Source organism: Peromyscus leucopus, chromosome 23 (assembly GCF_004664715.2).
Source record: "Peromyscus leucopus breed LL Stock chromosome 23, UCI_PerLeu_2.1, whole genome shotgun sequence".
NCBI classification, from domain to species: Eukaryota; Metazoa; Chordata; class Mammalia; order Rodentia; family Cricetidae; genus Peromyscus; species Peromyscus leucopus.
In genome coordinates, this window is record NC_051082.1 from 15,550,744 (window position 1) to 15,833,987 (window position 283,244).

Sequence of the window (283,244 nt, forward strand, 5' to 3'; positions counted from 1 at the left end):
CGGGCTCTCTGCCTACGGCCGGCCGTCGAGTCCAAGACTCCGGGCGAGCGGGCGGGCGGGAAAAAGGAAAAAGGCCCGCGGGCCAGCAGCAGAGGGAGTCGTGTCCTGTGCTGCTCACGTCCGTGCGGCTCGGGGCCAGAAATAGCTTCGTCTTGACGCCTCTCCCGGAGGACGGACGCTCCGGCCGCCACATGAGTGAGAGTCCAAGGAAAGGTTAAGGGTGCTTGTGGGTTGCACAAGGACAGCCGTGTGTGTCAAAAAGTTTACGTCGTGGAACTAAAAAGAGCACACCTAACACACACCTAGGGATGGCTGACCATATGGGCAAGAGAGAGAAGCCGGTGTCCCGGATCCGAGGAGCAGAGGGACCACACTTAGGTGTTCATCCCCTGGGGCTGAGTAGAGACCGGGAGGGCTAAGGCAGGCAGTTTACAGGACGTGTGATGACAAGTGAAGGTGTTCACCAAATAAATACTTCAACTCTGGAGTCATCCAAAGGTGCCCCGAGGTGGTTTTTAGACACACATCTCCGGAGTGAGGCTCTTTGCTATTGGTTGCTTGGAATTGACTTTATTAATTTTAGTATTTCCGTGACTGTTAACCAAACAGGCAACTCCTGGAACTTGAAGGCCATCATTAAAAGCTGGCTCTGACTGCCATTATGAATAAACAAACACCACGAGACAGCTCATAGCCACAAATATTTATTGAGTGCCTAGATGCAAGATGGAAGGTGACATGGTCCCTGCTCTCATGGAGCTTACAACTTCACCACTCCAGTGTCTGACCATATTTATAAAACAACTATGACAAGCACTTGCCCGGCCATCAGCAACTGTTTTTCACATTATGGGTCACTGTTACAGCGAAAGTATCCAATGTAAGTAAAATACAATATTACCTCTGAAGTCTCATAGTGAAGGCATGGTAGGTAATGTTCAGCAAATGCAAAGTTATGGCTTGATTCCTCATGTATCTGAGGTCTCCAGTGAAATAAAGGGCAAATCAGACAGGAAAGGGCTTTTAGTGAGGTCCTAAGAGCACTGGACTAGTTTGGCAAGGTATTCAACGTCCACATTGCTCTTGGCAGGGCAGGAAATCATTTCTGGCAAAATCTGTGCAATACCAAGGTTTAGCCAGACTAGCAACATCCAAAAGTGTGCATGACCCATGGATGAATGATCTCTGTTTATGACGTCTACGGGTCTCTACTTGCCACTTACTCTTTTTAAGGTTCTTAAAGACTCACGGCACAAAGTGGCACATTTAAAATTAGTGGAAACTGTTCTCGAGTCTCATAAGACCTAAGACAATGAAGATGTCTGATTTTACTACATATTTGGGTGCAGGTTTCAAAGGACAAGCAGCATTTGGCAAAGCACCTGGCTTTTCTAGGTTAAAAGGGTTCCCTAGTCTCTCGATGCTTGTAAATCCATATAAATCTAAGGCTCAGTAGCAGGCACCTCTTCCAGATAGATGGTCCAACCTCGCTAGAGGTCTGATCACGAAACATTTTAGGGGGAAACTATTTTTGTTAAACTAGCAATAAACTATAATGGAAAAAAGGCCAATATTTATGCTCAATAATTCCCTTCCATCCATTAAGATAAAAATGCTTTCTGAATTTACATTTGATGGGTTAACTTTTTACAGTTTTTAGTCAACCAATAAATAACATACTGGGAAAATTCATTTAAAATCCAAGAAAGCTCTTGATTTTTACCAAAGAGCAAAGACAACACAGACCACCTAACACAAATGTAGTGGCTGGGACAAAACCATCAACTTTAGAAAGAAATCACTGGGTTGGGAAGACAGCTCAGTGGTGGAGTTGTCTAGCATGTGCATGGCCCCCGCATGCCTTTAAAAAAAAAAAAAAAAAAACCACTATCTCCAAGTCCCAGTAACTGGGGAATCTGAAATGTGCTGTCTGGTGCACACTAGCACCGGCAGGCTATCAGCCTCCTATCATTTGGTCTTTAAACTGAGGAAAGCCTGCCTGAGCCAGGGTGTGACCCGGTCTGTCTGGCTCCAAGTCTCCCTTCCCCAGCAGAGGCGCATTATCTAAAGCTAATGCCTCATCTGGAGCCATCCCTAGCTCTAGACTGGCGTGAGAAGGAAGGGGCAGATCTCCACAGCAGGAGAGTTTACTTTCCATATACATTTTAAAAGGCACTTCCCAGAAGCTGCAGACTCACTGAGGTTTTTTATTTTCCTAGCTGCAGCACAACCCAGCACAGAAACAGTAGGCCTCCTTGGAAAGCAGATGCTCTTTAAGACCACCCCCCCACCTTCCCCACTTTTAGGCTAACTTGATTTTTATTCAAGTGTCTATAAGATATGGAATGGGCGGTTACAAGAATTTTCCTTGATGTCTTTCTTCATAGCTATGAAGAATAAAATTTCTTTTTCAAATAAGTAATTGATAGTTTAAATCTATTACACACTTCAAAACCAAAGCATATGCTTTCTGAGAAGCACAGAAGATGTTTTGATGGAACTTAATGCCTTTTTTGGAATAAGCCAATTATAGGCACCTAAGAAGATAACTCCTTGGCAAGATAAAGCTACCACCTCTTCTGAAGTGGCAATTTCCTGCTTCTTGAGAATGTAGTAGACTGTACAATAAAAGGAGAGAACAATGAGCTATACAAAAACACCGTTAGCTTGTTCAAGTTGTCTTGTTTGTTGGTGCTGGGGGAGAACCTGTGCCCTCCTATGCAGGGCACACACTCTACCACTGGGCATATTACACTCCAGCCCATTAGTCCTGCGTGTCACACACAGGGGCACCTAAAAGAATAGTCTATCCCCTTATAAGCTCTAGATACAAGCTGTACAGGAGCTTGATTAAAATTAAAATTAACCTTCTTACTGTAACATAATTTTTTAAAGGCTAAAAGAAAAATCAAGAATAAAGGCACTTGCTTCTGATGATAAGAAATCCTGACTAAGTCTTCAACTGGTTACTGAATGTGAATTCAAAGGTTCAGTCCTACCTGAGAGTCCCCACACATAGAACATTGCCAGGTAAAGCTTTGGTGAGAAAATGTTCAAAGACCACCTGAAACCCTGCGGAGGCACACACACCTTAATGGAACTGCTGGGATGTCTTGGTTCGTGGTAAATATATATGAAGAGCTGTGTACGCAGAAAGGCCTCAGAGGCAAACCAAAATAAAAAACCTGAGCACTGGCCTGGAAATCAACTATGAGAGCTCAGATGAGTCTATCTGCAGACTCTGAGCACAAATATATGGGTGTTGGGTTCGGACTGGTCACCAGAAAGTGAGTGGGTGAGCAGTACAGACACTACCAGCAGTCCCAACACAAACAGGATACTTGCTGCTCCTAGATGGGAACAGCTTCTCCTACCCACACAGTGCTCTTAGAGCGAGCTAGGGACTGCCACCCATGTGGTGGGCTACAGTCCGCAGCAGGACCCTGGGAAAGACACCAGGCTCTATCTGGACACATCCCGTCCTTTATCAGGCACAGTGGTCGGAGTCCAGCCCAGCAGTTACTACAGCAGCTACCGTGCAAGGATTTTTCTTTTCAGCAAGGGCGGAGTGGTAGGTCTGGTGAGGTTAAGGGGGTGGAAATATCTGGACGATGACTTTGGGAGCTAAGCTTTATGGTTACTGGAAACTGGAGCTACCCTGGAAACTGTCCACGTTGTGACACAACTTGAATCCTGGATGACGGGAGGAAAACGCCAGCTCTCCAGCTGCTGCTTCCCATCTCTAATGGTTTTCTCTCCTCACACATGAAAATAGTTTTAGGAAAATCAAACAGGTTACATTTATGTAGTCTTTAAACTAATTTTTTTATGTTTAACTACTTGTTAGGGTGTGAATGTGCCAAAGTGTGTATGTAGACAACTTGCGGGAGTCCTTTCTCTCTCTCACACATGGGTCCTGGAACTCAAAATGGTGCTCAGGCTCAGTGGCAAGGGCTTTTACCTGCTGAGTCGTCCTGCGGCCTGAGTGTCCTACTATTCACTGCAAGGCATGTGTTTCACATAGGAATTGTGTTATCATTTCTAAAAGACTTCTACAGAATCTAAATGCAAATTATACTACAATTTTTTAATATTCAGCATGTTAGTCTATCCTTATGGAAGCTGTTAAGCATTTATTTTAAAAATGAATTATATTTACAATGTAGAACAAGTTTATAAAATTGGTGTGCAAAGTTCACTGTAAAAGGATAACACTATTTCCTTAGCAACAAGCCGCCTCCTGTTTCCATTTCCTTATTGTTGATAGAAATTGAAGACATACGCTATTTAAAAATAATGCTTTTTAAATAGTAAAATATACAAGAGGTTCCTGAGCATAACAAAAATATCTTGAAAATATGTGGCCATTTGAAGTATAAAATACCAAGTGTAAGAATAACATGATTGTAAAACTACTGTTTGAAGTCTTATAAACAGTACAAAAGAGCTTGCCTTTTTCTGAGTGCATAACTGTACATCAGTGCAAACAAAAATGTCTCAAATTTAATGACTACCAATCTCAAAGGTTTGCAGAGCTGCGCAAGACATGAAACTTCTTGAGTGTCATTCGAACTGAACCCAGTTCACGATTGATCCTTTCCAAACGATCTTCCAAGGCTTCCTAGGTAAAGTAACGGGAAAGATGTCATGAGAAGCCACACCAAGTCCTCTGGTCAAAGGCAATTGCTGGTTATAGACCCTTGAGTAGCAGGAGAGCAAGGACAGACATCAAAACAGCAGGCTTTGCTTTCTACAGAAATCATCTTACTGACATTATTTTTCTTTTTGTTCGTTTGTTTTGAGGCAAGGTTTGTCTGTGTAGTCCTGGCTGTCCTGGATCTCTCTCTCTGTAGACCAGGCTGGCCTCGAACTCACAGAGATCTGCCTGGCTCTGCCTCCTGAGTGCTAGGATTTACCACCACTGCCTGGCCAAGATTATTTTTCTTAAACTGAACAATGAATCGGCTTCATGGTCCTTCTAATTAAGCGTGGCACTTTAAGAATCCTTGGTCTGTTTGGCACTTTTGGCATGGAAGAATTCTGCACAGCAGTGCAGCCACAAGCAGGGGTGGTGGTGGTGACCTAAGATCAGTTTTCTGGAGCCTAAATATGCTCTCCACAAGTCACCAGAGAAGGGTGCATACTGGATGCAGCAGTGGCCACGTACACATACTCCAAATAACCTGATAAACATTTCTCCCTTAAAAACACTATCGAAGATGGGCATGGTGGCACACGCCTTTAATCCCAGTACTTGGGAGGCAGAGGCAGGTGGATTGTGAGTTCAAGGCCAGCCTGGTCTACAGAGCGAGATCCAGGACAGCCAGGACTACAATGACAAACTCTGCCTCGAAACAAACAAAAAAAGAAAAGAAAAATATTAGTGAAGACTTGAGGAAAAAGATTTCACAATTACAATGAAGAAGTAGAGTTAATGATACCTGGGATATATATTTATCATTCTAGATCACTTATTCTGTATTGACTCAAAGGGTATCCTGACACAGAACTTGATTCTCCCCCCTTCTCCCAGGACAGGGTTTCTCTGTGTAGCCCTGGCTGTCCTAGAACTGTAGAGCAGGCTAGTCTCTAATTCAAGAGATCCGCCTGCCTGCCTCTGCCTCAGGAGTGCTGGGGTTAAAGGCATGCACCACTACCACTCAGTTTAGAACTTGAAATTTTTATATTTAACAATCTAGTAAAAGGATTGAATGTCCACTGTAGAACACTGAGAAGACAGAGGAGCAAAGGGAAGGACCACCACCTTCTTCCTGTTTCTCTTGCATATATGCATATCCTTTTTAGAAAGGAAAAACCCAGAATGGAACGTTTCAAACACTGTTTCCTTTGAACTTTCTTGGCATATTATAAAGTATCTTCCAACAATATCCTCCTAAATTAATGTACAATATTCCTTCACAAGTAACACGTTTAACCAGGAATCTTGCAGTAGAAATTTAGGTTGCTTCTAATTTGGGACACTATAAATAAGGCCGCAGTACATTTCTTAAACATATCTCTTTGCAGTATCTATAAATACTGCCTTTGCAATCACTGGCAGACAGAAAAAGAAGAAGTGCTTCGGTTCAAAGAAATGCAAAATAAATTCTGCATTCCAGAAAGTCTGGGATGATTTCTCCTTGCATCTTCATGTCTACATTCTATGAATTCTTTTTAAAACAAAGCAAACACCTGATAATTGGACATGGTGGTGCATGCTTCTAGTCCCAGAACTCGTGAAGCTGAGGCAGGAAGCTGACGAATTCAAAGCCAGTCTGGGACTTGTCTCAAAGAATCCCAAAAGAAAAAAAAAAACTTAAAAAACTATTAGCAGTTTATTTTATTTTTCTCTCTTTTTATTAACACTAGTCTCTGTAGGGGATGGAGTAATGGCTCAGCAGTTAAGAGCATTTCCTGCTCTTGCAGAGGACCTGGGTTTAATTCCCAGCACCCACATGTTGGCTCACAATGGGCTGTAACTCTGGTTCCAAGGGATATGATGCCCTCTTCTGGCCTCCTTAAGCACCAGGCACATATGTAGTGCACAGACATATAAGCAGTGAACACACATACATGCAGGCAAAACACTCAGACATATGAAATAATTTCTTAAAGGTTCAAAAATAGATAAAGACAAGTCTTAAATAGTTTGTATCAATGTTGAATTCAATATATGGCTGGTGATGACCTTGAAATTCTGAGCCTGCCTCCATCTCTCAAATACTGGGACCACATATATGTGCATCACCATATCCAACTTTTCGGTTTATTATTACTGTGTGTGTGTGTGTGTGTGTGTGTGTGTGTGTGTGTGTTGTGTGTGTTTACTGGGGACTGAACACTGGGCCCTGCATATACCAGGAAATGTTCTGCCACCACTGAACCACACCTTCAGCCCTTTACACCCGGTTTTGTGTGGTGCTGGGGATGGAACGAGGCCTTCATATAATAGGCAAGTACTCTCCCAACCTAGTTATACCCCCGACCCATTTCATTTTCTGAGACAGAATCTAACAGCCTACCTGGCCTCCAAATCGGGATCCTACTGCCTCAGCCTGCCAAGTGCAGGGACGCCATATGATGTAAGCCTCCATCTCGGCTTCAGTGTGTGAGTCTTAAAGAACAGGATGGGTATTATTTTTATTTGTTTCTTTCTGTACAGCCCTGGCTGTCCTGGAACTCACTTTGTAGACCAGGCTGGTCTCGAACTCACAGAGATCCGCCTGGCTCTGCCTCCCGAGTGCTGGGACAAAAGGCGTGCGCCACCGCCGATCAGCAAAGATGGGCGTTCTTTGTCACTGGCGCTGGAGATAAAAGCCAGCACCTTGTGCATGCTACACAAGAAACGCCCGCAGTGCTACTCCAGAGTGGGGTTGGCCATTTTACAACTCCGGGACCAGTTTAATTTTTTCACTATGTACATCCTCAATCCCTTTTTTGCTGCCACTTACCTTCTTAGTGAAGCAACATACACATGAAGAGAAACTAACGCCCTTTCAGAAGTCTCGTAAGAACAGAGCAGTGATGCTCAGTATATAAAACACACTAAGGATTCCATACTGATTTAGAATTTGGAAGTATTGCCACATTTTCCCTGCAGGTTTTCTATGTTGAGTCCTTTAAATTATCCAATAAAAAGTTCAGAACCAGGGATGGTGAGAGGGCTGAGTAGTAAGATTACTTGCCACCAACGCTCACAACCTGAGTTTGACCCCTGAGATCCAAGAAAAGATGGAAAGAAAAACCAACTCCTTGGACCTCCACATATGGTGCATGGCATGTGCACACCCCACCAACAACATAGACACATTTATACACAATAAGTAAAGTCAGTTTGAAAATTTCATGGATGTGAGGATGATCTAAGCATGTGTCTCCTTCCTCCCTCAATGGCTCTATGTGCAGCCCTTCCAAAACTGCACATTTACTCAGGGGACAACCCTCTCCAAATAGAGAAGGACCAGTGTCCCATTGAGACTGTGAGCAGCTGAGGTTCCCCTGCCATAACCTCCCAGTAAGCTCTCAAAAGCAATTTGGTTAGAACTCTGGAGAGATGGCGCAGAGGTTAAGAGCGCTGCCATGTGGGTGCTGGGAACTGAATTGACCTCCACAGACACCCGGCACTTATGTGGTGCACATATATATAAAACAGAAAAATGCACACAGGCCACATCACCTGGCCATCTGCTGCTGAATATGGAATGGCATCTCTCTAGCTGGCTTTCCAACCTCTGCGGTCCTTCCATTTGCAAAGCACACCTGTTCCCAGGTGCTTACTAGATGGAAAGGGGTTCAGAAGTCATTAACAGATGGTGGTGGAGGGGGACAGACAATCAGACAAGGAGGCAGCACTTACTGGGCAACGTAAAATCTGTTGCAGGCATTCTGCTGTGTGGAGGGTAGAGCCCCATGTGGAACACCTAGCATGCCCACGGCCCTGAGCTTTGTCACCAGCATCTTACCAAACAAACAAAAGGTATGCTGTTTGCTACCATGAACATCCTTTTCTTGGGTTCTCTCTCCTCCTCTCCTCTCTCTCCTCTCTCTCTCTCTCTCTCTCTTTTTTTTTTTTTTTTTTTTTCTCTCTCTCTCTCTCTCTCTCTCTCTCTCTCTCTCTCTCTCTCTGAGACAGGGTTTCTCTTTGTAGCTCTGTCTGTCCTTGAACTCACTCTGTAGCCCAGGCTGACCTCAAACTCAGAGATCCGCCTGCCTCTGCCTCCTGAGTGCTGGGATTAAAGGCGTGTGCTACCTCTGCCCAGCTAGAACACCATTTTCTTCAAGTCTTAAGGCAAAAGTTAATTTTATTCCTGACAGCAAACACGCAGTTATGAATTAACTATACTCATCAAAATCTGACTGCTGCTTCAGTAGTTGTGGTGGTCTGAATGAGAACGGCCCCATAAGCTCATACATTTGAGCACTTGGTCCCCAGTCGGTGGAACTGTTTGGAAAGGATCAGGAGGCGTGGCCTTGTTGGAGGAGGTGTGTCATGGACAACAGGAGCCATGAAGCTGCAAAAGCTTCTTGCCATCCCCACTGCACTCTCTACTTCCGGTTTAGTGCTTGAGAGCGCTCTCAGCTGCTGCTCCAGCCGCTGCTCCAGCCGCTGCTCCAGCCGCTGCTCCAGCCGCCTACCTTTCACTTTGCCATCACAGACTCTAACACACTGAACTGTAAGCCCAAATGGCTGCTTCCTTCTCTAAGGTGCCTTGGTTGTGGTTTTTATCACAACACTAGAAAAATAACTAACACAGTGGGCCACGCCCTCAGGTGCTTCTTAGAGCACTCATCTGTCCAGCCTCCAAGGCAGCTCCAGCTAAGCCGTCTCACCTGATTTAGTCTTGTTTGTAAAGTGATTCTTCCTCCAGGAGAAGGCATCCGGCTTAATGCTGCCTCAATCTGTTAAAGAGAGAAAGTATTCAAATAAAACAAAAAAATTTCTAATTACTGGCAGTGAGCTTTCTGACACAGAAGAGAAAGAAAAGATTTCAGCTTAGCATTTTCTTGTCCATCTTGGCTTAACGTAAGTTCCCTCCGTTCTCAGTTAACAACAACAGTGTGGCTGAAGGACATTTCCAGCGTAGTTCTGGTGCCCCATGTACCATACCCAAGGCTAATTCCCTATGACGAGTCCGACACGACGATGTCCTTTGTGGCACTTTAATTAAGAATGGCTCGCACAGGCTTATATTTGGATGCTTAGTCATTAGCAATGGCAGCACTTGGGAAGGACTAGGAGGTGTGGCCTTGGTGGAGGGAGTTGTGTCACCAGGGATGGGCTTTGTGGTTTCAAAAGCCCAAGCCAAGCCCAGGGCTGCTCTTCCTACTGCCACGGATGCAGATGTAGAACTCTCAGCTACTTCTCCAGCACCTTGCCTGCCTGCACGCTGCCCCTGCCATGACGATAATGGGCCAAACCTCTGGAATCATAAAAAAAGCCCCAGTTGTTTTCTTTATAAGAGTTGCCTTGGTCATGGCGTCTCTTCACAGCAACTGTACAGTGACTAAGACACACTTCCTTTTTTTACTTTTTTTCTCTCAGTGGTTTGTTTTGGAGACAGGGTCACACCATTATAGCCCAAGCTGGCTTGCAACTTACGATTCTCCTGCCTCAGCCTCAGACACATGCTACCACATCTAGCTCAGTAATTCCCTTCTGACTACTCCCTAGATATAAGCATTAGGTTCAGAAAAAGATTTATTTTTTAAATTTTGTTTGTTTTACCTGGTCTTTTTCTTTTGTGAGTTCATCAAAGAACCGCTCCGTTTCTGCTAGGGTCCTAATTTTTGCTGTATACTCAAAATCGTTACTCTGTGGTGCTGCTGACCCCGGCTTGCACTGCTCCAGGCTAGCCGATTTACTCTTCTCCCAGGCTTGTCTCACGGGCACTTTCCTCACTCCATTTGGCAAGGATTCAGGACAAGAGCTATGAGTAACAGGGCTGTCACTGGCTTTCTCTGAATACTTTTTTTCTGTCAGAAAAGAAAGAAATTTCTTATATCTTACTAATTTTTCTAATAGATTGAATACATATTAAAATCTTGCTCAATCTCACTTCTTAAAAGGAACAGCTATATGGCCTAAAACATAATAAAAGAAGAAGCATCCTTTCTTTCTTCCCCCAGGCCAGTTTCTCAAGACAGTCTCACACTAATCCAGGCTGAGTCCAAAATGGCCTCGAAGTCACAGAAGCCATAGCAATCCCCTGCTGAAGCCAACTGCATGCTGGGATAAAAGATGTGAGTCACCACCCCCAGTTGAATATTTACAGTTAACATTATTAGGACCTACCCAAGTGACTTCATATACCTTATAAATTTATCCTAGGCTTAAAGTTTTTCAGTGAAAATTGCCCACCCTGAGCAGCTTTATCAGCTACACTGTAAGAGGGAGCCGTAGAGCATCGTCCTGGTGATGTTAATCAGCATCCTACGCCTCCGTTTCCCAACCTGCCCAAGAACACTCATATAGCAAGCTCAGGCAGAGGTGTTCTTCAGAGCCTTGCAAAGACACCAGAATCTTGGAAAACAAATGCCTCTAACTAGTAAGTAATTTTTAGGAAAAGATACCTTCCGAGTCATCTAGAGAAAGAAACTGGAGCTGTTTCCTTGGATTGGTTCGTTGTACCGTGGACACAGGAACAGTATCTAAATCATCCAAAAGGATATCAAATCTAGTGAATGAAGCAAGTTACTTGTGAGAAAAATATGAAGTGAGTTTTCCTATCTCACTAGAGAGCTGAACTGGCACCCCAGGAACTTACACAGTAGCATTTTCTTTTTTTCTTTTTCTTTTGTTTTTCGAGACAGAATTTCTGTGTATCTATGGCTGATCTCGAACTCACACAGAGATCCACCTGCCTCTGTCTCCAGTGCTGGGATTAAAGGTGTGGGCCGCCACCACCTGGCTGTCACATATTTTCTTAAAAGAAAGCTAGTTCAATTTCAGAACTGAAATTGAAAGTGTCTTTCCTGACACAAAGTTCTATTTCCACATTAGAAACTTAGAGCACTGGCTGTCATACCTCATCTGATCTCCCTAAGAAGCTTCTGGAACAGGCAGGGGAGGCGCTCAGAAGGGGAAAGTAAGGCTCACTGTGCTGAGGCCACTGAGTCTAGAACCAGGAGGCGAAGTCCTTCCTAGTCCATCACTCACTGCTAGCCTACTTCAGGAGTAGGTCCACTGCATCTAGCCAGCCGTCACTTGTCACACCCCCCCCACTGTCTGACACCAAATGTCTCTGTATCACACCTAGTCAGAAGCACAAAGAACCTCTTCTACATCGGAAAGCTGATAAACGCTGAGTCAGCATTGAAGATCTAGGAGTAGCCAGTTTCCATAGTTAAAAACTATTTTCGCCTGGCAGTGGTGGCGCACACCTTTAATCCCAGCACTCAAGAGGCAGAAGCAGGCGGATCTCTTGAGAGTTCAAGGCCAGTCCTGGTCTACAGAGAGAATTCTAGGACAGCCAGAACTACACAGAGAAACCATGTCTCAAACATACCTATTTTCATATATTATAATACTTTATGTTTCATATGATGTTTACATCAATTACCTAATGCCACAGAGTCCCAGTGACAACTGAAAAATCAGTAATAGCTAAAGCCATATTGATGGCTCAAAATCAATAACGGGACCAGTAGGATGGCTCAGGAGGTAAAGGGACCTTCCTCCAAACCTGATGCCCTGAGTTCAATACCTGAGCCCATATGTCGGAAGGAGAAAAATCAATTCCCACAAGTTGTCCTCTGACGTGCACACATGCACCAAGGCACACATGCTCACACATGCACACACACACATGTAAACAATAAATAAAATGCTTTGAAAACCAATCACTTTTTTTTTTTAATTCTACAACTTTACAGAACTTACCGAATTGGACTGCTTTCATTTTTACTAAGTAGATGACTAAATCCTGGGGACAAATTTTCTTTAGGGGACCGTTTAGGACTATAAGCCACAGTCACTGGTGTTAACATAATCTCTCTTTTTGCTAAAGAAGAAAACAAAGAAGAAATATGATTTTTGTCTTTATGTGTGCTGGCAGAACTTATTCCTAATTTTAAAGATAATGAAATTTGCTGAGTGGTGGTGGCGCACGCTTTAATCCCAGCACTCGGGAGGCACAGGCAGATGGATCTCTGTAAATTTGAGGCCAGCCTGATCTATAGACCAAGACAGCCAGGGCTAATCAGAGAAACTCTGTCTCGAAAAACCAAGAAAAAGAAAAAAAACGAGAAAAGCAAGACATTCCATAGAAGACTTGACGGTACTGAAGAGGACAAAGTGAAAACAAACAAACCGTCACTCTAACGTCTACAGGCAATCCCTGCTGACGCTTTAGTACCAGACTACAGTATCAGCACTGGAGCTCAAAACTGGTTTTGCAAGATTTTAGAAGTCAAGTGGAAATAAGAAATGCCAGTGCAGTGGTGACTGCTGCTCCTCAGTGGGTGGGAAAGTGGACACGGAAAGTCAACGCTGAAGCTTTAGAACAGCCTGGAACTGTGGGGAGGAAAAGCTGGCGAAGACAGATACAGATCAGATATGGAAGAGGCTTCTTCTCCCACCTCTGCAAACTGTCTCAATTTGTGCTCAACAGAGATCAAAGTGCTCTAACTTTCAAAAGCAACTTCTTATGGTACTAAGGACCCCATCCATGCTAGGCCAGGGCTCCACCACTAAGCTGCATCCCAAACCCTTTTCACTTTTGATTGTAAGGCAGAGTCTTTCTTGCCAAGCTGCGGGCTAGCCTTGAACTCACACAGTAGCTCAGGCAGGCCTTGAACCTTGATCTTTAGCCTCCCAGGTAGCTGGGATGACAGACCTCCACCACAGGCTTGGCATAAAATGAGGTTTCTTAGCTTATGTTTGTCCTATCTGTGCACTCAAACAATTCCATTCTCTGGTTGTTCTAAGGGAGCCCGGGCTCAGCATCCTCTGTTGGGGACGAGAGCGCACTGAAACCAGAAAAGCACGTGGAAAAAGTCCCTCTCCCCAGCCCAAGGCACACTCATCTCTTACTTGGAGTACTGGCTTTACGACTGGAGGGTGGGAGAGACGATGATCTTTGTGAAGCTGAACTCTGTCTCTTTGGTCTCTGCTGGGCACCTTTCTCTGGGGAACGGCTCGTATTGACTGAAGGTTCAGTTTGCCGAGGATTCACTAATTCTGCATCAGAGAAACACACACACAAAATAAGGCAGACCTGGTCTCCACCATCTGCTTTATCACAGCTATCACTGCCCAAGGCCTTCCCCACTGAGAGCATGCTCTGCTCAAAACACTTCTTCTATCTAGGCTGTACTAACGATCCGCAAATGTGCCGCATTATGATGATAAAAAATGCTTGGGAGGGAGTTTATAATGAATGCACCCTGGTTTCCTGTTGCAACTGGCATTCAAGGTGAGTGCTCACAGAGGGTTTATTTTTAGGAAGCAGGTTACTAATTTATTTACTAGGAGACGCTGCTGTGGGATGCAGCGCCACAGATCTGAGGGTGTGCCTGGCAGGTCTGAGAAGTAAGCATGGCAGGAAGTAGAAGGAGCAATGGAGCAATGGAGGCATGGTGGTGAACACCTGTCAGCCCAGCACTGGGGAGTGGAGGCAGGAGACCAGACATCAAGGTCACCCTCGCAACATAGTGAGTTGCAGGCTAGCCTGGGCTATGTGAGATCTTGTCTCAAAAAGAGAGGGATGGAGGGCAAAGAGAAAGAGATGTTGGGTGGAGAGATAGGAATGGAGGGCGGAGACAGAGACAAGTACCTAGACTTGGGGGAAAGCACACCTTGAAAGATATTCATCTTCCTCGCTATAGATGCTCAGTAACCAGGAAAAAGAAGGAAGATAGGGACAATTTTTGTTTTTCTATATTTTTGGACACTCTGGATTCTGTTGCTTCAGCCTCCGAGTGCTGGGACAACAGACATGTACCCCCTGCCCATCTCACTCCTCATTTTACGAATACCAATGACTGCCACAATTTTCCAACACGTGCCAGTAAGACAGAGATGTAGACAAATCCACTCCACAGCCCAGGCAGCCTGTGATTTCAATCCCCCACCTTAGCACATAGAAGTGGGATCATATGGATTATACGCCTGCACGGCCCAGCTCATATTCGGACCTTTGTTCTTTATTATTTTTAATTATATGTACGTGTGTATGTCTGCATGTGGGTATGTGCACATGACTGCAGTGCCTACAGAGGCTAGAGGCATGAGATCCCCTGGGACTGGAGTTAACAGACAGTTGTACGCTACCATGTAGATGCTGGGAACTGAAGCCATACCCTCTGTAAGAACAAGTGCAGTTAGCCAATGAGCCATCTCAGTACAGGCCTTCTAAATAATCAGAACACAATATGCAGTTGGCTTCGTATGAAAGATGCATGCTATGCCAGGACCAAGATAAGTCAGCATTAAGGGTCAGTTATCTATGAAATGGGCTGGAGCAGTATCAGAAATCAAGACTTCATTTCATTATCTGAGAATTTTACCTTATTTTATTTTTTCAGGGGGGTTCTTACTACGGGAGCTCTGACAGGCATAGAACACACTATGCAGACCAGGCTAGCCTCAAGCTCCTGCCTCTGTCTTGAAAGTGCTGGGATTAAAGACATGCACTTCCATGCCTGGCTGAAAATTTAATTTTAATGGCTATAACATAAATTAAGGAAAAGGGGCTGGGTGGTGGTGGCACACACCTTTAACCCAGCACTCGGGAGGCAGAGGCAGGTGGATCTCTGTGAGTTCGAGGCCAGCTTGGTTTGCAGAGTGAGTTCCAGGACAGCCAGGGCTACACAGAGAAACCCTGTCTCGTAAAACAAAACAAATAAATGAACAACAACAACAAAAATTAAGGAGAAGGGCAGACACCTCTTTCTTTCAACATCAAATGAGGAATAAAATACTACTTATATAAGGGGGTTAGAAGGCTGGCTCATCAGTTAAGAGTACGATTGCTCTTGCACAGGGCCTGGGTTCAGCTCTCCGCACCCACACAGCAGCTCACAACCATTCATAACCCCAGCTCCTTCATGAGCACCAGGTTCCCATGTGGTGCATATTCCTACCCGCAGGCAAAACACTCATAGATGCAAAAGCAAATCAGTAAATCTTAAATTAAAAAGAGTACTTACTACTTGAGGTGTCCTCTTTCTCTGTCTGTGTCCCCCAATTCTTAAATACCCTCTCTTCATCGAGTTCCTTTAACGCTTTCATGATTGGTGTGTCTGGAGTGGCCCTCTGCTTTGTAATCAATAAGCTTGCTGGTGGCCGTCCAAGCGAAGAGTCCTTTTCTGGCGGAGAGCGGTATCTAAAACAGTGGCTGCAATTGTAACTGCTGCGGGCTGAGTGTTTGCATGGCCCCTGTCCCATGAGGTACAGACAACAGCCCACCCTTAGCTGGAGTACTTAAGAGTTGGGGGCCTTTAAAGAGAAGTGAAGATTAGACAGGTCATGAGAGAGGAGCCCCCAATGGGCTTGAAGGGCCTTATTTACGAGAGGAAGACAGGCCTGAGGTACACACAAGCCTGCAACCCCAGCATTCAGGAGGCTGAAGCAAGAGGATGGCCAAGATTTCCAGGTCAGCCTGGGACACACAGCGAAAGGTGCTTCCAAAAAAGAAAAGAAAAGAATATATATAAAACAAGAGAGAAAGAAGAAAATGGAAGAGCACTCTGTCTGGTGCACATCAAAAGCAGGCCAGGCTGGGCACTGGTGGCGCACGCCTTTAATCCCAGCACTCGGGAGGCAGAGCCAGGCAGATCTCTGTGAGTTCGAGGCCAGCCTGGGTCTACAAAGAGAGATCCAGGACAGGCACCAAAACTACACAGAGGAACCCTGTCTCAAAAACAAAACAAAACAAAACAAGAGCAGGCCATGTGAAGCACAGCCAGGAAGAGGGTTCTCTCCAAGCCCTCTGCCATGCTGGCACTTGGACTAGAGAAATCCATAAATGTATGGAAGTCTTGAGTCTATGTTAATTCATTATTAGCAAACCATGCTAAGTTTACTAGGACAGTCAGGGGAATAACCGGAGAGTTGACAACTAGTCTCCATTATGTATGCTATAATGCAAATACTCAACTCAGCCTGCACATAGGAAGCCAGTGCTTCTTAATCTTTAAACATCCTAGCACATGCAGAAGTTTCTATCTGTATGGTACCCAGAGTACATGACTGAGCTTGCTCGGGCTATGCCAAAAGTGCGAGGATCATCCTACCATCCTAACAAGCTTGCACTGTGGCCCTGAGCATAGGCAGAGAAGCACTGCAGAGCCCATGAAGGTAAAACATCCTAAAAGCATTAGCCTCGCAGGCCTGGGGAGATGGATCCCCTGCTGGACCTACTTTGCTTTCTATACAAGCAAAAAAGGAAGAGAGGAAAGGAAGAGGAAGAGGAGGAGGAGGAAGGGGAAAGGGGGAAGGGAAAGGGAAGGGAAAGGAAGGGAGGGAGGAAGGAAGGAAGGAAGGAAGGAAGGAAGGAAGGAAGGAAGGAAGGAAGGAAGGAAGGAAGGAAGGAAACGCGCATAAACCAGGCTCGAAGTTAAGACAGTAAAAAATTAATGAGCTGGATGCAACGGTGCCTGCCTAGAATCCCAGCACAAGGGGTGAAAATCGGAGGATCAGGAGTTTGACCACGGTGTCCTGTTCACACTCACGGCTGAGCTTTGTGGGAAGACAGTCACCTAGCTGCATCTCCTCATCAACACTATCTTGAGTGTATACCCCCTTTCCACAATGAGCAAACCCCACTTCTGAAAGACAGTTGATTCACACCCTGTCCACTCTCCTCCAGTCCCCCCATGCCGACTTTCACTATCCAAGAAAAAGCTCAGGTCCGACTTCAAAGAGAAGGCAGAAACCCCCAAACAAACACTGTTTCTGGTCCTTCCCACCCCCTTCTCAGCCCAACTTGTGAGGAGTTCCTCTAGAGGAGACAGCTGCAGTTCTAAGAAAGCACTCCTCAACCGGCCTCAGCAGTTATCTCACCCAGGAACACGGGTTTCCTCCAGCTGGTTATCTATCTTCCTGTCCCCGGTGTCCAGAGGCTGCCCAGTAAAAATGGAGTACTCTGCTCCTGGAATCAGCCACTTCCTCCTACTCACATCTGAGGTCGCTAGTGTGCTGTAGAGATAAGAAGCATTCCATGGCATCACAGTTTGTACTTCAATTTAAAGAAAATGTATGTCTGTAAAACATGGGGGGGGTGCTTTGTCCATGTACGTGTGGTACCCAACAAAGCCAGCAGAGGGCATCGGATGCCCTAGGAGTGGAGTCACAGATAACTACGCGCCACCATACAGGTGCTGGGACTTGAACTCGGGTCTTCTGGAGGAGCAAGCAGTGCTCTTAACCACAGAGCCATCTTTCTAGCCTCTTGCACTTCAACTTGGAAGGTTTATGTCAGAACAACCCATTTCCAAGTTTGACTTAAATATTTGCACAGTGACTTAGAAACCACATATGGACAACCTATATTTAAAAAATGAATTTTATTTTAAAGGTTTCTTGCTGTCCTGGAACTCACTTTGTAGACCAGACTGGCCTTGAACTCACAAAGATTTGCCTGCCTCTGCCTCCCAAGTACTGGGATTAAAGCGTGCACCACCACGCCTCGCAGTATCTTAAAGGTTTTGTTTTGCTTCGTTGGTTTTTCAAGACAGGGTTTCTCTGTGCAGCATTGGCTGTCCTGGAACTCAATCTGTAGACCAGGCTGGCCTGAAACTCAGAAATCCACCTTCCTCTGCCCCCGGAGTGCTGGGATTGAAGGCGTGCGCCACCACCCACCTATTTTAAGGTTTTAAGAGTCAACTGAATTTTGAACATTACTCTAACATAGAGAAGAGTCAGGTACTCACGGCTCTACACAGCCCACTTACCTGCATTCTAGCACACCCATTCCCCTTCTGTCTACACTGGCTCAGAGTAAGGAGATAGAGCACAGCTGCTTTTCTATTCCCTACAAACACTACTGCATTCTCCAGGCAGCAGTCACAAGTCTCCTGCTCCTATCCAGCTCCTCGGGGTGGCTACTAACAGTGGTAGTGTTTAGACTATCACTTCCTCCATATCTGTACATGGAGTTCCAGCCCCAGGGACCCACACACAAGGGTGAACAGACCCTTGCAAGTTGTTTTCTGACCTCCATACACATGCACACAAACGGATGTGATGATAAATAAATAAAGTGCAAATGATCATTTTTGCTTGTTTTTCGAGACAGGGTTTCTCTGTGTAGTTTTGGTGCCTGTCCTGGATCTCACTCTGTAGACCAGGCTGGCCTCGAACTCACAGAGATCCGCCTGCCTCTGTCTCCCAAGTGCTGGAATTTTATAAAGGCGTACACCACCACCACCTGGGCTGATATTTTTTTAAAACCTAACTTCTCCAAGGTTCACATCATCTACTCAAACAATAAATAAATAAATGTGAATGATAATAATTAAAAATCCAGCTTGCCAAGGTTAACATCCAGTGGAAGTCTGTCCTATAGTAGACTTTGAACCAGTGCAGGGTGTGGTGGCCTATGCCTTCAACTCCAGCATTCAGGAGGCAGAGGAGCCAGGTCTCCGAGTTCCAGGCCAGTCTGGTCTACTTAGCCAGGGTAAGAACTCTAGCAGTGACCTGGAGGCTGGAAACGAAGGCGAGATCACGGAGGAATGATGCTTCCTGGCTTGCTCGCCAGGCTCAAGTTCAGCCAGCTTTCTGAAACAGCAGGTCCACCCGCCCAGAGAGGGCACTGCCCACAGTAGGCTGGGCCCTCCCACAGGAACGTCAATCAGAAAACGCCCTACAGGCTTGCGTAGAGGCCAATCTAATAGAGGTAGTTTTTTCAGCTGAGGTTCCCGATTGCCAGAGGACAAAATTAACCAGCACGAACCTAGCTCATCTCCAGCCCTGCTGTCGCCACACTAGGCAACTTCAAGAGCGATCCTTGACCTCTAGACCCAAAGACTCGGTCTCCTCAGTCATCTACCTCAAAGGATATGGCCAGACTCCGTCATAATCAGAGGTCACAGCTCTACGGAAACTCACACCCCAATACCTGTCCCACCTCTCTGTTCCTGTTGTTGCCAAACATCATCCCAGCACCCAGCCAGCGGCACGACCCCATTCACCAATCAATCCTAGCTTCACTAGTTCCTCTGTCCACTCTGGCATGTGCGGCCACCACCTTAACTGCTCATAGCCCTGACTCCAACTCTCACAGCTGACCAGCACCGAAACCCGCAGCTTGACTAACAACAGCGGCCTGACTTTCTGTCCACACTCCCATGGCTGAGCTTGGCTGGCAAACAGCCACCTCACTGTGCTACCTCGCACCCCATGCTCAGTGGACATGCCCTCCCCTTGACCAGCAAGCTCTGCTTCTGGAAGAGCCCTTCATGGTGGCTTCCGTCGGTGGATAACCTCAGGTCCACCTTCAGAGAGAAAGCAAGCCCTAAGAGAACGCACTGCCTTCCTCTCTGCTCTTCCCATACCCACCCTCTAGGAGTTCTCCCTCTCTCGAGAGCCGGGCCTGCCCCAGGGCCTCGGGCACAGCTAAACAGACTCTCTCTACTACAGCAACACCCCAGCCCCTTTCCCTCAATTCCTGAATTAAGAAACATTTCGAACATTCTTAGAAAATTACAGAGAATACAACAAGCACCCACCTACCTACTCTCCGTTTTAACAGATGCTTAGATCTTGGCCATATTTGTTTTTAATTGTGAGACATAACATTGTATACACATGTATAGCTGCGTTTGTTAAACAAGGGCATGCTATCCACACCCTTCAATACGTCTTCTCCGCAGCAGTGTGCTGATATTTATTCATGTCTGCGTGCAGAGCTGTCAGTCATTTCTCCAGTCTGATTCTGTCTCCTGGTGGTAGATGCTGTTTCAACAGTGCTACAGTTAACCCGGGGAAGAAGTGACCTACATTTCTAAAAACACAAGCATGACATGTGGGGTGCACCCATCACCTTCGGTCGTCCTGGGGTCTGAGTTCTTTTCTTCACCTTTGCCAAACTCTGGAACAAACTAAGTCTGGCCTGTCCGATGACGGGAACGGCACATGCTACTCTCTGAATTGGCAGTTTCCTGATTTCTTAGGACAATGAGCATCTTTTCATTGCTCTGGGCTGTTTTCTTCCTTTTTCTGTGCGGCTTCTCATCCCTTTACCATTTTTCTGTGGAGGAAATCCTCTCTTCCTTACTGAGTTGTGATAGAACTTTGTATTCTAAATACTCATCCTCTATTTTTCCTGTTCATTAAAATAAAAATCACAGACAGACAGACAGACACACACACACATCCAGTGAGAAGGCTCTGTAGGTGAGAGAGCTTGCCACCACTCCGAGACCTGAGTCTCCCCCAGCACCACATGGTGGAACCCTGCCTCACACAGAAGCAGCGGCAAGTGCATATTCACACACACAATTTAAAAATGCACAAATTTGGGGGCTGGAGAGATGGCTCAGAGGTTAAGAGCACTGACTGCTCTTCCAGAGGTCCTGAGTTCAATTCCCAGCAACGACATGGTGGCTCACAACCATCTGTAATGAAATCTGGTGCCCTCTTCTGTATACATGATAAATAAATAAATCTTAAAAAAAATGCACAAATTTCTTTTAAAGATGTCAAGCACGGATAGACACACAGGTAATGCTCAGTGTACTGATACTGGGCATGGTCTTCACTCTGTTCTACACCCTTAGACTTTCACTGCAAACACAATCAAAGCCCTGCTGAGCCTCGGCAGCCCTAAGGTTCCTGCTCACAGACGCCATTATTCTCAACTCATACTTAACAATTCCGCACACGATTTTAAGACTTTGATTGCATTCATAAGATCCCAAGAGATACTCAGAACTATTGTAGATGCTGAAGCTGGTATTAGTTATTTCCTATTGGGGGTCAGAAAGATGTAACTCATTAGTAACACTGTTTACCAAGCATGTTCCAGGCCCTGGATCATGTTGTAATATTTTCAGGTTACTAATAACAGAAGAAACAGTTACAGCTTACCTGGAAAGCACCTCAGCTTAACTTGGCATAGACTTAAAAGAACACGTGGTTATCTTATGATGTGGAATGATCATTTGACCCACAAAGACCCTAGTAAACTATTTTTCCCAAATGAATGCTTGGGGCTTTCGTTTTCAGAAATTGACTTTATTTACGCTGTACTGGGAGGGGTATGAACATGCCATGGAGCACTTGGGAACTCAGAGCACAACTTGCAGAAGTCGGTTTTCTACTTCCACCACGTGGGTCCGGGGTTCGAACTCATTTCAGGCTTGGCGGCAAGGGCCTTTACCCACTGTGCCATCTCGCCAGCCCCAGTCACCAGCACTTTGAAAAGAAAAAGAAGTGTTCTATTTCTCTCTCAACCAGTTTTGTATTGTTCTAGATTATACTCTTAAAATTAATACAAATTGATAGTCCAGATGAGACAGTTGTAATACCTTTTTCTACAAAAGGCAAAAAGAATAAAAAAAAAATATTATTTTAGGTTTTCCAGGACAAACAATATTCATCATCAACTACTTGATTTCGTTGTGATGCAAAAGCAGGACTATGATATGTAAATGAATCAATTTGCTTTGCTTTTTTTTTTTCTTCTTTAAATCAACATCAAAATATAGCCCTTTAGCCCTGGCTGGCTTGGACTCACGACACAGAACAGGCTGGCCTTGAATTCAGAGATCTGCCAGTCTCTGCCTTCTGAATACTGGAATTAAAGGCGTGCACCACCACATGCAGCCCCAAATATTTCTTATGCATGTGTGTGTGTTCACATGGATGCCAAAGGACAACCTCAGATGTCATCCTCTAAAAGGATGTCCACCTCCTTGGAGACAGGGCCTGTCATTGCGTGGAATTCACCCATTAGGCTAGACCAGACATCAGATGTCAGTGATGACCAGATGTCAGTGAGGACCAGACATCTTCCTCTCGCCAACTTCCCAGAATTAAAAGAGACACCATCCCACCTGACAGTTTTAAAATGTATTATTAGTTTCTATGCATGAGTGTTCTGCCCGCGTGCATACCTGGTGCCCTTGGAGACGACAAAAGAGTGTCGGCTCCCCTAGAACAGTCGAGCCATCATGTGGGTGCTGAAATTAAGTCCAGGTTCTCTGCGAGAGCAGCCATCTCTCTAGCCCCACACCTAGCATTTTTATGTGAGCTCTGGGGCTTGAACTCAGGCCCTTGAACTTGTAAAGCAAGTGCTCTACCAACTGAGCCACACAGGCCCCAGCCCTATCCCAACATTTAAAATTCCTCAGACATACACATCACAAAAAATGATGGCGTAGCCTGGCTTTGGCCTAAAGGCTACCAAGTCTTTCCTTTGCCACATGGCCACCCTGAGTAAGCAGATCACAACATAGGCATTTCCAGCTGCTGGATGTGTGGGTGTCTTCAGTACACCTCGGACACTTCTCTCACCACCACACTCGAGTCAAAGCAGCCTCCAGCCTGCAGACCCAACCGGCCTTTTCAGTCCCCGCCCTGCCCGACGTCTCAGCAGCACTGAGTGGCTCCTTCCCTCCTGACTCCCAGCAGCTGCTTCCTTCACAGGCTCCTTTGCCAAGCTCCTCTACCCAACCAGAAGCAGGGTTCCCGAGGCTCTGTCCTGTGCCCACACCCACTGACACTCAATTCCTATCAACTCTGTAGCTGTACGCCCCGCTGGCAAATAACTGGCCCCAACATTGTAATTCCAACCCAGAAGTTTTGATCTGCAAGCCTAAGTTTACAATTGCCCACTTGATTTCTGCTTCAAATCCATGTGAGTCCCAAGCAAAAATTCCCATGCCGGGCACTCTGATCTCTTCCTCAGTTCAGCACATGGCAGCTTTTGGTGTTCTCGATCTCTTGCCTCACCAGCCAAGACACAACACCATTCCGTGGATTCCACCTCCATAACCGTTCAAATTCTTTTTTCTTAAAATTAAAAAATTCTTATTACATTGACTTCTTCTGTGTGTGCACAGACGTGCCACAGTGTGTGTGCAGAAGTGAGAGGACAACTTTTGGAAGCTGCTCTCTTCTCCCACCATGAGGATGTGAGACCTCGTGGCAAGCACCTTTGTACACTGAGCTACCTCCTTGGCCTCCTTCTTACAGATACCACATACCCAGAAACCCACTCTCCTCACACTAAAATGGCCTAACTCATGTCACTGTTTCCATGCTTTCCTGTTTCATCTCTTTAATGAAACGGAAAGAAATTTACAAAGCGAAAGTCAGATGGCATTGTTTTTATACAAAAATCTTCAGGGGCCAGGGAGACAGCTTGATGCATAAGGTATTTACCTCAAAAGACTAATGGCCTAGGTTTGAGCCCTGGAATCCATAAAGGTAGAAGCACAGAACTGACTCCAGGAAGTTATCCTCTAGCCTCCATGTATAGTATACCATGGCAAGTGGACAACACACACATACATACACACACACACACACACACACACACACACACACACAAATAGATCTTTAAAATCTTTGCCAGACACAATGGCACATGACTTTAATTCTAACACTCAGGATAAAGAAGCAGGAGGACCAGGTTGAGGCCTGTCTGGTCTACATAGCAAGTTCTAGGATAGCCAGGGCTACACAGACAGTGTCCCAAAAAATCTAAAATAAAAGAAAATCTTTGAGAGGATTCTCAAGGGTAAAATACAAATGTCTGACTATGGCTTAGAAAGTCATGCACGATCAATCCACAACCTACAATTTCACAGTTTCACCTGCGTAACTTCCTGGTGACTGTCCGGGCCATGTATCATGGTGTAACTGTCAACATCCCTTACAGACTCATGTGCTTCGACAGCCGCTCCTGAGACACTGATACTGTTTGGAAGATTATGGAAGCCTGGGGGTAAGGGGCCTCTCTGGGGGGAAGGGGTCACTGGAGTAGGCATCTGAACGTCACACACACTCCGCCTGTAACAATATGAACGAGCATCGCTCTCACAATCCTGGCACCTTGCATCCCGACCCACAGAAGGATGCCCACCCCTCAACCTGATGCCTCTCCTTTTGCTTCTTCTCAGACTCTCAGTTTTATCTTGGGTTCCTACTGTTTGCTTTGGTTTGTGTTTTTGTTGGTCTCAGACAAGGTCTCACACGGCCCAGACGTGGTATGCTATCAGACCGTGTAGCCAAGGATGACCCTGGACGGCCACCTTTCCTTGTCCATCTCCCAGGAGCTGGGGCTGCAAGGACACACACCACCACATCCGGCTAGATTTCCTCTTTTCAGACTTCTTCTATGTTTTTATTGTGGGGGTGGGTACACATGTATGTCAGGCTTCACACGTGGAGGTCAGAAGGCCAGAAAACAACCTTTAGGAGTTGGGTCTTTCCTTCCACTATGTGGGTTCAAGCTCAGGATATCACACTGTGGCAACTGTCTTTCCCTGCTGAGACATATCACAGGCCCTAATATTTCTCTACTTTTTAAGAAAGATTTTAAAAACCATTTTGTTTTTATTTTTTAATTGTAGGTATCTGTGTGACTGTGTAGGCTTGTGTATACAGCTCCCACAGAGTTCACAGTGGGTGTTCTATGCCACAAAGCCGGAGGTACAAGCAATTGTTTCCCGCCAACATGGATGTTGAGAAGAACTAGGGTTCTCTAGAGTCATGAGTGCCCTTAATTACTACATCATCTCTCCAGGACCTAACTCTTTTAAATACAAGAATCCATTATCTTCTATTATAATTACTCAACAAAGATCTAGAAAGTGTTTTGACAATTACAGCTTAGAAAGGTTAGAATCACAATTTAATTTCTTTTGACAGACATCATTATAAAATAATGATCTACTTATTAATATACTTTATACAAAAATCATAATTAAAAACCGAATTGTGACCACTGCAAGCATGAGGCCAGCCTGAGCTACAAAGTGAGTGCAGGGCCAACCAGGGCTACATATAGTAAGGCTGTCCCAAAACTGAAAAGATTACAGTAAAGCTAATTCTAAAAGAACTAAAACAGAAAACCACAGCTTAATACAGATCCATCCTCAAAGGTCTTTCCATCAACAGAAGAAAAACGTGTGGGGTTTTGTGCTACGGCTTTAAAACGCTCTCGAGTCCAGTGTCCTTGTTCTCACAGGTAATGAGCTGTGCTCCCTCTGCAGCCGTCACTGGAGCGGCAGTCCCAAAATCAAGTTCCACCCCTTTGCAGTTCTGACTGAAGCAGGACTCAAACAAATCAAGGCTGCTTCCCACACTCGATGTTTTTCTTTTTCTGAGACACGGTCTCTCTATGCAGCCCTGCTGGCATGAAATTTACTAGGTAGACCAGGACAGCCTCAGACTCATATAGATCCAGCTGCTTCTGTCTCTAAATGCTGAGATTACAGGCGTGTGCCACCATGCCTGGCTGTCACCCACACTGAAGAAAGGGTTAAGGGCACAGTTGTCCATATGGGCATTTACCTCAGCAAAGGAACAAAGGACAAGAAGATTCTGGAGTGCAAAGCCAGATCTTACCAAGCAGGAGAATGATGGCAAATATGAGGAAGAAACTCTTGAAAAGACATAGAAATAGAGCAATCTCAATTAAAAATTGCTTAGGGCTGGAGAGATGGCTCAGAGGTTAAGAGTGCTCACTGCTCTTGCTGAGAACCCCAGTCAGGTGGCTCACAGCTTCCAGGAACTCCAGCTCCAGGGATCTGTCACCTGCCTCTGAAGGCAAGTGCACATACCCGCACAGACACATAATTACAAACAATAGGAATGTATCTTCTTGAGCAGATGCTTACATGGAAAAAGAAGGTCTTCAAAAAGTCAGGATGTGCTTACAGTCACACGGAGAGTGCTGGGGACGCATCAACATCACAAGGCCCACCTGACTCCGTGCTTTTCTTAGCCTCAAAATTGCTTCCCAGTAGGGATGTGAATGACATCCAGCCACTGTGACTTTAATGCACATCTAAGACCATAAGGCTATTTAGTCCTGGCTTCTAATAGCAGAGGGCCTCACTGGAACCACACCCTGGGAGTGACTTACGTGGCCTGCGATGGCCTTGTGGGAGCTTTGGCGCTGTGACGAAGACTCAGCATATTCTCGTGCTCCACCTGCTTCACCTGAGCTTCCAGTTTGGAGATCATCCTGGTCAAAAGCGGTGAGACACATGAAACACACTGCCACAGGCGGAACACAGCTCAACTGACAGATGCTACTTAATCGTCCCTCTAGGAAGGCAATGATAGCCTGCTGTCTAGAAACTTCCTTCTAGGCAGTGGTGGCGCACGCCTTTAATCCCAGCACTCGGGAGGCAGAGGCAGGAGGATCTCTGTGAGTTCGAGGCCAGCCTGGTCTACAGAGCGAGATCCAGGACAGGCTCCAAAGCTACACAGAAAAACCCTGTCTCAAAAAAACAAACAAACAAAACAAAACAGAAACTTCCTTCATAGTAAAATGGCACCACTAAACTTTGAAAAGCTAAAAGGAAAGGAAAAGGGGGAAAGAGACAGGGAAATCAGCAGGACAGCAAGTACACTGGCCTTTGCAAAGCAGCATTTCCTAGACTATAACTAAAGAAAAAAGAATAAGCAGGTGTCCATGAAGCATGCAGGGCAGAAATTAAATTTAGAAAATATTAATCTGATTCATTCATTTCAGAGTGTGTGTGTGTGTGTGTGTGTGTGTGTGCGCGCGCGCGCGCTCCAGTGTGTGAGTGTACACCAGCCACTGTGGGTATGTGGAAGTCAGAGACCAACTCTCAGGACTCAGTTCTCTCCTGCCACCTTGTGGGGTCTGGGGATCGAACTCAAGTCATCAGGCTTGTGCACAAGTGCCCATCTGCCCCTTTCCTTTCTTTGAAACGTGTGTGTGGCGGCCAGCGAGACGGCTCCGAGGGAAAAGGGACTGCCACCAAGCTTGAGAAAGAACGGCTCTAACATGACAGGTGATCCCTCCAACGTGGAAGGAGTGAATGAGTCAGGCAGGCGGCAAATCTAGACACTCTGCTGTTCTTCTCTGTAAATCCTTCAGATTGCAGTCAATTTCTAAACAGGTATTATTTGATCCAAACACAACTATTAAAGATATGCATGGAAACCAATTTAGATATCTTTTCTAAAGATTTAGTTTTGATAAGATGTATGTGTACGTGTCTGTGTGTAAGCATGTGCTCATGGGTGCGGGCACAGAGAGGCGAAGGGAGGAAGCACCTGACATGGGTGCTGGGAACGAAACTCAGTGCCCTGGGAGAGTGGAGTGTGCTCCTCATCACTGAGCCGTCCCTCCAGCCCTAATATTTAGATATTTATAATCATTTGCAATATGGATCATTTATGATTGCTGCTACCTAGGTAAGCAAGGCAGATCACTAACAGTCTCCAAGCCAAGTCTTTTGTTGTTGTTTTTGATCTTTCAAGACAGAGTTTCTCTGTGTAGCCCTGGCTGTCCTGAAACTCACTCTGTAGACCAGACTGGCCTCAAACTCACAGCCATCCGCCTGCCTCTGCCTCACAAGTGCTGGGATTAAAGGCGTGTGCCACTACACTTGATCTAAGCCAGGTCTCTAAGGAAGCACATTACCACAAACATAGCAAGAATTTCATTTTCTTTTGGAGCACAAGAATAACTCAGTGCTTCTAGTAACTACCATTCAGACTTCTCATTATGACCAAAAAAAAAAAGCATAATGTCTGGAGAAATGCATGCACCTGAGGCTCAACCACCAATATTTCTAATCACTTAAGAATCTCCTTGGGCTGGAGAGATGGCTCAGAGGTTGACAGCACTGGCTGTTCTTCCAGAGGACCTGAGTTCAATTCCCAGCAACCACATGGTGGCTCACAGTCATCTGTAATGAGATCTGGTGCCCTTTGCATACATAATAAATAAATTAAAAAAAAAAAAAAAAAAAAAAATCTCCTGAGATAAAATGTATTTCTGTGTTTGCTGTGGGATGTCTTTCTGTATGCTGTGAATGTGTGCTGCTCTCATTGGTTGATAACAGAGCAGTTTTGGCCAACAGTGAGATAAGATGAGGTTAGGCAGTACAATCCAACTGAGGATGGGGATGAAGGGCCGTGCCGGGGCAGACACCAGCCAGCTGCTGAGGAAGCAGGACTTACAGAAAATGAGGTAACAAGCCACAAACCACATGGCAAAGCATAGATAAGAAATATGGGTTAATTTAAATGTAAGAGTTAGCTAGTAATAAGCCTGGGCCACAGGCAAGCATTTATAATTAATATAAGCCTCTGAGTGGTAATTTGGGAAGCGACTGTCAGGTATAATCGGGTGTATGGGATAAAAAGCTCTGGCTCTGGTTACATATGTCCAAGGATTGGGATAAAACTAGTTCCCTATTTTAAACAGCCTCAGGAGAGAGTTTATTTTCCTCGCTGTCAATACAACGCAAAGGACAATTAGCAGCATGTTCTATTAGTAGGACACTTACCTTTTCAAATCAGAAATCTGTGTGTGTGCATCAAGCAATTTGTTCTCAGTTGTGTTTAACGTATCCTAGGGGAAAGAGAATTTACATCACTGAAGATAAGCATGCAGCTGGAACTTTTACTTTGAAATGTGTAACATAAAGCTCATGTGAGGCTAAACAGCCAGCTGCTAATTACCATGAATTCGGCAAGGATGGCATCAGCATGGAACCAATCCAGGCAACTCAAGGGACAAGTGACGGCATCAACACTGGCCTATACTGGGGACTCTAACAGATGCAGCCCACGGCCTGCTTAACCAGAAGCAACCCCACATTAAGATGGATCTATTTTAGCTACAAACGTGACTGAAGGCTTAGCAGGAGGGTACAACAAAAACTTCAGTGATAGTTCAGACACTGTGTGGTGTATTTCTGAACCCAGGCTTAGCTGTAGCTACACAGGCCTTTCCACTCACCTTACAAACCCCAAATCCTCTACTGCATGCAACAGACTGGCTGGAACCACTTAGGGCTTACTTACTGTGGGGCTTCACTGAGTTCAGATGTATAACTGCAAACAGGGCTTCAGTTATGATTTCAGACATGATGGACAAACTCTTACTACTCCATTAAAAAGTAATGCTTTGAAAATGTTAACTTTACGTATGTGTACAGGGATTAGCTGGTCATCCAAACCTATGTATCACTTAAATTCTTCTGCCTAGTTTCATGTCAACTCACATCAAATGCAACAGACATTCAATAGTATCAGGTAAATTAGCAGAGCTCACAAAGGTGTCGGTCAAGTAGGGCAGACATTTGAAAATAAAGACATTGACTCAGGAAGAGTAAATGCAATGGACCGGATCAAACAGCTCCAGATGGAGGGATGGGGAGAGGATCAGGCCTTTTGTCTTTACAGAAAACCCAGGTCAGAACCGCCCCTACACACACACTTTACCTTTACACGCCCATGCTCTTTTCCGAGGGACTCGTATTCTCCCAAGAGCTGCAAAGAAAACAGAGAGTTGTAACAAACTGTAAACGTCAGGAAAGAAAGGCCAATACAGAACCAGTGGTTCTGGAAAAAGGAATGGGACAGTTCCCGATAAAATGCTGGAAGGCTTTTTAAGTATGAAACAATTTAAAAAGCAAAACAGAATGATAGCAATACAAGCCCTCAATAGAATAGTAAAATGTATTTGGACTGTTTTTAAAATTTTTATTACATAAAATTCCTACTTACTTTCCTACATTTATTCTATAGCATAAAAGACAATGCCAAAAACCCTCGTATTATCTAAAAATATGTATGGTGGTACACCCTGTAATCTCAGTAATCAGGGGCTGCAGCAGAAGGATGGCAAATTTGAGGCCAGTCAGACCTACACAGTGAGAGTCCCAGAAAGGCCCAAGATGAGCACAGAACACACTGCTATGGCCGAAAGTGTGGAAATGGTTCTTAAAATAACAAAATCATGCCAGGGGTGGTGGCGCACACCTTTGATCCTAGCACTCGGGAGGCAGAGGCAGAAGGATCTCTATGAGTTCGAGTCTCAGTCTTCAGAGTACACTAGCTACAGACATTACTTTTGGCCAGCTGTAGTTGGGATGTGAAATGGCCCCCACAGACTTCTGTTTGAACAGTTGGTCCCCAAGCTGTTGGCACTGTTTGGGAAGGTGGTGGAGACTTCCCAGAGGAAGTGAGTCACAAGGGCTGGGCCTTGAGGTTTGTTTTGTTTTGATTTGTTTTATTTTTATTTTATGTGCACTGGTGTTTGGCTTACATGGATATCTGTGTGAGGGTCCCTGGAACTGGAGTTAGAGGCAGTTGTGAGCTGCCATGTGTGGCTGGGAATTGAACTCAGGACCTCTGGAAGAGCAGCCAGTGCTCTTAACCTCTGAGCCATCTCTCCAGCCCCAATCTCCACTTCTTGATCGTGGAGGCCACGTGACCACGCAGCCTCCCACTCCTGCCGCCAGGTTCCCTGCTGCAGCCGTGGCGTCCCCATCATCCCCATCATGACGGTCCAGCCCCCTGGAGCTGGAAGCCAAAATCTGCCCTTCCTCCCTCAAGCTGCTTCTGACAGGGAACGCAGAAGGCGCCACAGTGCGAGGCTCCTGGGGTGGCACTCACATCCTGAAACATTTTCTTTTCTTGTTTCAGCCTAGCTTCCTTGTCGTCTGAGAGTTTGTAAGCATTCTCAAATGCTTCTTCCAGGTCCTGCAGCCGACACTTGAGCCGGATGATGGTGTTATCTTTTTCTTTATTGCTCGTCCTCATTTCCTCGATTCGTTCCTGCAGAATTTTGGAGGCACTGCTGGCCGCACTGAAGCGTTCTCTCAAGTCACTCTGCACAGTGAAGACAGGGATCATTGCAGGTGAAACCAGTGCCGCAGTATTAGCTAATGAATTATGGACATCAGAATAAAAACAAAGCACACAAATGGAAATATGCTACTTTGACATTTTGTTGTGACTAATGGAACTACTCCATGAGATTATCCAAAGGTGTAGACAGAAAACAAGTATATAGAGGTGCAATGATTCTAGGACTTGCATAGACAATACTGTCGGTGGGTCAACCTAATTAAGAAAAAATAACTACAACCATCAGAGGAATTCTGAAACTGTGACTAGAATATACTGCTCAACATTAATATGTTGTTTGGGGACTGGGACTGCCATTTACTCCATGAAAACACAAAATTAAAAATGTATCTCACATGTTAACATTCATTCAATAGTGATTTCTAGAATACCATATAGGTGCCTGGCCACAGGATGCCAAAATTAAAGGTTAAAGCCGGAAACAATGCTTCTGCCTGCAGTCTAACTGGTTTGGAAGGCTGAACTGTAAAGACTGCTTATGGTCACAAGTCCAAGACCACGGCGAGCTAGAACACAGCGATGCCCCATCTCTAAACAAAGCATCAGAAAGTAAGGTTAACAAGATACTCATCCCTAAGTTTGTGGTGGAGTTTATCATTTAGACAAGCCAACAAAGGACTGGGTGACTCCGCTACCAGACACTGGCCCAGCGTGGTGAGGACCTGAATTCCACCCAGAAGGGGGCTCCACACTAAAGCAGAGTCAATGCACAGAACAAAACAGGTATTTTCCACCAAAATTTTGCTTATAAAGTAATATATAAAGAATAAAACTTATTGCCGGGTGATGGTGGTGCACGCCTTTAATCCCAGCACTCAGGAGGCAGAGGCAGGTGGATCTCTGTGAGTTAGAGGCCAGCCTGGACTACAGAGCAAGTTCCAGGACAGCCAGGGCTACACACAGAGAAATCCTGTCTAAGAAAAATAAAAATAACAAAATAAAAAGAATAAAACTTATAATACATGAAGAGAAAACAATAATATAAAAGTATAAAAGTTTAAGCCAAGGAGTAGTGGCGCATGCCTTTGATCCTAACACTTGGGAGGCAGAGGCTGGTGGACCTCTATGTTGTGAGTTCGAGGCCAGCCTGGTCTACATAGTGAGTTCTAGGACAGCTAGAGCTACAAGCTTTTTTAAAAAAGCTTCCGCACTCCTACGTATACATCTAGTAATAAAATTAAAAACTGTGGAGATGCATACCTTTTACACATTATGACACTAGAACCAGCCCAAGAAAACAGGCACTTACCACTTCTATTTCTAGCAAATTATTCTTATTCTCAAGTGTTCGCACACGACTAGTAGCTTCATTCAATGCACTATCCAACTGGCCACATCTAAGAAAAGCAGATTTAGAATCAGTGAGAAAACAAAATAATTTCTCTTAGGAGCATTAAACAAACCTAAGAGTTTTGCCGACATGGAATATAAGCGAATTCTCCAATGTTAGCTAAGGCCCAGGATGCTGCTTTTGTACAAGTGTGTCCCAGATAGTCTAGTATCTAAAGATAACCGAGTAAAACAATGATCTAGAAAGAGCCCTAAGAAATATCAAGAGGAAGGAGTTTGTAACAGCATAGGACCTTGACTTCAATTATCAGTGCCAAAGAAAAAAATGGAAACATTAGATTTGAACAGAAACTGATACATTCCTACTAGTAATATGAAAAGGTGGGCGGAACGGTGTCCCTCAGGAGAAACTCAAACGTGGCATTTGTGTATGATGAAGATTACTAGACCCTAAAGAAGAGGGATTTTTTTTTTCTTTTGGTTTTGTTCTGGTACTCACTCTGTAGACCAGGCTGGCCTCAAACTCACAGAGATCTGCCTGCCTCTGACTCCGAGGTGCTAAGATTAAAGGTGTGTGCCACAACCACTGGAAAAGAAGAGGGAATTCTAATACCATGGACCAGTCTTGAGGAAGTGCTAAGTGAAATAAGTCTGCCACTACGTGTCAGGAGCAAAGCACATCCCTAGCCTCTGCAGGAGCCTGGGTTCCATTCCCAGCACCAAAAGAAGAAGAAAAAGAAAAAGATAAACACTGTGATTCCACTAGAAGAAGGTTCACATTCAGAGACAAACAGGACAGAGGTAACCAGTGACGGGGAAAGAGGTGGGGTGGGGATAATGGTCTAATGAGAACAGGGCTTCAGTTCTCAACTGCTTTTTGTTTTTCATTGTTCTTTTTCCAACATTTTTCTATTGACATTGAGTGGGGGAGTGCCTACTGGGACTGAACCCAGCATTACACACAAGCTAGGCAAGCACTCTACAAACTGAGCTACAATCCCGGACCAGAATTTCAGGGGTTGTTTGTTTTTTTTTTTTTTTCTCATTTATTTATTTGTCTGTTTGTTTGTTTAGAGAGCATGTATGTGTGTGTGAAGATAACTCGCAGAAATCTCCTCTTCTCTCCTGCCACCATGTGGGTTCCAGGGATTGAACTCAGGTTGCCAGGCTTGGCAGCAAGCATCTCTATCAGAGTTTGCTTTGCAAGAGGGAAATGGTTCTGGAGATGGAGGATGCTTGATGGCTACATATAATGTTAATATATTTCAGCCACTGAACTGCACACTTAAAACAGTGAATTTGTTATACATAATTTGATATTTAAATTTTATATTTTTAAAACAGAGAAAACTGTACAAAATAGCTTGATGTTAATGTGGAAAAATCTGTCTGAACACACACATGTCCAGGATATAAAGAGCTGGGCTATTTGGAGTCAGGGCACAGCATCCTTCTGAGCTGTTTCAAACTCCACTTTTTTGTTTTTTGTTTTTTTTTTTTTTTTTTAAGATTTATTTATTTATTATGTATACAGAAGAGGGCGCCGGCTCTCATTACAGATGGTTGTGAGCCACCATGTGGTGCTGGGAATTGAACTCAGGACCTCTGGAAGAGCAGTTGGTGCTCCTAACCTCTGAGCCATCACCTCAGCCCCAAACTCCACTTTTTATTAAATGTATACAGTGTAGAAGCTGGAGGGATCGGCGTCATCTTCAGGTCTCTCTTTGGCTTGGAGCTCACCAATTAGGCTAGATGGGCCGGCCAGTGAGCCCCGGGATCCTTGTCTCCACCTCCAGGGCACTGGAATTACAAGAGCACCACCACGCCCGGCTCTTTTAACGTGGGTCCCGGGATCAGTCCCGTGTCCTCCAGATTACAATGCAAGCACTCGGCCAACCGAATCATCTCCCCGGCCCTGAAGAATGAATGGTTGGTTTCTGTTTGTTTGTTTGTTTTGTTTTTGTTTTTGTTTTTTGGTTTTTCAAGATAGGGTTTGTGTAACAGCCCTGGCTGTCCTGAAACTCACTTTGTAGCCCAGGCTGGCCTCAAACTCACAGAGATCCGCCTGCCTCTGCCTCTCCGAGTGCTGGGATTAAAGGCATGCGCCGCCATGGCCAGCGTTTATTTTTTTAACTAATCTCTTCTGAGGTTTTACTTTTGTGTGGGGTGTTTGGCCTACGTGAACATCTGTTTAGCACAGAGGTACTGAGTACCTGGGAGACATGGGATCACCTGAGACTAGAACTACAGACAGCTATTAGCTGCCAGGAGAGTGCTGGGAGTTTCCTGAAAGTGCTCTGAACTGCTCAGCCTTCTCCAGCCCATGATTTATTTTTAATCATGTGTATATGCCGTGTGTGTGTGTGTGTGTGTGTGTGTGTGTGTGTGTGTGTGTGTGTGTGTGTGTCTTCCGTCAGAGACCAGCAGTAGTATAGCCCCAGAAGCTGGAGTTACAGGCAATTGTGTGTTGCCTGATGTGAGTGCTGGGAAGTGAACTTGGATCCTTCTGGAAGAGAAATATATGCTCTTAACTGCTGAGCCAACTCTCCAGCCCCTAAATTACCGATTCTTATCAAGAATTCCTCTGCAAGTTATCATAGACCTCAATGAGGCCCACAAAATTCAGCTACCATCTGACTCAGTGTTTAATGATAAATTTGCAAAGTATGAAGAACAAGTTAACCCTGATTACATGCCAAGTCTATGTTAAGCCCCTTACATTCAGCCTCACAGCCAGGCGGTGGTGGCGCGCGCCTTTAATCCCAGCACTCGGGAGGCAGAGCCAGGAGGATCTCTGTGAGTTCGAGGCCAGCCTGGTCTCCAAAGCGAGTTCCAGGAAAGGCACAAAGCTACACAGAGAAACCCTGTCTTGAAAAACAAACAAACAAACAAAAAAAAAAACATTCAGCCTCACAATTTTTCTTTCTTTTGAAATGTGTGTGTGTGTGTGTGTAAGAGAGAGAGAGACAGACAGACATGTGTATACAGGCATCCAGAGTCCAGAAGAGGGCACCAGAGTGTGATGGGGGAAGACAGTGCAGAGGTTCCTCCACCTTGTACTCCTCCAGAGGCTGCCGTTTCCAGGTTTAACTAGAATCCCATGGAAAACTGCCCAACTCTGTTCTAGAAACCAAAGGTCAGGATGTCCTAGCAAACTCATCTTAGCCTTTGTTAAAACTGCTTGACTGTATGGAACCTACTTCAGCTGTTTCCTTAGCTTCTGTTCAAACTGCTTGCTTTAAACTGCTTACTCTGCAGCTGCCAAGAGATTCCTAGATGAGATCTCTGCCCTTAAAAACCATGTTCTGAACACTTGGGGCTATACCTAGTCCCAGCCAGCTGGAATAAAGACCTTCACTGGCTACACTGTGTCTGAGTGGTCATCTCTGGTGGGCTCCCCATAACATTATCCCCTGGAGCTGGAGTTAAAGGCAACTGTGAGCCGCCTGACATCAGTGTAGTGACCTCAGGTCCTCTGAAGAGCAGTATGCATTCTTAACCACTCAGCCATCTCCTCAGCGCAATCTTGTTTGCTTGTCTTAGTGATTAAATGTGCTCTTTGACTGTACCATACCTGTGTATGGTACAGTCTCTTTACCCGCCCCTTGTCTCCCTCCTCTCCACCTCCTCACCCTGCCATCCCTCCCACAGGTCCCCCTCCCACATTCCTGCCTTTTGTTTTACTTTGTGACCCATTAATCAGCCTCACAATCATGTGAGTTAAACCAAACCAGAGTAGCCGGGCGGTGGTGGCGCACGCCTTTAATCCCAGCACTTGGGAGGCAGAGCCAGGTGGATCTTTGTGAGTTCGAGGCCAGCTTGGGCTACCAAGTGAGTTCCAGGAAAGGCGCAAAGCTACACAGAGAAACCCTGTCTTGAAAAAAAAAAAAAAAAAAAAAAAAAAAAAACCAAACCAGAGTTAAGGACCACCGGACGAGGTAAGTCTTGTTTTGCTTCCGGTGCTGAGGATGGAGCTCCTGCACATACACACACACACACACACACACACACACACACACACACACACAGCATCCACACTGCTACTGAACTACATCCCAGCCTTCACTGGGATCCTAAGCTAAGAAGTCCATCCACCACACTGCTACTGAACTATATCCCAGCCTTCACTGGGATCCTAAGCTAAGAAGTCCATCTCCAGAGTCCCCAGGACTTCAAAACACTACAACTCAGACCTCAGGGACTGAGCCAGGTCAGCAGGTACCCTTAACCACTGAGCCCACTCTCCAGTGCCTGTTTGGCAACATGACTGTTACTATTCAGAATGAAGCCTAGTTTTTCTGAAGTTCTGAAAGCTAAACTACTCACTAGACAAGGTCTGTGGTCCCCTGTATCCCTTTTCAAGGGTTGTCTTTTTTTGTTTGTTTGGTTGGTTGGTTGGTTTTTGCTTTGTTTTTCGAGACAGGGTTTCTCTGTAGCTTTGTAGCCAGCTCACTTTGTAGACCAGGTTGGCCTAGAACTCTCAGAGATCCCCCTGCCTCTGCCTCCAGAGTGCTGGGATTAAAGGTATGCGCCACCACCGCCCGGCTCAGCTCTTGTCTTTTATTTTTCTTTTGTTGCCTTAGGCACTCATTGCTCACCTCAACCTCCAGCTGTTACATGGCACTCAGTTCTAAGAAGCTGGAAATACTTGGTCTCTACCACTAGACAGTGCTATAAGGAGTATGGCAGTGAGTGTGAGCACACACAAGGAGTGCAGCAGTGAGTGTGAGCACACACAAGGAGTGCAGCAGTGAGTGTGAGCACACACAAGGAGTACAGCAGTGAGTGTGAGCACACACAAGGAGTACAGCAGTGAGTGTGAACACACATAAGGAGTACGGCAGTGAGTGTGAGCACACACAAGGAGTGCGGCAGTGAGTGTGAGCACACACAAGGAGTACGGCAGTGAGTGTGAGCACACACAAGAATGAGCAGAGCAGTCCCTGAGGCAAGTGCAAGTCCATCTCCCCCGCATTCCCGCACCTTTTTGAGAGGCAAAGTTGCCTCTGTAGGCTTAAGAGGACAGTAGTACTTGAAAGTTATTCACGACAAGGACATAAAAAAATAAACTTAGAACTGACACACACAAAAGTTGTCACATTCTCTTTTTCTTTTGTTATAAAGCTAGGGTTAAAACACAGGCCCAATATTCCTACCCAAGAGCTACACTCCCAGCCACCAAAGTCCCAGAATTCTTCATCTTCCCCCACATCCTCCAGACAGGGTTTCTCTTTGTAGCTCTGGCTACCCTAGAACTCACTCTGTAGACCAGGCTGGCCTCAAACTCACAGGGATCCACCTGCCTCTGCCTTCTGAGTTCTGGGATTAAAAGCGTGAGCCACCACCGCCCGGCTAGAATTCTTAATGTGTGTGTATGTGTGTGTGTGTGTGTGTGTGTGTGTGTGTGTGTGTGTGTGTGTGTGTGTGTAGAGGTCAGAGGACAACTTTTGAGGTCAGTTCTCCCCTCACCACGTGAGTGGGTCCCAGGGATCAAGCTTGCTCTCCCGGCTTGGTGGGAAGAATGTTCCCTGTTTAGCTATCTAGCTAGCTCCCCGGCCCACATCCGGGATTCTTCCTTTTCCTAGAACTCCACAGTATTAAAGATCCCACAAATGATACTACTTTTCATTTGCTAACTCCACTTCCTTCAGAACTGTATCCACATAAAAGGGATGGCTTGTGTCAGTTAACAGAGAATTAACAAGGTTAGTTCAAATCTTTAAAACAGAGCCCTTGTGTCTCTAGACGTGTCCTACTTCTTCGTGCCTTTGTGGTAAATTTGCAGATGCAAAGCACACATTTTTCACAGCATTTTATACCACACCATGATATACTTTGTGGAAGCGATCTACCCAAGTTGGAGAAACAGGAGCGCCAGGGTGGTCTCACCTGTCCACAAGAATTTCGTTTTTCTTCTTCCACTCTTCAACGGTAGAAATGTCTTTTGCCTCCAGTTTCTGTTTCAAACTATTTATCTCTGCTTCATAATAAGCTCGAAGATCCGCCACGTGCCGTGCGTGCTTCTCCTTGAGGTTCTGCCGGATTCTGTCGGGAGGAGGGAAAGAGGCCCTTAGGACGTGCACCCTCTACCCGGACAGACATCCATCCACATGCTCCAGGGCTAACTGCAAGGGGTGGACCTGGGGCAGCTCATCCTCACTGTCAACCTGACAGACGTCACCTAGGAGACACAGAGTGTGTCTGTTAGGGTGTTTCCAGAGGTTGAACTGACCCACCCTGAATCCATGGGCTGGGGTCCCAGACTACGTAAGAAGGACAAAGAGGATAAAGCAAGCTGGACACCAGTGCCATCTCTCTGTACCTCCTGAGTGCAGACACGGTGCGACCCTCACGCCTGCCACCCCGCCACCATGCCTTCTCACTGGGATGGACTATGTCCCCTCAAACTGTGAGCCAGAATAACCCTTCTTTCCTTTAGATGCTACGGCCGGGTGGTTTGGTCCCAGTGATGAGAACAGTAGCTACCACACACACACGCCACAGTCATTCTCATAGCCAGAGTACAACCTGCTCCTCCACCCACCCCGGAAACCACAACAGACGCCCCATATGCTCTAGACAAAGACCCATTCTGATGAGCTCCAGTTGACAGGATGCCTTTGTCAACACCTTTATTTTTGATTTTGAGACAGGGTCTCACTGCGTAGCCCTGGCTGGCCTGGAACTCACTCTGTAGACCAAGCTGGCCTTGAACTCCCAGAGATCCCCCTGCCTCTCCTTCAAAAGTACTGAGAATGCAGGCATATGCCGCCACACCCAGCCTTTGTCCACATCTTATCTCTCACTTCAACACAGCTGTTAATAGTGGAAAACCAACACTGGTTATACTTCATTTTCTATTTCACTGGGGTCCAATAGAAATCACTCTCATCCTTCAATCAGACATGACAAGTCTATTAACAGTATAAGCCAGTCGCTGAAATACATACTTAGACAACATCACAGGATCTTCCAGGGAAGCCAATGAAATGCATTCTGGGACACTGTTGGCTGTACCTGGAAGCTGGGACTGACTGACTGAGGTGGAAGCCACTGTGACAGTGTTGTCTTCATCTACAGTTTTGACTGAGATGTCGTTGCTAGTGATGGTGTAGAGTGAAGGGATCGTGGAACTGGTCCTGCTTTCACTTTGGAATGCATGGCTTTTCCAAGTGTCCACAGGTGACGCTTTCGTAGTTGAAGGATATTTGGGGAACCCAGATACCTGAGAAACGTTATGACTTGCTTGTGAAAACGAGTCAATGTCAGAGTGACTAGACAGGCTTGGCTCCAGAACGGAGTCTGGGGAAAAGGATATTCTGTCTTCAAGAGCATTCAGGAAGCCATGGGGCCGAACCCCCGCCGCCTGCTCCTTTGGCTTCATGTGGATGGCTGGCTCGAGACTCAGGACCTGGAAGTAAGATTGACAAGCATCAAGTTAGGCCGTGGCGCTCAGGCTGACTCGCTGGCTGTCAGGAAAGTGGGCTTTAGCTCTCGGGGACAGATGAGGCTAAAGAGACACTCATGGATGGCTGGGGTTGGAAGCAGGGGTGAGGTCCCCCTCAAGAAACTGCCGGGTGTCACTTTGTTTTCCAGGATAGGACAGTGACAGTCACTTCACCTCATTACTACACTTAAAGATAAGAAACAAAATCATTGAAATGGTATTATCAACAATGAAAAACATCTGACATCAACACCTTAAAAAAATCTCTCTCTTTCTCTCTCTCTCTCTCTCTCTCTCTCTCACACACACACACACACACACACACACACACACACACACACACTCACTCACACACACACAGGTATTTAAAAGAACTTTACAATCTGTATTATATTTATGCATTATCTTATGTGTACATGTGTGTCCATTCACAGACATGTGCCAGGGCATCTTGAAGAGACAGTTCTCACCTTCCACCACAGGGGACCCAGAGATTGAATTCAGGCTATCAGGCTTGGGGACAGGTACCCCCCTGAGCCATCTTCCCAACCACCATATAGTTTAAACTTAGACCCTACTAAGCCCCCACGAAGGCAACATTGGTTTTTTAGTTGGGAGTGTGAACAAGATCTCTCTGTTGCTTAGGCTGGTCTCGAACTCTTGGACGCATGTGATCTTCCCACTGTAGCCTCCCAAGCAGCTAGTTAGTACTATAGGCATGCACTAATACACATAATTTACCAGAAATCAATAAACTAATAATAGTGCGTGTGTTCATGTGTTTTGTGTGGTTTTTTTTTTTTTTTTTTTTTTGTGTGTGTGTGTGTGTGTGTATGTGTGTGTAAATCACAGGCAAACTCTGGTGTCATTCCTTAAGCATCTTCCACCTTTTGCTTGAGACAGGGTCTCTCACTGGGCTACAATTCTGCCAAGCAGGCTCAACTAGCTGCTCACTGAGCTTCCAGGGATCCATTCGTCTCTACCTTATTCACACATGGCTTTTTTCTTTTTTTATTTATTTAAGCGTGTGTGTGTGTGTGTGTGTGTGTGTGTGTGTGTGTGTGTGTGTGTGTGTTTACTTCTTTCTTGTGTTTCCTTGTTTTTTTGGTTTTTTTTTTTGGGGGGGGTCTTTGTTTTGTGGTGCTGGGGATCAATCCAAGCACGGGCTTTACACATGCAAGAGCCCACATCTGAGCTGCATCCCCAAATGCCATCGATTACAGGCCTTTCCACCCCCAGTGTGTTCTCCTCATCACTTGATCAGAGCATATGCGTGCATGGTCACGGAGGACAGCACACACTGAGGATCTCAGACCTGAGAGCAAGGCAAAAAGATCAAAGAGTTCAGGGTCACGTTCAGCTACAGTTGAATGTCAGGTGGGACTACCTGAAACCTTGTCTAAAAAAAAGTAAAAGATACAAAATATTTATATTTCTTAAAGAAAATAGTGTAATTAAAATGCTTCATAATTATGTTACAAATGCATCCAGTGGGAATTTTGAAAGGACACAAATAACCATCAGGTCTAGGAGAAAGGGAAAGGGAAGAAATTAATACACACACACATACACACACACACACACACACACACACACACACACACACACACACACGACAAAGAAAAGAAATAGTAGGCAAGAAGCATTTAATTCCAAAAACATTAGCTCAGCATTTTTACTTGTTGGTTTTGAATATCTGTGTGTCTGTGTGTCTGTGTTCACACTAAAGTGCCTATCCATGTGAAGGCCAGGACAACCTGTGCTCCACCCACTTTTATTTGTGAGACCGCCTCTCACTGGCCTGGAACTTGCCCACTAGGTACAGCCTGACTGGCCGTGCGGCCCCAGAGACTGCCTGGCTCCAGCTCTCACTGACTGAGTTCTTTCCCCAGCCTGAATCTTTGTTTTGTTTTCTTGAGACAGGGTCTCACTGTGTAGCCCAAGCTGCCTCCAACTCACAATGATCCACCTGCCTCAGTTTACTTAGTGCTAAGATTAAGGAAATGTACTACCACACCTATCTTAAGTGTATTTTGAAGTAACCCATTTTAAGATTATATAGGAAATGAGATGAGATATAACTGGACAGAGAGTCTGACTCTCAAGCCTATGCTTTCCCCGGCATTTCAGAAGGTGAATGCAAAAATGAAAAAATCTACGATGGTGAAGTTACCTTCAATCATAAAACACAACACACGCGCACACATGGGGGGCTCTGCATTACCTCGCTCAGCGGCCTCTCTGGGGAGGACGGCACAAACATCTTCTCCAAAGTTTCAGGCAAAGAGTGATACAAGTCCTTCTCCTCCAGCTTCCAGTACGTCAGCCCTAATGTGCAACACCGAGAACAGAAAGGAGTGAGGACGGGCTTTAAACAGACATTCAACCCCAGGCCAGAGAGGGCTCAGCAGTTTCCAGAGGCTTGCTTCCAAGGAACTCACATGATGGAAGGAGAGAACTCCACACACACCATGGTATGTCCTTGTCCCCTGCCCCCAAATAAATAAATAATATAGTAAAAATGTGTTTCAAAAATATAAACAACCAAAATTAGTAATAGCTAAAAATGTATTTTAGGGGGCTGGAGATGGCTCAGTGGTTAAGAGCACTGACTGTTCTTCCAGAGGTCCTGAGTTCAATTCCCAGCAACCACATGGTGGCTCACAACCATCTATGATGAGATCTGGTGCCCTCTTCTGGCCTGCAGGCAGAACACTGTATACATAATAAATAAATCTTTAAAAAAAATGTATTTTAAAGGGAATTTTATTTGCAAATACAGACTGCCATATAATCAATGTACAGAGTTAAAATTCTCCATTTATTCTGGGTACAGTGGCATAAATCTGTAATCCTAACACTTAGAAGGCAGAGGCAGGAGGGTCACCATAACTCTGAAGACAGCCTGGTCTACATAGTGAATTCTAGGCCAGCCAGGGCTACATAGTGAGACTCTGACTCAAAAAAAATGTAGATAGCTCCTAATAAACAATACCCTAGGCTAACCTCTGGCCTCAACAAGGATGCATGTAAATGTGCATGTGTAACCCCACATGCATGAATCCGAACACACACACACACACACACACACACACACACACACACACACACACGAGTAGGGCTGGGAGAGTGCTTGCCTAGCATGCATGAAACCTTGAGTGCCCACACAGAGCAGCATAAATCAGGCATGCTGGCACACTGCTGTAATCCCAGCACTTGGAGATGTAGAGAAAGGAGAGGAACAGGAGTTCAAGTCATCACTTGAACTAGCAGCTGGGCCAGCCTGGGCTACATGAGACCTTTTCAAAAAGAAAAGAGGGTCATGTACAAGGTGGGGTTCTGGGAACAGAAACTATTTTCAAAGGATGGTAAGGGCTGGTTCACTGAGAGAGTAACTCCCAGGAGAGTTTCTCCCATCAGCAGGGAACATTTGAGTAGGGGAAGCAGCCGGACAAAGTCTTCAAGTGAAGACTCTGAGCAGAGTTTCAGCACAAGGAGGAGAGGCAATCAGCTCCATCCTGCGGAGCCTTGTGGGGCTCTGTATGGATGCTGGCTGCTACTGTGAGGAATGGGAGCCCTGGCCGAGTTTTTTGGGTGGAGGAGTCCGTATACAGAGGAGCACTCGGGCAAAGATGTTGCCAACAGACTGAAGGCCGAGGGTAGAACCACAGCAGGGAGGCAGGTCAGAAGGTGGCAGCCAGGGAGACAGAAAGAGGCGGCTGGATTCCGGTTTCTGCTCAAGCAAAGCTAATTCACACTGCTAAGTGGACCGACATGGGGGAAGAGTGCTAAAAAGGGGAGTCAGCACATGAAGCCAGGAAGACAGAGCAGCGGGGTCATGGCTTGCGGAGGAGCCGAACTTGCTGGAACCTTGCAGAGCAACAGAAAACGGCTGCGGTGATGTCTGCAGCTAGCTAGAGCCATACGGACATGCTGCTGCACCCCACTCTTGTGGAATTTGTAACACAAGCTAAGGCAAACGGGAAAGCTGTGGAAACGGAGGATAGGCACCCACGAGGCTTTTGGAGGAGTCACACACTGCACACGCTTCTCATACCACAGTAGGAAATAAATGAGAGCAAGCCGGGAGAAAATAAACTCTAAGTTCAGGGGCTGGAGAGAGAGCTCGGGAGATAAGAGCACTTGCTGCTCTTCCAGAGGACCCAGGTTCAATTCCCAGCACCCACAAGGTGGCTCTCATCTGTAATTCCAGCTTTAGGGAACCCAACACCCTCTTCTGGCCTCCCAGGGCACCAGGCATGGACATGGTGCATAGTCACATGTGTGAGTAAAACACTCATATACACAAATTAAAATAAAAGTTGTAATTCTTTCTTTTAAATTTAAGTTCCAGGCCATGTGCTTTAATCCCAGCACAAGGATGCAGAGGCAGGAGGATCTCTGAGTTTGAGGCTAGACTGGGGTACATACTGAGTTCCAGGACAACAGGACTATATGGTGAGACTTGTCTCAAAACAATTTTAAGACTAATTTCAGTTCCATACCTGTTCCGGAATCAGACATGCAAGAAGCTGGGCTCTCCGTTGGTTTACTGAGGTAAAAGGCACGAGGATGTGTGGCGGCGGCGGCAGCAAGGTTGGGCTGCAAGAGAGGAAAGAGGACAATTGGTGGGCAGCTAACTGCATCTGCACACACGGCTGACCCAGGAGTACGCCAGGACGCGACCCAGACGCACGGCCTCAGCAGCGCACCAACAGCAGTGTCAGCCCTCCCCGGCAACAAGAACACAGTGGGAGATGAACAGGGCGGGCTTCTCCCTCTTGTACCGCCTGCCACTGGGGAGCTAGAGGGTTGTTAGAAGGAACCAGAGAGCCCAGGGCAGACGTAATCTAGGAGTTCAGACTAAACTGTACTGACAGTCTGCTATTCATGTCTGACAGTAATTTGAGAAATCTAGGATTAGTCACTGAGTGAAAAGTTAGCCGGACAGGGTGATGCATTCCTTTAATCCCTGCACTTGGAAGGCAGAGGCAGGCAGATCTGAGTTCGAGGCCAGCCTGGTCTACAGAGCGAGTTCCAGGACATCCAGGGCTACAAAAAATAAAACCCTGCCTCAGGGGAAAAAAAAGAAAAAAAGAAATAAACCTACCAGTCTGTTTATATCATCACAACTCCAATAAATCAAATGACTCAAAACCACAAATCAATATGAAATTCAAATAATAAATTACTTTTGAGTTGTTTGTAAACAACATTAAACCCAGGGCCCTGGGTACACTAGGCAAAATGCTCTATTACTAAGCTACAATTAAGCCCGCCCTTCTGTTTCTTTGAGACAGGGTCTTGCTATGTAGCCCAGGCTGGTCTAGAGTTCACTATGCAGTCCAGGCTGGCTTTGGATTCAAGGTCATCCTGCCCTCTAGTCCCTAAGTGCTAGGATTTTAGTGTATACTACCAGGCTCTCAGCCTGTTACTTCTCGCTCACAAAGGAGTGGCTGCCGGTCACACCAAAGGCTGGAAGTGGCTTCTTACCCATCCTGATGAAAAACAAAACATGGCGTTCAAGAGGTGACCCAGCAGGTCAGGGTTAAGAGCAAGTTCTTCTCTTGCAAAGGACCCTGACTCAATTCACAGCCCTGGCTCACATCAGATGGCTCACAACCACCTTTAACACCTCCAGTTTCAGGGGGTCCAATGCCGTCTTCTGGCCTCCATAAGTATGTACACACGCACGCAGCATGCATGCACGCACACTCGTGTGCAAATAAGAAGGAAATCTTTTTAAAGAAACAAAAACTGAGTCACCCCTCTTTCCTCATAGTACCCCTAACACTGTCACACACAAAACTATGTTCTGGGAATGGCACAGCACAGTGAAATGTGTGCCACACAGGAAGAGCCTCTGCTAGGCTTCATGCTCACCACTACAAAGAAAAGAAAAGCTGTCTCAGACAGAGATGCTTAACAGGGACATTGTCTTCTTTTTTCTTTCCTTTTTTTATTTATTTATTTTTGGTTTTTCCAGTGTATCAAGATTTCTCTGTGTATCCCTGGCAGTCCTAGAACTAGCAACTCAGAGATCCACCTGCCTCGGCCTCCTGAGTGCTGTGACTGAATTCGAGTGTTGCCACGCCCAGCAACACTTTCACCGATATCTAACTAGGTGCTCCTCCTCTTCCATCCTCCACAAGTCAGAGGACCTGAGCAGCGCCTTATTAGAAGAAACAAACACAAGTCTGCTGCACGGGGTATCACGACACTATTTGATTCTTAGAACTCGACTGTTCCAGTCTGGGAAAGTGACTACCGAGGACCAATCAAATACTCCCAAGTAAAGTATTTAGACCTCACAGGCTTCTGAGGTTCAGTCCTCAGGCCTGGGGCTGCATACCATGCACCAGAATATTGCTACACACAACTGCTGGACGCAAGCTTCTGGGCAAATGAATCCCCCATCCCTACCCCACCTACACCACCCCTAAAAGGCTATCCACTGGAGAAGGGGGCCACTTGAAATAAAGTAACAAAGGCCTTCTAAACACAAACCCTCTTAGCCAAAGATGTTGGCCTGAGCTCTGCTCAAGGACCTCCTGGAGCGCAGTCTAAGGGCCCATCTGAGAAACCCAAGTCCTTCAGCTCATGAAATGGAAACAAAGAAAAAAGAGCAACTTAGCCCTGGAAAATGCTTGTGCCACACAATACACAGTCAAGATGGAGTTCAAAGTAGCTATTTCCCGGAATAAACCGGCACTGTGCACGGGACAAGCCCATCGAAGGAGAATTCTGATAAGCATCCCATTGTGGAAAGAAACTGAAAACGGGGCACAGGGAAGGGCTCAAGTAAAGAGTCTCCAACTTTCGGGAATCCAGAATTCTTCTCCAAAACGAAATGCATCGGGCCCGCCATCCCCACGTCACCAGCCAATACCACCTCAAAACTACTGCAGCAACATCAAAGAAACCTGGTTCCCCAAATGAATCAATGCCCAACATATCCTCCATAAGGAACGATTAACCTTGCCTAGAGGATAGCAGGAACCAGCCCTCCTCTGGCTCACCCCTCCTGACTGCCCTGCTGGGTACTGTCAGCAAGGCTGGGGTGGCTGCTGGTCTGATTCTCTGACCTGATGAGGACGAGCCAGCACACCTGCTGGTCCAGACAAAGCACACAACCAAACCAGCTGGGGAACTTTTCGAGGCCCTCACACACCACATCGATGCCCACGAATAGAAAACTCCTCAACAGGCAGACCCACCCCTGAAGCACTCAGAACACCTAGCACAAGCAGCCAGAAGGAGTATACTTTTAAAGCTCAGGGGACTCCAACATACAGCGAAGTCTGGGAACCACGAGGCGACATTAAATACAGATCGAGTCACAACCACAGATCTCTACAAGAACCCACTGACTCCACAGGAATAAACCACAAACTGGAAGTAGGAAAGTCTTGGGGCTGGAGGTGTGGCAGCACACAGGCACTCAGCATGTACACACACAGAGAAGGAGGTTAGCATGGGGCAGGGCGATGCACCCCTGGAACCCTGTAAGTCAGAAGGCAGAGGCAGGGGGATCACAAGCTGGAGGCCAGCCTGATCTATGTAGAGAGACCCTATCTCTGAGGGTAGAGAGTGAGGTGGTATTTCAGTGTTAAGTTTTATAAAACAGAAGAAACTATTATGTAGGAGAATGTTCTCACTTTATGCCAAACAACTACAAAGAAATAGCAATTTTCTACCCAATCTCCAAATAGTTTGACTTCCAAAGTTACACAGAGAACACTATCTGGGGGGGGGGAGAGGTATTTCGAAGTGCTCAGCACATACAGTACTACTGTTACAACATACTAGTAATATATACCATTTGAAAGTGGACAAGTATTCTACCACTGAGCTACAACCCCAGTCAAAATTTGTTTTTCTAGTGAACCGGGGTTTTTAGATTTTTGTTTTTGTTTTGTATAGCTTTGGCTGTCTTGGAACTCACTATGTAGCCCAGGCTGGCCTTGAACTCAGAGATCCACCTGCCTCTGCCTCCCAAGTGCTGGGATTAAAGGGGTGCGCTACCACTACCCAGCAAACTGGACTGGGTTTTTTAATGGATCACTGTCTTGGTAAATACAAACACTTCCTACAAAGAGAATGGGAGCTCTAAACCCCCCCCCCTTTAAATGTTGTATGTATTGATGCTCTGCCTGCGTGTTATGTCATGTGGGTGCAGCGCTCGTGGAGGCCAGAAGCGGCATCAGGTCCTCTGGAGCTGGAGTACACACTGTCATAAGTTGCCGTTAGATGCTGGGAATCAAACTCAGGTCCTCTGGAAGGCAGCCACCACTTGTAACTCTCTGTCTTCATTTGTGTAGAATTTTGGCCTTCATTAGCTCTAATTTCCAGCCTACTAAAGAAGCTGGATTTTCTGTGTAGTAAATCACAGTCAATCCTGAGACAAAAAAAAAGGTTTGTGAAATTCAAGGCCGAACAGATACTCAGTGGTTAGGAGTACTGGCTGCTCTTGCAGAGGACTGGGGTTTGGCTCCCAGCACCCACGTGGTGACTCATAACCACCAGTAATGGCAAGGGATCCCATGCCCTCTTCTGGCCTCTAGAGGAATTGCATGCACGTGGTGCATACACTTGCATGCAAGCAAACACTCTTACACATGAAATTGGATAAGTCTTGCCGGGAGATGGTGGCGCACGCCTTTAATCCCAGCACTTGGGAGGCAGAGGCAGGCGGATCTCTGAGTTCGAGACCAGCCTGGGCTACAGAGTGAGTTCCAGGACAGGCTCCAAAGATACACTGAGAAACCCTGTCTGGAAAAAAAAAAAAAAAAAAAAAAAAAATTGGATAAGTCTTAAACAACAACAAAAAAAGCCAGGTGGTAATGGTGAACACCTTTAATCCTAGCACTTGGGAGGCAGAGGCAGGTGGATTTCTGAGTTCCAGGCCAGCCTGGTCTGCAGAGTGAGTTCCAGAACAGTCAAGGCTCCACAGAGAAATAATGTTTCCAAAAAAAAAGATTTGTAAATGAACAAAGGAGTAAAAACACAGAGACCCCAGTGTGGCCATCAGGAGCCACAGCATGCCAGAAGAACCACTTATCACCTACTGTTTCGACTGGAGGCTTCCGGTTGGACTCGCTCCCCAGCTTGGGTCTTGAGTAGCCATCTTCTGTGTGTGCTTGCTTTGGCTGGTTCTGCTTCAGCTTTTGTGCCCATGACGTTATAGATTTACTACTTAAAGAGAGAAAAACGGGATCACTTTCTTTAGAAGCCATTTGTCAGCACAGTTCGGAGTGCTTCAGTGGGTAGTGTGTTGCTTTTCTACTGGTAAAAAGGGGCAGGTGCAAGGGGGCACACCTTGATTCCAGCACTCGGGAGGCAAAGGCAGCAGACCCTGGAAGTTTGAGACCAGACTAGTCTATACAGCATGTTCTTGGACAGTCAGGGCTATATAGAGAGACCCTGTCTCAAAAGAACAAGAAACAACAACAACAACAAAAAGTGATGTTTTACTGATTCTCCTAAATCTCTTGTTTTAGATTTATTTTCACTGGGGCTGGAGAGCTCATAGTTTAAGAGGACCCACATGGCAGCTCACAATGTCTATAATGCCAGCTCCAGGGGATCTGACACCTTCACAGAGACATACCTGCAGGCAAAACACCAATGCACATAAAGTTAAAAAAGAAAAAGATCTATTGTCATGTGCATGAATATTCTGCCTACACATACGTATGTGTACTACTGTGTGTCTACTGTCTGCAGAGGCTAGAAGAGGACAGCATAGACTATACATGGAGTACCCTACACCTGGAGTTCCAGGTCACTGTGAGCCACTGTGGGGGTGCTGGGAACTGGACTCAGATCCTCTAGAACAGCAGCAAGCACTCTTACACACTGAACCACCTCTCCAACTGCAAATGTCTTTCTTAAATTTTCATTCATTCATTCATGTATTTATTTATTTATTCTGTGTATATACATGATGTGTGTGTGCCACAGTGTACCGTAAAGGCCAGACGACAACTTTGTGGAATCAATTATCTCTTACCATCATGGGTTCTGGAGATAGAACCAAGGTCACCAAACTTGTACGGTGAGCACCTTTTTTTTTTTTCTTTTTGAGACAGGGTTTCCCTGTGTAGCTTTGCGCCTTTCCTGGAACTCACTCTGTAGCCCAGGCTGGCCTCGAACTCACAGAGATCCACCTGGCTCTGCCTCCCGAGTGCTGGGATTAAAGGCGTGCACCACCACCGCCCGGCTGTACAGTGAGCACCTTTATCTAGAGCCATCTCACTGGCCCTGATTCCCTAACTTTTTCTTTCTTTCTCTTTCTTTCTTTCTTTCTTTCCTTTTTTGAGATGGAGTCTATTATATAGCCTGGATGCTGGAACTTTCTATATAAACCAGGCTGGTCTTGAACTCACAGAGAACCACCTGCTTCTAAAACACATTTTAGATGTGTAAAACTGAAAACCTAGGGTAAACCACAAAATTTCATAAGATCTATTTTTTTTTTTTTTTTACTTTGGAGTATTTTGGGGTTTGTTTTTTCTTTTCAAGACGGTCCTGGATGTCCTCGAACTCACTCTGTAGACCAGGCTGGCCTCTAATTCAGAGATCCTCCTGCCTCTGCCTCCCAAGTACTGGGATTAAAGGCATGTGCCACCATACCCAGCCTAAGTTTAAGAGTCTTCATGAAAGGTTGATTTTGTGTCTGGGTGTTTTGCCTGCATGCATATGTGTGCACGTGTATCCAATGCCTGAGGGGCCAGGAGAGGGTGCTGGATCAACTGGCCTGCAATTACAATTGTTAGCCGCCGTTTGTGTGCTGGGAACAGAACTCAGGTTCTGTTCTGTACAAGAGCAGCCAGAGCTCTAGACTGCTGAGCCCTCTCTCCAGCCCCACATTTAACAATCTCAAAGCACTGCACACGGGAAGAGTTGGGAGTCATTATACACTGGGCTTTTTCATTTCAGTTCTCCACATGCGACTCCAATGTAAGAGCCAGATTTTAACAGTAAAACTGGTTTCTGTCCAAATATATCTCATTCTACTGGGGACCAAATAAAAAGAACATTATTTACTATATTCTAAATGTCATTAATAAACAAGTAAAAGCCCCTTCAAATTACAGAGGAACTCTACATACCTATTTGCTTTTCCACTGTATACTTCCGAAATCTTGTTTTCGCCAAGAAAATTATGTTCAAATTCACCAGGAAAAGTGGAGACATCTTCTTTTAGAGATGCACAAAGCTCTTCAGGGGTCTGTGCAAAAAAGTCTATGGCTGCTGTGCCACCTTCAGGGGCATGCGCCTGCGCCGCGGGAGCTGTGTGCTGCCCCTGGGAAGCCGCCTTGGGCTCCGTGGGTTCCGCGGGCTCCTTAGCCTTGTGGGCGTTCATCTCCAGGACGCAGAAGGTGCCGTAGCCACTACTCACGGAGCTGCTGTCCACATTGCAGTCTGGGTGGGATGAGGAAGATTCTGGCTGTGTCTCCGGTTCCTTAGACTCCGGGTAACTGAGAACAGACACATTTCTTTCGCTGTTTTCGGAAAAGCAGCCCATTTGGCTTTCTGAGGACAGCCGGTTGCTCACAGAACTGCTGCTACAGGACGGCCAGGAAGCATTGCTGATCTGCAGTTTCACTAACTTCCTGATCTCCTCCTGGATGCGCTGAGAACGAAAAGGGTAAAGAAGTACATTAAACATTTTTTAATGTTGAGGGAAGTCCATGCTATCACTCTAAATGTGATGTCTCACCTCCATAAACAAAATTAAGGCATGAACTGTTCTGTCTGCAAATCTCACAAATTAAAAGCATCGCTGTTCAAGGCACCTCACCTGGATCTGCCTATGGAACTGCTCCTGCTGAGCCACAATCTGCTCCTGGCACTGTCGCTCTACCACGCGGAACAGCTGCAGCCACCTGGCCTAAGAAACGATAAAGAATCTTCATTGAACACAATTTTTTTTTAAAGATTTATTTATTTATTATGTATACAGTGTTCTGTCTGCATGTGTCCTTGCAGACCAGAAGAGGGCACCAGATCTCATTACGGGTAGTTGTGAGCCACCATGTGGTTGCTGGGAATTGAACTCAGGTCCTCCGGAAGAGCAGTCAGTGCTCTTAACCTCTGAGCCATCTCTCCAGCCCCACTGAACACAATTTTAACCTAAGACCTCACAAGAAAAATGCTCTAGTGAGAAAGGACCCCCTTCCTTTGTCTGATTTTTTTCCAGACAGGGTTTCACTCTGTAGCCCATACTAGCCTGAAACCCACTACACAGCCCAGTCTGAGCTCAAAACTCACAGCAATCCTCCTGCCTTAGCTTCCTAAATTCTGGGATTACAGGCACCAAGCCTGGGGAAAAAAAAAAACTTGTTTTTTAAATTATTATTTTAATGTAAAATTTATAGGCCAGTTTAAATAGTTCACAATATATACTTAGTGCAACACGACAAAGTCAGAGATTAAGTACCTTTTTTAATGTAACTTGCAGTCTGGGTAAACCTGCAAGTCTTATTTTTAATAATCTGTGCCTTGCTTATTAAAAATAAATCTGTGCCTTATTTTTCAAATGGGATCTTTTCTTAATATTTATTTTCACTTTATGTGCATTGGTGCTTTGCCTACATGTATGTCTGTGTGAGGGTGCTGAATTCCCTGGAATTGGAGTTATAGACAGTTGTGAGCTGTCATGTGGGTGCTGGGAATTGAACTCTGGAAGAGCAGTCAATGTTCTTAGCTGCTGAGCCATCTCTCCAGACCCTCAAATAGAATCTTACATTGTCTTCTGCTGTTGCCTGGTAAGGAGGAGGCCAGAAGAGGGCATCAGATCCCCTGGAACTGGAGTTACAGGTAATGAGCAGCCATGTGGGTGCACTGAATGGAACCCAAGTCCTCTGGAAAGCAGCCTGTGCTCTTAACCACTGAGCCACCTCTCCAGCTCTGCCGCTATATTCTCTTAAGAATTTCTCACGGAAGGCAGTTCCTTCCTTCTCCCATGTGGTACCCAGGGGTGACCCCAGGTCATCAGGCCTGGAGGCAAGCATCCTTACCTACTGAGCCATCTCATGGGCCCCATTATTTCTGATTAGTAGACAGCCCCAGGTACAGTAGTATATACCTGTAGTGCTAGCACTCAGCAAGCTGAGGCAGGAGGAGCCTGACCTAGACTAGACATGGAGACAAAAGACTTCCTAATAGCTGCACTCTGACTGTGCGTGTGCATATGTGTGTATGCACTCAAGCGGTCGTGTACATGTGTGGAAACCAGATAGAGACGAGCCTCAGCTGTCACCCTCAGGAGCTGCCCACCTTGTTTTTTGAGGCAGGGTCTCTCACTGGGATCTGAGACCCGCCAACTATGCAAAGCTGGCCCAGGAGTCCCAGCTCTACCTCTAGAGCATTAGGAAGGACTACAAGAGCCACTGCCCTACCCAGCTTTTTCTGTGGGAGCTGGGGATCCGGGTCAGGTCCGCACTCTTCTGCGGCAAGCCAGCTCCCAGCCCTAGATTTGTCTTCAGTTCCTCATTCTTCCCTCATAAAAGCTACCCATTTCCTGAAGTGCTGAAATGTACCCAGAAGAATCTCACATCCTAAAACAGAGATCAAACAGAATACCTGTACTTTCACTAAAGTGTTCCAAACACTGCAGATCAAAGTGCAAGGAACGAAAGCCGATTCCCTGGAGTCCGTGGAATTGGCCTCGACTTCCCTTCGGAGCCCACATTAAGGTCATGGTCCCTCCTGACTACCAAGAGCAGCAAGCACTTCCCTAAAGAGACACACACAAAGCAAGGCAGGGGCACACCTTCTCTAGAGGGATAAGTCCCACCTTAAGGCGGGGCCCTACCTGCTCAGCAGTAGACGGTATGCGAGTGACCCGGTGTCAGTGAGAGCCGGCCTTGCTGTCATACACGGGTGTCCAGCCTTCCACGGCATCACTGCTGACTCCGGGGACGTCTGCTGCCACACCCCTCCCAATTTCACACCAGCCTCTCCCTGATCTTCGGGCGTATACAAATGCCTTCCACCTCCCCAGCTCTTCACAGGCACTGCTGTCCTTCCGACCTACATCCCCAGACCATCTCCTCCTCCCACCATCCCACGCATTTCTCTATTTCTTGCCGTGTGTCTGTTCTATATTAGAAAATAATAACATTTTCGTGCAGTTTTGTGCATATTGCCCCAAACAAACAAGTCTGTTTCAGAAATGAGCCTGGTACTGGCTCAGAAGAGAAGGTCACTCTAATCTCAGGCATTCCCTCTTTAGCTGCTACCCTCACAGTGAGTCGATAAACTGCAGAGACACCAGAGAACTTTACAGACAAGCTCTGAACACGGATGTGGCACTTACATATGGTAATAACATTCTTTGCTATAAACAACTTCCATTTCCTTTATATCAGAGTTAGGTAGGGGGAGTGTGTGTGTACGTGTGTGTATGTGTGTGTGTGTGTGTATACGCGTGCAAGCGAGCACGCATGCATGGCTGCAGATTGACCTCAGGTGAAAAATAAGCAAGCACTCTGCTACCTATACTATTTTGTTTTTAAACAGGGTTCTGTGTAAACCAGGCTGGCTGTGAACTCAGAGATCCACCTGCCTCTACCTCCCGAGTGCTGGGACTAAAGGCATGCAGCACCACCTATACTAACTTTTAAAAGCTAGTATAAATAGGTTATTTTACCTGTAAATTTCACTTCAGAATAATATGAACTGCTTTTACTTTAAAAAAAAAAAAAAAAAAAAAAAAAAAAAAAAAAAAAAAAAAAAAAAAAAAAGAAAAAAAAAACCAAAAAAAAAAAAAACTTATAAAAAGAGGCATCCAGATCTAATAAGAGTGAGTGCTACAAAGTGTCTGGTATACCACCTGGCAAAGAGACACTAAATTGTAAACACTTAGTTGCATCCTGTAACTGTTATTATTGTATACATAATCCAAGGGGCTAAAATGCTAAAGCAAACTAAGGGTACTGTCACTCTGCCCACTCAGAATAAGGAAGGTTTTGTGGTTAGCAAAGGAGATCAGTCCCTTTTGAGTGCCAGGAATCAAACCACCTCATTCCAGAAGGGAGGTGAAAACCAGAAACTCAGGGGGAAGCCATCAGACTGAGGCTGGCATTCCACCTGACCTTTCTGTTCCTGAAACACTCCTCTAAAATACTGGCGGTTTCTCTTCTTTCCACACACTATGAAAGCATGTTAAATAAAACCCAGAAGTCATACGGAAGTGACCAGAAAGTTCGTTGCCCTTTCTGAAAAAGCAGTAAGTGGCTCTTCACTGTGTAGCCAACCTCATAGTCAGGTGGGCATTCACAAAACACAGTAAAAGAAAACGTTACATCAGTGGAGACACATAAGCAGAAAGAGGCTTATAAAACTCTAGCCCCAGGGCTGGAGAGATGGCTCAGTGGTTAAGAGCACTGGCTGCTCTTCCAGAGGACCTGGGTTCAATTCCCAGCAACCACATGGCAGCTCACAGCTGTCTGTAACTCTAGTTCCAGGGGATCTGATTCCTTAATGCACATAAAATAAAGTTAAATAAACTATTTAAAAAAAAAAAAAAGCCTCTAGCCCAGTCTCCTCTCTCCTCAGACTTCTGCTGACTCTGCACCAAGGGAGACTCAGGCTGCAACCACGAGTCCCAGGCCAGGCAAGGAGCCTGGAATCAGCACAGCCTACAGAGATCATCCACAAGGAAATCCAGGCCCAACCATTTTCTTAATCAATACACTGAACTCACACAGAGTCTGTCTCTGGCTTCAGGTGGTGATTCAATTTCTAATCAAACACAAGTCGTCAGAAATAAACTGTGCTGTGGTAGCTGCTCTTGGTCCTATTTACATGTTACTGGCCACAGGCTAATGAACAGACACACAGGAGAAACACTTCATCAAACCTGTTTTCCCAGATGCTGGATCAGACAGAACCCAGGGTCTCATGCATGCTAAACATGCACCATGCCACTGAGATACATCCCCAGACCAGGCCTTCCTGTATCTCAGAGGCATCATACCACAGCATATCTTATGGGTCTCCCCCATTAGCTCACAGTGATTGTTAGGTGAAAAAACATAAAAAAATATGAGAAAACTGGAAAATGGCCAACTATGGTGGCTCCAGCCCCACATGCCAGTACCTGGGAGTCCAAGCTGGGTAGGAGAATGAGTTCCAGCATCCCAGTCTACAGTGAGACCCTGCTTCAAACTACCACCACCTCCCAAAAATCTGAAAAGCTCAATCTTTAGTATGTTATAACAGTTCATTTTAAATGCAAATTCCTTAAAGTGATTACATTTGGGGTAGCTGCTAGTGAATTCTTAAACCAGGAAGTCTTTCTTCCCACTTTATATTGTAAAAACACAAGTTGTGGTTCTAAAAGTACAATTAATGTTAAACAAAATCCATTGCTCAGAATTCGTTAATTACGTCTGCATTTCTATAAAGCATCACAACCTCTTATGTAGTCTAAAAAGTAAAGACGCCTGGCATGGCAGTGCACACCTTTAGTCCCAGCACTCAGGAGGCAGGGTCAGGCAAATCTCTGAGAGCCCTGTGAGACTGAGGCCAGCCTGATACACACAGTGAGCTCCAGGCCAGCCAGAGCTACATAAAACAAACCAACGATTGAGAAAAGGTCATCTTGAATAATGAACCAGGCCTCTCCTGTGTCAGTCTTTAAGTTTGTTCCTGTGATTTCCCCCTGCTTGTTTTCAGTGCTAGGAGAGCACATCACCACCGACTTCCACACCAAGCTTCAACTGTGGGATGTCCCGAAGAATTAAAATTCCATCACAGCATAACCAAAGAAATCACTGCTGTGAAAAGCAGGCGGCTCAACGCATCAGAAGAATGTGTAGGCACTAGACAGGGGCCTTAATTTACAATCCGAGCATTCAAAAAACTCCAAGCAAAGGAGGTTTAGGTTTTTCAAAATGAGGACAACTCCAGGAGTCACTTAGAAGATTGGAACTAGTCACAATTGTAACAGTCTGAGGGTGCTCTGAACAAAGACTTCAGTTCACAGGGAACATCCAAATCTGCGTCTACTGTGGCCATGGAGTCCCGTGTCTCCTCCTCTTGTTCCTTTGGTATCAGTTCCCGGTTAACATGCTTGTCACTTGACTTCAGCCCTAAGGTTACATAGTTTCTGGACATAAATTTCTAACAATCCAGTTGAGCCCCATTTATTTAATATTGAAATGGAATTCCTCTCAAGACACCCTCTCCCCAAATAAAACAAAACGAGATACCTCACAGTTCTTCCAAAGTTCTGAGTCAGCCCGGCCACCGTTCTGCAGCTCTTGTGTTAAAGCGGTGAGGACTTCGACTGTGCCTTGACTGACAGGTGGCCCGGTCTTCCCTGAGAAAGAGGATACCCCATTTGTACTAAGGTGGGGACTACTTCTGTTGAAACATAAATAATTCAGATGGTTTTCTTCATTCAGCCGAAGTGTTGAATAATTCAGCAGTTCAAGATCTAGCAGAGCAGTCACCACCACTGACATCTAATCCTCCTCTGGCACCTCCTTTGAAAATCTGGCCACAAAGAGAAGAGAGCACGGGCCCACAGGACACACTCACTTCTTTATGAGCGCCACACAGAGACCTTCTCCAGCGCTGAGGGAACGCCCCAAAGCCCCAGCACAAACTACAGGAGATGCCCCAGCTTCTCTGAATTCTTCTGGAGGGTCATCTGGTCCCCTTTCACAACAGCCCTCCATTGTGCGCTAAGGAGCTCTCTCCGCTGCCCAGAAGAGTCCATTCTAGTAACCAGACCCTCAGATTTCATGGGATAAGCTGGTGCTCATCACTGGACTGTCTTTGAATGAAAGTTCTGCCGAGCCAATCAGCAGTCAATAGACAGGATTTATTGAGCCTGTGTGGTATGTAATGGGACACTAGCACTTTCCAGAAGACTTCCAAATGTGGGATGACTTCTGATTTCTTTATAACACCCCAAGCACAATTCAGGACATTAGATCTGTCTAGTAGCTGAAGGGGCATTTTTATTTTTTTTTTTTTTTTTTTTAAACAAAGTTTCCTTTTTTTAATGATTTAATTATTTTTATCTAATGTGCATTGTTGTTTTGTCTGCATGTATGCCTGTATGAGGGTGTTGGATGCCCTGGAACTAGAGCTACAAACAGTTACGAGCTACCACGTGGGTGCTGGGAATTGGACGCAGGTCCTTTGGAAGAGCAGCCAGTGCTCTTAACCTCAGAGCTCTCTCCCCAATTTGCTATTGTTATGGTTTCAGCCACGTGTATGCTAGGCTGGCCTCAAATCACTGTGGAGGAGAGGGTGACCTTGAACTGCTGTTCTTCCTTACTTTCCTCCCAAGTGCAGGAATTACAGGCTTGAGCCGTGTGATTCCTGATTTGTGTGGTGCTAGGAACGGAACCCAGGGCTTCCTGCATGCCAGACAAGCGTTCAATTTTATTTACTTATTGAGTAGACCTGCTTTGTTTCACATACACACACACACACACACACACACAAACACACTAACCAAAATGAAAACACTAAAATAATAAAGTTAGGACCAGAAAAAAAAATTAATAAAAATTCAAGAGCAAGAATATAATAAACTCTTTTTAAAAAAATACATTGTCCATAAGAACTTTACAGAGTTGCAGTAATCCAGTTTCAACATGGTGGATTCAAGTGTCAGCCACAAACAAAGAGGATACAGGTTCAATGACATAAATTTCAGGAGAAAAGCACATGCAGGTTTGACAGCCATTCAAGCACTAATGGGAATTTCTTCCACAAGTGGATTTCAGAGGGGCCACCCAATGAGACAGCAAATAAAATGTGGGCCAGTGTTCCGCTGACAAGGTAGAGCACAGCAGCAGACATTCCTTCTGGGTCACTTCTCAGGCTTTTACATCTGTCTCTCATACTAACTTATCCTCTGTGATGTTATACAATCTCAAAACTGCTTCATATTCCTCACAAGGAGGGCAGAGATTTAACAATTTTTAAAGTAGTTTATTTACAATACACAAATTGTCAAAAATCTTTATATATAAAGCTATTTGACCTTCTGCCAAGTGTGCCTTTAATCCCAGCACTCAGGAGGCAGAGCCAGGTGGATCTCTGTGAGTTAGAGGCCAGCCTGGTCTACAGAGCGAGATCCAGGACAGGTAAGGCTATGTAGAGAAGCCCTGTATAAAAAATTTTTTAATAAATAAATAAAAGAAGGAAGGAAAGAAGGAAGGGGAAGGAAAGGAAGAAAATGCACTGAAATACTATGTGTATGTGTATGAGGGGGTGGTCACAAAGCAATAATCCCCAGTTTGGGAGGTAGAGTCAGGAGACTGCTACAGGTTACAGGCCTGTATTTATGTCTGGTCTACATAAATGATCTTCAGAGCAGCCAGGGACATAGAGACCCTAAATCAATGAATCAGTAACTAAATACATAAAGCATTTTATTGGCTATTTTGTCAACCTATAGTCTGTGTTTTTGTGTAGTTATTAATACTTCCCCCTGGCCCCCAGACAGGGTTTCTTTGGTAGCCTTGGCTATCCTAGAACTCGCTCCATGGACCAGGCTGTTCTGGAACTCACAGAGATCACCCTGCCTCTGCCTCCCAAGGACAAGGATTAAAGGCATGCGCCACCACCGCCCAGCCTCTGATAGTCATTTTAAATTGTTACTTCACAGATTGGTGAGATGCTTCTGCAATACAAAATATTATCTATACTATTCATTTAGAATGTAGAAATCAGCCAGGTATGGGAGCTCACATTTGTAATTCCAGTACTAGGAAGGCCAAGGCAGGAGGACGGTCTTGAGTTTGAGGCCAGCCTGAGCTACACAATGAGACTGTCTCTTTAAAAAAGCAAAACAAGGAGAAAGAATTAGGCAATTATCAGTAGGCAGAGAATCAAAAGTTCCAAGATTATCTCTGGCTTCATTATGAGTCAAGCTAGCCTGGGTTATAAGAGGCCTTATCTCAAAAAATAAAATAAATACATGTATGTATTTAAGCTACCATATTTTAAAGATATGTTTATATGTTACGAAATAAAAAAGTTTAATTACAGATTTCTGAGTTCAAGGTCAACCTGGTCTATAGAGCGAGTTCCAAGACAGCCAGGACTGTTAACACAGAGAAACCCTATCCCAAAAGAAAATAAAGAAAGAAAATAGTATCTAACAATTCTTACCTATTAGCATGCAAGCTCAATCCAAGAGAATGGGGAATACTTTTGATATTAGAGTCTAGAGAAGGTGAAGTTTTTTGTAAAGTTTCCACTAAATCAAAATCCTCCATATCGTACAAAAATTGTTAAGCTCTGTCATCTGGAAACACTCTTGCTTCTCCTGAAGGAGGAGACCGCTTCTGAGTCCTCTTCAGCTGCCTCATCGTCTACTGGCATCCTCAGCAGCTGACATTCAGAACTGTGAAGTCTGCTACACTTCCAAAGAGTCTGAAAATGAATGGGGAGAAACTACTGAAAAGGCCACTAAATTTACCCACTATCTTTTCATGGTTTTGGAAACCTCTCCAATTCATTTATATTAAGAACAGCAACCAGTCGTGGCAGCCCATGCCTTTAATCCCAGCACTCAGGAGGCAGAGGCAGGTGGATACAGCTCTGTGAGTTCGAGGCCAGCCTGGTCTACAGAGCGAGATCCAGGACTGGCATCAAAACTACACAGAGAAACCCTGTCTCGAGAAACCAAACAAACAAACAAACAAACAAACAAACAAACAAAAAGAATAGCAATATTAGGGCTCAGTGGCCAAGAGTGCTTGCCAGGCAAGCCCAAACACACATGCTCAAGCTCTAGAACCCATGGGGAAGGTGAGAACTGACTCCTCTGTCCTCTATGCAACACACAGGAGTGCACATGAACATGAACACATACATACATATACATACACACACACACACACACATTAAATCAAAAATGTAAAAAGAATAGCAATAGTATTCACAATGGCCAAAGTGTAGAAACACCCCAATGTCCCTCTGCAGATGAAGGGACAAAGCAGTATGGCACATCCACGTGGTGGGATACTACTGGTCCACAAGGAGAAACAACGGCACTGAGTCATGCACAGAAAACACTAGACAGGCTTCTATCCCAGCACTCCGGAGTCAGAGGCAGTCCAATCGCTCCAAGTTCGAGGCCAGCCTGGCCTACAGAGTGAGTTCCAGGACAGCCAGGGCTGCACAGACAAACCTGTGTCAGGGGCAGGGGGAAGACCAGTGATCGATAACTTCATTTATGTCTGCAGGACAGAGAAGGGGAGAAGGGGGGCCACTGCAGTGTAGTCTATTTTCAACTTGGGGTGATGGAAAGTTCTGGAATTAGCTTTTTTTTTTTTTCCTAAAACTCCTAAATCACATACTTTCAACAGGATGGAGTTTATGTATAGGAACCATATGTCTTTTTAAGGCAATTTGTAAGAATCACGTCATCTCCTACAGGCAGTATTTCAGAATTTTACATTTAATAATCAAGGTTCTAGTGCACTCTATTATGTAATAATGGACTACTTCCAGGCCTGGTTCACTTATTTAGGAATTCCTACATTGTAAAAGTGTTTCACTTACGTAGCCACTAACAGGACTTAACTATTTAGTCTTTAAGTTGGTGTTTAAGAGCTACTTAGATGTTAAAAATGGCTGGATGTACAATTCTCAATACAGAGCCTTTTGTACTCTGCACAAGTTAACTAACATTTACTAAATCTGGATATACAGAGATAAACTTGCTGTTATAAGCCCAACCATATGACTCATCCTTCCAGAATCCATTGATTTTAAAAAAGACAGGGGAATCGAAAAAGATGAGAGGGAACAAAACCAAAAAAAAACCCTGCTGCTTATAAAATGAGAAGTTCAGAGACTGCATCGGAAGAACTCTCTCACGTTCCTGATCCACCCAACTCTCACTTTCCAGGGCTTAAAGAACACAATCAGTTCATTGACGCTCAAGAAGCATTTCCTCCAGGACAGGCACAGAGGCAAAAGGTGACCAGACCTAAATGGACTCCACTTCCCCTACCTTCCCACCCCAGAGTCTGGCCCATCACCAATGACAAATGGGGTATTGAAAAAGCCAGGACTGCCTCTTCCAACTGGCACCGAAAACACCTGGATTCAAATGACCACAAGTTCTCCAGAGAGATGGATCTACAGTTCCATCTCTTCTCATCACCCTGCCCTACCCCCCACATCCACCTCCGCTGAGGTAATCCGGATGCCAAAGATTCAGATAGAAACACTAGAGAAACTCAATGACACCTCTCCCGGCACGGAACGGGCGAGGAGAGGGGGAAACCCGCTGTGGATCCGAAATAATACAGGAACAGACATTTTAAATATAATTTCCAGCACCCAAAAAAAAAAAAAAAAAAAAAAAGATCCCTCACCCTACAACCCTTTGGGGTCGGAGGCAGGAGTGATGGAGTAGCATTAACAATTTGAACGTTCACCGGGCTTCCTCTTTACGGGAAGGCTGAACGGAACCAGTACGAAGTGATTTTCAGGTGTTGAAGTCAGCCCCTAGTCGCAGGTAGCGGCTATCGGTTCAAGACCGGAGGCGAGAGGATACACGGCAGCAGGGATGATGGAGAGCCGCTCACTGTCACTGTGATTTCCAAAGGCAGCCCGGGTACCACTATCCAGGGACGGGAGGGGGGAGCACTCACGCCCCTCGCGGAGGACGCTCTCCGATTGGGCCTCGCGGATGTCACTCAAGGGCACGAGTCTAGAAAAGGCGCACGCCACAGCAGAACCCCGCACGCCAGCGGGCTCCGGCAAGCCCGGTCGTGGCTGTCGCCCCTCACCCCAGCCTGTCAGCGCACCCAAGGTCGGGGGGTTGGGTGTCCGCTCTGATGGGGTCGTCCAGGACTCAGTCCTCAGCCCCGCGGCTCGCAGCTCCCCCACCGGGCGCCACCGCTTACCTGGCCTCCTCGCCTCTTGCCTGGTCGGGGTCGAGAAATTGGCCTCACGCGGCCGTTAAACTCCACGGAGCGTGCGCGCGCCCGGCGCCTCGGTCGCGATTGGCTGCTCGGAAGAGGGCGGAGCCGGCGCAGGCACACGCCTTCCCACGCGCAGGCCACGCCGGAGGCGTGAGGGTGGGGCTTGAAGTCAAGGCCTCTGCCGATTGGTTCCCTAGAAACTGCGGGAAAGACGCCTCCGTTTCTCGCATGCGTAGTTAGTGAGAATGAGCCTCTGCCAGGCTAGGGCAGCCGCTGGAGGAGTAGGACGCATGCGCAGACCTGGGAAAAAAAAAACGCAAACGGTGATCCCCCGATCCCCGGTGCTTTAGAATCTTGCTGAATGTTTCCGGCTGGAGGCCGGTGCAAAAACAGGTAAGCGTCTGCAAGGCCAGGCTCCGACGAGGGTTGGTTACTACTGTCACAGGCTCTGGGATGAGCGCTTGAAGCTGGAATTCCTGAGCTACTTCCGACTTGCGTCACCTTACTTTGCGGATTTTCCTGGCCTGACTCCTGAGCTAAGTTGTCTGGATTCACTTTACCCAACATTTAGGGAGACTGGCTGTGTCTCTCCAAGCCCTGGGTGCGAGGAGTGGTGGAGAGTTCGCTACCCTGGAAAAGATAATAATTCACGGAGGCCCAAGGAGAAACGTGTCGATACTTCATCTACTTAGTGGAGCTTGTCTCTACTAAGTGGAGCTTGTCTTGCAGCAAGTGCAGTACTAGGAATAGCACATAGTATTGCCCTAGGCAAGTGCTTGGGCACGGTCATTGAAGTGTGCAGGGTTGCTACTGCGAAGTCAGGATGCAAGAGATGTTTTTGCCCTTGAAATGGCAAACCTACAAAGAAGCATCGCCTCTCATCCTCTCCTCCTTAAAATCCTCACCACTTGTTTTTATTATTATTCATTTAGACGGTATCACTATATAGCCCTAGCTGCCCTGGAACTCACAATGTAGACCAGGCAGGCCTGCCTGAAATCCGCTCGCTTCTGCCCTCCAGGTGCTGGAATTAAAGGCCTGTGCTTTCAAGCCTGGCCAGACATATATTTTTCAACAGTGAAACGTCAGTAGCGATCCTAAACTTACAGGTGTATGCCAGACCTAAAGCTTAAATAAATCAAAACCTCCATTGACTCATCCACCCATCAATATAATGACCATACACCAAGCCAAAATCAGATTTTTAAGCGCACAGATGTTTTCAATGACCTCATACTTCAAAATGTTTTATCACTTATATCAGTTAGTCCAGATTTTATCTATTAGACTAATAATTAGAGACACTAGAATCTTGCATCAAGTAAGTGAGAATTATGAATTCCTCGAACAGCTCCAGTCAGAGAGAGCGGTGTTCCTCCTACAGATGAAATTAAATCCAAAGGCAGATACTACTAGCTACGAACCATACAGAAATCAGGGTCACAAAACCAGAAATGCTCTGTAAATTTGGGAGTAGTTTTTGTTGTATTGTTTTGTTTTCATAGTTTGATTTTGTCTGTTTTTGTTTTTGTTTTTTGAGACAGGGTTTCTCTGTGTAGCTTTGCGCCTTTCCTGGAACTCACTTGGTAGCCCAGGCTGGCCTCGAACTCACAGAGATCCGCCTGCCTCTGCCTCCCGAGTGCTGCATAGTTTGATTTTGAGTAGTATGATTTTTGTTAAGTTTTGGTTTGGTTTTTGAGAGAGGGTCTCTCTTTTATCCCCGACTGACCAGAAACTCAGTATGTAACCAAGGCTAGCCTTGATTGCTCGATCTTCCTGCCTTTACCTCACAAATGCTGGGATGACCAATCAGTGTGCAGAGAATTCCTTTTTAATTTGTTGAAGTGTTAAGTCAAATGTCCAGGAACTAGCATTACGATTAAACTGGTACTTTGTTCAGTGACCCGGGTAAGGTTGAACATGTCATGTTTCTTACCTTAGGGAAAGCCTTTGGTAAGATCTCATTCATTTGTTCCTACTTGTGCTGGCCTAGAACTCCAGCCACTCTGGTGCTGCGATTAGCTCTCCCTCCTGTTTCATGGTGTGACTTCAGGGTGTTACTTTGTGTCATTGATGCTTTATAGCAAATAGTTTGTCTAGGGAGGGGGCAGCCTTCACAGCAAAAAAAAAAAAAAAAAAGCAATAAAACCAAATCTAGCTTACCTTAGTAAACATGGAAAATGATCAGGTTTATGTTTGTGTTTGGTTTCATTTTGTGGTGCTGAAAATCCACAGCTAAGTAGTTACTCTGCCATGAGGCTACATTGCCAACCCTATGTTTACACTTTTGGGGACTTTTATGATTTCTTTTTTCTACTGTAGTCCATACTTCCTAGGTTATGTTTCAGCCAGGACTTTAGTACAATCCAAGCCGCTTGGTCTGTCAGTGTGAACCTGCTGAGAAGTCAGGCTGTAATTTTGCCATCATAATGATCTCCTTGGCACCTGATTTCATAGACCAGAATTATGATCTGAGCAAATAGCACTACTTTGGTATTTTCATAGTTTCCAGATACTTCCCCCTCCAGCCCCAGACAGGGTTTCTCTGTGTAGCCCTGGCTGTCCTGGAACTCACTCTGTAGACCAGGCTGGCCTTGAACTCAGAGATCCACCTGCTTCTGCCTGTGCCACCATCACTCAGCTCCAGGGACTTCTTAAATTGGACCAAATGAAACAAAATAATTTGCGGGTCACTCTTCTAGATGCTTTTTCACTTTCAGCCTTAAAATGCCCATGAAACAGTTGCTTTAGGCTGGCTTCATGCCGTCAGACCACAACTTAAGTGGCGGTGAGTCAAAGATTCCTCAGTTGTGCAGTTTAGGGGATGACATGTTACCACCGAACATGCACTAAAAACTCCATGTCTGTGGAAACATCATGGCTTTGCCCTCACCCTACATGGTAAGATCTTCCTCTTACACAGGAGGAAACATGGCTGCGGCTGTAGAGTAAGTAAATCACAGCTCTAGGCACTCAGGAGACAGAGGCAGGCAGATCTCGGCAAACTGAAGCCATCCTGGTCTGCATATCCAGTTCCAGGCCAGCCAGGGCTTCATAATGAGACCCTGACTCAAAAAAAGTTGAAAACAGATGGCCTGTACTCCCACTCAGTAGGAATATCAGAAGTTCGAGATCATCTTAGGCTCGGTAGTAAGTCCTTGGCTGTCCTAAGCACAGTGATGCCCTGTTTCTTTGGAAAACCTAATGAATGTCCACAGTAAGCATCCTTAAGAGAACCTACACAGTATGCCTTCTTATTTTCTTTGTACTATCATTTTGGGTTTGTTTTTTTTTTTTTTTTTTTTTTTTCTTTAAGGAGTTGGGTCTGTGTAGCCCAGGCTAGCCTCAAATTTGCAGTCCTCCTCCTCTACCTCCAAGATGCCGAAATCACAGATTTGCACTACCAGAGCCAGCTCATTACTGCACTATGAAGGGCTTTGTGAAGACATCTGAGTACTAAACAAATACTAAACACCGTTAATGGTACAGAGGCTTTAAAACTTTTCAGATAAAAGGTTATGGTATTTGTTCTGCTTCCTTTACGTTCTCATACGGTGGCTGATGAAGTAGAAGGTTCCTGTGATGTGCCACAAACAGGGCAGGCGTAATTCTCGGTGCATTGACAGTTTCTACTGTAAACAGATGAAGAGGATGTCGGGATTGTGAAAACTGGATCCCGGTCCCTTTGTATATTTCTTTAGCTGTCTCTTGACGTAGGTAGCAACAAGCCTGTTAAGTTCAGACCAGACCCAGAGCGGTCTATTGCCACTCTCCTCCCAGATCAAAGCAGGGCTGTGTATCCCAGGCTGACGTCTAGCTTGCTGTCAAACTGAGGATTACCCTGAATTTATCATCCTCCTGCCTCCACCTCTCTAGTGCAGGGATTATAAACATGCTCCACCGAGCCTGGTTAATGCTGCGCTGGGGATAGACTCAGACCCTCATGAAGTAGCAGTGAAGTGATTTTAAGGTTGAGGGTTACCACACTGAGAACTTTATGAAGGGGCAGCATTAGGAAGGCTGAGAACCACTAATCTAGAGGACCTCCTTGCCCTCCCATCACACTCCTTTATCTCCATCACTGCCATCATGATTCCAAGCAGTCTTGCTATCCTGAGTGTCAGGATGTAAGCAAAACTGCACAGAGCCCTTTGGAATACCTGAACCAAGAGTAATGATATAACCTGGGAAATAATTAGAATAAACAAAGTCTGCCAGGTGTCGGGGAATACATCTTTAAATCCCGGGGGCTCAGGGGGCAGAAGCAGGTCTCAGAGTTGAGTTCCCGGCCAGTTGGGACTTACATAGAGAAGCCCTACCTCAAAAACAATAAGAAAAAGCAGAGATTCAGAAAAACAGGTCTGATTCCCTGCCTGCTCCAAGGTACAAGCATCAGACTTAAGACTCCCAGGGGTGCCATGCGCACACTAAGGAATGGCCAGACCTGCTGAGAGCGTCTCTCCTCAAGTACCCTGTGGAGTTCTCTCCATATGGATTCTCTCTGCTTAATTTTAATGAAGTTTCTGCAAGGCTGATACACCATGCAAGTTGTGGCTAGGGAAAATTGTACTTAATACCTTACCTTTCTAAGGAAACACTTAAGCAATACATTTTTAAAGAAACAGCAGTTCTAGATTGAAACCCACGGGCTTTCCTAACATGAGAATAACGACAAATTCCTTTGCCTGATCTGGGTGTAATGACAATAATCCCCCGCACTCGAGTCTAACACAGGAGGCGCAGGGTAAAGCTCTCGCTGTCTGAGTCCCAATTCAAAGTGTAGAGAGCATACGTCTGCTGGAATTAACCATTAAACAAAGCAGTCAGTCACTGAACACTGGGGACCTTTGAACTCAGACGAACAAAAATAGCCTTTGGATGGGTTGATTTAATGGTGTGTGTGTGTGTGTGTGTGTGTATACACGTGTGTGTACATGTACACGTGTGTGCACGCACGTGCGAGCACAGTGCAGGGAGAGACATGACTTGTGAGAGTCAGTTCTTTCATCGCGTGGTTCCAGGAATTGAACACAGGTCTTCAGACTTGGTAGCAGGCGCCTTTACATCTTCACATGCTGAGCCAGATCACTAGTCCTGTTGTTGGTTTTAATCATCTGCAACTTGACTTCCTTATCACAATGCTGGGAAATAAAACCCACGGCCGGGCTAAGCAAGCAAAACTCTCTGCCACTCAACAGTCCTCCCAGCCCGGCTCTTCATGTTTCTCGAGAGACAGAAAAAGGACCCTCTGCCCCCATCCACAGCATTGACTGTTGAAACACACATGGCCTCCTACATCTCCCGTGACCTGGGATGGCCCTGGCTCAGGCCTTGCTGCAGTTAGAGCAGGCCATCCCTGCAGCTGTGTCCTCCCAGGTTCAGGGTGGTTTGTAGAAATGTTTGGGAACCAGAAATGGTGACAAGAAGCATAAGTTGATCGCCAGTTCCAAACCCTGACGAGAGCGCAGTGGGTGATCTGGGGTCCACCTCTGGCACAGCCTAGGCTAGAGCCTCTGTTGTATTTCCACATACATGTCTTCACGTCTCTGTGATGGGCAAACTGCTCATGCTCCTTGCCGCTATGCCTGATGCCTAGTAGATATTTGACCGGATTTTCCATCGGACAAATTCATATTCCCTTTTGGAAGGTCTGGCAGACCTATTCTCTCTACACTTGACCGAGTTGGGACTCGGACAATGAGAGGCTTTCATCCAAACTTCCTTGGCTCATGAATAGCTGACGCGATCAGCAAAGAAAAGGGAGGACCAGGAAGTCAGGTACGGAGCCAGCCCTAAATTAAAGAAGCCCACACTCCAGACGGGAACTGGGGCAGAGCTGCCGGTTGCTGGCTTCCCCTTACTGGCACTTCTTTTTGTCATTTTCTCGTGTGTGTTTTTTTTTTTTTAATGTCACAATGAGCCAGAATTCGAGCTGTTTTTTTTGTTTCCAAAGACTTCGGGTTGCACTGTGGTATCACAAAGCCTGAAATCCAGTCTGTACTCTCCGGGCTTTGGGGAAGCAGAGCCATGGGTGTGCTTGTCATTTTTTTAGCAGTCACTGGAGTAGGGCCAGAGCCCCAGGAGATGCTGGAAGTGTCTAGCATTGTCTGATTGGCTGCTGGAACTAACCGTTCAACAAAGGAGTCAGTCACTGAACACCGGCGACCCGCTTGAACTCAGTTGGGTGGGAGATCTTCCAGGGTGTCTGTCGGCTCTGGACTGAGACAGAAGGGCAGAGACGGAGCTGGTGGCCCTGACAGCTGCTGATGAAAGCACTCTCCCTGCTGGCCTTTGTCTGCGCGTCTGGCCTGTTCCAGACGGGCTTCCTGTCTTTGTCACAGTGCTGTATTATCACTACTGTCCTGTCCAGTCAGCTCACTGACTGGCGGAAGAGACACTCAGGAGAGACCCTGGGCTCAGATTCCATGGTCAGTCCACTCCAGGGACTTGAAGCCTTCTGCTACACAATGGAATTTTGTTCTGTACATTGAAAGCAGAAATCAGAAAAGGGCCGTTCTGGACATTAACTTAGCCCCGTCCGTGATTATAGTGTCTAGGTTCATCACACTTTCTTTTTTGTTTATTTGGGGTTGTTTTGTGTTGAATTACATTTTATTTTGGCAGGGAAGAGGTGCGTGCCACAACACGTATCTGGAGGTCAGAGGAGAAGTTTTGGGAGCTAGTTCTCCTGATCCTCAGCTGTAACTCCGGCCATTGGGTCTGGTGGCAAGCGTCGCTACCCACTGCACCATCTCACCTGCCCTTGATTATTGTTCTTTTGAGACAGAATCTTATGACTTTTGGCCTAGCCTTGAACTCCAGATCCTTCTGCCTCTGCCTCTGCCTCCCAAGTTCTGGGATTACAGTTTCAGGGCCACCACATCTCGTTCATCACTAACTGTTTTCCTTTTTTTCACTTAAAAAAAAAAAAAAAAAGGTTTCTCTGTAGACCAGGCTGGCCTTGAACTCACAGAGTTCTGTATCTGCCTCCCAAGTGCTGGAATTAAAGGTGTGTGCCACCACTGCCTGGCCCTCTTATGTTTTCTTAAGGATACTTCTAAAGTATTTCATATTCATTGAACAAAACCAGTATTTTTATTAGTGCTTAAAAAAATGTTTTTACATGTGTGTGTGTGTTCCATGGTACTCATATGGAGGTCAGAGGGTAACTTTCAGGAGTCAGTTCCTACCAAGAGTGGAACCGGAGTTATAAGGAGTGACCCAGTGTGGGTGCTGGGAACGTAACTCATGTCCTCTGTAAGAACAACATGCACTCTTAACACTGAGCTATCTCTCCAGCCTCCTCCCCTGCAAAAAATAGTTTGAAAGCATCATTTTCATTGCTCTGGATCTTGATAAACGCCCCTCCAGAGAAGCACCTTCCAACTATTGTCTTAAATGTCACCCATTGGTATGGCAGGTCACTTTGAATGTCACAGAAAAAGACGTGGGCTTAGACCCTGCTGTCATAGACTTGAAAGCAAGCAGTAGCAAGGCTTGAGAAGACCACGTGTTCTAGTTCATCGTATTCATTGCCCATAGAGAAAGAGGTTCAAAGACGGCCAGCATCAGCGTGGTTCCCAACTCTCCTGGCAACTCAGAAGCTTGCACACAAACCGACAGGAAGGTGGACATGGGGACTCATGCCTTTAGTCTTAGGTCTCTAGAGTGCCAGGGCAGCCAGGGCTGCACAATGAAGACCTACCTCAGAATAAGGAAGGAAGGACAGACGGAAAGCAGAGAAGGAAAGGAGGAAGGGGGAGGGAGGGAGGAAAAAAGGAGGGGAGAGAAAGAAGAAACAGGAGCTGCGTGTGCATGGTGGTGAACACCTGGGCTCCCTGAGCCCAGGAGATGGAGGCAGGAGGGTGAGAAGGTCAAGCCCAGCCTTAGATCCTGTCTCAAAACAAAACAATTAAGCAGGGGCTAGAGACCTGGCTCAGTTGTTAAGAACATTTTCTGTTCTTACAGAAGATCTGGGGTCAGTTCCCAGCATTTATACATACATGGTGGCTCACAACTGTCTATCACTCTGTATCAGGATCCAGCACCCTCTTGTGGCCTCTGTGGCACCAGGTAGGCACACGGCAAAACACCAAATACAGACAGTTTTAAAGGGGCATGCTGCCACACGCCTTTAAGCCAAACCATCAGGAATCAGAGACAGGCAGATCTCTGAGAGTTTGAGGCCAGCCTGGTCTATAGAGCAAGTTCCAGGACAGCCAGAGCTACATAATAGAGATCCTGTCTCAATAATAGTGATGATGATGAAATAAGTTTTAAAAACATAAATAAAATTAAAAAAATAAACAAGCCAGGCAGTGATGGTGCCCACCTATAATCTCAGCCTTGGGGAGGCAGAGGCAGGAGGATCTCTGAGTTCTGGCCAGCCTGGGCTACCCAGCAAGTTCCAGGACAGCCAGGGTTACAGAGAAATCCTGTCTCAAAAGAAAAAAAAAAGAAAGGAAGGAAGAAGAAGGAAGGAAGGAAGGAAAAGAAATACAGCACCCATGTACAGTGTGCCTTCATCAAGAGTCCCCCCCAGAATTCAGCTGGGTAGACACAACGGTGTCAGCAGTCACGCTGACAGTGGTTAGGGACAATGAACAAGCTGTAAACCTGGGCAGTTCTGTCCTGGAGGTCCAGTCGCCTTAGAAGCCAGCTCCTCCTGTGTCACAGAGCAGCTGCCAGGACTCTGTCACCAGGTTCCTGCTGCTGCTGGTGAAAGCAGCATCCCCATGCTTGGCGCGGGCACACCCCGCAGCCGAGGCACAGTCCACAATAAGCGGTGGTTGAGATTACCTGGCTGCCAAGCAGCTCACTAAGATGTAGTCCAGAGCCCCGGAAGTCATCAGCAGAGCCAGCCCCAGAATACTTTTTTCTCTGGTCTTTTCTAGCAAATGTGAGCTGGGTGGAGAGAGCAAATTCACCAGTTTTCCAGTTGATGAATTGGGCCTTTCACAAGGAGTCCTATCAGATCATTTTTACCTTTGACTCCTTGAAGACCTCAGAAGCCTGTGGGTTGACCGTGCCCTTGGAGCTGGGATTCCCTCCCGGTCCAGTTCACTTCTCAGCTACATGATTTCAGCGTTATGCTGTATCTTGAGTCATTAAAGCTTTTTAGATTTTTAGACCAGGTCTTATAACCTGGGGTGGTCTCCAATTCTTGGCGGTCCTCCTGCCTCAGCCTCCTGAGTGCTAGCCTGGGTGACCACACCCAGCTTTATGGAAATCTCTCACTGTTTAAAAGCAAAGACTTTCCTGAACCTGGGGATGTAACTCGGACGTGCATACTCAATCCCCATGCCGTCTGGAGTGTCTTCTCTGGCTAGCTCTTGGGTCTAGCTCTTTCCTTTAAACATCACTCACACATCCTTTGTGGTGTCTAAGCCTAACGGGCGCCTTAGGAGAAACTGCTTGATTTGGTAACAAGACCAGTTGGATCACATTATTGGCAGTGCATCCCAGGGAACAGATGTTCCCATTCAAATCCGTGAAACTGCCAGCACTATAAACCAACAGTCAGGGCACTGATTGATAGTCAAGTTTACTGTGTCAGACTTGAAGCTCAGCTATAAAATAGACTGATTCTGTCATCCTTGCCCAAATATAGATTTCACATTTAAATACTGTCCCTTGACTCAGGGCCTAATTCTTCCTCACTGCGCCCTTTAATATGTCTTTACCAAACCACAGCCCTGCTGCTTTAAATGTCACACACAATGCCTCTCCCCTAAGAGGACAGCACCTCCAGGTGCTCTGAGGGTATTTTTGGTGTTATAAGAAAGCGTGTCATCTGTGGCCATACCACTCTGAACGCATTGATCTCGGAAGCTAAGCAGGGTCAGGCCTCGTCAGTACTTGGATGGGAATACCCCATGCTGCAGGCTTGAAAAAAGAAAGGAAATATGTGTTCGCTGACAGGATGTAGACAGAATTCTGGGCAACTCCAGTCCAGAGGTGTGCCTTGCTGGGTCACCTGCCTTTGTTTGTCCCCTGCGTGCCATGGGCACGAAGGACTGTCACCGAGATTGTATAAAAAGCCATGTTTGAAGCCTGGCTGTCATCTTGAGAGCAAAGTGAAAAGATGGCCTCGTTCTTTCCCCATCCCAGGTCCTGCCACGCGGAGCCGCGTCCTCGATGAGCACCCGGGCTTTGCTGCGTTTCCCCGCGCCACTGATCAGGATGTGCTGGGGGAACTGGGGACTCGGACTCCAGGAGAAGCCGGTGCTGCGCTTCCCAGGAATGGCCGCCACTGCCGTGCAGGTGGCAGGCAAGAAGGACTGCCCTGCTCTGCTTCCCCTGAACGAGAGTGAGCTGGAAGAACAGTTTGTGAAAGGCCATGGTCCGGGGGGCCAGGCCACCAACAAAACCAGCAACTGTGTAGTACTCAAACACGTGCCCTCCGGCATTGTGGTCAAGGTAGACAGTGGAGGGGCGGGTGGATGAGAGGAGTCCAGGTCTGCAGCCAGACCAGGTTTCAGCTGAGGGGCATGCCCGTTCTGGCACTGGCCTGCTCTGCCAACCCAGTATAATCAGGGCACTGCAGATGTAGCCAAGCCCTGAGCTGTTCCTCTGGAGATGAACCTCCTGCCCAGTCTCAGGAGCCTGGTCTTCGCCAGGGTCTTGTGGAGCCAGGGCTCGGCTGTTGTCCTTGAACTTAGCTGTGTGTCGCCAGCAAGGGCCGCGGTCAGGCGGGTCTCCTGAAGCCTGCTGCTCCCAAAGGCACTCCTGGTCGGCAGCATGGAACTGACGGACGGCGCCGCTGGCTGGCTGGCTCGGTCCTCAGTGGTGGGGCATCTCCTCCACGTCCCTCTGTCCTGCTCTGGCAAACGTCTCTAACACGTGCCCTTCCTAACAAAGAACGAGGTGGAGACGGAAGCTGGGGCACAGCCCCGCACGGCTGCCCGTGTGAACCCGCTTACAGAAGGGGGGTCTCCCGTCGAGGGCAGCACCAGCTCCTAACAGACCGCATGCACGTGTAGCAAGTGGCCAAGTGATTTTCAGCCCAGAGCGCTAGCCGACCCATGGCCTCAGAAATAAGAGCCAGGCCAGCAGAGCCGCCAGCCAGCCAGCCACTGCCACCTGTCACCACTAGAGGGCCCCAGAGCAGCACACACAGCCTTGCAGGAGCCTGAAGGCAAAGCCGACTTCCCAGGTAGAGCCAACCCAACAGCAGATCCTCCACCACTAGGGGCACTCTGTATCCTAACTCTTGAGTCCTGTAACCCTGTGCTCATTGCCCGAGGCAGACAAGGAACTTGTCCATCCTTCCAAAGGCGAGGCCAGAGTCCCAGTAGCTGCTTCAGGGCCAGTTTCTCAAGCCAAGAAGACGAAGTTAAAACCCGCAGTTGCTTTCTTTTCCTCCTTGAGAGAGTCATTCATAACAAACTCCCAAAGCATTTCTCGCTGACCCTGCTCTATCGTCCCCTTCCTTTTGGAAATCTCTCCCGGGTGCCACAGCATTTCCTTTGCCCATCAGCTCTGCGGGGCCCTGGCCACCGTCAGTTTCACATCCTCAGTGTCGTGATAAGCTGTTAGTAAAGATGCGTCCTCATCCTCCAGATACACACTTGTGCATGGCATGTGAATTCTGCACGGGTTGCTCCCGGGCCACAAGCTAGGCTCCAGTCAGTGCTTCCGTAATTAAATGAGTTGAAAGGTATTGTTGCAGCTGGAGAGATGGCTCAGTGGTTAAGAGCACCGGCTGCTCTTCCAGAGGATCTGGGTTCAATTCCCAGCACCCACATGGCTGACTCCGAGGGGCTCCTGCCCTTGCCCTCCTGACCACTCCCTATGAAGGGTGGGTGGATGAGGGACTAGGGCTCTGAGGCCATCCATCTCCTCACAGCCACGGTTCTCACATTCCCGCCATGATCTTTTGTAGTGCCACCAAACACGATCTGTGGATCAGAACCGAAAGATCGCTCGGAAGATCCTCCAGGAGAAAGTGGATGTTTTCTACAACGGTGACAACAGCCCTGTTCACAAAGAGAGCTTGAGGCCGAGAGGAGAAAGCGAGAGAGGAAGAAAAGAGCAAAGGAGACTCTAGAAAAGAAGAGGCTGTTGAAGGAATTATGGGAAGCCAGTCAGAACATCACCGAGAAAAGGACCGATGCTGCTGGTGGGCCGGGGGGCTCCCGGGAATAATGGTGGTAACACGCGGCACGTGTTGGACCATCTTTTTTTTTTTTTTTTTTTTGGTTTTTCGAGACAGGGTTTCTCTGTGTAGCTTTGCGCCTTTCCTGGAACTCACTTGGTAGCCCAGGCTGGCCTCGAACTCACAGAGATCCGCCTGGCTCTGCCTCCCGAGTGCTGGGATTAAAGGCGTGCGCCACCACCGCCCGGCCACGTGTTGGACCATCTGAGAAAGCATCCTGGACGTGGACGCGGTGGTGAATACTTGCAGTCTCAGCACTTGGGAGAGCTAAGGCTAAGGCCGGGGCAGACGCCCTTGTCCCACAAGCTGAACAGCCTGAAAGAGTGTGATCCTCAAGATCCACGTAAGAGTAGAGGGTCAGGACTGACTCCACAAAGTTGTCCTCTGACCTCCTCACATACACTGACATGTACGCCCACAGTCATCACACACAAAAATAACCAATAAACCGTTAAGATCAAAACAGTTTGAAAAAGCACTGATAGTAGTTAAACCCACTTTTATGGCAAGTTGAATCAAATAGAATTTGGTGGTATCTGGTCAACTCCAGGGCCACTGCTGAGCTGTCTTAGGTATCATTTATCCTTAGCTTTTGGTAAAAAGGAAATGACAGTGAACTGTTACTAAGTTACCTGCTGTGCTTACTAGTTTTAACAGTCAACTTCACAGACAACCTAGAATCACCAGGGAAAAGTCTTAGTGAGAAATTATAAGGATGTCTGTGGGGATTATTAACTAAAGTCGGAAAACGTAGCCCATTGTGGGCAACATCATCCCCTAAACAGGAATCCAGAACAATATAAGAAAGCTAGCAGGCTGGAAAGATGGCTCAGTGGTTAAGAACACTGACTGCTCTTCCAGAGGTCCTGAGTTCAATTCCCAGCAACCACATGGTGGCTCACAAGCATCTGTAATGAGATCTGGCGCCCTCTTCTGGCCTGCAAGGACACATGCAGGCAGAACACTGTATACATAATAAATAAATAAATCTTGAAAAAGAAAAAGAAAGCTAGCTAAAAAAGAGCAACCAATGCTTTTATTCTCTTCTCGACTGTGAATGACGTGACACTGCTTGAGTTCCTGCCTTGACTTCACCCAAAATGACGGACTGTAACTTGAAATAGATAAATTAATAAATTCCTTTCTTTCATAAGTTGCTTTCTGCCAGGGTATTTTATCACAGCAACAGAAATGGAAGTGGAACTTGCCAATTATGTCGAAAGCTATCATTCCTTGTATAGGATCAAGTAGATTTTTCAGAGATGAGGTCCCAGAACCCAGTGAGGTTTCCATCACCCAGTAGACTTTACTGTCTTTTGTTTTTGGAGTTGAGGTCTCATTTAGCCCAGGCTGGCCTTGAACTCATGATCCTCCTGTCTCTGCCTCCCCAATTTCAAGGATTACTGGTGTGCACCACCACACAAAACTACAGGTGGTTTTTCATTTGTTTCATTTGTTTTCCCTGTTAGAATTCCAGAGGTGGTACCGTCTTTAATCCCAGCTGTTAAGAGGCAGAGGCAGGCCTCATCTCTGTGAGTTCCGGAACAGTGAGACCCTGTCTCGGGGGGAAAATCTCTACAGATAGGAAAAATACTGTGAGGTGAGGCTCACTGTTACCTGCCTCACCTGTGTGTGGGGGTTTGTTGGGGTGGGAGACAGTTCATCAAACTGTTCTAGGCTGGACACACTGCACTGCATACATCTGGAAGCTGTTGCCTGGGGCTCTCCAAGCAGGGATCCCTTTGTTGTAACACACAGGTCCTTCCTATATCAGGCTCCCTTGAGCAGGGAGTTACGGAAAGTGCCAGAAGAAACTCACAGGAAGGCAAATTTGGAACTGTAGCCAGGAAAAGCAGCTTCCCTGTCTCCGTTTGCACTCTGGAGATGGAGATGCTCTGCCATGGAGATGCAGCAAAGCATTTGAACTTTGTGATTGGCTGGGCTCTTTGCTTCTCACCCACAGCACTGACTGTACATCCTACACTTGTCTTCATCCAGCTCAGAGCAAAGCCTGGTGCCGGGTCAGTTTTCACACGCGACGACTCCCAAGCCCTGGTACATACTGGGGGGGGGGGGCACAGTAACTCAATCCATCCAAGCACGACTCGCTTTCCTCAGCACCAGAGTGTATCACATCACGAAAAAATACTCTTCTTTTTAAGCAGTGCCTCAATATGTAGGCTTGACTGGCACAAAGTATGTGATCCTCCTGCCTCTGTCTCCCGAGTTCTGGGACAACAGGAGTGAGCCACATTGGCCAGCAAAAGGAGACCTTTGGAGCACCTACCTGCTGGATGGCGGAGGAGCAACAGGTCTCCAAGACAGGCACACTGCTGCCGTGCGCACTTGAACTCCACACTGTGAGTCTCCGTCATCCTCGAGATGGAAGCCGGCTCTGCTAGTGGTATCCTCACAGGAGATGCCTCCAGGCCAGACAGGAAATGTCCTTAGCAGACATCTCCAAGCCCTCCCTCAGGAGCTTCAACAGTGACCCCAACACTGGGGAACCAAGGCAAGGATTGTGAGTTCAAGGCCAGCATCACTTATAATTAATTAGCAAGGCTCTGCCCTCCCCCAAAGAAAAACAAGTACTTAAGACCCCAAGGGCCCCACATCTTAATACAAACTGTTAATGAAAATAAGCTTTATTACATCAAGTAATAAATACAAAGATGCAAGTTTCAGTCGTTTTCTTCCGGATGTTGTGATCGTCTCACAGTAAACACGGAACTGAGATCTACAGTCTCAGGATGGACATTTGCAGGGCGCTTGGTAGGCTGGGTAGATTGCTCTTTCTTCTGTATTTATAACTTGCGCACTTTTGAGACTGACTTCAAAGCACTCAGTCATGCAAACGCGTAAGCAGAGAAGCTCGTGAAGCAGGGTCTACACTGCACACAGGCCGGCCAGCTACTAAGCAAACACGCGGTGGTTTGCACTGGAGTCCCCAGAGGCAGGTGAGCGCATGGACAGGAAGTCAACTGGGGTGACGCAAATGGCAAATGTATCCAAAGGGAGATTAAAGGGGACACTGGGATTTGGGGGCAAACAATAGCTTGCTGTGAAGTAGCTTCACAAACATCTTTCAAATCAATGCTTGGAAAAAAAAAGAGCTGGATCGTTCCTAACTACTTAAAATGCACATCATCAGTAACTGCAAATGTCTTCCAATCTTCTGAATGTGGGTTCAGAGCTTAAGGACCAAGGCAGGAAAGCTACTGCCATCTTGAACAAAGCCTCTCATCTCCATGGGGTGGCGAGATGGGCCTTCACATTGGCCAGGGGCTAGGACCTGGCATTCCGTTCCGTTTCAGCCAAGCACTCCCGAACCAGGCTTCGGGCATGAATGATGCCTGTAAGAGAAACAGAGACGGCATCAGCCCATTCACAGAGCAGGAAGAAGACCTGCTGGTTAAACCCAGTCATAAAGTCCTCCTTCTGGAGGAGAATAGAGAGGGTCTATATCCAAACACCCGCAAAGGCCAGGCTGCAGTGATGGAAGATCATTTGAACCGAGGAGTTCAAGGCCAGCAACATACAGTTCTTCCCTCTTTAAAAAACACACAATGCTGTGCCCAGGCACGGTGACTCACACTACAATCTTAGTACTCTCATGGCAGAATCAAGACTGTTAGGAGCCTCAATGTTTCCACACTGGTGTGATGAGCTTGTATGGGTTTGGCAGTTGGCTAGGGTGACCTGAAGTCTTCCTCACTCTTGTAGGGCCAGCAGCTCCCACAGGATGTGTCCTGCAATGGCCACTTGGCACATCCACATAGGATTAATCCTCTGGCCAATCTGCGTAAGACTCCACAGGTTACCATCTTCCCAGGAATCCCTATCTGGAACCAGCTCTCCAGTTCCCAGAATTATCTCCCTTCCTTTGCTGTGGAAGCAGCATCCTGTCACCAGGGATCCCATCTCTCATTCTGCCAGTTCCCATCTCCAGTCCTGTCCCCTGTATGTACCCAGTCTACTCCAGTCAAGTCTCCTTCTTCACAGAGATCCCGTGAACTCAGGCCAAGTCTGGCTCAGCTACAGCCTGTTCCTCAGCTGGCCTGGCTATGACAGCTGGGAAGTCTGACTTCGGTGCGGCCTTCTGCCACAGATCAGGGATCCACAGGTCCAGGCCATCTCCATTCTGTCCCGGGTTCATTCTGTAAGGTTTTTTTTTTTTATCAACCAAGTCCCTCTTGATCATGAATGAACCACAGCCCTAGCTCCTCTGTCCTCTAAAATAGAACCCTCCCCGCTCAGCAGCTCTGTCACGAGATAGCACACTGCTCAGCATCCCTGCCACCTCTCACACCTGAGTCCCTTGCTTTCTGTGACATCACTCTTCCTTTTCAGTCACTGAAGAATCTCACGGGTGGTGGGGGCAGTGACTTAATGAGCACACTTTCAGTTTTCTAAGATAAAAGAAAAGGTTCTGGATACAAATAGTGTGATGGCTCTACAATAATATGAGTGAACTTCAATTATTAAAATGTTAAATTGTGTGTTACATGTATTTTACCACAATTAAAAACAAAAAAAAAAATCCAGTCAGGTGATGGTGCACACCTTTAATCCCAGCACTCAGGAGGCAGAGGCAGATGGATCTCACGTGAGTCAAGGCCAGCCTGGTCTACAGAGCGAGTTCCAGGACAGCTAGGACTTACAGAGAAACCATGCCTTGAAAAACCAGGAGGAAAAGAAAAAAAAAAAGGACCGCTCCAGCTGCTCGCCTACGCAGACCAGAGGGCAGCCTCTGCAGCCCCGGACTTACAGTGTGACCCACAGGCGCACAGGCGGGGGAAGCTGCAGGGATAAAGACTCCCATTAGGCCAGCAGAGCCTCTCTGGCGAGGCACAGGAGTAAGGAGCGCCCACCGCCAGGCTGCCCTGCTCAGAACCCCAGAGCCCCCACCCCATCCCCAACTGCCACGCCTACAGCTGCCCCTGCTTCAGCTCCAACAGTACACACATCTGCAGCGCCAGCCATGGGTCAAAGGCCCTTCCCTGACCACCTCCAGTGCTTCCTCTAGGAAACCTCTTAGCTCAAGTCATCCTCCTGCCTCAGCCTCCCAAGCAGCTCGGACTACAGGTACCTCAGCAGCATGTCTGGCTTCAGAAAGTCCTTCAACAGTGACGGCAACCTTGAGACTCCTAACCACGTCCCTGGCTTACCTCGTTTTAGTCTCTCCATGGCGCTCTTGCTCCCCGCATACGTGGGTCTGATCTCTTTCCCCAGCTCCTCAATGATGGCCAGCAGCTCTGCATATTTACTCTGAGGCACCTGGCTATTTCCAGTTCCCTAGGACCAGAAAACAAGGGTTTAGATGGACTGTCCCGCCCCAATGGTCGGTCACACGTGGGTGGAGGGAAGGTGGCCTAGCCTTGGGCTCCCAGGGCCGCTCCAGCTGGAGCACAGTCCATAGGTACAACTCTAATTAGGGCCAGAGGCCCTCACCTTCTGTCCCCAACTCAGAAAACATGCAAGTCTCCAGCCAGAAAACCATTTTCCCATCCACACGGGACAAAAGATCTGGCTGTCCAAGTGACGAGTAACGGGAGAACCTGGATCCATGAGGCAGACAGAGGTTCCTCCTGGGAGTCAGGCGTCCACAATGAGTGGGAGACAGAGGTCACCACCAAGGGACCTCAACAATCCCCAAGGATCCAGGGTGGGGAGAAAACTTATCAAACACCGCATCCTCCCCACAGACAGCCTTTATCTCCAGGCTATGGCCCAAACAAGCACCCAGATCAGTGAAGGCCTTGGCTCAGGCCTCTCCTCCTCCTGCCGTAGCTGGACCATGGTGGCCAGCTCTCTGTCCAGGGCTTTGGCCCGCTCCGCTCGCCTCTGCTGCCTCCACTCCCAAGCCTCGCCACCCAGCCTGCAGGCCAGGCCCTGGAGCTCGGCCTCCTGGCACATGCGCCTCCTGGCCTCCCGCTTCTCCCAGCGTCGGCGCCGCATGGCCAGGGCATTGCGCTGCCGCTCCAGGCTGCGCCTCAGCCCATCCTCCCGCCTCCTCCGCTTCTTCAGCCTGTCCCGCTCCCGGGCCCGGGCCTCCTTCTCCTCCTGGGACAGGATGGGCTGTCGGGGCATGGCTGGAGGCTGTGCACAGCCTCCTGAGCCAAGGAGAGACTTCCACGGCAACCCCGGAACACTGGCGAAAGGTCTGGCCCACGGAAAGAATTTTCCTGTTGGCAACCAGGGCTGCAAAAACACCTTCATGCACAGCATGTCCCTCCTGCGGATTCCACCTGAAGATACAGCAGCAGCCAGCTGCCTCCTGAGCATGACCCTGGGGTCACTGCAATGGAGTGATCAGAGATTTGGGTCTCCAAGAGGGTCATGGTCTCATAAAGGATAGAACCAGTTATAACCCAAGGAGACGACTAGGGACCACACTCATCACCAGCTCCAAATATGCTGTCCCCAACTCCTCTGTCACAGCATAGAGGTCCAACACCAATTGAACCTTACTTGCCCAGGAAATACGCAAAAGAACCCACAGAGACATGTACCTGGCGGCCTGAGCAGCCCAGTGATCACTGGCCCTTCCCTGCGCCCCTCATGTCCCCTGAAACGGTCCCAAGTGCCCTGCGTTCTAATCCAGCAAGTGAAGGATGGGAGTCAAGCCCCGGCCATGGCTAGGGAAACACAGGAGAGCATGGGGACGCTCTGACCCGCCTCTGTCCCCTCAATCTCTCCTCCCAGCACCCACACTCCCATACCTGGGTGTAGCCTAGTGATGGCGGCCCGTAGTCACTCAGCAGCTGGCGGTACTGGGAGGATGTCGCCATGCTCGTAGAAGGCGAGTGGACGCTTCCTGCAGCAAAGAGAGGGAGACGTTGGCGACCCCCAGCCTTAGACAGCTGTACCCAGGGCACTGGCTACTGCAACAGCCCCCATCCAGGCCCCCACCTGTGAACTCCATTTACAAGACAGAGACCTCAGCTCAACCTCTAAGGTCACAGCCCAGACACCCCACCCCACCCCACCCCACCCCCCCACCCCGTCGAGATGCATGAAATAGGTGCATAAGGGGGGAGGCACTCCCCACACACCTAGGACCTCAAAAGACACAGCCCTCCCCAACCCATGCACAGGACTCCAAAAGAGAGAGAGACCCCTGCCAAAACTGAAGCTGACAGCTGTGTCCAGCCTAATCCTTGCTAACCCCATCCCAGTTCCCACTCACTACCAAGGTTGGTCTAACCTGGGCTAGAATTTCTTATATACAGCCACCTCTGTGTTCCTACGCACCCACCTCTGCTGGACAAATACAGCAAGGAAGACCCGCAAAGACCTCGAGGCACAGAACCCCAGAGGGTGACAGGTGCCCTGCACGCACACAAAGCAGGTCTGGAGAGCAGCCTTTGTGCCTCAGACAAGCCCTGCAAGCCCTCTGGGCTCTCATGCCCTCTCCAAAGAACTCCCCACTGTCTACACAACACACACACACACACACACACACACACACACACACACACACCGTGCATTCTGTACTCCAAAGAGAGGGGCACGAGACCCCATGATGCATGGAATCCAGCACTTGAGAACACTATCCAGGTGCAGCAGTCAGAACAAAGCAGGGCCCGGAGCCCAGCACAGAATGTCATCCCCTGGATATGGAATGAGGAGCCCTGGCTGGAGCATGCAAACCCATAATGGCAACCAAGTGGCCATTAGGCGGGGGAAGGATGTCCTTCGAATTACAAACAGCAGTAACCATGGAGAATTTACCTAGTCCTCCTCGGCAGCTGCCTGGCCACCGCCCCCAGAGCCAAACTGTCTCTCACGCACACAGCGGGCTCTGCAGACTTGGCCCCGGGGATGGACAGCTGGTGCCAGGCTGGCCAAGTCACCAGCTGCTCACTTGGTGTGGGCGAGGGGAGGGGCAGGAGGAAGGAAGTTCAGGAGCTGGGTTTGCGGGAGCTGGGAGAGCAGTGAATCCCAGGGCCTGGCTGCAGGGTGAGCCACACTGCACAGGAAGTGGTTAAGCTGACACCCCAACACCTGTCTCTCCACGAGCAGGGGCAGCACTGGGAGTGTTTCCCTAGGTATAGAACGCACACCCAGCTTTAGGCACCAAGTATGGAAGTGGTTCCCGAGCAAAGCATACTAGGGATGTGCCACCCAACTTGAACAACCCTAGCCTCCTCAGCACCATGGCCAAATTCCACTTCCCCAGCCTTCAGAGACGGCTCCTTTACAGGCCTGGAGGTGAGTTCCAATCCTGCCCATTCCAGGTTGTCAAGCCTTTTTTGGACTCAGAAGGGCTGGGGGGTAAACGCTGAAGGGGTGGTGTGCCATCCTAGAGCCTTTGGAGGACTCCAGCACCACATACAAGGTAGCCTGGCCACCCTTGAAGGGCCAGGAGCACCTCCTCTGCTTCCCCACGCTTTTCGCCATTTCTCACCTCCCTGGCACATCGTCTCTCCCGGACTTGGGGGTCTGCCCCACCAGTGCCACTCCTGGCTGTGGGACTCTGTCAAAGCCCTGCGGGCCTCAGTTTCTCCATCTGTTTGAGGCCAGACTCCCCAATAGAAGATGTGGATGGGATTAGGGGGCTGAGGGGGGGATAGAGGAGGAGGAGGAAGAAATACCGGTGGAGGACCTCAAGCAATACCTCAGTGCTTGGCTTTCCATCACCCTGGAGGAGTGGAGAGGAACCTGATTGACCCCATGTTCAGTGTTGGGGAAGGTATCAGCCCCCCCCACCCCCCGGGAGTCGTGACGGCAGGGTCCTCCGCTCAGGCCCTCTCCTTCCCGAAGACACTGGCACCTGGGCTGAGGGAGGCCAGGGAGGCGGCTCCACGTCAGCACAGCCGGTGTGGAGCATCTCAGACAATGAGCACAGTGTGCAGAGAGCCGGGAGGGCTTGGCAGAGGCCAGGAAGCTCCTGGGGCCAGGCGCAGCTCCCCGCCCCCACGCCAGACAAAGAGCGGCCTGGGCCTGGGGAGCTGGCGGCCTTCCCGCCACTTGGGGCGCCTGGGTGGGGGTGGGGGGGTTCTGGGGCGGGGGAGGCGGGGGCTTTGTCTAACTCCGCCAGCCACTGCCACCGCCGGCCAGGCCGCAGCTTGGCAACTCAGTGAGCAGGAGGCAGGGCTGGAGGGCGTGAGGGATGATGACAGGGAAGGCGGAGGAGCCACTGTGAGAGTCCATCTTGGATGCAGATGGCAGGGCTTTCTGCAAAGTAATACCGGCCGGCGGGCGGGCGGGCCCCCGCCAAAATGCCAGGCACCTGGAGAGCCCGGTACGCCTCCTGCCGTGCCCCATTAGAAAAAGAACTTGAGCTGAACGCAGGTGCCAGCAAGCCCACACCAGGGCTTCCGAGTCCCGGGGGCTGCCTGCCACTGTGACCCACAACCCCAAAAGGTCCCAGTTGAAGACCCTTGGGGCACCTCTTCCCAGATCGAGTCTGTCCCACGGCCAGACAACGCAACCCCGCCGCCCTTCCATCCTAGACACTGACCAAGGAGGCTGGGAGACAAAAAAAAAAAAAGATCCTACCTGCCAACAAAGCCTGTCACCCAAAGGGGGTGACACCGTTTGAGGTGATACAGTGGCTACATGCTGTTTGGGGGGGGCTCTGTGCCCACGTGTGAGCGTTCCAACTCTCCCGAGCTGGCACCGTAAATCTCAACCTTTCCCAAATCCCAAAGAGCAGCCGGTGTCCAAGAAGTTTAAAACACATGTCCAGGGCTTTTCATGGTCCCGGGGGGGGGGGGGGTGTTAATTTTTGGAGTTCTGGAAATCAACATTTCAACACAAGACACCACACACACCAAGTTGCAAGTGCCAACATGGGTGGTATGCTAGACACACAGCGACCACATAACCAACTCGGACCCCAACTCGCCCAGGAGGCCTTGGCTCTCCTGCCCTTCCCACCTCGCATCTGTTTTAGGGGTGGGGGGCGGGATCTGTTCACAGCCAAACGTCTAGGGGGTGTCCTGGAGAGGGCACAAAGCCGGTCACCCAGGAATGCCACCGTTTCACACCCCTCTCCCGGATCCCCCGGGGTCCGGGGCTGGCTAGCCCCGGGGCACCGCCGAAAGCTGCCTGGGAACTTTGCAGGAGTTTCCCGGCGGAGAAGGGAGACCCGGTTCCCCCGCGGGCTTCTGCGACGCGTACCCACGTGGGGACTCGGAGGTGGGAGGCCCCGGCACTTCAACTTCTCCCCGGGGGTCTCCCGAGGGCCTGGGGGTGGCGGGGAGCTCGAGGGGGCGGAGGACGACACCAGGAGCCGCTCCCGCCCGCCCCCAACCCAGACCGCGGCCCTGCCCACCCCGCCGCCCGCGACCCCGGCCGGGAATCCCTCCCCGGCCCGCCCCGCACGCGGCCCGGGCCCCGGCCGGTCCCGCTCCATCCACCGACCCTCGGCGCCCCGCGCAGCCCCGGCCGCTCCCGCCTCCCGCCGGCAGGGGCCCTCGCCGAGCCGCCCCAAAAAATCCTAAGGAAAGCAGCAAAAAAAATAAAAGGGGGGGAGCTGAGAGGAGAAAAAAAAAAAGCCTTCTTCGCCCGGCCGCCCGCGCCCTCGCTTCCCCGCCACCCGCCGCCGCTCCGCCGCCGCTCGCACCCCGGGCCCGGGCCGCAGCCCCGCCGAGCGCCAGGCGCGCACCGCCAACTTTGGCGGCGCGGGAGACGGGATCATGGCGGCGGGGCGACGGAGACGGAGACGGCGGCGGCGTCCGCGCTGGCCCGGCCCGGGACATCCACACACCCCACACACCCTCAGCAGGCTCGCCGGCTCGGGCACCGCGGGACTCGGTGTGGGGAGGACGGGGGACGGGGGACGGGGGGACGGGAGGGGGAGCCCCGGGCCGCGGCCGGCGGCGCGAGCCCCCCAACTTGGCGGCGCACACTTGGCGGCGGGCGCGCGCGCTCGCTCGCTGGCTCGGGCCCGCGCTCACTCACCGGCGTTGAGGGCGGCGGCGGCGGCGGCGGCGGCGGGCATGTGCGCGGTCAAGTTCGGCTTGTACGACATCCCCGCGGGCGGCGGGCGCGCCGGGCCGGGCCGGGCCGGGCCGAGCCGAGCCGCTCGGGCCAGGCCGCGAGCGCGGCGCCTTGCTTACCGCGGCGGCGAAGAAGCGAGGCCGGAGCCGAGGAGGCCCGGGCCGGGCGGCCCCACGTCCCCGCGGCCGTCCGAGCGCCCACCGGGCGCCCGCGCACTTTTTGTTGCCGCCGGCTCGGGCCGCGCCGGCAAATATGGCCGTCGCTCACCCTGCCGCCGCCGCAGTCGATCACCCATCCATCGGGCGCGCGGCGCAGGGGCGGCCGCAAACTTTGAGCCGAGCCGCGGTGCTGGGCCCGGCCCGGCCCGGAGGGAGGGAGGGAGGAGGAGGGGAGGAGGGAGGGACGGACCGAGGGAGGGGAGGGGAGGGAGCGAGGGGGGCCGGCGGGCATCGAGGGGCGGCTCCTCCCGCGGCCGCGCCCCGCGCCGCCGCCGCCGCCGCCGCCGCCACTGCTGCGCCGCCGCCGCGCCGCCCGCAACTTGCCAAAGTTTGGGGGGCTGCGGTCCCCGCGGCGCCCCCGCCGCGCCCCGGCCTCCCGCGCGCCGCTCATTGGCCCGCTCCTTCCTCTCTCTGAAACAGGCAGGCAGGCAGGATGGAAGAAGAAGTACTTTTGTGGGTTTTTTTTGTTTGTTTTTTTTTCTCCCCACCCCTGTGTCTCTTGGCTGTGGGGGCAGGGGTGGAAAATTACCTGGAGAAAATGATGGTGGCGATTGGGGTTTTTGTTGGTGTGTGTTTGGTTTGGTTTTGGGGTGGTTTGGTGTGTGTGTGTGTGTGTGCGCGCTTTATTTATATATTTATTTATTTTTTCGATGCACGTAGATCATTCCAGATGCCCCACGTCTGGCTCTGTCCCAGAATTAGAATAACCCATTCTTGACATTTATTTCGGAAAGGAAACAAAAAAAAAAAAAAAAAAAAAAAAAAAAAAAAATGTCACGTCTCTGCCTGGATTAAGTGGGCTTTTTTTTTTTTTTTTTTTTTTTTTTTAACCCTTTGGGATCCCAAGATTCCTTTGAGACTGACAAAAGCTGGATGGAGAGACGCCTCCTCCTCCTCCTCCTCCTCCAGCAAATTCGCCCTCGCATCCGCCACGGCAATTTGGCGCACGAACTCTTGGGGATATTTTAAGGGGGCACCTACTGTGTGCCAGACTCGGTTCTAGATGCTAAGGATGCAAGAATGAACTTGGCAAAGTTTCGACTCCCCGGAGTTTACACTCCATTTTTTGAGGGGGGGTCCCCCTTCTCCCCCACCTTACCCCTACCCCACCCATCCTAGGAACTGACTGAAACGTCGTCACCCAACGTATTTGGGATCTGATGAATAACCTTCCGAAGGTACTATATTTTGGAGTTCTGCCTGAATAGTAATGCTCATCAAATTACATAAAACACCCACCCTTTTTTGTTGTTTTTAATCGCCATGGTTTGCAGGTTGGTTGGGGTTGGGATTTTTTTTTTCTTCATTAGTCATATTTAGACATGATCTGTGAATCTGGTGACAACGGCGTCAGCTTCTCCGCTAGAGAATAAAAAGGGACCACCACCTTACCCTCCCTTCCCTTTGGGACTAAAGGAGCAGGGGAGGGGACCGCCTCTTCCCCCTCACCCCCGCTTCATCGGCACCCAGCCATCAGCCTTAGACTTGCTCTGGCAGACGCTTCTTGGTGACATTTTATCTTAAAGAAACGAATGCTACCCATTCTACCTACAATGGCTGATAGAAACATAAGTCAAGCCACATACATAATTTGAAATGTCTTCGACGTCAATTTTTGGAAGCAGAACACAGCATGAAATTAATTCTAATAATGTGTTTAAACGGAACCGGGTCCAGAATAGGACAATTTCAATTCATAATGAATGAACTCACAGAAATTCATCAGTGAGATCCTTGACTCTTTTTTTTTTTTTTTTTTTAAGGATCTCACAGTGTATCCCCTGACTAGCTTGCAATGTAAAGTCTGCTGGCCTGGAACTCACAAATAGCCTCCTGCCTCTACCTCCAGAGTGCTGGGATTAAAGGCGTGCGCCACAGTGCCTAGCCTGGTTTGCTGTGTTTTGTTGTTTTGTTTATTATATTGCCCTGCCAAGCCTTAAATTTCAAACTCCCAAGCAGTTGAAACAGCCAGCATGTACCAACGTACCAAATATCATTTGCCTGGCTTTTTATTGTTGTTATTTTCCCTCATATTTGCCTGAAAGTTGAAGCAATCCCCCTGCCTCAGCCACTCTGCTCAGATTCATAGTCTCGTGTTCTTTAATTCAAGTACACAAAAAAGTTTTTAAAACATTTTTTCCTTTGGTGGTGTTGGGGATTGAACCTAGAGCTTCAGACATGCTTAGCATGTGCTTCTGTACTGAACTACACCCCTCCCCTAACCTCAAGTTTTGCTGTTTTGTTTTTATTTATTTTTAAATTTTATTTATTCTTTGTACAGTGGTGTCTTGCCTACATGTTGGATCCCCTGGAACTGGAGTTACAGTTGTAAGCTGCCATGTGGGTGCTGAGAATTGAACCCGGGTCCTCTGGAAGAGCAGCCGGTGCTCTTAACCTTTAAGCTGCCTGTCCAACCCCTGTTTGTTTATTTTTGATTTTGAGACACAGTTTATTGTATCCCAGGATGTCCTCAAGCTCAGTCATACAGCTGAAAATGAACCTGAACGTTAGGACCCTAGTATAGACATCTCCTGAGTGTCGGGATTACAAATGTGTACCACCACATGGTCCTGGGGATGGAACCCAGAGCATCATCCATGTTAGACAAGCACTTTTCTGAGCCACATCCTTAGACCCTGAAATTTTTCCTAAGTGTGTGTGTGTGTGTGTGTGTGTGTGTGTACAGGTATGCAAGAATGCGCATGCCTGTGCATGTACATAAGAGACCAGCAGAGGGTGGCAGGAGTCTTGCTCTGGCCCCTGCTGCCTCACTCCTTCAGCTGGCTCTCTCATTGAGCTCACTTTGACAGCAGGCTGGCTAGGCGTCCAGCCCCTGGGACCCACCTGTTCCTGTTCCCAGTGCTGGAGATCCAAGCACATATGGACACACGAAGCTTTTACCTGGTGGTGGAGATCCAAACTTAGGTCCTTATGTTTGCACTACTGAACCCTCTCCTAAACCAATTAAGTTTGGGTTTTTTGTTTGTCTTTTGTTTTTTGAGACAGGGTTTCTCTGTGTAGTTTTGGTGCCTGTCCTGAAACTCACTCTGTAGACCAGGCTGGCCTCAAACTCACAGAGATCCACCTGGCTCTGCCTCCCGAGTGCTGGGACTAAAGGTGTGCACCACCACCGCCCAGCTTAAAAACTTTTTTTTTTTTAAACAAAACTTATTTATTGTATTTCATGTGTCTTGGTGTTTTGTCTGCATGTATGTCTATGTGTGTGTGTGTGTTTTGGTGCCAGGGAGATAAAAAGAGAGTTTCAGATCCCCAGGAACTGAAGTTACAGAAGGTTCTGAGCCACCGAGTGCTGTTGAAAATCTTGCAGGTCCTCTGCAAGAGCAGCCAGTGCTCTTATCCACTGAGCCATCGCTCCAGCCCTTACCAGGTTTTAAGTTTTTTTATGAAGTTCAATTATTTTTCCTTTAATGACTTGTACTTCTGGAATGCCTAGTCAAGATCTCAAAGAATTCCACCCTGTGTTTCTTCTAAAGTCCTCAAATGTTGCAATCTTACGTTTACGTAACTCATCATTGTATCTGTGTTTGCCGATTTTTTAGGTGTGGCGTAAGGCGACTTTGAGTTTATTTGCCCCCTCAGATTACTGCCCCAGTAGCAATTGTCACAAAGAATATCCTTTTCCCCACACGAGGCTTTGGACTCTAAATCCGACCTGGTTCATCGTTCGATGCGTTTATCTGTCCTCCGCCAGCATCACACTCTTCCAATCTCTGTCACTGTACTGGAATCCACAAGTGTGAGTATGGGCTGGAGAAGTGGCTTATGGGCTGAGGGCACTCTGCTCTTCCAGAGGGCCTGAGTTTAGCTCGCAGCACCTCCATCACCTAAGTCACAGCTCTTGTGTGAGATCCAGTCGTTCTAACACCCTCTTCTAGCCTCCAAAGGCACTTGCAAGCACTCGGTGCGGCACACGTAGATACTCAGGCATATACTCCTCACAGAAATACACATTTAGGGGTTTGGTTTTTAATTTTATGTGCATTGGTGTTTTGCCTGTATGTATGTCTGTGTGAGGGTGTTGGATGCCCTGGAACTGGAGTTACAGACAGCTGTGAGCTGCCTTGTGGGTGCTGAGAATTGAACTCAGGACCTCTGGAAAAACAGGCAGTGCTCTTAACCACTGAGCCATCTCTCCTGCCCCATTTGTTTCTTGTTGTGAGACAGGGTCTCGCTATGTAGCCCTGACTGTCCTGAAACTCTCTTTTGTAGACCGGGCTGGTCTCGAATTCACAGACATCCACCTGCCTCTGCCTCCCTAGTGCTAGGATTAAAGGCGTGGGCCACCACTGCCCAGCTTCTTTTTTTTTTCCCCTTGAGGCAGGGTCTTATTACATGGCTCTGGCTGGCCTTAAACTTATGCCAGTCCTCCTGAGATTGCAGCACTTAGCTCAGCTATTTCATTTTATTTTGAGGCATAATTTTCATTTTACTACAAGCCAACTCGGAACTCTCTATATATCCAAGGATGGTTTCAACCTCACAATCCTCCCGCCTCAGCCTCCCAAGTGCTGGACTACAGATATGAGTCACATCTGGCAAAGATGTCTTTCCACTTATTCCAAGCTTCACTCCTTTCATCTCAATGAGTTTTGTTTTTATTTCTACAGGTTTAAGTGTTTTTAAATATTTATCTCTAGTTGCAGATGTTTGTGTGTTGTGTGTCTATATGGACGTGTGTACATAAGAGCAGGTGTCATGGAAGCCAGATGGGTTGAATGCCCTTGGAATCGGAGTAATAGGAAGTTGTGAGCTACCGAACATGGACCAAACTCCAGTCCTCTGCGAGAGCAGATGTTGCTTTTAACCACTGAGCCAGCTCTCCAGTCACTATTGTTCTGGTTTTGGGGGGGTCTTGTTTTGTTGTTTTTGAGACAGTGTCTCGCTGTGGTTTTCAGAGCAACTGCAAATCCCTGACCTCAACCAAGCCTCTTGTGACCAGTGGGCTGGACACCCAGAACCACACCCATTTAGTATTTCCTTTCTGATATTGTAAGTGGGATCATCTTTTCTTTTTAAGATTGATTTTGGGGCCGGGCGGTGGTGGCGCACGCCTTTAATCCCAGCACTCGGGAGGCAGAGGCAGGCGGATCTCTGTGAGTTCGAGGCCAGCCTGGTCTCCAAAGCGAGTTCCAGGAAAGGCGCAAAGCTACACAGAGAAACCCTGTCTCGAAAAAGAAAAAAAAAAAAAAAAAAAAAGATTGATTTTGGGGCTGGAGTTTCTTTTTAAGATTGATTTTGGGGCTGGAGATGGCTTAGTGGTTAAGAGCATTGGCTGCTTTTCTAAAGAACGAGGTGTGATTCCCAGAACCCACATGGTGACTCACAACCATCTGTAACTCCAGTTTCAGGGAATCTGACGCCCTCTTCTGGCCTCTACTGATGCTGCACATAGGTGGTAAATTTATATACACGCAAACACCTGTATATAAAAACTAAATTTTAAAAAGGGATTTATGGGGCTGGAGAGATGGCTCAGCGGTTAAGAGCACCGACTGCTCTTCCAGAGGTCCTGAGTTCAATTCCCAGCACCCACATGGTGGCTCACAACCATCTGTAATGAGATCTGGTACCCTCTTCTGTATACACAATAAATAAATAAATCTTTAAAAAAAAAAAAAGGGGGGGGATTTATGTGTGTGCACATGTGTGCAGGTACTCATGGGGGCCAGAAGGGGGCATTGAATCCCTTAGTGCTGGAGTTAAAGGCATTTGTGAGCTGCTGCTGTGGGTGCTGGGAAACTCCCGTTTTCAGCTACAACACTAAGTGCACTTGGCTTCTGAGCCACCTCTTCACCCTTTTTCTTTCTTTCTTTCTTTCTTTCTTTCTTTTTTTTTTTTTTTTTTTTTTTTTTTTTTTTTTTTTTTTTTTTTTTTTTTTTCTTTCTTTCTTTCTTTCTTTCTCCCCCCACCCCAAGGCTAGATTTCTCTGTGTAGTCCTTGCTGTCCTAGAACTCGCTCATAGACCAAGCTGGCCTCAAACTCACAGAGATCCTGCCTCTGCCTCCCCAGTGCTGGGATTAAAACACGTGTACACCACCGCCACCTGGCAATCTTTTTTTTTTTTTTTTTTTTTTTTTTTTTTATGGGATGAAAGACCTCACTTTGTTTTTTATGTTTTTGGACTTTTTTTTACAGATGGTAGTGAGCCACCATGTGGTTGCTGGGAATTGAACTCAGGACCTCTGGAAGAGCAGTCAGTGCTCTTAACCTCTGAGCCATCTCTCTACCCCACCCCCCTTTTTTTTTAAAGAAAGAGAAAAATTTTTTTTGGTTGTTCAAGAGAGGGTTTCTCTGTGTAGTTTTGGTGCCTGTCCTGGATCTCACTCTGTAGACCAGGCTGGCCTTGAACTCACAGAGATCCTCCTGCCTCTGCCTCACAAGTGCTGGGATTGAAGGCATGCGTCACCACCGCCCAGCAAAAGAAAATTTTTTAATTTTGTAGTTATGAGCATGTCTGTGAGTGGGTACTGGCACATGAGTGCCAGGGCCTGAGGAAGCAGGAGAGTGTCAGCTCCCCTGGAGCTGCACTTACAGGTCGTTGTGAGCCACCTAACATGGGTGCTGGCATCTGAACCCTGGTCCTCTGCAAGAGCAGTCAGTGGTCTTAACCACTGAGCTGGTCCTCTGTCCCCTGCAATTGCCTTATTTTAGGTTTGAATTTCTAAAGAAGTTATTATCGTGTATACTAGCAACCAGCAAAACACGGCACAGGTGTGGAGAGCAGAGGACGGCTTCATAGAGTCGGTTCTCTCTCCCTTTACGTGGGTTCCAGGTACTGAACCCAAGAGATATATGATGGTAATCAGGTGAACTTTAGTTGCAATACACTGGCCGAGTCTTCGTGTAGAACCTGCCCCTGCTCCTTGCTTGTCAGCCTTCTCGCCTCTCCTGCACTGGTGGGTAGAGATACAACCAGTTTTCATGTGTGGATCTTACGTGCTTCAACTTTCCCAAACTTGCTCATTAGCTCTAATTGCATGTGGTTAGAATCCTTGGAGTATTCTATGTATAAGATCACACCCTATGCCAGGCGGTGGTGGCGCACACCTTTAATCCCGGCACTCAGGAGGCAGAGGCAGGTGGATCTCTGAGTCTGAGGCCAGCCTGGTCTACAGAGTGAATCCCAGGACAGCCAGTGCTACACAGAGAAACCCTTTCTGGAAAAAAACATAACCAGAACAATAGTTTTTTTACTTTTTTCCCCTTTAATGTGAGAATGTGCATCTGTGTGTCACAGCACATGTGTGGATTCTTCCATCTATTTCAAAAACAATTATTTTTATTTTTATTATTTATTTATTATGTATACAATATGCCTGTTTGCCAGAAGAGGGCACCAGATCTCATTTTTTTAAAAGATTTATTTATTTATTTTGTATATAGAAGAGGGGTGCCAGATCTCATTATTGATGGTTGTGAGCCACCATGTGGTTGCTGGGAATTGAACTCAGGACCTCTGGAAGAACAGCCAGTGCTCTTAACCTCTGAACCATCTCTCCAGCGCCCCCAGCCCAAATTTTTTTTTTTTTTTTTTTTTTTTTTTTTTTTTTTTTTTGGTTTTTCCAGACAGGGTTTCTCTCTGTAGCTTTGCGCCTTTCCTGGAACTCACTTGGTAGCCCAGGCTGGCCTCGAACTCACGGAGATCTGCCTGGCTCTGCCTCCCGAGTGCTGGGATTAAAGGCATGCGCCACCACCGCCCGGCAAAAAATATTTTTAATTATGTGTATTTGCGTGGGCACAGGGAGAGTATGTACACACAGATGCAGGTACCCCTGGAGGCCAGTAGAGGGCATCAGCTCACCTGGAACTTGTGAGCCCCTTGACTTGGGTGCTAGAAACACACCTCAGAAGCTCTGGAAGAGCAGCAAGTGATCTTAACCATGAGTTGTTTTCACAGCCCCTCCATGTACTTTATTTTTATTTATTGAGGGGAGTGTACATGGGTGCCACAGTACTCATGTGGAGGTCAGGACTGTACCAACCTTCTCAAATGTAGTCGGACTTTATTTTGTGGGACAGGTAGCTCCCCAATAATGACACGGAGACTTCTTATTAATTATGAATGCTTGGCCATTAGTCTAGGCTTGTCTCGCTAACTCTTATAACTCAAATTAACCTGCTTTATTAATCTACATCCTGCCACATTGCTCGGTTACCTCTACTCTGTACTGTATGTCTGACCTCTTCAGTGTCTCCCCAGCATTTCCCCGGAAATCCTGCCTATTCTCTCCTGCCTAGCTATTGGCCGTTCAGGTCTTTATTACACCAATCACAGCAACACATCTCCACACACTGTACCAATATTCTGCAACAGAGGGCATCTGGTGGGAGTTGGCTCTCTCCTTCTCCCGAGTGGGTCCCAGGGATTGAACTCAGGTCCTAAAGTCTGGCTCCAAATGCACTCACACGACTGCACTACCTCATCTTACCGGTCCTCCTCCTACCTCGGCAATGGTCTCTCTTGCTGTCTCTGCCCTGCTGAATGCTCCAGGCCAGCTGGCACAGGAGCTTCAGGTCAACTTTCCCATCTGTGCCTCCCAGTCCAAGAAGACTAGGATTACAAACTGGAGCCACCACAGATTTTTATCTGGGCTCTGGGAACAGCCTGCATGGCAGGTGCCTTTACCAGCTAAGCCATTTTGTTGATCCTTAGTTCTTTTGGCAAATATTACCATTAGCTTATAAAGTAGGCTTCTCTGTGGGAAATTCACACATGCTGGGCTCATCAGACCCACAATATCCCATAAACAGCCTCCATGTGCTCCGAGGTCAAGGACAAGTAGGACCTGAATACCTCTGTGGGGACACCAGTTTCCTCCTTTTTTTTTTTTTTTTTTTTTTTTTTAATTTTTAAAATGGCTTGTGCTTGTCTACCTGCGTGTGGGCCTGTGCATGAAATTAGTGCAGATGCACTCAGAGGCCAGAGGCGTCTGATCCCGGGCACTGGAGTCCCAGGTGGTTGTGTGCCACCTGTTGTAGGTGGGAATTGAACTCAGGTCCTCTGGAAAAGCAGAACCTGTCCTTAACTGCTGAGCGGTCTCTCTAGCCACTCTCTCCCTTCTTTATTACAAGGGCTTTCCACAGCAGGTGTTCTGCTTCACAAGGGCTGTCCTAACATTACCACTGCCTCCGGAAGTAGTATTTTCTCCCAGCTTTGGAAGCTGGAACTCTGATCTATGGGTGGGCAGACCAGGCCCTTTTTTTTTTTTTTTTTTTTTTTTTTTTTTTTGGTTTTTCAAGACAGGGTTTCTCTGTGTAGCTTTGTGCCTGTCCTGGAACTCACTTGGTAGCCCAGGCTGGCCTTTAACTCACAGAGATCCTCCTGGCTCTGCCTCCCGAGTGCTGGGATTAAAGGTGTGCGCCACCACCGCCCGGCTCAGACCAGGCCTTTTATTGAAGCTTTTACGGAGGACCTCTGCCTCCTTCCACTTCTGGTTGTGCCAAGATGTCCTTGGCTTGTGGACATGCCACTCTGATCACAACCCTAGCCCTTCTCTCTTCTTGTAGGAACACTTGCCATTGAATGTGGGGCCCATCCTAAGCCAGGAGGATGCCATACTCAGACCCTTAGTTACAGCTGTGAAGTTGTTTCTTCAAATAAGGTCACAGTGGCAGAGACCAGAGACTCATCACATGCTAAGGCCCTGGGTTCCTTCTATAGGACCAAACAAGAAATTGTGACTCCTAGCGGTGGTAGCATGTGCCTTTAATCCCAGCACTCAGGAGGCAGAAACAGGCAGATCTCTATGGGATCCAACCAGGTCTACATGATGAGCTCTAGGCCAGACTTAACTAGTGTGACCCTGTCTTAAAGGAGAGAGAGTACAGAAACATGTATATACATATATATATATCATAAATAATATATATGTATGCATATATATAATACAATTTTATATATATGCATATATATAATTAAACGGTGACTATATGAAATTCACTCCCGTCTTATTATTTAGGCACTTGTGAATGTTTGAGTGTCTCTCTTTATAGGCCAAGCCAGGCTTGACGTCTTTGTCCTTCAGTCCCGAGTGCCAGGATACAGGCATGCACCACGACACCTGGCCCCAGTAGAAACCTTTTCACAAGTGGGTGTAGAAGGGTCTGGAATGTCTCCCTATGAGTGTAATGGGCATGTCAGTGAGACTTCTGGGCTTGGCTAGGGAAGGCTAGTGGAGAGAGTAGAGCGCAGTTGGAGAGAAAGTGGACATCAGGAGAGAAGTCCCTGGATCTGTTGGAACCCTCTCGAGGGCTCAGGTGGCTCTTCTGGGCTTGCTATGCCATCCTGCTGCCTCGGCAAGTGGGAAGGTGGTTTGTCCTTCCTTTTTTAAAGTTAGGCAGAGTTACTATGTAGTCCTAGCTGACCTGGAACTCACTCGACAGACCAGGCTGGCTCTCAACCCAGCTAGGAGGTGTATGGCACTAAATCCAAACATTTACTTCACAATTATTTATTGTGTAGATGTGTAGAGGTCACAGGACAACTTCCAGGAGTCAATTTCCAGATCCTTGGGCTTGGTGGCAAGCCTCTGCACCCAGTGAGCCCTTACTGCCCTTACAGGATGGAGTTCGTTCTTTCTTAAAGCATGGAGGCTAGAGAAACAGGATGGCTCTTTCGGAGCTCCTCCTGTGGCTGCTGTGACTCTGGGGCACACCTTACCTCTTCCAGCACCTAGGGCTGCACCCATACCACAACGAATTGGCATGCTCTTCCCTGGGGAAGACTATTTCCCACTCGGTGTTCCTTAGCTGCCTGCAGTTTTTCATATAGATCGAGGCTCATGAGCTTTCCCCTCCCAGATGGATTTCTAAGGATTCTCTGGACTCACTACATCCAATTTTTTTTGTTCCCCCCCTCAATGAAAACTTCAGCCTTGAAGCTAGAGAGATGGCTCAGTGACCCAGCGTACCTTCTACTCTCGCAGAGGACCTGGGTTTAGTACCCAGCACCCAGCACCCAGCTCACAGAGCTGGCAATCTGTATGCAGTTCCAGCTCCGGGGGACTGGATGCCCCCTCTGACCTCAGGGAGCACTGCACTTGTATGCACATAGACACCCACACAGATACCTAATTAAAGAATAAAGCAAACAGCCCAGAAAGGCCTTCCCATCACTTGGAACCATTTCCAGCAGAAGGAAACCCTCTCAACAGTCCATGGTGCCAACCTAGCACAGGGAATAGAAAGAGGACTCGTGGGAGGAATGGCCAAAAGTGGCACCTGTCAGAGGTAGGGCCTACTTCGAGGTCTCTAAATCACTATGCACGGCACATCCCCACGGTGACTGCAGACTGACCTCTCCCTCTCCTTTTTTCTTAAACTTATTTTTAATTAAGTATATGGTGTGTGTCTGGGTGTACACCATACACAGTACAGGTCCAGAGGCATTGGATATCCTGAATCTGGAGTTAAAGGCAGTTGTGAGGAACCAGATGTGGGTGCTGGGAACCCAACTTGGGTCCTCTGGAGGAGCAGCCAGTACTCCTAGCTGGAGTATCTCTCCACTCCTAGCAGTAATTTTCGACTCCAGGTTCACATTGGGATTTCCTGACTTCCTACAACCAATTATCTTATTGTGGTTCCTCTGGTGACTTGTGACTTACATCAACTTTTGTGAAATCCAATCTTACCTGGAACCAAAGGTGACCAGGGATTGGATAGAGCATTTCTGTGTCACAGCCAAGCCGACCCTCCAAAGTTCCCCCGGAAGCTGCTGCAGACAGTGGAATGTCAATATGGCCGGGGGACAAGAGTCTGCGGCAAGAGCCTGAAGAGACGTCACTGTGTGTTCTCACCTCCTTGTCTACCCTGAGGAGGGCTGGAGGACAACTCCATGAGAAAAGCAAGCTGGAAAAAGCGCTTGTGTGCAAGGCTGAATTTGAATCCCCAGGGTCTACAAAAAAAAAAAAAAAAAAAAAAAAAAAAAAAAAAAGCTGTGTGGGTGTGAGGTGTGACAACTCACCTGTAACCCTAGCACAGGGGAGGCAGAGGGGACCTCAGGGCCAGATGGGTTCAGTGAGGAACCCTGCCTCCATACATAGGTGGAGAGTAATGGAGAAAAACACCCATTGTTAACTTCTGACTCCCATAACACCCCGCCATGTGTCCAAATGGGAATGTACACACACATTCCCAACCAAAAAATAAATTCAAGACTAACTGAAGACTCACCTCATCATCTTACCTTGGTGTGCTGTTTAACACTACTTTCTAACTTGGTGGCCTTTCTGGGGCCAGCAGGGTGGGCTCTCATTCCCCTAACCCAGAGAGCACTCACCACCCAGAGTGGGCAGCTCTCAGAGAATTGGACTCTAAAAATAAGTATTTTGCACATTTCTTTTAGCTCCCCTCTCCATAAAGGCCTCCACAGATGGCTTCTTTACATCATGCTCTCAAATGACTAGCTGATAAATATTCATACTTATGGAAATCGTATTGTACATATTCCAACCTTCAGCAGAGTAACATTTGTTTTATTTTGTCTCTCAGGGGTGGTGCCCTTTGTTCAGGCTCGTCCTCCATGAATGCACACCCACAAATGCTTGCACATACACACACCCTACAAGCACACATTCTTGCTAATTTTCGTTCACAAGCAAGGGTCATCTTGTCCATCAGAGGACATCTGGCAATGTCTCTAGATATTCTGGGCTTTCACATCCGGGGCTGGAGAAGTGTGTCACTGCTGGGATATGGCCCGGGCAGGCCAGGCATGTTGATGAACATCCCACAATCCCCACATTGGCCACCATCACCAAGAAGGACCAGTCAGTAACAGTACCCAGGTCAGGGCAGCCAGAGTGAAGCTGGAAGTGGTTGTGGGGAACACACACACACACACACACACACACACACACACACACACACACACACACAAAGCTAAACGGAGCAAGATCAAAGTAAACTAGCTGGAGAAAACACAAAAATCAATGCCTGGCCTAGTTATTTCATAAAAGTTCAACTAACTACCATTATATAGCTGTTTGGTGGTATTAGGGGTCGAACCCAGGGCTTCAAATATGCTAAGCAAGCACTCAGCCACCGAGTGAGATACTCAGCATTTTTTTTTTTTTTTTTTTTAAAGACAGGGCTTCTTATGTAGTCTGGGCTAGCTCTGAATTGGCTAGGCAGCCCAGGCTAAATTCCAACTGGAGGTCCCCCTTCTTTGGCCTTCCAAATGCTGGAAACTACACATATGCAATTGCTACTTTTTTTCTTCACAAGGAAGCTCAAGGTCAATTTTATTAGCATTCCAAGGAACCGTCCGTTCCCCCCCTCCCCCAGTAAGCGAGCTGTCAATCTCTGCAGCTGCTTGGAAGGGCATGGCGATGGGGAGGCAGTACAGAGAAAGCCATGCCATTTAGCCAAATGGTGGGGAGGGAAGCTTTTGCAAAACAGTGAAGCTCAAAGTACTGAGGAAACATGCTTATAAAAGAGAGAGGGGAACAGTTTGCTTTCCTAAAGCAAAGCAGAGCAAGCAGCTCTTTGAGAGGCTGGGCTGGGAGGCGAGAATCCTGGGACGATTATTCCTCCTACCTTTCTTGGCATGAATTAAGGCATCAAATTTATTGCCTGCACTTAAATTTCTTATTGTATGATGGATGTGCAATACCATGTCACATGTGAATGGAGTAAGCTCTACCTTTACATAGGTTCAGGAATTGAACTCAGGTTGTCAAGGTTGCTTGGCAGTCACTTTTATCTGCTGAACCATCTCACCAGCCTATTTTAATTTTTCTTAAAATTTTTTCAAAGATTTATTTTACGCTGGGCAGTGGTGGCTCACAACTTTAATTCCAGCATTCGAGAGGCAGAGGCAGGCGGATTTTTGTGAGTTTGAGGCCAGCCTGGTCTACAGAGCGAGAACCAAAACTACACAGGGAAACCCTGTCTCAAAAAACCAAAAGAAAAGAAAAGGAAAGAAGAGGGGAGGGAGGGAAGGAGGAAGGAAGAGAGAGAGAAAGAAAGAGTTCTTGCTCTTCCAGAGGACTGGTACCAACTTTACACAGATCACAACTGCCTGTTAACTCCAGCCCCTTGGGATCTGACACCCTTTTCTGGCCTATGGGCACTTATACATGCATGTGAACACAGTCTCTGTCTCTCTCTCATACGCATACACACATAAGTAAATCTTTTTTTTTTTTAAGATTTATCTTTATGTGCATTGGTTTTTCCCTGCATGTATGTCCATGTGAGGGCGTCAGATCCCCTGGAACTGGAGTTACAGACAGTTCAAGCTGCCATGTGGATGCTGGAAACTGAACCCAGAGTCCTCTGAAGAACAGCCAGTGCTCTTAACCCGTGAGCCATCTCTCTAGGCCCCCAGAATAAATCTAAAAAAAAAAAAAAAAAAAAAGAAAGAAAAAAGAAAAAGAAATCTACCCTTGGCTCCAAGTTTCTTCTCCCTTCCCCCTTGTCAGCCCTGGCAGCCAAGCATTTGATTGAAGTAGGCACTGAACCTTGTAGGTCTCTCACCCTGTGCCTGCCTCACCTGTAAGCGTGAGGGGAACATACAGACACACACACACAACAGCACAAGTGACCCACTGGCCATGTGGATCCAGACACGCGCTCCCCGGGCCAATGCACACTCGTGTGTGCTGTCCCGTCCCTTCTTCTGTCCTCTGCACCAGCTTCCTTCCCACCTGACTCTCTCCCGGCAGCTCACTGGTGAGTCAGCCCTTTCAAGGCCCCTTGGTGGGTATTCCTGAGAGGTTTCCTAATTCCTACAAGGTCTTACTTGCAAATTGCCCTTACAGGGAGAATAACTACCCAGTGAACAGCCACAGAGCCCCAAAACTAAAACACCTCAACTGTTCATTAAACATTTTCTCTGTTAAACAATGTTTCTAATTAGATATTAATGGCACCTAGATACTGAAGAGACTTTCATCTCTTATGACTGGAGAAAGTTCACCTGAAATCTGCGGTTCTGACTAAGTGAACAATACAGGAAGCACTGAGCCATGGCTATCCCCGCTCCACATTCATGGCGTGTCACTGTCACAGTCCTTGTTTGGACACGGAACGAGGGGCTCTGCTCCAGGGTGCACTCGAACGGTGGAGGGAGAAGCCCCACCCTCCTGTGGCTGCCTCGTGCCTTTGCTGCCGATGCCAAGACGCAGCCCAGGCCTACAGAATCAACCAAAGCTGGCACACAGACAGGCAAGTCGACTATGTTTTTTAACATCTACTTTGCGATTTTTGTGTGTCTGTGTCTGGACTACCACATGTGCAGAGGTCAAAGGACAACCTTGGAGAAACCCACACCTACCTTATAGTGCCTTCCACGATGTAGCCTCTAAGGCAATGGGTGCCTAGGGCCTTCCTTGCACACGCCAGGCAAGTATTCTCCTACCAGGCTATGCCCACCCAGACCAACACAGAAGTTTCAACCCTGGCCAAGAGCCTCTGAGGTGAGGGAGACTAATAACACAGGGCAGCAGGTACTCCCAAACCACACCACACCAGAATGAAAGCGTACTTAATTGTTTCATTTTATTTAAGAATTTTACAAAAACAGAAAACAAAATTCAAACAAAAATGAAAAAACAAACCACAACCAAACCTAAATACAGAGTACTTTCAGTGTGGAGACTGAGTGTTTCTGGCCGAGGGTCAGCAAGCCCACTCAGCGAAGCCAACACACTTGTATTACATGAGACTGAATTGAAAGTTACAGGTCGACAGGACGGCAGCACTCAGTCTGGACACTCGGCAGCAGGTTCCCAGGAGAGGCTGAAGGCAGCAGTGTGGCATGGTGGGAACAGCGTGTAGCCTTCGTTCAGATGGACACTGTGCAGAGCAGCAATTCAGAGAGAACGAGGACAACAGAAGCCGCCCGAGAGTTCACACCCGACTGTTGCGGGTCTTTGGACTCCTTCAGATGTTCCCGGACGCCCCGAGTCAGAGGAGGAAGACCAGCGCCTACATATAAAATACCCTTTGCGCAAGGAGGTAGAACCTGGCACAAGTTTATTGCAGAGACACAGTACACCTCTCCTGCCCCTCATGGTTGATGATAAAAGTGGTTATTGAAAAGCAGTAATAGAGTTTGCAAATTCAGTACAAACTATGAACAAGGTGAATTGTTTTAGTGAGGCTGCACTGGGCTATGTCAAAAATAAATAAAAAAGCTCTCTCAGTCACATGAAGTAGAGCCAGAGGAGCAGCTCGATCGAGTCCCTTCACCCTCTTCGGTGCCAGCCACTGCCATGGTAGAAGCTCCTCCGGTTCTATCTGCACAGGCTCACAAGGCCACATGAACTCTCAAGAGACTCTCAGCCTCAAGGTGGCCTGAAGTGCCAGACAACAAAAGCAGCCGTCTCCTCTCTCCGCACTAACTGGTGTATCTCACAGTTAACTGCTGGTTACAGAACTCCTGGCTAACCGTGCCCTGCTCTACCCCTGCAGATGGTGGGCTGCTGCCGTAGGACACAAGTCAACTATGTCTCAGGCCCCAAAGGAAGGGAGATGGGGTGCGGAAGGAACTCCTGCTGGAGTAACCTGTGACAGACCTTCAATCATGACAACCAAGTTCCAAAGACTCAGACAAATGCAGGCCATTTTCAGAGTTGTCATCAAGTCTACCAAGGTGAATGCTCACTGAAATCTTTCCTGAGAATTGCAAAGGACATTTTTTGAGGGTTCAAAGGCCTGTAACTAAAACCCCACTCCTGTGCCCTAGGTGAGGGTGGGCACCGTCTCCAAGGCCCCACTGGCCCTTCAGCGCCAACATCAATCCTCCAGAGCGAGCTCGGCATCTGCGCTCACAGCCTTTCCTGCCAGGACAGTGTGAGACCCACTGCCCCTGCCTCGGGTGCTGAAGGGGGGGTGGCAGCTTCCACTGCAGGACTGTGTGGACGGATGACAACTGCTCTCTACGCTCATCTCCTGCCTGCTCCATTTTTACCAGGTATATAAAAACCAGATTACTGGTGTCTGTCATAAAGTAATCTGCTCATCACCTGCGGGGGTCATAGAAATCCAACTTCTTACACACAGGAAGCCTGCATCCAGGCCACTGAACTATCTGCACAGGCTCACAAGGCCACATGAACTCTCCTCAAGAGACTTTCGTGCCAAGAGGCGGCAGAGGCTGAGGGACTGGAGCAGGCCTCAAAAAGACAAGTTAGTCAGGCTTCTAAGGAGCTTCAGGGAGGTCTAGAGAAGCGTGTCCTTTGCTTTGCTTTCTTTCATTCCTTATCTATGAAAGCATCAGGCTCACTACAGCTTCCAGAGAACAACCAGTCACATACGGATGGGATCAGGAGCACACTCAGGTGCATCCCAAGACAGCACAGCCTGGGGTGCGGGCAATGTGGGCAACAGGATTCCTACAGCCAGGAGGCAAAGATAAACTCTAAACACAACAACTACTGATTCAGCTAAGAAGCTTTCTATAGTTTTCTAGGTTAAAAAAACAACAACAAAGCACTAAAATACCCCATACGGGAGTCCAGAAAAGAATAAATAGGAGGGAAAGGAAAAGGGCGCAGGAACAAGTGAATGGGGCCCAAGATACAAAATTTACACTTGAAATGTACAAGAACTCACGCTTCTCTATACACTCCTATGTACATCTCTAAGTACAGCATACAACAGAGGGTGGGCACTCGCAAAAACTGCCGCCTAGTTCAAGTTGCAGCTCCATGTTTCTTTCACTTACGGAGGGACCCATTTGCTTTAGACGGCGGCTAGCCTTGTGAGAGATTTTCCTGCAAATGTTTCCACCCAATTAGCTGCAACCATGACATGGAATGTTTGGTTCATTTCAGTACAGCATGCCAAAGCACCTACGTGGTGTGTGTGTTGTGTGTGTGTGTTGTTCACCAGAGTCCACACACATAGAAAGGACATTTAACAAACACACCACCATAGCAGTTTCTTTTGCCGTGGTATGCCTCAACTAACTACACAGTCACTGTGTGGCTCCTGGCCCAAGAGCAGCTTTTCTGGGACACTATTCCTAGGAAGTGCCAGAGTCCATAAAGGTCCCTCTGTACCAGGGTCCTTGGATAAGGTCTCACAGGATGAGAATGTCTCCACCTGCTTTCAAAAGGGAGCCACAGAGGCCCCTGTGCTAATATGGGAAGTCGAGGACAGGACGAGAACCGAACATAGTGTGCCCTCTCGTTCCTTCTCTGGTCTCTCAGAAGTTGTTCTAATAACATGGCATGGAGATCAGCAAATAATTGTCCCAGAGGCTACAGCCAAAACCATGGCTCTAAAATGTTTTAATTCCTCTGGCGTTTGGAAATCTAGAACTTTTTTCTCCATAAACAGAGCAAATTACAAGGTTTATTGTTGCAACTCAAAAAGGTTTCTTAAGTGCTGAGTAAGAATAAATACACATATGTACACACCTACAGCTACTACAGTGCTTTGGATACAAGTTCTTGCTAATCTACACACAGGAAAAAGCAAACACTGAAAGCAGATTTGTAATTTAGTAGCAAAAAGAGGAAACTGCTTAGCCTGCCTAGTTTTCTGATAACCTGCGTTTACATAATAAACACTTTGAATACTTCTCTGACTGCACCACTGACAGCTCTCTGACCTGACCATAAAGAGGGCAAGTCTGTGGCACAGAGGTTGCTAGGAGGGAAACATGACCTCCCTAGCAAGCATTCCTGAGCAGCAGAGAACCTGGGAGTGATTTTCAGCACAATCGGGACTGTAAACTCTGAAAACACTGATGGGACCAACAACAGAATCTGCTGCTCAGAGCTGTATTGCTTAAGTGGGAGAAAAGGCATCCCAGAGACCAGTGAGTTACGGTGGGTGGAGTTAAGTGAGGCCCCCGGATGCAGACGTGGCGTTCAGATCCTCTGGGAGACTGGACCTACTCTGTGTGACAGCAGCTGAGAAGACTTGGATTTTGACACAAGAAACCCTTGAATGCTGGAGCTTTCCTGGTGAGTGACAGACTTAATGATTTTTGTAGAGGCATAGTGCAGACAGCACATGCTCCCCTTCAGAGGGGTTGGACACCAATCCCAGGTGTCACACACACCACAGTGGGCAAAAGTGATTCAGTTTCTGCTCTCCCACACCACCTGCCTTTTCAAGTCTGCTTTGAAAGGGCCTTTGAAGTCTGTCTCGTATTTGTGGGTCTTTTCTTACTAACCAACAAAAATAAACAGAACACAGACAGACCCTTCCACTAAGACTTGGTGCTCCCTCCAAGAGCACACATCACAGCATCATCACCGGGTAAGGTGTCCACTAACCACATGCTAGAAGTCCTGTAGGTGCTGCTCTGAAAGCACCAGAAAAGCCAGAACCCATCCAAACAGACATCTGCACATGCAAGGGGCTGGCATCAACAGCCTGGAACACAGCATCTGCCCATCCTCTGCAATTGGGTCTCATGGAGAAACAGTTAATTTACAAAGCCCTTCCTTAGGCTTTTGCCTTAACATGCAAAAGAAGCTGAATGGTCCACCAGTTCAAAAACCAAAGCTCAGAGGTTCTGTGAGGGGACACAATTCTCCTCTCAGTGGCCAGCTGGATCTAGGCCACAAAGGGATACTGCTTGATGCTCATGAGATCACTGCCTGAGATATATGAAATGAGGATCAAAGTTGCATCCACTGGGCAAAATGTGCCCAAGAACAGAAACCATCCTCCATTTGTTCTTTGAGGCACTAAGAATAAATAAATCTCAAACAATATTACGGTAAACTTAACCGAAGAAACTCGAGAGAACGAGAGCCCCAAGCGCTCCATCAGGTTTCTGTGATTACACACACCTCACCCAGTTCTTTGAGAAGTTTACAAAGTTATAAAAAGAACAGTTCAACTTGAGACACATTCAAAAGTACCATCATTTACCCCGTCCTTAAGATCACCTCAGATTTCAGGAAGGGGCTTCAGTCAGACTCTAAGGCTACCTGGAAGGCTAAGGCCACGCCGAGTTCTATAGAGCCCTGCTACCTACGCCTGGAGTCCCCAGTGAGGGCCTAAACAAGAGTCCACTTCATTAGTACAATAACTTTTTATTCAACATCCACAAGATTTTGGTATCTTGTAGCTTTTAACCAGATTTATACAATCTCAATTTTTCAATAGTGCAACATGTGCAAGCAAAAAAAGGGTAGAAAAAATGGGGGGGAGGGGAAGCTGGGAGGAAAAACAAAGACCAATTGTCCCCTCACTGGTTTTTATAAACATCTATTATAGGCGAAACAAAACTTACCCATGTTATAGATAAGTGTCTATTCACATTTGTACATTACCATTTTTAACAGCTGGAGATAATCTCTACAATGTCTTACAGCACATTAAACAATATTCAAGTTACTGGGTAACAATAACAACAACAACATACAGCAGAAGCCAAGTGTTTTCTCACTGTCTAGTTTACAACTCAAGTACGGTTTCCGGTTTGAATGACCAAGCAGATTTAGATAATGAAGTAAAAAAGATTGTGTGCAAGATGGAGGCCAATCATACTTCTTCCTAAAACTATGTTTAAGTTAAGGAAAACGTAACTTATGAAAAGGCTCATAGCCATTTTTGCAGCACAAATTAGGAATACTATTAACACATAAAAATAAACTTTTAAAGAGTTTTATCACAAAAAAAGGTATGTACTTACTACTACTTTGACAAGAAACCTGGGACAGGGAGGAGCGGGCAGGGCTGAGGGTTAGAAGCAACACCCAGGTATCAACACTAGAAATGCAATACCCAAAGCTGTACATCTCCAATGCTGCTCTCCAAACGTGACTTCTGTGGTAATCTTGATTACACATGCTTTCAAAGACATGCACTGTCAACAAAAGCTACAAAAGAACCTGAATGCATGGCACGCAACCCTTCACTTCATGCTGTAGGAAGCATTGTTTAAGTTGGAAAAGAAACAAATCAATATATTCTGTTTTGAGAGACTTGGAACACATGCATCCGGGGAACCCCCACAGCAATGACAAGGATGAACTGTGTTAACCCTGAGCACTGTAGAAAGGAAAAGTAAAGCCAGTTTGGGAAGGTCCAAGCATTTTCAACTAACTGTGGTCTTGTAGCGTTTTACAAATGTTTCACAGACAGACTGACACATCCGCTCGCGCACACACATCCGCTCTGCTCACCCAGTAAAAGCACACAGGCAGCCCAAGGAAGCCAGAGGAAAGACACGCGACCCCCCCTCTGCTTGCTGTCAGTGTTGCTGCCTATTCCAGGTTTGTCCGTAACCCCCCAAATTAACTAGAGAGCACAACTGAAAAAAAAAAAAAAATAGAACTCTTTGGAAACTGTCCCTGATTTTTATGCAAGTGGTATGCTCTCACAGCATTCAACACCGTGTGGAAGGAAGCTGCTGCTCTTTACGAGTTGCTCAAGTTGGTGATGCTCTGCGGGTGGTGCTGCTGCCACAGCTGTTTTTGTTGGACTGCGAGCTGCTGAGACTGGTCTGAAGTCGACAGGAGATTTACAAGAGGAGACACGCAATTTGCCGGAATGATCAAACCTGTAATTAGCAAGGAGAGCCTATGAGGTAGGGTCCAGCAGGAAGCACTGTACAGTGCGCGTGCACAGAGGACTGCAACCAGCCTGCCCAGAAACCAGACGGGGGCCAGCACTGGACTCAACTGTTCCCGGGAGGCTCCTAGATGTGTGGGCGAATGTGCTAGAGTGCATGTGCACGCGCACGCACACGAGCGCACTCACACAAGCATGTACCCAGTGTTAACACCATCTCCTGATGCAGAAACTGAAGTGTGCAGGACAGCACTTGCCATCTAACACTGCATAGCCTCATAAGCCTTGCGGACACCATGCCTTCTACCACTCAATAAGGCACAAAATGGCTCTAAAAGAGGGTGGAAACGCTCATCTTAGTCATCAGGAAAGACAGAGATGGACACAGAAGAGTGTACAAGGCAAGTGGAGGCACAGGGCCTAGGCTAAGGGAATTCCAGTTCTACCCTGTGGGAAATCTGTACTCAATGTAGTAGCTAAGTGTGCTTTTCCTTTAAAACAAAGAAAAAACCAGCAGCTAGAAACTCATCTCTATGCCATTTTCACGACGGAAACTCCCCGAGCTGAAGTGTACTAACTGGCAAGCAGTCTTCCCTCTACACAGAGAGGCTGTCAGAAGGACACTTGTAGGCCATCTCTAGCTGACCCAGTGCTCTGACTCAGCCTGCTGTCCTAGCCTCGGCAGAACTCAAAGCTCTCCTCAGTGCCATGGCCTGAAGCTGCACAGCCTTGGCCTGGCTGATGGAGCCCCATGGAGAGGAGAGCAGAGAGCAACAGAGGGTAACTCCTGCCAGGTGGTGGTCGTCGTCGTCAGCACCACCACCAGCACCACCACCAGCACCACCACCAGCACCAGCACCACACCAGCACCAGCACCACACCAGCACCACCCGGTCAAAAACCAGTTTAACTGCTCTCAAATCGTAGAATGGACAGCACATTCTGATATTCTTTGCTCACTACTAGAACTGATAAGTGATAAATATGCAACAAATCTAAGATGTTAGATGTGAATAATTAATAATAATACAATAAAAGGGTAGGGAAGCTCACCTACAATCCGTTGTCCATCTTCTGTTCTTAGCCGCACTATCTGCATTTTCACATTTGTGCCACTGACAGAGGCCAGAACACCCTCCACTTTTGTCCAGACGCTCAGTACTGAGCCACATAATACATAGTATGTGCGGCAGCGGAGACCTATCTCACACACCAATCCTAAACTTGCTTTTTTGCAATTGCCACGCCTAGGAAACATGAAGGAGAAACAGGTATAGAAAATGCACACACACGTGAGCAAACTGCAAAGCCTAGTCATATTTTAGGTGGGAAATGAGTGTATGGCTTTTTCCTAGGACACTCCTTGGGCTTACTAGGTCATCCTTTGCAAACCTAAGGTGTTACAATTACTTGTGAAAGTTCAGCTGCACCCGAGGACGGCCTTCCTGCCCACTTGGTTACTATCTATCGACACACTTCTCACACTGCCACACCCCGTGTCACCGTGGCAGTGACTGCCGTCAGTGAAGCCCTAGTGTCCCTTCATGGGTGACTAGTGGGAAAGGCCCAACAACTGGGCATAGCACCAGATACACCTGAGGACTGAGAGAACGAGGCCCGGCACAGTCGCTGACAGGTCTGTCTACAGTACCAAAGTGAAGTAAATCCAGTACAAGGAAATACAATGGGTGAGGAAAGCGGCTCTTCCAACACAGGCACGGACACCCGGACTCTCAGTAAAGACGGACAGAGAGCCTGCTCAACAGCGCTGTCCTGATGGCCGTGTGTGCCGCACACCAATGTCATACGAGTATGTGCACACATCGATTATGGAATTAACGTCTTGAGAGTTGATTTTTACTTTATGCGTATAGGTGTTCTGCCTGCATGTCAGTGAGCCATGATGTTGCAGTGTCTGAGGAGGTCAGAGGGCAGCACGTGATCCATTAGAGCTAGTCTAAGTTACAGGCAGTTGATCCCTTGACATTGGTGTTAGGAACTCAACTTGGGTTTCCTACAAGAGCAGAAGGCACTACTCTTAAGTCACTGAACCTTCTCTCCAGCCCCCAACCTCCGTTTTGTTTGTTTGAGACAGGGTTTCTCTGTGTAGCCCTGGCTGGCCTTGAACTCACAAAGATCTGTCTGCCTCTGTTCCCCAGTGCTGGCATTAAAGGCGTTCGCCCCGAGCCCAGCTCTCCAGTCCCCGTTTTTGTTTTGTATTGAAGCAGGGCCTTGCACAGTCTGGCCTCAAGTCTGAATTCTCCTGAGGGATGGGGTTGTAGACATGAACCCCCAGGCCTATGCAGTGAGGTTTTAAAGTCAGAAGGGAAGCAGCAGGGCCACAGTAGCAAGCACCTACAATCCCAGGACTCGGGAGACTAAGTATGTAAAAGTCGAGGCCTGAGAGTAAGTTTGCAGGTCAACCTGGACTAGGGTAGAGACCCTGTCTCAAAAAATTAAAAAGCAAGCCCGATAGCGGTGGCATATGCCCAAAATCCCATCACTGGGGAGGCAGATCTCTAAGTTCAAGACCAGTCTAGTCTACAGAGTGAGTTCCAAGGAAGCCAGGGCTACATAAAGAAACTCTGTTTCAAAAAACCCATAAATAAAAATTAAAATATTAGAGGGAATGAGGGGGAGAGAAAGATTGAGAAACAATTTCTACCAGAGGGATGGTGATTAAGACTGTCCTACTGGACACTAGCTCAGCAGAGATGTTGTCACCAACAGTGTCTGGTGCACAAATGCTAAGTACACATCACCTGTTGTGATTAAGTCAGGGTCTCAATACAGCCCAGAGGCTGGTCTCTACTCCCCATGTAAATGAGCATTTCGAACTTCCCAAATGTGGGATTACAGGCCTTGACTACCATGCCAAGTCTCTAAATATAATTCTGATGAGGTGAACTGTGCCGATCAATAGGCAACTTGTTTCTTTGCTCACAATCACATACTCATAAAAAATAAAAATGAGGCACTGCAGCTCATGTCTACAGTTCCTAAACTTGGGAGGCCGAGGTAAGAGAATCAATCACAAGGGAGACTCAGCACTGCTCCACACTAAAATCGAGGAAAAAGCTGTCTTTAAATCTTGATTACAGTTAGAAAATTCAGTGAAGCAACAAGGAAGCACTAACCAATATGCATGAGTACAGGTGTCTGCAGAGGAATTGTACTGATCCAGCCAGTGTACCAGGGCGTCGTCAGAGACTACCTGCAAAGACAAAGCAAACCCCATTACAGCAACTGACACCTGACCTGGTCACTAATTCCAGAGGCTGTCAAAACAACAAGGTCATCTTCATCGGAAACCCTAGCTCCCACCAGCAGCAGAATGTAAATAAATACCACTGATAAACGAGGCCCTCCTGGGATGAGCTTTGCAGAGAACTAGTTGAACATAGAGTTACTTTCAGAAAGTTATGGCAATACCTGTAGAAGTAAATAAGTAATGTTGGAAAAAACAGATATTGACTATTTTCTGGAAATCAAAAGATGGAATGAAGGACCTCAACGTACTAAACCACTGCACTGTGTCCTGGGCCTGGAGAGTCACATGCTCATCTTGTCTCAATGGGCAGTAACATCAAAACAGCGGTGCATAAGAAACTTGCTACTTGGGTAAAAATCACCATCCTTGAACCCAGGAATTATAGCCGATACAGTTCCCTATCATGAAGCAAGGAGTCACACAGTACCATGTGTAAGTGAAAAAATACCTTCTTATATTTCTTTTTCAGATCAGCATATATTTCTAATTTGAGCTGTTTCCCAGTGTTTGGTCGGTAAATTAAAAATAGTTTCTTCTTAGGGTTTACTTCTTTAACTAAGATTGCAGTTTTTTTGTTGTTTCTTATCTATTAAAAGAAGAATTAAAAAAATACGTAAGAATTTGATCCTACACAAAAATATTTTATCATAACATCACAAGCAACAAATTCAGTAATTCAAAAGACAATACCAATAAGAGCGATCAGGGCTTAAGCTTTTAATCCCAGCACTTGGGAGGCAGAGGAAGGGGGATCTCTTTGAGTTTGAGGCCAGCCTGGGCTACAGAGTGAGCTCCAGGGCAGCCAAGATTGTTAAACAGGGAAACCCTGTCTAAACAAAACAAAACAAAACATACAAAAGACAACACCAGCTAAATGTGTAAGTATGTAACGACAAGCCCACATTTGAGGTTTAACATGGGAGGAGCCTAATTATCTAACTCTGGCTAAAGACTTATAAATTGAGGGCCATAACAAGTCTTCACATTTTTTAAAATTCTTGTTTCACGCACACACACACATGATTTGTTTAAACTTATTTTATGTGCCTTGGTGTGAAGGTATCAGATTCCCTGGAACTGGAGTTAGAGTCCTAAGCTGCCATGTGGTTGCTGGGAATTGAACTCGGGACCTCTAGAAGAGCAGCCAGTGCTCTTAACCTCTGAGCCAGCTCCTTTTTTTTTTTTTTTTTTTTTTTTTTTGAGCACAGACTCAACTGCAGCTGAGCTCCCAGAGGCCAGAGCACCAGGGGGACCAAGCAAATATGAGGCAGGCAGCAAGAACCACTGGTGTGTGATCAGAAGCGACCCCAGGGAAAGACGAGAGGCTCCAAGAGCAGACTCTGTAACGGCCCACTGCTCCCACAATCCAGAAACACCACTGCTTAAAATGAGGATGTGCGGGGCTGCAAAGATGGCTCATTGGTGAAGAGCCCTGGAGAAGACCTGGGTTTGGTTCCCAGCACCAAATGGTGGCTCACAACTGTCTGTAACTCCAGTTCCAGGGAGGTCTGATGCCCTTCTTGGCCTCTGTGGACACCAGACACAAACTCCATACACAGATGCTCGTGTAAGCAAAACATTCTACACATATAAAATATAATTAAGCCTGACATGACATCCACATCTATACACAATATTAAATAAGTAAATAAAAAGATTACTGGCTAAGGTGAGCCAGGCATGATTGTGTACTTCAGAGGCAGACACAAGGTAATTGAATTCAAGGCTACCCTAATTGACAAAAGAGTTTTCTAGAACAAGTCAGGTCAACATAGTGAGATCTGTCTCAAACAGAAAAGTAAAACTGAAGCCACAAAAATAAGTAAGAAACCAAGAAGCATGATATTTCCTGATAAGACTTTGAAGAAAATTCAATTCTTACTTGCAATGATAAGTAAAAGCCATCATCTGGTCCTGTCAGTTCTGCCCAAATCTTGGTTGCTTCTTCCCAGGACATTCCCCTCTCCACGCTAATCTGTGGAAGATACATAGAGATTTAAATACAGCTCATGCAGGGACACCAGTGAGCAACATGCACTTTCTAGACTTACTGTGTATAGCTCTACATGGCCAGAGGTTGAGTAGCCTGGAGTCAGAAACTTCTTCACATCACTCTTCCTCACCTTCTCATCTCCAGAACCCAGATCTTCAGAAAGAAATAGGACGTATAAATGGGGATATACCCTGGACCAGGAGCACAGAGAGGACAGAAGTGTCCCCACTCACCTAGGATTCCCATGTCATATCTTCCATTCTTCTTGGCATTTTGAACAACTGCGGTAAGTGTGTCTGCGAAATACTGAAACAACGCATTCTGCTGATGCACCTCCATGCCCAGAATTCTGTTTAGGAATTTTCCTATATTGTTATAGTCTACAATGACAAGATTATATGAAAGATTCCATGAATTCCCATGATAGATTAAAAATGTATCCTTTACTTAGGCAAAGCTTTCTGGGTCTCACTTCTGGGTCTCGCCCTCCCCACAGCTTTTGAAGTGCCCTTACAGAGGGGCTGTAGTACTGAAACTTTGGCTACCAGCAATTGCAACACAAGCTCACACACAGTCAAACTAACTTTTGTAACTTCTACTGTTCCATGAATAGACTTTAGCATGTAAGGACATTGGTTCACCAACAACAAATCTTTTTTTAAAGATTTATTTATTATGTATAAGGAGAGGGCGCCAGATCTCATTATAGATGGTTGTGAACCACCATGTGGTTGCTGGGAATTGAACCCAGGTCCTCTGGAAGAGCAGCCAGTGCTCTTAACCTCTAAGCCATCTCTCCAGCTCCCAAATCTTTTACTAGATTTAGTTATTTACTTTTTTTTTCTTCCCCAAGAAAGGGTTTCTCTGTATAACAGTTCTGGAACTCACTCTGTAGACAAGGTAGGCTTTGTACAAAAGTTAGTTAGACTGTGTGTGAGCTTGTGTTGCAATTGCTGGTGGCTACTGAGATCCACCTGCCTCTGCCTCTCTAATCCTGGAATTAAATGGCATACGCTGCCACCAACCAGCTTAGATTTATTTTAATGTATATTTATTTTCCAAGTGGGGTTATGTTTTGACTGCTTGGTGTCTATATACCACTTGCCTGGCTGTAGCCTGAGAAAGCAGGAGAGGGCATAGGACCCCCTGGACTAGAGCTGTGAGTTTCCCTGTGGATGCTGGAAACAAACCTGGAAGTACCCGGACACACTAAGCCATTACTCTAGCCCCAATTTGTTTGTTTGTTTATGTAGTAATATATTGTATATCAAATAAAGCTTGCCAGAGGATCAGAGGACAGAGCCAGCCACCATCACCCATATTTCTTTAAATCTTAGCCAGATAGGGTAACTTAAATTACATCTGAGCATTTGGAAGGCTAAGGCCGGAGGATTGATGCAAGTTCAAGGCCAACCTTGGTTACATAGTTGAGTTTTAGCTTAGGCTATACAGTGACACCCTGTCATAAAAAACAAAACTAAACTTGAAAAGACAACAAACTCCTGACCAAGTTGATCATATCTGTAGCCAGGGCTAGTTATAATATGGGGTTAAGAGAACCTATTAAAGGCCTGGCCCAAGGGCACACTGCTTATCCCAGTAGTTACTCAGGAGGCTAAGGTAAAATAAAAAATAAAGAGGAACACTCAAGGGCAGAGGCAGGTAATCTCTGAGTTCTAAGACCAACCAGCCTGGTCTACATAGCAAGTTCTAGAATAGCCAGGGAGACATAGAAAGACCCCCACCTCACCAAATAAAGGAAGAAAGAGAAACACCCCCACCTCAATAAACAAACAAGTCAACCAAAGATAAGTAAGCAACTAAATAGAGATTAAGAAAGAGAGAGAGAGAGAGAGAGAGAGAGAGAGAGAGAGAGAGAGAGAGAGAGAGAGAGGTTTCGGCATCAGTAGGTTTAGGGCAATTCAAGCTGTGGCCAGAATGACTCAGGTCACTGCCAATAACCACCTGGGGAAGAAAGTCCATGTGAATAAATGTAAAACCAACGACACCATTAGGGACCCAAGGAAACTGTTTACAGCCCAAACAGTACCCTGCTGGAATAGTATTTTTTTTCAAGTGGCATATAATTTCTGAGCACATGTCTCTGGGAGATCATGAAATCGAGGACAGGATGAACCTGGAGTTTTTTTCTTTCCTCTGGGCCCTGCCATCCTTTCCTACATTCATATGGATGCTTACTTTTAGTAATGTAAATCCCTATGAACAGAAACAGACGCTAAAAATAAACGAGTAAACAACTAAGTACAAAGAAGGCTTCAGGTATCTAACTCGGTGGACTAACTAGTTCATGCTCTGGGTTCCAGTCCAGAAGGCAGCTGTAACCCCAGCACTAGGGTGGCTAAGACAAAGCACTGCCATGAGTCCTGGCTGGAGTGGGACTGTGTCACAGAAATACAAAGTGACAGGGCTGGTCCAAGGACGCCGCCACTGATCCAAGTGCTTGCCATCCAAGACTGGTCAGCTGGATCCCAGAACTAACAAGTAAAAAATGACTGATGCAGTGCCTATCCGTAATGCAAGCAATTTAACAGTGGGAGGGAGGCAGACACAGAAGACACACCCAGAAACTTATGGGCCAGCTGGCACAGAGTAGTCAGGACAAAAGCGGAAACAGACTTCCCCAAAGTTATCCTCTGGCTTTCACAAGCATGAACACACATGCACTTGAGTTGGGGATTCTTTGACAAGTAGGCCTTGGAACTCAAACTTTCACAAGCATGCTCCCACCCACAGAGTGGAACTGAGGCTTCTGTAGTGCACAGCAGCCTAAGAAGGTTCTATCAATAGACAAACGTTCCACACACAGTGACATTACCTTTATCCAAAGTAAGAATTCCTGACCGATCTTCCACATTAATCAGGCCCACTCCTATCAATCCTTGCCGCACATCTGTAAGAAAAAAAAAATTATCAACGTTTTTCACAATCCAAATGATTCAGTGAACTGCTAATCAAACAGATTAAGTTCTAGGAATAAGATTTAACCTATGTAACTTGCTCTATTCCAATCACCTGAATTGAACTGCTAATCACCCTAAATCACCAAATCTCACATTGTGTCTGGTTTGTTTGGTTTCTAGTGTTTTTTGGTAGTGCTGGAGATTGAACCCTAGGCTGCTACCACTAAAATTTTCCCTAGCCCTTCATTAAAACACCATTATCACCAGATAGGCATGCTGGTGCACACCTTTAAGCCCAGCACTGGGGAGGCAGAGGCAGGCCCATCTCTTCTGAGTGCCAGGCCAGCCTGGTTTACAGATCTACTTCCAGAACAGCCAGGGCTAATCAAATAAATAAATGAATGAACAAACACATAATAAACAAAAATTTAGCCAGGTGGTGGTGCATGGCTAAAATCCCCAGTACTATCAAGGCAGTGGCAAGAGGATCTCTGTGAGTTCCAGGAATGCCAGGGTTACACAGAAATACCCTGTCTTGAAAAAAAAATCAACCTTTGTCTTTGGTGACTTCACACAGGACTCAAGAGGTTGAGGCAGGAGAACAGCTTCAAGTTAAAGTCCAGCATGCGTGAGTTCCAGGACAACTTGGGTTACAGTTTATTTCAAAAAACCAAACCAGAGCTGTAGAGATGACTTAGGAGGTAAGGATGCTTGCTGCTGCCATGCCTGATGCCCTGGGACCCACAATGGTGACAGGGAATAAACTCCCACAAGTTGTCCTTTGATCTCCACACATGCAGGAACATTCACTACAGCACTCCCTCAAAATAACTAACACACACACATACACACAACAAATTTTATCTTTGCACAAGAGCATCCTGTATATTATACAGATCCTTTATCTAGGTACCCACAAAAATCACAACAATTTTGTACAAGTAGGATACTAGCTGATTAACGATTACATAAGGACATCCCAAGTCACCTTTAAAGAATTCTCCAGGGTAGTCTGGAGGTGGTGAGACCATAGGAGAATCCAAGTTTACAATGGATTTCATAACAATTTCCAAAGCATTTCTTCCATACTGTAATAAAGAAAAAAATGTGTCAGTCAGCTTTAACATTTGGGTATTTTTTTAACCCACTTAAATGCCATGAAAACTCTAATTGTAACAAAATTCAGAACACATACTTTTAGGATTGTCTATTCTGTGCCCTTACAGATAGTCAGTACATTGATGACTTCTTTTATTTCTAATAACTCATTCTTGATGCCTTCACAAATACTCTAGTAGTGTTTTCCAACAGGAATAAAGTTATGTACAGACTAAATGATGTGTGAAATCTCATCTCACATGAAGCTATACAAGGCAAAGCTAACAGCAAGCAGAGCATTTCTTTTTCAACAGCAATCAAGTTCCCTTCCTGACACTGCACAAGCGGCAAACATCTGCAGCCTTAGATGGAGGGATGTACCTTGTTGTCAAAGTTGAACCTGCTCAGATCTCTAGACTCCGTTGCTCTTCTGTCACCATGTGTAAGTGCTCCCTGGAAAACACACAACTCCTGGTCAAGTCACCATCAACCCCTCCCAGAAGTCAGTTAACACAAATCACCTGCTGTCACATATATCCAACGCAACTCAAAAACTTACCAAACTCTCGAGTCTCTTAGCAACAATAGATGCAAATCTCTGCTCTCCAGCCAGTTCCGAAATCAAAAAGACATACTCTGGAGCAGTCACTTGGTTTGACCTATGTGTTCTTCCTGTAACAACAATGTATACAGTTCAATGATTATGTTCATTAGGTAGAGCATGCTATTCTGAGATCTAATTCCTAGCATTTAACACTGAACAGGTATAAAGACAAGGTCTCATATAGTCCAGAATGACCTCAAACTCACTATGTAGCTAGTCAGGCCTTAAACAACTAGTACTTCTGCCTCTACTAATCAAGTGCTGGGATTACAAGCCTATACATCAAGCCTGGCTAAGTTGACACCCATCTAACTAAAATACCCTTGAAAACAAAAATTAAAGATAATATAACAACCCTTCTCATTGCTCCATGAACAGCAAGTTAATTTTAACATCAATGTCATCACTACTCAAGGACAGTGCTGCCACCATTTGGTTAACCAGTGTTACTGCATAGCTGTTCTGGATGTTATGTGTGGTGTGGATCACCAGGCCACAGGAAAATGCACAGGGATGCACCTTATATGCAGCTGCTAAGGATAGAAATGAACATGGAAATAGTTGGCTACTCTGACAGACCCACAAACTGTGCAAATCTACAATGAAGATACTTTCAAGAAACCTTGTTCTTGGAGGCCAGGGCCCCTGTGCAATCCTACCACTGATCTCAACACTGTCCAAAACCAGGCAAAAACGAATCCATAATCCACTACACATCATAGTATACAGAGAACACATTTCCAATGTGGAATCTGAGTGTTCCAAGGCTTATGGTGTCTCCTACAGACATGCACGCATGTCTCCAGAAACACCTTTCCTCCCAGAGGGATCTAGTGGAGACACTTACCAAATTGCTGAATCGCCCTATCAGCACTCCAGGGTAACTCCAACGTCATGTGAACTCGTCGCCTTTGATTTACAGCTCTCCGATCTGCTTGTAATGAAATACCTGAGCTGGCAGCTTCTGAGATAATAGCAATATTCTATATCAAATTGAAAAAGTAAACAAAAATTACCTCTGAGCAAAGACAGGGAAGGTCAGTGCCTAGAGAACTCCCTTTAGTGGACAGTGATGGACACCAGTACGTATTTTACTCCTTTTCAAAGCAGTCAGATGGCCTGCTGTCAGTCAGCGTGGCATGTGGTTGCCCAGAGCTGAGATTAGCGCTCCTAGTCTCCCTTAATACTAAGTATGAGCACATAGGCAAGCTGCAGCCAGTAAGACACAGGTGGTAGATATAATGTCCAAGAAACGTTATTTGGAGTAGAAGACAGGGCAGCGTGTCCTTAGTTTTCAAGTGCCTGATGCACACAGGAAGGCCTACTGCCGCTATCAATTGTAACATAAGGGGGGAAATGCTAATGATGGAGCTCACAGGTGGAGAACACACCCATCAAGCACAAGACCCTCAGTTTAAGTCCCAGAACAGGGAGGGTGTAGGCATGAGGATGTACACCTGGAATCCTACTACGGAGGAGGCTGAGGCAGGAGGGAAAAATGAATCCAAAGCCATCCTGGGCTGCACAGCAAAGCCACACTCAAAAAACAAGGATAGTAGTGGTCTTGTCTCCTCCAGAGGCTGAAGCAGAGGACCGCTTGAAACTAGAAACTGGAGAAAATGGAGAGCAGTCTAGGTAGAACAGCAAAGTCCTGTCTCAGGGGAGGGAGTAGAGGGAGAGGGAGGAAAGAGAAGAGTGGTAGAGAAAGTCAGAGCAATGTATTCATTTCTTCTCCTTTAAAAACTGTTTTTGAGACCAAGTTTCTGATGTAGGCAAAGCTAGCCTAAGACCCAGGAGCTACCTGCCTCAGCCTCAAAAGTTCTAAAATTACAGGCATATGCTACCACACTCTTAGTCAACACACAAACGTGTACATTGTCATAGGGTTTCTATTGCTGTGAAGAGACACCATGACCGCGGCAACTCTTAAAAGGAAAACATTTAATTGGGGTGGCTCACTTACTGTTTCAGAGGTTCAGTTCATTATCATCATGGTGGGAAGCATGCAGGCAGACATGGTGCTGGAGAAGTAGCTGAGAACCCTACATCTTACAGGCAACAGGAAGTCAGAGACACTGGACAGTTCCTGAGCACAGGAAACCTTAAAGCCTGCCCCCACAGTGACACACTTCCTCTAACACGGCCATATCCACTCCAACAAAGCCACACCTCCTAATAGTAACATTCTCTACAAGCATATGGGGATCAATTACATTCAAACTACCACATTCCACTCCCTGGCCTCCATAAACTTTTAACAATATCATAACACATGCCTTTAGTCCAACTTCAAAAGTCCCCATAGTCTATCACAGTCTCAACAATATCTAAAAGTCAAAAGTTCAAAGACTCTTCTGAGATTCACACAATCTCTTATAAAATCAAAATCAAAAACAGATTACATACTTCCAATATATAATGGCACAGAGTTAACATTCCAAAATGTAGAAGGGAGCATACTGGACTATTATGATATTGTTACAAGCTTTGCGAGCCAGGGAGTGGAATGTGGTAGTTTGAATGTAACTGGCCCCTATAAGCTCATAGGAAGTGACACTATTGGGGGGGGGAGGGGTCTGGCCTTGCTGAAAGAAGTGTGTTGCTGTGGGATGGTCTTTGTGTATGCTGTGAATACGTGTTGCTACTATTGGTTAATAAAGAAGCTGTTTTGGCCTATGGCAAAAGAGATATAGAGAGAAGAAGCTGCGAGCTGCCAGGGGAGCAAGATGTAATAGAACACAGGCAAAGCCATGAGACAAATAGTGATATATAAATTAATAAAAATGGGTTAATTTAAGCTGGGCGGTGGTGGCGCACACCTTTAATCCCAGCACTCGGGAGGCAGAGCCAGGCGAATCTGGTAGTGAGATCCAGGAAAGGCGCAAAGCTACACAGAGAAACCCTGTATCGAAAAACCAAAAAAAAAAAAAAAAAAAAAAAAAAAGGCTAATTTAAGATGTAATAGCTAGCTACTAGCAATAAGCCTGGGCTATAGAACAAACAGCTTATAATTTATATTAAGCCTGAGTGATTATTTATAAAAACGGCTGCTGTCCAGGTGGGACCTGGTGCGTCACTGTGGGGAGGCTTTGGGGTCTCTTTTGTTTCAGCTTCCCTCAGCGTCACAGCCACTTCCTGTTGACTACTAGATGTAGGAATCTCAGCTACCTTGGTGTGGAATAATTCCTTTATCCACTGTGAAGATTGGGAACTGTGATTGGTTTAATAAACAAGCTGACTGGCAATAGCTGAACAGAGTAATGTTAGATAGGAGAGCTAAACTAAGAATGCCAGGAAGGAGAACGGCAGAGTCAGGAGTCCCTAGCAGATGCATGGAGAAAAAGATGGGCATGCCATACTGGGGAAAGGTACAAGCCATGTGGCAAAGCATAGATAAGCAATGAGTTAATTCAAATATAACTTATAATGAATATAAGCCTCGGTGTGTGGATGTGGGAGCTGCTGGCAGGACAGAAACTTCTGCCAACACTCCCTCCCTCTGCAGCACCTTGTCTGCTGTGCTCCCACCAGGATAGCAGACTAGACCTCTCAACTGTAAGCCACCACACCTCAATTCAATGTTTCCTTTATAGGAGTTGCTGTGGGGCTGGAGAGATGGCTCAGAGGTTAAGAGCACTGACTGTTCTTCCAGAGGTCCTGAGTTCAATTCCCAGCACCCACATGGTGGCTCACAACCATCTGTAATGAGATCTGGTGCCCTCTTCAGGTATGCGGGCAGACATGTAATAAATGTTAAAATGTAATATGTATAATGTAAAATGTAATAAATCTTAAAAAAGAAAAGAAAAAGAAAGAAGTAATATCTTGTTTAAGCTGTAGTATGTAAGAACAACTTCTTCAGAGTCTTATAACCTGATTTCAATTCAATCCCCAGGGCTCAAATGATTCCCATCAGTTATTCTCTGACTTCCATACCAATGACATAGCATGCCTGCCCACAAACATACACCCACACAATAAATAAATAAATGTAGTAATTTTTTACAAATATGATTTAACAACTGAGATCTGAATAGGAATGGCCCCCATAAACTGCTATGTTTGAATGTCTGGTCACAGGGAGTGGTACTATTAGGAATTGTGGCCTTGCTGGAATAAGCCATGCATTGGACACAGGCTTTGAAGCATGGCCTAGTAGTAATTCTCTTCCTGCTGCTTGCTGATCTGGATGTACAACTCTCAGCTCCTCCAGCTGACGCCATGTCTGCCTGCGCACTGCCATGCTTCCTACTATGATGATAATGGACAAAACCTCTGAAACTGTAAGCTAGGTCCACTGAAATGTTTTCCTTTATAAGTATTGTCATGGTGTCTCTTTACCGCAACAGAAACCCTAACAAAGACAACTGGTTGATTTTGACAAATTCCTTCCATACATAGGCCGATATTCAAGAGATAATCATGTAAACTCTCACTCCAATCCCGGGGAACCTGACATTGTCTTATGGCCTCCACACGTACCCAGAACATGCTTGGTGCATGTATACATACACAGGTGAAAACACCCACGGGTATGGTGGCATAAATGTTTAGTCCTAGTACAAAAGAAGGGGGGGGGGGACAGACAGAAGGAAGGAAGGAAGGAAGGAAGGAAGGAAGGAAGGAAGGAAGGAAGGAAGGAAGGAAGAAAAGGAAAGAAAGATAGATAGCTAGGTAGATAGATGCCAGGCGGTGGTGGCGCACGCCTTTAATCCCAGCACTCGGGAGGCAGAGCCAGGCGGATCTCTGAGTTCGAGGCCAGCCTGGGCTACCAAGTGAGTTCCAGGAAAGGCGCAAAGCTGTCTCGAAAAACAAAAAAAAAAAAAAAAGAAAGAAAGAAAGAGAGAGAGAGAGAGAGAGAGAGAGAGAGAGGAGAAGAGAGGAGAGGAGAGGAGAGGAGAGGAGAGGAGAGGAGAGGAGAGGAGAGGAGAGGAGAGGAGAGGAGAGGAGAGGAGAGGAGAGGAGAGAGAAAGCAAGCCGGGAGTTGTGGCATAAGCCTTTAATTCCAGCAGAGGAAAGGGAACCTTGGATTTCTAGGCTAGCCTGGTTTACAGAGCTAAGTTCCAGGACAGCCTGGAAAAGAAACACAGAAAAAAGAAAAAGAAATAGAAAAAAAGAAGAAAACTAAAAACAACAAAAGTTTTCAAAAGCCACTTCTTTCCTGGGGCTAGAGAGATGACTTAGTGGCTAGAGCACTTATTCTTGCAGAGGACTCAAGTTCAATTCCTAGTACCCACTCAATGGCTCACAATCTATAACTTCAGCTCCAGGGGATCCAATGCCCTCTTCTGGCCTCTGTGAGCACACGCAGACACACACACACACAGTTAAACATTAAAATAAGTAAATCTTTTGTTTTTATTGTTGTTTTGGTTTGTTTTTTTTTTTTTTGGGGGGGGGGGTCTTGGAACAGGGTTTCTCTTCTCTGTGTAGTCTTGGCTGTCCTGGAACTCACTCTGTAGACCAGGCTGGCCTCAGACTCACAGAGATCCCCCCACCTCTGCCATTTGAGTGCTGGGATTAAAGGGGTGCAGTGCTGCAGCTGCCGCCACCACGTCACCCCAGCCCAGCCCCTGCCAGCAGCGTTTGTAAATACTGCTTTAGACTCAAGATTAAATGCCACTCTATGTCCTAACATTAACGGCTAACTGTCACCCCTGTGTTCTCTTTTGTTCCTTCACTGTCGTCACATGAACAGAGTTGTTCCTTGTGTTCTTCCTTTCACAACAGGCTACAAGTATGAAATCATGAGCCCAGATGAACTTTCAGTCCTAAGCTACTGTTGGGTATCTAATGGCAGCTATGCAAAAGTAACTAATACAAGAAGGAAGAAAGGAAAGAAGGGAGGGGAAAGAAAGCAAAGAAATCACTACAATGACTCACTACTTTTATATTCAGATTAAGTTACCCCTGTATCTCTCTAATTTTTCAGACAAGGCTTCGTGTAGGCCAGGCTAGTTTAAAACTCCTGCTCTACTGTAGCCACCAAGACAGAGCTCCCAATCCTCCTGCCTCGACTTCCAAGGTGCATCATCTCACCTGGCTTGTGTGTCCAAGAGTTCAAAAGTTCTCCTAAATACCGAGAACAATGCTCTTCTGTACCATACAGAATCTACACTACATTTCCCTTACACTATAGCATGTAAAATAATAAGTACAGCTGCCATGCACACACACATTCATAAAACAGTCCTGGCTGGGTGGTGGTGGCACACACACTCAGGAGGCAAAAGCAGGCAGATCTCTCTGAGTTCAAGGCCAGCCTGGTACACAAAGGAGATCCAGGATAGGCTCCAAAGCTACACAGAGAAACCCTGTGTTGAAAAACCAAAACCAACAACAAGAAAATCAGTACAATTACTAATAAAATAAACTATTCAACAAGCATATAAGAGAATCTGTGGGTATGAAGGGCAAACCCTTCTAAAGCCTTCTATTGAAAAGCACCCCAGGAAAACAGACCTTCTCTCCATCCATAAACCGTTGCTTCTCCGTTAGGTTTAGAATTTCCACAGGAACATCAACTTCCGACCTTGACTCGTAAGATATTCGTCCATCATCATTGCTCACCACCCGGCCCTTGCGGCCAGTCATCTGAAGAGTAAACATCAACACAGAGCTTTAAGGAAATTGGCTGGGAGCACGAAACATGGATGATACAAGCTTCACTGGGACAAAAGAACATCGCAACATGAAAAACTGGTCCATAGCGACCATCACAAAAGCTTCCCAACAGTCCAGGAACCAGGTTCAGGCAAACCTCAGCCTTCTGTTGAGAACTTCTGTCATATGTTGAGAACTAAAGCAGAACAAGGTTCTAAGCTGTGTCCAGAGAACAGGACACTCACATCACAGGACTTAAAGCGAGAACGAAATTGTAACAGGAAAGAGCACAGCACTAACCACATCTATTTACCTCAGCCACATTTTCAGGACCACCAAGTGCATCAATAAGTTCATCCAGGGTGTTAGGAGGGAGGTCTTCAGCTAATTTTTCTAGTTTATCAAGCAGGTCTTTCTTCATCTGCTGTGCCCTTTCTACAGCATCCTGACTCGTTATAAGGCTACTGTTACTGTTGGTGTTACTGTTAGCTGATAAAGAACATTTGTTAATCAGTCAAACTTCAATACCCGATTGATAATAGCACATTTCCAAAGCAGGACTTTCTGCACAGTACCTGATGCAATGTTGGGAGCAGGTGAGATGACGGGCGTAGAGGAGAAACTAGGTCGCTTTGAACCAAGACCTGATGCTAACAAGGCACTTTGAATGGAATCTGGATCTATACTTTTCTTCTTCTTTTTATCTTTGCTTTTCTTGTGGTCTTTCCTAATTAACCAAGGATCTAAAACAAAGGCAAATATGTATCAAATAATGTTAGACCAATATAGACTTTTTTTTGAGACAGAGTTCTAGTTGTCCTGGAACTCGCTCTGTAGATCAGGCTGGCCTCAAACTTATAGAGATCCACCTGCCTTTGCTTCCTGAGTGCTGGGGATTAAAGGTATATGCTACCACCGCCCGGCTGATTTGTTTTATTTTTAACTATGGGTATGTGTGTGGATCTGTATGAGGGTTGATGTACAGTCCAGGCAGGTGTCTATCTAAGTCAAATGTTCGTGGAGCTGGTGTTCAGGAGCTCACCAACTCAGATGCTGGAAACTAAACTCAGGTTCTCTTAACCACAGAGCCATCTCTCCAGGACCTTTATTTTTTGTCTGTTTTTCAGACAAGGTCTCACTATGTAACTCAGGCTGGCCTGAAAACTCAGAGACAGATCCTCCTGCCTCTGCTTCCCTAATGCTGCGATTACAGGTGTACACACGGCCCCTTGTGAACTCACCATCCTCGTTGTCCTCACTGGACTCATCTCTGAAGGGATTGAAATCGTCATCGTCACCAGAGCTCATGTTTTTAGAGCTCTCATAGTCGCTTTCTTCATTGTCAGAGACATCAGACTCACTTCCACTGTCGTCAGAACTGCTACCAGTAAGGCCACCAACTTTTCGTGCTTTTTTGGCTTCTCGGGTTATTTCTTCACCTACCCTCAAGCCCCAAACAAGAGTCAGCTGGAAATTCAATGTTTCTAAAGACCCATGGTGTCAGAGTTTAGATTATTAGTTGAGTCTAGTGAGAACTGCAGGCAGCAAGAGTGTACATTTGAACAACAAAGCAAGCTCACAAGAACCAAGAGCCCTGGTCATGGTCAGCTACTCAACAAAAAACTAGAAATATAAATACAACTGATGGAAAGAAAATGAGGGGCTGGATCAAATCACATTACATGCATGCATGGTTGAAACCCTCAAACCACACAAAATAAACACAAACTCAAGACTGAGAGCAAACAGGCATGAAATAACTAGAAAAATTAATCTATAAGCCAGGTATGGTAGTCTCTAATCCCAGCACTTGGGACAGAGACAGACAGGTCTCTGGTGAGTCCAAAGCCTGCCTAGTCCACAGAGTGAGTTCTAGGTGCATTAGGACTACATAATGAGACCCTGTCTTGAAACAAATGAAGCAGGAGAAGGACAGACAGACAGACATACTGATTTATAAAAATCTTATTTTTAAAGGTAAGTAAGTGGTTGGTTTGAGTTACCTAATATTTAGAAAACGGACTGTGACTGTTATAAAACTAAAACCAAACACTCAGAGGTTCTCTTATTAATGGACCAGAGAAAACCTAATTTTGAGACACTCTACCCCACTACTCAATCAAAAAGCACAGGGTGTGTTAAGGGGTAGTAATCCACTCACTTCAAGTGCATTACAAATGTGAGGACCACTGAAATGGTTCAGTAGATAGAGTGCTTGTCATGAACCCTGAGGACCTGAGTTGGACCCCAAAACCTACATGGTAAAAAGTGATCAACCCCTGCAAATTGTCCTCTGACCTCCACATTCACAACGGCCCATGTGCATCCACACACTAATGTTATCAAAAACATTTTACTATGAAGAGTATGTATTCTGTCCTTTCTACACGGATTACAGTGTCATTCACTACTGAGAACACACAGCACTGCAGGTATTTCTGTCTGGTATGTTCAGGCAGGAGCCTAGGGCCCAGAAAGCATCCTGGCTTTTCTATCAGAATCCACTCCTCACTTATGAAAGTCAAACAGCACAGAGAGCACCCAAACACAGATTCTAGTTTTCACCATCACAAGCTAGTTATCACACATGGGTCAATGAATGCACTCCTAAAGATTAATAGCTGCACTAATCATTAGCCTCAGCCAGCAAGGCAAACATAATGCCTGCAACCCAGCTGCGCCAGAAACTGAAGCAGGAGGAAGACAAGCACCACCCAATACTTCCAAAAGAGGGGGTGACCAGCCAGTTCCACATTTTTTTTTTTTTTTTTTTTTTTTTTGTTTTTTTCGAGACAGGGTTTCTCTGTGTAGCTTTGCGCCTTTCCTGGGACTCACTTGGTAGCCCAGGCTGGCCTCGAACTCACAGAGATCCGCCTGCCTCTGCCTCCCGGAGTGCTGGAATTAAAGGCATGCGCCACCACCGCCCGGCCAGTTCCACATTTTTTAACCAGCAGCACTGACAACACAGAGAACAAGTGACCCTACCAAAGCCTAACCTTCCCACAGAACTGAAAAGGTTCTCATTTCTAAGTGCTGGACAGAATATCCAGCTAATCCAAGGAAGTGGGAGCACCTGTGTATTCACTCAGGACTCAGCAAAGGGAAAGCAGCAGCCCCTTCCCACTCAAGGAAGGCAGGAGCTCGGTCACAAACAGCTACTCCAAACTCAGACCATCAGCACTGTTAGCATCAACTAAAAAAAGCACTCACCTTTCCGCTTCTTCATCTTGTTTTCTTTACAGGGACTATCTCTCGGTGAACTGTTGTTACTTGGAGCTGTCAAATCGATTCCTAGCAAACTATAAAGTTTCTTCCTGTCTGGAGCAGGGAAGTGTTTTTCAATGAGTGACTGCAATACCCCTCTGTAGGAAAAAAGCAGTGAACCTTACTACTACTTTTTTTTTTAAGATTTATTTATTTAGTATGTGTACAGTGTTCTGTCTGCATGTATGCCTGCAGGCCAGAAGAGGGCACCAGATCTCATTACAGATGGTTGTGAGCCACCATGTGGTTGCTGGGAATTGAACTCAGGACCTCTGGAAGAACAGCCAGTGCTCTTAACCACTGAGCCATCTCTCCAGCCCACCTTACTACTACTTTATGTGACACTTGTAAATATATATATATATATATTTTTTTTCTTCAATCTTAAGAAATACTTCTAGCTGGGCAGTGGTGCCACACACCTTTAATCCTAGCACTCAGAAGGCAGAGGCAGGAGGATCTCTATGAATTTGAGGCCAGCCTGGTCTACAAAGTGGTTCCAGGACAGCCAGGGCTACACAGAGAAACCCTGTTTCAATCCCCTGCCGCCCAAAATTAACACAGGTTAAGTAAGATTTTAAGAGAAGCCTGTCCAGTAGCAGTAAGCAAGACAACACACCCATCTTTTATATTTTCTAACGCTTACCTTAAAGAACAGGACAGGCTCATTGGGTAAGGGCTTGCTCTGGAATGAGCATGAAGACCTGAGTTCAAATCCCCAGCAAACACATTAAAAGCTTAGTAAGGCTGTATAGGCCTGTTACCCAAGCATTGGAGGGAGGAGACAAGCAGCCAGAGATCTCACTAGCCAGTCAATCTAGCTGAAGTGGCAGGAATTCAGTTCAGAGATTCTCTCTCTCTCTCTCTCTGAGAGAGACAAAGCAATAGAAGACACAACCCTCTGCTGCCTACAAGTCTGTACACAGGAGCATGCACTGTACTTATTTGTATGCACCACATACAAGTGCACACACATACACACATTACCCAAATACAAATCACTATTAAAACTAAAGGGTTTAAAAAGGAGGGCATAAGTGGGTGTGGTTGCACACGCCTTTAACCCCAGCACATGGGAGGCAAATGAAGGTGAATCTCTAGGAGTTTGAGGCCTGCCTTGTCTACAAAGCAAGTTCCAGGACAGCCAGAGCTGTTACACAGAGAAACCCTGTCTCTAGGGGAAATAAAAAAGTGTGGGCCGGGGCCTGGGGATAACAGTACTTTATTGTAATCACAACTCCTGAGGGAGGCTTAGGCAGGAGATGGCTTAAGTTCACAAGTTCAAGACTGGGGGGCTGGAGAGATGGCTCCGAGGTTAAGAGCACTGGCTGCTCTTCCAGAGGTCCTGAGTTCAATTCCCAGCAACCACATGGTGGCTCACAACCATTTGTAATGAGATCTGGCGCCCTCTTCTGTATATATAATAAATAAATAAATAAATAAATAAAAAAAAAAAAGTTCAAGACTGGCCTGAGAAATACAACAAACTGAACCAAGAGGCTACTGACACAATTAGTAATACACTTAGTTACCTCAACATGATGCTTCAACCTGTAATCAGTGCAATTTCTTACATTTTTATAAAGTGTCATTGAAACTTGGTGTGTTTTACACTAACAACATACATTTATTTATGTATGAAGCAGACACTTCAATTGCTCAGTAGAGTCACATGTGACAAGTGGCACTTTCTTAATGATTCAAAACAAAAAAGTAATTCAAATTTTGCTCTCCTAAGCAGTTTTCAGTAACAGGAGTCTTTTAAAGCACGGGGTTGTATGCCCCCAACACACACAAGCACAGAAGCCGAGTCTCACAGCTACTGTGTTGTCTTATTATCAGTTAGTATTTTCCAAGATTTAAAGAAAAAGATTCTTTTATTTTATGTGTATGGTTGTTTGCCTCCATGTATGTGTAGGAACCATGTGTGTGCCCAGTGCCGGCAGAGGGCGGACGAGGGCATCAGATGCCCTGACCTGGAGTTACAGGGGTTGTGAGCAGCCGTGTGGGTGGGAGGTCCACCGCAGGAGCAGCCAGTCTCACCAGCCTCCTCAATAACTTTTAACATCTTTAAAACTTTCTGAAATTCCAATTCCCACTTTTTGTTTTTGTAAAATTGATTTTAAAAGTATGTGTATATGTGTCCTACATGGACATGATGTACAGGTAGTACAGGTGCCCTCAGAGCTGTGAGCATGAGATAGATCCCTTGGAGCGGAAGCTAAACAGGTTTGGAAATGTCCTCTAGGAGAGCAATATGGGTTAAGCACTGAGCCATCCTCCCTACTCCCAGTGTGAAATGTTTAGAGCAGATCCTGGTCTACGGTGGCAAACTAAGTGTCACTCACAAAAGCAATGGTCAGTCACGTTAAACCAGAACATGGGATCTGAAATTTAGCCAACTTAAAGATGTACAGAACAAAATCCAGATGTGTTAGTCCACATACTCTAAAATTGCCAAATGCTCAGCATTTCAGGATTATGAACTATCTACCTTCTATTTTTCACAAGATTTAGTATAAAGACAGCACAAAAACCTCTAAAACTCAGATAAGGACAACTTTTAAAGATGATGCAAGTTAAAAAAAAAAAAAGGAAATGTCAATGTTTCAACTAATTTTATATTCAAGAAAAATTAAAAAAAAAAATTACTTGGCTGTTGAAACAAAATCATTTAGTTCTCCTCCACCCTCTTCCAAGGCCTCCAAAGTTCTAGCTTCTCCTGTAGACTGCAGACCAATTACCACACACTGGAAAACACAAAATACACAATTATAAATAACTTAAGGCATATGCCAAATATCTAGTAACAATTCTTAAAAGATTTCAAAAAATAACCATTATATTAAAGCAATTTGGGCTTCATTTTCTCTATATGAGGTATGTTATGTTAAAAAGTGAGAGAAAGTCAGGTATGGTGCTGCTTGCCTTTAATCCCGGCACTTATAAGGCAGAGGCAGGCAAATCTCTGTACATGTGAGGTCAGACTATTCTAGAGAGTTCCAGGGTTGTGCAGAGACCCCGTCTCCCTCCCAGATCCAGAAAAAAAAGTGAGAGGAAATAAATTATATAGAACATGACAAATGTCCCTGACCTGAAGAAATTTATAACCCTTATGTTTTTTGCTCTTTCTCTCATTCTGCAGCACTGGCTGGCTGTCACTAACCTCTCTCTGCCTCCCAAATGCTGGGATTAAAGGCATGATCTACCATCCCTGCAACTCTTTGTATTTAAAGCAGATACATAACTAACCAAAGCAAGCAAGCTTAGGGCAATACTTAGTTATTAACGGAAAGAGCACAGTTGAACAAATTATACAGCATATACTCTGCTGAAATTTCTCAGCAGGCATTATTGTGTATTTATATACACAAAGATATACAAATATTCATTGTTTGGATGTGCAGAGGTAGTCTATCTTGATACAACGTCTCAAGTAAATTCAAACTATGATCTAGCCACAGCTGGCTTTGAGCTTCGGATCCTCTAGTTTCTATCTCTCATGTGATGAGATGACACATACACACTAACTGGCATTTTTAGAACTTTTCTTTTCTTTTTTTTTTTTAAGATTTATTTATTTATTATGTATACAGTGTTCTGTTTGTATGTATCCCTGCAAGCCAGAAGAGGGAGCCAGATCTCATTACAGATGGTTTTCAGCCACCATGTGGGTGCTGGGAATTGAACTCATGACCTCTAGAAGAACAGCCAGTGTTCTTAACCTCTGAGCCATCTCTCCAGCCCCGAACTTTTCTTTTTGTTGATTTTTTTTAGGCAGGGTTTCTCTGTGTAGCCCTGGCAGTCCTGGAACTCGCTCTGTAGATCAGGTTAGCCTCAGGCTCCTGAATGCCTCTGCCTCCTGAATGTCGGGATTAAAGTCATTCACCACCACTGCCTGGCTTACAATTTATTTTGAAGGATCTGTTTTCAGTGGCACATACCTGCAATCTCAAGACTTGGGATGCTGAGACAGGAAGATTGCCATGAATTCTAGGGCAGCCTAGATGACCTATCAAATATCAGACTTCTCTAGGCTACAGAATAAACACACTGTCTCAAATGAAACAAACAATAAAATAAATTATGAAAATAAAATCTTACTGCAATAGTATTTTTAGCAATGTCCATTTAAAAGACTATTCCACTGCTGAGCATAGTGATGAGTATCTTTAATCCCAGCACTCAGGAGGTGGAGGCAGAAAGATCTCTGTGAGTTCGAACCCAGCCTGGTTTACAGAGGGAGTTCCAGGACAGGCAAAGGTACAAAAGCTACCCTGTGTGGAAACAAACAGACAGACAGACAGAAAGACTACTCTGAGTAGAAGACCTCATTAGAGGAAGACTAGCTGGCTGAGCACAGACTGAACTAGACATTATCCAACTTACCTTCCCATTCTTGATCTCCTCCCGGGCCAGCTGCACTACCCTTTTCACTTTGGATGCTATGCACAAGTACTTAAAAAACCTCTGGTGAGCAGACCAGAATTGACCCCACATAGATTTCTTCATTCTCTGCTCAGCATCAATCAAATCTGCAGCTTGCTGAAATCTCTCTCTAGCGATGACCCACTGGAAATACACAGACAACATGTTACATATACATTTGAATACCATTACTTAAGTGTAACCCCTTTAGCCAGGCATGCCTTTCATTCTAGCACCCAGTAAGCTGGAGGATCTTTGTGAGTTCAAGAATAGCCTAGTCTAGACATAGCATAGGGAGTTCCAAGCCAGCTACAATGACACAGTGAGACCTTGTCGCCACAAAAATTAAAAATGACTCCTGCAACCAAAATAATCTGCAGTCACTTGGGAATCTCTGGATAATTTTTAGGATGCTCATACAAAAATGTCTCAAAATGTATACTAAGGCCGTTATTTTAGGACATGGTTTACACTGCAGTTGTGAACTTGATTTAACTGAAAAAATGGCTGTCTTTTATGAATTACCATAAAAAATAAAAATATGGAAAAGAAGGATGTTGGCCAATTAAGCAACTGTGATCATTAATTCTGCTGTTTTAAACAGCCCAATTACATTCTTCTATGTTGAAAATGTTTCAACCGATAAACCTCATTAAAAAAATTATCAGGCACATTAAAAATATTGACAAAACATTTCTCACCAGCTTAACTGCTTTGTTATACATTTTAACATAGCTCTGAGAAAGAAGAACTTCCTCAATTTTGAAGGTCACTCCAGTAAAGCTCAGCTGTCGTGCAATGTACATTCCTCTAAGCTTCATATCCATAGCAACTATTTCCATGGCACCAACACCTCTGAACAAAATTAAAACACACAGTAACTATCAATAAACAAAACAGCACTTTCCACACAGCGATGTTCTGGCAGAACAGTGCCACAAGCCTTATTACCTGCGCTCCACTGCTTGGATAAAATCACTGAACTCTCTGAATGGAGTCCCCTCACCCCATATTCCAAGACGGTTCATATAGGCCATGTTACGTGGTTCAGAAGCACCTGGAAAAGTCCCAAACATATTATAGCTGCAAAAAGTAAATGTGCGCAAATCATTCCAATCAAGTGTATACTCACCAGTGGCACTGGCATAAACAACTCTGGCTTTTGGCAATTTGTTCTGAAGCTCTAAAACGGCCAAGCCTGTCTTGGTTGGCTTTGAAGAACCCACAGGACACAGGTTTTTTGCTTTGTGACACTCATCAAACACTATCTGTAAGGAGGAGCTAAGGAACATATCAAAAGCAGGAACTGTCTATCAAGAGTGTGGTCTACAACGCTGGAGCCTACAGGTATTTTCTGTAAGATTCCACACATAACCCAAGAACCCTCTGTGCCTCATCTCTATTCCTTTACCTTGTCCTGCAAGCTTCTGAGCTATCTGCTCAATGTGGTATTGACTTCAGCTGGGAACTTCTTTCTTCTAAGAATGCAGGAAAGGAGTCACTGAGGCAACAACTATCCACTACAGCTAGAATTTCACTCAGTAAACTGTAGAACAAATGGCAACTAACTTAAAATAGGATCCTCATCAGGACAGCAGAAGCTATGTGTGAGCAAGTAAGTGAGCACTGCTTCCTTGGTCTCTCCAGCACTCCATGGGAACAGGCATGGAGAACAGGATGCAGCACTCCCCACATAAAAAAGAACTGACTTTCCAGGATCTGGCCACTCTAATCATTACAGTCAACACTCCAAAATATTCACTTAGTCAAATTTTGTTCCAAAAGTCTATTGCCACATTTTTTTTTTTTTTTTAATGTGCATTGGTGTTTTGCCATGGGTGCCGGGTCCCCTGGAACTCGAATTACAGAAAGTTGTGAGCTGCCATGTGGGTGCTGGGAACTGAACCTGGGTCCTTTGGAAGAGCAGTCAGTGTTCTTAACCCCTGAAACATCTCTCTAGCCCTAAACATAATTTTATTTATTTTTTTATTTTCTTGTTTTTCGAGACAGAGTTTCTTTGTGTGCTTTTGGTGCCTGTTCTGGATCTTGCTCTGTAGACCAGGTTGGCCTAGAACTCAGAGATCTGCCTGCCTCTGCCTCCTGAGTGCTGGGATTAAAGGTGTGTACCACCACTGCCAGGCATAGCAGGGGTGTGTGTGTGTGTGTGTGTGTGTGTGTGTGTGTGTGTGTGTGTGTGTTGGTTTGGTTTGGTTTTCAAGAAAGGGATTCTTTGTGTAACACCGGCTGTCCTGGATCTCACTCTGTAGACCAAGCTGGTCTCCAACTCACACATCTGGGATTAAAGGCATGCACCACCAGCCGGCTGTTTTTTGGTTTTTTTTTTTTTTTTTTTTTTTTTTTTTTTTTAATTTTTCCAGACAGGGTTTCTTTGTGTAGCTCTGGCTGTCTTAGGTGTGCCTGCATATACTTTTTATGGCATTAAAAATCAACACAATCTCTATTAAAGGATACCACTCCGTCGAAGTCATCACCGCACCAATGCAGAAGCTGTTTTAACCTGGTCTTATATTTACCACCAGACTGGCTTTCACCAATAAGAGAAGAATAGGTAGCAAAAATAATACCCTTTTTCACACTCCCATTGTGTTTGGAAGAAATTTTTCCGTATTTAAACTAAAAAAAAAAAAAAAAAAAAAGAAGAAGAATTAGTACATTTTCCTTTCAGAAGTTAGTAGGTGGTTTATGACAGACTCCAAACAATCTAGATGCAGAAAACTTACAGTACATAAATGCAAACATGTCCAATCAGCTTCCCTACAGAAATGACAATGGGTTCCACACATACCTGCTGTGCACTCATATACTATTCAAAAAGCACTATGACCGAGTCGGGAGTGTTAGCAAATAAGCTGGGGTATGCCTCGGCGGTAGAGCACTTGGTCTAGCATGCCTAACACAGGGCTCTATCCTCGGCACCTCCAAACACAGAATCCTGAGTAATGTGCCCCTCAGGTACACTGCTTAGAAATAAACCTTATCCAGGTATCAGTTTCATGGTTTAGTTTTACACTGCAATCATTCAAAACTTACCACACTGACACATTAACTACTTTACTAAATAAAACCTAACCAGAAAAGCCACTGACCTACCAAAGGAAAGCCAGTGAGGACCAGGCTCCTAACAATGGGACAGATAAAAAACATGAAAATCAGGGTTATAGTCACTGATTTTCAAGACAAGTAGGGAGTTCCTTCTAGGATTCTTCAAAACCAAAAAAAAGGCACACAGTACATTTTAAGATTTGCGCCAGGAGGTCAGACTTGGTGGCACACACCTTTAAACCAAGCACTCAGGAGGCAGAGGCAGGGAGACCTCTATGAGTTTGAGGTCAGCCTGGTCTACATAGCAAGTTCGAGGACAGCCAAGGCTACAGAGTGAGACCCTGTCTCAAAAAACAAAAATAAGATTTGTGCCAGGCACTTTACATGCACATGCTTAATCTCAGCACTAGGGAGACACTGAGACAGGAGGATTGCTGTGAGTTAGAGACCGGCATGAGCTATGGTAAGACCCCATCTTAAATATTAGGTAACCATTAAAATTCTAATCATGTAAAACTGTTTTAGATGTAGATATTCACTTTCTTGTTTCCATACCGACACAACTCTCATAGTTAAATACCAACAGTTTGCAAACCAAACGATTCTCTCTAGGCTGCACAAATGTGATGGGGTCACTACTTTTCCACACTGCACATGGACAGGCATACAAAGCACTCTAGAAACTAAGAGAAATAGAACACTGGAGACCAAGAAAACAAACTCCATTACACCTAGGACCACGCCCACTTTGCCATTAGACACATCCACAGCCTAGCATGTGTGTTGTGTGAAATAACTCATTTAGTCCTTGTAACAAACCCACAAAAACAATTGTCCCATCCTCATAGATGAGTCAGTCAGTATGCACTGATAGCCCCATTGAACAAGGAGGCTTCCATACCTTATTTAATGAATGGATCAAAATGTTTTTTGCTCCAATATCCTTTAAATCTCTTTCAGCGTCATACTTTAAATCATTTGATACACTAAACCTGTCAAAAAAAGAAAGTAAACCAAATTAAACTTGAATTGTATTTTTTCATAGAACTAAGATCTTGATACTACCAAAAAAATTCATTTAAATTCATCCTGTCATGCTAAACAAACTATTAAAACAAAAAAACAACAAACTTCCTCAGTCAGCCAACCTTTTGGAACTTACCACAATGCTCTTTTTCTACTCAACAAATAGTTTTCATATATGATCCCTGCTATCGTCCGGCCTTTGCCCACACCAGCACCATCACCTATTAAGAAGCCAGCACGATCTCCATTAGGGAGGAATGTTTCATGTTGCTAAAAAGGGAAAAGTTGGAAGAATGGGTATCATTTTCTCATCAAGGTAATGAAGTTGCCCATGCTTCAGTAAATAAGCTCCTACTCAATTAAAACAATCACAGACATGTGTCATCATTACCCCTTCCTGCACCCTGACATAAGCATGCCCACCCCCAGCATGGACATTCTCTCTGTAAGTACTACACTTGCCTTCTACCCTCCATGAACTCAACAGCAAAGACAAGAAATTGGTGAGGTTGCTCCCCTCTTCCTCTGAACACCTGCCTGACAAAATGTCAACTTTCACAAGATACTTGACCATTCACACACAGCATTGCTTATCCTACAAAAATGGAGTTAAAACAAAATTTCTTCAAGCATGACTGAAGTGAGTCCCACTAACATGGTGTATTACCAAGAGTACTTGCACAGCACATGACTGCCAGTTTACTAACTACCTTAACAGTACGGGCACTCAAGTCTTTTCAAAAGGAAAAAAATGGGGTAACAAACATTCTTACATGTACCTCAGATTCCTATAGAAGTCTTAGATAGAAGATAAACACAGTCTTCATATTAATAATATCCTCACGTAAAATTCTAGGTCATGACTTGTCATTTCTACTAGAAGGCATTCTCAAGATCCCTGCTACATCTTCCCTTTTCCTAACACATAACCTAATTTTTCTTTCTTTCTTTTTTTTTTTTTTTTTTGAGACAGGGTTTCTCTGTCTGTCCCTGGCTATCCAAAACTCACTCTGTAGACCAGGCTAGCCTCAAAAGCAGAGATCCACCTGCCTCTGGCTCCCGAGTGCTGAGACTAAAGGTGTGTACCACCACCGTTTGGCCACTATATAAAAGTTTGGGGGGGGGGGGGGCGGGAATCCAATTCCAAGTTTTCTGGCAAGAAAAATTTACCTTTACCTGCCTCAGGAGGCAGAGGCAGGTGGATCTCTTTGAGTTCGAGGCCAGCCTGGGCTACCAAGTGCGTTCCAGGAAAGGCGCAAAGCTACACAGAGAAACCCTGTCTCGAAAAACCAAAAAAAAAAAAAAAAAAAAAAAAATTGTATTACATGGGGCTTGGAAAGATGGCTCAGTGGTTAAGGGCACTTATTGTTCTTCCAGAGGACCCAAAATTTGATTCCTAGCACCCAGGTCAAGTGACTCCCAACTGCCTGTAACTCTAGCTTGAGGGCAGAAACACTCCAGCTCCCGCTGCTGGTCTGTCATTATCTGACACATGTGGAATACACTCCTAAGACACACACACACATCATATACAAAATAATAATATGGGGGCTGGAGAGATGGCTCAGCGGCTAAGAGCAGGGATTGCTCTTCCAGAGGACCTGGGTTTAATTCCCAGCGCCCATATGGCAGCCCACAACTGTCTGTAATTCTAGTTCCAAGGGACCCAACACCCATGGCAAAACTCCAATGCACATGAGAAATAAATGAATGAATGAATGAAGTATAAGCCAGGTATTTTGGTGCATGCCTTTAATCCTAACACTTGGGAGGATGAACCAGGTGGATCTCTGAGTTTGAGGCCAGCCTGGTCTACACAGAGAGCTCCAGAACAGCAAGAGATACATACAGAGATTTTGTCTCTGAATGAATGAATAAAATGAAAACTAAAAAAAACAAACAAATAACCTCCCCCTCATCTTTATTTTATATATCAAGATAAAGCATCAAACTTAACTAAGAATTACCTGGGCTGCGTAGGTAACTGCCTCGAGCTGCAATGCTGAGAGCCAGCCATTATCAATGGTCTCTTCAGAGATGGAGGTTTTGTACCAAACATCAGGAGGAGTGACACTGGACAAAGAGCTAGTCTCCACAACTGCATCAGGGTGACGCAGGCCAAGCTTTACTAAACAAAAATGTTAGAATGTCTCATTTCAATCATTCTAGTAACATTTCCAATCTTATGACAGAGAAAATAGTAGCCACTCACTTTGAGCTTATAATATAAAGTTACTAAATGTAATGTACTACTGACATTTGACCAAAATGACCTAAGCACACAGTTTCTGAGACTGATGACGAAATCATCTAGTTTAAAGCAGACCTCACACATGGAGCAGAGGCAGGCAGGTCTATGTTCCAGGACAACCCCTACACACCTCTAGTCTCATCTACCATGACTGATGAGGTGTACTAATACCTTAATTGTTTAAGAGAGATTAAGTTCGAGAGGTTTTGACAAAACCTACAGACATACATTTTATTGGCATGTACTCTGCATAGGTCTCTGCATGACCCATTTCTTCCTCATCTTCTTCTTCCGGTTCATCTTCCTCTTTAACAACAGGAACCTTCTGTAACACAAAATACAACCAATCTTAAGTCTAGAGACAAAGGGCCAGAGCCTATGGGACCTTTTTCCAACCTGCCAATACAAGGTACCAGCTGCACATTCTGTGAAATTTCAGTTCCTGCCTGCCTGTCCAAAGGGAGACAGCAGTAAGGGCAACCAACACACCAAGGAGCCACCACAGGGTTCTACTCCCTCCAGCTACCATCTACAACTACTCTGTCCCTCAATTCTGATAATCTCTCTCCAATCTCAGCCCCTCTTCAATCCAGGACTTGAAAGAACAAGGAGTATGGGGACAAAAGGCGGGTCACCCCAATGCACAAGCTATCAAACCAAGATTTTATAGAATATAGAAATATTAACAAAATTATGTTGACAATTTTCCTTTCTCATTGTAAATATTCCTCAAATCATACTATCTGTCTGCCTTTCTTCCTACCCATCTACCTTAAACCAGAGGAAGAGGGCTTTCTTCCTCTAGCATGTATTTATAACCTGGATCCCTCCACAGAACTCAACTGTCCATTGCCATGTCTTCTGTATGTCCTGAATCACTGACCTGTAAGCAGAACCAGCAGCTCCAACCAGCAGCTCCTCGGTGCCTGTTAGTGTATGCTTCTTTATGAACTCCTGCCCGTCCATCACACCCTTCCTCCATAAGGCCTACCGAGTCAGAGTCCCGACAGTGTCCCTCCTCATAACCCCAGGGCCTTTACTGTACCTTCCCCTCAGTTGTAAAGGCATGTGCCTCCACCACTCTATCCACACTGCACCTTTTGATGGCCCTCATACAACTCCTTAAGTCTAGATGGTACCAAATGCTATGTCTGCTGAAAGAGGAGAGCTCAGGAAGGAGAGTCCTTCCAGACACTCACTGCACACACACTGCCATCCAGAAACATTATCTGACGAACCTGACCTAAGGCAGACAGCACTGAACAACTCATTCAGATCACTGCATACCCCCTAACTGGCCACTTATTTGGGTTCCACCAAGTTACCAAAGGTTTAAGGCTAATTCCATGCTGTCATTTGTCCTGACCAGGTAGATGAACAAAAAAGGTCAGCCCTGCAAGCAACACCACTGCCATGAAAGATACAGTTTTTGTAATTATTAGCCTACTTCCATTCAACAAGTTTTCTGAGGCTTTTTCTAAAGTAATTTTCAGCCAAGTATATTACATAGAAATATCAATATACCATTTAAAACTCACCATGGTGGGGGAAAAACTCCTCATTTTCATGTCATTTATCCATATCCTTGCTACTTCTTTATTAGAAGAAGATTCTTTTTTTACTGCACCGTTACTGACATCAGCTGCAGGAAGAGAAGTGGATTGAAATTTACAAGTCTCAATTTCTTTTCCTCTAGTTTAAAAATTCAGCAGTTTATTCACTTCAAAAAACAAACAGTATCTGCTGGGAAATAGTGATGAACACCTTTATTCCCATCTCTCGGGAGGCAAAGGCACGAGGATCTCTATGAGTTCAAGGCCAGCCCTATCGAAAAGGCAAGTTCCAGGACAGCCAGGGAAACCCTGTCTCGAAAACAAACAAAAAACCCCAAAAAGCTGGTTATGGTGGTGACAGGAGGATCCCTGACTCACTGGATAGCCAGACTAGCCTAGCCTGTCTGATGAGTTCCATAATAGGACAGTGGGAAACACCTACCTCCCTGGGGAGAGAGGGGGCTGGTAGACAGGGCACATATAGATAGGCACAGGCACAGTAAGATGCTTGGGCCTGCCCTTCCATGCACCTTTCACTTCTCTTCATAGCACCAGCCCTTCTCAGAAACACAACAGGTTCACTATCTTTCTTTAGTATTACATGAGCTCCAGAGAGGAGCTGGAACAATACACACATTAGGTATTTATTGTTTCAAAGACTGTAAAACCCACATTCTTAAACTGGATGGTGGTGGCAAGCACCTTTAATCCCAGCACTTGGGAGGCTACGGCAGTCTGATCTACAGAGTTCCAAGAAAACCAAGGCTACACAACAGAAACCACCTTGGGGGGAAAAAGGGGACAGGGGAACCAAAAACCAATCCCAACCAAAAGCAGAGTTGGAGAGAGGGCTCAGCAGTTAAGAGAGATTACTGCTCTTGCAAAGGACCAAGGTTCATTTCCTAGCACCTACAAGGCAGCTCACAAGAAGCCAACTCCAGTTCCAGTGAAATCTGATGCCCTCTTCTGGACTCCATGGGTACTTCATGCACAAGGTACATACATATATATGTACTCAAGACACACACTCAAAAAAAAATAAGTATTAAACAAAACATCCAAAACCACTTGTGAAACACACACACAGAAAACAAAATAGCGTGGGAAGACAAAGTTCAAAGAGCTATAAACAACTTACTGGCAGCAGTTGCAACGGGCTGAGCAATGTTGGCAGGTGGCTTCAGTTTCATGAGTTCATTTAGACTATTATTTTTCAGTAAATCCTTCAACTGAACCTGGTCTTTAGAAGGAGCAGGGGGCAGGGCATTTCGTACTGCTGGTGCTGAGACTGAAGGGCGTGTGTTTGCCGTGGTCTGGATAAACTTGGTTAAAGTGATGGTTTGCCTATTGGTTGTTGCAGGTGGCGTTTTAGTCATTACAATTGTAGAGCCCAGGGTTGGAAGTTGATTGATTTGATTCAGCACAAAGGTTGTAGTGGATGGAGGCTGCTGCTAGAAAAGAAGAAACACTTCACACACTCAATCTAACTTTGACAGTCTGCATTGGAAACCTAGTAATCCATTTAGCAATCTAAAACAGATGCTGGACAGAGGACTCAAAAGGGAAAGCTGTAAGCACGGAGAACCTTCCATCTCCAGAACACAGAACTCATGACCATCAGGCAGTCATGCACATCTGTAACCCCAGTGCTCTGACAGTGACATGGAAGGCAGAGAGACTGTCTCCAACATGGTAAGAAGTGACAACTGTCCTCTGACCACATACCTGCTGCGGCATGTAAGAGCCCAGAGTCAACATCCACACAATCTAAACTTTATTCTATTCCTGCTTAACTATGGTACTTTAATTCTAATTTAATGATTAGCTATAAATTATTAGGTTAAAAACACAGCAATCAGGAAACAGTGTAGTAGTAATTTGACACTTTAATACAGGCATTAAAGGACATATAAATTATCATGGAAAGCTATCCCAAGCTAGTTGTGACTTAGAGTAACTCTAATAGGCCTAGCAACAGAAAAAAAATTCTAGCCAGCACTGCCAACCAGGCAGACAAGTCTAGGCAAATCATATAAACCACTCAAGACCTAGGTTTTCCTGAGTTCAGTTTTTATTTTACTTTATTTTTTAAAGATTTCTATTGTCACCAGGCGTGGTAGCACACATCTTTAATCCTAGCACTTGGAAGGCAGAGGCAGGTGGATCTCCTGGTTTGAGCCCAGCCTGGTCTACAGAGTGAGTTCCAGGACAGCCAGGGCTACCCAGAGAAGCCCATTCTTGAAAAAAAAAACAAAAAGATTTCTATTATCATTTTTCTTTTAATCTGTATGGATAGGGGTATATGCAGGTACTTATGGGGCTGGAGGCACCAGCCCCTCCTTGAGCTGGAGACACCGGCACCTGAGAGCTGCCCCATACGGGTGGCTCTGCAATAGTAACAGTTAACTGCTGAGCTGCCACTCAAGCTCTTTGAAGCCAACTTTCTGCTAACATTGCATTCCTTTTAACTAAAAACATAAACAAAAACCTTTCCATTTTTTGCTCAAATTCATTTTACTGAGCGGCAAATGTGTGGGAGTAAAAGGACAACTTGAGGATCCCGGCTCCCTGGAATGCTTGGGTCTTGCAGCATATTTTTCCCACTGACCATCTCAAAAGCCCAACACTGCCTTTCCTTTCCAAGCTGTTTGTTACAATACAGGTTATGCTATATCTTAGAGTCTAAAAAGATAAACAGTCATATGGGGATTAGCTCAATGGTAGAGCGCTTGCCTAGCAAGTGCAAAGCTCTGAGTTCAGTCCTCAGCTCTGGAAAAAAGATAACAGTCAGGTAAACATTAAACACTGGTAATAAGGTGGTTACTATCAACAGTCTAAGACAAAGCCATGCGATCCTCCCTCCTTTACCCCCCTTTATTCATTCATTTGGTTTTTCAGGACAGAGTTTCTCTATGTTGCTCTGGCTGTCCTGGAACTCACAGAGATCTCTGCCTGCCTCTGCCTCCCAGAGTGCTGGGATTAAAGGTGTGCGCCACCACTGCCCAGTGTCACAAACCATTTGTGTTGTTAGGGAGGAGGTGGAGTGAGAAGAGAACAGGAAGGAGAAAGGAAAAAGAAAAGCTGAGTGTGTGGTTCAGGACTGTGAGAGCCACACATGGCAGAGACACAGAATGTGCAGAAGCTGAGCTCAAGGCCAACATGGACTACATGAGACCCTATCTCAAAAAATTAAAAAATGAAATAAAATAAAGCCAACTTGAAAATGCTACGTCTGTATGCATAGAGTATCTCTGTATATCATTGGTGTGTGTTTGTCCTTGTGGTGCTGGGGTCATCCCAGGGTCAGGCACCTACAAGGCAAGTCCTCTATCACTAAGCGACAACTCTATCTCCTTTCTATAACTTTCAATAAAATCTTCTAGACTGCTATTTACCACTTTTAAACCAACAATACAAACTGACAAATTTTAACCAGTTTGACCATAATCTTTTGGATATGTTGATATTGGCTATATTTGAGGTAAGGTCCAAAGAACTCTATATGTAAAACACAATTAATCACATCAAAGTTACTGACAAAAGCCAAGGTACCAAACACTGAAAATAGTGAGATAACATGTACATTCAATCTTCATTTCACCAATTTTGTTGTTGTTAATGATTTACAAATACACAAGTGTTCTCTGGTACATAGGGAAATCGAAGCTAGCCAGGGCTAAAGATCTTATTTCAAATAAATAGTTCTATTTTTGCTACCACCCTAAACCATTTTAGAAGTAACACCAAATCTGAGTGGCTCTTACCCTCACATTTAATAGTGCAGGAGTAGACACTGTCTCTGGTTCTTGTTTAACAGGAACTGCTGCTTCTGTCTCCAAACCTAGATCTAATGCACTAAGTGGCATTGACTAGAGAGAAAATAACAGAGAAAGGATGGACAGCAGTGAATTCTGTTTCAAGAACAAGAGTTGCATTTATTTTATTAAAAAAAAAAAAAAAAAAAAAAAAAAAAACAACTTTAGAGCTGAATTCTACTTGAGGGGTAGAACACTTGACTAGCCTGCAGAGTCCTTGGCTCAGACCCCAGTACCATACACACGAAGTCAAGGTTTACAATCAAACAGTTTGTACAATCACTAAATCAGTTATAACAAAATACTGGTCAGCATAAAATCTCCACAAACTACACTAATATCAGAACTTTATTTTTGCAAATGTAAAGAGAAGTCATAAAAAAGGTCCCAATAGCCGGGCGGTGGTGGCGCACGCCTTTAATCCCAGCACTCGGGAGGCAGAGGCAGGCGGATCTCTGTGAGTTCGAGGCCAGCCTGGGCTACCAAGTGAGTCCCAGGAAAGGCCCAAAGCTACACAGAGAAACCTTGTCTCGAAAAACCAAAAAAAAAAAAAAAAAAAAAAAAAGGTCCCAATAAAGACCAAAGGCAACTATGAAGAAAATTAATACTATTCCTATAAGAATGCTTAGCAATAGGAAAAACAATGTCTTGGTTTTGATGCAAATAGTAACTACTTCATTAATAAAAACAGCATAAAGACAACATTCACATGTTATCTTTAAAGTTAAGGTTTATTGCTGGGCGGTGGTAGCGCACATCTTTAGTCTCAGCACTCGGGAAGGGGGAGGCAGGTGGAGCCTGGTCTATAAAGCAAGTTTTAGGACAGCCAGGACTACATAGAGAAACCCTGTTAAGAACATCTTTTTCTAAAATGTCAATTAAATAGCTGAGGCTGTGTATCAGCAGGAAAGTGCCTGCCTAGCAGCACAAGTCCCAGGGTTCAATCCCCAATACCACCAACAGGAAAAAAACAACATTGCAACACTGCTAATAATAAATGACAATGGAAATTGCAAATTCAGAGAGAATTCTGGAGGATCTGGAGAACTGTTACCTGCTGAACTGAAGGGGGAGTAGGAGTTGCAAGTCCGGCATCTCCACCATCAACATCAAAGAGGTCATTCGGACTAATCCCACTCTCGCTCAAGGCAGCAAGCAGTAAATCTTGCCCTGGTTCCACCATCTTTAGAACAAAGTGAAAAATATTAACTCTCTTCTAGACACAAGCAAGTCAACATTTTCTATCAGAGCTGGTCATTCAGTACTTATGAAGAACCTGCTACATATTGGAAAAAGATGAAAGTCTCGGGCGGTGGTGGCGCAGGCCTTTAATCCCAGCACTCGGGAGGCAGAGGCAGGCGGATCTCTGAGTTCGAGGCCAGCCTGGGCTACCAAGTGAGTTCCAGGAAAAGGCGCAAAGCTACACAGAGAAACCCTGTCTCGAAAAACCAAAAAAAAAAAGATGAAAGTCTCTGATCCCAGAAACTTCACACTAAAATTAAAGGACACAGAAGCACAGCATTCAGAGACAAGAGTCTCTTTTACTCCTTCTAAGATCAAGTTAAGAGTGTATGCAGCCGGGCGGCGGTGGTGGTGCACGCCTTTAATCCCAGCACTAGGGAGGCAGAGGCAGGCGGATCTCTGTGAGTTCAAGGCCAGCCTGGTCTACCAAGTAAGTTCCAGGAAAGGCGCAAAGTTACACAAAGAACCCTGTCTCGAAAAAACAAACAAACAAAAAAAAGTGTATGCCTAAACACTATGAAGCTGGGCCTAATAGTGCACACCTTTAATCCCAGTACTCAGGAGGCAACAGAGGCAGGCTGCTCTCTGTGAGTCTGAGGCCAGCCTGGTCTACACAGTGAGTTCCAGAACATCTAGGACTACAAATAAAATAAAAACACACTATGAGGTCAAAGGAGGCAAAAGTGAACTGTGCACGGTTCCTAGGTAGATAACAATACTGAGTACAGGGGAAGAAATAATCAGGAAGACAAGTGTCTTCTAAACACTGCATTCTAACAAACTGTAAGTTCACACACCAGGGGCCTGCACGTGAGGAGGTTATGATCTGTGGCCTCACTCCTCCTTCTCCAGTGATGATACAGGCCACTTCAGGGTTTTCAGATGCAGGACAGCGCGGAACAACAGTTTCTTATGTAGAAAGATTACTGACGGCAGTGTGAAAGCAAACTGAGGGGAACTGGAGCAGACTCAGGAAGACATCCACTTAACAGGTACCGGACTGCAGTGTCTGGGAGAAGGAAGACAACTGTGTCCCAAGATATTCAGCAGAGACTCTAGAGGTTTCAAACTAAAACCCGGGGGCTGGAAAAATGGCTCAAGGGTTGTTAAGAGCACTTGCCACTCCTCCAAAGGACCTGGATTCAATTACTAACACCCACATTACTGCTCACAACTGTATCTCCAGTTAAAGGGGATCCAACACCCTCTTCTAACTTCCCAGAGCAATGCACATGGTGCACCCACATACACACAGGCAAAACACCCATATACATAAATTAAAAAAATTTTAAACACCTCCAATTTAAATTTTTCTAAATTGCACATACATTCTTGTGAGAATTTTTTCCAGGAAACAAATCTGTATCATATAAGCAATATACCTCAACTGTGTGATGCAATGATGCAGTGGTGACATCCCACGAGAAGAGGGTTAGTCAAGCACCAAAGCTGCAACCTAATATACAACAACTTTTCAAGAAACTTAAGTAAGCAGGGGGCTAGAGAGATGCTCAGAGGTTAAGAGCACTTGATGCTTTGGCAGAGGACCAGGGTCTGGTTCTCAGCACCCTAGCATGGTGGTGCTAGGATTAAAGGAGTGCACCAACCACCATGCCTGGCCTCAAATGAGCTTTTTAACTGGCTTCTTAACAAACACTGAAAAGTACAAAAATGTGGAAGGAAAGAACTGTGATATTCATACAAGAAAAGATGCCCAGAGCTGCATAGCACATGATCAGAGCTCACCTTAACCTACACTTTAGAGATCACAGTACAGTGTTTTAGCCATTCCAAAGGAGCATATGCAACTTTTACCTGTCAACTATAATTAAGTGGACTTGAGAGCAAAGTTCAGAGATCATATCTAGCATACATAAATAAGGCCTGGAACTCCACTCAGGAGGCAGAGGCAGGTGGACCTCTGAGTTTGAGGCCAGCCTGGTCTACAGAGTTCCAGGACAGTCTTGGCTACAAAGAGAAACTCTGCCTCAATAAATAAATAAATAAAAATTTAAAAAAATCTAGCCGGGCAGTGGTGGCGCATACCTTTAATCCCAGCACTCGGGAGGCAGAGCCAGGCGGATCTCTGTGAGTTCAAGGCCAGCCTGGGCTACCAAGTGAGTCCCAGGAAAGGCGCAAAGCTACACAGAGAAACCCTGTCTCGAAAAATCAAAAAAAAAAAAAAAAAAAAAAAAAAAAAAAAAAAACTAAAAAGTCCTGGCCCAGCATTAAAAAAAAAGGAAGGAACATAGTGTGAGACCCTTTGACCTCACTAGGAACTTTTTCATGAGGGAATCTCTCTTTGGAGCTTTCCAGGCAGTTAGGCAAACATTTTCTAGTCGTTCTGTTCTGCAGGAAGCAAGAGAACAAGACGGAGCACTTACCCATTCTCTAACTACATTAAGCAGCTTTTAGTATTTAATCATATCCCAAAGGTAACAGACTCACACAACTTCAGTGCTAAATGAAGAAAGCCCTTAAAAGTCACACTGGCCAATCTTTTATAAAAGCAGCTTCATCCCAAAGTCGGGGGAGACATTTTCAAAATACAAATCCAAAACACTACTGCACGTAGGGAACTGTCACTGTGTCTACCAAGGAGTTCACACTTCAGGTGAGTGACATCTGCCATGCAGCAATCTAACAAGCCCAACAATTACAAATTGCCAAAGAATCATCAACTGCAAATAGACAACCAAAAAGTTTCACTTTTGCCAAAAGCACATCTGAAAGCATTCATGGAGAGGCAGGTGTAAGGAGCATGTGTAGAAACTGTGTACCACTTTGGCAGGGAATCCTGAGAAGCAATGTCACCCAAAAGAGCAGAAAGTACAGCACCCACTAACACCAACCCTTATCAGCAGGAATGAGACAGAGACCTAGAGCTAGCTCTTCATGGGTCTGAGCAGATGCAGGGACATCATCTGCAAAGCAAGAGATCAGAAAGAACAGACGTTCAAACTCACTAGTGCTCTAATATAGTCAAGTTAAAAAAACAAAACAAACAAAACCCTCAACTCAGTTTCTTCATCTTCAGACAGAACTAAGAACTAACTTCTGGAGGTATCTGCTGAATATGTGAGTGAGTGATTGAATGGGGCGGGGGGGCCGGGGGGGAGGTGCGCGGGGCGCCGGGACCCCCGCGACCACAACCTGAAGTGAATATTTGCAGCTGGCTTTTACCTGTTCTGTTCTTTTCTTTTGACAAAGTTTCACTATATGTAGCCTAGGCTGGCCTTGAAGTCAAAATCCTCCTGCATACTGTGATTACAGTTGTGTGCTAGGTCTTAATTTTTTTTTTTTTTTTTAATTAATGAGTAGTGTATAGTGGCACATGCCTTTAACCCCAGCACCCAGGAGGCAGACAGGCAGACCTCTGCGTTTAAAGCCAGTCTGGTCTACAAAATTAGTTCCAGACCAGCCAGGGTTGTTACACAGAAAAAACCTGTCCCAAAAATATAAAACAAGACAGAATTTTTTTTTTTTAATGGTCAGGCACAGTGGTGAATGCCTTTAATTCTAGTACTTGGCAGGCAGAGGTGGGTCAATACGCACGCACATGGGGGGCAGGACACGTGTGGACGTAAATGAAAACAGTCAGCTCTGTTACCTTTACAGTGGGATCCATTTCAGGTTGTGAAGCTTTTGCAGGAAGTACCTTTACTAAGCCATCTCCCTGGCCCTTAACTATTATTTTGATAAACCTGAGTATATGAAAAGATCTCTCTTCTTTCATATAACTGCTACACCACTGTACTTCCCAGACTACAAACTTAGGGTTTCTATGGCTGTTAAGAGATCAAGACCAGGGCAACTCTTATTAAGGAAAACATTTAATTGGAGTGGCTTACAGTTTTAGAGGTTCAGTCTATTACCATCATGGTGGAGAGCATGGCCGCATGCGGGAGACATGGTGCTGGAGAAATGGTGCTGGAGAAGTAGCTGAGATGCTACATATTGCAGTCATCAAAGTCAACTGAGACACTGGGCAGTATCCTGAGCATAGGAAACCTCAAAGCCCACCCCCCACAGTGACACACTTCCTCTAATAAGGCCATACTCACTCCAACAAAGCCATACCTAATAGTACCACTCCCTATGAGCTTATAGGGGCCAATTACACTCAAACTACCACACTACCCAATAATTCATTTCTAAAATAGTTATATAAAAGGGCTGAGAGATTGCTGAGTGGTTATGATCACTAACTGCTCTTGCAGAGGACCTGGGGTTTGATTCGCAGCACCCACACAACCATCTGTAACTCCAGTTCCAGGGGAATCCAACACCTTCTTCTGGCCTTCTAGGGTACCAAGCACACATGTGGTATACATACATATATGCAGACAAACATCCATACATATAAAATAATTAAAATTTTTAAATATTTTTAGCCAGGTACCTTTAGGCCCAGCATCTGGAAGGCAGAGGCAGGCAGGCAATTCTATGTGAGTTCAAGTCCAGCCTGGTTTACAGAGTGAGTTCCCAAACAGCCAGGACTACAAAGAGAACCCCTATCTTGAAAAACCAAAACCAAAACCAAAACAAACAAAAACCTAAAAAAAAAAAATAGTTCTACAAAATACTACTTAAGTGTCTCACAGCTAGTTTGTGCAGATAATCAGGTCTAAAGGGAATAGACAGTTATTTCCAGCTGGACATAGATAGTATCATTCAGCAAGTATGGGCATGGTGGGGAAGGTCTTTAGACCAGCACTCAGGAGGCAGAGGCAGGGCGGTCTATGAATTCAAGGCCAGCCAGGCCTACAGAGTTCCAGGACAGCTGGGGCTACCCAGACACCCTGTCTCAAAAAAAACAACCATTTTTTTAAAAAAAAAAAAACTCTTATTCTTAAATAGCATAGGGGTGCAGGGCGGTGGTGGCGCATGCCTTTAATCCCAACACTCGGGAGGCAGAGGGAGGTGGATCTCTGTGAGTTCGAGGCCAGCCTGGTCTACAAAGCAAGATCCAGGACAGGCACCAAAAGCACACAGAGAAACCCTGTCTCAAAAAACAAAAAACAAAACAAAAACAAAAACAAAAAGCATAGGGGCACCTGGTAGCACAGGCCTAGAACTCTAGCTACACAAGAGGCTGAGACAAGACAGATTTCCTACTCAAACCAGACTGAGTTCGGGCCAGCCTGCAGGTTTTAGTAAAAGCCTCTTTCAAAATAAACATCTCTGCCAGGCGGTGGTGGCACACAACTTTAATCCCAGCACTAGGGAGGCAAAGCCAGGCGAATCTTTGTGAGTTCCAGTCCAGCCTGGTCTACAAAGTGAGATCCAAGACAGGCTCCAAAGCTATACAGAGAAACCTTGTCTCGAAAAAAAACAAGGGCTGGAGAGATGGCTCAGTGGTTAAGAGCACAGACTGTTCTTCCAAAGGTCCTCCAAAGGTCCTGAGTTCAATTCCCAGCAACCACATGGTGGCATACAACCACCCGTAATGAAATTTGGTGCCCTCTTCTGGTCTGCAAGGACACATGCCAGCAGAAAACTATATACATAATAAATAAATATTTTAAAAAAACAAACAAACAAACAAAATAAACACTTCAAAAAGGTGGTAGAAGGATAAGACATCCAAGTTAATGTTCAACTATATAAGGTGTTCATGGCTAACCCAAGGCACAGATAACCCTGAAAACCATAAACAGAGTCAAGTGTGATGGTGCATGCCTTTAATCTCAGCACTTGGGAGGCAGAGGCAGGTGGATCTCTTAAGTTCTAGGCCAGCCTGGTCAACAAAGTGAGTTCTAAGACAGCCAGGGACGTTTTACCTCAGCACTCAAGAGGCAGAGGTAGGCAGATCTCTTTGAGCTTAAGGCCAGCCTGGTCTACAGATTGAGTTCCAGGACAGTCAGGGATATGTAGAGAACTTGTCTACCAAAAAAAAAAATTCTGGAAAAGGGGAAAGCAAAATTCTTTATCACCAATACCTCAAATTCAACTGACTGATACTTCTTTTTTGGTTAAGTTTTTTGAGTCAGAGTGTTATGTGGCTCAGGGTGACCTTGAATTCCTAATCCTGAATATAGCCCCCCAGTGCTAGGATTACAAGTCACATACTCTGATACCTTTAATATTTTTTATGAATAAGTTTTTCTTTTCATCCTCAGCATAACCCTAGAGTATCCTCCTGTAGGGGAGCTAAAGCCTAGAGAGAGGAAGACTGTACCAAAGTAACAAGGACACAAGCTTAGAGTCCAATTCTAAACCCAGGAGACCAATACCCAACTTCTCCACAATCCTGCCTTCCCACCCCACTATGTGGTGCTCATATCAATAGGCTCCACATTCCTGAAGTTCAATGTGGAAGGTAGCATGTGAATCCCACACATGTAAACACAGCACTGAGCCAGTTGGTCTACACAGGAACTTCCAAGCAAGCCAGGGCCATATAGTGAGACCTTGTCTCAAAAAAGGCTTCAGCAGAAAAATACTGCATGAACATGTAAGACTGTTTACTGGGTAATTATTATCAATATCTCCTCATATATCACATACACCTATTAGGCATTAAAAACAATCTGGAGAGCCGGGCTGTGGTAGTGCAAGCCTTTAATCCCAGCACTTGGGAGGCAGAGGCAGGCGGATCTCTTTGAGTTCAAGGCCAGCCTGGTCTGCAGAGTGAGTCCCAGGACAACCAGAGCTGTTACACAGAGAAACTCTATCTTGAAAAACCAAAAAAGAAAAAAAAAAAAAAAAAAAAAGAACCCTTCCATTCATAAAATGTTCTGTGGTATTCAACCATTGTCTAAAGTTGGACAAATTCAAAACTTATCAAAGTGGAATCTGTCAATTAGCATATAAAAACCAGTCATTTTAGTTAGTAGTTTTCTATTTAAAAGCAAAAACTCTCAGAAACTGTCTGTACATGAACTTTTAAAAGATTATCGAGCCAGGCATAGTGGTGCACACCTTTAAACTCAGCACTCAGGAGGCAGGGGCAAGAAGATCTCTATAAGCCAATCTGATCTACATAGTGAGTTCCAGGACAGCCAGAGCTGTGTAGCGAGACCCTGTCTTGGAAAAACAAAATAATAATAATAATAACAATGACATTCATTGGAGAGGAGGAGAGGGGTGCACAGTGCTCCCATGGCTCCCATGTGTGGAGGTCAGAAGACAGCTGGTTCTTTCTCTCCTTCCACCATGGGAATCCCAGGAATCAAACTCAAGTAGTCAGACTTAGTAGCAAGTGTTTAACTCATTGGCATCTTTAGATGAACTTTAAATGTGAGCAAGCAAAGCTTGGGGGCCTACTGTACCTCATGAGAGACTACTTAGTAGGACCAGACCAGTGTATTCTTGCCCTTGGCAGGGGGCAAGCCTCAACTCAAAGTTCAACTTAAACACAGAAAAGCACCAAAAACACATCTACACACAGAAGAGGTCTTTGAAGCACAACTTTTCTAAAGCACATAGAAGACTGGACAGGATAACAGTGCAAGTCTGCAATCCCATTATCGGGGAGGTTATTCCAAGAAGATCTTGAGTTGGAGGCTAGCCTGGCTACATAGTGAAATTATAATGAGTCAGTCTCAAAAACAAAACCCTAAAAAAATAAAAGCTTAGAATTACCATTCTCAGCTGGACGGTGGTGGCCCTGGACTATAATACCAGCACCAAAGACCGAGGCAGGTGATCTCTGTGAGTTCACAGCCAATCTGGTCTACAGGGTGAGTTCTAGGACAAGCTGGGTCTACACAGAGAAACCCTGTCCCAAAAAGCCAAAATGACCCACACCATAATATCCCTTTTTAAGAAGTACTTCAAAGAATTTAAGACATATAAGAGTGTTTAACACATAACATTATTCAATAAACCAATAAACATAGGCTCTCTTTTTCAACATTTATACAGCAACTAAGGATTTAAAATTCTGAAGGGAGTTGCATGGAATGAAGTTAAACTGCAAGTCGAAGCCAGAAGAAAGAAGTCTTCTCCCATCAGCTGGAAAAACTATATAAAGATGGAAATTAACGTTCCTGAACTATCAATATTAATGTCCCACTGAAGTCACCAGAGGCAAATGCCGTCTCATTCTAGAAATTCTGTGTAAATACATCGTTTGCACAACGATTCTTTCCCCAATGGTTATGAAAATCAACCCTGACTTTGGGGCATTAAGACTGTTAACCGGTAGAACTCTATGCAAATGCTAAATAAGTTGACCTGCTCTAGGACACTTTGAGTTTGACAGTTCGCTGGACCCTCCCGGATGATTCTTCAGAAGCCTTCTTCCACCTTTATTTCTCAAAGTCTAGAGAATATGAACATTTTACTCAACATACATGGCAAACAATCGACGTTTAAAGGTCAAAGGGGACCCGTTTTTAGCCTTCCTTCAACACGTGTTCAGCACAAACTTCCGGGTGCGGTTACAATTGGCTGCGCAATTCAATGGATTAAAACGATGCTTTCTTGCGTTCTCATTTTATCTCCAACCTTCCCCCCTTGCGCACGCTTCTCAACCAGCGACTCCCCCGAACAAAAGCATCCCACAGTAAACGGAGCAATCACACAAAAAGAGCTTACTAAATGAGAGCATCAAGTTAGTGGCCCGCAAACATTAACCAAACTGAAGCACAAAGCCGGGATAGAAAGGGGAGGAGCTGGATGCCGGGGTCAGGAAAGCAACAATCACACGGGTTCGGACAAATCCAAGGCTTCGGAGCGGTGGAGTTCACCCCACGCCACTCCCGGGGAAACACCGGCAGACACGGCTTTGAGGAACTTGGGCGCTCACCACATCCAACACTGCTAAGGTGAGCAGATGCCCAACCGCCATGGCTCACCTCATGGACTCTATTCCGAAGTCTGGAGCCGAACTCACTTCAGGGGAAAAGGCGAACCCACCACGGCGAGCCGTGAAGGTGTCGTCCCTCCCCGCCACGTGCCCCCCCAACACCCCACCCGCCAGGGGGGATCGAGGTCCAGGAAGGGCGTCCGGGTGCCTCTCCCTCGCGCTCCCGAAATCGGGAGCAAAAGGGCCGGAGAGACTCGAGCCGGGGTCTCCCCGCCTCACTTTCGCCGCCCGTCTCGGGCGTGTGAGCGAGAGAGAGAGAGAGGGGAGAGGGCGAAGGGAAGGAGGCGATCCCCCGGTGGAGGAGTCAGCGTGCGCAGGGCCTCGGAGCCGCTCCTCCGGGCACGGGACAGACAGACAGCGGGACTCCCACAGAGCCGGCGCTGCCTGGCAGAGGACGCCGGAACCAACCAACCACCGGGGCGGCCGGCGGCATGAGAACGAGCAGCGGGCCAGAGACGCCCCGACAGCCGTCAAGGGCCGCCTCCCCCCCACACCCGCCCGCCGCCCGCCGCCGCCGCCGCCGCCACCACCGGCCCCCCACACACGGACCCCGAGGAGCGCTGGTGGGAGTGGGAGGCTGTCCGGACGGACGAGCGCGGAAGAGGAGACAAGGGCTGAGGGGAAGGACTTACTTTCCCCGCCGGAGCCGACGCCGGAAGAGCTTCTCCGGTCCGTGAGCGCGTGAGGAGCCGGAGGCAACAGGAGCGGGAGCGGGAGCGGAGGCGGCGGCGGCGGCGGCAGAAGCAGCGTCCGGCTCTGCCTACCTCCCCGCCGCCATCTTGACGCCCCTCCTCCAACCACCCCCCCCCCGCCGCCCCGCAGGAAGAGGGGGCGGGGCGACGGGTCAGGCGCCGCGCGCACGCACGCAGCGCGCGCCGCGCACCACGTGACCCGCCCTCCCCCCCGCCCCCGGGGAGCCCCGTCCCCGGCTCCGCCCGCCTCCTTCCTAGGTGGAGGAAGCTGACTTCCCCCACCCCCACCCCCCCATCTTGGCCGCCCCTCCCCTCTGCCTTCGCCACCGAAACTGGATTCCGCCAGGTCCCCGCGCCCCTGGTACCAGTGATGGGATATCCGAGAGGATTCCGGGACCCAAACGGTCCATATTACCGCGGCTCCGGGGTGGGCGAAGGGTGAGGGGGGCCGGGTTTCCGAGGAGGGGGAGGGGGCAAGGCGAAGGCGGCCTGAGACGGTCACGTGTCCGCTGCTTCCGCCGCCGCCGCCGCCGCTGAGTGAGACCTCGCGAGAATACCGTTTTCCCACCCCCACCCCCACCCCACTCCCCACCCGTGCTGCTCCGCGGGCTGTCGGGAAGAAGGTCGCCTTCTCCCGGGTGCCACCGGGAGGTCAGTCTGTGCGACCGCGCGCATGCGCGCCCCACACCTGCCGTCGTAGTCCGCAGTCGAGCCCCGGGGCTATTTTCAGAATCTTGGCATTGGGTAGCTGCGACCCGTCGGGCCCTTGTGGAGTTTTTTTTGTCACTTGACGAGCTCCTTAGAGAGCATGCTAGAAAAAAAGAAATATGAACATAGTCATTGCTTTGGAGCTCGCCTGAGCTTCATTGAACTTCATTGACTCGGAAACCCGCAGTGAGTCCCCTGGCTCGTCCGTCCATGGTCATTATCTCGTGTAGAACGGTGCCGGAAGGTCCTGATTCTAGACTCTTCACACAGGCCCAGGCACCTGCATCCACCATTGCTCTCCATTAACGAATGCTGCATACCAGATTGTGCCCCTTCCCTTGTTTTCATTATTCTTAAGTGGCCTAACAGACTTACTCATTAACTTCTCGGTCGCCCTTTTGCAAAGTCTTTCTGAGAAAGCGGCTTGACTCCGTTACTTAGGTGATAGGCACGCCTGGACGATTATTACCCCCTTATGGCGGAGCAACTTTTTCGCCCTGTGCTGAAAACCAACTGTGCACTCATGTTTTGACAGTTGAGGTTAAAGTGTGTGAACTCAGCCAGACAGTGGTGATGCTTTAATGCCAGCACTTGGGAAACAGAGGTAGGCTGATCTCTGAGTTCGAGGCCAGCCTAGTCTACAAAGAAGTTCCAGGACAAGCTACAAAGAGAAAAATGTGTAACTCTTCCAGACAATTATGGGCATGTGTTCTAATTTGCTTTTCTATTGCAATGATAAAACAATAGCTCAGAGGTTAAGAGCAAAACCGACTTGGTGAAGAAAAGTTTATTTCATCTTAACATTTTACAGTCCATCATCCAGACCGGCCAAGGCAGTTTCTTTTTGTTGTTTGTCGCTCTGTAGACCAGGCTGGCCTTGAACTCACAGAGATCCACCTGGCTCAGCCTCCCTAGTGCTGGGATTAAAGGCGTGGGCCACCACCGCCGCCCCGCTGGGAGTGTCTTGAAGTAGAAACTGAAGCATAGATTATACAGGAGTTCAGCTGCTTACTGACTTCCTTTCTTATACAGCCCAGATCCACAGTGGGCTGGGCTCTCCTACACCAATTAAGAAAATGCTCCACAGAGTTCCTTATAGACCACTCTGTTGGAGGCAATTCCTGAATTGAGATGGTCCTTTTGCCAAGTATGTCTAAGTTTAGGTCAAGTTAGCAAAAACTATGACAGCGGGGAAGCATAGAGAGCTTTAATAATTATTTTGACTTTGTATGCATACATTTGTATTATATCTATGTTTTTTTTGTTTGGTTTGTTTTTTTGAGACAGGCTTTCACAGTATAGCCCTGGCTGTTCTGCAACACCTCTGTAGACCAGGCTGGCCTTGAACTCATAGAGATCTGCCTGCCTCTGCCTCCCATGTACTGGGATTAAAGGTGTGTGACACCTGGGAGAGATAGCTCAGAGGTTAAGAGCACTGACTGCTCTTGCAGAGGTCCTGAGTTCAATTCCCAGCAACCACATGGTGGCTCACAACCATCTATAGTGAGACCTGGTGCCTCTTCTGCAGGCAGAACACTGTATACATAATGAATGAATCTTTAAAAGAAATTTTTTTTAAGTGTGTGACACCACTGCCTGGCATCTATATTTGTGTTCTTATCTATAGGAACCAAAGAATTCAGACTGGAGAGATGGCCCAGAGGCTAAGAGCATTGACTGCTCTTCCAGGGGTCCTGAGTTCAATCCTGGACAACCACATGGTGGCTCACAACCATTTGTAATGAGATCTAGCTCCCTCTTCTGGCACACAGGCATACATGCAAGCAGAACACTGTATACATAATAATAAATAAACAAATCTTAAAAAAAAAAAAAAAGACAGAAAGAAAACAAGTGAAAAATTGTAAGACCAGCTATGGTGGCAAAAGCCAGCACTCAGGAAACTGAACCTCTAAAAGTATCAAGTCTTAACCACTACAATTCTCCAGCCCCCTCAATGTTTTCTCAATATAAATCCTTTTGTAGCCAGGTAGTGGTGAAATGCCTGTGTGTGTGTGTGTGTGTGTGTGTGTGTGTGTGTGTGTGTGTCCATTTGTAATTGACCTGGGAACTGTACAGACTACAAAGTACCTTGTGATAGTTCAGCACATGTGTACCCTGTACACACATCAGCCCAGGGTATGTGGCCATAGTGTAGCTTAAGGCATTTGTTTTCCTCGGGGACATTTGCCATTGTCTCCCTAACTCTCTCAGAATATGTGATCATCTGTCAGCCATAGTTAACCTACTCTTTCCAGCTTTGAACCTGTCTAACTCAACACAGTCCTGATACAGTCCCTTCCCCAGCCTCTCCTACCCATACTCTTTCCAGGCTCTGCTAACCCATATTTTTGACTGGGTATGAATGTGTCATGCTGGGACTGACCTGAGTGGGCCCTTACACACTCAAGCTAAGTGCACTACCACTGAGCTGTACCTCCCTCTTTTTACTTTGTTGTTGTTGTTGTTTGTTTTGTTTTTGTGGGGGTTTTGTTTTGTTTTGGGGGGTTGGTTTTTTTTGTTGTCATTGTTTGTTTGTTTTTTGTTTTGGGTGGGGTTGTTTATTTGTTTGTTTCAAGACAGGGTTTCTCTGTGGAGTTTTGGTGCCTTTCCTGGAACTCACTCTGTAGACCAGGCTGGCCTCGAACTCACAGAGACCCACTTGTCTCTGCTTCCTAAGTGCTGGGATTAAAGGCGTGCACCACCATGCTGGCTAACATTATTTTTAATTATGTTTACTGAGGGAGGGAGTAATGTACACAGAATGCAGGTGTCTCCAGAAGAATCAGAACTCGGGAGCTGGAGTTGCAGGTAGTTGTGAGATGCCTGGCATGGGTACGAGGAATTGAACTCAAGTCCTCTGGGAAATCGGTGTATGTTTCTAACCACTGAGCAATATCTCCAGTCCACCTCTTTTTACCTTTGAGACAAGTTCTGACTAAGATTGACAGGTTAACTTGGAAATCACTCTATATCCTGGCCTTTTTGTTTGTTTGTTTGTTTTGGTTTTGGTTTTGGTTTTTTTGGTTTTTCGAGACAGGGTTTCTCTGTGCAGTTTTGCGCCGTTCCTGGAACTCGCTTTGTAGACCAGGCTGGCCTGGAACTCACAAAGATCCGCCTGGCTCTGCCTCCTGAGTGCTGGGACTAAAGGCCTGTGCCACCACCGCCCGGCTATATCCTGGCCTTAAACTTGCAACCAGCCTGCCCCAGCCTGCCGAGTTAGTCTCCTTTTTTTGGAAGACAAGGTTTCGGTAACTTTCGTGTGCTGGCATTGAACTCTTTACTTGGAATCCTCTTCCCCCATCGACCTAAGTAGCTGCAATGACAGGCTTACACCAACCAAACCTGGATCTGGACAGGATTTCTAGTCCTGGCTGCCCCGGAACTCACAACCATCAGTCTGCCCTTGCCTCCGGAATATGTCTCATGTTGCTTCAAATGACACAGGTGTGATCCTCATGGCTGAACAGTATTCTTTTTGTTGTTTAGATAGTGCCTCATGTAGCCCAGGCTGGTCTCAAACTCTCCTTGTAGCTGTGGGTGGCCTTGAACTCTTCATCTACTGCCTCCACCTCCCAAGTGGCTCAGATAGCAGGTATGTACCCCTTCGCTTGTCCACACCATGTTTTCATCATCCAGTCATCCACTGATGATCCCCGAGCTTCATTCCACATCGTGGCTTTAATGAACAGTACCATAATCATGCCAATGCAGGTATCTCTTCAACAGATGACAATCGCTTTGTCTAGATCCCTGGTCATGGGATTGTACTGTTCCTCCTTTTTTTGAGGTACCTCCATACTTATGTAGACTCATGGAAGGTCTATATTAATTTATATTTTGATCAACAATATATGTAAGATGTAGACTAGATTAACTGTGGTGGAAAACCTGAATTCGATATGGGCTTCCCCATTCCACTGGCTGAGGCCCCGGATTACCTTGGCGAGAAAAAGTTACTATGCACAAGCACTCATCTCTCTGCTACCCAACTGGGCATGCACTGCGACCAGCCAAGGCTTCCACTGCCCTGCCTTCCCCACCCTGATGAACTAACTACATCTCTTCCAACTGCGGGCCACTGTCACCCCTTTCTCCCAAAACTTGCTTCTTGGGTATGTTGTCACAGCAATAAGAAAAGTGACCAAAACAAGTCCCTTTCCCTGTACCCTTACCAGCGTTTTTTTAAAGATTTGTGTTTTTTTATTATTATGTATACAGTGTTTATTATTACTATTATGTATACAGTATTCTGCCCAAATGTATCCCTGCAGACCAGAAGAGGGCACCAGATCTCATTACAGATGGTTGTGAGCCACCATGTGGCTGCTGGGAATTGAACTCAGGGCCTTTGGAAGAGCAGCCAGTGGTCTTAACCTCTGAGCCATCTATCTCTTCAGCCTCCCTTACCAGCATTTATAATTGAGTTTTTTTGTTTTGTTTTGACACAGAGTTTCTGTATAGCCCTGGCTGTCCTGGAACTCACTCTCTAGACCAGGCTGACCTCCAACTCAGAGATCTACCTGCCTCTGTGCCTCCCAAGTGCTGGGATTGAAGGCATCCGCCACCATGCCTGGCTGCAATGATTTTGTTTTTCATTTTTTTTTCTATAATAGCCTTTCAAACTGGGGTGAGATGACATTTCCTTGTACTTTGAATTTGCATTTCCCTTGCAATGTGATTGAGCATTTTGTTTTTCACATATCTGTTGGCCTTGAGCTTGAAGAAATCCACCTGCCTCTACCTCCTGAGTGGTGGGATTAAAAGCCTGGCCACCACCCAGATCGTTTTTTTTTTTTAAAGGAATATCTATTCAGAGCAAGAGTGGCGGCACACGCCTTTAACCTCAGCACTTGGGAGGTAGAGGCAGGCACATCTTTGAGAGTTTGAGGCCACCCTGGTTTACATATGGAGTTTCCAGTGATACCCTGCTTAAAACAAACAACCACACACAAAAACAAACAAACAAAGCCTATTAAGGCTACTTGCACAATTTATTTTTTTTAAATATATATTTATTTTGCATGCAGTGTTCTACCTGCATCCCTGCAGGCTGGAAGAGGGCACCAGATTTCATTACAGATGGTTGTGAGCCACCATGTGGTTGCTGGGAATTGAACTCAGGACCTCTGGAAGAACAGCCAGTGCTCTTAACCTCTGAGCCATCTCTCCAGCCTCCTACTTGCACAATTTAAATCTGATTCTATTATATAACTTTGCTACTATAGTTTGAGCACATTCTGTATTGGATGAATACTTTGCATAGATATTCTCCCCTTAGTAGACATCTTTTCATTCAGTCAATTGTTTCCTTTGCTACAGGGATGCTTGCTAATTAAACATAATCCCACTTGCCCATTTCTTTTTTGACCCAAGTTTTGAACTCATATCCAAAAAAAAAAAAAAAAACAGTTGTCTAAATGAATGTCCTGAATATTACATTTTCTTCTAACAGTTTCATAGTTTGTGGTCTAACATTTAAGTCTTTGATCCATTATGGCAATTTTTTTTTTTTTTTTTTTTTTTTTTTTTTTTTTTTTGGTTTTTCAAGACAGGGTTTCTCTGTGTAGCTTTGCGCCTTTCCTGGAACTCACTTGGTAGCCCAGGCTGGCCTCGAACTCACAGAGATCTGCCTGCCTCTGCCTCCCGAGTGCTGGGATTAAAGGTGTGCGCCACCACCGCCCGGCTCATTATGGCAATTTTTACTATAGTAAGAGATAGAGGATATTTAGGAAAAAAGAAACCCATGAACAAAAGACAAGGTGAATGCCATGGTTCAAGCTGGTAAAGGCACTTGCCACCGAGCCTGACAGACCTGAGTGTGAACCTCAGGACCTACACAGGAAGAGAAGCAGCTCCTGCAGGCTGCCTCTGATCGCCACATATGTGTCATGGTACACATGCATCTACATACATACACACACACCAGCAAAAAATTAATAAATGTAAAAATGACAGGGCCGGAGAACTGGGCAGTAGGGAGAACGCCTTTAATCCCAACACTGGGAGACAGAGGCAGCCAGATCTCTGACTTTGAGCTAGCCTAGTCTACAGAGTGAGTTTCAGGACAGATAGAGAAAACCTGTCTCAAAACAAACAAACAAACAAAAAAAAAAGACAGGTGGAAGATGGAACTCATTTTTTAGAGTGCTTATCAAGTATGTGAAAAGCCCTGGGTTCAATCCATAGTACCATGTAAAAATGGGCACAGGATATGCACCTGTAATCCAAACTCTGGGAAGGTAGAGGCAATAGATCAATAATCAACGTCATCAGCTACTCCACAGTGAGTTCAAGACCAACCTGGGCAAGCCACATGAGGTCATGTCTCAAAGTTGTTTTGTTATTTTTTTTTTTGATTGTCTTAATAAGACAGAAGCCAGTGACATAACCAACCTGATGACCTGAGTTCCATCCCCAGAACCCACATGGTGAAAGGAGAGATCCAACTTCCACAAGCTGTCCTCTGACCTCCACAGAAACACATGCCACGGCAGACAGAGGCTTACTCTAATACACAAAATAAATGTTTAAGAAAAGCAAGATTGCCGGGCGGTGGTGGCGCACGCCTTTAATCCCAGCACTTGGGAGGCAGAGCCAGGTGGATCTCTGTGAGTTTGAGGCCAGCCTGGTCTACAAAGCGAGATCTAGGACAGGCTCCAAAGCTACACAGAGATACCCTGTCTCAAAAAGCCAAAAAAAAAAAAAAAAAAAAAAAAAAAAAAAAGAAAGAAAGAAAGATTGCTGGGCGGTGGTGGCGCACGCCTTTAATCCCAGCACTTGGGAGGCAGAACCAGATGGATCTCTGTGAGTTCGAGGCCAGCCTGGTCCAGAAAGCGAGATCCAGGACAGGCACCAAAACTACACAGAGAAACCCTGTCTCAAAAAACCAAAAAGAAAAAAAAAAAAAAGAAAGAAGAAAATTAAGTTGGTTTTTGTTTTGTTTTGTTTTGTAGATAGGGTTTCTCTATTACAGCCTATGGCCCCCCAATCTTGTTGCACTCTGGGACCAGTTGAGTACTAGTTTTGACATAAAGACCTGACCTGGGTGCTGACCAGGGTTTCTATCCCAGAACTCTCTATGTAGACTAGGCTGTCCTGGAAATCATAGACATCCCACTACCTCTGCCTCTTCAAGTACTGGGATTAAAGGCATGTACTACCAAACCCAAGCCTTAAGATTTATTTTTATTTTATGTGTATTAGTGTTCCAGTGTCCTTGGAGGTCAAAACAGGGTGTGGGACACCTTAGAATTGGAGTTAGTTGGTTGTGAGCTGCCATATGGGACCTGGTCTGAGCCATCTCCCCAGAACCTTCCCCCCCCCCCACAGGGTTTCTCTTGTGTAGCTTTGCGCCTTTCCTGGAACTCACTTGGTAGCCCAGGCTGGCCTCGAACTCACAGAGATCCGCCTGGCTCTGCCTCCCGAGTGCTGGGATTAAAGGCGTGCGCCACCACCGCCCGGCCCCCATACCCTTTTTTTTTTTGTTTTGTTTTGTTTTATTTGTTTTTTGAGACTGGGTTTTTGTACCCTTGGCTGCCCTGGAACTCAATCTGTAGCCCAGGCTGGTCTTGAACTCATGGGATCTACCTACCACTGCCTCTCGAGTGATGGGATTAAAGGCATGTGCTACCATTGCCCGGCAATTTTTTTTTTCTTTTAATAAAAATAAAAATTTGTAAAAGAGCAAAATAATACAAGATTTTTTTTCCCATTGATAGTCACTGGGTAGCTTAAGCTGTAGTGCACAACACAGCAGGCAGACAGAAGTGTGTCATGCCTTACAAGCAGAACACAGTAGTGCATGCCTGTCCCCCCCCCCAGCACTAAAGATTTAGAGTTCAAGGTCAGCCTGCATTACAGAGTTGGATGCTGTGTAAAAAACAAACAAAAAAAAAGGGGGGGGGGAAGAAAGATGGAGACAGACCTGCAGGAAAGACATCTAAGGGACTGCGGTTAATCCCTTGGTGCTGCTGGAACGCTATCCTCCACGGATAACCGCCATCACAGCCATCAGAGCAGCTATGACTACTCAAACCAGACACGATCGAGCCTCTTGGTTCCTGTCATTCTCTCAAGAAGGAGGGTGTGGGGAGGGTCACTGGACCCTGGCCTGAAATTCCACCCTTCCCTCCTGCACCTCCCAGCCAGCTGTGTGCAGTTCTGCCCCATCTGTATGTGGCTGCAGAATGCAGAGAAGACAGGGGAGTTGACTGGAGGGGAATTCTGCAGCTATGGGGACGTTCGTGATAGCGGGAGATTTTCAGGTGGGACAGCTGATTTTCAGTCCCCTGTACCTGTAAGTAAGCCCAGCCAACTCACTGGCTCCCTAAGGTGGGCTTGGGTGCACTCTGAGGAGGGAGACATTGGTTCAAATCTGTCTAAAATAAAGTTCACACAAGTGTCTTCATAACTAGGGAGCATTCACTTTCCAAGGGGCCCCCCAATCTTGTTGCACTCGGGGGACCAGATGAGTATTAGTTTTGATGGCTGGACCTGACCTGGGTGCTCCCACTCTTTGCCATACTTTCTAAGCATCCACCCAGGTACCTGCTACTTCCTCTCATAATCTCTTTACCTTGAAGCCATCTGAAAGACGACATCCCAGGAGCTGCTTATAACTGGGCTTGTGCACACAAGCTTTAAAGGCAGGTTTACCGACTCCAGCAAGATTGGGAGAAGGGAAAGATTGGAGGCCTGAAGGCCATTTGAAAATGACCATTTTTTCTCAGCTGTGGTAGCAATTATTCAAAGAAAGATGCCTCTGCATTTGCTCTCATGCATATATGTGGATATGTTTCTGAGTGTGCGATTTCTTTGCATGTACATGGAAAGACGATGTGATAAACAGTTGTTATTAGGGTATAGCAACTGATACACCAGGAGATTCTTTGGGGGAGGGATGCTTACTTAGGGCACACCCAGCACAGAGATGCCACTGACAGCAGATGACTGAGAATCCTATTTGGGCACAGTGCTGACCATTTACCAAGCTCTTCTCACATCATTCTACGCCTGCAAGCACGCTTACATGTTAGCAGGGAGGGACCCAAGGGCTAAAACCCAAGGGGCTCCTCTGTTCTGGAGATCAGCGCCTACACAGTCTAATGAGCATTCATCCAGGAAAAAGGAAAAGCATAAGGACAACAGTACCGCAAACAGCTGACACAGTCGTTTGTGGTCTCCGTGTGTACCTGTTTTCCTTGATACAGTGTTTCACGGTGTAGCTCAACTTAGCCTTGACTCCCACAAGTTCCTGACTTAGCCTCTCAACACTGAGATTAGAGATATCTATGTGCCACCATGCCTAGCAACAGAGCTTTCCTCCTCCTCCTCCACTTTTTATTATTTATTTACTTATTTATTTATTTATTTATTTATTTATCGAAACAGGGTTTCTCTGTGTAACAGCCTGGAACTCACTCTGTAGACCAGGCTGGCCTCGAACTCACGGAGATCCGCCTGCCTCTGCCTCCTGAGTGCTGGGATTAAAGACTTGTGCCACCATCGTCCTGCTCTTTTTAAGTTTTATTTATTGTTGTTTTATGTGTGTGTTTTGCCTGCATCTATGGATGTATACCACTTGTATGCATGGTGCCCACAGAGGACAGAAGTTGGTATCAAATCCCCTGGAGGTAGATTAACAGGCAGTTGTAAGCTGCTGAGTGTGGGCACTGGGAAACAAACCCTGGTCGTCTGCAAGAGCAGCAAGCATTCTTAACCATCAAGCCATCTATCCATCCACTAAGTCCGGTTCCTTAGTTTTGTGGAATATTATTTTAAAGTGTGTTACTTTTATTTATGTTGCATTTGTTTAACTCTGTGAAGCTGTGTTCCTGTGCCTGTCTAAAACACCTGATGGGCTAATAAAGAACTGGCCCATAGCAAGGCAGGAGAAAGGACAGGCGGGTCTGGCAGGTAGAGAGAATATATATAGAGAGAGATTTGGCAGCCAGAGGAGGAGGAGGACACCAGAGGCCAGCCACCCAGCTACACAGCAAGCCACGGAGTAAGAGTAAGATTTACAGAAGTAAGGGAACAGGCAAGGCCCAGAAGCTAAAGATAGTTGGGATAAGTTAAGTTAAGAAAATCTGGCTAAAGGGCTGGAGAGATGGCTCCGAGGTTAAGAGCACTGCTTGCTTCCAGAGGTCCTGAGTTCAATTTCCAGCAACCACATGGTGGCTCACAACCATCTGTAATGAGATCTGGTGCCCTCTTCTGGCCTGCAGTCATACATGCTGTATGCATAATAAATAAATAAATCTTTAAAAAAGAAAAGAAAAGAAAATCTGGCTAAAAACTAAGCCAAGCTAAGGCCAGGCATTCATAATTAAGAATAAGCCTCCCTGTGTAATCTATTTGGGAGCTGGGTGGCAGGCCCCCCCAAAAAGAGAAGAAACAACTAACAACACCTTAGAATGGCTGCACAGTGGTGGTGATTTTCTTTACCTTCAGTCGACCCTTGTGTTCATATTCACTCTAGGCATTTGCTATGGCAAACTTCATGTTAGCCTCAGTCTTTAAAAAATGTTTATTAATTGTGTATGTGTTTGTATGAGTGTATGCCACATGTGTGTGGGTACCCACAGAGGCCAGAGGCACCAGATGCCCTAGAGGTTAAGTACAGGCAGTTGTGAGGCATCCGACATGGAAGAGTCTTCTCTGGAAGAGTCATACAGAGCCTTAACCACTGAGGCACCATTCCTCCAGACTCACTACGGTTCTTTCTTTCTTTCTTTTTTTTTTTTTTTTTTTTTTTTCTTCGAGACAGGGTTTCCCTGTGTAGCTTTGCGCCTTTCCTGGAGCTCACTTGGTAGCCCAGGCTGGCCTCGAACTCACAGAGATCCGCCTGGCTCTGCCTCCCGAGTGCTGGGATGAAAGGCGTGTGCCACCACCGCCCGGCTTGCTACGGTTCTTTCTAAGACTTGGACAAATGGGACCTGTGAAAGGTGGTCCCTCTATACCCACAGGGGCTGGCCCCAAAACCTGGCTCCAGGATACCAACATTTGAGGATATTAAACTCCCCTCTTTGTTTTGAAGTGATAGCAACTCAACATGATCCAAAAGGTAAGAAAAGAATAAAAGAACAAGAGATAGCTGTGTGTGGCAGCCCACACCAGCAGTCCTGGGACTCGGCGGGGGCAGAGGGATCTCTGTGAATTCGAGGCCAGAGGCCAGCCTGATCTACATAGTGAGGTGCAAGACATCCAGGACTACAGACTGACAGACACCCTGTCTCAAAAAGGAAAGAGGTGGGCTGGGAACAGATATTTAGGTGGAAAAGTACTTGCAGATGAGGAGCATTTCATCTGTAGGCAACCCCCATCCCCACCCCGCTCTTTGGAGCTGGGCATTATGGTCCATGTTTGTAATCCCAAAACTGGGGAGACTGAAACAGGCGGGGCCCTAAGGCTCACTAGCCAGTGCGCATAGCATATTTGATCAGCCCCATGCCAGTGAGAAACCTTGTCGATGGTACCTGAGGAATAACATCCAAGGGGCTCCTCTGTCTTTTTCCTGCACCTGCACACACATGTGCACCTGTGCACACATGGGAAGTCTCTAGATACATTTAATCCTCATGTTTAAATTTTAATGTCCCATTTTACATCTTTCTATATAATTTAACATACCTACATAGTTTTTTTTTGTTGTTGTTGTTGTTGTTAGTTTGAGGAAAGGTCCAAGTTCATGTATGCCAGGCTGACACTGAACTATCAATTATCCTGCCTCAGTTTCCCATTTATCAAAATTATAGAAATATGGGTTGGAGAGATGGCTCGGCGGTTAAGGGCACTGACTGTTCTTCCAGAGGTTCTGAGTTCAATTTCCAGCAACCACATGGTGGCTCCCAACCACGTGTAATGAGATCTAGTACCCTCTTCTGGCCTGCAGGCATACATGCAGGCATAACACTGTATACATAATAATATATATATATATATATATATTTGGTTTTTTGAGACAGGGTTTCTCTGTGTAGCTTTGAGCCTTTTCCGGGAACTCACTTGGTAGCCCAGGCTGGCCTCGAACTTATAGAGATCCACCTGACTCTGCCTCCCGAGTGCTGAGATTAAAGGCATGCATCACCACCGCCTGGCATAAATAAATCTTAAAAAAAAATTATAGAGGGGCTGGAGAGATGGTGCAGTGGTTAAGAGCACCGGCTGCTCTTCCAGAGGACCTGAGTTCAATTCCCAGCACCCACATGGTGGCTCACAGCTGTCTGTAATCCACTTGCAGGGGATCTGACACCCTCACACAGACAAATGTATACACAAGTAAATAAATAAAATATTAGCAAAAATTATAGAAATTTGCCACCATGTCCACATTATTTTTTTAATTTTCAATAATATTTTAGGGTTTTTATGTGTGTAGGTGTTTTGCTTGCATATGTCTGTGTACCACGTACATGAAGTGCCCACAAAAGCCCAAAAAGGGTATCGGACCCCCTGGAACTAGAGTTACAGACCATTGTGAGTAATCATGTGGGTACTAGCAATTTCACCCTAGTCCTCTGGAAGAAGTGTTCACTTTTTTTTTTTTTTTTTTTTTTTTTTTTTTTTTTTTTTTTTTTTTTTTTTTTTTTTTTTTTTTTTTTTTTTTTTTTTTTCTTAAAGTTTCACAACTGCTGGCTGAGCCATCTCTCCAGCCCTTTAAAACTATTTTTAAATTAAGCTGGGCATGACGTACAAGTCTTTAATTCCAGTACTTGCAGAAGCAGGCAGATTTCTGTGAATTCAAGGCCAGTCTGGTCCACAAACCAATTGTCAGGCCAGCCAACCAGGACTCTACTGTGAGACCTTGTCCGCCCCCAAAAAAAACAGAGTGTGGTGGTACATGCCTTTAGTCCTAGTACTTGGGAGGTAGAGACAAGCACATCTCAGAGTTTCAGGCTATCCTGGTCTACAGATCTAATTCCAAGACAGCCAGGGCTACACAGAGAAACTCTTTTTTTTTTTTTTTTTTTAATGCTTCGGAGTTTTTACACGGCTCTGTTCTTGCTGACTGGCTGGCTGACAAAGTTTACTTTTTTTTTTTTTTTTTTTTTGTTCCGGAGCTGAGGACTGAACCTAGGGCCTTGCGCTTGCTAGGCAAGCACTCTACCACTGAGCTAAATCCCCAAGCCCTCAAAGCTTACTTTTGATTTCTAAAGCAGAACTGTGTGAACTATTACCATTATACACTCTGGCCTCCCAACCTCAAGACCCCTCCCATGTCCTCATCTGCCCTCAATTCTTCCTTATATTTGGGCATCATCCCTACCAGGACCACGCTGCTCCATCACTGTCTTCCAGCTGAGAAACCCTGTCTTGAAAAGTAATTTTAACTATTATCCTGTACATATGTATGGAAAAATAGCCTCAAATTCTCTTATTTGTTTGTTTGGTTTTTTCCAGACAAGGTTTCTTTGTGTAGCCTTGGCTGGCCTGGAACTCATGGAGAGCCAGCTGCCTCTGCCTCCTGAATGCTGGGATTAAAGGTGTGCGCTACCACACATTGCGATTCTCCAGTTCTCTTTAATTAAATTTTATTTTTTGTGTATGGCTGTTTGCCTGCACGTCTGTGAACCACTTGTACGCCGGATGCCTGCGGCGGCCAGAAGAGGGCGTGAGATCTCCTTGGACTGGTGACTGTGAGCTGCCAGGTGGGTCTCAAACTCTCGACAGCCCTGCCTGAGTCTCAGGAATGTTGGATTTACAGGCGTGAGCCTCCACACCCAGCTTAGAGGGGTGAAAAATGGGAAACTGTTTAGGCAGACGGTGCAGGACTAGGAAAATAAACAGGAAGGGTGAGGGACGCCGAAGGGACACACACTGGAAGCAGGTTCCACCTAGCAGGCTGGAGGAGAGCATTCCGGTGGCGTGAGCAGAGAGGCAGCTCTGGAGGAGCGTCAGGAGTGGCTGCCCCTGACCACCTAAGGCAGCTGTTCTGTGGGTCGAGACCCCTTTGGGGTCACATGTCAGATATCCTGCAAATCAGAGATCTACATCACGATTTATAACAGTAGCAAAATGAAGGTTATGAAGTAGCAACGGAAATCACTCTATGGTTGGGGGTCATCACAACAGGAGGTACTGTATCAAGGGTCGCAGCATCGGGAAGGTTGAGAACCACTGACCAAAGGGAAGGGTACAGCCAGGTTGTTGGAGGCCTTTCTGTCCAGAGCAGTGGGACTTGGGGACTGAGTTTGTGCCGCCACTCCGAGATTCTTTTCAGAGACTTCCTTAGCTTGGACTCTTTTTTTAATTTTATTACATTTAAATTTTTTATTTCGTGTCTGTGTGTATCTGCAGAGGACAAACAGCAGGAATCAGGTCTCCCTTCCACCATCTGGATCCCAGGGATCGAACTTGGGCCATCGGGCCAGGTGGCTGGTGCCTGTACCCACTAAGCCCGCTCACCACCCCTAAGCTGAGGTTTACTTGGTTGCAGAAGAAAATTCCAGGATGAGCCAGCATGGGTATAACTCTGGCCGGCCTGGGACTCACTATATAGAGCAGGCTGGCCTGGAACTCATAGAGACCTGCCTGCCTCTGCGGCACCACTGGGATCAAAGGCATGCGCCACTGTACCCAGCCAGCTAAAGAGTCAGTGTTTAACGAAGAAGAAAGTTTAACTATGGGGGTGATCAGAAAGCAAGGCCTTCAAACAAAGACCCGTACATATCTGAGTGTGTTTTCAGCATCTAATGACAGAGTCATGCTTATATCTCTTGAGCAGTAGTTGCATATGGGATTTTGGAGGCCTTTGGAATTTCATTGCTCAAAGGATCTCTAGGACCCCCACCTCACCCCAGACAAGGTCTCACTTTGAAGTCAAATGGTTTCTAAGTGTCTTCTCTCTCCCTCTCTCTCATTCTCCATCTTGCTTTCTCTGCAATAGGGTCTCACTACGAAGTCCTAGCTGGCCTGGAACTAGGTAAGTAGACCAGAATCCCTGAACTCCAGAGATCCGCCGGTCTCCGTCTGAAGTTCCGGGGCTAAAGATATGTGCCACCACACTCAGCAACCCCTCCTAGTCTCTTCTCCTTACTTTGAAAAGTGAGGGTACATGTGCCTTTGAGGGCTCCTTGCATACAATTGCGATCTGATAGGGTCAAAGGAGCAATCTTACAGCTGATACACCACAGAGGTTCCTGTGAGATTCCCAGAAAATTACAGAAAGGGAGAAAGGCTGTGCCTTGCAAGCCTGGTGACCCGAGGTCACTCTGAGGGACTCACACGGTCAGAGGAGAGCACAGACTTCTGGAGACTGTCATCTGCCTCCATATGTGTGCTTTCACACACACACACACACACACACACACACACACACACACACACACACACAAAGAACAATGGCTCCACCTTCGTAGAAATTTTGTTAGTTGTACTGGGATTAAAGGCGTGCACCGGGCCAGGCAGTGGTGGTACTTGGGAAGCAGAGGCAGACAGATCTCTGTGAGTTGGAGGCCAGCCTGGGCTACCAAGTGAGTCCCAGGAAAGGCGCAAAGCTACACAGAGAAACCCTGTCTCGAAAAACCAAAAAAAAAAAAAAAAAAAAAAAAAAAAAAAAAAAAAGGCGTGTGCCACCACTACCCAGCCTTATGCTGGAAGTTTTGATTCTCAACTTGCAAGAGGCTTCAACCAACTCTAGGATGAGGACCTCCTTCCCTTCCCAGGTTGCCCTAATTTGTCCAGTCTATCTTGCCTCGCTCCAGCACTCCTGGAGTTCTGGCTGCTGGCACAGAAGCTCTCTCTGGGAGTGTAGCAAGAACCCGAGGAGAGTGACTACCACTGACAGAGTAGAACCACCACTCGGGGCAGCCAGTCCAGGAAGTCCAGGAAGGAGAAAACAGGCTCCACAGAGGTCCTTCTCCAGCTGGTGACCAGCTTGCCCACGTTCCCCCTAGTGACAGGACACAGCACACGGTAACAAGGACTCATGACATGACCTAGCCGGTGTTGACAGAGCTGAAATATGAACTTGAGGGATTTGCAAGATGACGAAGAGGGTCAAGGTTTTTGCTGAAAACCTAGGACCAGAGTTCAGTCCTTGGAACGCCATGATGGAAGATGAGAACATACGGCTGTAAGGTGACCTCTGACCTCTGATGTTCATACAGGCTCTGTGGCATTGGCACACGTACACATACACACAGAGAAAAAAAGAAAAGTGAATTTGAGCTGAAAATCCAGCACAATTCTGTAAGGACCTAGATGGTCAACCCCGCCCCCACTCCTCTGGCCTCATCTCAATTCCCTCGATCATCCAATCCCAGCTCCATAGCTTGTTTGTTTGTTTGTTTTTAAATTTCCTCAAAAACTCTTAGTGTTTGTATTTACCTTTCCCTGTCCCAAGACGTGCCGGGTGGAGGGTGGGCACTGCTGAGGGCTTTGTTCATGTCCAGCAGGGGTGCCACCACTGACCTGTGTCCTGAGCCCTTCTTTCAGGGCTGCCTTGTTTATAATGCAAATGAAATTTCCACGTTTCTTTGGGTTAGGGGGTGGTGATTGAGGGATGGTCTCACATAGCCCAGACTATGTACGAAGCCGTTTGAACTCCTGAGCTGCCTCCTGCCTCTACCCACCGCGTTCTGGGAATACAGCTTATGCCATCAGGCTTCACCAAAGCTGCCGGGTTCAAAGGCAGTTTCTCTGACTTTATCAACGTAAAGAAGCAAGCTCAGGACCCCTTGTGGTGGCGCACGCCTTTAGTCCCAGCACTTGGGAGGCAGGGGCAGGCGGTTCTCTGTGAGTTTGAGGCCAGCCTGGGCTACAGAGCAAGATCCAGGACAACAATTAGGGTTAGAAAGAGAAACCCTGTCTCAAAAAGAAACAAACAACAACAAAGAATCAACTTCAGCTGGACCTGCAGGATCTTGAATTTATGATCCTTCTGCCTCCACCTCAGATGCTTGGATTGCAAGCATATAGCCCTGCACTCAGTTTATGCTGGCTGAGCCTAGGATCAAATCCATGGCTTTATATAACATCAGACACATGCACTCCAACTGAGCTACATCCCCAATCCTATTAAGTTTGGGTTTCTGATTCTACTTGTATGGCTGGGCACCTCTTACATGCTTAGTATTCACAAAGGCCAGAAGAGTGTTGGATTATCCTGGAACTGGAATTATAGACAGTTGTGAGCTTCCACGTGGGTGATAGGAACTGGGCCTGGGTCCTCTGGAAGAGCAGCCAGTTCCTTTGCTCCACCTTCCTTTTTTTTTAAATTAATTAATTAATTAATTTTTTCCTAAAGATTTATTTTATTATGTATACAGTGTTCTGCCTGCATGTATGCCTGCAGGACAGAAGAGGGCACTAGATCTAATTACAGATGGTTGTGAGCCACCATGTGGTTGCTGGGAATTGAACTCAGGACCTCTGGAAGAACAATCAGTGTTCTTAACCTCTGAGCCATCTCTCCAGCGCTCCACCTTCCTTTTTTTATTTTAATTTTTTCCTTCTTTCTTTTTTTTTTTTTTTTTTCTTTTTTTTTTTTTTTTTTTTTTTTTTTTGGAGACAGGGTTTCTTTGTGTAGCTTTGTGCCTTTCCTGGAACTCACTTGGTAGTCCAGGCTGGCCTCGAACTCACAGAGATCTGCCTGGCTCTGCCTCCCGAGTGCTGGGATTAAATGCATGTGCCACCACCGCCCGGCTTATTTTAATTATTTAATAATTTATTTTTATTTTATGTGTGTTGGTGTCTTGCCTATGTCTGTGTGGGGTGTCAGATCTTAGAGCTACAGACGGTTGTTAGCTGCCATGTGACTGCTAGGAATTGAATCAGGGTCCTCTGGAAAAGCAGTCAGTGCTCTTAACCACTGAGCCATCTCTCCATCTTTCCTGGCCAGTTTTTTTGTTTGTTTGTTTGTTTGTTTGTTTGAGACAAGGTTTCTCTGTGTAGTTTTGGTGCCTGTCCTGGATCTCACTTTGCAGACCAGGCTAGCCTGGAACTCACAGAGATCCACCTGCCTCTGTCTCCCGAGTGCTGGGATTAAAGGCATGGGCCACCACTGCTTAGCTCTGGCTAGTTTTATATCAACTACACACCAGTTGGAGTTACCTGAGAGAAGGGAGCCTCAATTGAGAAAATGCATCCATAAGATCAGGCTGCAGACAAGCCTATGGAGCATTTTCTTTCTTTCTTTTTTTTTTTTTCTTTCTTTCTTTCTTTCTTTCTTTCTTTCTTTTTTTTTTTTTTTTAACTTATTTTATGTACATTGGTGTTTTTCCTGCGTGTATGTCTGTGTGAGGGTGTCAGGTGCCCTGGAACTGGAGTTACAGACAGGTGTGAACTGCTATATGGGTGCTGGAATTGAACCTGGGTCCTGTGGAAGAGCAGTCAGTGCTCTTAATCGCTGAGCCATCTCTCCAGCCCCTTGAGCATTTTCCTAATTAGTGACTGAAGTGGTGCTGTATCTGTGCTGGTGGTCCTAGGTGCTGTAAGGAAGCAGGTTGAGCAAGCCATGAAGAGCAGGTCAGTAAGCAGCACCCTTCTATGGTCTCTATCAGCTCCCGCCTCCAGGTTCCTGCCTTGTTTGAGTTCCTGTTCTGACTTCCTTCAATGATAAATAGTGATATGCAAGCAAGCATAAGCCAAATAAACCCTTTCTTCTCCAGCTTGCTTCAGTCATGTTTTGTTTTGTTTATCACAGCAATAGTAATCCTAAGACACCATCTCTCCACCCACTGCTAATTTTTCTGCTTTGTTTTGAGACAGGGTCTCACTATTACCAGGTTGGACTCTAACTCCCAGAGATCTGCTTGCCTCAGTCAATCTAGGGCTGGGATCAAAGACACTGTGTTTCTTCTGTTGTTTTGCTTCATCTTGTCTTTAAAAAAAAAATTTTTTTTTTCCTTTGAAACAAGGTTTCTCTGTAGCCCTGGCTATCCTGGAACTCACTATATAGACCAGACTGGCTACAAACTCAGAAGATCTGCCTGCCTCTGCCTTCCAAGTGCTGGGATTAAAGATACTTACCACAACTGCCTGGCTTTTGGTTTTCTCTTAAGATATATATTTTTTCATTATGTATATGCGTTGTGTACATGAGTGGAAGTGCCTTTAGAATACAGAAGAATGTGCTCTTGGGGCTGAAGAAATGGCTCAGAAGTTAAGAACTCAGAACCTCTTCCAAAGGTCCTGAGTTCAATTCCCAGCAACCACATGGTGGCTCACAACCACCTGTAATAAGATCTGGTGCCCTCTTCTGGCCTGCAGTCATACATGCAGACAGAACACTGTATACATAAACAAATAAATCTTTAAAGAAAAAGAAAGAGAGAGAGAAAGAAAGGAAGGAAGGAAGGAAGAAAGAAAGCTCTTAACCCTAAGCCATTATTTTTAGGACCCCTGGAATTTTCTTTCTTTCTTTCTTCTTTCTTTCTTTCTTTCTTTCTTTCTTTCTTTCTTTCTTTTTTGTTTGTTTGTTTGTTTTTGGGTTTTTCGAGACAGGGTTTCTCTGTGTTGCTTTAGATCTGTCCTGGACTCACTTGGTAGCCCAGGCTGGCCTCGAACTCACAGAGATCCGCCTGCCTCTGCCTCCCGAGTGCTGGGATTAAAGGCGTGTGCCACCCCAGCCCCGAAAAAACTCCCAGCAATTCTGTGTCAGCCACCCAAATTTTGGGATTATAGATATGAGCCATCACACCTAGATCTGAATTAATAAATTTTGTAGAACCTCTACATATTTATGGAAGTTGCAAGGCTCCTTGGGAGCTTACAGCTCAATGTTTTCATTGGTGGGAGGTAGTGGCTCTCGTGGTTGATCTAGTGGCTTGAACCTGCTAAGCAAATACTCCACCCGTGTGTGCTAATATCCTCAGTCTTCTTTCCTACTTTTTAGTGTCAGACCAATTCCTCCGGGTTGCTCTTGAACTCACTCTGTAGCCCAGGGAGGTCTGGTTTGTCACTTTACTCCATGTCCAGAGTAGGTGAGGTGAGAGCACCCATCCCCACGTCCTGCCGAACCCTATCACTGACAGCAGAGAGAACCGAGAGCCAGGGGGCTTGAAGTGCTCCATCCCAGGCACGCGGTGAGGTCACGAGGAAGAGCCACTTTCTACTTTGCCAAGTGTTTGGACCCCATGCCCCTCACTTTTGAGTTTTGAATTTTCTGGTGCCGGGGGACGATCCAGCTCAGTGCCTGGTGTGTCCTAGGCACACGCCCTACTTCTGAGGCACGTGCTGGATTCCATACCCCCTCGTTTTGTTTTCCTGCGATCTCTGTGCAACGGCAGGATCCTTGACAATGTGGAAAAAGCGAAACGTTCTTAGTCCACATAGAAAACAGAAAGTGACCTGTGTCTAAAGCCAAGTCCACTCAGGATACTTGTGTGTATCTGGAACCTCGGGTACATGGCTTTTCTGGAGTTAAGGAGACTATGTAGCCGACTGTCAGTCCGGATATGTACCCAGGCCCTAAAGGGAAACGGTTGGTTGATCCTCGGCAACAAATAAATTTCCTGGATAATTGGCCATGCGGTGGTGGCGCACGCCTTTAATCCCAGCACTCGGGAGGCAGAGGCAGGTGGAGCTCTGTGAGTTCAAGGCCAGCCTGGTCTGCAGAGCGAGATCCAGGACAGCCAAGGCTACACAGAAAAAAAACCTTGACTCGAAAAACAAAACAAAACAAAACAAAAGATGTCTTGGATAGTCTATTATCCCATCTGTAAAACAGGCAGATGATCTGGGCTGTAATTTTGAGGTTCTGAGTTTACCCACTGACCCAGTTCGTAATTTGTACCCACAGAGTTTACATATTGGAAGAACATACTTTTTGCAGTGAGCCTTTGCAACGTGGGGATTCGAATGAACGAGCCAAACTGAAAGTGGACGGCAAGGTGGTGGAGATGGCAGACTTCTGAAAGCCTTAGGCGACCCAAAAACATAAGAGCGACAGGTCAAAGGTCTGGCTTCCGGTGAAGCCTACCGCAGACCGGAAGTTCCTGTTCAGGTCCACCTCTAGGTCTGGTTCTCCAACGGGAGATTGAAAAAACCCGAGGCGGAGCTTCAGCCAGGAGAAGGAGGAGCTTAAGGCCCCACCCTCCCAATGGCAGCCGATGAGTCTTTCTAGCTCAGCCAATCAGTGCTAGGAGATGATCAAATTTAAAGCCCTCACCCCCACCTGGCCGAAGGCCCTGCCCCTGCAGAGAGGCGGGGAGAAGGGCGGGCCTTGGGCTCGGGCGCGCCAATCACAGCGGCCAGCCCGCGAAAGGGCGGGAGGCCGCACCAATCAGCACCCGCAGCCGCGGACCGGGGGAGCAGTTGGCTACAGTTGTTGCAACTTTTTTCGAAAGCTGGGTTTCCCGGGAGATTCCAGGCGGTGACAGAGCCGAGCCATGGCGAGAGGTATTTGCTAGGGTGGCCAGCGCAAGGGGACTGCCTGGCGGTAAGCCGCACTGCAGGGAGCGCTCGGCGCCGGAGCGGCCGCTCGCAAGCATCCACCCATGGTGGAGCGCGGGGATCCGGAGGGACACGGGACCCTGGGTGCCCCCGGAGACCGTTCCCCCCTGTCGGACAGCGCTGTCCGGTCTGGACGCGTGTGCGCCTGTGTTTCAGCCAGTCTCCCCGGAGCTGGCGTATCCCTATGTGAAAGCTCTTTGGAAACTTGAGCGCAGCGCCCCTCCAGGGAACGGTTGTTATTGATGCCACGAGCCTGGCCGGCGGAGGAGGTGACCCCGAGGCAGGGTGCAGATTGCTGAGGCAGTGCGCTCCCCTGCATCGGCTCTGCACCGCGGGGTCAGTTTGGGTCCCAGTGGTCCATTTTGCGGGGGTGAATCGGAACCCCCCACCTCCCCCCAGCTAGTGCCTGGCGGAGCAGCCCTTCACCCTGAAGCTGGGCAGAACTTCAGCCCACAGGGGGATGGCGTGGGTGGACTCGCGCGGCCGCGCGAGACAAGTTCATCTTTGAAGATACAGTTTTCCATCAGGACAAAAGCGGCTGGTCATTTCTAGCCTCTGTGTCGCACGCGAAAGAACCAAAATCTTGAGCGTGACTGGAGTGTTTTTTTGTTTGTTGTTGTTGTTTTTTAAGTTGGAGCATGGCGTTTTTATTGAAATGCCAAGACGGAACGTGTCAGTGGGAATTTCCCTTAATGCAATGTGCTCTGTATAGCAATAATCATAGCTTAAATCTCCACTCATTAAGGGAACATTTGTTGGTCCCTTTGCATGCTCTGAACTCTATTGCATCATTTATTCTCCCAGCATTCTTATAGGGTCTTTGGGGACAAGACTTCCTCAGATGCTAACCAGAAATGAGGCATAGTGAACCACGTTAAAGTGTTCATAATCCAGTTAACAGAGGAAATTAACACTAGGCTCATCCTTCCCCCTCTCTGCCGTAGCTCAACTCCAGCCCCTTTTCCTTTTCGTTATTTTGAGACAGAGTCTCACTAAGTAGCTCTGACTGAAATGGAACTTGTTATGTAGACCAAGGTGGCATCCAACTTGCTTTTACCTCTCAAGTTCAGGCATTACAGGTATACACCACCATGCCCAGTTTAACTCTACATTTTTCTTGGAAAAAAAAAATAAGCATCTAAAAGCACATTTAAATTATTGGAGTAACTTTGATATAAAATGATTCCTTACTTCATTTTGCCTATTACCACAAAACTTTTTTTTTTTAACTTTTCAGACTTTATTATTTTTATTTAATGTGTATGGGTGTTTTGTGTGCCTGGTGGCCACAGAGGCCAGGATAGGGTGTCAGGTACCCCTGAAACCGGAGCAACAAAAGGTTGTGAACAGACGTGGGTGCTGGGCACCAAACCTGGGTCCTCTGCAAAGGGCGGCTAGTGCTCTTAACCACTGAGCCATCTCTCTATGCTATCACAGAAATCCATTCTGATCTCCAAGGGCACATGTGTCGTACACTGAAATACATGCAGGCAAAACACCAGTACATTAAAAAACAAAGGAGTGTGTGAGTGCCAGGAAAACCTGATTTGATTGAGCTGTGTGCAGTGGTGGCGAAAGCCTTTAATCCCAGCACTCCAGAGGCAGAGGCAGGTGGGCTCTGAGTCCCAGGCCAGCCTGGTCAACAAATCGAGTTCCAAGACAACTAGGGCTATACAAACAAGCCCTGTCTCAGAAAACTAAAACAACAACAACAACAAAATCCCATGATGTAATTAAATTACAGAGAGAAAACTATTATTGAAATATGGGAATAATTATTATTGAGATCCAACCATTTTATTATCTCAGGTCATCTAGAGAAATTACTTAGTTCTTCAGAGGTCAAAGGTCAAGTCTGAAGTCACAGACTTTTCTTCGCCATGCTGTGTCTTTTATTATGCCGTTGCCTCCCTTTCTGAACCAAAGCTAAGGGGCAAAGTTGTCTAGCTTCTGCCCAGTGAAGTTTAGGACCCTCATCACTAGCTGTGTGCCCCTTTGACCTAGTTACCTGTGTGTGTGTGTGTGTGTGTGTGCGCGCGTGCGCGCGCGCGTTTTATTGATATTGGATCCTAGGGCCTCACACTTACTGTGCAAGCAACTTTCTTATCCTCTCCCCCTTCTTTTTTATTTAGGTTTTTTGAGACAGGGTTTCTCTGTAGCTTTTGGTGCCTGTCCTGGATCTCGCTCTGTAGCCCAGGCTGGCCTTGAACTCACAGAGATCCACCTGCCTCTGCCTCCCAGTGCTGGGATTAAAGGTGTGCACCACCACCACCACCACCACCACCACCACCACCACCACCACCACCACCACCACCTGGCTTTTTTTTTTTTGGCAGGGTCTTGCTGTGTATCTCTGGCCCGCCTGGAACTCACTGTGCAGACCAGGCTGGCCTCGAACTCACAGAGATCTGCCTGCCTCCGCCTCCGGAGTGCTGAAATAAGAATGTATACTACCATCCCTGGCCCAAGGCTGTTTTGAGTTTTGATTTTAGACAGGGACTAACTATGTAGCACATGCTGGCCCAAGATTCAGGCAGTCCTCCAGCCTCAGCTTAAGTAGCTGGAAACTAGTTGGGGTACTGCTAGGCCTGGTGAATGTGTATTATTGTGAATTATTGTATTACTCTTGTGAATTATTGAATTAGACGTTAAGACTTATAAATAACACATCATTTATAGTGCATCAAGTGAAAAGACCAGGCCGTTCCCTCCTGAAAACCACTTTGGGGGAGGTTGTTTGTTTTTGTGATGCTGGAGATAAAAAGGGGAGCCTGGGGCATGCTAGGTCAGCACTGTACCCCTGAGCTTCAATCTTAGCCCCTAGAAAGTCCATCCTTGAGCAGGGGTGGTGACTAAGAAGTTTGGAGACTGAGGCAGGAGAATTGCTGAGAGTTGGAGGCCAGCCTAGGCCACTGTGTGAGATGCCCCACCTCCACCCCCCCCCCCAAAAAAAAAAAGAGGAGGCAGAGGAAAGAAAAGAAAGACATTCATGTCACCTCGAGAGTCCTACTGTGTCATTTGAACAGACTACTCACATACCAGGTCGCTTCTCTCTAGTTTTGAAGGGTGTCTTGTGGCTTTGGGTTGTTTTAGAGTCTGGAAGGTATATTCAACCCAAGTCTATTACTTTGGCTTGGTGTAGGGTTATAGGAATGAGCCACCGTACACATTATTTTGAGGATGGTCAGCTCATCTATTTTCTCCACCTCTTCTGCCCTTTTCAAATTGTTCTCCTTTCTTCCACTTCATCATCTCCATACGATTCACCTCATCAACTCTCAGCAACTAAAGAATACTGATTTTTATCAAATGACCTTTACTTCCCCTGCTGTCTCGTTCTTCCTGGGAGCAACTCCATAACGGTCACTGCGGCCGACAAGGCCCTTCTCACACCCCCACCCCACCCGGCCTCATTGTCCTCCAGCTAGCTGCCTGTGCGTTCACTGCTGTGTACACACGGGCCCGAACCAGGTAGGTATTCAGAAAATGTCTGGTAAATGGATTTACATGCTGGCATTTGAATTCAAGAGACGCAGTACCCGTTCTTTATGGCAAACCGTGATTGCGCAGCAGAAGTGGGTTCTGGGCCCATTTCTCCTTGTCGTAGTACTCTTAGGGAGGTCAGTCATCTGCCCCGAGCCTGTTTCAATAGGGGTGAAAGGGGAGCAATAGTACAATAAGTTTTAATTGAATGATGCCATATTAAAGGTCCTAACGCACTGCAAACACTCAGGCTATGTTAGCTATTGGTGGTATCGTCGTCAGTTTATAGTTCTCTGAAATCTTAGGCGACAGTAGAGTTTTATTTCTTTCTTGTTGTCTTGTTTTTATTTTTTTTTTCTTTTTTCTTTTTGAAACAAGTGTTTTACTTTATAGCCCAGGGAGGCTTCAAACTCGCAACCCTTCTGCCTCAGCTTACCAAGTGGAGACTGGAGGTGTGAGCCACCATATCTAGTTCCAGGGGGATAGTTCATGTTGTTTGTTATTGTTTGCAATTCTTGGGATTGAACCCAGGGCTCTGTGTGTGCTAGGCATGTATGTGTTCTACCCCTGAGCCATATCCTTAGCTCTGTTTGCTGATGGGATATTTGTTACATACAGGTGCAGGGAAAGCGTGGGCGGCCTCTACACGGAATGATTTTCCGAGGTACCCATGCCCTGCTTCTGAGGGCTGACAGGCAGCCAAAAAAGCATGGAACTGGAAGGGTCGATGTACTCCAAATTATAAATCTTGTGTGACCTCAGATGTGGAGGCACTTCGGTGTGGTTTAACCTGGGTGTCTGAGTGTCCCCTGGGAATCTTTTCTATTTCTGGATAGTCTCCAGTAATGGAGTGTGGCAGGCTCTGCAGAGCTATGGGAAGTGGGAGGGTGGGGTAGGCCTCCAACTTTGAAGGTTATTAATTAAAGCCAGCTGATAAGGTGTTAATGTTCTAAGAATGGCTTGTCTTGTAATCCTTCTCAGTATTAGGCCTTTTAACAGGAGGAGGTAAGGTGAAGAGGAGGCCCCGAACAGCCAGCCCTTTATTGTAGACTTTGGAAGACCCCTCGGGTAGGTTATGGAACACAAGGCTCTGTGGGTTTAGCTACCAAGACCTAGAAGGGCCAGACTTGGAAAGTCACTTAGCTGTGGTCGTAATGCTCTGGTAAGGCAGGAGCTGGGTACCTTCAAGTGTCTTGTTTGCCTCTATGACTTTGCACAAATCCAGCGAATCTTTGGCCGTGAGCCCGCATGCTCTAACACAGGCACAGCACAGCGGCACAAGGCAGTAAGCTAAGCTGACAGTCACCAGGGTGCCTGAAACTCTGCCTACCCAGGCATTTTTTCTTACAGGGAGGGCCACAGGAGCACTAGGTGGGTGACCTGCTTAAAAAAAAACCCTTCTGCCACACCGATTGCTCCTCCCACCCTCAATTTCTTCATCTGTAACGGCCTCCCTAGTCTGTTGGCCTGGGCTGAAAACTGGGTTGCAAGAACTGGGCCAGGGCCCTCGCTTCCCTGAGCCTCAGTTTCCCCATCTTTAGGAAAGAGGTAATAACGGTGTCTGTCTTCCCCGGGTTGTTCTGAGGCGTGGACAAGATTGCATGGCCGAAGAAGGACCCCGGCAAACTTATCAAGGCCAGGCAGGGCTCTCGGGCACCCCTGGGCCTCCTACCGGCCACAGGCCGAATGAACGCCTGTTAGGACCGGGGACCCATCACTTCCTGGTTCTGTGGCCACCCCTGGGTACTCCCCCCCCCCACCTTCCACCGGGATGCCCAACAGGGCGGACGCCGGGGCTGGCGTGCACACCGCACGTATGCCGACGCGGCTCCGCGGCGGGCTCGGGGCGCCGTGCAGTCTCCGCGCCACGGAGTGGCCGGGGGCGCGCGCGCGAGGGGCCGCGCCGAGCCGGGATTGGCCGCCGCGCGCCCTCGCGCCCGCCCCGCAGGCGCCTGGCAGCGCCGCCCCTGCCCGCGCCGTCCCCGGCCTCGCTCCGGGCCCCGGCTGCGGCGCGCGCGGGCGCCCGGCCTGCTACGGGCCATGGGCGAAGCGGGCGCCGTGGGGCGCCGCCGGCCCTTCCCCGGGGCGCCGCGGCGGCGCTGGTGGCGGCGGCAGCAGCAGCAGCAGCGGCGGCGGCAGCGCTGGTGGCCGGGCCGCGGCGAGGGCGAGGGCGCCGGCCGCGCCGCCATGGGCCTAGCTGGGCTGCAGGTGGGTGTGTCGGGCCCGGGCGCGCGGGTGGGGCGGGCGCAGGGGGCCCCCGGCCGGGCCGGGTGGGTGGACGCCGCGGCGAGGGCTCGGCCCCCCGCTTCCCCCCCACACACCCCGGGACGACGCAGCCGGGCCCCCTGCGTGCGGGCTTGGAGACATGGCTGCGGCGGGCCCCCGCGGTCCCGCTGCCCGCGCCGCCGCGCCCTGAGCGCCCCTCCCCCGCTTCCCCCGGGTCCCCCTTCTCCAGGCAGGAAGATGTGCAAGCCCCGCGCGGTGGAGGCGGCGGCGGCAGCGGCGGCGGTGGCGGCGGCGACGGCCCCGGGCCCGGAGATGGTGGAGCAGAGGGGCCCGGGGAGGCCCCGCAGCGACGGGGTAAGCAGGCTCCCTCCCCGCACTGAGCAGCGCGCCAACCGGGCCCGGGCCTCGCGCACGTGGGCGCAGCGGGGCGGCCCCCCCTCCCCATCGGCGCCCGCCGGTGGGACCGGCTTGGGGCAGCTTCCTTATCGGCTGCTTGGCCAGAAGTGGCAGTCAGTCCCGCTCCACCACCGTGACCCTGGCAGTGGCTGACCTCGGAAAAGTTTGACTGTGGCCTTGGAGCGTTTTCAGTCCCACCCGAGACCTAGGGTCCCGGGAGGTGGCTGCCTTCCCAAGGGCATGGCGGGGGGCCCTGCTTGGCGCCCCTCAAGAGTCACCAGAGTGTCTTGATTAGGCGATTTAGTGGCTTTCCAGGCTGCCAGGCCCTGCATTGTTTGTGGGAGAGCCCTCCTCCTGGATGTGGTCACTCCGAGGAGGGGCCCCACGCCCAAAGACACCAGCACAGGAGTGACCTGTACCGACCCTCCCCCGCTGAGCCGGCCCCAGTGTTAGCCAAGGTGCGGTTTGCAGCGGTGTGACCGCCCTCAATGCGCTGGCCCAGAGCCTGAGCTCTCATTGGCCTCCCCCATCACTCAGCCACGGTCCTGGGAGGCGCTGAGCTGCAGTGGCTTGAGAGGGGCCAGGCCCGGCCGGCCGGCGCGGAAGGTTGAGGCAGTCCACGAGCCCTCCCAGCTGACTGCAGCGCCCAGCGGCTCATCAGGTTCCCTTAGGCCCTGTGCCTGTGCTAGTGGTTGACTCCCTAGCCCGGGGAGTTAACCCCTGACTCAGCCCAGCCCGTCAGATCCAGAGTCGGGTTTTTTTTCCTGGGTCATTCTGACCTCCCTGCTGCTGGGTAGGTTCGCTCTTTCCTCAAACGGACTGGACCTTTATGGGTTGTCTTGTCCACTGCTGGCCAGACTTCCTTAGGTACCGGGTTTAGAGAGTACACGTGGCCAGAAACCTGGGGTCTGGGGCTTCAGAATCTGCCGGAGCTCTGGCATCTCCGGGTCGGCCTGTCCTGGAGTGGTGATGACATCTGCCTTTTTTCTCCTTTGCCCTCCTTCCTTCAGATGCTATGAGATTGCCTTTGTTTTCACGCCTCTTTCAGAATACGTGTTTGTCGTTCTAGGAGAACGTGTTTGCCGGGCAGTCAAAGATCTATGCCTACATGAGTCCGAACAAATGCTCTGGAATGCGCTCCCCTCTTCAGGAAGAGAACTCAGTTGCACATCACGAGATCAAATGCCAGGGGAAGCCATTAGCTGGGATCTACAGGAAGCGAGAAGGTAAGCCCTGAAATGGCCCCTGTTCTGCCTTTAGCTCCGCAGGTGTACACACACACACACACACACACACACACACCCTTCCCAGGGCCAGGTGCAAGGGAGATATTAACCATGTTCCTTCTCACTAGTGAGAAGCAAACACTGGTGGAAAGGGTAGGATGTGTCAGAGAGCGTGTCCTGTGGTCTGACAGGTTTTTCCGACTTTCACAAGAGTTAGCAGCATATCCTTCAGGCATGTCATGCAAAAATAACACACCCGGCCTGCACTGGGAGAGGCTTGTGATGGTTAAGAATGCAGGAAAAGTTGAGTCCCGGCTGTACAGAGCAGGCGACTGCGGTGTGAAGTAAGCTCAGGGGATCGACTCACTTTCCTTGTATGGCGGGCCCTGACCCCATTTCTACAGTTTCTTTCCATTCGAGTGTCCTGTGTTACTTTCCAAAGCAGTAGGCGCTGTGTGTGAGATTTGGAATTAAATACTGAATATAGGCTGGTGGCCGGGCTCAGTGGTAAAATACTTAACCTAGCATGTGAGACCCTGGATTTGATCCTGAGCACTTTACCAAAAAGGGAAAGGAATGCCTTTGATCCCGGCACTCGGGAGGCAGAGGCAGGTGAATCTCTGTGAGTTCGAGGCCATCCTGGTCTACAGAGTGAATTCCAGGGCACGCTCCAGAGCTGTACAGAGAAACCCTGACTTGGGGAAAAAAAAAAAAAGAAAAGAAGGAAAGAAAGAAAGATTAAATCAAGAATGCATGGTTATTGGGAAATTCTGTGAAAGCCAAATCAGGATTGCAGTGATTTCAAAGCCTGACCTGCAGGATGAGACTTTTGTCCCACCCCACGGCCTGGAATAGGGAGGGCTGGGATGTGGCTTGCCTATCAAGTGTAAGGCCCTAGGTTCAACTCCTAACACCGCAAAAAGAAAATTCTACTTAGCCCAATAACAAGGCAAACCCTCCAAGAACCTTCCTTCCTTCCGGATAGTCCCTTTCCAAGCTTTCGTGGGGAGTCTGAGGCTCCTGGCCACCCCCACGCCTCATTCCCGCTGGCTGCCGGCGGCTTTACAGGAGACGAAAGCCGTGTATTCCCTGACAGAAGTGGTCAGAAGTGCTAAAGCCCAGCTCCCAGGGCTGTGCCTGCGGAACGGGCCTACCCCTCAGCTAGGATTTTCTTTTCCACCCCCATGCACAGGGCTCTGTTGTCTGAATCAGTCTCAAAATAGCTTCGGTTCTAACCGTAACTGCCACTTGGAGGAAGGAGGAGGCTGGGGCGAGCTGCAGCTCTTTTGTGAGCCCCGATTGTCGCATCTGTCAGTTGAGAGAGAAGGAATCCTGTCTGGCCCAAGTTGTTACATCATGGGTGGTGAAGGGCCTTTGATGTTACCGCTACCGGCTGGACCACGCTGCCGTCACCACGCCTTTCTTCATCCTTGTGCCTGTAGCTAATAGACGGGCATCTGCCACCCAGGCGTGGGCAAGGGGCTGTCTGAGGCCGCAGCCGCCCTGCATCCCTTCCCAAACTGAGCAGAGTGAATGTTGTCCATATGGCGATGGGGGCTCACAAGCCGGCTTCCTGGTGCCTAGTGCTGCCAAGTGACGGCGATTAGAATTTGGGGCGGCATGTACATCGGAGTTTCTGAAAAAGGTCGGGCTCTCGCCCAGTTGCGCTGTGGCACAGACACGTGTCACAGGTGTTAACGGACACTGTGTACTTACTCCCAGGGTTACGCCTGCCTCCTGCCAAGAAGGGAGGATGGAAGGGAGTGGGGCTGATCTGGACCGAGGTTTTGTTTTAGTTACATTGATTCCTTTTTTTGTGTGTGCACGCGTGTCTATGGGTGGATGTTTCTGTGCCGCCGCTGTGTACGTGCGGGGTTGTGGGGTTCACAGGATTCAGTTTTCTCCTACCATGAAGGTCCTGAGGATCAAATGCAGGTAATTAGGCTTGGTGCCAAGTGCTTTTACCTGCTAAGCTATCTATCGCCTGTCCTCCTGGCTCCCCGTTCCTCAGCTTTTTTTATGCCTGTGCTGGGGACCCGAACTCAGATCCTCGTGTTTTTGTGGCAGTCACTTTACTGACTAAGCCAGCTCTTCAGCTCCCCATGTCCAACTTCCTGGATACCGTTGATGCCTTTCTTTTTCCTCTTTTGTTTATTGAGATATAATTCAGATATCAGAGTTTATTTGCTTATTTTGTAGAGCTGGGGGTAGAACCCAGAGACTTGGCACATGTAGGGAAGCATTCTACCCCTGGGCTACACCCCAAACCCGAGTCTCCCCCCACCTCCCAAGGTAAGATCTGTAGCCCGGGCTGGCCTCGAACTTCCCGAGCAGCTGAGGATGGCTTTTTACTTGTATTCTCCCCCCACCTCCCAAGTGTGCTGGGGTTACAGGCATGTGCCACCATGCAGGCAGGGTCTTGGCTCTTCCCTAGTGAGCTGTACATCCCCAACTCCAGCGTGTGCAGTTGCGTGGTTTCTAGTGTCTGCAGAGTTACATGACCACCACCTCTGTCTAAGTCCAGGACATTTTTATCGTCCCTCCAAGCACACACCCACGGACACGGACTTTGCATTCCCCATCCCCCGCAGCTCTAGGCAGCTCTGAACCTCCTTTCTGGGCCTGCAGCTCTGACTGCTGTGTACTGTTCATGCAAATGAAGTCATAGGCTGTGGGGCCTTTTGTGGCCGGCCTTTTCACTCAGAGTCTGCCCATGTTGGATGTTGTGTGTATCGACGCTTAATGCCTTTCTATGGCTGCATCATAATCATTTCCCGTGTGTAGACAGACCACATTTTGTTTAACTATCCATCCACTGATGGGCATTTGGGTTGTCTGTCTGTCTGGCTAGTATTCATAAGCTACCACATTTCATGTACAGGTTTTTGCGTTGACATGTGTTTTTAATCACCTTGAGTAGATGTCTGAGTGTGGAATTGCTGGGTCATATGGTAATTACATGTTTAGTTTTGTGAGGCAACCGCCTAACTTTTCCAAAAATCGCTGTGCCATCTCATATCTCTGGGTAGTCTCTTCGTTACTTACTTTAAAAAGTAAATCGTTAGATCCATTTTTAAAAATAGCGTGGTTCGCCAGCACAGGGCTTGCACACTGGTATCAGTAAGGCCATTCGCCGTGTGCCTCATGACAGGATGCATGCCAGTCTGCCCAGGTGCCATCCCGGGGAGCCTGGTGCTCCTACCTTGTGAGAAAGAGGGTTTGTTTGGCTAAGCACCTGAAGTGAAGCATGCCTTTAATCCCAGCACTCAGGAGGCAGAGGCAGGCGGATCTCTGTGAGTTCGAGGCCAGCCTGGTCTACAGAGCAAGATCCAGGACAGGCACAAAGCTACACAGAGAAACCCTGTCTCGAAAAACCAAAAACAAAAAGAGTTGGGGCTCTGTCCCTTCACTGCGCCGCCCATCAGTGCTAGGTAGCTCTTGCTTTGAGAATTGAGCTTATTTCCTGGGTTCTGCAGCCCAGTGTCTGAAACCTGCAGGCCGAGCACCCAGGCCGGCATTACCAGCCACAGTTCTTCACATGGCCACAGGCTGTCTCCTGTGTCCGCCTACAGAGGGCCACTTCCTCTCTCCAGCATTCGGTCAAAACATAGGTCCAAGTACTTCTGCCTGATTGGCCGTAGTGGCCACCGGCTCCAGCCACTTCAGGACACTCCCATGATGCTATGTCTCAGAACACAGACGATACCAGTGCATAGAGTAAATCCCTGTCCCCCACCCAACACCCACTGCAGAGAAAAGAAATGCTGGGAATACAGTCCGAAGCTCCGGGAAGTCCGATGAACAGAAGATCAAAGACGCCAGGAGAGGTCCCCTGGCACCTTTTCCAAACCAAAAATCTGAAGCAGCAGAACCTCCAAAAACTCCACCCCCATCATGTGATCCTACCAATACAGTGGTTGCCAAGCAGGCCCCGAAGAAGCCCCTGAAGGGCAAGCAGGCCCCTCGGAAAAAGTAAGTATCCTGGGGCCCTCTCCTACCATAGAGCGTTTGGATCCTGTGGCCTGGCTTGGGTGCCCATGGTGGTGTAGTCCACTGCCAGGCCGCTCTCCCGAATCATCACACTTCTGGTGTTCCCCTGTATCTGAGTGCTGGGTCCAGGGGTCAAGGCCTGGCTCCCTGTCTCTTCCGCTGGAGAGGAGCGATGAGTGGCCCTTGAAACTGGGGCCCACCTGGGTGGGGGGGCGCATGTGCAGTCAGGTCCCAGAGGGCAGGAGCGGGGGTGGGGGCAGGGCAGCTTGTGTTTACTCTCCTCCTCCTCCCTCCCCCAGGTCTCAAGGGAAAACACAGCAGAATAGAAAACTCACGGATTTCTACCCGGTGCGAAGGAGCTCCAGGAAGAGCAAAGCTGAGCTGCAGGTAGGGTCTGGTCAGCTGCAGCTGGGAGGAGGGACTAGGCGGCCTGTGGGTTCTGTGCGTAGGTGGAGCCTGGAGTGTGTCTTGTTCTTCCTCTACCAGAGCCTTCCTGTGGAGCAGGAGACTGGTTTAAGACCCCATCTGGGGAACTTTGCAAACCTGTCCCTACCTCAGGGCATAGAGAATCAGGTTCGCTTTTCCAGGGTGTGTGGCAGGGCTTTGGAACCTGGGGGAACATGGAGGAAGAAGCCTGTCTTTTTAGGAGGTCTCTGCCATCTAGAAGTTTCTGAAGGACAGTAACTTGGAAGTGCTTACTGATGGCTGAGCTCAAGCCAGACACACCTTGATGAAGTACACTCTCCTGTCTGTGACATAGAGGGCAAAGGCCACGCATGAAGACATCACACCTACCTAGTATTCAGGACAGAGTTGGGAGAACTGATTTACGTTCTAATGAGAGCGGTCTGGTCTGTACAGCAAGTTCCAGGCCAGACAGGCTACATAGCAAGACCCTGCCTCAGAAAAAGAAAAAAATTGTTGCTGGTGAGTGGTTATAAAGACTAAAGAAATAGATTTGTGATAGATGTGTGTGGATCCCAGGACTCACGAGATCTCCAGTTTGAGATCACCCCGGGTTACATCATAAAATCCTATCTCAAAGCAAAACGCACAAATCAAATGGCTTCTTGAGCTAGACACACACAGCTCAGTTGGAGTCCATCCCTGTATAAACTGGAGACGTGGCTCTTGTCTATAATCCCAGCGCCGAGAAAGTGAAATATAAAATAGCTAGAGTTCAAGGCCAATGGGGTGTGGTGGCACACACCTTTAATTCCATCACTCCGGAGGCAGAGGCAGGTGCATCTCTGAGTTTGTGGCCAGCCTGGTCTACAGAGTGAGTTCCGATAACCAGGGCTACACAGATAAACCCTTTCTCAAAAAAACAAACAAAACAAAACAAAAAAAGAGCAGAAGGCTAGGTTACATAAAGAATTTGAGGCCAACCTGGGCTACGTGAGCCTTCTTGTTGTATAATGATGTGGGAGTGCAAATGGCAGTTAGCTGAGACACTGCTCTCTTTCTCTCTCACACCCACACCTACACCCAGTCCGTGTGGCCCCACACCTTTGTGTACACAGTACCCAGCGGGCAGCCTGTCAATATTTGGTGCAGCGGGGTGTGGTCATTGCCTCTCTCTGTTCTGAACCCCCCAGGGTATGGCCAGATGCCTCCTTGCTCCCACTCTTGTGGGGGGGGGGGTTGACTCCGGAGGCTCCGGGTCCCCTCCGCACAGGGAAGAGGGGACTGACTGGTCTGAGTGTTCCATCCTTTCATCCGCTGCATTGGAGACAGCAGCGAGGCAGGTGGAGCTAACAGAGCTCGGTCATCCTCTATTCTTTTCATCGATGCAGCTTCATTTAAAAAACAAGCCCAAAAGAGGGGGTGGGGAGGGTCTGCTCCCCCCCTCCTTCCCTGCTTCCCCGATAGCTTTGGCTTTCCTTCTTGTGAAAGGCAGTGTCCTTTGGCCAAGAATGAGCTGTTATGAACGCCCGGCCGCCGGCCGTGGGAGGCTGTGCTGGGTCACTCAAAGACAGCATTGCAGAGCGGAGGAGGGAGGTGCCAGGCCACAGAGCCCAGAGCTCCTCCCAGCCAGGCAGCAGCCATGGCAGGCCCCACAGGGCGGTTGGGGGCCGCTGGGTGGGAGCCTCCGAGGCTGTGTGCTAAAAGCCAGGCTCTTGGACCTGGAGGACAGAGGCTGTGGAGGGACATGGGTGACTGCAGGTCACCTACTTCCTGCAGCAGATAAGCTGTAGGCGGGGGGAAGGGTGCCCTGTTACTAGACAAGGAACCGGTACAAGGGAGAGCCATGCTGTGCCCTTGCTGTTTGTCTTGGCGCTGCTGAAAGAGCACCGTGCCCCTGCTGCTGGCTGTGCCAGTGAAGCGCCAGCCGCCAGGACCATGTGGATGTGACTGTTGTTGGCAGGGTCCGTGTTCTCTTGACTGCAGAGAAAGCTGGATGGCGCAGCTTGGCCTGTTTGTGGTGTGTGTGGGGGGGACACGTTCTTCCTGACCAACTCGGCTAGGCTGGGGACTGAGTGGGTGGTGGGTCAAGAGATACCATACGTGGCCAAGAGTGAAATCAAAATGCCAAGTTCTGGGGCACCTCTTGGAGTTGAAGAAAAAGCTGGCAGGGCAAAGGTCCAGAGTTCAGAGCAGGAGGGAGGGATTTGAGCCATAGGGTTTGAGCACAGAGCAAGCCATTAAGGTGCCCCCAGCCCCGTGGCTGGCTGGCTGGCGGCTGGCCTGCCCATTGGTCGGTGGTGACTGCACCGGAGCAAGAACCATAATAACTGTTGGCAGTGCCCTGGCTTCCTTCTCCTGCTGATATCACCTGAGGACTGGAAGGTGCCCTCCATCCTTCCTGTCCACCTTTACTCAGGCCTTGTCTAACCGCACTCCACCTGTATTCTGGCCTGCTTTGGCTGTGCCTAAATTACCCTTGAGAAACCCAGGACTGGCTGTTGACAAGCCTCAGACTCCTGGCCTGCTTCTCCTCGGCTCAGAAGGAAAATCCCCAGGTGCCCACCTGGGTTATCCCACACCTCTTCCAACTGCCGTCCTTACTCTACACACGGGGGGGACTGATTGACTGCCATGTGATGTGTGTCCGTCCAGAACTGCCGGCCTCTGTCCTGGCTAGGGTGTTCTGTGGTGAAGAATCTCAGCCCCTGTACTCAGGAACCATGGTGCCACAGAGCAGCACTTAGAGGCCTTGGCTGCCATGCATGAAACCCCAGGTGCAGTCAGCAGTCCTGCCAGGAAGACGGAGACTTCACCTTGCATGCCTTTGGATGTGGCCTCAGTGAGCCAGAGTAGCTTGGTAGAGTGCGGAGCCCGAGGCCCCTCGGTCCCCGGGAGTCTGCAGTTTCTCGTAAGGTGTCAGGACAGCTCTGCAGCAGAGGAGGAAACAGCAGGCAGACGGATGGGGGAAAGGTCGCTCTAGGCAGGAGGGCGGCTGCTCCAGCGCCCGGAGGCTGGAGACCTGGCTTTCTGGAAGAGCCGGCTGTATAGCTGGTGGGGAGGGGTGGGGGAGGGGAGGTGGGGAGGCTTGTACCTTATCCATAAGATACATAATCTTGTGCCTACATAAGAAAAGGGCTGGCATGGTGACACAAGCCTTTAATCCCAGCACTCAGGAGGCAGAGACTCAACTGTTTCAAAACAGTTGGTGAGAAGATATAAACTAAAGCAGCATCCAGGTGAGCAGGGTGGTGTGCTCCCATGGTCTCACCACCCGGGAGTCTATTACAGAGGGATTTGAGTTCCTCACCGCAGGGTACAAACCTAAATCTAAAGTTTTCAGTAATTCTTGATCCAGAGAAAAGTGACGGAGGTCATGCAGATGCTTCCCAGGGACCTGTGTGTCGTTGACATCTTGAGTCCCTCAGTAAATTCGTCACTCCCAGGGAAGCAGCATTGATGCTTCCTGTTAGCTGAACACACTGGAATGCTGGGACTTTGCTGTTTTCAAGAGGTCCAAATGTGGTAGTGCATAACTTTAATTCCTAGACTTGGGAGACAGAATCAGACCTCTGAGTCCAGCCTGGCCTACATGTCCAATTCCAGGGCAGCCAGAGTTATATAGAGAGAACCTGTCTTTAAAATAATAATAATAAGCCGGGCGGTGGTAGCGCACACCTTTAATCCCAGCACTCGGGAGGCAGAGGCAGGTGGATCTCTGTGAGTTCAAGGCCAGCCTGGTCTACAGAGTGAGTTCCAGGAAAGGTGCAAAGCTACACAGAGACACCCTGTCTCGAAAAACCTAAATAAATAAATAAATAAAATAATAATAACAACAACAATGATAATATATTTTCAAAAGACTCCTGATATTAGGTAAAGAATGGAGGTCGGGGGCTGGAGAGATGGCTCAGAGGTTAAGAGCACTGGCTGCTCTTCCAGAGATCCTGAGTTCAATTCCCAGCAACCACATGGTGGCTCACAACCATCTACAATGAGATCTGGTGCCCTTTTCTGGCCTGCAGGGATACATGCAGACAGTACACTCATGCATAAAATAAATTAATTAATTAAAAAAGCAGAGGGAATAGAGTCCAGAGTTAGAGTAGAAGCCTTGAGACTAGGTAGGTGGCTGTCCCCCGGTCTCATTCACTCATTGTCTCCATCACATATCTCGGCCTGTTGGAGTGTGGGTGTGGACTGAGTGACTGGCCAGCTGTCTTCGTCCCAGGCTCTGTCTAGCCAGGGTGTGAGTTCAGCAGGCAGCAGGGCTTCCACAGATGCCATCTGCCAGAAGCTGCCTCCATGCTGATGAGCCAAGGTGATTTGGGGCATCTGGTATCTCTCCGGAGCTCTCTCTCGCTCCCCAGCGTCCTGTGTAATGAGAGGCCTCGGTGGGACCCAGGGCGGCTCCGGGTAGGAGCAGGAGAGCTTGCCCCGTGGGAGTTGCCCCGGCTCCGCTGTTCTTGGCTGTTCTTGGGAGGCACAGACGCAGCTCAGAGGTGTGAACGGAGGCCTCCAAGGGAACTGTCAGTCAGCTGGGTGGGCGGGACAGTGGAGCCAGATGTGTCCTGCTCACAGGTGCAGCCTGTAATCGGCCCCTGGTGATTCATCCATTTATGTGTTTACTTGGTAGTGCTGGGCATTAAACTGTACGTGAACGGGCAGCATCTCCTTGGTGCCCTACCCTCTGCCCCTCCCTTTTTTTTTCACTTTTTTAGTTTGTTTTTGAGACATGGTTTCTTTGTGTGGCACTGGCTGTTGGCTGGCCTGGAACTCACAGAGATCTGCCTGACTCTTCCTGGGGAATGCCGGGATTAAAGATGTGCATCCCCAGGTTGCCCTCAAATGTGCGCACGTCCTGCCTCAGCCCCCTGAGCAGCTGGGACTGTGGGCATAGTCACTGTGCCCACTTCCTGGGTGATGAGGATTTCACATGCAGTCAGAATCCAGATTTTCCATTCACTCGCTTGCTTGAAGCTGGGGTGTTCTGTGCCGTGGTTTGGGTGTGGTGGTCAGAGAGGACGTCTTGAAGTTGGTTCCCTCCTGTGTGGGCCTGGGGATCAAATCCAGATGGTCGGGATTGGCAGCAAATGCCTCTGCCCACTGAGCTGCCAGCTCTAGAGTCCTGATTTTTATTTTTATTTATTTTTATTTATTTATTTATTTATTTATTTATTTATTTATTTATTTATTTATTTATTTTTTGGTTTTTCGAGACAGGGTTTCTCTTGTGTAGCTTTGTGCCTTTCCTGGAACTCACTTGGTAGTCCAGGCTGGCCTCGAACTCACAGAAATCCGCCTGCCTCTGCCTCCCAAGTGTTGGGATTAAAGGCATGCGCCACCACCGCCCAGCGAGTCCTGATTTTTAGATCCTGATGGATTAAACATTTTTTAAAAGTACTGTGCAGGACAAGCATCATGTTTAAGGCTCTGTAACAAGTACCTGAGGTAATAAAGCTTTATTCTTTGTTCCTGTTTTAGAGGCTTCAGTCCATGAGCTAGCTGATCCCTGTGGTACTGGGTAGGCAGCGCATACATCATGGAGGATCACATGAGACAAAACCATTGCCTCATTGCTGAAAATGAGAGACTAGGCAGGAGCTCCACCCTCTCATACAGGGTGCAGTCCCAGTGATGACCGCTAGGTCCCACCCCTTAATGATTTCAGCGCCTCCCAATGGCAGCACAGGACATGCATTTCTCACAAGGACCTTTGGGAGACACTTAAGATCCAGACTAGCTGGGTATGGTGATACCCTCCTATAATCACACACTCTGGAGACTGGGGCCGGAGGATCAAGGCCAGCCTGGGCTGACAGGAGGACTCCCCGTCTCAGAAACAAAGCCTTAGAGTATAGCAGGCCAGAGCAGTGACCTTCCTGTCCCCGGCAAAATTAGATGACGCGCTGCTCACCAAAGGTGGGTGAGAGAGGTGTGCTCAGGGCTCTGGTGTCACAGGCTGGCCTCAGCGTGATAAGCGAATGCTAACACTGTTCTTTATTTCCTCTCCACCCAGTCTGAAGAAAGGAAAAAAATCGATGAGCTGATTGAGAGCGGAAAGGAAGAAGGCATGAAGGTGAGGCCACAGCATCGCAGTGCCGTGGTGGAGACCTCCCCACCCAGCTAGGGTCACTGGCACTTATACCCCTTTAGGGTGTCAAAGGGCCACACACACACAAAAGCTCTTGTGAGGCAAACGTGTCAGGAAGGGCATGCAGAGGCATCATCAGGGTTTTGTGTGTAATGGGTAGTTTTTTTGGTTTTGTTTTGTTTTTTCGAGACAGGGTTTCTCTAGCTTTGGAGCCCAGGCTGGCCTCGAACTCACAGAGATCCACCTGGCTCTGCCTCCTGAGTGCTGGGATTTCAGGCGTGCGCTACCACCGCCCGGCTAAGGGTGTTTTATTTGTATGTATGTCTGTGCACCACATTTGGCAAGGTGCACACAGAAGTCAGAAGAAGGCATTGGATTCCTTGGAACTGGAGGTTCGTGGTGGACCATTAGGACCCACCATGTGGATGCTGAGAATTGATCCCAGGTTCTATGCAAGAATAAGTGCTCTTAGTCACTGCACTGTCTCTCAGCCCCATTTTCAAATGTAATCTTTACAAAGGATTTCTTTTTATTATATGCACGTGTGTGTATCTTCCGGTTTTATGCGAATGGGGTGGCCTTGCCCACAGAGGCCAGAAGAGGGCGTCAGATCTGTTGGAGCTGGAGTTACAGGTTGTTGTCAGCTGCCCGGTGTGGTGGTGTGGGTGCTGGGAACTGAGCTGGGTCCTCTGCACGAGCAACAAGTGCTTTCGACTGTTGAGCCGTCTCTCCAGCCCCGGGAAGAACTTTGTTGGGTTGTTTGTTGTGTTTTAGACAGGTCTCGTTCACTCTGTAGCTCTGGCTGTCCTGGAACTCACTATGTAGACCTGGCACATAGGCCACCTCTCCCTCCAAAGTGCTGAGATTAAAGACGTGCACCACCACGCCTGGCCCTGGGTGAACTAAAAAGGGCGCGGTGGGATAGTGGCACAGGCTGGCATCCCAGCTGCTTAGGAGGATGAGGTAGGATAGTTTCAAAATCAGGCCAGGCAGTGGCGGCGCACGCCTTCAATCCCAGCACTTGGGAGGCAGAGGCAGGCGGATCTCTGTGAGTTCAAGGCCAGCCTGGTCTACAGAGCAAGTTCCAGGGCAGCCAGAGCTGTTACACAAAAACCCTGTCTCGAAAAAACCAAAAAGAAAGAAAAGTTGTAAGGTCAAGGCTTGTCTATGGAGTCAGTTCAACCCAAAAAGAGGCCTAGGAATGTAGCTCAGTGATAGAAAGCGTGTCTAGCATGGGCAGAGCCCTGCATTCGATCCTTAACACTCACGCCCTAAAGGAAACAGCAAACAAAAGATGAGGAGAAGATGAAGTTTATTGTAAACCGTTTTCCCCATGGCCAGGCCTAAGGCACTTGCTTTTCTCCTGGTGGGTCTTGTTTTCTGATGGTGTTGGGGGCTGAACCAGCACTGTGAAGGCTTAGCCTGTGCCACATCCCAGGGCCACACTCACTCTCAGTGTGTTCTGTACACGTGAGGTTTGGGTGAGGACAAGTACCTCTGTACTCCAGTGGGTGGTGGCAGAGGCCTCTGGCCTAGGAGCCGAGGGTCAGACCCCTCCCTTTCTACCTATAACCTAGACTCGCAGACTCAGTCCTGGGCCCCTTGAGCAGCCAGCCATCCATTCTGTGACTCTATTGTAACAAGTGTGAAGGGAAACACCAGAGGTTATTGATGGGTCCCAGGATTTCAGGACACTGGGCCTGGCTCTTCCCCCAGGAGCAGAGAGCCTATGGACAGAGGCCCCGCTGTCACCATTTCCAAGCTTTGTGGTCTTGGACCCGTGACTCTGCCTTTCCGAGCCTCAGTTTTCTCATCTGCAGAATGGTGTTTTGCCCACTTAGATTCCGGCTGGAAGCCTAACGTGAAATGGACTCTGTAATGGACTTAAAGGAGCTCTTTTACACAGTGGGATGGGAATGATCTGAAGCTAGACCTGGTACTTTTAGTAAAAGCCATTAAGCCAGCCAGGCGGTGGTGACGCACGCCATTAATCCCTGCACTCAGGAGGCAGAGTCAGGCAGATCTCTGTGAGTTCGAGGCCAGCCTGGGCTACCAAGTGAGTCCCAGGACAGGCACCAAAACAACACAGAGAAACAAAAAGAGAAAAAAAGTCCATTAAGCCATTACACAGTGTGAGTGGGTTTTGTTTTTTTATTTTATTTATTTTATTTTTGGTTTTTCGAGACAGGGTTTCTCTGTGTATAACTTGCTGTTGTGGAACTTGCTCTGTAGACCATGATGGTCTTGAACTCACAGAGATCCACCTGCCTCTGAGCACTGGTGTGGGTTTTATTTTTATTGAGGCCCATCCAATAAAGTTGGTTAAAAAAAAAAAAAAAAAAAGCCCAAGCTCCCCCCGGAAGACACCACACCTAGTGACCCCCCACATTTATGAACTCACGCTGTCTCGTCACCTCCTGACAGATTGATCTCATTGATGGAAAGGGCCGGGGTGTGATTGCCACAAAGCAGTTCTCCCGGGGAGACTTTGTGGTCGAATACCACGGGGACCTCATTGAGATCACCGACGCCAAGAAGCGGGAGGCTCTGTATGCACAAGACCCCTCCACAGGCTGCTACATGTACTATTTTCAGTATCTGAGCAAAACCTACTGGTGAGTACACTTGTGTGCGTGCCGAGTGGAGGAGAGGCAGAGAGCTGCTGCCCTGGACCGCTCCTGAGCCTCTGATCAGTTGCCTTCCTGGTTACCATTAGATCGGGTCTCAGTATGTAGCCCGGGCTGGCCTCAAACCTAACTGTCCTCCTGCCCGGCGGGCTCTTGCGCACTAGGGTTGCAAGTGTGAAGCGCTATCTATGTTCAGTGAGGTGGGCTCCTGTCGCCTCCCCAGTTGGGTTTTGAGATTGGAGCTGTCCTCGGGCGGGAGGGGACTTATCCCCTAGAAACCTGCTCGGTGGTTCCCAGAGCCTCTCCCTCTGGGCATTTGCCTCAGCAGCTCTGCAAAATGTCATTGTTCCTTCCTGGCCGAGGCTAGGGGAGCTGATTGTTTTAAATCTGTTTATATATTTATTTATATATATATATATATATTTATATATATATGTATTGAAGCAAGCACTACAGTTAACTTACTTCAGCCCCATGGAGAGTTCTCCGTGCAGAAGTCTCGGGGCTCTCCCAAGTAGCCTTTGGAATTAAACTGTCTTCCTCCAAGTGAGGCTGCCAGTCGACATTCCACCAGAGTCCCCCATGGCGCAGGGTCCCAGCCGGGTTAAAGGGCTCTTCATCAGCGTAACCCCCTTTCGCTCTCCCACCACACCAGCGTGGACGCCACTCGCGAAACGAACCGCCTGGGGAGGCTGATCAATCACAGTAAGTGTGGGAATTGCCAGACCAAACTGCACGACATCGACGGTGTGCCTCACCTCATCCTCATCGCCTCCCGAGACATTGCAGCTGGGGAGGAGCTTCTGTACGACTACGGGGACCGCAGCAAGGCCTCCATCGAGGCCTACCCGTGGCTGAAGCATTAACCATGCGGCCTCCCTGCCTCCCCGCCACCCTGCCTCCTTCAGAGGACAAAGTGCCCTCAAAGGGAAATGATTTTTTTTTTTTTTACATACACCTTACTCTTAGCTAAATTACTTCAAATGTTTTTAAAAAAAGTATATTAAAGATGCCTTTTCATGTAGTATTTAAATATCTGTTACAGGTTTCCAAGGTGGACTTGAACAGATGGCCTTATATTACCAAAACTTTTATATTCTAGTTGTTTTTGTACCTTTTTGCATACAAGTTGAACGTTTGTGCTTCCCGCCCGCGCAGTCTAAGACTCGGCACAGGTTTTAGAGAATGGAGTCGAACATGAACTAGGAAGCTGGGCTCTGCCCGAGATGAAAGCCAGGACTCCCCCGCACCCCACGTCCACGGACAGGCGGGTGTGAGGGTGCTGCCATCCCCACGCACAGCCTGGACAGGATGTCTCCAAGCTCTTGTTCTCCTCAGCGTCTTGACAGGCGTACACATTGACGTGTATGAATATTTTTTAACAAACGTTTCGCAGTAAGCTAGTCTTCCCCTCTGCTTTCTCCAAAGCTTACTGAGCCCGGGGCTCGGAGGCCCAGCCGGGAACAGACCTCTTCCACAGGCTTTCGGCTTTTCCAGGCACCTTGAAGCATCAGGGTGGGCAGTCAGACCAGAGGCAGGCCGGGAAAGCACTGTTGTCCTGTCCCAGCGGGGCAGGTCTCCTTGAAACTGCATTAATTCTTTATAGAAATGTGAACACTGAATTTATTTTAAAAAAAATAATAAAAATAAAAAACCAAAACACTTTAAAAAAAATCAAAAAAAGAAAAAATGGAAAAAAAAACCACAGAAAACAACTTATATGTATATAGGTTTTGAAGGGAGTGAAATGGCTGTGTTTTTCTTTTCTTCTGGGGTTCCTTTATTTTTTATCTTTTTGGCTTGGCTGGCTGGTTTGTGTAGAGAAGATTGGAGATGGTACTCTATTCTAATCAAAAGTAAGGTTTTGTAGTGGGACCAGAAATTACTAAGCCCATACACCCCCCACCCGCAACCCCGATTCTGCTGTGTGGAAAGTTTTCTACCTGCTGTCAAGGCAGAACCCCTATATCCTGTGAGAATGGTGCCCGCCCAGGTCCCCTGCCAGCATCAGGCATCAGATGTGTTGTCTCTAGGGTGCCTGGCAGCCAGAGAGATCCAGGATGAGAGTTAAGTTCTTACCTGTGATAGCAGAAGTAGATGACTTCCTTCTCCCTTCCCGGGAAGGACTAATTCTAACCATTCACCTTCAGTCCAGGGGCTGGGGCTCTGGAGCCCGGTATGAGAACCTACCCTCGTCCCCAACACCTCCCCCTGTCCCCCAGCCTCAGGATGGTGCTACCTAAGAGAGTCTTCCCCATACCCCTTGCTAGCCCGGTCAGTGGTCAGACTTGGAGGAGGATCCGAAGGAGGGTGTAACTGTGAGAGAAAATGTCTTGGTTGTACCTGTTTGTGGCTTAGCTTTGTATTTAAATAGCAAAGAAAAAAAGGAAATAAACTTGAAAATTATTTGTCATCATAAAAATAAAGCAAAAAAATTAAAATATTTATTGCCAGGCAAGGCCACCTATGTGTTGTTCATTTTTTATGAGGTGGAGGTAGACTATAATAGGAGGGGGAGATGGCTGGTTCAGTCTGGAAAGGTTCTCACCACCAAGCCCAAGCCTGACTACCTGAGTTCGATCCCTGGAACCCACACATGGAAGGAGAGCACCAATTCCGGTAAATTACATTCTGAGCTTTCCACATACTGTGGCGTTCAAGTAGAGAAGACCGTAGCATCTAACTTCCTGTTGAGACTTTGAGGTCTGTCAGAAAGAGCCAGAATTCATGCAGCCTTTTTAGAATTTGGTTCCTGATTGACCTATATAAAGGGGGTGGTCCAGAGGGTTCTTGGGAACGTTAAGTGATGCATATGGAGCCTCTGAGTAATGACTAGCATGTCGCAAATGTCCTGAATGGTAGCTAATATGATTGTCTGTTTTGAGATGTGTCCCAGGCTGCCCTGGAGCTGCTGTGTAGCCAAGTATGACCTTGAGCTGATATTTATGTCTCCATCTCCCTAGTGCTGGGACCTCAGGTGTGCATCTCCATACCGGCCAGCCCCACTGTCATTTCAAATTTGGTAGATTTGACTTTGCCCAGACAGGGTTCCTCTGTGTAATATTACTGGCCATCTGGAACTCAAGATCTACCTGCTTCTGCCTCCAAGGATACTAGGATTAAAGGTGTCCGCCACCGTTCCCGGCTGTAGATTTAACTCTTTAGATTTTTTAGCATCACCTGGTACCTCTGAGAGCTGCATCTATCCGAGTCACATGTCATGAGGACCAACTTTGTTATTTCAGTATTTGTGGCCCGTTGGGACTAGATGGTTTAGAGGTCATGTCTGTCAAATAGGAACAGCCTGCCCATTGCCCTCAAAGGGTGTTCCCGTTGGGCATTGTCACATCATCCCTTGTAGGGGATTCTGTGACCTAGTGGTCGCATGTCAGTTTCTTCCTGCCCAACACTGATGCAGTAGTAGTAGTAGTAGTAGTAAGGGCTGATTTGATGCATTGATACTCAAAAAGCTCTTGGACTAGTGCTTAGCACATGATAATCAGTGCAGATACCCTTAAAAGTAAAAATAGTTCCAGACTTTGCAAGTGCTGGAAGCTGATAGCTAGTGAATGCTATGATATTTTAAGCTGGATGTAGATGGCTCTCTGTAAAAGCACTTAGGGTTTCAATGAGTTCAAGTCCAGCCTGCTCTACATGGTTCCAGGTCAGCTAGGGCTCTACAGCAGTAGCTGCAGCAAGTCTGATGACTCAGGTTCAGTCTCTGAGACCCACACCGAAAGCTGGGTAGATCAGCACACGCCTTTGATCCCAGTGCTCAGGAGGCAGAGGCAGATGGATCTCTGTGAGCTCCAAGCCAGCAAGGGCTACATAAGGCAGTACTCAGATAGGGAGATGGAGACAGAGACTGAAGAATTCCCCAGAAGTTTCAAGCCAGCAATCCTGGAGTACATGGCAAAATAGAAAGGGGGAAAGACCCCATCTCAACAAGGTGGACGTCCAGAACCACTGGCGACTGCTCTGCCTGAGCACCCGGGTTCAATCCCCAGCACCCACACACACGACAGCTCACAGCTGCCTGTAACTCCAGTTCCAAGGGTTCTGACACCTAATGTTTTGCTAGCTTTAGTAATAAAATGAGAAGTACTTTTGCACACTTCTGAGCGCAGAAGCCTTGAGTCCCCTTTGAGTCAGATCTTTGGTATTTCCTTCAGTCTGTAGAGACTTCACCTCCCTGGCTGACACCTCACTTGGGTTCCATGAAATACACATGAGCTGTATGCCCTTAGGCATATGCCCCATCTTAAATAGACCACTCTGAGACAGTAGTAGAAAGTATAAAGGTCATTTTATTTTAATACAAAAGTCATATAAAGTTGTATGAGAAAAAACAGCATTCACCAAATATCAGTGAAGTCAAGTCCATATTTTCCCACTTTTTCATCTCTCTGCCACATGTCAATGACCCGATTATCACTGAGGCTGGACCAGGCTGTATAGGCCAGAGTCCTCTCCATGTGTGGAGGCAGGATGTGGCCATGTTCTCTGTCCTTTGCTCTCTGGAGTTCTTGGAGTTGCCTCACCTGTCATGGCCAAATCGTGGTGGCTGTCCAGTTCTGTCCCTAGGGAGCAGATGAGTCGTGAGAACATCTTCCTTTGACTACTCTGGGGAGAACCAGTGAGCAAGCCCAGAGCAGAAACATGGCACAGAATGATAGTTCCAGAGGACATCCTGGCAATTGTCTTCTGAGTCAGAGGGTCACCGTAGCCATGGCCTTCACTCTAGGTATGCTTCCCTGACCGGAAAGAGAACCTGGGTAGAGGGGAAAAAGGAAGAGAGAGCAAGGTGAAAACCACGCTTGCAGGCCATGGGCTCAATCCATTTGGAGGCCTGTGCGATGTTACAATGGGCAGAGGCGCTTGCCCCAAGCCTAACCTAACAACCTGAGCTTGACCCCTGGAACCCACGTGGTGGAAGAAAAGAATTTACTGTCTGACCTGCCACACATCTGCTGTGGCGAGAGCACCAGTAAACTACCAAATCCATACATGTAATTAAAAGTAAATTTGTGCCGGGTAGTGTTGGTGGCGGCACACACCTCGAGTCCCAGCACTTGGGAGGCAGAGACAGGCAGATCTCTGTGAAGTTGAGGCCAGCCTGGTCTACAAATCGAGTTCCAGGACAGCCGGAGCTACAACACAGGGAAAACTCGGTTTCGAAAAACCAAAATAAAGTTAAAAAACAGAAACAAAACCTTTTGTTCGGGCCTTCTAATGAGACAGCATTGTTCTAGATGTTTCCATCTGGGCTTATTTCACAGTTATATCAGTTCCACAGTCAACCTGATTAATACTCCCGTTTTACAGATGAGCCATGTGAGGTCCCGGGAGATTGAAAAACAGGTCAAAGTGGGTAAAGTGAGCAGCTGGCTTCCTGACTCCAGCTGGACAGTGGCCTCTGCTTTCCGATTTTTAGGGATTTTACGGTAAAGGGGGTAAATGGCTTTTCACTATCACCTATAATTTTAAGACAATTCTTTGCAAAGAAGATCACGTAAGAGCTGTTAAGACTGATAGCCACCCATGCAGGGGGGTGGTGCTGGGGGGGCGCACACCTTTAATCCCAGCCCTCGGGAGGCAGAGGCAGGTGGATCTCTGTGAGTTCGAGGCCAGCCTGGTCGACAGAGTGAGTTGAGGACAGTCAGGGCTCCACAGACAAAGCCTGTCTCAAAAAGACAAACGACTGATGACCACCCAAGCCACACAGGTGAGTGCACCCCCCTCTCTGCTGGCCCTGTCCACTCACACGGGGCACAGAACCCTTTCCTGGCTCCTGATTATTCTCAAGACAAAGATAAAAATCCTTAGCCTGACGGACTTTCAAAACGTCACCTGTCTCCCCCCCCCCTTCCTTCCTCCAGTTTAGTGAGCTTATCTGCTGTGAATCTGCAGCCTCCTGGCCACAGACATTTTCCTTTTGCCTTATTTGGCCTACATGCCAGTGAATAGGCTTGAAGAATTCCCAAAGGAGAGGCTGAAAGAAACCAGTGGGTTCTGCCTTCTTGAGGCTCCATTTAGACCAAGATACACAGAGAAGGGAGAAATACCCGCAGCTTCCCCAGAAAGCGGACAGCAGAGCGCACTGTCAATATGGTCATGTTACTTGCCGGCCTAAGAGCCCTATTGTGCGCCCCCTGCATGAAGAACGGGACCTCGAGCTGGCCGTAGTGGTCGTGACACACGGCTGTAGTCTCAGCACTTGCCGAGTGTGCAAGAAGGAGGATCAGTAGTTCAAGGCCAGCCTGGGCAACTTTTAGTGAGATTCTGTCTCAAAAAAAATCTTTTAGGCCGGGCGATGGTGGCGCACGCCTTTAATCCCAGCACTCGGGAGGCAGAGCCAGGCGGATCTCTGTGAGTTCCAGGCCAGCCTGGGCTACCAAGTGAGCTCCTGCTAAAAATGCAAAAAAAAAAAAAAAAAAAAAAAAAAAAAAAAAAAAAAAACTTTTAAAATGCAAAAATAAAAAGAGGCCTGGGAATACAGTTCAGTGGTAGAGGATATGAGGATATGATTAAACTCTAGGATAAAGGTGAGGCAGAGAGAAGGGAATCTCAGCTCAAAGCCAGCCCTGGTCTATATAGCAAGTTCCAGGGCAGCCAGGGCTACATAGAAATACCCTGCCTCCAAAATAAATAAATAAACAAACTAAGGAATGCTAGGTACACACACAAAAATCTTCCCCAGGGAAGAACCCCCAAATCGGCTTTTCAATGCCACTGGTCAACCATGAGATGATACACATACAAGTAACAAGTAATGGAGGAGGCAGGTTCTACTTATGTACTTTGTTTTGTTTTTTGAGACAACAAAAACAAATCTGTCCTGGATCTCGCTCTGTAGACCAGGCTGGCCTTGAACGCAGAGATCTGCCAGGCTCTGCCTCCTGAGTGCTGGGATTAAAGGCATGCGCCACCACGGCCCGGTAGGAGTGTATGTTTCTGTGTGTATGCACTGGCTGCTCCAGAGGACCTGGGTTCAATTCCCAGCACCTACATGGCATCTCAGAACTGCCTGTAACTACAGTTTAAGGGGATCCAATACCCTCATACAGACAAAACACCAGTGCACATAAAATAAGCATAAATAAATCATTTTAAAAATGTAAAAATGAGCCAGGTGGTGGTGGTGGTAGTGGTGGTGGTGGTGGTGGTGGTAGTGCACGCCTTTAATCCCAGCAACAGAAGACAGAGGCATGAGGATCTCTGCATTCAAGGCCAGCCTGGTCTACAGAGCAAGTCCCAGGACAGCCAGAGCTTCATAGAAAAACCTTGTCTCAAAAAACAAAAAACCAAAACAAAACAAAAAACATGGTGATGCATGTCTTTATCCCAGTACTCAGGACAGTCTCTTGAGTAGGCAGGCAGATGTCTGTGAGTTCAAGGCGAGCCAGGTCTACATAGCAAATACCAGTAAGACCCTGTCTCAAAAGAGAGAGAGAGAGAGAGACAGAGAGAGAGACAGAGAGAGAGAGAGACAGAGAGAAAAACCGTAGGCCTTCCTCCCCAGTGCTACAGAAGAAAAACCAGAGCTGGGCAGTGGTGGCACACGCCTTTAATCCTAGCACTGGGAAGGCAGAGGCAGGCGGATCTCTGTGAGTTCGAGGCCAGCCTGGGCTACCAAGTGAGTTCCAGGAAAGGTGCAAAGCTACACCGAGAAACCCTGTCTCGAAAAAAAAAAAAAAAAAAAAAAAAAAAAAAAAGAAAGAAAAGCCAGGGTCTAGACAGATGGCCTAGCTGTAAGAGAGCAAACTCACATACGGACACATGCACATAGACATAATCCTTCAAAAATTAAAAAGGGGCTGGAGAAATGGCTCAGTGGCTAAGAGCGAGCACTTGCTGTTCTTACAGAGGACCTGGGTTCGATTCACCGCCACCTGGAACTCCAGTTCCAGGGAATCGGATGTACTCTGCTGGCCTCTGAGGCCACTGCACACCTTGCACATTAGGCAGGCAGGCAGCCAAAACACCGATACACATAAAATAAAGATAAATAAATCTTTAAAAAAGAAAAGGGGCAGCCAGGCAGTGGTGGCACACACCTTTATTCCCAGCACGCAGGAGGCAGAGGCAGGCGTGTCTCTGTAAGTTTGAGACCAGCCTGGTCTACAAATCGAGTTTCTGGACAGCCAAGGCTGTTACACAGAGGAGAAACCCTGTCTCAAACCAAAAAAGGAGGTGTGGGTGGGTGGGGCGCTTATTTTAGGTATGTATATAAAAATCAGTATCAGAAAAGGGGGAGGGGGTACTGGAGAGATGGCTCAGCAGTTAAGAGCACTGGCTCCTCTTCCAGAGGTCCTGAGTTCAATTCCCAGCAACCACATAGTGGCTCACAACCATCTGTAATGAGATCTGGCGCCCTCTTCTGGCCTGCAAGCATAAATGCAGGCAGAACACTGTATACACAATAAATAAAATAAAATGAAAAGCGTGTGATCACTTACTTCCCTATGATGGAAGGAGAGGTAGGTTCTATTATCCTCATTTTACACGTTAGGAAACCTAGGCTTCAGGGAATCTATACATGGGGTCATAATCTCAGGAGGCAGAGCTTGGGATACTAGCCACTGTCATTAGACAAGAGGAAGAAATAGGTATCAACGTTTGAAAGGTGAAGGATTCTGCTGCTTGAATCAGAATTTCTCGGAACTATATAGTAAGTACACACGGGCTTGGGACTGTGTACAACTCAGGGAATATAGTGGTTAAACATATGGCCTGTGTGGTGACTAAGTTTTATGTCAACTTGACCCAAGCTAGGTTCATCTGAGAGGAAGGAACTTCTATTGAGAAATTGGCTCCATAAGGCCAGCCTGTAGGGCGTTTTTTTCTTAATTTGTGACTGATGGGGGAGGGTCGAGCCACTGTAGGTGGTACCATCCTGGGGCTGGTGGTCCCAGTGAGCAGCACCCTACATGGCCTCTGCCTCAGCTCCTGCCTCCAGGTTCCATCCCGCAGGGAAGCTCCTAAAGCAGGAAGGCAAACAACTCGAAGAGCTTCAGGAAGTCCCTGAAACTGAGCAGATTCACTAGGCCCCTCCCTACCAGAGTACACAATAAAAGCTGAGAGTCCCTCTGAGGTTAATGAACAGAGCTGCAAAGGGGGCTCGGAGAGCAGACCAGCTGAGCTGTGTGGAAGCCGGTTTAGACCAGCGGGGGCACCTGGAAAGGACACTGTCCAACGTGTTGTGCTCCCTGCTGGGGCTCCAGGGTTCCAGCTTGGTGAGCTGTCACTCATACTGGAGTGGGCTTTGACGATGCAGCTGTTCCTAAGTCATTTCTGCTCCTGTAAGTGACCCCATTAAAACTCATGGTTCACCACGCTGGACTTTGGTGGGTGTCTGTACTTTGATCCGTCATGGGAGCCCGATCTGGAGTGAGTAGCCATGTGTCTCCTCTCCCCAGGAAAAGTCGCCTCACACAACACTTCCCTAATTGCTGTGGATGGATGGTTATATGGTAACGGGAGTGAAATAAACCCTTTCTTCCCCAAATTGCTTTTGCTCACAATCTTTCATCCCAGCCACAGAAACCCTAAGACACCCTGTTATATCAGAAGAGCAGTCAGTGCTCTTAACTGCCAGCCATCTCTCCAGCCCAGCCTTCCTCTTTTTAGGAAAAATCACTTATAGACAGACTCTCTTTTTTTTTTTGCTTCTTAAACTTTTTTTTTTATTAAAGTTTTTGATTTTTTTTTTTAATTTTTTTAAATCCTGAATAGACAGACTCTCTTAGGCATACCAAGACTCTCCTGCCTCAAAGCCACGACTAACAGGAGGTTCACTAGAACATAGACCCCGCCATACGGCCGCCCCTTGACCCATGACCAAGATGGCTACACAGTGACCAGGCAGAGGGTGTCGACAGCTTGAAGAAGACAACCAGATGATTCATATCCCAGACTGGACATGGTGGGAGGCAAGATATTTCATCACACTGCTTACAACAGCACGCAGTTGGAAACTTGGAAACTCACTTTCTTTTTTTCTTTTTCTGTTTCTTTCTTTCTTTCTTTCTTTTTTAGACAGAGTTTCTCTGTATAACTGAACTGTCCTGGAACTCACTCTGTAGACCAGGCTGGCTTCAAACTCACAGAGACCTGCCTGCCTCTGCCTCCTGAGTACTGAGACTAAAGGTGTACACCACCATACCCTGCTGAAAACTCACTATTTCTGGAATATTCCATTAAATATTTTTGGATCCTGCCGGGCATTGGTGGCACACGCCTTTAATCCCAGCATTCTGGGAGGCGGAGGCAGGAGGATCTCTGTGAGTTCAAGGCCAGTCTGAGCAATTCGAGGACAGGCTCCCAAGCTACATAGAGACACCGTGTATCAAAAAAACAGAAAAAAAAAAAAATTTTTTTTGATCCTGGTTGTCCATGGCTAGGTGAAACCGTTAGAGAGTGACCCTATGCCGGGCAGTGGTGGCACATACTTTAATCCCAGCACTCTGGAGGCAGAGCCAGGTGGATCTCTGTGAGTTCGAGGCCAGCCTGGTATACAGAGTGAGATCCAGGAAAGGTGCAAAGCTACACAGAGAAACCCTGTCTGGAAAAACCAAAAAAAAAAAAAAAAAAAAAAAAAAAAGGAAGAAAGAAAGAAAGAAAAGAAAAGAAAGTGACCCTATGAATAACTGTTATGATATTAATAACATTATGGTTCAAAGTACTTGGGTCAGGGAGAGGCAGACTGCCCACACCTTGCCAGGATGTGTCCCATGCTCAGACTTCTTCCTAGCATTGGTTATAGTTATAACTAAGTGGCATGAAACTTTCCTACTGGCAGCCACACCCGGGAGAGGAGAACCTCCCACCCCAGGGCTGGCCAGCCTCCCCTCAACCCACAGCATCTCATGGTCATGATCTAGTGGTAATGGGGGTATCACAGGTGACTCACAGCTTCTTCATGATGGTCCTCTCTTCCTTCTCACTGTTGCCCATGGTAACCACAGCATCCTTCTCTCTTCTTCCTCCTGGAGCTTCTCTGGGTGGAAGCAGGCCACTGGGGAAATGGGAGAGCAGGGCCGGGGTGAATAAATAGTTGTACTGCGGATCTCTTTCTCTGGGGTTTAGTTCAGCGGTACAACAGCAGGCCTCGGATTCCATCCCTGACGCCAAAATAAATAAAATAAGGTATTTGTTGCTGTTGTGCTTTGAGACCAGGTCTCACATGCAGATTAGGATGGCCTTTAACTTACAGACATCTGCCTGTCTCCACCCCTTGAGTGCTGGTATTACAGGGGTGTCCTACCAAGCCTGACCACTGCTGTTTTGAATCAGGGTCTCACTCTATAGCCCAGGCTGCCTGGAACTCATGATCCTGCAGACTTACTGGGATTACAGATATGCCTGACCACACACGGATGGATTTTTCTTTTATTTTTCTTCCCAGAAAGAGGGTTGCCGGGCGGTGGTGGCGCACACCTTTAATCCCAGCAGAGGCAGGCGGATCTTTGTGAGTTTGAGGCCAACCTGGTCTACAGAGCGAGATCCAGGAAAGGCGCAAAGCTAGACAGAGAAACCCTGTCTCGAAAAACCAAAAAAGAAGAGAGAAAGAAAAAAAAAAAAAAAAAAAAAAAAGAAAGAAAGAAAGAAAGAGGATCATGGTGCTGAAGAGATGGCTCAGCGGTTTAGAGCACTGGCTGCTCTTCTAGAAGACCGTGGTTCAATTCCCAGCATCCACATGGCAGCTTATAACTGTCTATAACTCCAGTTCCAGGGGATCCAACACCCTCATACCAATGCACATAAAATAATTAAAATTTAAGAAAAAAAAAAAAGAAAGAAAGAGGGTCTCATGTAGCACAGGCTGGCCTCTGAATTTATACTCCTCCTGCCTCCACCTCTGGAGTGCAGGGAGTACAAGTATGTGCCACCACATACAACCTGGACTTCCTTCTTTTTTTATTTTGTTTTATTTTGGGGGTGGCGGGGTTTGTTTTTGGAGACAGGATTTCTCTGTATAGCTCTGAGCTGTCCTGGATCTCTCTCTGTAGACCAGGCTGGCCTCAAACTCACAGAGATCGCCTGCCTCTGCCTCCCAGAGTGCTGGGATCAAAGGCGTGCCACCACCACCACCTGGCAGCCTGCCTGGACTTCTCTTGGTCATGGCTCCCTATTAAACTATCAAGGACCTTTCTGCTACCAAGCGCCCGGCACCATCCGGTGCTGTGCAGCTGTGCCCCTGGCACACGTAGTGGGGTGTTCAGAAAACCGGATGAGCGACCACAGGAGCATGCGTGTAATGCGCCGAGCACCCTCGGCTGCTGCCGGGAGCCCCCACCTCCTGTAGCACTGAAGTTCCTCCTGCACGAGCAGCAGCTGCGACTTGAGCTTGTTGCGCTCCTGCAGCACGTCCCTCAGCTCCTGCAGGGTGAAGCGGGGCCGGTTGGGGTCCGTCAGATCCACTACCATCTTGTCGGGTCCCAGGTTCACCTGAAAGGCAACAGGCCAACAGGGTCAGTTACCACGCTGGGCCACACCCACCCCTCAAGGGAAAGGTCTGCTCGGTGGTTCCCAGGTGCCCTGGGAGCTGAGCCCAGGCTTGCCCGCAGGGCTGGTCCAGTACCCTTCCCGGAGAGGAGACCCAGGGTTCCTCGGAGCAGCGGGTGCCAGGACTAGGACCAAGGAACACGTTACGCGAACTGAGCAACGGAAGTGAAGAACATGACAGGTGGAAGCTCCCACTACTGCTCAGACTGAGAAGGACTTGTATATCAAAATGATAGATAACGAGCATGGCTGAGACGCAGCCCTGGAAACCGGACCGGGGCTGGTGAGATGGCTCCCCGGTGAAGGGTAATCTCTGCTCCTGCAGAGGGACCCAGATTCGGTACCCAGCACCTCCATGGCTGCTCACAACCATTTATAACCCCAGTTTCAGACGACCCAACTCCCGCTTCTGTCCTCCGAAGGTATGAGGCATACACATGTAGTGCCCATACACCATACAGACAAACAAGCAAAACCCCCATACTCATGGAATAAATATAAATGCACTACCAAAGGAGATCCTGAAAGGTCAACAGCCACCTCACAGGTGTGAAGCTGGGGTTCCATCCCCAGCCCCCCAAAACACCCATGAAAATATATTGAACCAAGCTGGACAGTGGTGGCAAACGTCTTTAATCGAAGAGGCTGAGGCAGGCAGATCTCTGTGAGTTCGAGGCCAGCCTGGGCTACAGAGCAAGACCCAGGACAGGCTCCGAAGCTACAGAGAAACCCTGTCTCGAAAAAAACAAACAAACAAACAAAAAAAAAAAAAAAAAAAAAAGAAAAAGAAAAAAAAAAGAAAGAAAGAAAGAAAAAGAAAATATATTGAACCAAAATAGAGACAAGACACATGTATTACGTAATACGAAGATCCACATGACTCCCACGGGACACGGCCACACTGGGGCTGTGTTTCTAGTCTCACTGTCTAATTCCATCGCCTCTGGTGAAGATAAAACTTGCAAGCACAGTGCACAGATGTCCTCGGTCGTGCGTCAGTGGACACTCAGTTCAGCACTCTCCACGCTGATAACAGGAAGGTGGAATTTTTCCAAGTTCATTAAACAACAAAGACATTACTCATAGTCTTTTTTTTTTTTTTTGGTTTTCGAGACAGGGTTTCTTTGTGTAGCTTTGCGCCTTTCCTGGGACTCACTTGATAGCCCAGGTTGACCTCGAACTCATAGAGATCAGCCTGCTCTGCCTCCCGAGTGCTGGGATTAAAGGCATGGGCCACCACCGCCCGGCGGTCTTTTTTTTTTTTTTTTTTTAATAGAATGCTGACTCAGGACTTCCTGAGTCACTCACCCCTTGGGTGGCTGAAGGGTACTAGGGCTATGTTTGACCCATCCTGAATCCAGGGAATAAAAGACAAACAGGAGCAGATGTGGTGGTGGCACATGCCTTTGATCCCAGCACTTGGGAGGCAGAGGCAGGTGGATCTCTGTGAGTTCGAGGCCAGCCTGGTCTACAGAGTGAGATCCAGGACAGCCAGGGCTGACCTTACCTCAAAAAACAAAACAAAACAAAAAAAAAAAAAAATGGCGGGGGCGGGGGTGTGGATTAGGAGAGCAGTGTGCTGCATACCACTAGCCTACCTAGAGAGAAAAGGAAAAAACAAACAAAACCCCCAGGTTTTCTTTGGAGGGAATGGGTTGTTTTGTTTTTGAGACAAGGTTTCTCTGTATAGCCCTGGCTGTCCTGGAACTCACCTTGTAGACCAGGCTGGCCTCAAACAAATAAAGAAGTGTAGAAAAAAATTATGTGAGTGAACTTGGTGCTACCAATTAATATACTTGAACATGGTAAAGGAAGGCTGGGGAAACCACTCAATGGTGGAGCACATGTCCAGTGTGAGCCAGGCCCTGAAGTCCAGACCCTCATGGTTTAAAAACCAAAAAAAAATTAAAGTAAAAAAATACAAATAAAAAGTAGGCAGTCAGAGAGATGCCTCTTGCAGAGACTCAGGTTAGGTGCACGATGGCTCACAACCATGGTTCCAGGGGATCTATCAGGTACACACACGGTACACAATAATATATCTAAAAAATCATTTTTAAGTAAACAAATCCAGCACTAGAGAGGCAGAGGCAGATTTCTGTGAGTTTGAGGCCAGCTTGAGGTGAGTTTTAGGCCACAGTGAAACTTTTTTATTTATTTATTTATTATTTATTTATTTATTTTTTTAATAAAAAAACAAAATTCAGTTTATTGTAACAAAAATCTGTCACTGAAATTTTAAAACATGCAAACAAAGAATAAAAGCATAAATGGGCACAATGCATCTATCTATAATCACAGCAGGCAGAAGACTCTGGCGGAAGGATTAGGAGTCAGAGGCCAGCCTGGGCTACACAGAGTATGAGGCCTTCAAAGCCTACACAAGAAGGCTGTATCTCAAAATAAAAGCTAGATATGATGAGATGTACCTATATTACAGCATTTAGCCACAGTGAAACTTTGTCTCAAAAAAATAAAGTAAGCTGGGGCTGGAGAGATGGCTCAGAGATTAAGAGCACTGGCTGCTCTTCCAGAGGTCCTGAGTTCAATTCCCAGCACCCACACAGCACCCACATGGTGGTGGTTCACAACCATCTGTAGTAATAATAAGATCGGGTGCCCTCTTCTGGTGGGCAGGCATACATCCAGGCAGAACATTGTATACATAATAAATAAATAAATCTTTATAAAAATAAATAAAATAAAAATAAGGTGAGCCAAGCCAGTGGTGGCCCAGGCCTTTAATCCCAGCACTTGGGAGGCAGAGCCAAATGAATCTCTGTGAGTTCGGGGCCAGCCTGGTCTACAGAGCGAGTTCCAGGACAGGCACCAAAACCACACAGAGAAACCCTGTCTCGAAAAACCAAACAATAAAAAATAAAAAAGTGAAGATGTGGTAAATGAGTTTCATGTTACATGTATTTGACCACAAGTTGAAATAATTTAAAAATCATGAAAAAAAAAATGAAAAAGAACAGGATATTTTAATATACTGTGTAGTCAGTGAATTTTTTTTTTTTTTTTAATTTCTTTCCTTCCTTTTATTTTCTTGGAGGCAGGGGCTTGCCATATAGCCAGCCAGGCTGGCCACAAACGCCCAACCATCATGCCTGAGCCTCCCCAGTCAGTATGACAGGCACATATCACCACATCCGGCTCCCCACCCCCACACTTCCCCACACCCTGAGTTAAGACTGTATTTAAGGAAGAAAATATGCTACCTCATCTGGTGCCTGTGACACTTGTCCCCTCGGCCCCATAGGGGGGAAATCACGGGGCCCCATGCAAACTACAGTTCCCAGGCCCCAATGCAACTTCCTCCATTTCCCTGTGCCTGAAGTCCATTCCCACCAAACGCCTGACGATGGCCGAGCAACCTGGACAGGACAAGTGGTTAAACTTTTCTTGAGTCTCCAAGGCCAGGCTGTGACGGAGGTTCTTGGCCATCACCCAGGACGGCTGTGGAAACAGAGTCTTTCTGCAGGTACAATCATCACTGGGACTTAGAAGCTGGTGAGATATGCCAGTAGCAGTGGTGGTTCACACCTTTGACTCCAACACTCGGAAAGACCGAGGCAGGAAGATTACCATTGGTTCGAAGCCAGCCTAAGCTACAGCATGAGACCCTGCCTTGAATAATACAAAACGAGAAAGCTGTAAGTGAAATAAAAGAAAAAAAAATAGACCTGGGAAGTAATATATGTCCACGTATCGAGGAGGGGGAGGAGGGAGAGAGTGTGTGAACTTACAGGAAGTCTTTTCTTAGAACTTTTGTGTAAGCTGGGTATAGCGGCTCATGCTTGTCATCTCTGCGCTCTGGATGCTTGGGTAGGAGGACCTCTGGAGTTTGAGGCTACTCTGATCTACATGGAAAGTTCCAGGCCAACGAGGGCTACTTAGTGAGACCCTGCTTATAAAAAGAGACAGAGAGAGAGAGAGAGAGAGAGAGAGAGAAACAGAGAGAGAGAAACAGAGAGACCTTACCTCGGAACCAAAAATGAATGAAGAAAGGAGTGGACTATGTAACTCAGCAGGACAACGCTTTCTCAGCACATTCAGGCCCCTCCACTGCCCAGTGTTCCAACCCTAAACCACAGAAACGACAACACACCCCCACACAGCTTCAAGATCCCTGTTTAGACCCACTGAACCTAGCAATCCCAGGCTTTAGTGCTGTTTCTTTTAAAGATTTATTTATTTATTATGTATACAGGAGAGGGTGCCAGATCTCACTACAGATGGTTGTGAGCCACCATGTGGGTGCTGGGAATTGAACTCAGGACCTCTGGAAGAGCAGTCAGTGCTCTTAACCACTGAGCCATCTCTCCAGCCCAGTGCTGTCTCTTTGACTTGTTTATTTATTATTATTATTTTTTTTTACTTTTGTTGTTGTTTGAGACAGGGTTTCTCTGTATAGCCCTGGCTGTTCTGGAACTCACTCTGTAGACCAGGTTGGCCTGGAACTCACAGAGATCGGCCTGCCTCTGCCTCCCGAGAGCTGGGATTAAGGGCCCGTGCCACCACTGGCTTGTCAGGTATTAAAGGTCTCTTTTCAAGATCACTCTTAGAAAGTCATTCCGAAGTGTGCTAACACTTGAACCCACTGCTGGAGGCCAAAGTCAAAGATGCAGTGGGCAAGACTAAAGAGGTGGCCCGAGGCGGGGTGGGGAGCCGGTGGCGAAGGCCTTATAATCCCAGCACCCGGGAGGCAGAGGCAGGCAGATCTCTGTGAGTTCGAGGCCAGCCTGGGCTACCAAGTGAGTTCCAGGAAAGACGCAAACCTACACACAAGAAAACCTGTCTCAAAAAAAAAAAAAAAAAAAAAAAAAAAAAAAAAAACCTGTTTAAAAAAGAAAGTAAAATGGATTTGGAGAGATAATTCAGCAGTTAAGAGCACAGGCTGCTCTTGCAGAGGACCTAGGTTCGATTCCCAGCATCCATTTGGCGGCTCACAACCATCCATAAATCCATGGTGGGAGATTCATCGCTCTCTTCTGGCCTTCTCGGGCACTGCACGCAAGTGGAGCCCGGAAGTACTTGAAGGCAAAACGCCCGCACACGTTAAAAAAAAAAAAGGTTAAAATAACATTTTTACATAAAGAAAGAAAGTAAATTCAAAACCGGGGCGGTAGGCGACTGACACGGGACCCCGCAGGCAGGGTCGGACACTTAGTAGGTACTCCGTGACTGTTCACTGCGGGCAAACTTGCAGCCTGAGGCTTGGGCTGCCGCTCACCTGGTCTCCGGACACACCGGCTCTGCGCAGCCCCTCCACCTCCTGCCTGAGGTTGTCCCTCTCCATCCTCAGCTCCTCCGCCACCAGGCTGCCCTCGTTCACCAGCGCCTCCAGCATCTCCATCACACGCACGATCTTGAACTGCAGCCGGGTGACCCGGGGGTCGCTGCCCAGGGCCATCAGCTCGCGGCCCACCACGTAGGAGATGTCGTACACGTCGTCGGTGGTCAGCTCTAGGGGACTCTTGGCCAGGACGGCTTCGTCCTCCTCCCCGTCCTCCTCCTCCCGCACGGGGGGCTCCTCCATGGTGCCCCCGACCCCGGCGACCTCTGGGGCTGCTGTCACCTAGGCGTCCACTGGCTCTGGGGTCAAGAAAACTTAGCGCTGGGCCGAGCCCACGCCGTGCGCCGTGCGCCGTCCGGGTGGCCCCGGGAAGAAGGCACCGAGTCGCGGGAAGCACCGGACCACGGAAAAGCGCGCGCAGCCGCACAGCTGTGCACCAGATGTGAGGGACACGGAGAAGGAACCGTGGGAGGCAAAGCAGCGAGAAAGGGGCACCAGAGGACCTGAGGCCTGGTAGCCCGCGGCGGGGAGGAGCCACGCAAAGCTCCGCCCTTGGTGACGGGCGCGTGAGAAGCCTGGTTTCCATAGAGACAGGGGCGGACTTTCCAGGGTGGTCATGGAAAGAGGGTTAAAAAAAAAAAGCTCACAACTTTTTCCCTTTGCAAACTGGAGCTTTCCAGCTATCGAATTTGCATGCCAGGGGAGGGGAAATCCAGGTCTCTATTGCAGGGTTTTTTTTTTTTTTTTTTTCAATTGTGTAGCAAAAAACAGCAGGCAGCCGTTGGGCTGGGCATGGGCAGCAGTTGGTGGAGCATGGCATCGGGGTCTCTAGCACTCAGCTAGCTATCTTGTTGGTTACCCAGTTATATCTCAATTACCTGTGAGCGAGAAACTGCAAGGGGCGCCAACTCCCCAGCACCGTTAATGAACCTTGAAAAACCGGCTGCTAAAGGGGAAGAAGCCGGCGCGCACAGCCAGAGCCACACGGCTTCCTTTCTAGGAAATGTCCAGAATAGATGAGTTCCCAAGCAGGAAAGGGAGATGAGCTTCCTGTTGTTAAAAAGAAAAGGCGGCAGCACTCGGTCAGCATCAGGAGCTGACACTCAGCTCTTGCAGCTCCATTCAATGGCGTTTGTTCTAAGAAAGGGTCTCGTGGTGGGAGGGAGGGAGAGCATTATTAGATAGCAACAATCTGTGAAGTTCTAAACACAACCCGGCCTTAAAGGTAAGCCCCTCTTTCCCTTTAAAGTTTCGAGGGGCGCTTCGTCAAGAGTGAACTAAGTGGCGGCGGCACACAGCTTTAATCCCAGCACTCTGGAGGCAGAGGCAGATGATTTTCTGAGTTCAAGGCCAGCCTGGGCTACAGAGTGGGTTCCAGGACAGCCAGGGCTACACAGAGAAACCCTGTCTTGCAAAACCAAAAACCAAACCAGCCAAACAAAAACAAGAGCAAAATACCAAAATGTGTTCCCGTGAGGATTGATACTTTTGATATAAAAACCAAAGGTTTGGCTGATGTGGTGGTACATACCTTTAACCTCAGCACTCAGGAGACAGAGGCAGGCACAGAGGCCAGCTTGGTTTAACATGGCGCCTTCCAGCCAGGGCTCCATTGTGAGTCCGTATCTCAGAACAGCAGTGGCCAGTGAGACTGGAGAGTTGGCTTAGCATCTTCTAGAGGACAGGGTTTGAGTCCCAGCACCCACACCATGTGTAATTTTAGTTCCTGATGATCTCATACCTTTTCCTCACTCCTCCAGTCCAGGGCATACACATAGTACACATAACATACATCGCAGGCAAAATGCGAAAGCACATAAAATAAAATGATGAATTAAAAAAAAAAGACACACACACACTCACACATCTTCAGGGTTTGAAATCAGGGTGAGGGCTGGAGAGATGGCTCAGAGGTTAAGAGCACTGTCTGCTCTTCAGGGGTCCTGAGTTCCATTCCCAGCAACCACATGGTGACTCACAACCATCTGTAATGAGATCTGGTGCCCTCTTCTGACCTGCAGGCATACATGCTGTATACATGATAAATAAATAAATCTTAAAAAAAAAAAAAAAAAAAAAAAAGACAGGGCTGTTGTTTTTTGTCTGGCATAAGTCAGGTGAGTTGGGCAGCATGCCTTTTCAGATTCTGTTTGTTGTCTGCCTCCTGTCCCTCCACAGGGGAACTGGGACTGCAGAGGTGGACACCACTCCAGCATCAGGCTTTTACGTGGACTCAAGTGTTTTCACCCACTGAACCATCTCCCCAAGCCCCTGGACACTTTTTAGAAATTCAAAGTGTGGGAAGGAGAAGGTAGCCTGGTGTGGGAGCACTACAGAGCACCCGAGGTCCAGTCCTCAGCCCCAAAGCCTCAGATGCTCCTTCCCCCTGCACCAAGAGCAAGGGAAAAAGAGAAACACAAATTGTCCCCTCACTGATTCAGAAACACCAAGGCTGCCACAGGGGTGTTTTTTTGTCACAAAGCCCTCTGGGTAACACAGGAGTTTGTTTCTACTCAATCATGTGTGTATTTCTTTTTATTTAGGTAGTCTCATTCTGTAACCTCTGGCTGGCCTGGGATTCACTAGCCAGTCCATTCTCAAACTCCTGGCAATCCTCCTGCCTCATCCTCTTGAGAATTGCAGGGCAATATTTGGAATCCATACTGACGGTGCATCCATCCAGACAGTGATGTCTAGAGCGGGAGTGCAAGGGTTCAAACGCTGACTTTGCCACTTTGTGGGCTGTGTTGTGGTCACATTACTCCTGACTTAGGGGCTCAGTTTTCCCAGCTGTAAAATGGGAATAAGGATGTTTTAGAAGATTGCTGTGGATTGTTGAGGACACATGTGACAGAGATGAGGTATTCAACCAGTGTTATTTATTTTAAGTTTTTTTTTTTTTTTTTTTCTGAGACAGGGTTTCTCTGTGCAGCCCTGGCTGTCCTGGAACTGACTTGATAGACCAGACTGGCCTCAAATTCAGAGATCCACCTGCCTGGCCTCTTGAGTGCTGGGATTAAAAAATATGCACCACCGCCGCCGCCTGGCTGACCAAGGTTATTTTCATCATAAGCTATTTTCATTGCCAAATACAAGAAAAAAGAAGTTGTTCAACTCTATGCAATTATTTAGGACCAAGGCAGTAAAAACGGGATCAACTGTAGACACAGGATAATGAACAAAGTATGCATTATAAGGTGTGGTGGTCCAGACTGGAGCCCTGGCACTTGACAGCCTGAGACAGGAGGTTTCCAACTTCAACGCCTTTCTGGGCTACATTGTGAGTTCGAGTCTAGCCTGGGCAACCAAGTGAGATCCTCTCCCAAAATAAAAATTCCAAAAACAAAACAAAACAAAACAAAAACAAAAACAAAAAACAGGGCTTGGCATGTAGTTTAACAGCAGAGCACCGACCTAGCATGTGCAAGGTCCTGGGTTCAATCTAAGCGCCACAAAACAAGCACACATATGGCAGGTCTGTAAAACACAGCTGGGTCTCATGGTGCACACCTTTAATCCCAGCACTCAGGAGGCAGAGGCAGGTGGATCTGAGTTCGAGGCCAGCCTCATCTATACAGTGAGTTCCAAGAAATATGGGACTAGGGCTATACAGAAAGATCCTGTCTCAGAAACAAATAAATAAAATGGAACAAACAAACAAAACAAAGTAATTTCAAGGCAACCCTCCCTTTTGAGAAGTCCACACCAAGTCTTGGATGTACATTCCTTTTCCAACTCAACCTGCTCTCTTTCCTCTCCCCACATACTCTACTGTCCTTCAGAAACTTGATAACTTCGCTTTTTTTTTCTTCTTCAAAACCACGATTCCCTTGAGAGTTAAGTCCGACAAGGAAACAGTGGAAACAGAACACACAAGTAAGCGGGTGAAGGGTCACACAGATTCAAAGCGGAACTGCAAATGTTGGGGGCTGACACCCACAAACAGGAATGTTCCACCAGCAGTGGGCAAATCATCCTGGTCCCCTGACTCCCTGTGACACCAGCTCTTGGCTGAGCGGTTCCTTCAGGGTGGCTTTTCTGGGTTCTATTTAATTTTAAATATTTTATTTATTTATTATGTGTACAGTGGTCTGCCTGCACGTATGCCTGCAGGACAGAAGAGGGCACCAGATCTCATTACAGATGGTTGTGAGCCACCATGTGGGTGCTGGGAATTGAACTCAGGTCCTCTAGAAGAGCAGTCAGTGCTCTTAACCTCTGAGCCATCTCTCCAGCCTCCTGTTTCGGGGTGGTTCTAGACATCGTGTTCATTCATTCAGGAAAACAGCCAGTATCCTGGAGCTGTCCTAGACTGAGGAGTCCATCTTTAAACTCTTAGGGGAAGGATCAGGGGCCGTGTGCAGGGAGAGTGGTGTCCGGAGCACTTGTTTGAGCCTGTGTGCATCAGCAGTAGCAGACTTTTTGTCTTTCTCTTTTTCTGTTCTTTTCCAAGGCGGGGTCTCTCTCTGTAGCCCTGGCTGTCCTGGAACTCAGTCTGTAGACCAGGCTCTCTGTCTTTAATCCCAGCACTTGGGAGGCAGAACCAGGCTGATCTCTGTGAGTTCGAGGCCAGCCTGGTCTACAGAGTGAGTTCCAGGACAGGCAGGGATACACAAAAACCCCGTCTCCATAAAACAAACAAACAACAATGCTCAGGTCAACCACTCAGAATTGTAGGCTTGGATTTGCAGAACTCGTAAGCAGGAGGATTGCCCAGAAAAAATAAAGGAGGGAAGGAGGTTGAAAGATCCTTTTTTCGTTTAATTGTTCTTTTTTTTTTTTTTTCCTTTAACAGTCAGTGAATACTTGATTTCATGTGTCTGGGTTGGTTGCTTGCAGAACTCATGCCTGCAGTGCCTGGGAAACCAGAAGAGGGCGTGAGATCGTCTGGGACTGAAATTACAGACTGCAGTCAGCGACTATGCGGTGCTGGGAACCGAACCCAGGTCCTCTGTTAACAGCAGCCAGCGCTCTTGATGCCTGAACCGTCTTTCCAGCCTCGTCTTTGAGACGGGTTCCACTGTATGGACTGTAACTGGCCATCCTCCTGCCTCCAAACTCTCAAGGGCTGAGATTACAGGCGTGCCCACCTCGCCCAATACTAAAAGTGAAGTTCTAAGGTCCAGAGCTTGGTAAAACTGTGGGAAATGGCCGGGCGGTGGTGGCGCACGCCTTTAATCCCAGCACTCGGGAGGCAGAGGCAGGCGGATCTCTGTGAGTTCGAGGCCATCCTGGACTACCAAGTGAGTTCCAGGAAAGGCGCAAAGCTACACAGAGAAACCCTGTCTCGAAAAACCAAAAAAAAAAAAAAAAAAAAAAAAAAAAAAAAACTGTGGGAAATGTACGAAAAATCTTCACATTAAGATCACCAACATTTTCTAGGAGAGAATGCAGTGTAGCCTCATTCGCAAGACAAACTGGTCTCAGAAAACTAACTGCGCATTCGGTAGTATACCAACTGAACAATTTAAAAGTTTTTCTCGTTATGAAAAACAATAACGAAGTCTCCTTATCCTTAAAATATCCACTTCCGATGGCTGAATGTATATAATCAAAATTTTTTTTTCAAGTAATTCAAGAGACCGGAGAAGGGCGCACGCCTTTAATCCCAGCACACAGGAGGCAGAGGCAGGCGGATCTCTGTGAGTTCAAGGCCAGCCTGGGCTACAGAGCTACACAGTGAGTCCCTGTCTCCGAAAGCAAAGCAAAACAAAACAAACAAAAAAAGCAGCTCTCTGTGGCGAATCTGCTGCTGCCAATAACGAGTTCCGGCGGAGGTCGGCGTGAGAAGTCCTCGGTCGCTGGCAAACGGGCGTTGCCAGCGGCCTCCGTCTCGGCGCGGAAAGAACCCGGGACTTGCTGAGGTGAGTGGAAGCTCGGCGGGAACCGGGTCGAGGCGGAGGCAGAGGGGGCGGCCGCGCAGGCCCGGGGGTCGGGAAGGCGCCACGTCCGCGCGTGGCCGGCGCCATGTTGAAGCCTGGCAGAGGCGGAGGCGGGGAGGAGGCAGTGGGGCTGAGGCTTGGGTGGGAGGCCGGGCCCGGGTGAGGGACCGGGGAGCCACCCTCCGGGACTCGTCACGGCCTGGCCGGCCCGGGGACCGGGGACCCCGCTTCCTACCGGCACTTCCGCCTCGGCTTCCTCGGCGCCACCGCGCATGCCCGGGGTGGGTTGCTGTTCTCGGTTTTGTTTTTTTTTTTGTTTTTGTTTTTGCTCGCACTTGCCAGTTTCTCAAATTCCTGAGACCTCCCTACCTTCGGTGAGGACACTCATTCATTCATTTATTCATTCATTCATTCATTCATTTATTCGTTTGTTTGGCTGTCTTTCAATTTTTGAGGCAAGGTTTCTCTGTGTAGTTTTGGAGCCTGTCCTGGATCTCACTTTGTAGCCCAGTCTGGCCTCGAACTCACAGAGATCCGCCTGCCTCTGCCTTCGGAGTGCTGGGAGTAAAGGTGTGCGCCACCACCGCCCAGCTTATTATTATTATTATTATTATTATTGAGATGGAGAGCTCATGTATCCTAACTCATTAGATGACCTGACCCCAGATCAGTCTCTCAAGTACTGGGATTATGGACATGGTACCACCACGTCCTGCCAGCCGGGTCTACTTTAGACGTAATCTCGAAAGAAAAAAAAAAAATCAAATGCCGGGCGGCGCACGCAATCCACACTCGGAGCAGAGCCAGGAGATCTCTGTGAAGAGCACAGAGTAGTTCAAAAAAAAAAAAAAAAAAAAAAAAAAAAAAAAAAAAACAAAACAAAACGAAACAAGACAACAAAACACCCGCCTTTAATTCCAGCATTTGAGAGGCAGAGAGGGGCAGGCCGGTTTCTCAGAGTTGGAGGCCAGCCTGGTGTATATCGTGAGTTCCAGGACACCAGGACTCCATAGTGAGACCCTGTCTGAGAAAACAACATAAAATAACCCCCGAAAGTTTACTTGTGCTCTATTTCTCCTAAATAAGAGACGCCACCCCAAAACTGAGTGAAGGGCTGGGGATGTGGCTCATTTGGTAGAGTGGTTGTCTAGCCCTGGGTTCCAGCTCTGGCTCCCACTAAACTTCATGTCTTGGCCCATGAAGATAGAGGCAAGGAGTATGAGAAGTTAAGGATCCCTGACTCTATAGGAATGTCAAAGCTAGCCTGGGTTGTGTGGACAGGGTTTCTCTGTGTAGCTTTGTACCTTTCCTGGAACTCACTTGGTAGCCCAGGCTGGCCTCAAACTCACAGAGATCCACCTGCCTCTGCCTCCCGAGTGCTGGGATTAAAGGCGTGCGCCACCACCGCCCGGCTTTTTTTTTTTTTTTTTTTTTTTTTTGTTTCATAGTCGGTGTTTTAATAGCTACCCTACAATGGAATGAGAGAGCTCCTTCTCCTCCCAAGAGTTGATGGCTCAATACAAAGGAATCTCCAGAGAATTCCAGAGCAGGGAGAGGTGGTCATTACGACAGTCTGTTCTGGTTTTCACCTGGAGGAATTCCACGCATCAGGGAGAAAAGAGCAAAGGGTTAGAGCCAGAGCGCAGGGAACCCCCCCTTGGGGCCCTGCTGTCTGGCTGTGTGCCATCCTTTTACTGACAAGGACACCAGGGCCGCTGCTTTGTTGTCAGTGACAAGGTGGCATTATCCTCCTTTTTATAACCCAGTAGAAGGCTGTGTGAGTGATGTTCAGCTTTGAACTAGCCCAGGATGACCTTGGTGTTTTTGCCTCTACTCCGTAAGTGTTGAGATGACAGGTGTGTGCTACCTTGCCCAATTTTTTATTTTTGTTTTTATTTATTTATTTATTTTGGTTTTTCGAGACAGGGTTTCTCTGTGTAGCTTTGTGCCTTTCCTGGAACTCTATTTGTAGACCAGGCTGGCCTCGAACTCACAGAGATCCGCCTGCCTCTGCCTCCCAGAGTGCTGGGATTAAAGGCGTGCGCCACCACCGCCCCTATGCCCAATTTTTTATTTTTGTTTTGTCTTAAACTTTATTTTTGTGTGTATGGGTATTTTGCCTGCGTGTATATCTGTGCACCATATGCATGTCTGGTATTCACAGACCTCAGAAGAGGGGTTCAGATCTCCTGGAACTGGAATTATAGACCCTTGTGAGCCACCCATGTGGGTGCTGGGAACCAGACCTGGGTCCTCTGCAAGAACGGCCTCTTAACTGCTGAGCCATCTCACCAGCCTCTAGCTCTTTGGCTTTTTTTGTGTTGTTGTTTTTGAGACAGGTAGCCCAGACTGGCCTCAAACTTGTGGTAATCCTCCTGCCTCAGCCTCCTGAGTGCTGGGACGACATGTGCATATTATCATGGCCAGGTATTAATATCATTTTTAGGGACGTGGAAAGAGGCTGGTGGGAAGGAGCTGCCTTCAGTGTTTCCCAGCAGATTTCAGCATCGGGACCGAAGGGTTAGTGGGCGGTCGGCAGCTTTCTGGAGTGTGACTTAACTATCATGTGTCAGGAGGAGTGAGCTCCAGTGGGACTCACTTATTCTCCTGGTCAGCACGAATGGGCCACCCTGTCGGGAGCTGAGAAGCAAGCCCCTGGTCCCGAGCCCTCTGCCCTCATCATGGGCCGTGAGTTGGTGGCATGTGCCCCTCATCCCTGCACTCAGGGGGGAGAGGCAGGAAGATGCGGGGTTCAGGGCCAGCTTGGGGCTATAAAGGAGGCCTTCTATAGTGAGAGTCGCCCTTCACAAACCGGGGTGACCGTGGTGAGGCTGGAGAAGCTTAGGTGCTTCATGCCTGCTTGCTGTGACTGTTCTAGACCATGAGCGACTGGATGCCCATCGCCAAGGAATATGACCCACTCAAAGCTGGCAGCATCGATGGCACAGATGAGGACCCTCATGACCGGGCTGTGTGGAGGGCCATGCTGGCCCGCTACGTACCCAACAAAGGCGTTACCGGAGACCCCCTCCTCACCCTGTTTGTGGCCCGACTGAACCTGCAAACCAAAGAGGAGAAGTTACAGGAAGTCTTCTCCCGCTATGGTGACATCCGGCGCCTGCGGCTGGTGCGGGACCTGGTGACCGGCTTCTCCAAGGGCTACGCCTTCATCGAGTACAAGGAGGAGCGGGCCCTGCTGAAGGCCTACCGTGACGCTGACGGCCTGGTCATCGACCAGCACGAGATCTTCGTGGACTACGAGCTGGAGCGCACCCTCCGTGGCTGGATCCCTCGGCGGCTGGGCGGGGGGCTGGGCGGGAAAAAGGAATCTGGACAACTGAGGTTTGGGGGCCGGGACCGGCCTTTCCGGAAACCCATCAACCTGCCGGTTGTCAAGAACGAGCCGCCCAGAGAAGGCAAAAGAGCGAGGAGGGAGCGATCTCGATCCCGGGACAGACACTGGGAACCCAGGCCCCGGGAGCGGGACCATGACAGGGGCCGGGAGAAGCGCTGGCCGGAGAGGGAGCTGGCCAGGGCGTGGCCTGAGAATGATTGGGAACGCGAGAGGGAGTTCAGGGAGGACAGGGCCAAAGGCAGGGACAAGAGGGACAGGAGCAAGTAGAGCCAGGGGCAGGCTCTGCGGCTCCGAGCCTACCCAGAGGCCCCCGGGCCATCGGGCTGGGCCAGTTCCCTTTCCGGTACAGAACCCAGGCTCAGGCAGACCTAAGAGCCTGTGCTTTTGCAGTGCTGAGGCTTGATCTGGAGAGCAGGGCATGCTGGGCAATGCTCCATGGGAGGGGACACAACTGTGTGAGAAGCCACCCGTCCCCTGTGGAAATACGTTTTCACATGCTTGTCCTCCCAGCGCTGGGGCTGTGGAGGCGGGTGTCAAACCAGAGAAAGAAGGGATAATCGAGACTGTCTTCTTTCTCACACCCTTCGAGGTGGGGTTCAGTGTTGCAGAGGGGATATAGTGCCTTACAGCCCTCAGATAGCCTGGTGTGGTGGCACACACCCTCATCCTAGCACCGGGGAGGCTGAGGCAGGAGGACTGCGAGTTTGAAGCCAGCCTGGGTCACAAAACAAGACCCCGTCTCAATAACCTACAAGAACTGAATGTAACACTGACATTGGCTCCTGGGGTGCCTTGTCTTTCCCGTCTTCATGTCCATGCTTTGCTGAATTGAAATAAAAACAGGCTAGAAAAGCCCTGGACCAGAACTGTCTGGCCCGTGATAACCAGACAGCATCAGGCTGAGCGTCTGGGTCAGCAGGCAGCCGCTCGCAAGTGGGCAGCATCACCCCCTCCCTGCAGAAATGCTGACTGCCTGCTTTCCCCTGGCTGGCATTTATGGTGCAAAGCAGTCTCGCAGGGCTGTGAGCTGTAGCCCACGACTTTCAGCCCTCTGAAAGGAGACCTCAGCAGGAGGGAAAGAACAGAATGGGAGGGCCAGGGTCCTAGACTACCCGGAGCTGGTCTGAAGGGTCAGTGTTCCCTTTTTCTGACTATCTGGATTTGGGTCTGCTGGGCAGACTGCTCTCAAGACTTAAAAAAATTGCCACTGAGGAGCTAGCAAGCTGGCTGAGCATAAAAGTCCACGCTATATGGACTGGAGAGACGGCTCAGCATCTGAGAGTGCTTGCTGTTCTTGCAGAGGACCTGGGGTTGGTACCACACAGTGGCTTATACCTGACTGTAATTCCAGTTCTAGGGGATCTGGTTTGATCCCCTCTTCTGGCCTCAGGCACTAGGCATCTGTGTCAATATACAGGCACACAGAGGCAGTCATAGAAACACACACAGTATAATCAGATCTCTTAAAAAAAAAACAGTCACACAGCCTAACTAAATCCCCAGAACCCACGGTTGATAGACCCGACTTCTGCGAGTTGTCATGTGAGCTCCACGTGAGCACCATGGCACACACGTCACAAATACAATAGTAAAAGATGCTACCGGAGCCAAGCCTGGCCTGGTGGCACAAGCCCGTCAACCCAGCACTTTGGGAGACACAGGAGGGTTAAGAGTCTGAGGCCAGCTAGGGCCAAATAAAAAGATCCTAGCTTAAAAAAAAAAATGAGTTGCTATCGAATTTTCTACCTCCTGCCAGAAAGTGGCTGGAACTTCTGATGTCAGTCACATTGGAGTCACAGTGAGACTATAGGCATGCGCCCCCATGCGCACATTCACCCAATTTCTTAGCAAAAATAGTACAATGCACAGGGCACGGTCCCATCCATCATACGATCTTAGGAAGTGCTACCGTCTGATGCCCTGAACCCTGACTGCTCTGTGCATCAACAGAAAGCACACGGGCCAGCTTCCAGGTCTTCCAATAGCCATGGCAACCGTGGGTCAGCTAGGCATGTGATCCCCAAGCCCCCACCTATCCGATGCTCTTCCACACATACCTGTCTTCCTCATCGAGGCTCATGAGCCTGGCACCCCACCCACTTAAGGCACTGTGTTCTCTGCATAGGACCCAGTGTGTCACACAAGGAACATGAAGAGAAGATGACAGGAAAAACACACAGGAAACACGCTGATGTCTCATCCTAAACAACTTTGTTTGGTTAGTACTGTGTAGCCCATAGCAGATTCCAAGGCACACCACCTCGGACAGGCTGCCTGGGCCTCTAAGCCTTACCAGGAGCAGCAAGTAACAATCCCACAGTTGTGTCCAGCCGATGGCCGGGAGGACTGTGATGATTTTTCTCTTGTGTCCCATCCCAGGACTAGAGGCTCCGCCTGTCCGATCCATACATCCTGCACAACCTGCTACCACCAGGGCAACTTGGTAATATAAAACTCTCCTTCCACTGCCTCCCGCTAACATGACAAAGGCCACGAGAAAACAGAACAACTAAACCTAGGCGTCAAACAGCCATGGTAGGTGGTAAGTGATGCGTTCAGCCACGGGAAGCTTGTTACTAAAATTAACGAGGTCTCGCTTCAGATCCTTGTCTCATTAAATATAGGTGCTAAGGGGTCAGAGGCGTTGCGTATAAACTGGGTAGCCCTGCAGATAAATAAACACTTCTTTAGAATCTGGCATCAGTTTCTCATCATCCCTCCTCAAAGCAGGCAGTTCGTTTGAGGGGGTCGATCGATGTCGAGGCAGCCACCCGGGGCAGGCGGCGGGCGGTCCGGGAGGCGGGCACGGTCACAGGTGCTGTAGGGCTTCCTGCCCCTGTTCTGTGTAGCCGTCATCTCGGTGAGTGTTCGCCCACTGGCCAAAGGACTCGTGGATGTGCGTGGGTCTCTGCGCGTTGGCCAGGCGCTTCTTGTCCCGGGAGAAAAAGCTAAACCTTTGGGCAGGGGGAGAGAAAAACAAAGATGGGAATAAGCGCTTGCCGGCTGCTGCTCTAACTACCCCCCCTTCTTTCAACGCTAGGACACACAGGAACAGACACTGAGGGGAGCAGATCATTCTCAGTATGGGGATGCAGTCAGCGGGGGGGCTAGAAAGCACCGGGGCTTCTGGGTGTCATTCAGTCCCAGATCCTTTGCGCTCACACAGAATGAGCAGTTTGCATGTATGGGACGGGGGTGGGGTGGGGTGGAGGGTGGGGGGGTGCAGGACCTGCCTACTACTAGGGGGATCAAAACTCCCCCAAAACAAACTGACACAGCTCAGGTCCTCACAAAGGCCAGGTGTAAGGACTCTATGCTCAGCTAGACACTCGGCTCAGGAACTTTTTTTCCCCTCATTTTTAGAGACCGGGTCTTAGGTAGCTCAAGCTGGTCTCCAAACTCATTACAGAGCTGAGGATGACCTTGAACTCTTTCTGTCTCTACTTCCCAAGTGCTGGGATTACAGGCATGAGTCACCATGCTGAGTTTATGGGATGCAGGAGATCGAATCCAGGGCCTTGTGCATGCTAGGCAGGCACTCGACCTACTGAGCCCCAGCCCCAGCCTAGAAATTTTCTAATAAACCTAATGATTCTTTGAAAAAACCTGAAAGTTGTGAGGAAGATGATTCTGAGGCAAACCCATTCTTAATATTCATTCATTCATTCATTCATTCATTCATTCATTCATGTGTATGTATGAGTGTGGGCAGTCAAGTGCCATGGCTCCTGTATGGACATCAGAGGACAAACAGTGGAGTCAGTTCTCTTCTTCCACTGTGTGGGTGCCCGGGGTTGATCTCAGGTTCTCAGCCTTGGTGGTCGGGGCCTCAATCCACAGAGCCATCTTGCCAGCCCTCACAGCCACACATGCTAGGTAAGTGTTCACAATTCCAGTGTGTGAGTGTGTGAATGCATATGTGTGTATGTGTTTGTGTGTGAGAGTGAGTGTGAAGAGTGTGTGTATATGAGTGACAGTGTGTATGTGAGAGTGAGTGTGTGTGTGTGTGAGTGTGTATAAGTGTGTGAGAGTGTGTATGAGTGAGAGTATGTGTGTATATGTGTGAGTGTGAGTGTGTATGTGTGTGTGTGTGTCCGTGTAGGTCTAGAGTCAGCTTGAGGAAATCAGTTCTCTCCATCCACTCCATCTTAGGTGCCAGGTATTGAACCCGGGTCCACAGGCTTGGCGGCATGCGTGCTTACGCCATCCGCCATCTCACCAACCCTCCGCCCACTGGCAGTCATCGTACAAGACTGCCAAATCGCCCTGGCTGGCTTTTCATTTGTGATCCTCCTGCCTCAACCTCGGGGGTCATGCTTGGCGGCAAGCACATTAGCCCGCTGAGTCCTCTGCAGACCCCTAAACTTGGTTTGAGTCAGGGTCTCTTGTTCACCGACTGCCACCTCCTCTCTCCTGCCCTCAACAGGAGAGCTGCGAGTCCAGGAGCCCCGGGGTCTGACTTGACACGGGTCCTGGAGATCCGCACTCAGGTCCTCACATCTGCCGACCTCCCGGTCCCAGGGGTTTTGTTACGATCGCGTCTAGGGAAGACGATGTTCCCCTTCCGGGGGGGCCTGGAGCTACACTTCCTTTCCAGCAGGGATAGAATGTTCTTTCATGCTTAAGCCAAGTTCACCTGGGGCAATTCACTAGGGCTTTGAAGGGCAAGTGAGAGCCGGCAAGTCACGGGAGGGTTCACCCTGAACAGGAGGGCTCTTTCTGACACGGAGCAGCCGCGGAGTTAGCTAGCTAGCCCACGACTGCAGCCTCCTGTGGCGTCTCAGCCTGACTTCGGAAAGCCACCTGCAGATCCCAGCCCCCCTCCCCCACTTTTCTGCACCAGACCGAACAGCTGCCAAGACAAAGCTGTTTAGAAAGCTTCAGCGCGGAGAGGGAGAAAGCGGTTGGGTTAGTGTCACTCTGGGCTCCCCCGGGGTTGGGGGCGGGGGCATCGATTACTGACCCGTCACTTAAAGGACCTTCTTTACTGGATCATGGACAAGGTGGTTTTTAGAGCCAAAACAGAAGAGACAGAAAGAATTATCGGTGACACTCGTGGAGGTCAAGAGCTGCGGTGGCAATCACACTCCACACCCACTTGAGATGCCAACAAGCAGGTGACGGCCATGCAACTGAAGTGGCCACAAGGGACAGGCTGGCGGAAGCCACCACAGCCAATCTAAAGGCACAGCAAAAAAGAAAACCCAGAAAAACACCCCCAAACACAGACAGTGCCTACGAGGGACACGAGTCTTCGCACAGGCTGCAACGTGGGGTCATCAAGGATCAATCCAGCTGCCACCATGGGCATGACGGCTGTAAAGAGCCTGCTTCCAGAAGCAGATAGACAGAGGAGATAAAAAGAGGGCAGTGTGACCGTGAAAACCCCCCCCCCCAACAAGCAGATCCCCCTGAGAGCTGCACATACGGTCTGTGGGACAGGCAGACAGAGACATGCCCCCCCAGGTTCCTTCCTCAGTGGGCACAGTGGAGGGGACGGCCCTGTCTCAAAAGGGCTGATGATGACCTTGTATATGCAGAGAAATCTGGACACGGACTTGTGTACAGAGGCAGAGATGGCTGGTGACGTCCCCAAGAGGACGAGCCACCTGGGACAGTCTCTCAAGGAACCAACCATGCTGAAAAGCACCTGTCTTACTATTGTTATTATATATATTGGGGGTGAAATCCAGCGCCTGGTGGATTCTGGCTGAACCCTGAGATACTGAGTTATGTCGTTCCACGCTCTTTCTTTTCCCCCTGGGTGGGGACAACACAGAGTGGCCTGTATCTCAGGCTGGCTTCCATCTCACTACATAGCTAGGAATGACAATGAACTTCTGATATCTGGGCTGCCACCTCCCAGGGGCTGGATTTATAGGCTCATGTACTGAAACTGAGCCCAAGGTTTCATGTACACTAGGCGAGCACTCTATCAACCGAGCTATTATTATTGTCGTTTTTCAAGACAGGGTTTCTCTGTGTAGCCCTGGCTGTCCTGGAACTCACTCTGTAGACCAGGCTGGCCTCGAACTCACAGAGATCCGCCTGCCTCTGCCTCCGGAGTGCTGGGATTAAAGGCGTGCGCCACCACTGCCTGTAGAGATCATCTTTATGCTAAGTTGGCCTCAGATTTACTATGCAACTGGTGCTAGCCTGAGCTCCTGATCCTTGTACCTCTACCCCTCCCTGGGGGCTGGGCTTACAGGCATAACCATGACTACCACACCAGATCTTATTCCGTGCTGGTGATGGGATGCAGAACATCATTCCCAAGTGCAGCCAACTGAGTGTCCTCACCAAAACACACTCGGATGAAGTCTGTGAGTCCCTCCCGGTCCCTACACCATCTCACTCTCCATCACGGAGGAGCTAGGAGCCGCAGTCTACCCAGACGGCCACTCGTACTGACACTGAGAAGGAAGGGCACTTTTTTTTCCCCCCTGCTAGCTACTGGGCACAAGAGGCTTTGGGGGTTCCAAGCCACACTACGTTTACACCCATTTTTTCCAGGACACCCACTCAGAGCCCCTGCTCCTCAAACACTGTCTCTGCAAAGCAAGAAGCCTAGATTCCATGTAGACCTGGAGAGGTGTCTGCCTACCTACACATACAGGGGCCATACTGATGGCAAGAAGACCTGAGTCATCTGGAGCATCCCAGACAGATGGTCCCTTTTACTGCTTCCGGGTCGCCTGGACAAGCCCAACCTCTATAGAGGTGTAACAGAAATGAAGATATTCTTCTTCTTTTTTTTTTTTTTTTAAATGAGGTGTGGTAGAACACACTTTTCTTAAATATATAATTTTTAAAACAGTGTCTATACACACTGGTGTTTTGCTGACATGTCTGTCTGAGGATAGTTCCAGGAGCCCTGGAACTGGAGTTACAGACAGGTGTGAGCTGTCATGTGGGCGCTGGGAATTGAACCCGGGTCCTCTGGAAGAACAGCCAGTGTTCCTAGCCACTGAGCCATCCCTCCAGCCCCATAATGAAGATATTTTAAAGAGACACTTAAGTCTTTCACTCTGACCATCAGACTCTGAAAACAAGGAATGGGAATTCCCCCAGAGACTTACAAAGCTGACCACCTCACAGGGTGAAACCGAAGTGCAGGATGGGCCAGTGATGAGGGGGGACCACACCTTGGCCGGGACTGCTTAGATGTGCCTATCTGTGCCTTCTAATTAAACCTCACCCTGATTTTTTTTTTTAATAGATAAACATTTTTTTTTAGAGTTTTATTTATTATGTATACAGTGTTCTGTAGACTTGCAGGCTAGAAGAAGGCACCGGATCGAATTATAGATGTTTGCGAGCCACCATGTGGTTGCTGGGAATTGAACTCAAGACCTCTGGAAAAGCAGCCAGTGTTCTTAACCTCTGAGCCACCTCTCCAGCCCTCACCCTGACTTCAGAACCCTGAAGATGTATGTGTGCGCGCGCACGCGCGCGCGTACATCTCAATGTGGCCACATTGAATAAATCTTCTTTTTCTGCTTTTCACTATTAATTTGGTTCATGTAATTGGTGTACTCCAGACAGGTGGCTGAATCTGGCTTGTTTACCGACTATGACCCCCAAGATCAGTGAGAGAGGGCCAGCCGCTCCTATGACTGTCAGGCCACACTCTGCGCATCTTAATTATGGTGGACATGATTTTAATGCCTCCATCCCTGCTGGGTATGTTTGGAAGGTTCAAACCAAACGAAGCGTTAACTCCTGGCATTTCATGGGCGGCTTCGAAGAAACTATTCCCGGCTAAGGAGGGGTGTGGGGGTAGAAGGTCAGGCACGGAGCACACTGTCGTCGTCTTACTGTTGCAGACAGAGGCGGAGCATACTCCAGGGCCAGCCTTTCCGGTCCCTAAGGCCAGCTGCTACCTTCCTGTCTCCCTCCAGACTACCCCCTTCTCGGCTCTGCCCAGCGGAAAAGCCGTCCTGTGCATGTGTGGGATCGACTCTGAAGCGGGGGCCACACAACAGGGACGCTGGCACTTCAGGGTTTGCTGGGGACAAGGCTGGAGTCACTTGAGGCTCCCTTGTGACCTCCCTGGGCTGTGCCAACCTGTCCTCTCAGGCCACTGGCCTCACAGTCACAAGCTATTCTTGGACCGTCTTCAGGCGCACTGTTTTGACTGGCAGTGGGAGGTTCTGGTTCCCTTGTTGTGCCCAGCCCAGAAATGTCAAGTCTGACGGCTTGGACTCAGGGTGCATTTGAGAGATAAGGGGCCCTGGGCAGCCAGCCACTCGCTGGGACATGAGGATGTGAGAGAGGAAGGGAGAGGTAGGGAGGGGGTGTTGTATGGACAAAAGACCTACTTCAGAAGCCCAGCTTTGAGTCCTTCCTAATTGTACAGATTTGAATGAAGTCTGTGGCATCCCTGGGCCTCAGTTTCCACATCTGAGAAATAGGGATAACTGTCCCAGCTCCGTGACTCTTACCCCCTTCCACTGTGCCTGGTGGTTCTTTATTCCCTGTTGGGTGACAGAGGTGTGGGCGGGGATCAAGGGTCCACAGCTGTAGGTCAAACACAGTCCAAAGAAGAGGACGAAAGGGACAGAAGTCACAATATGGAGAAGAAGGGTTCTAGCAGAGCCCGCCAATGGAAGTTGTCAAAGGTCACACAGATCCTGGTCAGCAGCCGAGGAGGACAAAGGCTACCAGTGTTGCCCCTGTGCTGGTCAAAAGCCCTTTGTGCCCCATGGCTGCCCCTGTCAGCCCCCCCTAGAAAGCTGGCTGCCACAGAACTGGCCTTCTGTGCAGCATGGACCGGAAGTGTGGCCTCGCTCTGTCTCTGTTCCCGTCTCTCTGGAGCTGACAACCCTGTTGGGCTCACATTTGCCACCTGAGGCAAAGCTAAAGAGGGGAGGACTATGGAATACGGCCACCTGGGAGAGCGGGGCAGGCGCTGGGGCCTGATGGTGTGCTGAGACAGGGTCACTGCATTCTAGAGTTTACCCAACTTGAAACTGGGAAAAAAAAAAAAAACTTTCAAAAAATTATTTGTGCTGGGCGGTGGTGGCGCACGCCTTTAATCCCAGCACTCGGGAGGCAGAGGCAGGCGGATCTCTGTGAGTTCGAGGCCAGCCTGGGCTACAGAGGGAGATCCAGGACAGCCAGGGCTACACAGAGAAAGCCTGTCTTGGGGGGAAAATTGTGTGTGTGTGTGTGTGTGTGTGATGTGAGCAGTGTGCCTATAGGTCAGAAAACTGATTTTGGGGAGTCAGTTCTTCTGTCCACTTTTATATGGGTTCTGGGGAATCGAACTTAGGTCCTCAGGCTTGTGTTCAAACCACCTCACTGGCCTCTGTTTCATTTTTCTCTAACACCAAGACTACTAGCCTCAAATTCGCAATTGTCCCGCCTTCTCCTCTGAGTGTCCCATACAGCATCGGGCCAGCACAACAGGCTCAAACGTCACCCGCTTTTCCATTTTTTCTAGACCTTCAGAGAGAAAAAGGAGTCCTGTTCTTGTTGTTTGCTTTTGGACATGGTCCCAATCTGTAGTGTGGGTGTCTCTCAAACCAGAGGCAGTTCTGCCTCAGCCTCCCAAGTGCCGGCGTTACAGATGTGAGCTACCACACCTAGTGAAAAGAGAATCCAAGGCGGGTGGTGGCTGCCCATCCAAGTCCAGGGTCTGAGTTTGCAGACGCATGGCGAGGGATGGAGCCCACGCACAGGGAACCAGGAGCCAGCCACGCCCGATGCGGGGCCAGGCTGGAGAGCCTGGACTCTGACAATTTCTTCTCTCCAGTCATCGGAGTGGAGAGAGTTTTGATGGCAGATGGAAACCAGACCCACGGTCAAAACAGTGCTGGGACTTGAGGGGGAGCTTTTCGGATTCTGTGCCTCAGAAGTATTTATATCTCTCTTAGGAGAACTCCAAAACCCAGCAGGGGTGTCGGGCCAGGCTGGCCAGCTTAGAGGAGCATCGTTGTCTACAACAGCGCTCCAGGAAGCTACCTCTCGCTGTTGGAGGGCCCAGGGCCCAATGTGAGTGGGATGCCACCTGCCAAGGGAGTGGGGCCCATCACACAAACCAGCCCACACTCCATCTGCTCAGAACCAGCCAACAATTTCCCAGCATGGTCACCGGAGTTTAAAAGGTAGAATGTACGGCTAACACCCACTTCCTCCCGATCCCCTAGGCGCCTGCTCTTTCAAAGCTTCTATTGGGTTTGGGGAGAGGCCCCAGGCCTCTTCTGTAAGAACAGCCCAAAGGCCCAGGTCCAGGGAGACCCTTCCAGGCTGTGACACCCCTGACACTCGAGGTAGGTCTATAGAAGGCCGAATACAGTCCTCTGAGGTACTACCTCAGCAGAGCTCTGCCTCTTCCAGCGTCATGGCCACAGTCAGATGCCTCAGTTGCCTCAAGGGTCCCACATACTAGCACGAGAGTAAGGCCATCTGAGGGACAGGAGTTGGCCCGCAGCAGGCTCCTGATGGGCACAAAATGGCACCTGACAAGGCCAGACAAGAACTCAGCCCTTCCTCTGACAGGCTTCAGGGCCCACAGATCTTCTAAACTGGACACCATTCCAATACCCTCTGTTCTTTTCCAAGGAAAATGTCTGAAAACTTCCAGGAGGACCCAGGAGATCTACAACGCCAGGTCTTCCTGGAGGGGTTGTAAGGTCCAGCTGCCTGCTGCCTTTTACAAGTGTGTCATGGCGGGCTGGAGAGATGGCTCAGGGGTTAAGAGCACTGCTTGCTCTTCCAAAGGTCCTGAGTTCAATTCCCAGCAACCACATGGTGGCTCACAACCATCTGTAATGAGATCTGGTGCCCTCTTCTGGCCTGCAGGGACACATGCAGGCAGAACACTGTATACATAACAAATAAATAAATCTTAAAAACAAACAAACAAACAACCAAGTGTGTCATGGCAACCAGAGCCTGAGTCTGCATATATGTGGCACGAATGTACCAATGTAGACATAATAGCTCAGGGGATTAATCATCACAAAACCCAAAATGGGGTGGACCTAGGTTTTTGTTTTTAAGATCTTGCATAGCTCAGGCTATTCTTGGCTACTTACTATGTAGCCAAGGATGACCTTGAACTTCTTTTTTTTTTTTTTTTTTTTTTAAGATTTATTTATTTATTATGTATACAGAAGAGGGCACCAGATCTCATTACAGGTGGTTGTGAGCCACCATGTGGGTGCTGGGAATTGAACTCAGGACCTCTGGAAGAGCAGTCGGTGCTCTTAACCTCTGAGCCATCTCTCCAGCCCGACCTTGAACTTCTGATCCTCCTGTCTCTACCTCCTAAATGCTGGGATTCAAGCATGGGCCCCTATACCTAGCTACTTAAAGCTGACATCTCAAGCTCTGAAAATGCCTGAGCCTCTCAGCACCCCCCAAATTATCCACTGTACCAAACCCAGAGCCACATCCCATGCACCTTGTACACCCAAGCAAGCTCTGAGCACCAGCCGCAGACCCCAGCCCCTCCCAGCTTCCCAGGTGCTCCCCAAATCTTTGCCCAGTGACCCCCATGAACTGGTGGTCCAGTCCAAGCAGGGAGATAACCACACCTGGGAGGCCAGGTCACAGCGGTCAGAGAAGCTGGTCTCAGCCACTGTGGTTAGGGACAATCCTGAGAAGGTGCCCAGACCTGGAATCAGAGGTCTCAGGAACCCAGATGAGCCACAGGTGGCTCGGCCACGTGGGAAGCCCAACACTTACAGTCGCTTGATCCCAGACTCCTGCTGGGGGGACGTTCTTGGGTGTATGATGGGCGGAGGTTGGGGTATTCGAGTCTCCTCTTCTATTTCTTCACTGAAGGCATGTAATAGAGAAGTCAAAATAATTCTGTGAGAACTGGAACATTCCAGAAGTGGATAGAATCGTTTGATACGGTGCAAAGTTTCTCGATGGGGTGTAAGGTACCTGGGAAGATGACAACCGGGTCTCTGCTGCCATACTCTGCCTGGGGGTCTGGGAGGGTAAGTCTGTGGTCCCTGTGGCCCAGGGGAGGTGTTTCAGGAAAGTACTTAGGTCCTCTTTCCCTCCTCTCTCTTTTATCCCCCTCCTTTCCATGTGCATGGTATGTGTGCTTGTTTGCACGTTTACAGACATGTATTCATGTCTGAATGCACATGCGTGTGTGTGTGTGTGTGTGTGTGTGTGTGTGTGTGTGTGTGTGTGTGTGTAGGTGCCTAAGGCAAAAGGGCAACAGATTTTTTTGCACTGGAGTTACACACAGGGGGTTGTGAGCTGCCTGGTGCAGGTGCCAGGAACTGAACCTGGATCCTCTGTCAGAGCGCTCTTAACCACGGAGCCATCTCTCCATGCCCTCTTTCGTTTTTCGAGACAGGGTCTCTCACCGATGCTAGAACTCAGTGATTTGGCTAGGCTGGTTGCCAGCCTACACCAGGGACCCATTTGTCCCCACCTCTCCAGAGCTGGGAGAACAAGTGGGGACCACAGCAAATGTCTGGGCACCTAAATTCAGGCCCTCCTGCTTGCCATGGAAACTCTTCCCTGACCGAGCCTTCTGTCTCCTCAGCCCCTCCGACAGACAGCTGGTAACGCATTCAGCAAGCTGTGCAATGGTCTGCTCGGAGACTGTGTGACCTTTAGGCCATCTGTAGGCACGCTTGACTCTGCTGCACCAGGACCAGGGTGCCTGGGTTTGGGTGTGGCCACTGAGGGCAGGCCAGAGTTAGTCTCCTGGTGTCCGCCTCACCTCTTTTTTTTTTTTTTGGTTTTTCGAGACAGTGTTTCTCTGTGTAGCTTTGCGCCTTTCCTGGAACTTACTTGGTAGCCCAGGCTGGCCTCGAACTCACAGAGATCCACCTGCCTCTGCCTCCCAAGTGCTGGGATTAAAGGCGTGCGCCACCACCGCCCGGCTTCCGCCCTCACCTCTTATAGTAGGCCAGCTCCTCTTGCAGCAGGAACACCTTGGACTTAAGCTCATTCCTCTCGTGCAGCACATCCCGCAGCTCCTGCAGTGTGAACCGAGGGCGATTGGGGTCCTTGAGGTCCAGGGCAGCCTTCTCGGAGTCCGAGATGCACTCCTCTCCATCCGGCTGCAGCTGTACCTGAGGAAGGCAGAGATGAACCATCAAGGGACTCCTGACAGCCCACCCCCTGCTCCACACCCCTGGGATGCTAGAATTTTCCACCCCCTGTGGTAGGCGGCCTGCCTGCTCAGGCCACTATTTTCGGTCGCCAGGCAGCAGCCTCCGCTCATCTTCCAGAATGCTTCTCTTTGGAGGTGGAAGCCAGCCACCTGTTTGGCGGCGAGCTCCTTCACTGAGCGAGCCCTGCATCCCAGACTCCCACTCCGCTCAGGATGCTATTACAAACAGAGGCATGCCTCCCACGGTGCCTCTGACTGCCACCATCTGTGGCTCCTTCTCCCCCGGGATCTCCTCCCATGGTCTCGCTTAGACCTCTGCTAATCCGGTTAAGGTGTGTGGAAGCACCTTGTTCTTGGTACCGTTTTTTCATTTAAGAAGAAGTTACAGCCGGGCGGTGGTGGTGCACGCCTTTAATCCCAGCACTCGGGAGGCAGAGCCAGGCAGATCTCTGTGAGTTCGAGGCCAGCCTGGGCTACCAAGTGAGCTCCAGGAAAGGCGCAAAACTACACAGAGAAACCCTGTCTCGAAAACCAAAAAAAAAAAAAAAAAAAAACAAGTCACGTCACTTTCCGTGACAGAAAGACCCCTCCCATCAAATCCCTTCTTCCCCAGGGGCTCCTGGCATCTTGCTGGAGTTCAGAGCCGGGCAAGGTCTACAGCTGTCTGTAATGCAAGTCACACCGACCGATCCCAGTGTGGTTCTGAGTCACCTGCCTTGCCTCCGATCACAACTTACCCTTCCCACCTCCTTCCTGAGCCGGACAGTCTCTCAAAGAAATTGTGGTAAGACACATGAAACCCGGAGTTTAGCATTTTAAAGTATGTTAGCTGTGTGTGGCGGTCCATGACTCTAATCCTGTCACGTGGGAGGCTGAGGCAGGAAGGGTGCCTGGAGTTCAAGGCCAACCTGAGCTGTGTAGTGAGTTTCAAGCCATCCTGGGCCACTCAGTGAGTTTAAGGCCAGTCTGTGCTACACAGAGACTTGAAGCCTGTCTGGTGGAGAACCTGTCTTCCATCCTTGAGCAATATGCCCAGGTGTGTGAACAGCCGTGTGTCATGGAGACTCTTTTAACTTTCTGAGTTTTCTTTTCTATACCAGAGTGCTTCCCACGGCGGATGCACTGTTTTCTGCTCCTACCAGCCACGCCAAGGGGCCCAGTTCTCCACATTCCACACCATACTTATCACTTTCTGTTTGTTTACTCCTCTGTTTATTGTATGGGCCTATGAGCGTTCTACAGAGAGCATGGCCGTCAAAGGGCAACTTCCGGGAGTCAGGTCTTTCTCCTGACCACGTGCGTCCTGGGTATCAAGTCCCGGTGGCTATGCTTGGCAGCACGTCCCTTTGCCTGCTGAGACATATTGCCAGCTGTGCAGACTAGCGTTAGGTCCGTCAACCTGACACAAGCTACAGTTATCTGAAAGGAGGAAACCTCAACTGAGAAAAACGCCTCCAAAAGATCCAGCCGTAGGGCATTTTCTAAATTAGTGATTGATGTGGGCGGGGCCCAGCCCATTGTGGGTGGGGCTGTCCCTGGGTTCTGTAAGAAAGCAGGCTGAGCAAGTCATGGGGAGCAAGCCAGTGAGCAGCACCCCTCCGTGGCCTCTGCGTCAGCTCCAGCCTCCAGGCTCTTGTCCCGACTTCCTTCAGTGATGAGCGGTGATGTGGAAGTGTAAGCCAAATAAACCTTTTCCTCCTCAACTTGCCTCTGGTCATGGTGTTTCATCACAGCAATAGTAACCCCAACTAAGAGGCCGAGCCACGATGTCCCTTTTAGAGACAGGTTCTCATTCTGTAGCCCAGGCTGGCTGGAACCCACATCAATCTTCCTGCCTCAGCCTCTGGAATGCTGGGGTGACAGGTGTGTGCCACTGAACAGCCCTTTCTCCACCCCCACCCCCCCACCTCCGTTTCCTAATACTTGGGATATTTGGACCTTGCACGCACATACCAACACAAGCCATACAGCTGAACTGCTCCCACCCAAGCCAACAAGCCAAATCCCAAGCCGTCTATTTCTTCAAGGCCCATCCTGTGTCTGTGTACACCAAAGCCAGGATGCTCTGGAAGGAGAAGCCAAGAGTTGGGCAGCACACCCCTCCCCAGCCCGTCAACCCCACAGGGAGAAGGGGACTCCAGACAGGGCAGTGGCTCTTGGCCGAGAGGCCGAGGGCTCCGGGAGGCTGAGCTGAGCTGATTCTTGTCCCGGACAGGCTGTTCTGGGGAAGGGACCAGATGAAAGGAGACACCGCCTGCCGGGCAGGTCAGCTGAGCTTCGGGGGAAGGTCGAGGTGGGAGGGGAGGGCTCTGCCCACACCCACAACTGAAGTCAGAGCCATTGCAGAAGAGGCGGGCAGCAGGAGAAGAAACAGGACTCCTGTGTCCCTGCAGGCCACTCAGTATCTGCAGACGGTCTTCCCAGCGAGGCTACCCCAACAGGGTTTGACTTCTTGGCCCAGCCTCTTACAGCCTATGCCAAAGCTTCATTCCTTTTAATGGCTGCATAATATTCTACGGAGGCCACACCATCCAGGCCACCTCCCCAGACAGTGTCCTCCATTAAAGGGCATCCAGCATTTCACTAAGCACTCCGTGCCTTGCTGTCATTGAACTCAGAACAGGGGACAGCAGGATCAAGAGAGAGACACACAAATACACCACTAAGTGAGGATCCTGGAGGGGTTCCTGGAGGCATGCTCCTTATGCATGGGGTGCTGATGCATGTGTAGGAGTTTTCCAGCATCTTTCAGCATCAGTGGCATGGACCAAAGGTTGCAAACTAGAGTCCCGAGGGCCACACAGTGTACCCCACATTTGTTTGGACCCCTGCTGTGCCCTAAAATCTACTGAGTTAGCTGTCAACTGTCTTGAGATCCGGAGACTCAAATTCCAAACCCTCCTGCCTCAGCCTCCCTCGTGCTAGGTCTACAAGTGTACACTATCACACCCCAGTGAACCTAGTGGGTAGTTCTTTGTTGTTTGTTTCTGTTTGGTTTGGTTCTTCAAGACAGGGTTTCTCGAGGAGCCCTGGCTGTCTTGGATCTCGCTCCCGTAGATCCGGCTGGCCTAGAACTCACAGCGATCCACCTGCCTCTGCCATCTCAATGCTGGGATTAGAGGCGTTCCCCCACCTCCTGCACACCCACCTTGACACGAAGGGTCCCCCTGGCTCCCCAGCAGTGGCCGTGTTCAGCCAAGACACAGAAAGCTAGGGCTGGAGAGAGATGGCTCAGAGGTTAAGAGCACTGGTTGGTTCTCCTGGAGGTCCTGGGTTCAATTCCCAGCACCCAACATGGCGGCTCACAAGTGTCTATAACTGTAGTCTCATGGGATCTGATACCCTCTTCCAGTGTGCATAGATACATGCAGACAAAGCAGCCATACATATCAAATAAATCAATAAATATTTTAAGGGAAAAAAATCATAGAGAGGTTCCTCTGGCCTGGAGCAGGATCGGCTTTTTTCCTGGTAGTGATCATTAATCCCGCTAGAGCTTAGGCCAGTCTTAGCCAAGTGTGCGGCAGCTCTGCCTCTGAGTATTCATACCTGGAGTGTGGGAGGAACTGGGTTGCTATCAGCCATGACTCCGGTCTGTAGGCAGCCTGAGCAAGGCCCGTCCCAGCTGGAAAGCTAGAAGCAGTTCCTTCCACTACGGTCATCAAGCCGATCAGAGGGCCTTCTAGACTCATCCCACAAGGGACTGTAGGGTGGCTCGGGTTATCTCAGATAAACAGCTCCCTGGGGCCTCTCTGGGCACAGGTGCCAGGAGATGCCTGGAGGCCCCAGGAGCCACAGCAGAGGTCTGGGCCTCTAGCCTGAGGCCTGGCCTCCTGGGAAGGCTCCCTGGCGGGATCACCGGAGCCTGATGATCTTAGTTCACGGCAGCCTGGACCCAGGACCCAGGATCTATACTCTGGCTCAGCCCAGCTCCCAGGCTCTTAGGGTACTGTGGGATTCTGCCTTTGCTGTTGTTATGAGACAGTCGCCCCATATGCAGCCCAGGCTGGCCTCAAACTAGAAATGTAGTTGAGGATGGCCTCGAACACCATCCAAGTGCTGGGACTACAGGCATGCCCCGCCATGCCTGGCCCTGTAACACTTTCTTATCTGAAGACCTGCTTCCTAGAAATTAACTGGATGCCACGCATCGTGATTTATTTTGCAGCCCTGAAGCTGGAACCCAGGCCTTCCCTGGACACTGAAAATGGCCGAATTCTGTGGTTCATGGATTATATCTCTCAGAGTTTTATGTTAAAGTCCACAGAGGGATCTTGTCTACTGGAGTCAAACTGAAGGGCAGTGTGAAAGGCAGGTATGGAGTTTGAGGCCAGCCTGGGCTACATTGTGAGACCCTGTCTCAAAAACACCATGAAGGAGTGCTGGGGGATGGTCTGTATGTCAAATTGCTCTGCTTGGTCAATAAATAAAACACTGATTGGCCAGTGGCTAGGCAGGAAGTATAGGCGGGACTAACAGAGAGGAGAAAAGAAAGAACAGGAAGGCGGAAGGAGTCACTGCCAGCTGCCGCCATGACAAGCCGCATGTGAAGATGCCGGTAAGCCATGAGCCACGTGGCAAGGTATAGCTCTATGGAAATGGGTTAATTTAAGCTATAAGAACAGTTAGCAAGAAGCCTGCCACGGCCATACAGTTTGTAAGCAATATAAGTCTCTGTGTTTACTTGGTTGGGTCTGAGCGGCTGTGGGACTGGCGGGTGACAAAGATTTGTCCTGACTGTGGGCCAGGCAGGAAAACTCTAGCTACAAAGGCGCTCAGTATACCGCTCCCTGGGTAGAGCGATTGCTCAACATTCACCAGGCCCTGGGTTCAATACCCCTGACTGCATAAACCAGGTGTGGTCAGCTGGGCATGGTGACGCAGACCTTTAGTCCTAGTCCTTGGGAAACAGAGGCAGCGGGATCTCTGTGAGTTCTAGCCTGGTCTACAGAGTGAATTCCAGAACAGCCCAGGCTATGTGAAGAAACCCAGTCTCACAAAACCAGGAAAAAAACAAAACAACAACAACAACAAAAAAAGAGCTTCCTCTCCAGCTCCAAATTCCGCTATAGCTCCAGCTCCCTCCTCCAGCCCTGCCCTAGGACTGAACTGCACCCAGCCACACGCTGCATTCCCCAGCCTGGTTCCCGGCTGTTCCCTGCCTGGAATAGCTTGCTCCACATTCCACTGGAAACCTGCCCACCCGACCTGTCCCTACCTCCCCTCCTCCCCGTGCAGGGGCAAGCACTCTGCCGCTGAGCGTGAGTGCTCCAGGGAACCTTCTGGATGGATGAGGGCCAGCCTGCCACGCCCCTCCACTTCACCGCCCCTCTCCCCCAAACCCCCCATTTCTCTACGTGGGTAGTATAAGATCCTGAACCACTGGCTGTCCCCTTCATCTCCCAGAAGCCCTAGGTCTCACACAACCCGCTGCACTGCTGTCTGATTGACAAGCACCCTGGACTTCACACAACTGAGGCCAGCCAGGCAGAGCGATCCAGAACATGGGCAGCCTTGATTTTATGCCTCATTTCTTCCTATTTTTTTTTCTATTCGTATGCACACAGAGGCCAGATGTTGACATCAGGTATCTTCCTCGATCGCTCTCTACTTTGTCTAGCTCAGCGATTCTGCTAGACGGGCTGGCTATGGAGGCCCTGAGACACCCCGTCTCAGCCCCTCCACAATGGTGGCATTACAGGCATAAGCGCCATCTGGCTTTTTCTATGTCGGTCCTGGGGATCCAAATTCAGGTCTCCAAACTCAGGTCCTCGAGCCTGCGTGGCAAACACTTTATCGGCGGCCATCTCCTAGCCCTTCTGTCTCTTCTCTACTCCTCAGCTGCCAGAAAGGGAAGGTAACACCAGCCTGTGCGGCCAGTTGGTGCAAAATGTCCTCCTTAAGGGAGAGACCTGGAGCAGGGCTGAGAATCACATGGTTTTTAGGGTGATGCCCTCGGGGACTCAGGTTTAGACCAGCCCTGCCTGGTCAGAAGGAGAGAGACCTGAGTCTCTGGGGCAAGAGTGTGACCCGGGTGACCACCTGAGTGTGGCCGAGTGGCTCTGTCTTGGGCATGCGCCTTCTCCCCGCTGTGCATCTTTGATTCCAGGCCTTGTATTACTGCAAAGTCATTGGTACCTGCCACACCTCACTTCCGCTTCTGACTGTTCTCCATAAAACCCCAGGGCTCAGCACACCTGCAGAAGCCATGTTAAGGGAGCCCCATGCATTTCTGCTGCAGCTCAGAGCCGGCGTGGCTCTCGAAACCGCCTCGTGCTCCAGAGGGCAGCTGTGACCCCGGCCTACCCACCCACACCCCTGTGCTCGCCCCTCAGTCTCCAGAGTTCTGCTTGGTATCCTCCTGGCTTGTGGACCCCTCTACAGCAGCAGCCGGGGACTCGGGAGGGCTCAGTACCTGTCTTCTAGACCTCTCCACACTGGGCTGACTCGGTGGTGAGCCAGCCTCAACTGGGACTCTTGGGGAAGAGGCTGGTGAGCAGGTTGCTATCAGGGACCACGACATAGCAAGAGCCCACCGGAGAATGGATACCAACTTAAAGGCAACGAAACCAAAGAGGCCGGAATCAGAATTCCTGCTACCATCCTGGGCACCTGGAACAAGCTGTTCCTGAAGCTGTCTCAACCATCGAGTTCCAGTCACAGCCAACACACATCTCTCTCTCTCTCTCTCTCTCTCTCTCTCTCTCTCTCTCTCTCTCTCTCTCTCTCCTTCAACAGGTAACTGGACTCCATGACACGCCAAAATCAGGTCGTAGGCTGCCCCTCTAAAGATGGCTTCTTCCTTACTTCTCTTCCCAGATCCTAGTGCTTCAGAAGCAGCTGGCCCAGATTCAACGGCTAGGCAAAGACTTCGCAGGCTGGAACTCGGTTGCCTGCAAGTTCATCTGCTCTTTGGGGTGACAAGCGAGGCATGTGAACATTCAACAGACAGTGTACACCCAGGGAAAGAAAAGGCAAGCCCTGATTGTTCCTGTGTCCACTGGGACTTGGTCTCATGCTCTACTTACGGAAAGTCCAGCATCTCCTCCCTGACCTCCTCCCACCCCCCACCCTCCACCCCCTAGTCCCTCCAGCCCCCCATCCCCCGCCAGCGGCAGAAAAGCTGTGCCTTGGAAGCCATGCTAGCTGTTGACATTATGTGCCCATTTTGGGGTTATCTGTGTTTCAGACCGACTGTGCCCCCCTCCTGGCCCCAGGCCTCCTGACAGCTCTGTCCCACGGACAGGGAGGCCTCCAGGGCTCACGGCTTGCCTCTGCCTTCTTGTTCGCATCTTTAGAGTAAGTGGGGCTCACACCCCAGGTGGCCTTGAGCCACTCTGAGGCAGGACCTAGCGGATAAATGTCCCCAGTGTCACCCCGTGGAAAGGCAGCTCGGGGAGATCCTGTGTACTTCTTAGCAGCTCCAGCAGGGCTGGGTGTCCACAGCCCGGGGTGTGGCCTTGTCACCAGGCCTTCCGTTCACCTTTCCCCCTTCCCTGTCACACACTGCCTCAGGGGTCACCTCTCAAGTGTAGGTTTTGCTGGAAGCCCTGGTTACCAGCTCTTCCTGAGAGTCACAAGTGAGGACAATGTCTCACTCACTACCTGGACAGTCTCTTCCTCTCCAGGGTGGCCATGCTGGGGCTCAGTCCTTCCCTAATTTTTTTTTTTTTTTTTTTTTTTTTTTTTTTGAGACAGGGCTCTCTGTAGCCCTGACTGTCCCGGAACTCACTGTGCAGGCTGGCCTCGAACTCACAGAGATCCACCAGCCTCTGCTTCCCAAGTGCTAGGATTAAAGGTGCGCGCCACCATCTCCTGGCTAGTCCTTCTCTTCTATACGAGGCCATAAACTCCGGAGACTCCTCCCCCTCCCTCCCCCTTCACAGCACCTGCCAACTCCTCGGATGCACACAGACTCCTCTCCTGTAGGAGCCTGCGGGCCTGGACCCAACTTCCACCTGGACCGCACAGCCAGCCTCTCACTCCCCTTCACTGAACACCAGCCACCTTCCCCTTGATGACCCCAAGGCTCCTCCCGCCACAGGGCCTTTGCTCGTCCTCCTACCACAGGGCCCTTGCTCCAGTTGTTCTTCCCACCTGGAACTCGTTCCCCCTCCTCCTCCTTTATCCTTACTGATTCTGCCAATCACCTCCTGGAAAAGCCCCCTGAGCCCATCCCAGACGAACCCACAGGGCAGAAGGAAGAGGATGTTGTCCCCTGACCTCCACACACTGTGGCACACACACACACACACACACACACACACACACACACACAATACACGTTAAAATCACCCATATGTAATTCACATACCACAACATCTACCCTTCATAGAATAAAGTCCAGGGATTTTCAGACTATCCCGAGGTGTGCAACCACCACCACTGTCTAATTCCAGAACTTTCCCCTCATCTCCAAGAAACCCTGTGCCCATTAGCCATTCTCCACTGCCCCAGCCCCCACCCCACCCATCTATATTCTGTCCTGGATCTGCCCAATCCAGAAATCTCAGACACATCTTGTGGCCTTCTGTGTCTGAATTCACTGGTCATGAATTCTTCAAGGTTCACCTATGGGGTAGAGCGTGCTCATGACTCAAGTCTTTTTCAGGGCTGAGTCATATTCCATGGTGTGGAATAAGGATGGCCACGTTTCCTTATTCACTTCCTAATCAGGCATTCTTTCCATCTGTCTGATCTGATGAGTAATGCTACTGTGAGAATCTGTGTAGTTTTCCTTCCTGGGTGTTATTTTTGCCTTTGAGACAGGGTCTCACACAGCTCAGGTTAGTCTAGAATTTGATACAGAGTTTACGGATGATCTTAAATTCCTAATTCTCCAGCTGTACCTTCCCGAGTCCTAGGATTCCAGACATGAGCCATCAAGCCAGCTTGCGTAAGTTTTATCTTTTTTAAATGTGCATATGTGTGTGCCTGAATGTGGGTATGTGTACACACGAGAGCAGATTCTCACAGAGGCCAGATGAGGGCAACAGATGCCCTGGTGCTGGAGTTACAGGCAGGTGTGAGCTTCCAAATGTGGGGGTTTAGGAACCGAACCAGAGTCCTTAGAAAGAGCAGCAAGTGCTCGGAACTGCTGAGCCATCTCTCCATGGACTCAGGTTCAGTTCTCTTGGGTATCCATCCAGAACTTCCAGTCCCTATAAACATATGCTCCGTGGGACAGCAGCCAGGGCTAGGCAGTTCTTACCATCCCATTCTCTGTGCCTGCTACAATCAACAGTCACTTGAATGAATGAATGAATGAATGAATGATTGAATGAATGAATGCTGAATGAATGAAGGTGAGCAGCCATCATTGAATTGCATGCCCTCTCTGGGCTTCCGGTCCAGCTCTGCCCATGCCCAGTTGTGTGTCCTCAGGCCAACAGCGTGCTCTCTCTCTCTCTCTTCCTCCCTCCCTCCTACCTTCTTAGGTAGAATGGGGAAAACAAGGCCATTCTTCCCACGTGATCCTGGCCCACATCTCGGGCTCCCACACCGCCTCAGCACCAGCCTGCTGCTCACCTCGGCCTCCTCCTCCCCATTCTGGCCGTGCTCGCCCAGCAGCCTCTCGCGAAGCTTCCCGAGTTCTGCCCGCAGGCTGCCCATCTCCTGCTCCTTGGTCTGCAGGTCGGCCTCGAGCTCCACCTTCTGCTCAATCAGGGCCTTCCCCTGGGCCTCCACCACCGTGACCCGGTGCCGAAGGTCGTGGTTGATCTTCATCAGCCTCGTCTGCTGCTGCTGCAGCTGGAGAGAGAAAGGGGCATCGAGAGGGGCTGCCACATCGAGGGGGGCTGCCACATCGAGGGGGGCTGCCACATCGAGGGGGGCTGCCACGTACAGTAAACCAGGCTGCGTACGACACAAGGGAAACCCTCTTTGAGTAGAACATGCACAGCATACACAGCTTTCAAATTTGTTTCTATTTTTATGACTGCTCACAAGGAATCTCACACACACACACACACACACACACACACACACACACACACACACACACAGGCTTTTTTTTTTCTTTCCAGTTTATTTATTCTTTTTCCCCCCCTTCAGTTTTTCAAGACAGGGTTTCTCTGTGTAGTTTTGGTGCCTGTCCTGGAGCTCACTCTGCAGACCAGGCTGGCCTCGAACTCACAGAGATCCACCTGCCTCTGCCTCCTGGGATCAGAGTGCTGGGATCAAAGGCGTGCGGCCACCACCTCCCGGCTTATTTATTCTCTATGTGGATATGTGTTTTGCCTATGTGTATGTCTGTGCACCACATGTGTGTCTGGTGTCTGTGCACCACGTGTGTGTCTGGTGTCTGTGCACCATGTGTGTGTCTGGTGTCTGTGCACACATGTGTGTCTGGTGCCTGAGCACCACATGTGTGTCTGGTGTCTGTGCACACATGTGTGTCTGGTGCCTGAGCACCACATGTGTGTCCGGTGTCTGTGCACCACATGTGTGGTGCCTGTGAAGGCCAGAAGAAGGTGTCAGATCTCCTGAGACTGGAGTTGCAAACAGTTACCCGTCACGTGGGTGCTGGGACGCCTCTGGAAGAGCAGCCAGTGCTCTTAACGGTGGGGCCATCTCTCCGGCGCCACGCCCACCTCCTCCACCCCATGGTGTCTGAATGGAAGACCCTGGCTCTTGCTGCTGCCATGAAGGAGGAGAGTGGACTCGGGTCAGCGTGGGTCACTTACAGCCTCGACGTCCTCGTTCTTCAGGCCAAGCTCCCTGTCTTTGGCTCGGATCTCATCCCTCTGCTTGTCCACCACCTCTTTCAGCCTCTTCATCACCTGCCGCTCACGCTCGGACATGCCTGGGTGAAGTCGAGACCGGCAGGTAAGCCACCTTAAAACTAAGCGGTTTAAGTCCCGCTTAGTGCCGCAGTGCAAGCCGGCCAGAGCTCTCTCCCCCATGCCTCCCGTGGACCCTCCACACACCCCGGTGCCTGCTCCTGCCTTCCGTTTGGCCAAGCACATTCCTGCCTCGCTGTCTCTCCCTCTCTCTTCCGTCTGCCTGAGGCTCTTCCTTCTGACCTCTTTCTGATCACTGCACACAAGATTCCTCTTGATGGTCCCCTCTGCACAATGGCTCCCCTCCCCCGCCTGGAAACTCTCCCACCCACTGCCTCACTTTCACAGCACCTGACAATAATAATGATGTCATGACAGGCATGACCCCACACAGGGACCTAGAGGTTAACCTCCAAAGTTCACTCGAACCCTGTAAGCCACACTTTGGCTGTGTGGCTCTGGGCTCTCCTCTGCCTCTGTTTCCAAATTCATAAAATTGGATGGTAGCAGCTTGGAGAATGGGTGGAGCCAACACACACCATACTATTAGGACCACGGCTGAGGCGGGCAAGGTACTGAGCAGCAGGTCTCCCACACAGAAGGTGCCTGCCAGTCATTCCTTTCAGGCATTTGGTAAAGCAGGGTGGGGTGGCGCACGCCTTTAGTCCAAGCACTCTGGAGGCAGAGGCAGGCAGATCTCTGTGAGTTCGAGGCCAGCCTGGTCTACAGAGCGAGTTCCAGGGCAGCCAGGGCTACACAGAGAAACCCCAGTCTGCAAACAATAACAACAACAAAAGACAAAACAAGAAATAAAAATCAAAAACAAAGAGGGGGCTGGGTGGGGAGCTGGCTCAGTGGTCAGGAGCACTTGCCGCTCTGGCAGGGGACCCGGGTTCAGCTCCCAGCACCCACATGGTGACTCACAACCCTCACTCCAGTTCCAGGGATCCAACACTCTCTACTGACCTCCACGGCACCAGGCACACCCATGGTGCACACACACATGCAGGCAGACACACAAATAAACTCTACAAGAAACAACAAAAGTGACTGTGTGGTCAGCTTTGCTCTGTTCCTGTGACAAAGTCCCTCCCCCAGAGCCCAAGGGCCGTTGGCAGGCCCACGCGAGTCCCTCTGCACCCCTTCTGTCCTGTTCTGGACGGTCAATTCACAGCCCCGTGTGTCCAGCTCTACAGCTGGACAGAGTCCCAGAGAGATTTAGAGGGGATTTCTGTTTTGTTTTGTTTTTCTGAGACAGAGTTTCTCTGTGTAGCCCTGGTTGTCCTGCGACTCCATCTGTAGCCCAGGCTGGCCTTGAACTCACAGAGACCCTCCTGCCTCTGTCCCCTGAGTGCTGGTATTAAAGATGAGAGCCACCAATGCCTGATGACTAGAGGGTTTTTTTTTTTTATTTATTTACTTTTATTTTATATGCATTGGTGTTTTGCCTGCGTGTGTGTCTGTGTGAGGGTGTCAGATCTTGGAGTTACAGACAGTTGTGAGCCACCATGTGGGTGCTGGGAATTGAACCCAGGTCCTCTGGAAGAGCAGCCAGTGCTCCCAAGCACTGAGCCATCTTTCCAGCCCCGAGAGGGAATTTTTTAATCTGTAAGGCTTCTGCGGTGAGATATAAGAGACCTAAGCACAGCACCTGCCACTACTCACAAATCCAGGGGCCCACATAGAAAGAGGTCCTCTGAGCGCTCCTCTTTCCCCTAGCTCCCCTGTACAGAAATCTGACCCCTGAACCTGAGTCCTCAGATGGCTCTTGGCCCCCAGCCTGCTCCATGTCACTCCTGACTGGGACTCAAGGTCACCAGCACCGGCCCTCTTTATCCCAGGGTACTGCCTGCCCCGTGCCTGTTCCTCTTAGTAGGTGGGGAACACTTGGTCCCTGCTGTGTGTTCCCATGGTTTCCCCACAAAATAAAAATAACCTTGAAGGCAGCCTGGCATCTGCCTGCCTCTTCGCTCGGGCGGAGGCTGCAGGCGTGGAGAACATAGCCAGTTCCCCGGGAGGTTCTGAGGAAGCTGGGCACACTCAATGCTAAGCCCATCTCCTGTGTACACTTGAGGCTGGTCCACACGGGTCAGCAGGGTCTGGGAAAGCTGCAAGGGAAGAGCCACAGTCCCAGAGAGAAAGGGCCACAGGGAAAGCAGCTCAGAGCTGCCCAAGGCCTCTGAGGCTTCCTTAAGGTGGGCAGTGGGGTTCCCAGACCACCCCCAGAGGCCTCTGGGTGCATGGTAGGACTATCATAGGCAAAACAAAGATTTTTTTCCCCCTAAATAAAATGATTCCACAATTCCACTCCTAGAATCGGACCCCATAGAGCTGAAACCAGGTCTCCCACAAACACCCACAAGATGTTCACAGCAGCCCCAAAGTGGACGCAACCAGAAAGCCCCGTCTGTGGATGAATGATAGACATGGTCCATCTGTGAAATGGAATAGTATGCAGCTATGAAAAGACAGAGAACCACTGACGTTACTAAAATATAGACAGACCTTGAAAACACTAAACTAAGAAGGCAGACACACTTATGAGAGATGTACCACCACTACTGCTTTGTCCCTTTCAGACCGGGCAACAGAGGCACACAAAGGTCTTGTGAGTCCGTCAAATGACGTGGCAAGTCAGTGCTGGGGTCAAGAGTCACAGCTGTGTGGTCTGGCTCCAGAGGGCATCTACTCACAGTAACACTCTGATGTCTAATCCACCAAACACTTCTCCACAGGGGACACCCATGAGAAGAGAATTCCAGACCAGGACTCAACTGTCTATGTTTTGCTTTTCCTTCGGTCCTTATCGGTACCTTATTTCATTTGTTTTGAATTTTATTACATTTGTGGGTGTGTGTCTCTGTGTATGTGTATATGTATGTGCATGTCACACTCACTTGTGAGGAGGTCAGAGGACAGTGCACAAGAGTCCATTCTCTCCTTTACCATGTGGGACCTGGGGGGGGGGTTAAACCCATGTTGTCAGGCTTACAGAAGCACTGTGCACACCGAACCATCTCACTGGCCCTTGTCTGTCTGTGTTGTTGTCTTTTTTTTTTTTAACTGGCTATCATGGAACGTGCTGTGTAGACCAGGCTGGCCTCGAACTCACAGAGCTCCGCCTGCCTCTGCCTCCCGAGTGCTGGGATTACAGGCGTGCGCCACCACAGCTGGTGTGTGCAATGCCTGGGATCCAACCCAGCACCTCATGCATGCTAGGCAAGGACTCTATTGACTGAGCCACAACCCCAGCCCCATACTTTATCCTTTCAATGTTGTAACCACAGATTCTACAGGGCCCTCATCCTGTCCATCAAACCAGAGGGTGGGGCTTTATGTGGACAGCCAAGGGTTTGCTCAGGCTGAAGAGCCGGCAGCCGGTGTAGTAGCGCACTCCTTTAATCCCAGCACTCAGGAGGCAGAGCTCTGTAAATTGGAGGCTAGCCTGGTCTACATAGCACGTTCCAGGAAAGCCGGAGCTACACAGTGAGACCCTGTCTCAAAAACAGAACAAGGCGGGCACCCCAGGAGAGAGTCAAGCATGAAGGTCCCAGGTAGGTTTATGGGACGGGTGGCAATTGATGGCCTCCAGTGCCAATCAAATCAGAATTGCTGTCCTCACTTGCCTGCTAGTCACCCTGTCCTGTGACCACAGCCTACAGTCTCTAAACACAGAGAACAATCCCAACCTCGGACCCCTCCAGCCAGCCACCCTCGGCCTCCACCATCTTCTCTTACCCTGGCCTTCTAGATTTCCCTCAAACACTCCTACCCCGGGGCCTTGGCATGGACCACCTGCGCACGGCACTAAGGTGACCCCGTGTACCACTTCGTTAGGGCTGAACTGTGACCATCCCAGTGACTGGATGAGCTAAAGCAGCCGCAAGTTGCTACCCCATGGCCCCACCTCAGCTCTCACATCGTGTCAGCTGCCATCCATCAAAACAAGACATCTATGGAGTGTTGACTTATTTGCTGCCTTTCCCGCTATGTTCAAACAAAGTTTCCAGTGGCCAGGGTCTGGCTTGTCCAATGTGTCCCAGTGCCCAGAGGAACCATGTAGGAGGGGGCAGGAAACCGTGACAGCTAACTGAGTTCACATCACCTGTGAGCGAACTGAGTTCATATATCCACATCTGTAATCTGGACATCCACATCCGCATCTGTACTCTGAGAGTCAACACGTGATTCCCACCCTGCCCGCGGACGCTCAAGGCTCCAGAACAGAGGCAGCAGCCTGAGTGGTCATGGGGATCGCCGGGACGGGGTGCCTCACCTTCCTGCTTCTGGAACTCCTCCTCAGAGAAGCCCACGTCTTTGTGGTTGAGGTTGGACATCAGTTGCTTGTTCTCCTCCTGCAGCTGGGCGATCTGGGACAGGAGGTCCTGCGCCTCGCCCCGCCACACATCCTCCACCAGCTCCAGCTCCTGTAGCGGGGGGACAGCAAAGGTCAGAGCCGGATCAGAGCCGGATCAGAGCCATCCAGGATCTCACCTGCCCATCTGAGAACTGCTCTGTTTCCGGGACTTGGAGCCATCCACTTCTCCCAAGAGGAGCAGAGCGGGTCTCCGGCAGGTGGCACACAGAGCCACATAGGGCCTCTTCTGCTGATGTATGCACCAAAGTGACTCGGTCCATGTCCGGGCCACACCCGTGTTCTCCGCTGTGTGGATAAGCCATCCCTGGCTACGGAGTCCCGACATTCCCCAGCACCTCTTCAAGGCACAAAGAGGCTGCAAAGGTCCTGTGACAGGGCCACAGGGCCAGGGTTCCTCTGCTCTCTGGGAAAGACATCTACTCAAGGCAGCCTGAGCAGCTTGCAATAACCACTCAGAGCCTCAGTTTCCCTCAGTGCGGGAACCAAGAACTTTCAGCTTTGAAAGACATGTAAGAGAATTAGTGAGATTAGTCCATTACCAGCTGTTTGTGGAGGCTGAGGTTGAGGCAGGAGGATGTCTTCAAGTTCAGAGGTTAACCTAGACTATAAGAACATCTCAGAAAAAAAAATCTATGCAATTTCGAAAAGATGGGGGCAGTGGCCCAGAGGTTAAGAGAGTGAACTGCTCCAACAGAGGATGCGAGTTTCGTTCCCAAAACCTTCAGTCACATGTTCACACCCATACACAGACACACAAAAAGAATAAAAGTAGCATCTGAGCGGGCGTGTGCGACGCTTTAATCCAGCACTCGGAGCAGAGGCACGATCTCTGTGAGTTCGAGGCAGCTGGCTACAAGTGATTTCAGAAAGCGCAAATACGCAGAGAAACCCTGTCTCGGAAAAAAAAAAAAAAAAAAAAAAAAAATAAGATCTGAGCAGTGGTGGTGCACACCTTTAATCTCAGCACTCCGGAGGCAGAGCCAGGCAGATCTCTCTGAGTTCGAGGCCAGCCTGGTCTACAGAGCAAGTTCCAAGATAACTCGGACTACACAGAGAAACCCTGTCTTGGGAAAAAGAAAAAGAGGAAGAGGAGAAGGAAGAAGAAGCTGAGACTTGGGGTGAGTTAGAGGCTAGCCTGGGCCACTCCTCCCCCACCAAAAAATAAAGAAGACCCAGGAAAGAAAGGACAGGCCCACACCTACATGATCATGTATACATTCAGAGGTCTACAACAATGGTTCTCAACCTTCCAACACCGAGATCCTTTAATATAGTCCTTCATGGTGTGGTGACCCCTGACCCCAACCATAACATTATTTTCATGGCTACTTTATAACTGTAATTTTGCTACTGTTATGAATCGTAACATAAATATCTGTGTTTTCTGATGGTCTCAGGCAACCCCTGTGGAAGGGTCTTTTGATTCCCCCCGAAGGGGTCATGACCCACAGGTCTACAGCAATGTTGCTCACAGCAGAAAAAAAGCCCAGCCAGAGTCCACCAGTCCAGGAGGCACAAATCAAACCGACCTATCCTGACAATGGGCTATCATCTGGACATAAAAAAGAATGAATGTTGCTAACACAATCCCCTGCTAAGAAGAGAAGCCAGGTTAAAAAAAAAAAAAAAAAGTCACACAGCGGGCAACGCCAGTTCTATGAAATGTCCCACCGGGCACATCCACAGTGGCAGAGGTGACCTGGGGCTTCTGGCCAGAGCTCTGAGAGGCACTGGGTGTGATGGTTAGTGCGCACAGGTTCCTCTTCAGAGGCAATGCAAACATTCTCGGCGGTACAACCGCGAACACGGAAGGAACCACTCGGAGGCGTGAAGGAGGCTGGGGCGCACCATGGGGGTGGGCTTGGCTACCAGTCAAGCTGAAGATAGCAACTTGCATCCTGTCAACACAAGCTTGCTTGTTTGAGGTGCTGGGAGTGGAACCCAGGGCCTCACACATGTTAGACAAGTATTCTCCAGCTGAACGGCAGCCACAGCCCCTCACTGGGGGATTCTAGGCAGGGGCTCTACCACTGAGCCACACCCCCAGCCCCTCACTGGGGGATTCTAGGCTGGTGCTCTACCACTGAGCCACACTCCCAGCCCTTCACTAGGGGATTCTAGGCAGATGCTCTACCACTGAGCCACACCCCAGCCCCTCACTGGGGGATTCTAGGCAGATGCTCTACCACTGAGCCACACCCCAGCCCCTCACTGGGGGATTCTAGGCAGGGGCTCTACCACTGAGCCACACCCCCAGCCCCTCACTGGGGGATTCTAGGCAGAGCTCACCACTGAGCCCCCCCCCCCCCCGCAGCTCTACCACTGAGCCACACCCCAGCCCCTCACTGGGGGATTCTAGGCAGATGCTCTACCACTGAGCCACACCCCAGCCCCTCACTGGGGGATTCTAGGCAGGTGCTCTACCACTGAGCCACACCCCAGCCCTCACTGGGGATTCTAGGCAGGGCTCTACCACTGAGCCACACCCCAGCCCCTCACTGGGGGATTCTAGGCAGGGGCTCTACCACTGAGCCACACCCCCAGCCCCTCACTGGGGGATTCTAGGCAGGGGCTCTACCACTGAGCCACAACCCAGCCCCTCACTGGGGGATTCTAGGCAGGGGCTCTACTACTGAGCCACACCCCCAGCCCCTCACTGGGGATTCTAGGCAGGGACTCTACCACTGAGCCACACCTCCAGCCCCTCACTGGGGGATTCTAGGCAGTGGTTCTAACACTGAGCCACATCGGCCAGCCTCTTTTCAGACATGGTCTCACTAAGTTGTCCAAACTGAACTTGAACTCACTCTGCAGCACAGGCAGACCTTGTTTTGATTCTCCTGCCTAGGAGCTAGGATTACAGGCTTGTCCACCAGGCCTGGATGTGCCAACCTAAGCTTGAACTCTGTTCCTACTACAGACAGCTGATCTTGGGCGAGTTCTTTAAACCGTGGATGCCCGAGAAATGACAATAGTAGGTCCCTTTGAGGACTGCCGGGAAGGTGAGACAGTCAGCTGGATGGGAAGGGCTTAAAATGGCACTGGGGACATAGAAGGTGCCTGCACAGTCAGGATGTGGCCACCCTTCCCCTCCGACAGTCTGTCACAGGCTGGCTAGGTGGCCAGACATCCAGTACCATATCACCCTCCCTCCCTCATCTCCTAGAGATGTTCCCCCATTCCTTCTTCTTTTTTTTTTTTTTTTTTGGTCTTTTGAGAGGGTTTCTCTGTGTAGCTTTGCACCTTTCCTGGAACTCACTTTGTAGACCAGGCTGGCCTCGAACTCACAGAGATCCGCCTGCGTCTGCCTCCCGAGTGCTGGGATTAAAGGTGTGCACCACCACCGCCTGGCTCCCCCATCCCTTCTTTTCTGCCTGGAAACTGTGGCCCGGGACTATGTACACCCACAGCTGGTTCAAGGTCACAAGCCGAGTGAAGTGTCAGGTCAGGCAGGGAAGTCATGGAGTAATGGTCAGGGACCTTCCTGCACACAAGGAGTGGCCTGGAAACGGGGCCAGACCCTTCCTCTGACCCCAGCTGGGACAGGCTGAACACAGAGTGGCCTGAGTGGCTACCAGGAGCAACCAGCTAAGCAGATGGGAACCATGGCCCCCACAAAGACACCCATATGCTAGCCCCCGGAACCTAACAATATGTCGTCTTCTACAGCAAAAGGGACTTTGACCTCAGGAAGGTCTGGTGGGCGGATGTGACCATAGAGTTCTTGTCAAAGGTCAGCAGAGGTCAGAGTGAGAGGACGTGGCATAGGTTTGGCCCTAGAAGATGTTACATGCTGGCTCTGAGGGTGAAGGAAGGGGCCATAAGCCGGGGGGATGCAGACAACAGAAGCCGAAAAATATAAAGATTTCCCCTAGAGCATCCTAAATCAATGAAGCCTCCCTGACTCCTGTTTTTGTTTTTTTTTGTTTGTTTGTTTTTTGTTTTTAATATGGCAGTTTTTGGTGCTGGGGACAGTGCCCAGGTCCTTGCACACCTCAAGTACCCTCCCCCAGCCCTTTGTGTATTGTTTGAGACAGAGCATCACTAAGTTACCCAGGTTGACCTAAAACTTGCCATCCTCCTGCCTCAGCCTGCCAAATGCACCACCAGGTCCAGCTGTTGAGTGTCACCCATTTCTGACTCTTGGCTTCCAGAACGGTTACCCAATCCTGTCCACATGGTGTTTTCTGGTATTACCCACGGTTCCTTGTTCCACGGTACTTCAGTGACCCACAGCATGAATTTACAACACATTTCTCCTCTGAATCGTTAGTGCTGTAATGTTATAGTGGCCACAGGAGATGAAGATAGATTTTAGCCACAGTTGGGTTTTGTTCCCCCTGTCATGTAGCCCAGGTTGGCCTCAAACTCCCTACGTAGACGAGACTGAACTTGACATCCTGACCTTCTCCACTTCCCAAGTGTTAGGATTATAGGCATGCTTACCATGTCCGGTTTCTACGGTAGTGCTGGGATTCGAACCCAGGCCCTCATGGATGCTAGGTAAGCACTTTACCAACTGGTTACAGCCCAGTCCTTTTCTCTTTTTCTTTTTGATTTTTCAAGACAGGGTTTCTCTGTGTAGCTTTGTGCCTGTCCTGGAACTCACTCTGTAGACCAGGCTGGCCTCGAACTCACAGAGATCCGCCTGCCTCTGCCTCCTGAGTGCTGGGATTAAAGGCGTGCGCCACCACCGCCCTTGTTTTGTTTTTTGTTTTTAAGATTTATTTTTAATTATGTGTAGGTGTGTGTGCGTCTGCTTGTGGGTATGGGCCTCCCCGAAAGACCTCTCTGTGGCTGGCTCCTCACTTCACCCAGTCCTCAAGGCAGGCAATGCCTCATCAGGAACTTCCCTGACAGCCTCCCTCCCTCCTCGACAACCTCCCTCCCAGCTCCCTGCTTTACTTCTGTCAGGGCACTTAACCATAAGTGGACATCCCTGCTTGTTTTTAAATATACGCACTCGCGCTAGCACGGGTGAAATACCATGCTGGACTCCAAATGGGAGGTTACGAGAAGAATGGGGGCCCACTCTCATCGGGCCTGACTTGACCAGGGACCCGTACGGTAGAAGGACACAGTGACTCCTGTGGCTTGTCCTCTGACTTCCACGTGTGTAGCTCCTGGCCATAAATAAATAAAAAAATAAATAAATGTAATAAAATGTTCTTAACTTATAAAAAAAAAAAAAAAAAAAAAAAAAACATGGGACGGAGCCCGGGGCTGTGGCTCAGTAGGTAGGGTGGCTCAGTAGGTAGGGTGCCTGCCCGGCATGCACAAAGCCTTGGTTCCGTTCCCAGGCCCAGTGGCTCACACCCATATTTCCAGCACCAGGGAGGTAAGAGGCAGGAGGATCGGAGGGTCAAGGTCATCCTCTGATGTATAACAAGTTCTAGGCCGGCCTGGGATACATTAGACCCTGTCTCAAAAATTAAAAAATAAATAAATAAATGAAAACTGTATGCAGGCTAGGCATGGCGATGCACGCCTTTAACCCTAGGGAGGCAGAGGCAGGTGGCTCTCTGTTGAGTTCAAGTCCAGCCTGGTCTACAGAGAGGGTTCTAGGCCAGCTAGGACTTCACAGAGAAACCCTGTTTCAAGAAAAAAAAAAAATGGGTCCTGAGAGATGGCTCAGCAGTTAAGAGCACTGGCTGCTCTTCCAGAGGACCTGGGTTCAATTCCCAGCAACCACATGGTGGCTCCCAACCATCTATAACTCTTCTTCTGGCCGTTATGGGCATCAAGCATGTGGCCCACAGACATACATGCAGGCAAAACACTTATATATATATATATATAAACTAAAATTAAACAATAGGTACTCAACTTATACCAGGGGGCGGTAGAGGAGCACCTGCCTAGCACGCTTGAGTTTTTTCCTGGATTTCACCTGCAGCACCACAGAGAAACAAGAAAACAGCAATTTGTATGCTGAATCCGCACGAGAACGAAAGTGTCATGGACACACTGGTTTCCACTCTCTGTGTGAAAATAAACTTCCCATGTCTCCTCCTAGCATGTACTTCCTGTTGCTATGGAATGGAACGGGCCCTAGTACTGCAGGCCCAACAGGGGCCAGACTGTCGCTTGCGTCCCCCAGTCCCCAGAACGGTGCCTGGAACAGGGAAGAACATCTGGGGCTTGGGGGTGTGGAGTGTAGGGGGCTTGCGTAGCATGAATCCCGGCTTCACAACTCTATCCATGTAATTGCTGAGTGAACACCACAGACGGTGTGTTCCGTACAGGCATACCCACACAGCCCCTACTCTCCGGATTCCGTCACCCACCTGCTGCCTGACTTGAGGACCCGACTCGGCTTCCTTCTGCTTGGTACTGCCCACATCGCCCGGGAGAGCACTTTGAGCACCATGGCATGCCCAATAGGGCTGTGCACTGCCTAATCAGGCAGAACCAGGGGTCCGTGGCCTGGGGTTGAGCCATGAGCCCCGTGGGGTAAGTCTATGTGTCTGTGGAAGGGTAGGACGCAGCCATTTCTGAAGCCATGTTTACAGAGAGAGAAGGAAGGGGGGGGGGATGGAGGGCCGGGAGACAGATCAAGGGCTGCTGAGGTTTTTGTGGGAGGGGAAAAAAAAAAAAGTAGCTCGAAGCTGCCTCTGGTTGTAGAAGAGATCCGAGGACGACGGGCCTGTTCTGATCCTACAAGCCACACAAAGAGGCCCGGGCTGGGGAGGAGGGATTCCACTCTAGCTGTTTACAAACAAGCGCTGGTGCGGACTTCCTGGCTGCAGCTGGTGATATTCTGAAGCAACAAGTGCAGCTGAGAACTCCAGCTGACTCTGGTGACCTGTGATGGCCCAGCCCAGGCACAGCAGAAAGAAAGCATTGGGAGGGGACACGAAAAAGTGCCAGTGGGAACCTCTGGCAGACACCCGGCCTGAGCCCACAGTCAGGATTCAGCTGGACGGCAAGGACCTCCAGGGGGGAAGTAGAAATGCCTCGGTGGGGGGCATCAATAACCCCTGGGGGGGCATCTCAGTGTGTCTCCCCAGAAAACCTCTGAGCCTTGGGCCTCTAGTGACAAACGCCTTTACCCACTGGACCATCTTGCCAGCCCCAGGCTCTGGCCTGTGCCCTTTGTGTCCACTGGCTGCCCCCAAGGCTCATCACTGTCCTACAGGGTGGGGACGGAGATTGTCTCGGGATGGCAGAGGACACCGTGACACGGAGAGGAGAGCGATCTGTCCCAGAGCCCACAGCCTGCCAACTCGTGGGGTTTGAAACCAGGATGTCTGGCTCCAATGTCCCAGCGATCCTGAGATTCTGGAAATTAATTACAGGACCGAGGGAGGCACTTTCCGGCTCCAAGTGTGACCCTGGAAATGCAGCTGGCTTTGAAGAGCACAGTTTCCTTCCTGACCCCAGGGCACAGGACAAGGGGGGCGGGAGGGATAAACACAGCCAGCCCTGACCATAATGCTCACACACACACACACACACACACACACACACACACACACACACACACCCATGGTCTGTCCTCCGGTGAGGCCGAACACCTAGTTTTGACCGTTGTCTCAGAAAACTTAAGATCCATCCCAACAGTACACAATAGAGGCTGTCCTGCCAGGGAGTTTCAGAGAGGCCAACCAAACTTCCTGAGGCCACACAGCAAGCCAGAACAGGTTCCAGCATCCAGAGAAAAGGAGTTTCCTCCCATCCCCAGTCGGAAGAGGTCCGTCAAAAGCAGCCCAGGCTGAGGTTTGGGCAGGAAACCACATGTCTCCCACTTCCCTACCCCGGGCACCTAGTCTGGTCTGGTCTGGTCTCCCAAAGGCAGATGACAGCTCCTGGGGGCAGAGGGTGGGCCTGAAAGCCACTTGGAGCGATTCAGTGCCCCGATTCAAACAGACTGGGGAAGAGACCCCGGAAGTATCTCCCGAGGGCAGAGACTCCCGTCGGTAACCTGGGTAAATCCCTTTGCATTCGGACCCTCTGCTTCCTCATCCGTAAAATGAAGAATATCCTCACTTTATAGTTTTAAAAGAATCAAAGGCAAGCCCAAGGCCGGGAAGGCACCTCGGGGTGCAGACGAATAAACTGGGGGGACCCTGGGAAGAAAGTTGCTACTACGAAGCCCGGGATGGGGGCTCAGGACCGGCGCTCACTCTGAGGGCTCTGAGGGACTTCAGATAGAATGAAAAGGAAGGGCTGGACATCTGGTGTCACACCTTGGTCACAAAGAAGGGTGGGCGGGGACTGACTTCCTTCCTGGAATAAAATAATACTAAGTACTGTGCCCACTGCATCCCATTTGATCCTTGTGGGTGGGTTCTACTGTAATCACCATCGGGCAGACCAGGAGACAAAGCTCAGAGAGCCTCAGCAAGTTACCCAAGGTCACACAGCGACTCCGTACTCCAAGCCGGGCCAAGACGACCAGGGCCTCCCTCCCTCCCAACCCCTTGAACATTCTCTTGTACTCTAGGCACTGTGTGCACTCATCCACAAGGAAACTAGCGGCTGCCCAGAACCGAATGGCACCCACGGGGTCGGAGCCCCTTGCCCGGACCGGCAGACTGAGGCCTCCGCCCACCTTCTGATGCTTGCGCTCCTTCTCGATGCGGTCCATCCTCTCCACGCGCAGCCGGTCCAGCTCCAGGCGCAGCTCGTCCAGCTCGGGAGCGACGTGGTGCCGGCTAACCAGCACCTCGAGGATCTCCAGGACCCTCACGACCTTGGGCATGAGACGCGCGATGGCCTCGCAGCCGTGCTGGTCGATGACCCTCTCGAACTCGTGGCCCACGAGCGACGCGATGTCGTACACGTCCATGACGGTCAGCTCCGCCACGTTCTTCTCCAGCGCCGACAGGGCGGCGGGCGGCGACCCTAGCGGCTCCTCCATGGCCCCGCGCGGGCCCCGCGCCGTCCGTCCACTCGCGTAACTCGTGAACTTGGGGGGGCGGGAGTGGAGTGGGGGGGGGGAGAGCTGGAGCACCGCGGGGAGGATGGCGAGGGCGGCGGCGCGTGCGCAGGCCCGCGGCGCCTCCCGACTTGCGGCTCCGACACCGAGCGATGGTAGACGCGGGTCCCGGCCTGGGAGGCGGCTGGCGCCCGGTGCCCGGAGGGACCGCGGCCCGGAGACTCCTCCCGGGGAGGTGAATCCAAACTTTGGAAACGCCTAGTGACTCCGGGCGGCCGGCTCCGCCCCGCGGGGACGCTGCGAGGCGACGTGGGCTTGGAGAGGGGCGCGCGTCTCCGTCCCCGGGGGTCCCGGTGCGCAGCCCCGCTGGTCCCGAAGCTCCGCCCCTGGCTCCGGTCCCGCCTCCCGGGCTCCGGTCCCGCGACCCCAGCCCTGCTCCGCCTCCTCCAGCCGCGCTCCGCCTCCGGGGCAGCGGGGAGGCCACCGCGCACGGCCATTGGCGGCTGCAGGAGGGGGCGGAGTCTGTCTGCGGAGGGATGGAGTCATGGGGTGGGCTCACCCTGCGATCCAGCTCCTGCAGGACCCCGGCATCTAGAAGCTCTTTACTCCTCCGTTTCTCACCTCAACTCCACGACTCCCCACCCTGCACTTCAGCAGGCGCCTCGGGGACAGCAGTGCACAGCGCACAGGGGTCCTCGGTCCCCAGAGCTACCCAATGCACTACCCCGATTCCAGCTCATCCTGGGGAACCTCTGACCCCCTCGGGTCTACCCTTGGCTCCGCTGTCTACCCCAACTCTGTGGCACACCACCCTGTGCTCCAGCAGAGTCTCAGGCGACTTCAGCCAACAACGCAAAGTGTCCTCGGTCTCCAAAGCCGCTGGCTGCCCCGCTTGCCCCGCCACTAACCCGCAGCTCCTTACAGCCAAAACGTCACTTGTCGGTGGAAGAAGACTGGCTGGGGATTTGGGTTTCAGTCCCAAGACTGGTCCTGAGCTCTTTTCGTTCTTTGGCTTCGCCAAATCCACTTGTCCATCAGACTCCATTCCACCACCACACCAAGAGAGATAATCCTGAATCTGCCCCAGCCCCTATTATTCTGTTCCCACGCGTGGAGGAGGAACCCGGTGAATTCCCACCATCGCGAACTGCCTACTACATACATAACATTAAGTTCTGCTTGAGGAGGCCTCCACTGTCTGACTGAGAGGTCCCCGGTTCTTCAGGACAGAAATTTTGTTGGTTTTGTGTGTTTTGAGTGGTTGCCTGCAACTCGCTATGAAGACCAGGATGGTTTTCAAACTCATACAGATCCTCCTGGCTCTGCCTCCTGAGTGCTAGGATTAAAGCACATTTTATCCCATTTACATTAAAAAAAAATTGAGAAAGCCCAGAGGTTGCAGTAGCCCCCCACCTCAATCTCTGGTTTCTGGTTTTTTGTTTTTTGTTTTTGGTCATCGTCCCCCTCTTCTCCCCCCCCCCTCTCTCTCTCTCTCTGTGTGTGTATGTGTGTGTGTGTGTGTGGTCCCAGTTACAAACGCCCAACCACTGTCTGGAAACATTTGATGTTTCCAGAAAGAAATAATTTATAAATTTTAAATAACTTTAAATACAGTATATTATTAGAGTAATCATACTTTATTGTTAAAAAGCCTTACTCTTGAGCTGGGCAGTGTTGGCACATACCTTTAATCCCAGCACTCAGGAGGCAGAGGCAGGAGGATCTCTGTGAGTTCCAGGACAGCCTGGTCTACAGAGTGAGTTCCAATACAACCAGAACTACACAGAGAAACCCTGTCTCAAAAAAACAAAACAAAACCAACCAACCAAACAAAAATCCTAACTCTTGAACTGTGCCTAATTTATAAATTAAACTTTATCACAGAGAAATGTATAAAGAAGCTGAGCAGTAGTGGAACATGCCTTTAGTCCCATCACTGGGGAAGCGGAGGCAGAGGAATCACTGAGTTCCAGGCCAACCTGGTCTACAGAGTGAGTGCCAGGACAGACATAGCTACATGGAGAAACTTTGTTTCAACAAAACAAACAGACAATGTATATATTGTAGCTGGGCTTTTGTCTGCCCCCCAGGCTGCTGGACTGGAGGCTGCTACCTGAATGGGGTGGCTGTACTGAGATCAGTAGCCCTGGGAGCGACTTCACAGGAGCGAAACTGTCGCACTGGAGGCTGTACTTTCCTGTGGAATCTGCTGAACATCTGGAAGGTAGCTGACCAACACAGCCCAGCTCAGCACCGGGAGAACTCTCTCTGGCTCTGTTCCAAGCACACTGTGCATTTTAGCTTATTTAATTATTTAATGTGTCTGTAAACCCTGGGGGTGACTGTATCACTCCAAAACTGTCTCGTGTGTGTGTGTGTGTGTGTGTGTGTGTGTGTGTGTGTGTGTGTGTGTGTGAGTATGTGTGTTGGGGGCGGGGCAAGGTTTTTCTCTGTAGCCCTGGCTGTCCTGGAACTTGCTGTATAGGCCAGGCTAGCCTCAAACTCAGAGATCTACCTCTTCTGTTTCTCAGAGTGATAAACAGATTGAGGTGGTGTGCACCACCACCACCCAGCTGTATATATACACATGTTTTTAAAGCAGAGTGAATATAGACCTACTGAAGATATCCAAGGAAGAACTCCCAAGAGATGAAAGGGCTCCAAGAGAGGAATACCCTTATTTTACTTATAAACTTAGCCATCTTGTTGACCCTATTTAGTTTACTTTAATTAATTAACCAACCAATGGATTTCTCTATGTAACCTTGGCTGTCCTGTAACTCACTCTGTAGACCAGGCTGGCCTCCAACTCAGAGATCTGCCTGCCTCTGCCTCCTGAGTGCTGGGGTAAAAGGTGTGTGCCACCACCCCCTGGTTTATCAATCAGTTTTGAAACAAGATTTCACTGTGTAGGGTTGGTTGGCCTGGAACTCACTATATAGACCAAGACCAGGCTGGCCTTGAACACGGAAAGATCTTCCTGTCTGTGCTCCAGAGTGCTGGGATTACAGGTGTGTACTGTGTTGCTCAGCTCCGTCTTTAGAATTTTATTAAGGTAAACCATGCACCTGTTCAGAAAGGTAAATATATTCTCCCAGAGTTGAGAGGGATATATCAACAGTGACCCAGCATGGCATCAGCCGCATATCCAATTTTACACTTAGCTGGGTGGAGAGATCAGAGAAGGCTTCCTGGAGGAGGAGGGCTCGGGTACAGAATAAAAGGCAGAGGTCACAAACCACCTGTGACGTTTGTGCAGAGGCTCTGCTGTGTGTTCATCAGCTGGCTTAAGTGGAGCCAGGGCAGGCTGGCAACAAGGGGGGGGGTGTAAGATAGTTACCGTGGTAACCAACAGACTATAAGCCATTCATCAAGCTGTGTGAGCTGGGGGTCTGGTGGCACACACCTGTAATGCCAGCATGCTGGATATGGAGGCAGGGGGACCATGAAGTGTGTGGGTAGGGGGAAGGGGAGCAGATCAAGGAATTGATGACTGATGTAGCAAGCTCAGGGGGTGAAGGCAGTTGCCACCAAGTCTTGTGACGGGGTTCCATCCCCAGGACTCACAGTGCAAGGATAGAACTGATTCTGCAAAATGTCCTCTGACCCTGAGTGTGCTAGGATGTGGGTGGCCACAGGTGTGCCTACACACAAAAATTAACAATTTGAAATCTGGGTGAGGTCCTGCACTTAGAAGTCAGAGGCAGGCAGAAAAGAAGAAAAAAAGAAAAGAAAAAAAAAGAAAAGAAAAGAAAACAAGCCGGGCGGTGGGAGGCAGAGCCAGGAGGATCTCTGTGAGTTCAAGGCCAGCCTGGTCTACAGAGCAAGATCCAGGACAGATCTACACAGAGAAACCAAAAGAAAAAAAAGAAAAACAAAACAAATAAGTAAAAATACATAATACATACTTACATACATACACATACATAAAAGAAAAAAGAACTACACAGAGAAATCCTGTCTTGAAAAACAAAAAAAACAGGGGCTGGAGAGATGGCTCAGAGGTTAAGAGCACTCACTGGCTGTTCTTCCAGAGGACCTGAGTTCAATTCCCAGCAACCACATGGTGGCTCACAACCATCTCTAGTGGGATCTGATGCCCTCTTCTGGCATAAAGTTGTTCACGCAGACAGAGCTCTCATATACATAAAATAAATAAATTTAAAAAAAAGAAAAGAAAAGAAAAAAAAGAAATTGACCATGGAGCCAAGTTCACATTGCTGTTGTAGGACCACAGTATGGCTTCAGGAAAGTCACTGCCTTTTTATCTGGATTATTTTCATTAGTAAAATAGGAAACAGTTTCCATCATGGAGACTTTTGTCCCTTGGGGTTTTTGATGAGGGGTGTTTAAAGCATGTGAAGTCCCCAGAAAGGCTCACTGTCAATCTGTTTTAGATTTATTTTTTTTTTTACACAATCATCTCTATTAATGCAACTGTTCATTTCTTAAAAATTCTTTTGTTTATGCGTGTGCAGTGGGTAGGGGCTGGGTGCTTAAAGAGGCCAGAAGAGGGCGTCAGATCCCCTGGAGCTGGAGTTACAAGTCGTGAGCTGCCCGGTGGGTGCTGGGAACTGAACATGGGTCCTCTGCAAGACCAACCCAGTTCTAACCAGTGACCCATCTCTCCGGCCCTGTTTGGCTTGTTGTTTGAGCTAAGGTCTTGGTGTGCAGCTCAGGCTGGCTCTGAACTCCTGGTGATTCTCCTGCCTCCACTTCCTGGGTGCTGGGATGACAGGTGTGGGTCACATGCAGGGCTTCAAACATGGATTCTCGAGATGTGGCCTGCCTCTATTTCTCTTGCTCATCTGAATCTCTCTTCCACCTCTTAGGCATCATCCGGGCTTCCCTAAGTGAACCTGTGAATCTGCTCGAACGTATTCTAAAATCCCATCCCTCCTGAGGCCTCTAAGGGGCTGAGCTGGGATCTCACGCCTCTGCCAAGGCAGGACAGATATGGTAATCCAAGATCACAACATCCCAGCTTCCACAGAAGAACCCAAGAATGCTGCTTTGCTGAGACTCCCAGTGATGGTCCATCCAGCCCAAAAGGAAGCTCTGGTCTTGAGTGGAGAAGAGGACTGAATGAATACTAAGTGGAGCGTGGCGGGCAAGTGTGGGCTGGTGATGGAGTGTGAGATAATAGAAACAGCAGAAAGAGGCTTACATCCCAGCACTTAGGAGGCTGAGGGTCAGGAGTTCAAAGCCAGCCTGAACTACACAGGGAAACCCTGCCCTTTTCAAAAAAATAAAATAAGTTAAGTAAATAAATAGGAAGAAAGCAAAGAAAAGAGGCCAGCCCGCTAGAGGACCCATCCATTCCAAATGGAACTGAACCTCAATGAAATAGGTACAGTGAGTGGGTGGAGAGAGCCTCAGAGGCTACTCTGAAATTCCAGCTCCTGGGGGTGGGGCACAGCTTTCTTCTGGCCTCCACAGGCTCCAGTTTGCATGTGGTGTGTGTGTGTGTGCGCGCACACACACACACACACATAAAAATAAATTGTTAAGACACAGGCAGTCAGCCGCCGATGGTAACGCACGCCTTTAAACCCAGCACTCAGGAGGCAGAGGCAGGTGGATGTCTGTGAGTTCGAGGCCAGTCTGGGCTACAGAGCAAGTTCCAGGAAAGGCTCCAAAGCTACACAGAGAAACCCTGTGTGGGGGGGGGGGGGGGGGGGGGAGAGACACAGGCAGTCTATTGCTGACAAACAGTTGTAGCCTCAGCAGCTAGGAGATGCTGACAGAAGGACCAGAGTCATGTATCTCCTGGATCACATGCTGAGTTCAAGGCCAGCCTCGGCAACAGGAGCCTGTCTAAAAAAAGGCCGAGCGGTGGTGGCGCACGCCTTTAATCCCAGCACTTGGGAGGCAGAGCCAGGCGGATCTCTGTGAGTTCGAGGCCAGCCTGGGCTACCAAGTGAGTTCTAGGAAAGGCGCAAAGCTACACAGAGAAACCCTGTCTTGAAAAACCAAAAAAAAAAAAAAAAAAAATTAAAAATAAATAAATAAATAAATAGGGGGCCTGAGAGATGGCTCAGCAGTTAAGAGCACTAATTGCTCTTGCAAAGGACCAAGGGTCAATTCCCAGCGCCTACCTGGTACCTTACAACTGTCTGTACTTCGATTCCAGGGGTCCAACGTCATCCTCTGACCTCCCTAGGTATGCATGTGGTACACAGTACACAGACATATATGTGGGCAAAACACTTATATAAATAAAATAAATGAATCCAAAGCTTTTTTAAAAAATTAAATAAAAATAGGGGCTGGAGAGAGAGATAGCTCAGCTGTTAAGTGCGTGTACTTCTCTTGTGGAGAACCCAAGTTTCTCAGCAGCCATATCAAGTAGCTCTCAGATACCTGTACCTACTTCCAGGCTATCTTGCACCTTCTTCCCATCCCCTCAAAAATCTGCAGGTACACACTCATACATATAAATAAAAATAAATAAATAAAAATAAAGTCAGTTTTAAAACCGTCTTACTCAGCCGAGTGGTGGTGGTGTATGCCTTTAATCCCGGCACTCGGGAGACAGAGCCAGGTGGATCTCTGTGAGTTCGAGGCCAGCCTGGTCTACAGAGCGAGATCTAGGATAGGCACCAAAACTACACAGAGAAACCCTGTCTCGAAAAAAACAAAAAAAAATTGTTTTATTTAAAATTAAAACTTCACAGGTCAACTGTATGGCCTTTGCTAGTCTTGGTGGCTTGTGTTTGTAATCCTCACACTTGGGGGATAAAGACAGGAGGTTCAAGAGTTAAAAGCTGAAGCCGGGGGATAGCTTGGTAAAGGCATCTGCTGATAACCTGAATTTTATCCCGGGCCCCACATGGTGGAAGGAAGCTGTCCTCTGACCCCCCCCCCCACAGGCATGTGTGCGCTTACACAAATCAAATATTAAAATAGAAAAGCTGGGCACTGGTGGCACGCACCTTAATCTCAGCACTCGGGAGGCAGACACAGGCAGGTCTCTGAGTTCAAGGCCAGCCTGGTCAACAGAGTGAGTTTCAGTACAGCCAGGGCTACACAGAGAAACCCTGTCTCAAAAGGTCCTGTGTTATGAGATTCTGTCTCAAAACTATTTAAGGCATGGTGGCGCACGCCTTTAACCCCAGCACTCAGGAGGCAGAGGCAGGTGGATCTCCTTATGTCTGAGGCTAGCTTGTTCTACATAGTGAATTCCAGGCTAGCCAGTGTAATGGGTCTCTCTTTGGACTGTTAACTCCAGAATGATGACATGGAGACTCCTTATTAATTATGAAAGCTTGGCCTTAGCTTAGGCTCATTCCCAACTAGCTCCTAAAACTTACATTAATCTGTTTATATTAATCTACATTCTGCCACATGGCTCATTACCTCTCCTCAGTACTGTACATCTGACTTCCTCTGAGTCTGGCTGGTGAAACTCCTGGGCCCCAGATTCTTTTCCAGAGCTCCTATCTCTCCCGGAAGTCCTGCCTATCCTCTCTTGTCTAGCTATTGGCCGTTCAGTTCTTTATTAAACCAGTCAGAAGGTGCCTTAGGCAGGTGAGGAAGGACAGAGAGGCTACTTCACACAGTGTTCAAAAGATTATCCCAACAACAAGTCGAGGATACATAACAAGACCCTGATTCAGAAAGACTTGGGTTGTTATACGGCTCAAGGGGAGAGGCTTGCCACCAAGCCTGAGGACCCGAGTTCTAGCACCAGGACTGGTAAAAGGAGAGAGCCAACTCCCAAGCATTATCACTGCCTGTCGCATACTTGGTGACATATCCCTCCCTGCCAAATGCCTAAACCGATAAATTAAAAACTCCTCCCTGCAAAGGCTTTTTCTTCTTAATTTTTTTGGCCTTTAAATAAAGACCAAGACTTCAAAGAATGACAGCATCCACGGACTCTTGACCAACGTCGATTCCGCTGTGGGGGGAAAAGAAGAAATATTTGTGCCAGCGGCAGGAATGGGATCGCCCAGAAGAAAACTCCCCAGAGGGCGTGGGGAGAAAACTCCAGGCCGGTGTGGGACCCCAGCCCCCGTGGCATGGCTGTGGATGGGGAAAGAGCCACAGGCAGGTTGACACACCACAAGATGCCCTGCGAGCAGGCAAGCCCAAGGGGAGCGGTGGTTCTGCGGAAGGAGAAGTCACTGCTTCCTGGAAACTCTGGCCACAGGGGTCTGAGAGACCGGAGAAGGGCTGGCAAGGCGACCGTGGGACCTGACAGTGGCGGGCAGGCTGCAGCCGCAGCCGTTTTTCCAGCGTGGACGGTGGCGCTCATCCAGCAGCAGCAGCAGCATTAGCATTAGCAGCAGCAGCAGCATTAGCAGCAGCAGCAGCATTAGCAGCAGCATTAGCATTAGTAGCAGCAGCATTAGCATTAGCAGAGCAGCAGCAGCAGCATTAGCATTAGTTAGCAGCAGCAGCAGCAGCAGCAGCATTAGCAGCAGCAGCAGCAGCAGCAGCAGCAGCAGCAGCAGCAGCAGCGGCAGAGAGCGCAGCGCAGATAGCAGCATTACAGCAGCATGAGACATAATAGCTCAGCTGAATCTCCCACTCACCACGCCCTCCTCACAGCCCCTGGCAACTGCTGCTGCCCTGCAGCCCTTTCTTTCCTACCCTGTCCTCCCCCTCCTTCCCGCGCCTCCCCTTTGCTCTTCTCTACCTCCTCCTCGTCTTCTGCTACCTGCCTCGCCCTCCTCCTCCTCTTCCCTCCCACGTCTCCTGATGTTCCTTCTCTTCTCCTTCCTCCCTCTTCCTCCGGCTGGAAGGGCAGAAATTCCAACAACTTCATCGCCCTGGTGTCTGACAAATCTCCTCCGGGCTTCCTGTTGCTCTCCAGGGGCTGCAGGGAAGGTTCGGGGCTCTTCCTCCGTCTTCAGCCTCCTTCATCTCACATCCTCGCATTTCAGACCCAAGATTCAGTAGTCAGTTCCAGAACGCCAAGGTCAGAGCCTCACTCCCTGCTGACTGGAGTGCAAAGCTGGCCAGTCTAAATACCCTTTTGCTCTGAGACCAAGAAATTCAACTCTTAGGTTGCAGCTTAACCATAACGGGAGTGAGAGAAGAACGCCAGCAGCAGTTTTACTCAGAATGATGCAAAGCTGGACATAAGTGGAATTTCTCTTGTCGGCAGAAGGGATTGATAAATTCATCCAGCGAAGTACTACGCAGCAGTGAAAAAGGATTCCGTTATGCAATGCTATGGTGACTTTCACAAGCACGAGGTTGAGAAGTTCATTCAGCAAACACAAAGGAGAGGCTGAGCATGGTGGTGCATGGCTTTAATCTGGCACTCGGGAGGCAGGGGCAAGAATATCTCTGTGAGTTCGAGGCCAGCCTAATCTACAGCAGTGAGTTTCAGACAATCCAACAACCACTAGGAATTGAGAGCTTAGAGTGGTGGGCTCATGCCTGTATTTCTAGCCCTTGGGAAGCTGAAACAGGAGGGTTGCTCTTCAAGTTTGAAACCAGCCTGGGCTGCTGCAGCCCTTCTCATTACCTAGACCAAATTGCCTGATTTCTTTTTCTTTCTTTCTTTCTTTTTTTTTTTTGTTTTTCGAGACAGGGTTTCTCTGTGTAGCTTTGCGCCTTTCCTGAACTCACTCTGTAGCCCAGGCTGGCCTCAAACTCACAGAGATTCACCTGGCTCTGCCTCCGGAGTGCTGGGATTAAAGGCGTGCGCCACCACTGCCCGGCAGAAATTGCCTGATTTCTGAAGGCATTTGTATTTGGACACCTGGCTTATACAATAAACCTACAACCTACAGTTTGTTGTGTTTTCCCCAGATATTAAAATTTCCTATTTGAAATCCTGGCTGGGTGGCTGGGTGATGTTAGAATAGCATTTAATCTCTTCCAAATTAAAAATTAATGTTGAATGTCTACATGAAAACAAATTTGCCCTTGGGCGCTTTTCTAAAGAGCTGACCTGCTGGAGAAAGGCGGGGTTAGGGGTGGGGTGGGGGGGTGCTGTGTGTGGGGCTGGAAGGTGGAGGAACATTTGCCAAGGTTGAGAGACTTCATCTCTGTAAGACACTGTCACCACAGCTCTACCTCTCTCTTGTCACCTAAAGTGGGAAACTGCTGCCCCCTATTGCCTACTGGTCTCTCAAAAACAACAACAAAAAAAAAATTCCATGAGTTTTGCAAGGTTTGCTGTGCTCCCATTTTACAGACCAAGAAACGAGGGCTTAGAGCTCTGGCGGAACCTAGTCATAGTCACAGAGCTATGCCTACAAGTGGAGCTGCAAGCCAGACTCTGATCCCCTAGTTGGTCCAGTGAACTCACCCAGCACGTGACAAGAGAAAGTCCTTTGGTCTTAGGTGGCCATAGACAGCACAGCCTACGTAAAGCTGGGTTGTATTTTCAGTGAGAACAAATGTGTGCTGCAAGCACAGAGGGGCTGGAGGGATGGCTCAGCGGTTAGGAGCACCAGCTGCTCTTCCAGAGGACTTGGGTTCAATTCCCAGCACCTGCATGACAGCTCACAGCTGTCTGTAGCCCTGTGCCAGGGGATCTGACACCCTCTGACATACATGCAGGCACGGCACCAAGGCACATATAAATAAGTAAATTATTTTTAAAAATCCAGTAATGAATTTTTGGTGACATTTAAATCGAGTTTCGAGGGATGAGCAGGCCGTCAGCAGGCAATTCGACAATCCCGAGTGGGGGTTATAGGGCAGGGCAGCAATCCTGTGGGAAATCTGAACAAGGTGAAATTTTGTTTCGCAATATCATGAACATAGATCTTTCTAAGATGGTTCATTTTTTATTCTTTTAGCAATGTGTATGTGCATGGGGGTGAGCACGGGCATGTAAGTGTGGTGGCCCTCAGAGGACATAGCACTCCCAGCATCCTCAGGGGTTCTCCGAAGGATGGTGTGGGGGTTAAGAACCTTGACCACTTCCCAGCCTAGATACGCAGGGTAATGGGGGAGCAAACAAAAGAAACACAAAAACTGGAGTTCTCATTTTTAGCTCCCACTTCCCTCCAGGTTTTTTTTTTTTAAACCTTTTAGAGCTTTATTAAGAGGAGAGACAGAGAGACAGAGAGACCTCGTGGAGGGAGAGTGCAGAGAGATCCTCCAGTTTTGATACTACCTCTGACTCTCTAGAGTCATCTCCCTGGATAATCCTAAAACTGCGTTGTCACGGGCAGGGGGATCCCCTATAGACTATGACTTTCTGAGTAAGTCCATGTGATCCTTATGTATTGCTATTATGCTTTAAATTTTATGTGTTTGGGGTGTTTTGTCTACATGTGTGCCTGCATCCCATGCGTGTGCCGTGCCCGTGGGGACCAGAAGACGGCCAGAATCGGAGTACAGATGTGGTGTCAGCCACCCTGTCGGCGCTAGGACTCGAACTCGGGTTCTCAGCCGAAGCAACCAGCCCTTCCAACAGCGCAGCGCCTTTTCTCCCGCCCTCGTCCACGTGATCCTTAGTTTGCACGTCGAAGGGCTGGAGCCGAAGGACTTTTGGCTCTTGGGGGCCTCCGTCCCGCCTCAGGGTTCCCGTCCGCCCCTTGTCCCTCGGCGGCCGCCGTGGGTCCGTTACGTGGCAGCTGTCGGCGCCGGCCAATCAGCGGCGCCCGCATCAGCCCCCTCGGGGAGGCGCCGCCGGAAGGGGCGGAGCTGAGGCGGCGGCGGCGGTGGCTGAGGCGGCAGCGGCAGCGCGGCGGCGGCTCTGGAGGCCGCAGTCCGCGTCCCGGCTCCGGCCCGCGCCGCACCATGGTGACGCTCGCAGAGCTGTTGGTGCTGCTGGCCGCGCTGCTGGCCACGGCCTCGGGCTACTTCGTCAGCATCGACGCGCACGCCGAGGAGTGCTTCTTCGAGCGGGTCACCTCGGGCACCAAGATGGGCCTCATCTTCGAGGTGGCGGAGGGCGGCTTCCTGGACATCGACGTGGAGGTGCGGGCGCGCGGCCCGCCGTCGGGGCGGCGCCGCTCGGCCGCTCGACCGCCCGGGGGTCGGGGGGGAGGTTGGAGAGACCCGGGGACCCGCGGGGAGCCCCCCCTGTCCCCCGAGCGCGCGGGCCGGGGAGGGGCCACGCCGCCGCCGCCGCCGTCGCGCAGCCCCCGACGGGCCCTGCCCGCGCGCGGCCTGGAAAGCGCTCGCCTTTTTTTTCCCGAGCGCCTTCGGGTTCCGTGCGGCGTCACTGGGGCGCGGGCTCGGCCTCTCCCTCCCTTGGCTTTGGTCCCGCGCGGCCGCGTGTCCCGCCGGCTCCGGGCGGGAGCGGCTCTCCGTCGCGTCGCGGCCGCTCCGTCCTCCGGGGCTCGCGCGCGTGCGGCGCGGCGCGGCGCGGATGGCGCGCGGCAAGAAACTTTGGGAAAAGTCGTAGATCGGGGCGCGCGGAGGAGCGCCGAGGCGCGCCGAGACGGCGGTGCCGTTTCTGGCTGCGGCAGAAACCGGCTCAACTTCCTCCCCGCTTCCTGACGCCAGCGGCCAGATCGGTCCCACGAGAGATGGCGCTGGGGATCCCTTGTTTCTTTCTTTTTTTTTTAGGAGCGAGGATTGCAGCGAAGTGTGTAGAAAACACTTATTTGGACAATAAAAGTGTCTTGCCGAGTTTTTTTTTTTTTTTTTTTTGAGACAGGGTTTGGGCTCATGCAGGCATGGAACTCACTTGCCTCTGCCTTCGGAGGGATGGGAGTAAGTAAGGGTGTTCACTGCCGTGCCCCGACCATTTGCTGCCTTAAGGGGGGGGGGGAGTAACAGTACCGGATTCAATTTACTTGTTAGTATTACTGACTGGGTGTAAAGATTGTTCATTTGGTAGTGCATGTTAATTGAGCTGAGCAAAACTCAAGTACAGCTGGGACCTCAAAGTTGGGAGGCCGCTTGCTGAGCCAGGAACCTATCTAGATAAAGATGAGCTCTTCCAGTTCCCCAAGTTTTGCAGGTGACTGGCCCTTAAAAGAGGCAGGCTTGGGCCGGAGAGTGTGAATACTGTGCTGATCTTTCAAAGTTCAGTGTAGGGCTTCAGCACAAGCCGTGACTCCCGCTCCAGGGCACCTGATACCCTCTTTGGGCACCTGCTTGTATGTGCACACACCCTCCTCATTTCCAACCTGCTGCTCTTCCCTAAGCCTTGACAAGCATGTCAAATCAGTCACATCCTGTGTTGTTTGGCAGTGGTCACAAAAAACCTTGAAACATGCTTTGGAAACAAAATCCAATTTTGATAGCGTGTGATGGGGCACACCTTTACTTTAAATTGCCGCAGTTGATAAATTGTATTTATACAGCAAATAAGTGTCAACAGTCAGCACAAGTCCAAAACCAACAACCAGCCTTGGACCAAGAAGCGGCCGTGTGACTTCCTGCAGGGTGTTGAGGAAGGGCATGGTGGTACAGCACCTGTGCACCTCACATGGTAGTGGCCAGTGACGTCATGGTCAGTGCACCGGCGGGAGCACAGCGGTTATGGGGGTGGGGCCTCAGTCCGTAGAGCTGTGGTCTTCTGCAGGAGTGGGGCACATCTTTATTTACTTCACTAGCGCTGTGGACAGGCAGCTTGGACTAGTAATGAGACCCTATCTCAAAACAAAAATAAAAATTCTTTATTCTGGAAAGCTTCCTTTCTGTTTTCAGTTTTTGCTGAAGGAGTTAGGACAGTTTGAGACTGAACCTTGAGTTGTCCGGTTTCTGTTTCTGACAGGCTTACATTTCCCTTGGACAGATAATACCTGAAGGCAGTCAGTGGAGAGGTGCTTTAGGGAGCCATTGAGTCTACTCTTGCTGGTTAGATGGGAGAATTAGTGCCCAAAGTGTTGACCGTGGCTCGCTGCAGGGGACCTAATCAAGGTCCAGCCTAGTGGGTTTCCTGCTGAAGGATGCTACTTAGGATCCTAAATATTTAGTGAATTTCCTGTCTCTCTCCTGCCTCCAGATCACAGGACCAGATAACAAAGGCATCTATAAAGGAGACCGAGAGTCCAGCGGGAAGTACACGTTTGCAGCCCACATGGATGGGACATACAAGTTCTGCTTTAGTAATAGGATGTCTACCATGACTCCAAAGATAGTCATGTTCACCATTGACATTGGGGAGGCTCCCAAAGGACAAGACATGGAGACAGAAGGTGAGATATCACTTTTGATGAAGAACACTTCAGCTCATTACCCTCACCTATCTGAGTACAGTGTGTATGTGGTTTTTTTTAAAATTTCTCTTTCCAGATTGAGTCACTGTCCTTAAAAACAAAATTCCTGTTGAAGTGAATGTAAACCTGTAATTAGCCGGTTTCTGGAAGTTCCTGTTTGTTTTCAGTGGTTTTGATCGTCCCTTCTGGCCCCCATGCAGTCCCTGTGCCCTTGTCATCTGGGTTCCATGTGTCTGGATTCTGTTCATTAGCTAATCCTGGGGCCCACACCTACCTCTGTGTACATTTGCAGACTGCTGTGCTAGCCCGGCTAATCTCACACTTTTCTCTAGGTGGTGGAGACTCCTGGGATGGTATGTGATTGGCTGGTTTGTTTTTGACAGCATCCCGGTTTTTGGTTTTGCATCCCGACACCTAACTTCTGATTCCTTTTCTCTAACTTCAATTTCCTGGCATGAGAGTGGTTTTTCCCTTTTTAAAATCTTCTGCAACTAATTACGTTATTTTTGTAAATTTGAGAATTTGGTTGACAGGTACAAGTCGGATGACTTCAGCTTGATAGGTATGGCAACCCCTGACTGACGTTTTTATGTGGCTTTGCCTAAAATGAACGCTGAAGGGTGCAAAGGCTCAACTAACTGCACAAGACGGTGTTAGTAGACAATTTAGAGAAACTGAGTCTAGGCTTCTTTACTGCTAAGGTTTCTGATGTGAAGTTTGGTTAGGTTTAAAATACTGTGCAAGAGTTTTTTCAGAGCTGATGAGAAGTTTGCTTTCACTGACTATTTACACACACACTCATTTTTTTGCTTTTGCTTTGTTAGGATTTATTTTATTTTTTGGTGGTGTTGGGAATTGAGCGTAGGACTTTGTGCTTGGCAGGCGAGCACACAACATTGAGCTGTATCCCAGCCTTTTCTGTATATTTGAATCTTGAGATAAGACTTCACAAAGTTGCCCATGCTGGGCTTAAGCTGTGATCTTTTTGCCTCAGGTTCTTGAGGAGCTGGAACCACAGGTCTGTACCATTGGGTCTGCCCTCCAGTTGGTTCTGGAGAAGCTGCTTTGCTGCTTCCCAGCAGCCAGCAGACTTTTTTTCCTCCATTGTCACACAAGCACATGGTAGAAAGGGCAGTTGTTTACCACATCCCACAGTATCTGCTTCTGGCATACACATCTAGATACTGAGCACTTAGCAGCACCCAGGCAGTGAAGGTGAGGTTTCTGATGGTTTTGAACTCTGTAAAGCTGAGAATTTTGTTTAATCTCTGTGCTTATTTTTCAGGGCCATTTACAGTGCTGAACTTGCCCAATTCTTAGAAAAAATTCTTGGTTTTGAAGGACTTGGTATTTCTTCACAGTCTGAAAATTGGTCCTCTTTCATGGCTAGAAAGTAATGGCTGGGCTGGAGAGGTGGCTCAGCAGCTAAGAGCACTGGCTGCTCGTCCAGAGGACCTGGATTCAATTCCCAGCATCCACATGGCAGCTTACACTTGTCTGTAACTCCAGTTCCAGGGGATCTGACACCTTCACACCAATGCACATAAAATTAAATAAATTAAAAATAAACAAAGAAAGTAATGGCCTTTGAATGTGGATAGTGAGCTTCTGGTTCATCCTTTAACTGTCTCAGGTTCTTGCTTTTGCTTCTTGATGGCAGCTGTTAGGTTGAGCCTTCTTGAAAGCAGTGGCTTCTAAGTGGGTCAGTTTTTTTCCTTTTGAGATGGTTGGTAATGTCTGGAGACCTTTTCATTCTAAGGTCAAGGTACCTCTCTTAAGTAACCCTACTTAGCCGGGCATTGGTGGCGCATGCCTTTAATCCCAGCACTCGGGAGGCAGAGCCAGGCGGATCTCTGTGAGTTCGAGGCCAGCCTGGGCTACCAAGTGAGCTCCAGGAAAGGCGCAAAGCTACACAGAGAAACCCTGTCTCGAAAAACAAAAAAAAAGAAACCCTACTTAAATGATTTGACATGGTCTGTGGGCTCCAGAGGCTGCTGAGGGTGACTGGACATTCTGGTCCAGCCCTTAAGTGTAGAGGCCAGGGTCCTGAAAACCAGAGGGGTACCCTGAGTAAACTGAAATCTCATCTGAGGCTGGATCCTGGGCAGCTGGTAGGCAACTGCTTTTAAATAACAGAACAACTTGATTAGAGAGGATACCTGGGTGGTTGAGATGTTTCGTGGGTCAAGTGTGAGGACCTCAACTTGATCTTGGAATTCATGGTGGAGATAACTCCTGAAGGTTGCCCTCTGACCTCTGAATGCTCCCTCCAAAGCCCCATATACGCACTGAAATAAGTGAGTCTCTGGGTGAGAATCCAAACCACTCAGGCTTGTCTTCACTTGGGCATGCTGCTGTGCTTTGTAGTTCAGACACTCAGGGAGCAGCATGTGGCTGGTTAGTTTTTTCCTGGGTGTTAAGTTTTTTGCTCTACTAAGTTCAAAACCTGTTTGGTGCTAAATTAACATCGTAGTTAGGTGATTTCTCTCTCTCTCTCTCTCTCTCTCTCTCTCTCTGTATTGGTGATTTCTCTCTCTCTCTCTCTCTCTCTCTCTCTCTCTCTCTCTCTCTCCCCCTCTCCCTCTCCCTCTCCCTTTTTTTTTTTTTTTTTTGAGACAGGATCTCTGTAGCCTTGCCTGTCCTGGAACTCACTGTGTAGACCAGACTAGCCTTGAACTCAGAGATCTGCTTGCCTCTGCCTTCTGAGTGCTTGGATTAAAGGCATTTGCCACCAAGTTACGTGTGTGTTTTGTTTTTTTTTTTTTTTTTAAAGGCATACGCCACCACTGACTGGCCAAGTTACGTGATTCTTTTCCTTTCTTTCTCTCTCTCTCTCTCTCTCTCTCTCTCTCTCTCTCTCTCTCTCCTTTCTTTTTTGAGACAGGGTTTCTCTGTGTAGTTTTGGTGCCTGTCCTGGATCTCACTCTGTAGATGAGGCTGGCCTCAAACTCACAGAGATCTGCTTCTTCTGCCTCCTGAGTGCTGGGATTAAGGTGTGTGCCACCACCACCTGGCCTGTACTTAGGCTTTTTGTTGCTTGTTTGTTTGTTTTAAGTTTATTTGCTCTGTGTTGTTTGTTTCTCATTAGAGTCAACTGGAAGGAATTCCTCAGGGGAATTGTTCTCTAGTTAGTAAGCATTGTATAGTCTGTTCCCTAGTTGGAAATAGAGTGGGTTGTCTGCTAGGAATGGACTTTTAAAAATGCTCTGAAAAGCTAGTGGCACACACCTTGAACTCCAGCACTCAGGAGGGAGTGGCAGAGGCAGGCAGATCTTTGTGAGTGCAAGGCCAGCCAGATTTGTATAGTGAGTTGCAGGGCAGCCAGGACAACACAGTGAGACCCTGTCTCAAAACCAAAACAGAAAAAGCTCTGAAAGCCAGGTGTGGAGGTGTATGCCTTTGATGGCCACCTGAGAGGTGGAAGATGGAGGGGAGGTCAGGAGTGGAAGACTGGCCTTGGCTATCTTGGGAGCTTGGAGCCAGGCTGGGCTGCATGAGACATTGTCTCAAAAACAGCAAGATGAAAGGAGTAGGTCTTGAGGGCTGGACTGTCGTCAGTGGTTCAGGTAGTTGCTTGAACTCTTTCTATACCTAGCTGCTCTGTGTGCCTTCTCTGAGGAGGATTTCATCTTACAAGTATTGCTCACAAAGAGATGACTAAGTGTGCTGCTCTGTCTCCGGTCTCCGCAGCTCATCAGAACAAGCTAGAAGAAATGATTAACGAGCTGGCAGTGGCCATGACGGCTGTGAAGCACGAACAGGAGTACATGGAAGTCCGGGAGAGAATACACAGAGCCAGTGAGTTATGGACCCAGCTTGTGACAGTGTCTCCTGTTAGTGGTGTCCCTGCTTATGAATGTACAAATATACCATAGCAAGACTTTGACTTTAGAGTTCTACATGCCTGTGAGACATGTTTATTGTGCCTTGTATTAAGCTGTTGTGTTGCTGAGACAACACTCTATATCAGAAATGTTTGTGTGTGTGGTGTTTTTTGTTTGTTTGCTGTTTGGTTTTGGAGACAAGGTCTCTATGTAACCCTGGCTGTCCTGGAACTCACTATATAAATCAAGCTGGCCTCAAACTCAAGAGAGCCACCTGCCTCTGTTTCCCATCTGTTAGGATTAAAGGTGTACATTACTGTGCCTAGCTAGCATAAGCTTTTAAGAGGGTTTTTTTTGTTGTTGTTGTTTTGTTTTTTAAATTTTTTAAAAATATCCCAACCAGAGTTTCCCCTCTCTCCATTTCCCCAGGCCCCCCATCCCTACCTTCCTCCACTCCTCCACTGTTTTCAGATATCAGTTGGCATCCCATGGATACCAGCCATTCAGTCATTCATGGTATATCAAATTGAAGTGAGACTAGGTATCTTCTCTTTTATTAAGGCTGGATGAGGCTATCTGGTAGGAGGAATGGGTCCCGAAAGCAGACAACACAGTTAGAGACATCCCTTGCTCTCACTGTTAGGAGTCTCACACAAACACCAGGTTACACAGCTGTAACACATACGCAGAGGGCCTACGTCAGTCCCACACAGGCTCCCTGGTTGTTCAGTCTCTGTGACCCCTGTGAGCCCAGGTTAGTTGCTTCTGTGGGTTTTCTTATGGTGCCCCTGACACCACAGGGTCCTTCAGTCCTTCCTCCCCATCCTCCAAAGGATTCCCCAGCTCCATCTCATGTTTGGCTGTGGGTCCGTGCGTCTTTTCCATCAGTTGCTGGGGTAGAGCCTCTCTGAGGACAGTTGGGCTAGGCACCAATCTGAGTATAGCAGAATATCATTAGGAATCATTTCATTGACTTCCTTTGTTTTCCTTTTGTGTTTGGTTCTATCCTAGGTCTTTGAGTCTCTGTGGTATCCTGCCTCTGTTTTTTTGTTTCTTTCTTTCTTTTTTTTTCTTTTTAAGGTTTATTTAAGTCATGTGCACACCTTTAATCCCAGCACTCCAGAGGCAGAGGCAAGCAGATCTCTTAAGTTCGAGGTCAGCCTAGTCTACAGAGTGAGTCCCAGGACAGCCAAGGTTGTACAGAGAAACCCTGTCTCAGAAAAAAAGAAAAAAGATTTATTTATTTTTATTGTATTCCCGTGCGTGTTTGTCAGTATGTATGTATGCTTGTGTATGTCAGGGCAGCATATATGTGCTGCACCCACAAGGTCCTGGAACTGGAGTGACCTGTGGTTGTGAGTAGCCTTCTGGGTGCTGTGAACAGAACCCAATCCTCTGAAAGAGCTGCAAATGTTATTAACTGATAAGTCATTTCTCTAGCCCAAGAGTGGTTTTTTTTTTTTTTTTTTTTTTTTTTTTTTTTTTTTTTTTTTTTTTAAGTTTGTGATTAGGGCTGGTAAGATATTGCTCTGTGGGTGAAGGTTCTTTCTACCCAAGTTTGATGACTTGAGTTGGGACCCACATGGTAGAAGAGAAGAATGGATTCCTGTTGTTTGTCCTCTCCTCTGACTTCTGGATACATGCACACACGCAAAATAGATCATTAGGTTTAAGAAAAAAAATTTTTTTATGATCAACTAAAGGTTTTTAAAACCAGAAAATGCTGTAACGTGAAAGTTAAATTACTTTTGGTTTTGTGTGGTTTGTTTGTTTGTTTTGAGACAAGGTTTCTCTGTATAGTCCTGGCTGTCCTGGAACTTACTCTGTATACCAGGCTGGCCTGGAACTCAAAAATCCACCTGCCTCTGCCTCCCAAGTGCTGGGGTTAAAGGCGTGCGCCACCACAGCCCAGGAAGGTTAAATTTAAGTCACATGCCAGAAACCTTTGTATCCACACTCAAGTGCCATGTGCAGAGGAAGGCCTAGCCCAGAGTGGAAGGCTGGGGAGTGGGTTCAGTGTGCCAAGCGCTTTTCACCAAGAGTGATCACACATCCAGGGTACACTGACCTGTACAGACACAGTGCATACAAAGATGGAATAGTTCTTTTTTTTTTTTTTTTGGTTTTTTGAGACAGGGTTTCTCTGTGTAGCTTTGCGCCTTTCCTAGAACTCACTCTGTAGCCCAGGCTGGCCTCGAACTCACAGAGATCCACCTGGCTCTGCCTCCTGAGTGCTGGGATTAAAGGCGTGCACCACCACCACCACCACCACCACCACCACCACCACCACCACCACCACCCGGCCCAAAAGATGGAATAGTTCTTACAAAACTTTTTTTTGTTGTTGTTTTTTCCAGGACATTTCTGGTAGTAGATATTCCTGTTCACCATGCTTATATCCTGTAGCTATTACAGAATGAGGTTTTTACACACTTAGTTTTGTAAATCAGATGCTTCCTCTAGTGTTGCTGTTCATTATCTTGTACTTCCTGCTCCTGAGAAATGAGTAAATGGGCCTTGGTAGCACACAGTGTGTGCTTGGGAGGCAGGAGCAGACAGATCTCTTGAGTTTCAGGCCAGATAGGGCTGCATAGTGAGACTGTCTACAATGAAAATAAACAAGCAAACCAAAGCAGTGGACAGGAGGCCTTTGGTTTACTCGTAGTAATAATGCTGGGTTGTTACTGTCCCGCTAGGTCAGGTAATGTGTCGGCTTGATTCCAATGAAGACAGTGTTCTGTATGCACAATTTCTTGGGTGGCTGGATTCCTCTGTCATCCAAAGATGCCTTTTTAAAGGTCTCTTATTTTTAAAATTATGTATATATGCACTTACCTGTATGTGTGCCTCATGTGTGCATGCAAGTGTCCTCAGGCTAGGTGAGGTCATGAGATACCTTGGAGCTGGAGTTACAAGTGGCTGTGATCCACGTGATGTGGATGCTGGGAACCTAACTTGGTTCCTCTGGAAGAGCAGCAAATGCTCCTAATTGTCTAGCCATCTCTTCAGCCCACACAAAGATGCTCTTTAAAATAAGTGAGAGGAGATGCTGGTCATCGTGACACATGCCTCTAATCCCAGCGCCTGGAAAGTGGAAGTGGGAAGAGCAGGAGTTTTAAGGGTGTTTTTAGCTATAAAATTGGTTTGTGGTTTTTCTGGGCTACATATAGAGAATGTCTCAAATAAAACAAAATAATGAAAATTTGTTTTCACACAAGTGAAAGAGCCTTTTGGCAGATAATATTCCTCTGATACACATATTTAATTTTTTTGAGACAGTCTTATGTGTCCTAAATTGGCCTTGAACTCAGTTATTACTGAGGGACCGAGGCTGGCCTCGAACTAGTGATCCTCCACTGTAGCTTCCTGAGTGCAGGAATTACAGGATGGGTCAGCATGCTTGTTTTTAGGGTTATTTTGAAAGTTACCAGTCTGTGGTCAGGGTGGGCGGAGTGATTGTCAGCTGTGAGTGGCCCTATGTAGAGATGATGGAGGTCCTGTGCCGCTTTGTGGGTTGCTGTTAAAGTTTGTTTGTTTGCCTCCACAGTCAACGACAACACAAACAGCAGAGTGGTCCTTTGGTCCTTCTTCGAAGCTCTTGTTCTAGTTGCCATGACATTGGGACAGATCTACTACCTGAAGAGATTTTTTGAAGTCCGGAGGGTTGTTTAAAAGGCCTTTTCCTGTTGATCCCAAATTCACAATTCACTTGTTTACCAAACACCTTGGTCATAATAATGTCATTAGTTTATACATTTTTATTTTCTGAATGTTCATGACTTGTGTTTCTTTGTGATTAATGGGTATTGGGGAAACCTGTTTAGGGAAGTTAGAGTGAAAATTTGACATTGATTGGCCTATAATTCTTACTTGAATGCTGCCCCATTGTACAGGTCCTTCCCAGAGTTCAGAGGCTGTTAATGCTGTACGGGACTGTGGTCTGTATTATGTTTTCACCTTCAGTTTTCATAATAAAATGCAGTTTGTTCAGGAAGCAGCCCACAGCCTGACTGCATTCTTGGGAGTCCCTCATCTGTGTTCATTACCAGAGGTTCATTTTAATGAGTCCTTACAGCAACAGTAGACTGAATCTTGACCCTTCTGACCAGCCGTAGGGCAGAGCGACCTGACTGGGGTATGTTACCGTGTGGGCAC

The 283,244-nt window shown here is 48.2% G+C and overlaps 9 protein-coding genes across 28 annotated transcripts in view; 4 read left to right on the forward strand and 5 right to left on the reverse strand.

Annotated features, from left to right (window-relative positions):
* Positions 1–688: 688 nt before the first annotated feature.
* Mphosph9 (M-phase phosphoprotein 9) lies at positions 689–63,045 on the reverse strand. 8 transcript variants are annotated; one of them, XM_028885803.2, is made up of 23 exons: positions 62,957–63,045; positions 60,204–60,467; positions 57,278–57,431; positions 51,859–51,948; positions 51,167–51,690; positions 49,121–49,244; positions 44,558–44,654; positions 42,277–42,380; positions 39,556–40,016; positions 38,495–38,650; positions 32,565–32,652; positions 31,061–31,276; positions 29,885–29,932; positions 28,945–29,009; positions 26,538–26,639; positions 17,504–17,638; positions 15,649–15,824; positions 13,532–13,678; positions 12,380–12,500; positions 11,071–11,174; positions 10,226–10,473; positions 9,331–9,399; positions 689–4,621 (listed from the first exon to the last, which is right to left on the reverse strand). In XM_028885803.2, the coding sequence occupies exons 2-23, from the start codon at positions 60,308–60,310 to the stop codon at positions 4,520–4,522; spliced, it is 3,438 nt and encodes a 1,145-aa protein (XP_028741636.1). In that variant the 5' UTR covers positions 60,311–60,467; positions 62,957–63,045; the 3' UTR covers positions 689–4,519. The 8 variants fall into 8 exon arrangements, with proteins under 8 accessions (XP_028741636.1, XP_028741634.1, XP_028741635.1 ...); XM_028885801.2 differs by having other exon boundaries at positions 49,121–49,247; XM_028885802.2 differs by lacking the exon at positions 62,957–63,045 and adding an exon at positions 62,423–62,919 and having other exon boundaries at positions 49,121–49,247.
* Positions 63,046–63,145: 100 nt separating this feature from the next.
* On the forward strand, positions 63,146–76,284 carry C23H12orf65 (chromosome 23 C12orf65 homolog). The gene is given in 5 exon segments (XM_037198740.1): positions 63,146–63,367; positions 73,085–73,393; positions 74,859–74,964; positions 74,967–75,137; positions 75,321–76,284. Coding segments are annotated over 3 exon segments (543 nt in total). The 5' UTR covers positions 63,146–63,367; positions 73,085–73,111; the 3' UTR covers positions 75,122–75,137; positions 75,321–76,284.
* A 1,474-nt stretch (positions 76,285–77,758) lies between these two features.
* On the reverse strand, positions 77,759–86,394 carry Cdk2ap1 (cyclin dependent kinase 2 associated protein 1). The gene is made up of 4 exons (XM_028885800.2): positions 86,043–86,394; positions 81,854–81,948; positions 80,300–80,426; positions 77,759–78,484 (listed from the first exon to the last, which is right to left on the reverse strand). The coding sequence occupies exons 1-4, from the start codon at positions 86,110–86,112 to the stop codon at positions 78,417–78,419; spliced, it is 360 nt and encodes a 119-aa protein (XP_028741633.1). The 5' UTR covers positions 86,113–86,394; the 3' UTR covers positions 77,759–78,416.
* A 19,909-nt stretch (positions 86,395–106,303) lies between these two features.
* On the reverse strand, positions 106,304–154,556 carry Sbno1 (strawberry notch homolog 1). Of its 7 annotated transcripts, none has more exons than XM_037198742.1 (32): positions 154,386–154,556; positions 144,751–144,879; positions 143,652–143,750; positions 141,020–141,329; positions 139,867–139,970; positions 138,557–138,653; positions 138,045–138,205; positions 136,214–136,347; positions 135,953–136,043; positions 134,461–134,622; positions 133,121–133,256; positions 132,940–133,045; positions 132,690–132,843; positions 131,950–132,132; positions 130,213–130,310; positions 127,507–127,658; positions 125,538–125,735; positions 124,872–125,039; positions 124,610–124,785; positions 124,156–124,287; positions 118,541–118,676; positions 117,649–117,761; positions 117,471–117,542; positions 116,980–117,079; positions 115,907–115,981; positions 113,304–113,450; positions 113,129–113,223; positions 112,960–113,052; positions 111,526–111,663; positions 110,944–111,020; positions 108,860–109,053; positions 106,304–107,795 (listed from the first exon to the last, which is right to left on the reverse strand). In XM_037198742.1, exons 2-32 carry the CDS (start codon positions 144,877–144,879, stop codon positions 107,653–107,655), a joined length of 4,173 nt encoding a protein of 1,390 aa, XP_037054637.1. In that variant the 5' UTR covers positions 154,386–154,556; the 3' UTR covers positions 106,304–107,652. The 7 variants fall into 7 exon arrangements, with proteins under 7 accessions (XP_037054637.1, XP_037054636.1, XP_028741628.1 ...); XM_037198741.1 differs by having other exon boundaries at positions 141,020–141,332; XM_028885795.2 differs by having other exon boundaries at positions 141,020–141,332; positions 143,646–143,750.
* A 21,855-nt stretch (positions 154,557–176,411) lies between these two features.
* Positions 176,412–199,440, forward strand: Kmt5a (lysine methyltransferase 5A). 3 transcript variants are annotated; one of them, XM_028885790.2, is made up of 8 exons: positions 176,412–176,498; positions 182,491–182,615; positions 183,727–183,883; positions 187,636–187,855; positions 188,173–188,260; positions 194,298–194,357; positions 196,797–196,987; positions 197,655–199,440. In XM_028885790.2, the coding sequence occupies exons 1-8, from the start codon at positions 176,489–176,491 to the stop codon at positions 197,863–197,865; spliced, it is 1,062 nt and encodes a 353-aa protein (XP_028741623.1). In that variant the 5' UTR covers positions 176,412–176,488; the 3' UTR covers positions 197,866–199,440. The 3 variants fall into 3 exon arrangements, with proteins under 3 accessions (XP_028741623.1, XP_028741622.1, XP_028741625.1); XM_028885789.2 differs by lacking the exons at positions 176,412–176,498; positions 182,491–182,615 and adding an exon at positions 182,061–182,243; XM_028885792.2 differs by lacking the exons at positions 176,412–176,498; positions 182,491–182,615 and adding an exon at positions 183,203–183,450.
* A 1,846-nt stretch (positions 199,441–201,286) lies between these two features.
* On the reverse strand, positions 201,287–215,344 carry Rilpl2 (Rab interacting lysosomal protein like 2). The gene is made up of 4 exons (XM_028885793.2): positions 214,743–215,344; positions 209,298–209,449; positions 207,912–208,016; positions 201,287–201,770 (listed from the first exon to the last, which is right to left on the reverse strand). Exons 1-4 carry the CDS (start codon positions 215,046–215,048, stop codon positions 201,740–201,742), a joined length of 594 nt encoding a protein of 197 aa, XP_028741626.1. The 5' UTR covers positions 215,049–215,344; the 3' UTR covers positions 201,287–201,739.
* Positions 215,345–220,538: 5,194 nt separating this feature from the next.
* Positions 220,539–225,542, forward strand: Snrnp35 (small nuclear ribonucleoprotein U11/U12 subunit 35). Its single transcript, XM_028885788.2, has 2 exons — positions 220,539–220,669; positions 223,566–225,542. The coding sequence occupies exon 2, from the start codon at positions 223,569–223,571 to the stop codon at positions 224,307–224,309; it is 741 nt and encodes a 246-aa protein (XP_028741621.1). The 5' UTR covers positions 220,539–220,669; positions 223,566–223,568; the 3' UTR covers positions 224,310–225,542.
* Positions 225,543–226,231: 689 nt separating this feature from the next.
* On the reverse strand, positions 226,232–261,258 carry Rilpl1 (Rab interacting lysosomal protein like 1). 4 transcript variants are annotated; one of them, XM_028885782.2, is made up of 8 exons: positions 260,849–261,258; positions 252,193–252,343; positions 247,821–247,939; positions 246,664–246,885; positions 236,916–237,094; positions 235,737–235,829; positions 229,006–229,029; positions 226,232–226,996 (listed from the first exon to the last, which is right to left on the reverse strand). In XM_028885782.2, exons 1-8 carry the CDS (start codon positions 261,155–261,157, stop codon positions 226,852–226,854), a joined length of 1,242 nt encoding a protein of 413 aa, XP_028741615.1. In that variant the 5' UTR covers positions 261,158–261,258; the 3' UTR covers positions 226,232–226,851. The 4 variants fall into 4 exon arrangements, with proteins under 4 accessions (XP_028741615.1, XP_028741616.1, XP_028741619.1 ...); XM_028885786.2 differs by lacking the exon at positions 229,006–229,029 and adding an exon at positions 229,282–229,369 and having other exon boundaries at positions 226,904–226,996; XM_028885785.2 differs by lacking the exon at positions 229,006–229,029 and adding an exon at positions 229,282–229,372 and having other exon boundaries at positions 226,904–226,996.
* Positions 261,259–272,801: 11,543 nt separating this feature from the next.
* The window catches only part of Tmed2 (transmembrane p24 trafficking protein 2), an 11,251-nt gene continuing 808 nt past the window's right edge, over positions 272,802–283,244 (forward strand). The window contains exons 1-5 of one of the 2 annotated variants that reach the window (XM_028885780.2): positions 272,802–273,070; positions 275,052–275,244; positions 275,598–275,618; positions 278,956–279,063; positions 282,637–283,244. The exon at positions 282,637–283,244 is cut by the window's right edge and continues 808 nt beyond it. In XM_028885780.2, the coding sequence (XP_028741613.1) occupies positions 272,891–273,070; positions 275,052–275,244; positions 275,598–275,618; positions 278,956–279,063; positions 282,637–282,761 (627 nt within the window). In that variant the 5' untranslated portion in view covers positions 272,802–272,890 and the 3' untranslated portion in view covers positions 282,762–283,244. The remainder of the gene's footprint in view (positions 273,071–275,051; positions 275,245–275,597; positions 275,619–278,955; positions 279,064–282,636) is intronic. The other variant, XM_028885781.2, reaches the window with a different exon arrangement.

Excerpts from the sequence above, each read along its gene's own strand:
- Mphosph9 (XM_028885801.2), bottom strand. The coding sequence starts at position 60,310 with ATGGAGGATTTTGATTTAGTGGAAACTTTACAAAAAACTTCACCTTCT. Across the intron at positions 44,655-49,120 it reads GGAAGCCTCCAGTCGAAACA|CCCAACCTTGCTGCCGCCGC; the intron begins GTAGGTGATAAG and ends CCTCTCTTGCAG. Across the intron at positions 12,501-13,531 it reads TCGTAAAGCCAGTACTCCAA|CAAAAAGAGAGATTATGTTA; the intron begins GTAAGAGATGAG and ends TTTCTTCTTTAG.
- Cdk2ap1 (XM_028885800.2), bottom strand. The coding sequence starts at position 86,112 with ATGTCGTACAAGCCGAACTTGACCGCGCACATGCCCGCCGCCGCCGCC. Across the intron at positions 81,949-86,042 it reads CGCCGCCGCCCTCAACGCCG|GAAGCGTCCACTCGCCTTCT; the intron begins GTGAGTGAGCGC and ends TCTTTGCTGCAG. Across the intron at positions 80,427-81,853 it reads CATCACTAGGCTACACCCAG|GGAACTGGAAATAGCCAGGT; the intron begins GTATGGGAGTGT and ends TTCTGGTCCTAG.
- Sbno1 (XM_028885795.2), bottom strand. The coding sequence starts at position 144,879 with ATGGTGGAACCAGGGCAAGATTTACTGCTTGCTGCCTTGAGCGAGAGT. Across the intron at positions 138,206-138,556 it reads AGAGTACATGCCAATAAAAT|TAAAGCTTGGCCTGCGTCAC; the intron begins GTATGTCTGTAG and ends ATTTTTGTTTAG. Across the intron at positions 130,311-131,949 it reads AGGAGATCAAGAATGGGAAG|TGTGTGGTAATTGGTCTGCA; the intron begins GTAAGTTGGATA and ends TGTGTTTTCCAG.
- Kmt5a (XM_028885789.2), top strand. The coding sequence starts at position 182,076 with ATGGGCGAAGCGGGCGCCGTGGGGCGCCGCCGGCCCTTCCCCGGGGCG. Across the intron at positions 182,244-183,726 it reads TGGGCCTAGCTGGGCTGCAG|GAGAACGTGTTTGCCGGGCA; the intron begins GTGGGTGTGTCG and ends TTGTCGTTCTAG. Across the intron at positions 188,261-194,297 it reads AGAGCAAAGCTGAGCTGCAG|TCTGAAGAAAGGAAAAAAAT; the intron begins GTAGGGTCTGGT and ends CTCTCCACCCAG.
- Rilpl2 (XM_028885793.2), bottom strand. The coding sequence starts at position 215,048 with ATGGAGGAGCCCCCCGTGCGGGAGGAGGAGGACGGGGAGGAGGACGAA. Across the intron at positions 208,017-209,297 it reads GAACTTCAGTGCTACAGGAG|TGGCCTGCTTCCACCCAGAG; the intron begins GTGGGGGCTCCC and ends CCATTTCCCCAG. Across the intron at positions 201,771-207,911 it reads AGGACCATCATGAAGAAGCT|GTTCTCTTTCCGGTCAGGGA; the intron begins GTGAGTCACCTG and ends CCCTCTACCCAG.
- Snrnp35 (XM_028885788.2), top strand. The coding sequence starts at position 223,569 with ATGAGCGACTGGATGCCCATCGCCAAGGAATATGACCCACTCAAAGCT.
- Rilpl1 (XM_028885782.2), bottom strand. The coding sequence starts at position 261,157 with ATGGAGGAGCCGCTAGGGTCGCCGCCCGCCGCCCTGTCGGCGCTGGAG. Across the intron at positions 252,344-260,848 it reads AGGAGCGCAAGCATCAGAAG|GAGCTGGAGCTGGTGGAGGA; the intron begins GTGGGCGGAGGC and ends CCCCCGCTACAG. Across the intron at positions 229,030-235,736 it reads GAGTCTGGGATCAAGCGACT|TAAAGAAGGTCCTTTAAGTG; the intron begins GTAAGTGTTGGG and ends TCCATGATCCAG.